The sequence below is a fragment of the Octopus sinensis genome, linkage group LG10 (genome assembly GCF_006345805.1).
Source record: "Octopus sinensis linkage group LG10, ASM634580v1, whole genome shotgun sequence".
Lineage (NCBI taxonomy): Eukaryota > Metazoa > Mollusca > Cephalopoda > Octopoda > Octopodidae > Octopus > Octopus sinensis.
The window spans coordinates 85,295,223-85,576,272 of NC_043006.1; the positions used below are offsets into that span (position 1 = coordinate 85,295,223).

Here is a 281,050-nt window from a genome sequence, read left to right on the forward strand (position 1 = left end):
TTCAAGTGGAATTTTAATTAAATAAGGCATCTTCGACTAATCTTCTCCACGTCCCATCCCCCGCCCCACCCCCACAAAGTGCAAGCCTTAATTTGTGATAAAACAGCAGGTACCTTACTAATTGGGCAGTGTCTTTTATTATTTTCTCTTCTTTCCCCTTTTTTCCACCAAACCCTGCTCCTACCTCCAGCCCCCCACCCCTTCTAGATACCTCATACCATTGATGTTCTTGTTTTCTTCCTCCTGTTGTTACTCCTCCTTCATTCTCCCCCCCCTACAATCTCTTTGGATTTTAAAGATTTAAAAGCAATAAGCAAAAATATCCATACTGTCTTCTTTTACCTTTACCCCACCCCACTACATAAGCCCTTATTACCCTGTCCTCCTCCCTCTTTAAAAAAAATATATATATACTGTGTGGTCTGTCTTTTATTAATCCTCTTCAGATAATTTCCACCTACCCCCCACTACCACACCTCTCCCGCTCTCAAGTGTTACCGTTTCTCGTTTTCATTTAACACACATACACACACACCCCTTCTTCCCCATAGGATCTGTCCCCGTTGGATAGAGGAGACTTGTAGAAAGTTACCTGTGCAGAAATGTACAAAATTATACTATATTACTGCTATAATATTACTGATGCTGTGCTGCTGTCGTATCCAGGAATGTCTTCTACTGTTATTAAAAAAATTTTTGAAAAAAAAAAAACAGTTTATTCAATTTACAAGCAGTGTACAGTAAGTCTTCTGCATGGAAATCATTGAAGACTTAATTTAAATTTTAAAATGTTGAAAATATTTAGAGAAAGAAGAAAAAAAAAATTGACTGAATATGTCAACAGCAAAGATTTTTGATGGTATTGTTTCAAACCCACCCCCCGTTTCTCTTTTTTTTTTTTTTAATTGTCTCCCCCTGTTTCAAATTTTCGCTGAGGAATGCATGTGTCATGTATGGACTATATCACTGGAAGTTTGAAGATTTGTACTTTCTTCAATATCTTGATTCTTTGTTCCATATTCACTTACCGAACTTTGCAGAATGCACTTACGGCTCCATGATGAAATTGTTATCAAGATCAGTCTTGTTTACGAAATAAGCTGTTACAAAATACAAAGACTTTTTTTTTTTATTTATTATTATTGCAATGTATTATCTATAACTGAAGCTTGTTTAAGCTGGCTCTTGTCATGTACAAATAATTTCACTGTTCCCAACAGATATGTTCCAACTACATTGTGATTTTTTTCTCTCTCCAATATTTTACATTTCTGATTTTCCTAATTCCAAATTGATATTAACATTTTTTTTTTTTTCAAATATATAGATATATATATATGGAAAATTACATAAACTAGAAATTCAGTACAGATGAGTACTTGTTTTGGGTTTTTTGATCATTTTATTGTTAAATAACAATTTTTTTTTTTTAATATATAAATTTTATCCAATGATTGAAATGTATTTATGTAACAGTTGTGGAGGAGGTATTTAGAAGCCTTTTATTATGCAAATAACCTTAGAAACTGTTCTTTGCATTTGAATCATGTTACATGAATCTTACCATACTATATTAAAAACAAACTTTTGGAAGTTGAATTCTGGAGAACATTTGAAATATTTCAGTTTATAGATTACAGAAGGAGTTTTTATTTTCTGAAGTTCTCCATAAAACAGTGAAGGACAAATATATTTGGGCAACATCAAAATAACATTTGGTTATTCATAGCGAATTAGAATCGGTTGTTGGTGGGATTCAGGGAATGTAGTGGCAGCAGTTTTTTTGTTTTGTTTTGTCTTTACAAAATGTTAAGTAATTAATAATTCATCTGTTAAGCATGTTGTTATGTTGTTATTAAGGTGGCAAGCCATCAGAATCGTTAGTACATTGGAAAAAATGCTCAGTGGCATTTCTTCCAACTCTTTAGATTCTAAGTTCTAATACCACTAAAGTCACCTTGTACTGGGGTCAGTGTAATCAACTTGCTCCCTTCCTTGTGCCAACATCTGAATTATTATTTATACATTGTATAAATTCTGGCTTCCGGAATTAATCCAATATCTGACAAAGTTTTCATTACCCTTTAAGCTTTAGGCATTTACCACCACTCTTAGTCTGAAATAATGTATTCAACTATTTATATATATATTGTAGAACTATCCAACCCATGATATCATTGGAAAGAATAGATAAACTGCTAAATATATTTTTTTAGACTTTCAGATTTTTGTAGCAGTATATTTATTGTCAGTCAAATTCAGTGGAGAGGGGTTAGGACTTAAAAGGGGTACACAACATCAGATAAGATTCTAAACTTTCGATACCTAGTCTATTGGTGAGTTACTTTTAGATTATGTATGATTTCGCATTTCAGATATTTCTGATGTAAAATACCCACACAAGTCACACTTGTTTGAAAAAAAAAGAAAAAAAAAGAAATTTAAAAAAAAAAAATTTTGTCAGTTTAAAATTACCTTTCTTTTATATAAAAAATAAGAGCTGTTGGAAATAGTGACTGAAATTTTATCAGTGAACGGAGCTTTGCTTGGAGAGTTTGTTTGTTATAAATAAATATATATAAAAGTTAAGGGCCTCTGAACAATTATTACATGAGTGGGAGAAGGGACAAACAACAAAAAAAAAATTAATAAAAAACCAAGTCTGTATGAATATCTGCCCAAAAGAGACCATATTGGTCAGGGTTGGCAGTTAATTAGTAATACAATAAAGTCTGAAAGAATTAAGTTTTACTGATTCGATTCCTTAAAGACTGGACTTGGTTTCCGTATTTCTTATCCTAGCCAAAAATATATTGCAAAAAATAAATAAAACAAAACAAATCTGAAACAATTTGAACATGGAACTTTATAAAAAGAATGTACAGAATGAATTAAAAAAAAGGGGGAAAAAAAATAATCTGAATTGAGTTTTCAGATTTGCAAATGGAGTGAGGGGCATGTTTTTTTTTTTTTATCCTTTTCCATATTTCAGGGATGCCTCCGGGTGAGACTTGCTCTATTGTTAAAACAATAAGGATCTGTAAGAGAGAGAATAAACCTAGTACCAAGAAGCTACCCAGTGATAAAGATTTGTGGTGAAATTTTAAATTGTCTTTTAGTTTTATTTATTAAAAAAAAAATAGCTGTGTTTGATCACAAGAGAGAATAAATCTGCTTCACTGATTTACAAAAGATGGGTCTATTTAAGTACATGCACCACAAAACTTTTTTTTTTTTACTTCCTACACCAATAGTTGTAGAAAAGAAACTAGTGAAATTGAAATTAATTTCCTCAAGTTAAGTTAATCTTGGAAAAATGACAGAACAAAATGCATGGTTTTAGTTTCATTTTGTTGTCAACAACGGTGTTGTCCTTACCAGCATGTATGTGAATGAGAAAAGACTACACATAAAATGGACAATTACATAGAATGGCTATGAAGAACAAGGCTTAAAATTTTAGTTAATTCTTACCATTATTTTCCCAGTAATAAAAAAAATTCTTTCAAACTTGAATTTTTTTTTCCTTAGAAGCATACCCATAAATCTATGCAAAAGACGGCAGAACTTATCCTTTTTCTTTTTACAAAAATAAGGTTATTTAAATTAATAAATATGAATAGATATATAGAAAAGGAAAAATGATTGGCACTTTTCATCTTACTAGTACAAAAGATTTACCTTTTTTTTTTTTAAATCAATGGTTAATTAAAAAAATTAAATTGAACAATTTCATCACTTTTCTTTATATTAAGAAGCAAAAAAAGTTATGTTTCAATGCTCAAGTCAGTATAACTTCATTTCTTTCAGATTTTTTAGATATATGTATAAGTCTTGTCTTGTATACAAGACTTTTAAAGCTTAAGTTTTCCAATATTTGAATCTTAAATAGATTTGGCACTAAACTAAACAATATAATTGTAAATGTAATATTTAAATTTTAAAAATATCATTCACATTTCAGGGAAAATTGTTATACAAGTATAACAACCTCCTCCAACATACACACACACACACAGACACGTAAATTAAACCTTAGATCAGTATAAGTCACCTTCTCTCTCTTAACTATATTATAAACAAAAACTAAAAAATATATATACATATATTCAATGTGAATCAGTGTCCTCTTGTGGCCATCAGCTATTCTATGACTAAGTAGTGAATATTGATTCATATATAATTTACCGTTTTTCAATTGCAATTTGTTAAATTGTTTGTTACATCATGTAAATAAATATTTTTAACCTTTCACCAACCACATATAGAATGCTTATTCAGTTTAAGTTCAGAGAATCTTGCAACACAATCCTGTCCATCTTTCTCTTTGTTTGAAATGTTTGTTTGTTTGTTTTCTTTTCTTAAATATCACAAGAGCAATTGTGGCCTGTTAAAATTTTTCAGTTCAAACCAAAACATTATAAGAAGCTCCCTGTCTAAAAAAATTTTTTAATTTCCATTCATGAGGAGCAAGGACTAGATTGGGAGACTGAACTGGTCCCTGATACAACCACCACAGACTTGTTTTGAGTTTGAACAAGGCACCCTCCTTGAAAGTGGCTGTGAATAGTCTTCAAAATTTAAATCAGAAAGCGTCTGTCTACAAGTGTTTTCCTTGCAATGTTTTTCTTGCTTCCTCCTTGTCGTATGAGAGAAATAAGCTGAAACGAAAAGGTTTACATAATGTGATTGAAATATTTAGTGCATGTAAAATATGCTTTCATTTTTTTTTTTCTTCCATGCTAGCATGTGATAAGACAAATACTATTGAGGCAGTGCAAAACCTGTGATTACACTCAGATTTTAAACCCCATAATCATGCCATTGGGCTCACTTTTTAGGTGGTTACAAAGTTCCCTTCCCAACCACATGGTTTCAGGTTCAGTTCCACTGAGCATTATCTTAGACAAGTGTCTTTTTCCGTGGCCAATCAAAGAAGCCTTGTGAATAGATTTAGTAGATGGAAACTAAAAGTAGCCTCTTCGTGTATATTTGTTTACACTCAAGTTTCTCTGAAAAATCACTCAGCAGTTCATGAGGAAGTGACATTGTTGTCATTTCCTCAGCTGTGGCTTATCTGCTGACCATGTGGAATAAGAGATCCTTTGAAAAATAAGTGAAAGTTAAAAACAAGAAGAGCATTCAACTGTAAAAAAAAAAAAAATCAATGGCCTCAATATATTTATCTAACGCATGCTAGCATGAAAAAAACAAAACAGTCAAATGAAACAACACACACATTCTTTTCTACTCTAGACACAAGGCCCGAAATTTTGGGGGAGAGGGCCAGTCGATTAGATCAATCCCAATATGCAACTGGTACTTAATTTATCGACCCCCGAAAGGATAAAAGGCAAAGTCGACCTCGGCGGAATTTGAACTCAGAACATAAAGACAGACAAACTACTGCTAAGCATTTTGCCTGGCATGCTAATGTTTCTGCCAGCTTGCCACATTACACACACGCATATATATTACAAAGGTAAAGACCCCTTTCTGTCATGAATGACCATGGGATTGCGCCTAGAAAGTTCCTCTCCAAGGCACAAGTCTGGACAAGGTTGTTTATGGAAGACCAGCAGTAACCCATGCATACTGACCACCCCTCTCCACGCCACCAATGTTATCCAAGGGAACGGCAAAAGCTGATATAGCTTGGCACCAATGACAATGTACCTCATTTCTACAGCTGAGTGAACTGCAGCAACGTGAAATAAAGTGTCTCGCTCAAGAACACCACACACAGCCTGATCTAGGAATCAAACTCACTACTTTGTGATTGTGAGCCCAGCACTAACCACTAAGCCATGCATATTCCAATTTTCTTAAAATATTGACATTATTACCCAAATCTTGAACAGTAAAATCTGATATTTATCAGCACTTAAATGTGGATGTTCTGTTAGAACAAACTATACTGTGGTAGACATCTTGAGAGAAACTCTCATATTGGCATTTGGTGCAAAATGCATTCTTGTTTATTTATATCGCTAGTGGGGAGATAAATCCCTGCCATCTCCAAGAACTGAGACCACCAGAGCCTGTGATTTTGATCAGTAAATTCTCTGCTGGTTTTGATGAAGTGCATTCATTTAGACAACCATCTCGATTCCTGCTTTTGAAATCAATGTGTTAACACCTGAATAGAGTAATCCACTGCCGGTGGCACGTAAAAAGCACCCACTACACTCACGGAGTGGTTGGTGTTAGGAAGGGCATCCACCTGTGGAAACACTGCCAGATCAGACTGGAGCCTGGTGCAGCCTCCTGGTTTCCCAGACCCTGGTCGAACCGTCCAACCCATGCTAGCACAGAAAACGGATGTTAAATGATGATGATTCTTTAACATAATTCTTAGGTACAACTTAGAGAAGAGTAGGCAACAAAAGGTCGAACTGAAGGGCAAAAACAATATTTTCACATTTTCTGTAGCACTGATGAAGATAACCTGCGGGGAAATCTTTGGTTTTAGGCACGTATATTTAGCAGGATTCATAATGAAACCATAACAATCGGGGGGGGGGGATACAAAAATAGCCTTGGACATCCTGAGTAAGCAAAATGGCAGGTGTGACTGTGGTAAGAAGATTGCTTCCCAATTGCATGGTTCTGGGTTCAGTCTCACTGCGTGGCACTTTGGGCAAGTGTCTACTACTATAGCCTCAGGCCAACCAAAGCCTGGTGAGTGGATTTGGTAGACAGAAAGAAACTGAAAGAAGCCCATCATGTATGTTTGTGTTTGTCCCCTGCCACCGCTTGACAACTGATGTTGGTGTGTTTAGGTCCACCGTAACTTAGTGGTTTAGCATAACAGACAAATAGAATCAGTAGCAGGCTTTTTAAAAAAATAAGACCTGGGGGTCAATTTGTTTGGTTAAAACACTTGAAGGCAGTGGCCCAGCATGCCTGCAGTAAAATGACCAAAACAAGTAAAAGATAAATACAAAGAAGTCACTTATCAAATGTCATTATGACAGATTTCACAAGACTGAGAGGTCACAGCTCTGGTACTATGAACATGTGGTTAGAATGTGGTACTATGAACATGTGGCAAGAAAGGATCACCATGACAGATTCTTCAAGCTGAGCCAACCAGCAAGGAACTTAGTGGTAGACCTACGAGCAAGATGGCTGCATTTTGTCCACGGTCTCACTTGGTTATGCTTCGACTTGGAAATCTAACAGGAAAGATTAACTCTTCAGCATTTAAACTGGCGAGATCCGGCCAAAATATACTGCCTGTTATATAGTTAAACTGGCCAGATCCAGCCTCTCCCACTTACCCTACAATGTCATTCTAAGAATAAACAATCACATCACTGAAATCTTGAAGCTACGAGATAATGCATGACTAATTCAAAACAATGTGACTAAATAAGCATTACACTTCACAGAGTAACCCGAATGCTAAAAAGTTAATGACAGTTGTTTCTGGACAGGACCAAATGAAGGAGGTGCCTGAGGACTCTACGACTCTTCCAGGAATAGTATGCATTGAAAATGTAGAGATAGATTTCACTTTTAAATTTGCTGAACAACCTAATTTCAGTAATTTTACACCAGCATTATAAAAGGAATCTATGCATGCATGTGTGTGTGTATGTAGATATGTGTGTGTGTGTGTGTAGATATATATATATGTGTGTGTGTAGATATATATGTATGTACAAGAGAGTACTGAAAAGTTCTTAACTTTAAAGAGTATTGCAAAAGGCTTGGTTGGAGACCCAACCTTCCAAATTCTTTTACAGGGCCGAGATAAACTGAAGGACCACTACACGTCTTCATGTGTATTTGCTAATAATAAATAAAAGCCTCTACTTCACTTGAAGTACATTGTACATCACTTTTCACTTTTCCATGCTGGCATGGTTTGGCTGGAGTTTGTTGTGGCTGATATTTTACAGCCAGATGTCCTTTCTATTGCCAACCATCACCTGTTTCCAAGTAAGGTAATATTTCCCCCCCATGGCCAGACATGTTTATATGGAAGACTGGAAACAATGGGCATCATTTGTATGATCATGGTACTCTTTTACAACTATCATGTGATGTCAAAACAAAGAGACCCTAACACACATACACCTGCGCAAGCATATACATGTATATACATATGTGTGTTTGTGCCTCCTTGTCTTCGCATTACATGATAGTTGTAAATGAGTGTCACTGTCATACAAGCAGTGTCATTCATTTCCAATATTCTGTGAGAACATGTCTAGATGTGGGGGAACATTACCTTGCTTCAAAAGCTAATGAGGGTTGGCAACAAGAAGGGCATCTGACCATAGAAAATCTCCCTCCAATAAACTTTGTCCAACCCTTGCAAGCACAGAAAAATGGACATTAAACGATGATGATGATCATCATCGTTTAATGTCCGCCTTCCATGATGGCATGGGTTGGACGGTTTGACTGAGGGTTGGCAAACCAGAAGAATATACCAGGCTCCAATCTGATCTGGCAAGGTTTCTACAGCTGCATGCTCTTCTTGAACCACATTTAAGTGCAATGGGTACACATTCACATTTCAGTTACACCAATGCCTCCTCCCATCCTCATGCTCAACTGAAAGAATGGAAGGCAAAGTCAGCCATGGTGGAATTTGAATTCAGAACAAAGAACCAAACAAAACTACTGCTAAGCATTTTGTCCAATACATTAACAGTTCTGCCAGCTCACCACCTTACAAATATATTAATATTATTCAGAGCAGAGTGCTGGCCTGAATTGTTAGCTTGCAGCACAAAATGCTTAGTGGCACTTCGTCCATCTTCACATTCTCACTTCAAATGCCACCAAGGTTGACTTATCTTTTCAGGTGAAATTTGAAATACTGTTTCCAAATTTTGGCACATGGCCAGCAATTTGGAGGAGGGCGTAAATCAATTATATCAACCCAAGTGTTCAACTGTTACTTATTTTATCAAGCCCGAAAGGATGAAAGGCAAAGTCAACCTCAGCAGAATTTGAACTCAGAATGTAAAGATGGACGAAATGTTGCTAAGTATTTTGCCCAGCATGCTAACAATTCTGCCAGCTCACCACCTTAAAATAATAATAATAATAACAACAATAATAAATGCCCTGATGCAGTACCAGGCAGTGGTTCTTGTGGCTTCTGATCTTAACTGATTGGAAGTGTTATCATGTACATTGTTTTGTCTTGGTATAAAAGATGGGCTACAGCAAATATTCTGCTCAATACCACAGATTTGCTTGTCAGTTGTTTGACCTTAACCAGTTGACCATGTCCCTTAGTGGCTGACAATATGTGCATCTCTGATCATGAGCAGAAGTAGTGGGGGAGCATCATAGCCATGTATTGAGAGGGATTCTTTGGGGTTTGAATAGTTCACATCTGGAAACATGGGCGTTTCGTTCAACATCCTTTAACAACCCTTATTCAGGGACATTTTGAGTGGGATGGGTTACTCAACCAGAAGAAAATTCTAACTGGGCCCCACCTGCAAGGTCATGCGCTGTTGTGATGTATGTACCCTTATCAGACGGGTAGTCATGATGGGTATACTGGGCTTCGTATATTTTACCCCAGTGTCACTTTGATGGCATGCACTGCTCTCTCACTCAATAATAATTATAATAATAATAATCCTTTCAATTATAGGATGAAAAGCAAAGTCAACCTCAGTGAAATTTTAACTCAGAATGTAAAGATAGACGAATTGCAGCTAAGCATTTTGCCTGATGAGCTAATGATTCTAGCAGCTTGCAGCCTTAACGACGATGATGATGGTTTTAAATTTTAGCACAAAGCCAGTATCTTTGGGGGAGGGTAAATTGATTATATTGACCCAAGAGTTCAACTGGTACTTATTTTACTGATGCCAAAAAGATGAAGGGCAAATCAACCTCAGCGGAATTTGAACTCAGAACATAAAAACAGAGAAAATGCCATTAAGCATTCTGCCCAGCATGCAAACAATTCTGCCAGTTCAACACCTTAACATAATAATAATAATAATAATAGTTTCAAATTTTGGCACAAGGCCAGCAATTTCAGGGTAGTGGGGTGAGTTGAATACATCAACCCCAGTACTCAACTGGTACTTATTTTATCAACCCAGAAAGGATGAAAGGCAAAGTCAACCTCAGCAGAATTTGAACTCAGGATGTAAAGACAAAATGCTGCCAAGCATTCTGCCAGCTCACCACCTTAAAATAATAATAATATAATAATAATAATAGTTTCAAATTTTGGCACAAGGCCAGCAATTTCAGGGTAGTGGGGTGAGTTGAATACATCAACCCCAGTACTCAACTGGTACTTATTTTATCAACCCAGAAAGGATGAAAGGCAAAGTCAACCTCAGCAGAATTTGAACTCAGGATGTAAAGACAAAATGCTGCCAAGCATTCTGCCAGCTCACCACCTTAAAATAATAATAATAATAATAATAATAATAACTGGACTCTCTTATCACTTTCATGAACAAAGGTTCAGCAAAAAACAAAACTAGTAATGATGATGATGATGATGATGATAAAGCTCATAGTACCAACTTACTGAATATCCAACATAAGTGAGAGCAGCTGCCAAGATGAAGTTCTGCCAAATAAGATCAACTACATTGAAGAGAAGGATTTCAAATTGCACTAACAGAATTTCATGACCATAGAAGAGGAGACGATCAAAGGAATGACCATTATCTGGAAAAAAAGAAAAAAAAGAAGAGTGAATTGATAACAGAAATAGACTAAAGTAAATGTGTTATTGTGTTGAGTTTTTATCTTTGCACCTTGCATTCAAACCCCTCTCGGAGGCTGCATTTGCCTGTCATCTTTCATAGACTTGACTTGAGAAAGCATTCACCCAGGGTGGGTTGAGCTGGCCTCATTCATCCTCAATGCTGCATCTCTCACAAACGCCAACCAGATCTGGCGATTTGAGGCTAACAAACGCGTGATCTCCAACCACTCCTTATTCCAGCAGCGAACACCGTAGATATGGGGGCATAGGTTGGGTTCCAGATCAGCCTTGACTGTCAGCAGTCATGTTTTTCGTTGTCCACCATATTGCTTTCGCCAACCCTGAGGGGGAGCTGGGGCAATTGCTTCGTAGATGAATTATCCTGGTTGACGACTGTTGGTCACAACTTTTCCATCAAGGATCTAGATTACGTCAACCAGGAGATCTTCCATAGAGGACAATGTAACTGATTGTGTCCCACCTTCTATACCTAAACTTGTATCCAAGTAAACATTATTTACTTAGATACAAGGTTAGGATTTTGTCAATGACATCAACAACCCCAGTACTTTTATCTTTTTTTTTTAAAAGTTTGGTGCTTATTTTATAAGTGTCTTTTGCCAAAGCACTAAGTTAAAGAGACGTAAGTAAACCAAAACCAGTGGGTAGGACACACACATACATACGTGGCTGTGATAAGAAGCTTGGTTCCCAATCACATGGTCCTGGGTTCAGTCACACTGTCTGGGACTTTGGGCAAGTGTCTACTACTATAGCCTCAAGCCAACCAAAGCCTTATGAGAGGATATGGTAGACGGAAACTGAAAGAAACCTGTCGTGTGTGTGTATATATATGTGTGTGTGTCTGTATTTGTCTCCGCCCCCCATCACTGCTTGATAGCTGATACTGGTGTGTTTACATCCCTATAACTTAGCAGTTCAGCAAAAGACACCGATAGAATAAGTAATAAGCTTTAAAAAATAAGTCCTGGGATCGATTTGTTTGACTAAAATCCTTCAAAGTGGTGCTCCAGCATGGCTGCAGCCAAATGACTGAAACAAATAAAAGAGTGAGTGTGTGTGTGTGTGTGTGTGTGTGTGCGTGCAGGTATGGTTGTGTGATTAAGAAGCTAGCTGGTTTCAAGGTCAGTCCCACTGTTTGGCACTTTGGACAAGCATCTTCTATTACAGCCTTGAGTTGACCAATGCCTTTTGAGTTAATTTGGTAGATGGACACTAAGTCCATCGTGTATTAGGGGAGCTGATCTTGTGCTATATGATGAAAGATTAGAGTGTGACAGAGAGAGAGAGAGAGAGAGAGAGAGAAACAGGTGTCTTGCTACAGAGAAGGTACATGGCTACCCAGCCAAAAGAAAGGGAGAGTGGTCACAAGAAAGAGGACAGAAACAAGTGTACTGCTGTAGAGGAGAGACATAGTTTACCCAACGAGAGAGAAGGGCAAGGGAAAAAGAGAGAGACAATAAGCATGCAAGAGAGAGAAGGTGAGTGATGATAATGAAGTACCAGGGTATCGTACTAGTATTTTTTATAACAAACTTTGTAAAGACGAAAGGCAAACTTCTCAAAGCAATGAACTAAATGTTTGTTTCAAATGAAAATGAATTCAGAAGTGAAGCAGTCAAGTCTGTGCTGAGGAATTTAGAATGGAGGTTAACACCTCCACAGCAAAAATTAGACGCGCGAAGATTTAGTCACACAACGGAAAAATATTTTCCTGCCCCGGATATCAAACGCACAGAAGTAAAATTCAGTTTTTTTCCCCCCGTAACAAAAATTTAATAGGGGAGATAATTTTGAGATTCTAAGGGAGGCAACTTCCCTTTTGTGTGTACATGCGTGAGTGTTATCAAGATTTGTAGTTTTGATTCAAATTTTTAAGTAGGTGGTTCTTGGCTTGAATTTTTATCTATAAAATTAGCCGCAATAATTAATTTAAAATGTATTTTCCCTTGCAATTAAAATAGGGCAAATACAGTAATGTACTTTTTTCCACATGACAAAATATCATAACCCACTTTTGACCTATTTTGGTATAACTTCACACATAAAATTATAAGAGTTATTATCTCAATGTCCCCATAGCCCGACCAATTAGTGGTAATTAAGAACTTTGAAGGCCTACCTTTTTCTTTTTCTATAAAGCATCGTGTGTAATAGGTTAGCTAAGTGGATGCGAGTTCAGTTCCTGCATCACTCAAGCAACATAAACTCTGATTCAAAAGAAACTAGCAAGTGACTAAGCACTTTTTACCTTTTATTTTTTAACTAGCTGACCCCGTGCGGTCAAATTTGACAGCTAATTGTAGTATTTTATATATAAATATGGATGGTGAATCAAATTAATACACTTGTCAATGTTATCTAGTAGTTGTCTTTTGAGATGTGACATGATCATTGTTTGTTACCTACAGAATGCTGGTTCACACATACATTCACATACTTCCCTTGTCACACACACTCCCACAGAGTTGAAATGCTGCTTGATTTTCCTTTCCCGGATCGAATGTTCACCATCCCACTTCCATTGCACACCAGTTTGTCATCACCCCTTCCTTTCTCATTCATATGTTGTGACAGAGAAAAACACGAGTATTATTATAGTATTCACGTTGCTCCAGTCCACTCAGCTGGCAAAAATAACGCTGCGATGGACTGGCATCTCGTCCAACTGGGGAACACATACGCCATTGAAATCGGGCCCATGAGCTTGGCTAGGCTTTAAAAGGGCACATTTATTTTTATTATATTATTATAGTGGAAGACCATCTGGCCCCATGCCATCAAAAATAATGGCTAACTGTAATATTTTGTATATAAATAAGGTACAAAACCAAGCTTTTAGTTTGATAATTCTTTTATTACCAAATTTATAATATACCTTTCAACTGCAGTCGTTTTTTATTCTTGAGTTTGTATATGTTTGTGTGTGCGATTGTAATAATTATTTTTAACAAAACAGATAGAATATGAATGGTAGATCAAATTAATACTCTTTTAATAATGAAATTATTGTATACGGTGCTCAGGTACACCACAACTTGTCAATATTATCTAGTGGTTGTCTTTTGAGATGTGGCATCAATCATCATTTGTTACCTAAATAACGCTGGCTCACATTCACATACTTCCCTTGTACACGCACACATATACATACATACACTCACACAATGCTGTTTGATTTTTCTTTTCAACATTGGATGTTCACCATCCTACTTCCATTTCACACACACACACCTCCCTTTTACACACACACACACACACACACACTCCTCACACAGAGTTGAAACGCTCCCACCACCAGTTTGCCATCACCCCTTCCTTCCTTATTCATCTATCACCCCTTCCTTTCTCATTCATATGTTGTGACAGAGAAGAACACAAGAGTATTATTATAGTAGAAGATTGTTTCAGTCATTGTTTCAGCCATGCTGGGGTACCGTTCCGAAGAATTTCCAGTCAACTGAATCAACCCCAGTACTTATTATTTCGTTAAGTCTGGTACTTATTCTGTCGTTTCCATTTAGCTGAACCACTAAGTTATGAGGATGTAAACACACCAACACTGATTATCAAGCAGTGATGAGGGAAAAACACCGACACAAAGATGCACATGCACGCACATACATACATATATGTATGTATATATGACAGGCTTCTTTCACTTTCCTTCTACCAAATCCCAAAGCTATAACAATAGGCACTTGTCTAAGGTGCCACGCAGTGACTGTGGTTGGAAAGTAAGCTTCTTACCACACAACCACACTTGTGCTTATATATACTCTTTACTCTCTTTTACTCTTTTACTTGTTTCAGTCATTTGACTGTGGCCATGCTGGAGCACCGCCTTTAGTCGAGCAAATCGACCCCAGGACTTACACACACACACACACACACACGTGTGTGTGTGTGCATATACTTGTGTGTGTCTGTGTTTGTCCCCCCAACATCGCTTGACAACCGATGCTGGTGTGTTTACATCCCCGTAACTTAGCAGTTCGGCAAAAGAGACCGATAGAATAAATATACATAGAATAAGTCCTGGGGTCGATTTGCTCGATTAAAGGCGGTGCTCCAGCATGGCCACAGTCAAATGACTGAAACAAGCAAAAGAATAAAAGAGAGTAAAGAGTACCGTTATACAAATCAGATTATTGGATTTTGTTATACACCGCCAGTCACAATGCATTTCCTTGCATTACTGTAGCTTTCAAATGATGCCACTCTACTGGCTAGGAAGCCAAGCCAACATTTCCTTTGAACAGAATGCTATTCTGTCACAAAGTTACTAATTTACAGCTGAGTGGACTGGAGCGATGTGAAACGAAGTGCTTTTGCCCAAGAACAAATCAGCATCATTTAATGTTCATTTTTCACACTAGCACAGGCAGGAAGGTTTGATAGGGGCTGGACCACACCAGGTTGCATGGTCTGTTTTAGCTTGGTTTCTCTAGCTGGATACCCTTCCTAACACCAACCACTTTACAGAGTATACAGGGTGCTTTTTGTGTGGCACCAGCACCAGTGCATTTTATGTGGAACTGTCACAGGTGCTCTTTATGTGATGCTGTTACAGGTGCTCTTTATATAGTGCCGATACAGATGCAGTTTATGTGGCACTAGCACAGGATCTCTGTACATGGTGCCAGCACAGGTGCTCTGTATGAGGCACTGGCACAGGTGCTCTTACATGCTGCCAGCACAGGTGCTTTTTACATGGCACCAGTACCAATCATGTGTGCAACACCATACATAACCTCTACCCTACACATCTTCACATATATAAATGTTAATATATAAAAAAAATTAAATCAAAGACAAACAACAGGAAAATCCTACATTACCGTTGTAAAATATTCCTTGAATAGATGTATCAATAAACTCGGCATTCAACACATTTTCCAAGAATGTTTTGTCTTTCACAGAATAGTCAGCATCTTTCAAAGACTAAACAAAAGACAAAGAGACTCAAATGCAATACAATGCCAACATAATACTTTCTTCTCACAGCAACGATGGAAGAGAAATGAAATGGTGCAATGTTAATACACTCTTTGTAGGTCGTTAGTAAAATGATGTGAAGTCCAACAGCTTTAAGTATAAATTAAAACCCGATCACTTGCCGAGAAGCTTGCTTCCCAACCAAATGGTTCCAGGCTCAGTTCCACTGTATGGCACCTTGGGCAAGTGTCTTCTACTTACAGCGCTGGGACAAATAAAACCTTCAAGAATTTTTAGTTGACTTTTTTTTTATTTTTATTTTTATTTTTTTTTTTAAGCTTGGTATTTACTCAAAATGGCAGTGCCCCAGCATGGCCACAGCTCATGAGCTGAAACTAGAATCAATCAATCAATCAATTCGATTGGTCTATTTGCTGATCTGCAAAGACAATAGTTTAAATGTCATCTCTGCTGGATTTGTGCAAAAGCAGTAATGAACATCACATGCAGAAAAAGGAAATAAAATACTAAAAGTAAACAACAGATCACACAGCAGCTTTGTAGTCAAGTGTGTTTATGACTCATTGTTAATGGTGTCCCCCACAGCTGTTGTTTACTTTTGTTTATGGGGGGAAAAAAAGACGGTTTTGCCATGAAACGAGCATGTAATGAAACCAGTATGTCATCTCGTAAATGAGCAAAGCCTAAGACTCTTTGCAGTTGAGGAAATTACTGACACTATTCATTCCTCAGGTGAAGAGTTTACACTTGCACCAGCAGTGAGAGTGATTCAGACAATCAAACTGGTGGAAGTTATGAGGAAAGTAACGGGATCTTTTCAGTTTGAACGGCAGTTTTTCTAGTGGTGTCATATGAAATTGTCACCCATAATTATGACCCTAGTATCGATCTATTGCATTTCAATCTGTTTTAGGGTTAGGGGTGGGGGTGGGGGAAGGGTATCTTTTTTTCTTCAGAAATGTAAATAAACCCAATCTGTTTCTTAAATGAGGGACATATTTATACGGCACAGAATGTTTTTACCTCAATAGACGTCATTGATTGGTTGAAATTGCAGAAATTGAAGAAAAAAAACAACAAATATCTTACAAACTATAGAATTTTCTCAATAAAGCCAAGAGAAAACGATGTTTTATAAACACATTCTACCAGTATACAAAGTTTAAAAGTGTTTCGTTACGTAGAAATTATTTTAAAAAACTGCCATTCAAACCGAAAAGATCCAAGTAATGATTCTGGTGAAGAAATGCAGTAGTTGAGAGAGAGGCCCATTATTATTATTCTCCTAAATTTTTTTGTGATTCTGACGATTACTTAACAAATATGGTAGTTGAGAGATAAGCTTATAATTGTTATTCTCCTTAATTTTTTGATAACCCTGACCATCAGATAGCTTAACAAAAGCAGTAGTTGAGAGTAACGTCTATTATTATTATTTTCCTGGATTTTTTTGTGATTCTGTCCATTAGTTTGACTAAGGTAGTAGAAAGGCCTATAATTGTTATTCATCAGAATTTTTTTTTTTATTCTGTTCATTGGTTTGCTGTACATGCAACTATTTATTTTTTTTACTCAAAAGCCCAGGTGGAAAGTTAGACACAGGGGCCCAAGTCTGAAAGGGTTAAACAGCAATAATAATAGAAAATTAACTTCACTTCTACTCACGTGGTCAATGAAGGAAGACAAATACTTATTCATTATCTCGTGGGCACGAAGAACATCATGACTGGGACCATTGTTACCATTCTCCATACGGTTACCTCCCTAAAACAGAACATACAACAGAATGGAAAAAAAGACAGTTAATAATGACCTGGCATGCAACAGTTATGTGTATGTGTGTGTTCACATGAGTGTGTATGCTAGTGTGTTATTAATGTGTAAGTTGTGTGTGTGTGAGTGAGAGTGTATGTTAGTATGTGTGTCATCATCATCATTTTAATGTACTGTCTTTTTCTATGCTTCCATGAGTCAAACGGAATTCACTGAGATGGAATTACTATGTCACAATGTCTTTGTTGCCAACTCACACCTATTTCCAAGCAAGATAATATTTCCCATGACCAGACATGTTTTTGCAGAATACTGGAGCCTGTCATGTGTGTGTGTGTGTGTACAGAGTGTACAGATGCACTTCAGCATTCTTGGTCCTTGTCAAAGATGTGTACTAGCAACCATATGCCAGATGAGAAACTATGAGGTGCAATGGAGTTAAATCATCAGCTTTGAATGAATATAACTACATACCCAGAGTCCGTCATCCTATTTTTTCACCCAGGCACACGTGTATAGCATAGTGTAGCGTAGTGTGTTGTAAATACATCCTGCCTGCCTTAAATTTTCAAAAGAATAGTCTGGATAGAAATTTCATTTTGTGACAAAGACAAAAATAATAAATATCTAAATAAATAATTAAATTATAAATAAATAAATAGAACTCACCTGCTTGAAGGTTACTGGCATCATAATCTGTACGTAGCACGTTCGTAATTTGTTGGGTAATGACATTTCAAAGGATTGCTGTTCAGTATTGGGGAGCAAGCCTCGCTCACTGCAAAGATCATTCTGGATGAAGGTAAATAACAAGACTTGTTAAAAAAAAATCAGTCATTCATATTTTACACTGTTTAGAGCATATTTTCGTAGACATTGCCTTTAAATTCTGGGGGAATAAAATATAAAAATTTGACTATTTAATGTCCTACGCTCCTGGAAATTCAATATCTGTAATATCTGTTCTTTTACTGGCCTCAGTCCTTGGATTATGGCCAAGTTTCAGCACCATCTTCAAGGGATCTAGTTGATCACCTTGTCCACATCTAATTATTTATGTTTGCATTTAATTTTATCAATTTTTTTTATACATCAAAGAGCAAAGTTATCTTTTCACAAAAAGGTGCAATGCAACTCAGTGTTTCATAATGGTATATATTCACACTTACACACACACACATGCAATCCAGCTACTATATCTTCCTCACATTAGCACACCAGGCGAAATGCTTAGCGGTATTTTGTCTACCATTACGTTGTAAGTTCAAATTCCGCCGAGGTCGACTTTGCCTTTCATCCTTTCAGGGTCGATTAAATAAGTACCAGTTACGCACTGGTCGATTAAATAAGTACCAGTAACGCACTGGGGTCGAAATAATCAACTTAATCCATTTGTCTGTCCTCTCTGTGTTTAGCCCCTTGTAGGTAGTAAAGAAATAGGTATTTTGTCTGTCTTTACGTTCTGAGATCAAATTCTGTCGAGGTTGACTTCACCTTTCATCCTTTCGGGGTCAATAAATTAAGTACAAGTTGCGTACTGGGGTTAATCTAATTGATTGGCCCCCTCCCCAAAAATTTCAGGCTTTGTGCCTAGAGTAGAAAATTATATCTTACTCACAGACATAGGTCACCAGACAACTACAACAGAAGATATTTTACCAAGATATCATGCACAAAGAACCCAAAACCACACAGCTAGGCCCACATCTAAAATTATATACCTTTTATCTTTTACTAGTTTCAGTCATTAGACTGTAGCCATGCTGGGGCACTGCCTCAAAGAATTTTTAATCAAATCAATCAATCCCAGTACTTTTTTTTCATGCCTAGTACTTATTCCATCAGTCTCTTTTGCTGAACTGCTAAGTTACAGGGATATAAACACACCAATACTGGAAAACAGGTTTTGAATTATAGAACACAATGTTTTCAGCAAGATTTTCAGGAACACAATACTTCCATAACATGGGTGACATTTAAATAAACTTGCACGTATATGGTTGGCAGAATTGGTAAAGTATTGTAGAAAAAAACCTTGAGGTATTTGATTATGCCCTTTTCTATTTTGAGTTCAAATTTTGTCCAAAACAACTTTGCCTCTTCTCCTTCCAGAGTCTATAAAATAAGCAGGGATCAAAATGCTGAGGCCAAGAGTGTTTCTAATTTCTAACAAGTATTTCTGTCACTGCAGAAAGTGAGGTGGAATAGGGGGTAGAGTACAAGGCGAGGGGTTAGAAGAGCAAGGGAGAGCGAGTGGAGGAGAGGGGAGTAAGAGAGAAGAGGAGATAGTGGAAATGGAAGGAGAGGGGGATTAAGTGAAAGGGAGGGAAGAAATGAGAGGGGGAAGGGAAGAGGGAGGAATGAAGTGAGAGAAGGAAGGAGAGAGGAAGCGAGAGAAGAGGAGAAAACAGGAATCGCCCTTACCTGTTCGCGAGACATCATCTTCTGAATGCCTCGAAAGTTTGTATCTGCTTTGCCATGCACAGATCGCCCATGGATATAGTATCCATGTAGCAGATGATCCATCATGAAGACGCTGATGTTACTCAAAGAGCACAGATCAATAAACTGCTGCATGATGTCTTCAATAAACCTCTCATAGAATATAACTTTGTACAGCCACTGGCAAGTAGCTACGAAAAAGTAAATTCAACAAACCGTTCAGTCTTTACACAAAACCATGAAACTCAACAAGGATCAAACATTTTAGTTGCAGAAATATTTTTAATAAACCAAGAATTTATGTTGTACGGTATTTGATATGCCTGTATTTGTCTATGCTGTTCAAATACATACCTTTGCAACTCCCAGCAGATTTTTGCTTAATTTATATACATGAGAGGGTACTGAAATGTTCCTGGCTTTGGGAAAAGAAAATACAGGAGGATCAGTTAATTATGATTTTCTTCAACATGTACCCCTCTCGGATTCACTCACTTATTGCTGTGGTCCTTCATTATTATCATCGTTTAACGTCTGCTTTCCATGCTGGCATGGGTTGGACAGTTTGACGGGAGGGCTGGCAAGCTAGAAGGCTGCACCAGGCTCCAATCTGATCTGGCAAAGTTTCTACAGCTGGATGTCCTTCCTAATGCCAACCACTCCGAGAGTGTAGTGGGTGCTTTTTACATGCCACCAGCACAGGACCAGTCAGCTGGTACTGGCACTGACCACACTCAAATAGTGTTTTTTATGTGCCATCAACACGGAAGCCAGTCAGGCGGCACTAGCATTGACCATGCTTGAATGGTGCTTGTTATGTGCCACCAGCACGGGTGCCAATCAAGCAGTACTGTCATCAACCACGACAATGACTTCACTTGACTCAACAGGTCTTTGCAAGCGCATTTTATTACCCAATGACTGAAGGGTACTCTTAAATGGGCCGGTTATGCTGCACTGGCATAGGCCATGTTTACAGTCTCACTTGGCATGCCGGGTCTTCTCAAGCACAGCATATCTCCAAAGGTCTCGATCACTTGTCATCACCTCCTTAAGGCCCAACGTTCAAAGGTTGTGCTTCACCACCTCATCCCAGGCCTTCCTGGGTCTACCTCTTCCACAGGTTCCCTCTACAGCTAGGGTGTGACACTTTTTCACACAGCTGTCCTCATCCATATGCAACACATGACCATACCAGTGCAGTCATCTCTCTTGCACACCACATGTGATGCTTCTTATGTCCAACTTTTCTCTCAGGGTGCTTACACTTTGTCATGTATGCACACTGACATTACACATCCAGCAGAGCATACTAGCTTCATTCCTTGCAGGTTTACACATGTTCTCAGCAGTCACGGCCCATGTTTCACTGCCATGTAGCATGGCTGTTCACACACACACAAGCGTCATGCAGTCTACCTTTTACTCTGAGTGAGAGGCCCTTTGTCACCAGCAGATGTAGGAGCTCTCTGAACTTTGCCCAGACTATTCCTATTCTAGCAGCTACACTCTCCACCCCTGCTACTGACTTGGTCCTCTAATTAACGGAAGCTATCAACTACTACTAGTTTTTCCCCCTGGCATATGACAGAAGCTGTTCTCTGCACATTTTCAGTGTTTATAGCACCTGAGCATTTGCCACACACACAAAAACTATCTTCCCAGTTAGCCTTCCTTTGATATTGCTGAACCACTTATGTGTCCATAGCATACACCAGGTACATTTTATGGAGTTTCTACCTACGCCTTTTATACAGATTGAGCAGGGCCATCTACCTGAAGGGATTTGTGGTTTGTCTGACTTCCTACTTATTAAGACTTTGGGTTTTTGCTAGATTGACTCTAAGGCCTTTCGATTCTAGACCATGCTGCCACACCTGAAACTTCTCTAGTTCTGATAGTGACTCAGCAATTAGAGCAAGGTCATCAGCATAGAGAAGCTCCCAAGGGCATTCTGTCTTGAATTGCCCTGTTATTGCCAGGAGGGCTATGAAGAATAAGAGGGGGCTGAGGACTGATCCTTGGTGGACCCCTACCCAGAATTCTTCACTATACTTGTTACCAACCTTCACATTACTGACAGTATCCCTGTACATGGCTTGTACAGCTCTCACCAACCACTCATCTATCCCTAGTTTCCACATTGACCACGAGATAAAGGATTGGTGGACCCTGTCAAAGGCTTTCTCTATGTCAACGAAATCCAGGTACAGAGGTTTATCTTTGGCTAGGTATTTCTCCTGCAGCCTTCTTACTAGAAATATAGCATCAGTGGTGCTTTTCCCTGGCACAAACCCAAACTGCATCTCATCTAAACTGACTCTCTCCCTAATTAGCTGGGCTATGATCCTCTCTGTGACTTTCATTACCTGATCCAACAACTTGATACCTCTGTAATTATTCATATCTAATGCATCACCTTTACTTTTGTAGCAGTCGACTATGGTGCACCAATAGTCATACCAATGGCTGCTACACCAGCCATTGGGTAAGATTCCTTCATATATCACCTGATTGACTATACAGGTGACTAGACTACAGCCAACACTGCCAGATATTTTAAGCATCTCTGCAGTGATTCCTGATGGGCCAGGAGTTTTTCCTGTCTTCATACCCTTAATTGCTTTATCTACCAATTCGGATAGCTGGTCCCTCTGTTTTCTAAACCCTGTAAAAGAACTCGGAAGGTTTAACCCCCAACCAGGCCTTTTACGATGCCCTTAAACCCAGGAACTTTTCAGCACCTCCTCATGTGTGCGTCTTTCTTTTGCTGTTTCTCTCTCTCTCTCTGAATGTGTGAATGGTGAATATATAATGCAACTGCAGGTTAAAAAAAAATGAAATCATTATATTTTGGTAACTTACCAATCAAAAGATACAAGGTGGTCGAAAGAGTAAATCTGAAAACTCGGTTTTGTGGAACCACGTTACCAGTGTCAGGGGCTGTGAAGCTAGAACTGGCATCATTGAATGCAAAATTCTCAAAGCCGACAACTATGAGCAGGAACAACAATGATAAAAGCTGAAAAACAATGTTAATACGTCGGGAGGTTTGAATTTCGACCCATTCATTGGCAACAAATAAGACTCTCCAAGCAGACACAGTGGACTCTTTCTGGTGACTTTTTGGTTTTTCCCAGTCAATGAAAAACATGTCCACAGTACACTGCCGAACAAGTAGTTGAATCATGTGGAAAAACTTCAAGCAAAACGTGACTACGATAAATGAAGAAAACTTTTCTTTCAGTAAAGGACTAGACATTGGTAGAACTATCACTGTGTTCTGTTGCTGAAAGAGAAAACAAAAATGGTTCTATCGTGTTCTGGTAAGATTCTGAAAGAAATTATGCAACAAAAAATATATTTTTCTCTATATTCCTTATCTTAGGATTTCAAACGAAAAATAGGAAAGCATTAATTCCACATATTCATAATTTAACTTTACTCAATAGCTGTTGAGGTAGAATAAAGATCTCATCACTAAGGTGGAGGTAATAAAGTAATTACTATACATATATAAAACTATATAAGTGCCACTCCCAAACAGTTGAATGAATCCAGGGTAGAGGTAGGTCCAGGAAGACATGGGATGAGGTGGTCAAGCACAACCTTCGAATGTTGGACCTCACAGAGGCAATGACAAAAGACCGAGACCTCTGGAGATATGCTGTGACTATGAAGAGCCGTCAAATAACATGAGTTCATGGCTGTTTCCTGCACCAGCTTCACATAGCAGTCCCAGCCCATCAAAAGTACCTTGGATAGCAGGACAGCCTACTGTGCTTACCTTGGATCATAGGGCGACCTGCTGTGCTTGAGGAGACCTACTGAGTCAAGTACATCAACATCAAAATAAAAATCAAATGGAAATTGTAGTTGTGATACCTGTGCTAGTGGCACGTAAAAAGCACCATCCGAATGTGGCCGATGTCAGCGCTGCCTTGACTGGCTTCTGTGCCAGTGGCATGTAAAAAGCACCAACTGATCATGGCCATTGCCAACCTCCCCTGGCACCTGTGCCAGAGGCATGTAAAAAGCACCCACTACACTCACGGAGTGGTTGGCATTAGGAAGAGCATCCAACTGTAGAAATACTGCCAGATCAGACTGGAGCTTAGTGCAGCCTCCTGGCTTCCCAGACCCCAGTAGAACCGTCCAACCCATGCTAGCATGGAAAACGGTCGTTAAACGATGATGACAATGATGATGATGATTCTTGTAGGAAATTGAATGAATTAATACAATTTTTTTCATCATTTGACTTTTTGGCCAACAGATTGGCCCTGTTGTCTCCAAAGGGTTAAGATACTGAGGTCACTCAACTTGATTAACCCTTTTGCTTTCAGGTTTCTTTGTTAAATATATATCTTATTCATTCGTATTGTTTTGAATTAACCATGCATTATCTTGTAGCTTCAAGATTCCAATTATGTGTTTGTATATTTTCAGAATGACATTGTAGGGTAGGTATGAGAGGTTGGATCTGGCAGTCTGAACATAAAACAGGTAGAATATTTGGGAGAGATATGGCTGGTTTAAATGCTAACAGGTTTAACTTAACCATCATTATTGGTAGACCATTGATTACAGCTGGGATACCACAGACAAGATGAGTAAAAAAAAAAAAAAGTGAAATGACACTATACAGAACTGAACCCTCACTACAGACAACTTTTTAACAACTTACCATTATTCTATGGCCCTTGTACCCTAAATATACACACCAGTGGCAATGATAAAACTAATTTTTGGCTGACATTTTTGTGAGTCTAATAATTAATATGCAAATAAATTCAATCAACAATCCTTTTTTTTTTATTCTCTGCTGGATCCACTTCATTTCATTTAACCTCCTAATGACTTCAAGAAGGTCTTCATCCACATAAGGTGTTATCTGTTTGGCGGGATATAAAAGGTTTAGTCCACCTTAACTTTTAAATCCAAACCAAACGATAACAAAGAAGATCTACTGAGAGCAGCTTAAGTCAGTGTAGAAGAAAAACGACCATCTTTGGTTTCAAGACAAAAGGTGTTCTTCCATCAGGATAATGCTCAGTCACATACAGCAAGGATGACATTTCAATGGCTGGAGCAGTTTCAATGGAAAATGATGCCTCAGCTCACCATATTTGCCAGACATTGCCCCATCTGATTATCATTTATTCCAGTCTTCAAAATCATTTGGACAGAAAAAATATGAATTCTGTAGGCAAGGTCAGAACAATACTGGAGGAGTATTTTTCATAACAGACAAGTGAATTTTGAAAGAGAGGCCTTGCAAGCCTACCAGATAGATGGAATAGCATTGTAGAAAATGAAGAAGAGTATATTTTAGATTAAAAAAGAACTTTATCTTAATTTTGAAAAATAAAAGAAGTATAAAAAAACACATTATTTATGGGATGGTGAAGGCACATGGCTCAGTGGTCAGAGCGTCGAGCTTACGATCGTGAGGTTGTGAGTTCGAATCCCGGACTGGGCTGCGTGTTGTGTTCTTGAGCAAGACACTTTATTTCACGTTGTTCCAGTTCACTCAGCTATAGAAATGAGTAGCGATGTCACAGGTGCCAAGCTGTATCTGCTGTTGCCTTTCCCTTAGATAACACTGGTGGCATGGAGAGGGGAGGCTGGTATGCATGGGTAACTGCTGGTCTTCCATAAACAACCTTGCCTTGACTTGTGCCTGGGAGGGTAACTTTCTAGGTGCAATCCCACGGTCAGTCATGACTGAAGGGGGTCTCAATTTATGGGATGACCCAATATTTCCTCGCCACTGACAATAAATTTCTCATGCATCACAAAAAAGGAAAGAAAAAAATTTGTTTTACTTACTTTGAAGAAGAGAAGAAAATATATACCAATGCCAAGTATTGTAAAGAAGAAGACACTACCAAGTGAAGCACACATGTTAAGAAACAGGTTAACCAATGTGGCAAAGTCTATAGAAATGCGTGCCGATCTCTTTGACCATGCCCATGTATTAAAACCAGCGTAGATTATTGCAAAGACACTCAATGTTCCAAAAGCTATATTGATGCTGTTTTCAATACCAGTTTCATCTTGTAGATATTCAGATTTGAATATTATCTGAAAAAGGAGACAAATATTCTTTGCTAGAGTATTGTTTCTATATAACCATCCAAAAAAATACACATATTATCATATTACCTGATGTAATAACAGAAAGAATATGATAGACCAAAAATCATCATCATTTAACATCCACTTTTCCATGATTGCATGGGTCAGATGGAATTTGGGAGGGGGCAGATTTTTGATGGCTTGATGCAATTTCCTATCACCATTCCTCACCTGTTTCTAAGCTAATATTTACCCCACAGCCAGACATGTTTTTCATTGAAGTCTGGGAACAAACAACACTGCTTGTATAACAGTGATGTTCATTTACAACCATCACATGATGTCAAAGCAAAGGTACACACACACACACACACACACACACACAGAGGCTCCTTACAGTTTCCATCTACCAAATCAATTCCCAAGGCTTTGGCCAGACCGAGGCTAAAGCAGAAGGCATTTGACCAAAGTGCCACATGGTGGGATTGAACCCAAGATTACAAAACTAACTTCTTAGCCACACAGTTATGCCTGCACCTATAAAATGAGAAATGATTCAGGATAATGTAAAAATTAGAAGGTAAGTAACCCTTTTATATATTTGAGCCGTCCAACCCATGCCAGCTTGGAAAGCGGACGCTAAACGACGATGATGATGTTCTTTTTTGTGTGTTTTCTATGATATGTTTTTGCATTTGGAGATGTAAATTATCTCCTTCTTTGCTAAGAAGCGCCTTTGTGTTGTTTATTTCTTCTGCAGTGAATTTCACGATTGTTCTTTTTTGTTTTATCGCTTCGGCGAAATTTGTTTTGTCCTTGGTATTGGTGGTAGTGTTGGTAGCAGAGGTGTTAGTTGTAGTAGTAGTGTTGGCAGTACTGTCTTTGATGGAGGTGACGGTGGACGGCTTTGTGATGATTTCGCTGTTGTTGTTGTTGGTGGTGGTGACAGGGCTGTTAACGATCACGGTCGCAGTATCAAAGATGTTGACAGCGTTCACTTTCACATCTCTCAAATTTGCCTTTGATTTGTTTGTGTTTTCCATGTCTGTAGTTGTATTAGAGTGTGTGTGTGTGCAGGAGTTATTCTTTTTTTCTCCAAGTGTTTCAAGGCTAGGGAAATGCTGGTGCATGAATGAATTTAACCAGCGTCCCACTATGAAATTTCTCAAATTTTTTCAGTCGAGAAAAAAAATAGAAATATAAATAGGGTTGAAACTGCTCCTAGGGACCAATTCCTCCCTTGAACACACACTCAAACAATAGTTGGGTGCTTCACACACCTTGTGTACAAAAATTAAAACAAAATATGTGCAATAAAAGGTCGAAAAAGGCGATTACCTTCGGAGCCGATGCAACAACACATCCGTCCAGCCGGCCACCCAGTCGGTTGGTCGGTAGATGGGTAGACAGATAGATATAAATGTGTGTTTGTCTTTTGTGTTTCAGTTTGTTATACACACACACAATCACCACCACCACCACCTGCCTGATAACCAGTCCTGGTTTATTTACCTCCCTGTAACTTAGCAATTCAGCAAAAGAGACCAAGAGACTAAGTCTCAGATTAAAACCAAAAAAGAAAAAAAATACTGGGGGTGGTCAAACTATTCGACTTAAACTTTTCAAGGTGTTGCCCTAGCATGGCCACAGACCTATGACTGAAACAAGTAAAAGATAAAAGGGAAATAAATAAAAGATAACTCAATAATACAAACCGGGACATTACTGAGTGCAACTGCAGAAGCCCAAGACCTTTCGCCGTACACAATTTTCAAATATGGAGGATAAATGAGGCCATTTTTCGTGGGTTGCAGTCGGAAGACAAACTTCATGTACTGAGCAAATCGTACGTAGTTATTGACATAAACTGCAAGAGAAACAATAACATTTGAATCTAGAATCAAGTATTTTGGGACGAAAAGGTAAGATCAATGAGTTCCAACAGCCACAAGCCCCTAACAGCACAACTAACCAGCATTGGAAGATAAAATACAGTGCAATCCCAGACAAGACTGAACAGAAGATATCCATCATCATCATCATTATCATCATAGTTTAACGTTCGCTTTCCATGCTGGCTGCACCAGGCTCCAATCTGATCTGGCAGAGTTTCTACTGCTGGATGCCCTTCCTAATGCCAACCACTCCAAGAGTGTAGTGGGTGCTTTTACATGCCACCGGCACGAGGGCCAGTAAGGCAGTACTGGCGACAGCCACACTCAAATGGTGTCAGTTCATTAAAATCAAAGCTGTGTGAGGAGTCTTTTCCCAACCACATGAAACTATAAGGTCCCAGATGAGACCGCACTAACAATATCCAGTTCACTAAAATCAAAGCTGTGTGGTGAGAAGTTTGCTTCCTAACCACATGGTTCCAGGTTCAATCCCACTGCATGGCACCTTGGGCTAATGTCTTCTACTATAGTAAAGCCTTATGAGTGGATTTACTAGACTGAAACTGAAAGCCTGTGATATGGACATGTATATTGAATATCTAAGTGTGTGTGCGCTACTGTCCCCATATCTTGATATCACATGATAGCTGTAAACGAGTGTCACCATCACGCAAGCAGTGTCCTTGGTTTCCAATATTCTGTGAAAACATATCTGATGATGGGGAAATGTTACCTTATTTGGATAGAGGTGAGTATCGGTGACAGGAAAAGCATCCACCCTCTACAACAAATTCCATCCAACCCATGCATCAAAATAATTGGACATTAGAAACGATGATAGTGATGATATCTTCTGTGGTATAGGTGTACTTAAGATAAACTGAAATTACAGAAAATCAATATATGTGGGTGTGTGTGTGGAGGCACAATGGCCCAGTGGTTAGTGCAGCAGACTCGCGGTTTCGATTCCCAGACTGGGCGTTGTGAATGTTTATTGAGCAAAAACATCTAAAGCTCCACGAGGCTCCAGCAGGGGGTGGTGGTGATCCCTGCTGTACTCTTTCGCCAAAACTTTCTCTCACTCTTTCTTCTGTTGACCTGCTCACTTAGCCAGCAGGGTGGCGTCATTTGAAGGCTAAAACAATGCAAAGTGCATTGTGACCAGCGATGTGTAGCAACATCTGATACCCTGGTCGGTCACGGTGATATATATATATATATAGAAATTGAAATCAAATTCGATGACTGGTATCCGTGCTAGTGGAACACTAAAAGTACCATCCAAGCGTGATCGTTGCCAGAGTAACAAACTGGCTTCCGTGACGGTGGCACATAAAAAGCACCATTCGAGCATAATCGTTACCTGCCTTACTGGCACTTGTGCTGGTGGCACATGAAAAAACATTCGAGCGAGGTCGTTGCCAGTGCCACTGGACTGGCTTCTGTGCAGGTGACACATGAAAAGCACCATTTGAGCATGGCCATTGCCAGTACTGCCTGACTGGCCCTTGTGCCGGTGGAACATAAAAGCACCCACTATACTCTTGGAGTGGTTGGCATTAGGAAGGGCATCCAGCTGTAGAAACTCTGCTAGATCAGACTTGAACCTGATGCAGCCATCTAGTTCGCCAGACTTCAGTCAAGTCGTCCAACCCATGCTAGCATGGGAAGCGGACGTTAAACGATGATGATGATGATATATATATATATATATATATATATATATATACACGAGGATGTGCCTCTTTGTTTTAACATCATGCAACAGTTATAAACCAGTGTCGTCATTATTCAAGCAATGCCCCCCCACCCTCACTCATTTTTAATCTTCCAAGAAAATACGTCCTGTCATAGGGAAATATTACTTTGCTTGGAAACCAGTGAGGAATGGCAACAGAAAGGGCATCCAGCCTTAGAAAATCTGCCTCAACAAACATCCATTTGACCTACGCAAGCACAGATAAGTGACGTTTAAAAAAAAACGACGATGTACATAATAAAATGGAGAGAAAAATTTAATACCAAACAAAAGCATGCACTTATTAAGGAATTTACACATTTATACAAGAAACTAGCAATTATAACAACAGTGAAGCATATACATGTGTTATAATTGGTAGAGCCTTGTACAAATTATCAGTTTCACTTACGGTGTGACCAATGAAGTCCGATCCATGATCAGACATTCATGTGTAATGACAGTTTTACTAAACGATACAAAGGGATAAAAAAATTACTGGAGCATAACTAATATCAGGTCTTGATTTACTTTCCTGACAGTCAACTCAATAACACAAATAGAAATAAATATAAAGGATATTTTACTCATACCGATAAATTTGTAAATATTGTCACAAAATAAACAGATTTAAGTTTAACCTTTATCCGCATGAAATGTGTGTGTGTGCGCGCGTGCTATGCACTATAGAGTTTAGTAAGATATACAAGTAAGATACACAAGATATATAAGGCGGCGAGCTGGTAGAAACGTTAGCACACCGGGTGAAATGTTTAGCGGTATTTCGTCTGCCACTACGTTCTGAGTTCAAATTCCACCAAGGTCGACTTTGCCTTTCATCCTTTCGGGGTCGATTAAATAAGTACTAGTCACGCACTGGAGTCGATATAATCGAATTAATCCGTTTGTCTGTCCTTGTTTGTCCTCTCTGTGTTTAGCCCCTTGTGGGTAGTAAAGTAATAAGTAAGATATACAAGGGGTTGCTGAAAAGTTCCTGGCTCTGGGTAAAAGAAAATACAGGAAGATCAGTTATGATTTTATTCAACATAATCGTCTCTCAGATTTACACACTTATTGCAGTGGTCCTTCAGTTTTTCCAAGCCCTGTAAAAGAACTCAGAAGGTTGGGCCTCCAACCAGGCCTTTTGTGATACCCTTAAAGCCAGGAACTTTTCAGTACCCCCTCATATGCTAGTCACTCACATGAGCAGTCAGCTAGTAAAGAAAGGTGTCGATCCAATGACTGACATAGCAGTTATAATCAATCAGCAACTGCTGTAAGGGTAAAGTAGAAACACTAGAAAACAAAAAGTGACATTAGAAACACCAAAGTAATGAAGTAGGTTACGAAATTAACAGAAAGAATTGTAGCACAACTGAAAGACACAGGTATGACTGTGGTTAAGTCTGCCTCCCAACCATATAATTTTGGGTCCAATCCCAAAGTATGGCTCCTGGGACAAATGTCTTCTACTATATGAAAGCACCAAAATGTATTAACATGCTACTGAAGACTGGGTTATGGGATTTGCTTGTACAATATTTATTGGTGATAATAACCATTATTTATTTATAAGACTCCCAGAGTGGTTGGTCACTCTCAGAGTGGTTGGCATTAGGAAGGGTATCCAGCTGTAGAAACTCTGCCAAATCAAGGTTGGAGCCTGGTGCAGCCATCTAGTTCGCCAGCCCTCAGTGAAAATCGTCCAACCCATGCTAGCATGGAAAGCAGACGTTAAACGATGATGACGATGACCTCAATTGAAATGCTGTTAAGGTTTGTCTACACAATGCAAGCATGGCCGTGCGGTTATGGTCATTTTGTAACCACATGTGGTTTCAGGTTCAGTCCCACTACAATGTACTTGGGACACGTCTTATATAACAGTCTCAGGCTGACCAATGACTTGTGAGTTAATCTGGTAGATGGATACCAGTCAAATATAAATGTGTGTGTGTGTATAAATGCACATGTGTGTGTGTGAGTCTTTGTATTTGTCCTTGCTACCATTGCTTGATAATTGGTATTGGCTTGTTTACATCCTTATAACTTAACAGTTCAGCAAAAGAGGCCAGAAGAATAAGTATCAGACTTTTAAAGAAATAAGTACAGCAGGGGTGGGGGTCGGGCAGTGGATTTCTTTGACAAAAAAACCTTTCAATGCAACATGCCAACAATGCCACAGTCCAGTGATTGAAACGAGTACAAAGGGGACATATTGTTTTGGTTATGCTGTCTGCAAGAAGTGAGTAATACAGCAATTCCGGAGTCTGACGTATTGTATGGAAGATGCAAAGTTGTAAGTTATTTTTGGTATGTAATGGCTCTGATATTAAGCTGTAGACTTACTCTTAACAGAGAAGTGGATAGCAACAATAGCTAGCTACTTCTGTGCTAAGAGAATGTGCTGAAAGTGAATGATAGAAAATGGGGTGACGGTGAGGCTGCTGTAGTTAAGTAACAAGAGAGCAAGTGAGAGAAAGATCATTTTAATGAATTTTCATAGAGAATAAGTCCAGGCATGGCTTTATGCATAAGAAATTCACTTCCTAATGATGTAGTTTTGGGTTCAGTCCTTCAGCTTGCCTCCTGGGGCAAGTATCTTGGGCTGACCAAAGCCTTGTGAGTGGATTTGATAGACGGAAGTTGAAAGAAGCTTTTCATATATATATATATATATATATATATATATATAAAGTGGTTGGCATTAGGAAGAGCATCCAACCATAAAAACCAGGCTAAAACAGACAGTGGAGCTTGGTGCAGACTTCTGGCTTGCTAGCTCCAGTTAAACTGCCCAACCCATGCAAGCATAGGAGACAGACTTTAAATGATGATTATATAAGTAAATTATTTTTTAGGATGGAACTCAAGTACTGCCATTAAAAATAATTTACTTCATGTCTTTCAAAGTTTCTAAATTCTTATGATGTAAACACACACATGAGAGAGAGAAAAAGGTCCTTCATATTTCTTTCCTCTTCATGTGTGTTTGCTGATCATAGCCAAAAGCACTACTGTTCATAAGGACAGCTACCCTTGCTTGCAGTCCACTGCAAAAGCATGTCCAGGTTGTTTGTTGTTTGATAGACTGTGAGATTATTTCCACACTTGAAAACAAGAGAGGCATCTGGTCATAGAAATCTTTGCCACAACATGCGCCCATCTGACCCATGCAAGCTTTAAAACAACGATGATGATGATAACTGTAATAATTCACTCAATCTCCACATAAAACACTTTACAAAACAAAATACATAATTATATATAATACACACCATTTCCTGGTTTCACCAATTTCCGAGTAGACACATTGTCAACGAGGAAAAACCGTCTGGTTAAAACCCATTTGTCTACTTGTCCTGAAAGTACAAAATAAAAATATAATGATTACACTGTGTAATTTATTTATTTATTTTTGGTTTTATAAGTAACATTCCTATTTGCTTCTTATCTAGAAATCAAAGAAAATGACTATTATTCCCTTCAAACTTTGCTTTTGTGACCTGGACATCAATGTTTTGAAACTCTTTACTCTTTTACTTGTTTCAGTCATTTGACTGCGGCCATGCTGGAGCACCGCCTTTAGTTGAGCAAATCGACCCCGGGACTTATTCTTTGTAAGCTCAGTACTTATTCTATCAGTCTCTTTTTGCCGAACCGCTAAGTGATGGGGACATAAACACACTAGCATCGGTTGTCAAGCAATACTAGGGGGACAAACACAGACACACAAACACACACACACATATATATATATATATATATACATATATACGACAGGCTTCTTTCAGTTTCCGTCTACCAAATCCACTCACAAGGCATTGGTCGGCCCGGGGCTATAGCAGAAGACACTTGCCCAAGATGCCACGCAGTGGGATTGAACCCGGAACCATGTGGTTGGTTAGCAAGCTACTTACCACACAGCCACTCCTGCAACTATTTTCCATTATCATTTCAGACAGATTCAGCACTGAGTGGCTGAAGCAGAAATATTGCTACAGTAAATATTCTACTCAACACCACAGATTTGTTTGTCAGTTGCTTGACCTTAACTAGTTGAGCACGTCCCTTGGTGGCAGACAGTATGTGCATCTCTGATCATGAGCAAGAGTATTTGGGGAGCATCATAGCCATGTTTTCAGAGGGATACTTTGGGACTTGAATAAATGTAACAAAAGCAAAGTTTAAAGGAAATAGTAGCTATTTTTCATACTTTCTAGGGGTAAAGAAATAGGAAAGAACAGTTGCTACCAAAGGACAAAACTCACGTTACACAGTGTTATCATTAACAGTTCAATAGAGGCATATATTGAACAAGGACTGCAATATAGTATCAATCTACAAGGCTTCATCTTGCCAAACTCCCACCAAGGAACTCATTCATAAATTGTTTTTTCTTTCTTATTACAAATTCCTATCACACAAGACAATTTTTTTTATATAAGACTATTCTTGGGAACAAAACGGCATACTAAAGAATGGCTAAGAAGGAATTGACAAATTGCTAGATATTTTACAAAAATGTATCCAAAGAGCCAATCTTCAGTGATATTAATAATCCTTTCTACTATAAGCACAAAGTCTGGAATTTGTGGGGAGGGGGCTAAATCGATTATATCAATCCCAGTGCTTAAATGGTACTTATTTTATCAACCCCAAAAGGATGAAAGGCAAAGATGCCCTCAGCGGAATTTGAACTCAGAACATAAAGATGGACAAAATGCCACCAAACATTTTGCTTGGAATGGTAACAATTCTGCCATCTCGCCGCTTCTTTTAGTGACATTAACAATGATTACTTAGTTATGTCTTGGCCTCAACAATGATTGCTTTGTTATGTCTGGTCATATAACAAATATGAACAACGATAGCTCTATTATGTCTTGGTTTATATAATTAATGTTAACAGCCTCGTCTGGCACCTGTGCCGGTGGCATGTAAAAAGCACCCACTACACTCACGGAGTGGTTGGCATTAGGAAGGGCATCCAGCTGTAGAAACATAGCCAGATCAAACTGGGCCTGGTGCAGCCTTCCGGCTTCCCAGACTGCAGTTGAACCGTCCAACCCATGCTAGCATGGAAAGTGAACGCTAAACGATGATGATGATGAATGAATATTTTGTTACGTCTTGGTCTAATTAGTATTAGAAAGGATTGCCCAGTTACGCCTTGGTCATATAATATTGGTTTCAACTTACAACACAAGGCCAGCAATTTCAGGGGGGGGGCAGACAGTTACATCAACCTCAGTGTTCAACTGGGACTTATTTTATCAACCCCGAAAGGACAAAAGGCAAAGCTGACACCAGCAGCATTTGAACTGAAAACAACATCAGAAGAAATGCTGCTAAGCATTTTGTCCAACATTTTATCCGGTGCCAGCTTGCCACCTTTCGGTCATATAATATTAACAATGACTGCTCTGTTATCTTAGCATCATAACTGCTCTAACAAGTTATAGTTTCTTTACTCAACAGTTCTTAGGTCTGTGACAAGTCTAAAGGCTCATTAACCCTTTAGCATTTAACCCTTTCGTTACTGTATTTATTTTGAGATGCTCTGTGTTTCTTTCAATTAGTTTAAATATAACAAAGAATTTAGTAAAATAACTTAGTTATCACTAAGCTAGTGTTAGGAACATAAATTGTGACTAAGGTTTGGTGGCAGATTTTAATTCAAAACTTATGAAAACAAGACATTTGTACTAAAGAGCCAGAGCTGGTTTCGGCAGGGTTGGTAACGAAAGGGTTAAACCAGTCATATCCAGCTGCAATATTATACCTGTTTTATGTTCAAACCAGCCAGATCCAGCCTCTCACACCTACCCATGCTAGCATGGAAGACAGACATTGAAGGAGGAGAAGAATGGTGATGAATATGATGCTGGTAATTCTAATGATAATGGTGATGGCAATGATGATGATGATGATGATGATGATGATGATAGTCATGGTTTGGTGATTTGCTGTGCTTGAGAAGACATGTCAAGGTAAGTGATATTGTAGTCATGCCCAGTGTTGGTGACATATATATGGTACCTGTGCCGGTGACATGTAAAAGACACCCAATACACACTGTGAAGTGGTTGGCATTAGGAAGGGCATCAAGCCATAGAAGCCAAACCAAAACGGACTGGAGCCTGGTACAGCTCTCTGTCTTACTAACTCCAGTCAAATCGTCTAACTCATGTCAGCATGGAAAACGGGTGCTAAATGATGATGATGATGATGATGATGATGCATCTATTAAAACAGACCTTTGTTGACTCTGATGTTATTTTCTCCAACATGGTTTTCAATAACAATGGGAATGGCATACAGCCTCTCCTCACCATTGTCAGAGTACCGCAAATCTCATCAAATAATTAAGGAAATATCCCCAAAAAAAAAAAAACAGACAAACAAATATAATATTAACATACAAGAATAATGGCTTTCTATCAATTACAAGTTGGAAAAATTTGAGTGTGTGAGTGCAGATGTGTGTGTGTGTGTATATACATGTTTCTGTGTTGTGTTTGTTCCCCACCACTGTTTGACAACCTGGTGTTGGTTTGTTTATATCCCAATAACTTAGCAGTTTGGCAAAATAAAATAACAGAATAACTATCAAACTTTAAAAAAAGAAAAGAGAGCTGGGGTCAAATAAGTACCCTTCAAGACTGGCCACAGTTCAATGACTGAAACAAGTAAAAAAAAAATTAAATAAACATAAAACATATCAAATTCATATTAAGGCCTCTGTACACTAAGACTTCAGATTTATTGAAGATAGGGAATGAGGTTGTACAACCTTTTATCTTTTACTTGCTTCAGTCATTAGATTTTGTCCAAGCTGGGGCACCACATTCAAGAATTTTTAATCAAAGGTTTAATCAAATGAAAGTTGCATCATAGAACTAGAAGTAGTCTGAGGTGGATTAGCATTAAAAGGACAAGACGATTTCTCCTGCTCAAGCCCAGGTTTGTCTTGTAGGCACTATGACAATCTTTTCCATTCCCACCACCACATCCCTATAATGACACTAATTGAAGTTGTGTTTTTGAAGCAATGTTTTACAGCTTGAAGCACATCTTGCCACCAGAACCTAACTTTTATAATCTGTAAGAACATGACATACCTATTTAAAAGTAGGATACAAACAGTAAATCACTATATATATGACGTCTACTACCAATAACTACTGCAGAAAGTAGAACATTAAAATAAAGAGTGATAATGACACTATGAGGCTTACAAATATTTATGACTTCAGGAGATGGCAATATGTCGTTAGCTGTAATGATCAGTGAACAGGACAGTAAATATATTAACACAATTTCTTTTCATTTTAAATTTTTTTGTTGTGATAGTCACAAGGTTAAAATATACCAGTAGTTCCAAAATGCTGTGTCTTTCAATTTTAAAAAGGAAATTTTCAGTGAAAAGGGAACCCAGTACCCATGACTTTTTACAGGGCCTCTGAGACAGATAGGAGGAAGGAAGGAAGGACAGTATCCTCAAAACAGGTGCCTGGCCAGAATGCTTGCAACAGAGTGGACTTTTTAGTAAAGGTATACAAGGTGCAAAGTAATGGGGTTAAACTAGGCAATGGATTAAGTCTACCACTCAACTAGTTCGTCATGGATTTCCAAGGAGGTGGAATCAATACCGCAAGGCATTTTGTCCGATGCTCAACCAATTCTGCCAATGTGTCACAGTGGACCACATCTTAACTGGATGCACAGCGCTTGCAAAAATCGAATACATTCATAGATGCAATAGAGTAGCGCAATATATCCATTGGAAGATATGTAAACACTACCAGCTTCCAACTTCAGAAAGATGGTACCAGCATAAACCTGAAACTGTGACCGGAAAAGATGATGTAACAGTACTCTGGGACATGCCAATCAACACCGATAAAGAAATCAAGGCAAAAAGGCCAGACATAATCATCAAAGATAAGAAGAATAAGAAATGCTTGATGATAGATGTGACAGTACCATCAGGGAGAAATGTGTCCATTAAAGAAGTTGAGAAGTTATATAAGTACAAAGACCTAGAAATAGAAGTGACCAAGACGTGGGGAATGAAAAGCAGCACAGCACAGCACCAGTGGTGATTGGAGTGTTAGGGCTAATTAAAAAGGGCCTTGATAATCAGCTCAACAAACTCCCCTACAGTGTTAATGTGGGAGAACTTCAGAAAATAGTGTTGCTAGGTTCGGCACACATTTTACACCGTGTACTTTCCGTGAGATGAGGACCTGCTGTAACCCTAGGGTCAAGGGATAACCCCGGTTCAGCAGAAGACAACGGACCATGTTTTATTTTAAAACAACAATAATAATAATAATAATATTCAAAGTAACAATTATATGTAGATTTAACACAAGATTTAATGCAATATTAACCCTTTTGTAACCATATTTTTGTTGAAATATACTGCCTTTGTTTCAATCAGTTTTGAAAATAATAAAAAAATTAGTAATTTTTGTCATGATTAAATTAGTTTTAGGGGGAATTTTCTTAACATAAATTAACTTGACATTTCAATGAGAAGCTTTAATTTAGTTCACTTTAAAACAGGAAGTTTGCATTGTAGAACCAAGAACAGTATCTGGCAGTTTGGTGTTAAAAATGTTAGTGTTACATTTGCTATATTGAATAGGCTCAGTAGCTGTGTAGAAGCTCCTCCACAAATCCATTTAAATGCAAGAATTTTAAAACATTGAGAAACTACTGAAAAATCTTCAGAATTCAGCAAAGGATACAAAGATCATAGAAAATCAAGGGATAAGTCTGGTTGTCAAAGAGATCCCTTAACTTCAAGTAACACTGAAATAAAAAGATGAAAAGATTAAAATGTTCAGCTTTATAAGAAAAGACTGACCAAATACAAAATTATCACAGCCACATATCAAACGCCAAAATTCTTCATATAAAAACAAGCATATTGATTTGATACATCAAGGATTTCAGATCCAAAGAAAATAGTAAATGAAACTGTGTGGTGGTCACATACATTCTTTTAAAGAGTATTTGCAACATAATTAGCTAAAATGAATAATTGTCTTAAATGAAAACTGTAGCAGCTTAGCTTTGCTTTACAGCCCTCAACACTCAATTTTTAGTTTATATTAGGAATGTAAAAATATCGATGAACTTTATGTTTTATTTTCATTGCTAGTATTATCTGAACCTAACCTTTTTGTTACTCTGTTTCTATTGAAATTCATCATATTTATTTGAATTAATTTTGAAAATAACAAAGAATTTTCTAAAAAAATTTTGTCATTATTAAACTGGTGTTTTCAACATAAACTGAAACTTTGATGGAAGGTGGCACAGGAGTAGCTGTGTGGTAAGTAGCTTGCTTACCAACCACATGGTTCTGGTTTCATTCCCACTGCATGGCACCTTGGGCAAGAGTCTTCTACTATAGCCTCGGGCCAACCAAAGCCTTGGAAACTGGAAGAAGCCCATCGTATATATGTATATATGTGTGTGTGATTGTCAACCCAACATCGCTTGACAACCGATGCTGGTGTGTTTACGTCCCCGTAACTTAGCGGTTCGGCAAAAGAGACCGATAGAATAAGTACTAGGCTTACAAAGAATAAGTCCTGGGATCGATTTGCTCGACTAAAGGCGGTACTCCAGCATGGCCACAGTCAAATGACTGAAACAAGTAAAAGAGTACGCTGGACGAAATGCTTAGTGGTATTTTGCCCATCGTTGTGTTCTGAGTTCAAATTCCACTGAGGTCAACTTTGCCTTATATCCTTTCAGGGTCAATAAATTAAGTACCAGTTGAGTACTGGGGTCGATGTAATCGACTTGCTCCCTCTCCCAAAATTTCAGGCCTTGTGCCTATAATTTAAAGGATTATTACAGAGGCATAAACTCTACTGAACAAAAACAGTAGGTTAGGATGGAAATTTATGATCAAAAAGTTGCCACAGGAAAATGAAATGCAAAAGGTAGGGAAGCTTGGATTTAATAGGTTTTTGGTTATCTTCAGCATAAAGCCCTTCAAGTGTTTGCTTTCTAATAATAATAGCCTGATATAAAAACCATCATCATCATTTAATTCCATGCTGGCATGGGTTGGTAGTTTGACAAGGTTTAAAAGGTGCAAAGACTGCATTATGCTCTGATGTCAGTTTTGGCAAAGTTTCAACAGCTGGATTCCATTCCTAATGTCCACCACTTTACAACATATACAAGGTGCTTTTTTTCATCCTACCAACACTAGTGAGATTGCCATGCAGCTTGCAAGGGGAGCAGCTTTATGCTCGGAGATGAGGGTTTAAAGTATGAGAGAAGGGGCCCAGAGCAGAGTAGGTTTCTTGCTACATGGTTACTCACATTTTAGAATAGGGGATGAGTGTGATCAGGGTAGAGCAGGAACAAGATAAAAATTATATTGATGAGCCGTTTGGGTGGACCCTCAAACAATAGAATATAATAGGATATATTTTGATGAGTAAACATTTTCATATTAATTAAAGCTTGAAATAGGAAAAAAACTTTTAACTCAGCCTGGTATAAAAACATGTGAATGAATGTGTGTATGTGTGCACAGATATGTACATATACCCTTGTCTTGACTCCATGTGGTGGTTGTAATAAATGAGCATCATCATCAATGTTGTTCATTTCCAGTCTTCCTTAAAAATTATATCAGGCCATGGGGAAACATAACCTTACTTGGGAAAATGAGGGCTAGGGACAGGAAGGGCATCTAGCCGCAGAACATCTCCATCAAAAGAATCACACTGACCCATACAAGATTGGGGGAAATGGACATTAAAAACAACAAAACATTGATAGTATGGCTCATAAAATCTAATTCTGAATACCAAAACATTTTTTCCTACCGTGCTTGAATATGTTGTTCCAAAAGTCCAAATTGCATCCATCCTCACATCGTTCATTTTACATAGCTGCAAAAGACCACCGCGGACGCTCTTCATCCCCAGATATTTACCCTCAAATGAATACATTACCACAAGGAACTTAAGCTGCGTAGGTGGTTTCACAGTAAACTCAACTGGTAAACTAGGACTATTCAGTACATTCACGGTCAACGAGGAATAATACAGCCAAGGCATGTTGTACGGCCTGTAATAACAAAAGTTAAAATTCAGTTACTTAGGGTGACATCTTAGCCCTTTAGCATTTAAACCGGCCATATCAGGCCAAAACATTCTACTTGCTTTATGTTCAAATCAACTAGATCTGGCCTCTCGCACCTACCATACAATATTATCCTAAAAATATGCAATCAAATTACTGAAATCTCTTAAGGCAGTGAGCTGGCAGAAACGTTAGCACGCCAGGCAAAATGTGTAGCCGTATTTCGTCTGCCGTTACGTTCTGAGTTCAAATTCCACCGAGGTTGACTTTGCCTTTCATCCTTTTCGGGGTCGATTAAATAAGTACCAGTTACGCACTGGGGTCAATGTAATCAACTTAGTCCCTTTGTCTGTCCTTGTTTGTCCTCTCTATGTTTAGCCCCTTGTGGGCAATAAAGAAATAAATATTACTGAAATCTCAAAGCTACAAGATAATACATAATTAATTAAAAACAATGTGAATAAATAAGTACTACATTTGACAGAGTAATCTGAATGCTAAAGAGTTTAAATGAATGTATTAAGAGTTAATTCCAAATTGTGTTTCATGTTCTGGGCTCAAATCCTGGCAGGACTGATTCTATTTTTTATCCTTAATTTTTTTATCTCTTAGATTTTCTTTTTCACCTCTTAAAGATTTTTGTTTTAGCTCTCCAAGTTTATCAAACATCACTAAGCAAGGTTATATTTCCCTATGCCTGGGCATGATTACACATACTGGAAACAAAGGACACCACTCAAATGAGGGTGACACTTGTTTACAACTATGACATAATGTCAAGGACAAACACACACAAAGATCTATGTGTGTATGTACATATAGATATACACACACACTAGGGATCTTTCAGTTTCTATCTATCAGGTCTCTTCTATCAGGACTATAACAGAAGACATTTACCCAAAGTGCCATGTAGAGGTATTGAACTCAAAACTATTTGTTTAGGAAACACACATCTTAACCACACAGCCATGCCTGCACATATACTGTGTGTGTATATATATATATATATATATATAATTATTAAAATTATAAATTAGGGTATCTATGAGATACCACGATGCTGAAAATAGCAGCCATGATCTGACTCTAAAACCACCTTAAGTGTTCATATAGCAACATGGAGAGAAGACAAAGAGACAAGATGAAACTACAAAAAAAATTACTGGATAATTCCAGATCCCGGATTTCTGGATTTGCATTTAGGAATGCTTTGCCTCGACAGTGGAATACACACAGAGAGAAACATAAATACATATATATATAAATAAATACAACATATGAATACTTACATATACAAACGTATACATACATATATATGCACATATGCATCAAGACTAGTTATATATATATATCATCAGCATCATTTAGAATCTGTTTTCTATGCTTACATGGTGGATTGGACAGCTAGTAAAGTTGGGTGCAGCACCAGGCTCCACTGTCTGTTTTGGAATGGTTTCTATGGCTGGCTGCCCTTCCTAACACCAACCATTTTACAGAGCAAGTTGGATGCTGTTTATGTGGCACCAGCACTGGTACCAATTCTGCAGAGGTGGACAGGTCTTCTCGAATACAGCAAGGCACCAGATATCTTGGCCCCTAGTCATCTTCTTTGTAAAACTTGGTATCTTGAGATCAGCCTTCAGTATTTTGTCCCTTGTCTTCCTGGGTCTCCCTCTTCCACAAGTTCTACACACACACACACACAATGTAGACTCAGTTACAGAACATGAACTTTCCCCTCTTTAACTAATTATCTCTTACCTTAAACAAACTAATCTTTTCATGCTTCCAAATGCCGAGCATTCTGGTAATGACATCCAAAATCAAAAATACTTACCAATCACCAACGTCATATTCTTCATTAACAGGTGGTTTTGCCAGCTTTGACAAGTTCCGAAACAGAGTGCACGCCTGGATTTGTGGGCTTAATTTACGCACCACGTGGGTAGCATAAAGCAGAACACACATGTTGCCCAGGGACTGACAAGCTGTGCTGTTAAAATAACTGGCCTGTAAATAAAGAGAAATTATGAAGAAAATAACTAGATAATTAAATATATGTCAAGAAGCCATAATACTTCTGATTCTTCAGTAAGTGATATATGCACAAAAATTACTAATATAGATGAAGCTATAAGCTGTATGGTTTAAAGGTCTACTTTACTACCACAAGGTTCTGGTTTCAAGCCCATGTAACAGTAGCTTGGGCAAGTGTCTTCTTTATTGGTTTCAAATTGCCTTGTGAATGAAATTTGGAAGAGAGGTGGAAACTGTGTGGAAGTTTGTCATGTATATCATCATCATCATCATCAACATTTTAGTGTCCTCTCTTCCATGCATGCTTGTATCTGATAGAATAAGACTGAAACTGATTTTTGTGCAGCCAGATAGCCTTCCCTCACATGATTACTTTTACCTTCATTTGTCTCCAAGCAAAGTAACATTTCCTCAAGACTAGAGATGTTTGCATGGAAGATTAGAAATGAATGACATTATTTGTTTTAATGGTGACACTCGTTAACCATCACAAGATATCATGCAGGAAGCTCTCAGCTTTTAAGTTACTTTATAACTTCTACCAATTATGAAATTTAATTATATATATATATATATATATATAGATATGTACGTATATATGCGCAGGTGTGGCTGAATGGTAAGAAGCTTGCTTTCAGACCACATGGTTCTGAGTTCAGTCCTACTGAGTGGCACCTTGGGCAAGTGTCTTCTACTGTAGCTTCAGGTTGACCAAAGCCTCGTGAGAGAATTTGATAGATGGAAACTGGAAAAAGCCCAACATATATATATGTATATATCTATATATGTGTATTTGTGTCTGTTTGTCCCACCCGTCACTGCTTCACAACCAGTGTTGGTGTGTTGGCTTAAAAAGTAAGTCCTGGGGTCGATTTGATCGGCTAAAACCACTCAAGGTGGTGCTCCAGCATGACTGCAGGCAAATGACTGAAACAAGTAAAAGAATAAAAGAATGTGTGTGTGTATATATACATATACAGTTAAATAAGCATGTAGTATGCTATGCAAAGCTCATCCATAGTTATTGGCTACCTGATGTCATCATACAGTAGAAATATTCCTGCTACTGGATATATATCAAGAATTTCACAATTTCCATACAATTTATACAACTGGATAAATGATAGATGGTATGAGCGACATTCTTTACTTAAAATCACTACAATTGTTTCAACACATTTTTACACATTTAGTAGATTGGTGAGGTGATGTGCAATCATTATCATACATCCAAAATGTAAAATGTGCCTCCTCAGGTGACTGTTTAAATAAATCCTTCATCAGAACCTCTCATCGTTTCACTTGGAGTAATGATGCATACCCAAAGTGCTAACATCACTTCGCCTGTCTATAGTATCCTACCAACATTTGACGTATTCCAAGTTGTTTATTTCAATATGAGCTCTATGTTATCATACCTTGCCATTTCTGGCATCCTACAAGTCCATGTGCCTTGATTCTCAAGAACTCATAACAAAATCACAACTACATAACTACTGCTGCTAAACTGTCTGCAGTACCACATAAACACAAACACACATGCACTCAGATACTACCACATGCACACATACACACACACACCATTATCACATTTCTTGCCTTAAAAAGACCCCACTTTTTCTGTCCCCACTTCCAGTCACTTGAACGTGCTTTTCTTGAACTTTTTTTCCATCTCTCTGGATTTTTCCTTTCTCCTCCTACTGACAAAAACCCATGCTCAGAAAATTACCCCACCATCTTTTCGCCATCTTAAACTGAGTGTCAACTTTATACATTCACTGTGTACATCCTTTAGACATTTGGTTTTATTTTTATTTTCAAATTGCCCATACACAGACATACACGTGTTTTAGTTTTTTTTCTTTCTAAGTAAATGTTTATGAATGGTCATTATCAACAACAATATGCTTAGCATGCAGCTGTCAATCATATTACTCCTGTCAGTTTGAGTGATGGTTATGGTTAAGACAGATAAATATTTATATCTTCTATAACTCATAGACAATCCACATTAAGTGCCTGTGCTCTGCTATACAATAAAAGACATTGGATACAGTAAAAAAAAATCATGACAAAGAGGATAACAGGTCAGAAGGTCAAAATCTACATTATTAATATGGTGGGATTAGTTTTACATCTAGTCATCATCATTAATGATGTTGATGATAAACAGATGTAAACTTTTTCCATGCATGTATGGGTCAGACAGAATTTGTTGAAGATTTTTTATGGCTAGATACTCTTCCTGTTGCCAATCCTCACCTGTATCTCATCATCATCATTTAACATCCACTTTCCATGCTAGCATGGGTTGGACGAGTTGACTGAGGTCTGGCGAATCAGATGGCTGCACCAGGCTCCAATCTGATCTGGCAGAGTTTCTACAGCTGGATGCCCTTCCTAACGCCAACCACTCCAAAAGTGTAGCGGGTGCTTTTACATGCCACCGGCACAAGGGCTAGTCAGGCAGTACTGGCAATGGCCACGCTCAAATGGTGCTTTTTATGTGCCATCTGCACAGGAGCCAGTCCAGCGGCACTGGCAACAACCTCGCTCAAATATTTTTTCACATGCCACCAGCACAGATGCCAGTAAGGCGACACAGGTAATGATCATGCTCGAATGGTGCTTTTTACATGCTACCGGCACGGCATCTGAATATGGTAATATTTCTCTATGGTTCATGTTTTTCACAGAGGACTGGAATTGAACAACCTTGCTTGAATGACAGAGATGCTCGTTTACAACCATCATGTGATATCTAGATAACAACACACACACACATTCACATATGAAGGCACACAGCTCAGTGGTTGGGCTCACAATCATGAGGTAGTGAGTTTGATTGCCGGACTGGGATGCGTGTTGTGTCCTTTGAACAAAACACTTTATTCATGTTGCTCCAGTTCACTCAGCTATAGAAATGAGTTGCGCTATCACTGGTTCCAAGCTGTCTTGGAACTTTGCCTTTTCCTTGAATAACATCAGTGGCGTGGAGAAGGGAGGCTGGTATGCATGGGTGACTGCTGGTCTTCCATAAACAACCTTGCCTGGACTTGTGCCTCGGCAGGGATCTTTCTAGGTGCAATCCCATTATCATTCATGATGAAAAGAGGGGGGGGGCATTTTTTTTTTTTACATATATATGACAGGTTTCTTTCAGTTTCCCTTAACCAAATCCACTCACAAGGCTTTAGCAGCACAAGGCTATAGTGGAAGACACTCACCTAAGATTCCACCCACTTACAATAACTTTCTACACTAATACAGAACAAAAATTCGCAACTCAATAACCCAAATATATTTGTTACGTCATCCATTACAGAAAATTATTACCACCAATTAGATTGGCTTTGTTTTTCTGAAAACAGGGCCTTATTCAGGTTCATTAACCCTTTTTCTTGTCCAAAGCATTTTCATAAGTCTGCCCTAAACATCAATGCTTGCTTTCAGATTTAGTTTGTCCTTGTTTCATACATTCTGAGCAATATAAAGCTTTCCTCTCATAAGTCTCAAGTTACTTTTGTGGTTGAAAAAAATTGGGAATGTATATTATATATGATGCATGGACAACTGGGAAATATGTCCTGCGGATTACAATTGATAAACAGGTCGGGTAAAGTGTTAATGTAATCTCACAGTAAAGTGTCTATCAAAGTAAAAATGTAGTCATAAGCTACCTCTTACTCCCACTGGGTTTAAGTAACTGGATAACCAGAGAAATCTGTAATTGCATGTAAGACATATCATAAGGGAAGAAATTTGTAAACATGGCTATAGGTGCAGAAGTGACTGTGTAGTAAGTAGCTTGTTTACCAACCACACGGTTCCGGGTTCAGTCCCACTGCATGGCACCTTGGACAAATGTTTTCTACTATAGCTCCAGGCTGACCAAAGTTTTGTGAGTGTATTTGGTAGATGGAAACTGAAAGAAGCCCTAAGTGTGTGTGTGTGTGTGTGTCTGTGTGTTCCCCCACCATCGCTTGACAACTGATGTTGGTGTGTTTACATACCCGTAACTTAGTGGTTCAGCAAAAGAGATTGATAGAATAAGTACTAGGCATACAAAGAATAAGTCCTGGGATCAATTTGTTCAACTAAAGAAGGTGCTCCAGCATGACCGCAGTCAAATGACTGAAACAAATAAAATAGAAGACTTAAATCATGTGACCATGGAGTTAGATCACATGACATCGTCAAGCAAAATGCATACAACACTGCTTGCTTCCCAACCACATGGTTCCAGGTTCAGTCCCACTGTGTGACACTTGGGGCAAGTGCCTTCTACAATAGCCTCAGGCCAATCACAGTCTTGTGAGTGAATTTGGAAGCCTTGTGAGTGGAAGATGGAAACTGAAAGAAGCCCATCATGTGTCTGTGTCTGTTTCCCCATCACCACTTGACAACAGGTGTTGGTGTGTTTACGTCCCCATGACTTAGTAGTTTGGCACAAGAAGACCGATAGAACAAGTACCAGACTTTAAAAGGAAATAAGTACTGGGGGGTGAGGCGATTCATTCAACTAAAAAAACCCTTCAAGGTGGTGCTCCAGCATAGCCACAATTAAAATGACTAAAACAAGTAAAAGAATAAAGGAATATATATATACAAACATGACACATTCCGTATGAAATGATGAGGTTCTGTCTAAGAAGATGGGATTCCACCAAATCATCAGTCTGGAAGAAAAATAAAAAATTGGTAAATGTAAAGACAGTCTCTAATTAAACTGATATTGAACAATAATAATTAAATGTTTTTGAGAATACATTAATTTCACTATTGATTAGCAGAAATAATCAAGTTTAGCTCATTAACAGAATAAATAAATTAAATCAGTTCTTCATGATTAAGTCTCCAACTCCATATATATTTTCGACGTTTCTTCCATCAAATGAAACATATATATATATATATATATAATATATATATATATATATATATATATATAACAAAATTTACTTGGAGGAGATGAAACAAAACGAAAACGAATCGGATCGGATCGACGCGAGGGCGCTCAGTCATACAATAGTGTAATAAATAAAATATATGCATACATACATACATATATGTACGTACCTACATCTACATGTATATATACATGCATATATATAAATATATATACGTAAGTACAGGACACCACAAATAGACGTAGAACTCAACGAGAAACGAAAACGTAAAAACAAACGTGGAAACGGACCTAAACGAAAAAAACAGAGTACAAGACAAACTGCACAAGGAAAAATCCCCTTCATCAGCTGTCCCTAGTTCAACTCTAGCGTGTTTCGAAGGTTGGATAGAACACGACTCGTGGAACTAGTCCTTCCTGCGAAGGAATTTTTAAAAATTACTTCGCAGAGGGGTAAAAACAAGGAAAGTTAAACAAAAAAACGATACAAATAAAATTACAAAATAAAATACAAATAATAAAAATACAGTACAAGAATAAAACAAACAAAAAAAAACAGACAATGAGGGCCTTAATGCTGGCCTACACGAGGAAAGATTGTAAGAGCGCTAGAAGAACAGTGTTCACTGTTTGAATGCCAGCGGCGAAAAGGAAGCAACTCGCCTGGCTGTGAAAGAGATGAGGAGGAGTAGGGAGAGAAAGATAGAGGAAGACAAGCGGCTGTGAGAGAGAGATGAAGAGGAGTGAGAGAGAGAGAGGGAGATAGGAAAGGAAGAGAAGGTCAAGCAAAGAGTTGTAGAGTTTCGCGTCACAATTATAAATAACAAAACTTACTTGGAGGAATATAATACCATTAAACCAAATTCATGATTGGGCTGACACCCAATGGCTTAAAATCAAGTCTTACTTAGCCAGAGAGAGAGAGAGAGAGAAGCAAACAGAGGGATAGATGCTTATATACAGTAGAGTCTACACAAGAGATTTTCTCAGAACAAATTCTGCAGTATTATGGCAGTCTTATAATACATCCATGTTAAACAGGATACAGAGACTGCCACTGAGTAATAATATATTTATTTCAGCCAGTATGGGAGGCAACTCTAAAAAAACCTCCAGTCTTATTATGACCTCATCAGTAAAGTATAGCTTTCACCTGTTTACTGAAGCAGTGATGGGAGAACCACTAAGTAAAATGTTTAGGATTTACTGATTGACAAGGAAATGTTTAAAGAATAAATTACTCAAAGATGTCAACTGCACAAAAAAAAATAATTAAGTTAGTATTTATATATTTAATACAAGTGGAGTATTAAAATAAAATCTAACAAGTGGTAATTATGTGGTAAAGAAAAAAAGAATATTAACCATTGATTAATATTAGTTAAATAATTTTAGCACAAGCAGGAGACAATCCTGAAGTTAAAAAGATATCAAAAAGAGAGCTTATGGAATATTAAATAAATTGCTGTGAGGAATGGGAAATTATAATTTATTCTTACTCTTTCTTTTGGGCCTTTTTCCTCTTTTTACTCTCTCTTACTTCTTTATTGCAAAACTAGATGCTACTAATTGGAGGAATTAACATGAAATAGATAAATAATTCAATAAATAAATGAAGATATTTCTTACACTCAATCGTATGTAGTAAGATGGCTTTGCTATGATATCACTTTTCTTTTGGAAACAAACATCTCCAACCTGAAGAAAAAAACAAAACATCAGTAGAATATTTCATAGATCTCTGGGAGACTCTGCATGATTTTAATGTCATCTTCTAATCAGTATCATCATCATCATCGTTTAGCGTCCGTTTTCCATGCTAGCATGGGTTGGACGGTTCTACTGGGGTCTGTGAAGCCAGAAGGCTTCATCAGGCCCAGTCAAATCTGGCAGTGTTTCTACGGCTGGATGCCCTTCCTAACGCCAACCACTCCATGAGTGTAGTGGGTGCTTTTTACGTGCCACCCGCACAGGTGCCAGACAGAGCTGGCAAACGGCCACGAACGGATGGTGCTTTTTATGTGCCACCGGCACGAGGGCCAGGCAAGGCTGGCAACGGACACGAAACGGGGCGGTGCTGGCAACGGTCGCGAAACGGAAGGTTCTCTTACATGCCACCGGCACTGGTAACACATCTGCAATTTCCATTGATCGATTTCCATTCTGATCCTCATTTGCCTCAACGGGTCTTCACAAGTAGAGTTTTGACATGCCACCGGCACTGGTAACACATCTGCAATTTCCATTGATCGATTTCGATTCTGATCCTCACTTGCCTCAACAGGTCTTCACAAGTAGAGTTTTGTGTCCCAAGAAGGGAAGGTATGCATACGTAGGCTGGCTCCATCCCATGTAGAAGGCCACGGGTTATGGACTCACTTGTCCTGCCGGGTCTTCTCGCGCACAGCACACTTCCAGAGGACTCGGTCTCTAGTCATTTCCTCAGTGAGACCTAAAGTTCGAAGGTCGTGCTTCACCACCCGTCCCAGGTTTTCCTGGGTCTGCCTCTTCCGCAGGTTCCCTCAACCGCTAGGGTGTGGCACTTTTTCACACAACTATCTTCATCCATTCTCGCCACATGACCATACCAGCGCAAACGTCTCTCTTGCACACCACAACTGATGCTTCTTAGGTCCAGCTTTTCTCTCAAGGTACTTACACTCTGCCGAGTATGAGTACTGACATTACACATCCATCGGAGCATACTGGCTTCATTTCTTGCGAGCTTACGCATATCCTCAGCAGTCACGGCCCATGTTTCACTGCCATGTAGCATGGCTGTTCGTACACACGCATCATACAGTCTGCCTTTCACTCTGTGCGAGAGGCCTTTTGTCACCAGCAGAGGTAAGAGCTCTCTGAACTTTGCCCAAGCTATTCTTACTCTAGCAGTTACACTTTCAGCACACCCGCCCCCGCTGCTGACTTGGTCACCTAGTATATAATTAATTTATGTTTTGGACACAAGTACAGGGAGTGAAATGAAGACGGGATAGTGAGATTCATTACTAAGAGGCTAAGGAAATGACCCTTTAATCCTTTTGTTACTGTATTTATTTTGAGATGTTCTGTGTTTCTTTCAATTACTTTAAATATAACAAAGAATTTAGTAAAATAACTTAGTCATCATTCAGTTAGTGTTAGGAACATAAATTGTGACTAAGGTTTGGTGGCAGATTTTAATTCAAAACTTATGAAAACAAGACATTTGTACTCAAAGCTAGAGCTGGTTTCAGCCGGGTTGGTAACGAAAGGGTTAAATAGAAATGCCGTTGTTGCTTTTGGAAGACTTTCTCCTTTCTGACTTCAATGATGCCTTCTAATCAGTGTTTAATTAATTTATGTTTTAGTCATGAGTACAGGGAATGAGATGAAAAAGGGGATAGTAAGATTCATTACTTGGAAGCTAAGGAAATGGTCCTTTAAATGGAAATCTGAATTGTTGTTGTCATCGTTGTTTTAATGTTCACTTTTCCATACTTTTATGGGTCCAGCAGGAATTTATTGAGGTTTTCTATGGCTGGATGCCCTTTCTGTTGTCAACAGTTACTTCTTTCAAAGCAAAGTAATATCTCCCCAAGGCCAGACATGTTTTCACAGAAGACTGGAAACAAAGATACTGCTTTTATGGTGGTGACACTCGCTTACAGCTATCACATGATGCCAAGACAAGGAGACACCACACACAGGAACAGGCTTCTTTCAATTTCCATCCAACAAATCCACTCAATATGCTTTGGTCGGCCTGGAGCTTTAGTAGATGACACTTACTCAAACAGCTATGCAGTGGGACTGAACCTAAAACCATGTGGTTGGGAAACAAACATCTCAACTGCACAGCTATGCCTGAGTATCCATACAATTAAATGGACATAAACTTGCAAATGCCAGGGAAACATGGAAAATATCAGACCATAAAACTTTAATGAGGAGCACAGTGGAGGTGGTTAAGGGGTATGGTAGTGATAATGACCATGGTACCCTTGAATACTTTTAGACAACTACTTATTCTGTAAGATTTAGAAGGCATGGCTGGGTAATAAAGAATTTGCTTCCCAAGCACATGGTTTTGAGTTCAGTCTCACTATATGGCACATTGGGCAAATATTTTCTACCACAGTCACCAAGTCAACCAAAGCCTTGTGATAGAACTATCCAAGGAAATATTATCAATAGTATATAAATTTGTAACCCTTTGATTTGTAACTAGTTTAATAAGTGCTAATGCACAAAACTCTCAAACCTTGGGTCAATCTTCTGCTAAATATTAGTTTCAAATTTTAGCACAAGGCCAGCAAGTTTGGAGGAATTGGATAAGCTGATTACATCGATCCCAGTCCTCAACTAGTACTTATTTTATTGACCCGAAAAGGTGAAAGGCAAAAATTGACCTCGGCAGAATTTGAACCCAGAATGCAAAGAGGGATGAAATGCCGTTAAGCATTTTGCTTGGCATGCTAAAGATTCTGCCAACTCACTGCCCTTCTTCAGCTAAATATTTAAAATATATACAGAGGGTAAAAGCTAAAGACCCCCTTTGGTCAGCAGTTGCCCATACAAACCAGCAGTCCATGCATACCTCCCCTCTCCACACCACTGATGTTATCCAACGGAAAGGCAAACGCTGATACAGATTGGCACCAGTGATGTCGCAACTCATTTCTACTGCTGAGTGAATTGGAGCAATGAAATAAAGTGTCTTGCTCAAGAGCACAACACACAGTCCAGTCCAGGAGTCGAACTCACTACCTTGTGATTGTGAGCCCAATGCTCTAACCACTGAGCCATGCGCCTTCACATGCATGTATGTATGTAGGTCTATGTATGTTTGTATGTATGCATGTATATATATATATATGAATGTATGTATGTGTGTTACTGCCTCCTTGCCTTGACATCACATGATAGTTGCAGGCAGTGTCCTTTGTTCCCCAATATCCATGAAAGTATAACCTCTGGTCATGAGGAAATACTACCTTGCTTGGAAACAGAGATGAGGGTTGGTGACAGGAACAGCATCCAGCCATTAAAAAAAATCTATCTGAACAACTTCCATCCAATCCGTGCAAGCATGATAAGATGGATGTTAAAGCAATAATGATGAATTTAAGAAAACAAAAATCAGTGAAAATGATTGTCATACATTACCTTATTTGAACGTGGACAAGTACAGTTTGCATAATTTGGTAATACTGACAGGATCTGTGTACACCGGACACACCTAAATGATAAGCAAAGCCATTTTTACTTCAAATCAAAGTCTTTAATCTGTTTTAGGATTTTATATTTCTATTTTAACAAGATATACATGATTCCATAATTACCAGATATTTGCAAGTATCCACTTCAGTTTAACTGACTATTTATAAGGAAGTTGTGTGGAAGCTTGCTTCCTAACCAGTTAGTTATGGTTTCACTCCCACAGCATGGCACCTTGACCAAGTGTCTTCTTAAAAATACATACATATAGACATATAATGCCAAAACAGACAGTGAAGCCTGGTGCAGTCTTCTATCTAACCAGCCCCTGTCAAACCGTCAAGCCCACTCCAGCAAGGAAAGCAGATTTTAAATGATGATAATGATGATGATGACACACATCATCATCAGCGTTTTTACATCCACTTTTCCATATTCATATAAGCTGAATGGAATTTTTTTGAGGCTGGTTTTCTGCAGTCAAATGCCCTTGTTGCCAACTGTTAGTTCTTTCTAAGCAAAGAAACATTTCCCAATAGCCAGATAGCCTTCATGGATGATTGGGAATGGAGGACTCTGCTTGCAGGATGGTGACAATCGTTTACAATTATTACATGATGTCAAGGCAAGGAGACAATCACACACACACTCAAGCAAGCACACAGACACATAAGCATGCGCACACACAGAGGCTTCTTTCAGTTTCCATCTGCCAAATCCCCTCACAAGGCTTTGATCAATCCCCAGGACTACAGTAGGAGACACTTTCCCAAGCTGCTATACAGTGGGATATATGTGTGTTTGTTCTTCTGTGTGCCCTATCCATGTTAGTGTGCATGCTTGTGTCTGTGTGTGTGTGCATATGCTTGTGTGTGAGTTCATTTCTAACAATAACCCTTTAGCATTTAAACTGACCATATCAGGCTCAGATGTTCTACCTGTTTTATGTTCGAACTGGCCACTTACCCAGCAATGTTCAAACCTCTCACACTTACCCTGCAATGTCATTCTTTAAATAAACAATTACATCATCAATATATCAAAGCTACAAGATAATAGATGATAAATTCAAAACAATGTGAATAACTAAGCATTACATTTAACAAAATAACCTGAATGTTGAAGGTTTATGTCAACAAAACACATTAATTTATCAATTACACTGTGAAAATTAATCAAGTATTTTGAATACATGCCTGTTTTTTGCACCATTGGGTATGGTATTTCCTTTACATGGTACACAGTTTTGGACAGCCTGATCCTGGGAATTTTTAATCCATTCCCCATCCAATTTTCTCTCCACTGTATCTCAGAAAGACAAAGACAATGCAATTAGCAAGCTGTTAAAAAAAAAGTTTATTTATTTATAAATTAAGTCAAACGCATGCACTGGAACCATGTGAAATGAATAAGAATAATGGCCTGGATTTTTGTTGGTTATGATAGCAAGTGTTCCACTTGAATTGATCAACAGAACAGCCTGCTCATGAAACTAATGTGCAAGTGGTTGAATACTCCACATATATGCATGCTCTTAACATAATTCTCATGGAAATTCAGCATGATACAGAATCTGACAAAGCTGGCTCTCTGAATGACAGAACTCACTTTTGCCAGCTGAGTGGACTGGAGTAACGTGAAATAAAGTGTCTTGCTCAAGAACACAATGCACTGCTGGGAATTGAACTTTAGGCCTTACAATCACGAGCTGAATACCCTAAGCACTAAGTCACACGCCTGGTGAGTGAAGTGAATAATACATTTTCTTTAATTGGGTAATAACTTTAACACTTTTGTTACCACATTTCTGTCAAAATACATTGTTTTGGCAATAACAAAGAATTTGGTAAAATTAACCTTGTCATTATTAAACAGGTGCTAGAACAAGGGTGGAGGCGCAATGGCCCAGTGGTTAGGGCAGCGGTCTCACGGTCAGAGGATCGCAGATATGTATAAAACTGGCTTCTTTCAGTTTCCATCTACCAAATCCACTCACAAGGCTTTGGTCAGCCTGAAGCTATAGTTGAAGACACTTGCACAAGGTGCCACACAGTGGGACTGAACCCGGAACCGGGACCATGTGGTTGGGAAGCAATGCACACACACACACACACACACCCTAAAGGGGCTTTTGAATCACCCTGTTGACTAAAACCCTTCAAACAAAGTGACTTTTAACCTATTCTATTTACGACTGGTTATTTTTTCCTTCAACCCCTTAGCATTTAAACCAGCCCTAACTGGCTTGAATATTTTACTTGTTTTATGTTCAAAGTAGTTACATCTGGCCTCTCACACCTATCCTACAATGTCATTAATGCATGATTAATTCAAAACAATGTGAATGAATAAGCACTGCATTTGACAAAGTGATCTGAATGCTAAAGGGTTAAAACAAAGATGACACTGAAAGTTCAGTAGAAACACAATCAACAATTAGTAACAGCTGTTTTCTTGGTTTATTATTTCTCCCCAATAAAATACAGTGATGGCAATTAAAGTTATCTTTAAGTTGTTGATAGCAATTGAAACACAGATTTCAGATAAGCAGACACTAAGTGTTCACTAAATCATAATGTATGAGAATAAAGTAGTTAATAAGAATAAGCTATTTTTACCTGTTATATTCTTGCCTATACACGATGCACATTTATTGTTGCTTGACAAAGTATCGTTGTGACAGTAGACACAACTCCAACCATCTTTTGAAGTGACCTGTAAAGAATACAAGAAAAAGACTAAGTCTTTCAGATGGTCAATATATATTGCATCCAACATCATATATCATCATCATCATCGTTTAATGGCTGCTTTCTATGATGGCATAGGCTGGACAGTTTAACTGAGGCTGCACCAGGCTCCAATCTGATCTGGTAAGGTTTCAACAGCTGAATGCCCTTCCTAACACCAACCACTCTGAGAGTGTATTGGGTGTTTTTTATGTGCCACTAGCATGGGAGACAGTCAGGGGGCACTGGCATTGACCACATTTGGATGGTGCTTTTTATGTGCCACCAGCATATTAGGTGTCCACATTAGTGGTCATTCCTCTTAATTTTGTATGCAACACAATCTTTAATCTTCGGACTTTTTTAATATGCTAAGCCACTGGTTTTAATTGATTAATATCAATTTCTACCCTTATTAATTAATTTTAAATAAAAAATGTTCTCTAACCGGTAAATTGGCTACTGAAATTTATTAACTGCAGAGTAATTGCCAGCCTCAGCACGCCAAAGTGAAGACATTTGAAAAATACACCCAAATATAATTTGTAGAACTTTATACATACTCGATTTCAGTTGAGCATTCTGTATCTAGTTCTGGAAATTGTGTGTTTTGTAAGAGACAGACTACGCTGACGATCTTGCAGATATCTGCGTGTTTGCATACATAGACATTAACAAGTGAAACCATCGGTACGTAGGTTATTGTTTTTTATTTTGTATAGTTTCATTTGTCTTACTCATTTTTACATGTTGGCATTTTGCTGAAATTTTTCTTGAGAACACATTCTTCATGATAATGGCGATTTGACGTCTATGTTTAGCATATTAGGTGTCCACTTTAGTGGTCATTCCTCTTAATTTTGTATACTCTCTTTACTCTTTTACGTGTTTCAGTCATTTGACTGCGGCCATGCTGGAGCACCGCCTTTAATCGAGCAACTCGACCCTGGGACTTATTCTTTTGTAAGCCCAGTACTTATTCTATCGGTCTCTTTTGCCAAACCGCTAAGTAACGGGGACATAAACACACCAGCATCGGTTGTCAAGCAATGTTAGAGGGACAAACACACACACACAAACACACACACGCACATATATACATATATATATATACGACGGGCTTCTTTCAGTTTCCGTCTACCAAATCCACTCACAAGGCTTTGGTCGGCCCGAGGCTATAGTAGAAGACACTTGCCCAAGGTGCCACGCAGTGGGACTGAACCCGGAACCATGTGGTTGGTAAACAAGCTACTTACCACACAGCTACACCTGCGCCTATGTAACACAATTTTTAATCTTCAGATTTTTTAAATATGCTAAGCCATTGGTTTTAATTGATTAATATCAGTTTCTACCCTTATTATCTAATTATATATATATTTACCGGAGTAAACAAGGTGGAAAAAAGAGTACTCAAATACCAGTGGTAGAGTAATATGCTTTATTTAAAGCAGCAGAAAATTCAACAAAACCTGTTACTCTGAGTTTCACGTTCCCATTCGTCGGACAGTTTTTGCTAGAATAGAACCGATATGTCAATTCTATCCAGACTAGTATAAATGCTACACCTTTAAAAATGGACTTGTTTGATTGGTTCTTTACAAATAATGGTCAATTTTCGAGCGATAAACAAAAATGAGCTCAAAAATATAAATATATATATATATATATAAAAAATTATAAAATTCGAGGAATTTGATGTAAGGTTTTTTCCTCGAATTTTATAATTTTTTATATATATATTTTTTTTTTTGAGCTCATTTTTGTTTATCGCTCGAAAATTGACCGTTATTTGTAAAGGACCAATCAAACAAGTCCATTTTTAAAGGTGTAGCGTTTATACTAGTCTGGATAGAATTGACATATCGGTTCTATTCTAGCAAAATCTATCCAACGAACTGGAACGTGAAACTCAGAGTAACAGGTTTTATTGAATTTTCTGCTGCTTTAAATAAAGTATATATATATACACACACACACACATCAGTTTCTCTCAGTTTCCATCTATCAAACCACTCACAAGGCTTCAGTTAGCCCAAGGCTATAGAATAAGGCCCCCTGCTCAAGGTAGCCATGCAGTGGAACTAAACTTGGAACCATGTGGTTGGGAAGCAAGCTTCTTACCACATACCCACACCTGAAACAAAAAACTGTGAAGCATTGTAATAAAAAGGGTTATGGTCCTTTAGACAGTAAGGTAATAAGGATTTCGCCAGTCGCAATTCATTCAAACTTACCTGGTTTGCTCCACATTTTACACAATTTACTGCTCGGGGTGCCATGTTTTTGATATATTTGTATCCTGGATTGCATACACAAGATAAACCTACAAATTAAGAAAATGTTTACAAACTTTAGATCATAGTGAAAAATACTTCACAACTACCAAAGAAAAAAATTAATAAGAAGTAATTAACCCTTTTGTTACCATATTTCTGTTGAAATACACTGTCTCTGTTTCAATTAATTTTGAAAATAATGAATCTAGTAAAATCACTGTCATTATTAACCCTTTTGTTACTGTATTTATTTTGAGATGCTCAGTATTTCTTTCAATTACTTTAAATATGAAGAATTTAGTAAAATAATTTAGTCATCATTAAGCTAGTGTTAGGAACATATATTATGACTAAGGTGTAAGATTTTAATTCAAAACTTATGAAAACAAGACATTTGTACTCAGAGCCAGTTTCAGCCAGGTGTGTGAAACACCAGCTTCACCTTGTAAGTATGTGGGTTCAGGTTCAGTCCCACTGCATGGTACTTTAGACAAGTTTCCTCTGCCATAGCCCCAGGCCATCAATGCCTTATGAGTGAATTTGATAGACAAAATATAGAGTATTCTTTAATTCTTTTACTCATTTCAGTCATTTGACTGCAGCCATACTGGAGCACTGCCTTTTAAGGGTCTTAGTTGAACAAAATGACCCCAGGACTTACTCTTTGTAAGCCTAGTACTTATTCCATTGGTTTCTTTAGCTGAACCAACCGCTAAGTTACAGGGATGCAACAGTGGTTGTCAAGCAATTGTAGGGAGACAACAGACACATAAATATATACATATATATATACATGACAGGCTTCTTTCAGTTTCCACCCACAAGGCTTTGGTGAGCGAGTGAGTGCATGTGGATATGACTAAGGACCGAGATATCTGGCACCTTGCTGTACTCAAAATGTCTACCACAGCAGAATGGATACAGGTGCTGGTGCCACATAAAAAGGACTCCGGTTGGTTCCACATAGAAAGCATTGGTGCTGGTGTTATGTAAAAAGCACCCAGAAAACCCTGTAAAGTGGTTGGTGTTAAAAAGGTCATCCAGTCATAGTAACCAACACAAAACAGACAATGAAACCTGGTGCTGCTCCTGTCAAACCATGCCATTGTTTCAATGAAAAAATGGCTATGGCTGACCGTTAGTAAGGAGAGACACAGAAATAAGAAAGACGAAAGCAAAGGACCACTGATGAGGTTACAGAAGTGTGACGAAAGAACTCTGGCCGAAATAAGATTAATATTAATGTAAAGAAATAAAGCTGAAGCAAATTAACACCAAATATAAAGTGCGTGTGTTTTTATTGGCTAAACTGGCAACATGACCATTACTAAATACAATATGTGTGTGTGCGTGAGTGTGTCTGTCCACCCCCAAACCGGACTGATTTTGGCCATTTTTTTTTCACTACGCACTTAAAATACATGGTTAACCCAGCAGTTAAAAAAAAAAAAAATTTTATATTTTCAGAGGAAAAAGTGTATGATTTAAGGAAGATCTGACTGTTGTATCTAACACATCCCCAGATCTCCCTTCTCGTTTCTTTCTCACATCTATTGATGCTTTTCAATACTTTTCTTCTGATAAACACATTTTATGGAATGATAATGCCAAAGTAACACGCGTGGTCCATTACCGAGATACAAGCAAAGAAAAAGAATAGTAATTTAAATTTTTACTCGCATCCCAACCGAGCGAGCCCGCGTATGTGTGTGCGAAAGGAAAAAAAAACATTTTCTAACAAAATTATGCTATCAAAATAAATCATCTTTTACATAGCTTTTTTTAAAATCACTCGGGATAAATCCCAGCAACAGCCTTCTCAGGCTCTACAATATTTTAGAATAAACAGAAACAATTGACGGCAGGGAGTGGGACTCAAAAAATAAATTTAAAAAATTTTCTTTTTTTTCATAGCCTGGCAACTACGACATGCGAAACATCGCCGTTTGGCAAAGTTTCGGTTGTCGTAGCACAAGTTTTCCGTCGATTTCCGTAAAAAACTTTTATTTTTTTACATAAGTAATGAGAGCGAAAGAGACTAAGAGGAAGCGATTTCATGACGAGGAAGTTTCTCTTTGAAATTACCGTCTAGGGGAAGCATTGATGTACATGTGTGTGTGTGTGTGTGTGTGTTTGATGGGGTGTGGGAGACAGACAGTATGTTGTGTAAGTGAAGTGCTTCTGTTAGTGTGTGTGAAGAGACAGAGAGAGTAATGTGTGAAAGAGCGAGATAACTGATTTTTTACTCGGTGTGTGTGTATATGTATGTGTGTGTGTGTATGTATTTATGTATGTGTGTGTGTGTGTGTGTGTGTATGTATGGCCAATTCATTGTAATTACGATGAATCGGCCATACATACTACACACACACACACACATACATACATACCTATACACACACACCGAGTAAAAATCAGTTATCTCTCTCTTTCACACATTACTCTCTCTGTCTCTTCACACACACTAACAGAAGCACTTCACTTACACAACATACTGTCTGTCTCCCACACCCCATCAAACACACACATGTACATCGATGCTTCCCCTAGACGGTAACTTCAAAGAGAAACTTCCTCGTCATAAAATCGCTTTCTCTTAGTCTCTTTCGCTCTCATTACTTATGTAAAAAAATAAAAGTTTTTTACGGAAATCGACGGAAAACTTGTGCTACGACATGCGAAACATCGCCGCAGGCAAAGTTTCGGTTGTCGTAGCACAAGTTTTCCGTAATGCATAGGCGTATGAGTGGCTGTGTGGTAAGTAGCTTGCTTACGAACCACACGGTTCTGGGTTCAGTCCCACTGCGTGGCACCTTGAGCAAGTGTCTTCTACTATAGCCTCGGGCCAACCAAACCCTTGTGAGTGGATTTGGTAGACGGAAACTGAAAGAAGCCCGTCGTATATATGTATATGTATATATGTATGCATGTGTGTGTGTGTATATGTTTGTGTGTCTGTGTTTGTCCCCCACCCCACCCCAACATCGCTTGACAACCGATGATGGTGTGTTTACTTAACCGTAACTTAGCGGTTCGGCAAAAAGAGACCGATAGAATAAGTACTAGGCTTACAAAAATAAGTCCTAGTGTCGATTTGTTCGACTAAAGGCGGTGCTCCAGCATGGCCAGTCAAATGACTGAAACAAGTAAAAGAGTAAAAGTAAAGAGTATATTTGAGTGAGAAAAAAACGAGTGGTCTTGCGACGTGCTAGAAACAGCAGCCGAATCACACTCTTTCCTCTGAAAAGATGAAAAGCATATTCTAACTGAAAATAGGCATTCCTTCGATATAGCTCGACAAGGTCAAGACATTTCACTTCGAGTATTTCCTTGGGTTGTGGAGTATAGACATAACGAAATTATGCCAGCAATGTCTCATTTTAAACTGGAAGGAAAAAAAGCCTTGCATATTTGTTCTTTCAGGTGTGTATGTAAAATCCGCAAATTTCCAAGCAGAAAACAGAATCGAATTGTCATTTGCTTTCACAGAATTACCCGAAGTGAAGTGTTTTGATTTTGTATATATTTGTTATATCGAAAGAATGCCTGAAAATGTTTCTCTTGTGGGTTTTAAACGTGTAATGAAATAAAAATTGACCAAAATCAGAGTGGTTGACGAGTGGCGGGACTGAAAAAAAAATCATAAATGTGCAAACCATTTTTTTTTTTTCGTAAACAGGCAGGTGGAAAAAAAGGTAAAAATTGCCCGTTAAAACGGAGGGTAAAATTTTCGTGTAATCGTGCGGGTGTTACACGAAAACTTTACCAAACGGAGAAATTCAAAGATGTGGGCCGTCTCATTCGAAACTCTCCACCTTGCAAAACATTGTGTCAACAACTTTCTTTATAATAGTAATCTATGCCGTTTGAAAAGTATTTGTATAAAATTTCATTAAAAATTACCCATTTTCCTGAAAGTTATGAGGGAAAAAAGGTCGGGTTGCGTGAATTTTTCGAAACTCCACTCCCCAAACCCTCGAAAACTTTTTTTGCAACAAATCTTTCGATACACTCAATCTACAGAATCTAAGCGGTTATTTGTTGGAACTTTCGTTAAAAAGTATCCATTTTTCTGGAAGTTTATGAGGCGACAAAATCGGTGGGGTGCACATCTGTAGTTATTCCACCAAGTGCTGCTAATATCATCGGGAAATGTACGTGTCATGTAAATTCTAATTGAAGAATATTTACAAGACATAACAGCGAAACAAAAGACTAAATGTTATTTAAATTTCTTTTTTTTTTCTAAATAGAAAAACTTTAGCGAAACGCAGGTGATTTTTGAAAGTGAGGTCGTGAAATATTAATTTTAATTAAACTCAAACCTGAAATAAAAGTTAAGACAAACTTTCCACACACGACTGTTCCGAGTTCAAACTCAGTTAAGACCGACTTTAACTTTCATCTCTATAAATACATATTTACAACACGTTTGATAGAAATTGGGGGTAATGTTCAGTCAAAAATGCATCAATTATTTTTTTCTTTAAAACAGTGAAAACGTAAATAAAAATCAAAAATAATAAACTTGCCATCATTAGAAACTGATTGTATAGAGTTATTTTGGGAACAGAAACGACATTTAAGATGAGTTATATCAAAATATTGGTCGTGAGTATTTTTCTTTTGGTTGCAGTCATTTTTCATTTCGAGTTTAATAGAATATTTAGACAGAACAGAAAAGATACTTAAAAGTTGTAAAATGACAAACAAGTAGTACGATGTCGCCATTTTTATTGTTTGCGCCTGTTGTCTAGGAGCTAATAATAGATATAGATATATCGCTAGATCTGTCAATACTTTTTTCCTTAGTCCTGAATCCGCGGACATGTTGGAAACGATTTATCGTTTATTTCGGTATATGTATTACTCAGTATCTTGATGGTTTCATTTTATGTGTAACTGAATTATCATGTTACTGTTAAAAATGTTGTCAATATTAATGTTAAGCGCCGAACGGGCAAATTGCTTGGCGGCATTTCACCCGTCATTACGTTATGAGTTCAAATACCGCCGAGGTCGACTTTACCTTTCATCTTTTTGGAGTCGATTAAGTACCAGTTGAGCACTGGGGTCGTTGTAATCGACTTCGCCCCGCACATGAAATTGTTGGCCTTGTGCTAAAATTTGAAACCAATATTAGTTTATGCTACTGTTAGTTTTTCATGGCTTGAGGAACATCAAATGTTCTTCTGGTTTTCCTTAACAAACTATGAAATAATTATTCTTAAATAAAATAATCGTATAAATTGTTATAACTTCTAAGAATATGAATTCAATATACACAGTATTTTTGCTTTCTTACTCATGCCATATACATACACACGCACACATATAATGGAGTTGGTTCGCCTCCCACAGGAAACCAGCTTTTTTCCCCTGCCAAGAGGTTGTTTTTTTAATCCATTATTCTATATGGTATAGCTTTATAAACTTAGAGCTCCACCATATATATATATATATATATATATATATATATATATATATATATATATATATATAGTTAATCTCAAAAAAAAAAAAAAATAAGGAAAAGACACAAGAAAAAAACAAGGAGAGGACATGGTACATGCAAAGTTTTAGTAGACACTCAGGGAAGGAAAGAAAGGTAGTTTTACATTTCGAGCATAGCTCTTCTTCAGAAGCTAGAGACGGATGAAAGTTCAAGAGAAAAGGAAAACGGAGGAAAAAAATCGCCAATGATCCGTATGTATATTTGTATATATATAGTTAATCCAAACTTGAACAAAGAGAAAACACAACAACACGAGGATGTGGAACAAGTATAGTGTTATTGGACGCTCAGGAAAGGAAAGAAAGAAGGAGGATTTAACGTTTCGAGTGGAGCTCTTCGTCAGAAACATAGAAAAAGGAAAGGTCCAAGGAAGGGAAGACAGAGAAAGAAAATCGCCAATGATATATATATAGTTAATAAAAAAAACATAGAAAGAAGCACACTCTAAAAAATAGAGCAGTAATTATTGCAACAAAATTTTATATAAAGTTACTAAAGGTTTCGCAGCCTTGTGGACAGCTTGTCAGACTCTATATGAATACAGAATTTTAAAATATGCATATATATATATATAATATATACAAAATAAGAAAATGGAGAAATACATCCAAATCAAATATCAACTGTGTCACAATTGAAATTATAAATTTGCACTCGTATGTACATCTATACACCTGCGGAACTTAATACCATGTAAACCGATTGCTTTTATTTCTTATTTTGTATGTATATGCAGATATTTAATGCTTTGCATGGTACTGTAGTACTATTGTGGTCCTTGGTTTTGCTATTATATTGCTAATAATGTGATCTATATATTGTTTTGCTAGTATTAGTGTTATTAATAATAGGAATAATGATATTGGTAGCTTTAGTGGTAATGATAATAGTAATGATGTTAACATTAATGACATTTTGTAAATTAATATAATGTACTCTTGAATCTGTATATCTGCATTTGGGTATTAATATGTGTATGTTTTCTACATTGTAATATCATAATATTAAGTTGAAAAACTGTAACATTGAATATGGAACATATGTATGTTTACTGATTTATATTATTTATGTTATTATGTATATGTATAGGAGTATGAGTATATGCACTCATATGTATATGTATATGATTTATTATGGGTATGTACCCACACTTATATGAGTGTATATGTAATTTGGTTTGTATTTCATAATCTCCGAAGAGGCCTTAGGATATTTTTGTAAATGTCTCATTTATAACTACATATTGACCTACCACACATGGCTAATATAAGTAAAATGAGACATACTTATCTGCATGGCCGAAACAGCTGTAAGATATAGTTTATACTTATATTTATATTTATATTCTCTTATACATATTGTACTTGTTGTATCATATTACTCCTTTATGTACACTGCTTTGTTCTATATTATTATGTTTGACCTTAAAGTTTCTTATATAGTGGTTTAATAAAGTATGTGATTGGGTATTATCTGGTAGTTGATATTTGATTTGGATGTGTTTCTCCATTTTCTTATTTTGTATTATATATGAGAAAAAGAAAAAGAAAATGGAAAATTTAATATATAGACATTAATTTATTAGAACATATTCAATTCTGAACTATATCAAACCCATTGCACCAAAATTGTTTCCATGCCCAACCAATTCAATTTGAGAAATTAAATTAAATTTTCATTTTGAATATTGTTAATTGGGCATTCCATCAGGGGAAGAATTTGATAGAAAGAAGCTACACAGGAATGTAGCTTCTTTCTATCAGTTCCTAAAATTGAATTAATTGGGCATAGAAACAGCTGCAGGAGCAAGGAATTTGATATTGTACAGAAATGAATGTGTTTTCAAATAAATTGATGTCTATATGTTAGTTTCTCTGTTTTCTTTTTCTATTATTTTAATAATTTATACCCATATCCATCAATGAGAAACTAACATCTTCGGTTTTTCACTGACACTGGATAAAACTGGCAAACTTGGATGCTGTGTGTGTGTGTGTGTGTGTGTATATATATATACCAGGAAAGAAAACCCAAGTGCAAGTGCCTCTACCACCATCAAAGTGGAAAATCGAGGAGGTGAAAGTGCCAAGAAAGACTAACCAAAAGGTGCAAGAACAAAAGACCAAACAACCAAAGAAAGAAGCAAGTCTGACTGCCCAAACAACAAAAAGGATAAAAATAGACAGCACACATGTGTAAATTCTAAATTTCTACTTGAAAGGTTTCTGCTGGCATTGAGAGGGAGGTGCAAGCTGCCATTTTGCACACCCAAAGACCCTGGGTGGAAACCATCTGCCAAAAGGAAAGGATCATGTACTATCTGCCCTAAAACTGAAATATGCAGAAGTAGTGCATGCTACAAACCAGTTCTATTAACATGTTGTTGAACAGGCAGCTGTTGAACAACAATCGTTTTTGTGTATGGCACAAAAGATTGTACAGCAACTGACCTAGCTACATCAATCTCATAGATGGGACTATCCCCAATACACAAGACCATCACAGCAAATGGACTCAAGGTGAATACCACTGGAAACAACACAGACATTACATCGGTGCTCTTACTGAATATCAGAGGACTGGTAACACTTGGTAACAAGACAAAAATTCCTTTCCTGAGAGACCTTGTTACATGCAATCAAGCCTTATGCATAGAACTTATGGAAACACACCTGAAATCAGATATAGCAAATGCAGAAATACACATACCACAGTATGTCATAGTAAGGACTGAAAGAAAAGAAAGGAGTCATGGTGGAGTTGCTATGTACATCCATGAAGACCTTACACCCCAGGTCCTTTTGTCACATTCAGATTCAGTATGTGACACACCAATTGTATATACAAGACAACTCAATGTAGTTACATGTACTACATATTGCCCTCCAGATGCTCTGAATCATGCAGACAAGTTCGAAGTCTGCCTTACAAAAAAAGAAGTTCTAGTTCAAGTTACATGGCGTTTACTATTTTGTAGGTAGCATTTATCTATCAGGTTTCTCATTTTGGGTCTCTGTAAGAGTATTAGTAGGTTTGATTGTATAATGTGGAAAATATTGGTTACTCCACGGTTGTGTGTATTAATAAATGGAAAAGCATGTTCCTTGCTTTTTTTTCTTTTAGAGTTCTTAGTTGTGTGATGTCTAATTTCATCGCTTTTGAGATTCCATTATTTATTACTTTCACAGGGTAATTTTGTTCTTGTAGGAAGTTTTTGAGTTCATCAAGTCTAATTTGGTGTATTTGTAGGTCAATTACTATGGTGCAGATGTGTCTTGCCACACTGCATGGGATGTTCTTTTTGATGTGAGGGGTGGCAAGAGTAGAAATTTAAATATTGGTGTGTGTCCGTTTTTTTATAAAATATGCCTGTTGTAACATTGAAGTTGTATTTTGATGTGAATGTCTAGGAATGGTAGTTCATTGTAGCTGGGTTTTTGTTGGGAATTTGATAGATGGGTGCAGTATGTTGAGGATGTTGTGAAATGTTTGTAGGTCTTCTTTTGGTCTATCCTAAAAAATGAAGCAGTCATGGAGGTAGCGTTTCCACTTCTTCATAATGTTTTCCTTGAAGTTGTGATCAAAGATTTTTCATACTTCCTTGTAAAGTTTACCTTCTAAGTAACCTATGACTAAGTTGGCATATGAAGATGCAAATTTTGTACCCATAGCCATACCCTTTAACTGTCAGTATATCTATATATATAAAACTGTAGTTGTGTGAGTGTCTGTCCCCTTCGATTTAGATTCCTAACTCCTCCCACATTTTGTGGTGCAGTTTAACCAAATTCGGGTATCTTATAGTCGTGATTAATATCGAGCCCATCTGGCTATTAGCGCGCGTCTACGATGAGTCTACGATTTTAAAAATAATTTAACATCATTTTTTATTCCATTTTAATGCATAATTTTTCATGTGTCGATGGCGGCGGTGTTGGCATCCACGCTCAAACACCTGCACCTGTGTTTGCTTCTTCCCCTTCTTCCCTCCCTCGTGAAGCTGTGGGGAAGGGAGTGTAAAGAAATCAACGTCGTAAAGCGTTGTCAAGGAGACCAGCGTTCTTTTAGAACAACGACTTCATGGATTGAAGACACCAAAACAGAAAATGTCTACAATGAGTCAACGATTTAAAAAAAAATTTACCATAATTTTTTTTCCATTTTTAATGCATTTTTTTTGCTATTTTTGGCTATAACTCTCTAAAAATGCTTATGTAGTTATTTCCCTTACAAACCCGAGCAATGCTGGGCGATACTGCTAGTTTTGTAATAAATCTGAAGGTGTTTTCTTCTAGTACTAAACAAATGGCTTTGGTAATGAAGTCTGTTTTGAAACAGTCATCTATACATCTTCTGTGTCTCTCTACCCAGTGTTTGACTGCCTCCAAGCTCAAGGTATGAGGTATGTTGGTATAAAGGTTAGTGACGTCAAAATTTGCAAGTATAGTACCTTCTGGGACAATAGTTGGGATGTGTTTGAGAAAGTCCATGTCATCCTGTATATAGCTGGGTATTAATGGGCATAAGGGTTTGAGGAGTATGTTAAAGACGTGACTACGTTGTTGTTTGGGGCTTGGGGCCCAGCAACTATTGGTCTCATTTTGAGGTCTGTCTTTGTATTTTTACATAGTAGCTCCACTGTTCATTTATGGCCCTCTGTATCTCAGAACTTTTGTGGATTTTGGGCAATCTGTAGTAAGTGCTCTCTTTGGTTATGGAGTTGCATATATAGTCTTTTTCTTTGTCTGTGAAGGAATCCTGGTATTCATTAATTAATGTTCTGATTTTATTCAGTGTTGCTTTTTCTGGGTGTTTTGATTCTTCTTTATAGTATGTTTGATCTGTTAAAATTTCTAGTATTTTTTCTTTGTTGTAGTCTGTATCAATGATTATTATCACCCCACCCTTGTCGGCTTCCTTAAGGATGATTAAATTGTCGTTCTTTAGTCTTTGTAAAGCTTCCTTTTCTCCTTCACGAAGGCTGTTTGCATTTACAGTATCTAGGTGTTTGTCGCCCACCTTGTAAGGAGTGGAATGAGATTTTTTTTTAATGATTAATTCAACCTCTACTTTCTTATTATCAAAGAATTCTATAATGCGGAGGTGATGGTTGAAGTTCTCAATATTGGTTTTTAGCTCTATGAGATTCAGAGTGGGTGTTGAGTAAATTTGTAACCTTTTAATAGGGGGCTCATTTCATTTTTGTTGAGGTCTCTATTTGATAAATTTATAATTTTAGGGTCTATGTGTTTTGTAGGTTCATTAGGAACTTCTGTTGTATTGGGTTTGGAGCATAGTTGTAGCATTTTCTCCCTAAAAAAAGGAGTTGTATTGTTATGTTTCCAATTTCTATTTCTGGGGTTCAGGTTTCCTTGTAGGTGAGGGAACAGTTCATGTTGCCTGTATATATTTCCATAGTAGTTGTCTTCCTCCAATCTTCTATGTTTATTGGGCCATGTGGGAATGGTGGTTGTATATCATAGGTTTCTTGAGTTTTCATTAAGATTTTTATATTATAGTTTCCCACTTGTCTTTCTTTCTATGTGTTCATCCCTCTAAGTCATTCAGTATTATGAGTTAATGGTTGTCTGTATTTTGCTTGTCTTTCTTCCCATGTGTTCCTCCATCTAGAATATTTAGTTGATGGTTGTTTTTTTTATATTCTGTGTATTTGTTAATCACAGTATGAAGGGTTGCTATCGTAGAGTACAGGTTTCTAATCTGTATTTGAGATGAGTTGGAGTTATTTTCTGCATATGATTTTGGATGTCTGGGGATCCGATATTCTTGTTTCAATCCTCTGGGGTCGGTGTTTGTGTTATTTTTTGATTTTAATATATTTTTTTTTGTTGTGCTGGTTTTGTTTTCATTATGGATTTTTCTCCATAGTTTTTTCCACAGTTAGTGAACCAATCCTGTTTTTTTCCCCACATTCTTCTTCTTGTTTATTGTCTTGTTTCCATAGTTGTTGCAGCTTTTCTAAATTCTGGTTGTCATTTCTTTCAGAGATTTCGGCAAATATGATTGTATCAGTGGTTGGGGCCTTCTTTTCCTGCCATACTTTTCGTGCTTGGAGAAGAGATATTTCTACTTCCAGACAGCATAGTGCTAAGTTCACATATATCATAGTTTCTTCCAGTGCTTCACCTTTTATTTCTTTAATAAGAAATTTCCTGGGGAGGATTGGGTTCTCCTTGCTTCGCCAATTTTGGTATATGTTAGCTATATTGTTGCAACGAATGCTCTTCCAATAAACATGCTTGCATTGATTCAGAAGCTTGTTCCAAAGTTGTGACTTTAAAGGTTTTTGGTTTCTTCCCCTCCCAAAAGGAAAAAACCAACAATGTCCACACTGATACAAAAGCCATGCCTCCTTTACCTCAAACTTTTTTCTTTCTTTTCCATTCCTTCACAAACCACACAAAACACTCATTCTACTTTCTTTTCTCTTCTCTGCCTTCACTATCTCCCACTTTCTCCTCCTCCCTCACACCTGCACCTTCCTTTCTAATTCGTTCCCCACCCTCTCTCCCTTTCTAAAACATCATCAGTTTTGATTTTATATAAAAAGACAAAGCAAACTGACTGTAAATCACTTTTTTGATGAATCTCATAATGGAAGAAAATGCTAAAAATGTAAATGAAAATATATATAATCATCCAGCATTCCGACTACCTTGTTATTTTCTCTCTCTCTCTCTCTATATATATATAATATATATATATTAACACACACATATATGTATATGCATACATATATATATGCATATATACATATATATATATATATACATACACAAACACACACACACATATATATATATATATACAAAATAAGAAAATGGAGAAATAAATCGAAATCAAATATCAATTACCAGATAATACTCAATCACATACTTTATTAAACCACCACATAAGAAACTATAAGGTTAAACATAATAATGTAGGGTAAAACAGTGTACATGAAGGAGTGTACATAAAATAGTAATGTTATACAATAAGTAGAATACATATAATAGAAAATAAATATAAGTACACATAAATATAAATATAGACTATATCTTACAGCTGTTTCGGCCATGTAGGTAAGCATGTCTCATTTAACTTATATCAGCCATTTATGGTAGGTCAATATGTAGTTATAAATGAGACATTTACAAAAACATCCTAAGGCCTCTTCGGAGATTACAAATTAGATTACATACATACTTATATAGGTGTGGGTACATACCCATAATAAAACATATACATATACATATGAGTGCATATACTCATACTCCTATACATAATGATATAAATAATATAAATAATAAACATACATATGCTCCACATTCAATGTTACAGTTTTTCAACTATTGTTGTGATAATTACAATCTAGAAAAACATACACATATTAATACCTAAATGCAGATATAGAGAGTCAAGATTACATTCTATTAGTTCTTATTAATTTCCAAAATGTCATTAATGTTAGCATCATTATCCTTGTCGATAAAACTAATGCTACCAATATCATCATTCATATTATTATTAATAACGCTAATACCAGAGAAATAATACATAAATTCCATTATTAGCAATATAGTCACAATAGTATTACAATACCAATCTTGACTCTCTATATCTGCATTTAGGTATTAATATGTGTATGTTTTTCTAGATTGTAATTATCACAACATTAAGTTGAAAAACTGGGACATTGAATGTGGAGCATGTGTATGTTTATTAATTTATATTATTTATATCATTATGTATATGTATATTTATATGTATAGGAGTATGAGTATATGCACTCATATGTATATGTATATGTTTTATTATGGGTATGTACCCACACCTATATAAGTATGTATGTAATCTAATTTGTAATCTCCGAAGAGGCTTTAGGATGTTTTTGTAAATGTCTCATTTATAACTACATATTGACCTACCATAAATGGCTAATATAAGTTAAATGAGACATGCTTATCTACATGGCCGAAACAGCTGTAAGATATAGTCTATATTTATATTTATGTGTACTTATATTTATTTTCTATTATACATATTCTACTTATTGTATAACATTACTATTTTATGTACACTCCTTCATGTACACTGTTTTACCCTACATTATTATGTTTAACCTTATAGTTTCTTATGTGGTGGTTTAATAAAGTATGTGATTGAGTATTATCTGGTAATTGATATTTGATTTCGATGTATTTCTCCATTTTCTTATTTTGTATTATGAATTTGTGGTAAAACATTTTACCTTTGCCCATATAATACAATAAATGAATTAATTGTATCGCAATTCTTAACATTTATGTATTAACTTTGTTGGGTACTTCACTAGCAGTATATTGGATATATGTTATCCCATGGAGGGTTGCATTTACAACCCCTATCTCAATTTGTATATATATATATATATATATATATATATATATATACGAGAAAGAAGCAACAAGAATGGATTGGTTTTTAGTACAATTGTTTCATACAAAGACAGGCTTTATTACAAGTTGCAAAAATTGCAGCAGATAAAAGCGTCCCGTACTCATCAGCTAAAATACATTTGAGTTCTCTAGACATCTTAGTGAGTGAGGTTATACTCATGAGATATTGGAGATAGTTCCATTAGAGGCAGATATAGGTTGTAAACAGTTTTCCAAAGTTCCTTAATGATGATGCACAGTCTTATCACAGATTTTTAAAAAACTTATTAGTTTCGAAGAGAAGATGAATCAATCCATAGTGTAGATTTAAATTTCCAGAGATATGAAGAGGATGATGCACAGACTTATCACAGGTTTTTAAAGACTTATTAGCTTCACAGAAAAGGTGAATTAATCCATAGTGAAGATTTACATTTCCAGTGGTAAGATGAGGGATTTCATACTCACAGACGATGTATTTAACCATTATTAATCCACAATCATTTCATGCTATATGATAAGGTAATTTGCCATGTTATTGCTCTCCATGCAAAACTGCTATGTTGAGAATTCTAAAGGCTGAAGGAATTTATTTGTGGGGCAGAGAAAATAAAATAAGATAAAAGAAAAAGGAAAGAGACAAGGAAAAAAGAAAAAGAAAAAGGAGAAGAAGAAGAAATAAGGAAAAGAAAGAGAAAAAAAGAAAAAGAAAAAAGAAAAAGAAGAAAAAGGAAAAGAAAAAAAGAAAAAGTGGAATGGGGAGAAAAGGAAAAGGCGCCTATATAGAGTATACTGTGACAACTTAGCGGGAGAGGTTTTTTTAAGTGACCAAATACAGAAGAATTTGTAGATAGCTTAGTTAGCTTGAATCTTTAAGAATCTTTAAGAATTCAGGAACTAAGAGGAAAGAAAATGTTTTTTTTTTTGTTTTTTGTTTTTTTTTTGACCAGTATACTGCTATTTACTATCTGAAAGCAGATATGAATCTAAAGAGAATTTAAAGAGATAAACAAGGTCAGAGGTAGAGGGGTCAATAGCTATCGCTAAAAGGAAATACAATAAGAGAAAGGATCTAAGTGCAACCCTTAACCAAAGGTCATTTAAATTATTTATTTATTTATTTATTCAAGTTACTGTCTTAAAAATTGTAGCCGTTACTATCAATAACATTAACGGACTACCGGTCGAAACCTAGAATTTTAATTAACAAGGTGTGATGGAATTGTCTATTTTATTGAAGTTTATCATACTACTTTCAAGGGAGTTTCTTCGCTTAATTAATTCTGTAATAGAATTGTTAAGCTTTAGTAACTTAATTTATTAAAGTAGTGTTACTTAAACTAGATTAAGTTCCAATATATATATTTTTATATATATATATTATATATATAATATATATATATATATATATATATCCGGAAACGTACGTCCATAATTAACCGAAGACTGTGTGATTTCATTATTTTTCTTCTTTTTTTGCCATATGTGAGTTACAAATATTGTTGTCTGTGGAGACTTATTTTTGTAGCAAAAGGAAATAGTAGTCTTTTGGCTGCTATTTCTAAAATTTTCCGTATGTGGTTTAAGCAACTTGTTGCAAAAAACCCTTATTATTATAATTATATTTATATATATATATATATATACATACATACGTGTATATAAAATATATATGTATATATACATACATACATGTATATATATATATATATATATATATATATATATATATATATATATATATATATATATATATATATATATATATATATATATATATATGCATATATATATATATTTACATACATGTATATATATATATGCATATATCCCTCCCCTATAAAAACCAATGCACGCGGCTTGATCCTTTCTATTCTTACTTCCATACCCCTGGCTGTAACACGAAACACGAACCTCGGGATTAAAAATAGCAGCTAAGATATTTTTAAGATTTCGACTTGTTCCTCCTTTCATTGTTTTTTGCGAGTATTATCACCATAAAACCTTATTGTTTCCTCTTTCTTATTGTCGTTGTCTTTCGTCTCAAATGCTAGCTCAAGCATTTCTCCACAACATATGCCTTCACTCATAGAAACTTATTCACACGAGCACAAAGCATTTCGTCTCAAATCTTGTCTTTCTCCCTCATCTATCAGTCTTTCTGTCGCTTAAATTCCTACTCCATCGTTCATAGTGCGCGGTTCTGCTAGGTTCCTCACAGGCAAAGGACACAGGTACAAGATTTTCTGGGCAGGAAACACTGACGGGTTTGGAGGCATGGGTATACTTCTCGCTGAAAAATTGGTAGATAAGGTACTTGAGGTAATCAGAGTAAGTGACAGAATACTTAAGATTAGAATAGTGCTTCATCATGGATTAGCAACCATTATATCGGCCTATGCCCCTCAGCCAGGGCTACCCGATGGACAGAAAGACCAATTCTATGACGCCTTACTACAGACTACCTCGTTGACGAACGACAGAGACCTTCTCTTTGTGGCTGGCGATTTCAATGGGCATGTTGCAAAACATGCTGGGGGCTTCCATGGTGTACATGGAGGCTATGGCTATGGTTCTCGCAACGAGGAGGGAACCAGGCAACTGGAGTTCTGCGACACAAATGATCTCATGGTTTGCAACACTAACTTCAGGAAACCTACCAGCCACCTAGTCACCTACCGATCGGGTCGACATACCAGCCAAATTGACTACATCCTTGCCAGGAAAAGGGAAAGATGGCTGCTTATAAATGCCAAAACCCTCCCAGGCGAAGAATGTACCCCACAACATAGACTGGTAGTTAGTGACTTTAGGATCAGGACTAAGAGGACGACCAGAAGACGACCAATATGGAGAAGAAGGATCTGGAAGCTTAAAGATCCTGCAAATGGACAGAGATTTAGGGACGTATTACTTGAAGCCTTTGACAAAGTAGAAGGGGATAGAGCATCACAGGGGGTAGAAGACAACTGGACGTTTCTAAGGGACAACCTGCTGAGAGCCACTGACCAGATCTGTGGCTGGTGCAAAGTCCCCTCTCGACCTAGAATAACGTGGTGGTGGAACAATGTTGTAGACAGGGCTATTAGAGAAAAGAGACAGGCTTGGAAGGACTGGAAAAATGAGGGTCGCAGGGAATTGTATCAGACTGCCAAAAGAGAAGCTAGGAGACAGGTTTATTTAGCCAGAGGGGAAGCAGATAAGAAAAAATTTGCCAATGTTCTGCGCTGTGAGGACCAAAGACTTGAGGTATTTTGCGTTGCAAGACAGTGTGTGAGAGAGAATCTTGATGTTGTAGGAGAGAAATGTGTTTGCATGGATGATGGTTCACTTGCGCTAAATAAGGATGCAAAGAGAGAGGTGTGGAGACGCCACTATGAAAGGTTGCTGAATGAAGAAAATGAATGGGATAAAGAGAGTCTGCCGAATGTCGACCCAACAGAGGGACCAGCTATCCGAGTTGACAGTTCCTTGGTAATTGAGGCAATTAGAAGCATGAAGACAGGGAAAGCCCCAGGCACATCAGGAATTACTGCAGAGATGCTCAAAATATCTGGTAGTGTCGGCTATAGCCTAGTCACCCATATAGTTAACCAGGTAATATACGAAGGAGTCATACCCAATGACTGGTGTAGCAGCATAATAGTCAACTGCTACAAAGGTAAAGGTGACGCCCTAGATACAAATAATTACAGAGGTATCAAGCTGTTGGATCAGGTAATGAAGGTTATGGAGAGGGTCATAGCCCAACTAATTAGAGAGAGAGTTAGTTTAGATGAGATGCAGTTTGGATTCGTGCCAGGGAAAAGCACCACTGATGCCATATTCCTGGTAAGAAAGCTGCAGGAGAAATATCTAGCCAAAGATAAGACCCTGTACCTGGCTTTCGTTGACATGGAGAAAGCTTTCGACAGGGTCCCCCGATCCCTTATCTGGTGGTCAATGAGGAAACTAGGGATAGATGAATGGTTAGTGAGAGCTGTGCAAGCCATGTACAGGGACACTGCTAGTAAGGTGAGGGTTGGCTACGAGTACAGTGAAGAATTCCGGGTAGAGGTAGGGGTCCACCAAGGTTCAGCCCTCAGCCCCCTCCTATTTATCCTAGTCCTCCAGGCAATAACGGAGGAATTCAAGACAGGATGCCCCTGGGAGCTCCTCTATGCTGATGACCTTGCTCTAATTGCTGAGTCACTATCAGAACTGGAGGAGAAGTTTCAGGTGTGGAAGCAAGGATTAGAATCGAAGGGCCTTAGAGTCAACCTAGCTAAAACCAAAGTCCTTAATAAGTAGGAAGGTAGACAAGTCACAAACGCCTTCAGGTAGATGGCCTTGCTTGATCTGTAGGAAAGGCGTAGGTAGAAACTCTATAAGATGCACCAAGTGTAAGCTATGGACACACAAGAGGTGCAGCAACGTCAAGGGAAGGCTAACTAGGAAGATAGTTTTTGTATGTGGCAGATGCTCAGGAGCAATAAACACTGAAAATGCTCTGAGACCAATTTCCGTCACTTTCCAGGGAGAAAAACTAGAAATAGTTGATAGCTTCCGTTACCTTGGTGACCAAGTCAGTAGCGGGGGCGGGTGTGTTGAAAGTGTAACTGCTAGAGTAAGAATATCTTGGGCAAAGTTCAGAGAGTTCTTGCCTCTGCTAGGGACAAAAGCCTCTCGCTCAGAGTAAAAGGTAGACTGTATGATGCTTGTGTACGAACAGCCATGCTATATGGGCCGTGACTGCTGAGGATATGCGTAAGCTCGCAAGAAATGAAGCCAGTATGCTCCGATGGGTGTGTAATGTCAGTACTCATACTCGGCAGACTGTAAGTACCTTGAGAGAAAAGCTGGACCTAAGAAGCATCAGTTGTGGTGTGCAAGAGAGACGTTTGCGCTGGTATGGCCATGTGGCGAGAATGGATGAAGATAGTTGTGTGAAAAAGTGCCACACCCTAGCTGTTGAGGGAATCTGTGGAAGAGGCAGACCCAGGAAAACCTGGGATGTGGTGGTGAAGCACGACCTTCGAACTTTAGGTCTCACCGAGGAAATGACTAGAGACCAAGAACTTTGGAAGTATGCTGTGCGTGAGAAGACCCGGCAGGACAAGTGAGACCATCACTCATGGCCTCAGTCCACTTATGCATACCTTTCCTTCTTGGGACACAAAACCCTACTTGCGAAGACCTGTTAAGGCAAGTGAAAATCAAAAAATGACAAAATCAAAAATCGATCAACATGAATGGAAATTGTCACTGTGATTCAGTGCTGGTGGCACATAAGAGAACCATCCAAACGTGGCCGTTGCCAGTGCCGCCCTGACCGGCTTCCGTGCCGGTGGCACGTAAAAAGCACCATCCAATCGTGGCTGTTGCCAGCCTCGCCTGGCCTCCGTGCCGGTGGCACATAAAAAGCACCATCTGACCGTGGCTGTTTGCTAGACTTGTCTGGCACCTGTGCAGGTGGCACGTAAAAAGCACCCACTACACTCATGGAGTGGTTGGCGTTAGGAAGGGCATCCAGCCGTAGAAACATTGCCAGATCAGACTGGGCCTGGTGCAGCCTTCTGGCTTCCCAGACCCCAGTTGCACCGTCCAACCCATGCCAGTATGGAAAGCGGACGCTAAACGATGATGATGATATATGCATATATATATACATATATATTTACATACATGTATATATATATATATATATGCATATATATACATAAATATTTACATACATATATATATATATGCATATATATACATATATATATACACACATGTATATATATATATATGCATATATATACATACATATATATACACATGTATATATATGCATATATATACATACATACATATATATATATACACACATGTATATATATATATATATGCATATATATACATACACATATATATGTTATATATAAATGGCATTTTCTATCTGTCGATCTGTCTATTACCATCTTGCTGCCTACACCAGTGAACCAATCTTAATGAAACTTTGCATGTATACTAAACTAACATCCAGTTCAATTATAGGCTAATTAGATTGCAATAAAAATCTATAAGGGGCCCCCTAGTGGGGTTGGGCTATTATATCATAAATTGAGAAGGGTGCAAAGAATGTTAGTGCGAGGAAAATGCAGTGGCATAGTGAGTGTGACTGATATCGGAGAAGGGGAGAACAACGTTGTGTAAGCAACAAATATGGAGTGGCAGTGGAATGATAACATTAACACAGCTGTCATATACATGTGATGCTGCATACATACTTTCATAAATACATAGATAGATGCATACACACAAGCACATAAGTAACGTTTAAAATGCTGAAGAAAGGAAAGAAAGGTGGGTGTGAGGAATACGTAGCTTTAAGGAGAGGGTAGGTGGCTTTTCTGCTGCCCATCGCCAAGAAATGCTCACACACAGACACACACATACATACATACATTAATACATGCATGCATACATACGTATGTCTACCAGAGGCCATTTTAAACTCGTGGTTACCCGTACATTTGTAAATGTGTGTGTGTATGTGATGCCCTATAATTGTCTGTCTCTTTGGCTGTCACATATTGTGAAATTTTAAAATTACGTCAAAATTTTCAAATTTGGTATATTGAAATAATTTTGCACATTAAATGCAATTTTGTTATTTATTTATTCCAGAAAGATTGCAGGAAAATGTTAGTGAGGTTTAAAGTTTAATCAATTTTACCTAATCAGAAAACAGGATTTGGAAGCTGGCATTACAAGGAGGAATTTTTATTAAACAAACGAAAGCAAAGCATTATGACAACCAAAGTTGTAAGAACTGCTAAAATTTTAATAAGTTGTAAGGAATAATCATGTGAAACGGTGGAATGGACATGTAAATAATGTAAAAAGAAAAAAGTCATCAACAAAGTTTTTTATGCGAAAAATTGCACAAATCTGTCCTGATCAAGAGGCTTATCTGTCGGGGAAGGCATGGTCTGCCATGGAATAAGTAAAAATTTATACAAGATATTCTAGTGTAAAAATTACCTGGCAATGACGAGCTATTCAGCTTGTACATACATACAAGCACACATACATACACACATATACATATATATATATATATATATATATATATATAATATATATATATATATGTGACCGCGTGTGTATCGTTGGCGATTTTTTTCCTCTGTCTTCCCTTCCTTCGATCTTTCCTTTTCCTATGTTTCTGACGAAGAGCTCCGCTCAAAACGTTAAAATCCTCCTTCTTTCTTTCTTTCCTGAGCGTCCAATAACACTATACTTGTTCCACATCCTCGCTTCATTGTGTTTTCATGTTTGGATTAACTATATATATATATACACACACACACATATATATACATACCCACTGTACTGACAGATATACGAGTGCATCTTTTCCCTGACATATGGTCTCTTAGACGACTCACGCACATATATATATATTCTTTTTTTTCTTTTACTTCTTCCAGCCATGCTGGAGCACCGCCTTTAGTTGTGTGAATTGACCCCCAGTACTTATCCTTTGTAACCTTAGTACTTACGTTATCGGTGTATTTTGCCAAACAGCTAAGTTACAGGGGCGTAAACACACCAGCATCGGTTGCCAAGCGATTGGGGGGGGGGGGCAAACACACGCACACATATATATATATATATTCACGGCAGGCTTCTTTTAGTTTCCGTCCACCAAATCCACTCACCACGCTTTTGGTCAGCCTGAGGCTATTTCTAATATATACTGTTCTACATCTTAGAGTGCGCTTCTTTCGGATTTATGTTTTTGACAAACGATATATATATATATATTCACTTTCTATTAATGATAAAGTAGACTTTCATAGTGACCATTTTAATCATGACTCATTGATGCAACATCGATCCTGTGAAGCAAGTCTTCGATCTGTCTTAACTGAGTGTCTCATACATAATATCGTGGTTGCGTATGCTATTCGTTCTAATCAAGAATCTAAAAACATTTTGCTACCACGTATATTAGCTTATAAACAATGCTCTGTATTCTGGAAAAGAAATTGTTTCCTCGAATTTATGTGGGATTGCCTTTGGTGTGGTTGAAATCATTTTCTATTATAATTCCATTTATATGGTAGATAGATTAATAAGAATATAAATTGATCCATTAATCGACCAGTGCCTTTTGTTATCGATCCGGAAGAATGGAGGACAAAGTTGCCCTCAGTTAGATTTGAACCAAGAATATAAAGAACTGTAACTATATACTACAAGACACTAATTTCTGATACTTCACTCATCCAACATAATAATAAAGCGAAAGTACATATTGTCATAATTTTATGTGTGTATATATACTTATATATACAGTATAATGACGATTACGCGTATATAATATGTTGACAATCACGTGTGTATATGTACACACACACACACACACACACACACACATATATATATATAATATATATATATATATATATATATATATATATATATATATATATATATATATATGTATTTTATATGTGTGTATAAGAGTTATACACTGATGAAAAACCACTAAGTGGTTTTCCATCAGTGTATGACTCTTATACACATAATATAATAAATATTTGCAGTCTACGGACATTTTACTCACGCTGGCCACTAGTAATAAACAATTAACATTGAATTTTTACCCTATAATTTAAAATATACATATATGTATATGATATTTAGTGAGCAACTGCAGAAGGAAAGCTGAGCTTGTCCGCGCCCGTTGTATTTCTTCTGTAAATTCCTTTGCTGTGTCCCCCTGCCTCACATTTTTATTACACACCTATAAATACGCACACTGAAATTATCTAAGATTAAAACTTTCAAAAGTTATATCATTATTTAAAAAACAAAAACAAACTATTTTCTTCTATGTCACACCCTTTTCCAACGGTCCTTAGTAAACAGTTACTTAAATATCTCATTTTAATATCACAACGCACTGTCATATAAAAGCGGCTGAATTGAAATAATAAACATTTAAAAAAAAGCAAAACAAATTTAATAAAGCTTAGAATAGAAGTAAAAATACACTACGATAGAATGTTACAAATATTTATTCTTGAAATCTTATTCAAAAGATGATTTTGGAGATGGGGATAAATAGATATATATGACATAGGTTGTTTACTCCAAGTAGAGGGCGGGTGTCCTGAAATTTAAAATAACCTAGTGGTTCCCTAAATACCGAACCAGGTGGCTATTGCTCTCATAACAGCCATTACACATCTCATTAAGAAAGGCATTAACGCTACAATATCATAATTCTTCCACACAAATGTAGTCGAGAGCCTGCATTATAGAGAAGGTAATGCTTTGCATAGATTTTTCTTCTTTTTTTTTAATATTTCGTTAGATTTGTATTTTTAATGTTAATTTTTAAAGGAACAAGGTAATTTTAATTTTTCGATAATTTTTAAAAAATTAGTTATATTGTATATTTTCATTCTGAAAGAATGTTTTTTTCAAATATAAATTCTATTCCACTAAATTCCGATTATCCTCTTCCACTAAAATCAAAATGAATCACGTGTTTTCTTTGCCATTGTATCTGACAGCGTTTCTAAAGCAGCAAATAATTAGTATATGAAAAACGAGAAACTATCCAACAAAATATTAAACACCTACTCGAAATTATTAATTTGAATATTTAAAATAAACAAATACATATGTATGTGAAATATTCCCATCTAGTATTTTTTCCTTTTCGTTATTTAAAACAAACACAACCTTCAGATTCGCTGCGGAACTCTAACGTGTTAGCCGTAATCTGCATTAGTCTTAAACGAAGCTGATGATTAGTGCAGAACGTAATTTTTTTAAAAGCTTTATTTCAACTTTAAACTGGACTACATGTAAGAACTGCCATTCAAGTAATTTCTTTTGAGATCGCTTTATTTATCATAAGGTACTTTGTGTTCATTTGTTCTGTTTTTGTTTTTAAACCATTTTTTTGTTAACTTTTGTCCTGAAGCGACGAACGACCAGAAATAGATTTTAACATGGCCGAAAAAAAAAAAAAAAAAAAAAAAAAGAAGCCCGTTTACAACGGAATAGAATATGTTTGTGTGAAATACACTGTTTGAAACGTTAGATTTTTTTTTCTTTACATCATGGTGCACCTTTCTGTTATAAATACATAATATATATATTTGAATTCATACCATCAGCCGCTAGTCTAGGCATCTCTCTCTCTCAGTGATTGTATCTTAATATGGCTGAAACCTATATACTTTCATATTCATATATTATTTACTTTCAAAGGCAAACTTCGCTGGGTTTTCACGAAAGTATAACGAAAACAATGATATTCTTGAACTATATATATTCATTGAATTTCTTAGAAATTATTTTCGGTCTGAACTATGTAAATGGTTTACATAGAAGCTGTTCCTTGCTGGATATTTTATGTTAGATACAAATAATAGAGTAAAGAGGAGCTTGTAACGCCATTTTGCTTTCTCGATTCCGTTTTTACAAAGAATTTTAAATTAAAATAATAATCCACGTGTTTGTGATGGAAATAGAAGACTTTTTTTTCGTTTGTAGATCCTAACTGTATAATTAAATTATTTGATTTTTAATCACAAGCAAGTTAATATACTCCCCAACAGTTTAGGTAGGGTATAAATATTTCTTTGGTTATGACATTGGTATAAAAATTTGTGACATTTTTCCATCACCGTCGACTGTTAAGGTATATTTATTTTATGAAAAATACTTAATTTTCGGGTTAATTTTTTTTGTTTTCAATATTTAAAACGTTTTAAAGTAGTTGAGGTATTCATCTTGTTTGAAAAGATAAAAATTATTCATCTTAGCTTTTCTTTCTACTTCACAATGTTTATTATCTTCGGTCAAGTAATTAAAAATTCGTTGCTGAAAAAAATGATGTTTGATCACTCATTCATACTTTAGTAAAAAAAGATCTTTTAATGAAACTAATTACGGCAAATCATCCTATGGCGGAGTATATCTGATTTAAAATGGGCTTCCTTTATTATATAAATGCCATCCATAAAATTCTCATTATATCTCCTTAAAACTATACTATAATAGAGTATGTATAAATATACACGTTTGGATAAATTTAAAATGAATCCTTTCGGTCAGTTGTTAATGCTTGCTTCCTTTATTATTTAATGTATCGAATTAGGATTAATAGACTAAACATTACAACAAATGCTGGCGAGTTTGGCTTAAAGATTTCCCAAATACATGCGTGACGGTATTAAAAAATCATTTCCAGGAACGAGATTGCAATAATCAAATCTTTCCTCATGGGTTTATATAAAACATATTAAACCTTGTGTTTGGTCTAAATTTATTTTCCCTGTATGATCATGTTCGGACTTCTGTTCGTAATATTTTCCTCTTTTTTATGTTCTAAAAATGGTGGGTTTCATTTTGTTTGTTTTTTTCCCCTCTTTTAATGGCGCTTTGTAATATGGTAATCGACAATATATGTATATACATATCTGTATGCAATAATAAATCTCTGAACGAGGTATAAACGGTATGTTTTCATAGAATTAATTAAACACATTGCAGAGATATTTTTTAAACAAGTTACAAATAATCATCTAATCTCTTTTTCATATCCAAAATTATTTTAACTTTAGTATTCTGCCTACTAAAAGAATTAGACAATATTCTCCATTAGTATTGAAATAACTATATCTCTCAAAAAGTTATTGACCTGTTTATTTTGTTGCTTGGTACTAACTTGCAGTGTGGCTGGGTGGGGGCTGCTTAATTTTTTATTTTATTTTTTTGTCTATATGAATTCTCATACTAAGTTCATTCACCTCGCTGCGCTCTATTCGAGGGAGAGAGAGAGTGGGATTGGTATATTCTGTTTTGGTTCGTGCTACTACCTTCAGTTTAGCAACGCTAAAGCATACTTCTTGAAGATGGTTTGTAGACATGTAATAATTGTCAAAATAAAAAAATATATTTTTTGACAGTTAATATCTTCCAGTTGAATTCGATTATATATACAATATTTTTCTGCATCGACACAAACCTGCCTGTGTAACCTTCTTGGTGCAGATTGTGAAATAAATATTGTTTATGTATAATTATTCTATTTATGTGTTAAAATAATTTTGTCTTAAAGGATACAACACCCGTCATAGTGGATTTGATCACTTTGAAGGCGAACTTCAAACAGTCACGTGATTTGTGGTTCTTTACAACTTTGTGTATCCTTACATCAGATTAGCCATTGCCTTTTCAGTGGAATTCGGCTGACGGGGATACATGTTCTCTTGAGAACATTGTAAAACCGGTACCATTGCTTGTGCCCCATAAATAATCAGTTTGACAAATTGCAGCCGATAAAATCCATTCAAGACTAGCATGAAGTAACTGAAGTCCGTATAATTGAGTAAACCCTTGAATACAGCGCCTTCCATCACTAACAAATATACAGGATGATTATAACTGGAAAACCAGTGTTTTGTGCTTCCTGGTCCGCTTGAGATCAGTTACAAAGAAATCTATTGATGTACTTAGCAAGAAAAGTTTTAAAATATAGATAACCCTTGCTTTTTATAAATCATATTTGACTGTAAGCAAGTTATGACTAACAGGTTTTTAAAAATGTTCAATCAAGCATTAGTTTAGCTTTTCTGAATCCCTAAATATTTTAAATAAGCGAAGTCGCAGGTTTAAGAATCACAATTCTACGCGTTCGTTCGACGTACTGCTGCTTTCAAAAGAAAAGAAAAAGGTGGGAGGCTTCTTTCCTCATAACTCAACTTAATGAAGATTGATTCAGGCTTAAACTACTACTTTTCCAACCTACGAGGAATTTCCTCTACGTTAGTCATTCTCAACTCCTTTGATCCTTCAGTCCCCCCCTCTCTCTCCCACAAGATATACGCTGTCTATGCGTTATCGTGTTATCGCTAGTCACTAATGCAACTAATTATATTAAATATCAGCTTGTTTACACTTATAAACCACCTATCTTGCTAACACTATTATTTCGATCGTTGGTGATAGTAAAACGTAAGAAGCAGTTTTTAAATTGCTCTTTACACAATATGTGGTCAAATTTATATTTAAGGAAGCCAGGTACCAAATTTTACTAATTCCATGAATCTTTTTATCTCGATAAATAACTTAGTTTGACTTGTATAAAAAATGTTTTCTAATATGAGGTAGCTATACAAATATATATTTCATAAATAGAATTATAAGCTTTCACTATATATCGACTGTAGAAATGATCTGATGTTAGGACATATAAACTCCATAGCTTTGGAACCGAATACTCACCTTATTTTCCTTTATGGGAGTTTATATATCCTCATATTAAACAATTTAGTCAATATTAGGTGAAAGTTTATTCTATTCACAAAATTTTCACTCGCCACCGTTTCCTAATTCATACAAAATTCGAACGCATATATAATTTAATTCTTGTATAAAAATTATTTTTGATCATTTAGACGTATAATTGTTTTCTTAAAATCTGTAATTAGAACTCGCCATTCTGAGACTTTTTTTGGTCATAATTTCTTGTATACGTTTATTTGAGAGAAAATGTTCCTTGGAATTGTAAAACAGGTCGTGTCGAGTCTAGGGCCCGTGAACAGTGGTGTCATTTTGTTTCTACCCTGGTTACAAATGTAGTAAAATATCTTTACTTATCTCAACAATATTAAATAGCTTCACAGTAACTAAATTTGATTAAAACGTGAACTTAAATGTTGCTTTTTATCACTTCCCTATTTCAGTGTCTTTTTTGGAAAGTTTAATTCCAATCTGTCTCCCTCATCTTAGCAATCAATTATCCTACGGTATACTCTTCGCTAAAATTGCATTCATATATATACATGTATATATATATTCTTTTGAACGCCTGGAACAATAAATAAATCTACACAAACATTGTTATATTTATAATCCTAGCCTTCTTCATTTTTGCAAGAAAATATTCTGATTGCGGTGAAGATGGTCTTCTGTATACTTGGTCCATTACATTGTCCCCCGCATACTATTTGACTAACATTGATGAAATGGCCGCCAACTGTGATCTCAGAATTCAGTATCCCTAATTTACGAGTATTATTTGCACGTTCTGGTTAAGAAAGCAACAGTTATATGTCCTAATTCTACTTAGGGGCCCATTTCAGTTCCCATGGGTTCTAAATGCCTTTAATCCTGAAAATACTAAACCCCTTGACTTAGACACCTTAAACGAAACGTTATTAGGGGAGACAATAAACACAAAAATTTGTAACCTTTATCTTGACAATCCTGGGGCAGTAACATACCGTTTTCACTTTGGCAAACAATCTACTTATAAAATGAGTTGGCATCATAGGCAATTAGTTACTGTTTAAATATATGGAAATTCCAGTCGTTTTAGTTAGATACTTTCACGATGCCTGCTTCGAGGAAAACCGAATATTTGCCGCCCAGGGATTTTCCACTGGTATCCATTAGTGATAATAATTCTTTTCGAAATTGTAGGGGAAGGGACTAGTAGATTACAAAGAATCCCGTGCTCGTGTCATTAAACTCGAAAGGATGAAAGACAAATTCGACCTCGGCGGAATTTGAACTCAGAACGTAGAGACAGGCGGACGAAATACCTATTTCTTTACTGCCCACAAGGGGCTAAACACAGAGAGGACAAACAAGGACAGACAAACGGATTAAGTCGATTATATCGACCTCAGTGCGTAACTGGTACTTATTTGATCGATCCTGAAAGGATGAAATGCAAAGTCGACCTCGGCGGAATTTGAACTCAGAACGTAGCGGCAAACGAAATACCACTAAGTATTTCGTCCGGAAAATAATGTTCGTGTATGGTAAGAATTTTGGCCAGTGCTCATTATGAGTGATTTTATTATGCAGATCGAAGTAGTATTTTGTATGATGGAATAATAAATCTAAAATAAGTTGGAGTTATGAATATAGTAAAAATGAAAACTAATAAATGATGCGAACGTGAAAACAATAGGCAATACCCAGAATCATGCGTTGGCTGAAGTCTTTTGATTTACTCTGGTTGGAGAGATTTGTCTATCAGAGGACCATCTACGTGTCCCCAGAATTCCTGTATGCTGATAACCGTCATGTGTGTCTGATCCTCTTTTTCGGAATAGCGTTTCACGAACGCCCGTGTGTGTGTACATGTACGCACATATTAATCAAGCTAATTTCTCGCGGTGATTTTTATCCCTATTTTCTTATGTTCTCATCTATCACGACCCCTTGCGTAGCATCCTCAACGTTAAAATTTTTTTAATGGAAATTACTGAAGAATGTTACGATTTCGATAACGAAAATCTAGAGGTCGCTACATCCTAGATTTCGGAACCAAATATTAGGTTGAAATTCACAACCAATGCACGTTTCAGAACTGCTGACCAAAAACTTGAAATAATTATATCCTTAAACAGTGAGAAAAATAATAACTGCTGTCCTGAAAATGGAAATCAAGAAGAACTGTTTCGATTTGACTCGTAAAAAAGCAAAACATTGCAATCGGCTCTTTCCGTGAAAAGCACATCGTCTTTGTCAGTTGACGAAGAAAGCTAATGGGTTGTACGTGCTTGTTCTTTGTGTGTGTCCCTGTTTTGTTTTTTTGTATTTATGTGTTGTGGAATATAGACATAACGAAATTATGCCAGCAATGTCGTATTTTAAACTTGAAGAAAAAAAAGCCTTGCATATTTGTTCTTACCTGTTTCATGTGTGTATGTAAAATCCGTAAATTTCCAAACAGAAAACGAGAACGATGTATCATTTATAGTGGTCCATATGGGGTTTTTTTTAACCACTAGAGAGCAGAAATATTGCAACATGTACACACACAAAGAACAAGCACATACAGACAGACGAAGAAGCACACGCATACACAGAGACAGAGGAGCACGCACGCGCAACCCATTAGCTTTCTTCTATTTCGTCAACTGACAAGACAACGTGCTTTTCACGGAAAGAGCCGATTGCAATGTTTTGGTTTTTCCTAGTCAAATCGAAAGAATACCATATATATATAAATGTGTGTGTATGTATATATTACTATCGTTAGATCAGTTTTTTTTTTGTAAGTCTCAGTTACGCAAGCTAGTTTGTAATACGTTAATAATGAAGCAAAATTCTATCATCATCATGAATGTAAAAAGAATCAACTCAAAGTTGCACCCGACATTCCTTGACAAACAAACACGTTAACCAAAGAGCATTGGCGTTTGGCAATTTTGGAATATAGCGTGCCGAATTATTTACGAAAGTGAGGCAAGTGTAGTAGTAGTAGTAGGCTTTTTTTCTCTTCTCCAGATTTAGTTTCCTTTCTGTTTCACAAGCAAAAATAACATGTGCAATAAAGAAAAAATGACACCAGTCAACTGTCTCAATAAGTAGCTTTTGCAGGAATGGGATGCGTTTTCTAAATAAGACAGTTTTACACACGAACTATATGTATCCGTGCTATGGCCGCGTTTAATTTCAATTATCTTGAAGCACTTTCATATTTTATGAACAAGGCGACCTTTCGTAGAGTTGGTTGGATACAAAATCTGACCACTGGTAACCTATAATCATGCGAAGCATTCTGGTACACAAGACATTCAAGTGGCTCCTAAGGGCCCATACGACAAGGGGGGGGTCAGAGACCTAAACTTTTGTCCGCTCGAGTATTGGCAGTACTAAACACACTTGTCCAATAAGTCTACAGCTACACCAGTTCAGAGACGAAAGGAGGGTACCTAATACTTTAATTAGTGGATATATATACTTACAAATCTTTCCTAGACCCCCACCCCTCGTATTTCTGAGGTCTTTTGAAGTTGAAACATTTTTTAATGGAAAATGTAGCTGCTTTTAATGTACACAGTTGCTCGCTCTTCTATCAGATGCACTTGATATTTTAATTTCTTTGCAAAAATTGTGATCTGCTATTGTATGGTAATCTTCTATGAATGAATTCATTACAATATCCTGCTAGTTTTATTCACATCCTATCTCTGTTGTGTGGACGTGAGAGGTTTTTTTAGAAAAAAATAATTTTTCTGTGATCTCTCACCCATTAATAAGGAACAGGCTTATTGCTAGTGGATAAGTCTAAAAATTTTGCAAAAATCGGGGCATGTGTTCGTTTAAGCCTGGGTTTTTTAATAATTCTTTCTGCAAACATTTTATCATTCCCTTCTTTAACAGATGGGTCTTCGGATTTGTATTGCTTTGAACATCAAATATTCAGAATTTGTTTAAAACAAACATTTAAATCAAGAGGTTGAAGGATTTACAACTTTTTTTTATGCGTGTGTGTGTGTGTGTGTTTATGAATATAAAAAAGTAGTTAAATTTTACTTTCGTTTTGCATTTGAAGTATAAATATATTTTGTTTGTATTTGTAAATACATTTTCATCTTAAATAAATTTTGAAAATAACCGCTATTACAAGATATTTTGTTCATTATCCATGATTATTATATATAAATGGATTGAGATTCCTTATTGTTTTTGTTTTTAAAAGAAAAAAGAATTTTTTTGCAGATTCTGAATCTAACGTTCAAAACAAACAAAATCCGAAGACAGTTTTTTAAAAAAGTATTTTTAAAGAGGTGTTTTTAAAACCACATAAAATGCCAAACATGTACCCAAACTGATTGGACGATAACTGAATTCAGTCATTCATAATAGATTTCATTACATTAAATGTTAATAGGCAACAACAATTAACGAATAAGAGATAAAATTGCTTTACTTCGAAACAAATTCACTTTCTCGAGGGATGACTGTGAACAAATGCTTGTTGTTCCCCATATAGGATATCCTCCTACTGGGTTGTTTTGGTAATTTTCTCTTATAACAAGCCACTTTACCATTGCATAATGAAGTTGCAAAAGTTGTTTCTCTTCATCTTGGATACAGACAGCTAATCTGTCCTGGGGTAATTTGGGTGCAGTTAAAAATTATTGTTTAAGATCAAGCTGCCATTAGAAACACAGTGTGAAGTAAGTATAGGAGCAATTCATGTGACAAAGACAAATTATTCATGCATGGAACTGCAAGCCCTTTAGCGAACTATTATTAATCAAACCATAAACCCATTAGCATTCAGATTACTCTGTCAAATTTAATGTTTATTTTGTTTTGAATTAATCGTGCATTACCACATAGCTTTGACATTTCAATAATATGGCTATTTTTTAGAATGATATTGTAGGGTTGGTGTGAGAAACTAGATCTAGCCATTTAGAGCATAAAGCCGATAGAATATTTGAGCTGGGTATGGCCTGTTTAACTGCTAAAGGGTTAATGAGTGACAATTGTATACAAGATCAACACTGTCACACTGGACTTTTTGACCCTTTAGCATTTAAACCGGCCACATCTGGCTCAAATATCCTTCGTTTTATGTTCAACCTGGCCAGATTCAGCCTATCACATCTAACCTACATTGTTAGTCTAAAACTAAACAATTGCAAAATAAATTCAAAATAATGTGAACAAATTAGTTACATTTGATAGAATGATCTGAATGCTAAAGGGTTGAAGTGTCTAGAAGACACTACACTCTTTATTTTGTTTCTTAATGGTTCTATTTTGTAGGTAAATCACTTGCCTTAAACAAGGTAAACACTTGAGTTATGAAGAAGCATCTAAAATTCTAAATGATGATACAATTCTTAATTGAACCCAAAATATCTATTCTGACAACCAAGCTGGTCCGCACCACAATATTAGAATTTTTCAGCAATGACCAAAAAGACTGCTTCCAGCTTGTTTGACAAAATGATTAAATGCTTTTCTAAGTTCCAAACTGGTATTGCCTTAGAAAAATCAAACCTATGTAGAGTAATTTAATTTTGAACCACCTATTTTCCATGGCTTCTGCATTCTTTGCCAGAATGTTTTAGTCAAATGTGTGTATTTATCAAAGCCCATCCATATACCACTTATTAGGGACCACTGAGGTCCCAGGAACAATCTGTTATTTGTATCCATGTTTCTGCACTAATCGTTGAACCCTTTTTCATGCTGATATATATATATATATAATATATATATATATATATATTATATATATATATATATATATATATATATATATATATATATTAATATTATATATGGAGTGGTGAAGTACGACCTTTGAACTTTAGGCCTCACCAAGGAAATGACTAGTGACCGAGACTTTTGGAAATATGCTGTGCATGAGAAGACTTGGCAAGCCAAATGAGACCATAGCCTCGTGGCCTATGCCAGGGGCGTAACCAGCCCACTTATGCGTACCTTTTCCTTCTTTGGACACTAAACTCTGCTTGTGAAGACCTGTTGAGGCAAATGAAATCAAAATCAAATTCGATGACTGGCATCCTTGCTAGCGGGGTGCAAAGAGCACCATACGAGTGTGATCGTTGACAGAGCGGCTAACCGGCATCCATGTCAGTGGCACATAAAAGGGCACCGTTAATCGTTACCAGCATCACCTTACTGGCACTTGTGCCCGTGCTAGTTGGGTGCTAAGAGCACCATGCAAGCATGATTGTTTCCAGAGTGGCTAACTGGCTTCCATGCTGGTGGGCATGTAAAAGGCACCTGTGCCGGTGGCATGTGTAAAAAGATTTGAGCTAGGCCGTTGCCAGTACTGCCTGATTGGCCCCCCCCCCGTACCGGTGGCATGTAAAAGTGCCCACTACACTCTCAGAGTGGTTGGTGTTAGGAAGGGCATCCAGCTGTAGAAACTGCCAGATCAAGATTGGAGCCTGGTGCAGCCATCTGGTTTGCCAGCCCTCAGTCAAAATTGTTCAACCCATGCTAGCATGGAAAGCGGACGTTAGACGATGATGATGATGAAAACAAAGGCCCTTAATTTTCTTTTTACCTCACACTTTTTTTTCCCTCTATTTAAACTGGCCATATCCAACCCCAATATTCTACCTTTTTTTAACATTCAAACTGCCTTACATTGTCATTCTTAAAATAAGCAATCGCCTCATTGAAACCTCAAAGCTGTGTGATAATGCATAATTAATACAAAATGATATGAATAAATAACCATTACATTTTACTGAGTAATCTGAACACTAAAGTGTTAAATATCAATGATTCATCATCTTCACTAGTTTGGCTCAGCTTATTTTGCTTATTTTCCATAATGTTAAGTCTCTGAAATGTTGATACCTTTGCGTACTGGTGTCTTTCTAAGAAAATATCAGTTTCTAAAATAGCACTGTTGCTGTTCCTGAGGAAGGTTGTATACTTTGACAAACATCAGAAATTCACCCACCTCAATAAAAGTGAAAATTATACCAAAGTAAATTGATGTTTGCAAGAGATTTACTACTGTTCTTCTTTTGTCTGAACTCAAAGCATACTATTCAATATTGTATAATTTCCATTTACTTTTGTAATTCTACTGCTCTCTTTCTATTATATTAATTTAAAAAAGAATTTGTCATGGTGGTGAGGATTTCTGCTGGTTGGCCCTCATTCCATTTTCATTTCTGCATTACCACCACCTCACAACATACACATTCATGGTTTTGGAAGTAATAGTTTGTTGGTCATTTTTGAACAAAACCATACATGGCACCAAATTTAAACTGGCACACTCACATTTGACTAGAAACATCAAAGAAACAAGTCATTCCACAAAACCACCTTTTTGCTCCATTAAGGATCAAGTAACCAACAATACCAAATCCCAGCAAGCTTTTGACAGCATGGGACTGCTTGTTGATCCCTACTTCCTTTGATGATACCACATGCAGCAATCTAGGGGATTCAGATCAAGAGCTGGGAGTTACATGTTCACAGTCTTCTCCAGTTTTGCCTGCTATAACTACCCTGTCATCATGTAGGACTTGTACCTCATGCCCTTGACTATTACACATCTGACAGTGAATTCACCAACTTGAAAACATTGATCTCCTGGACTTGGTGAGAAAACTCAACCATCCTGACATGGCATCAGATCACCAAGAATGTTTTTCCCTGGCCACTAAAGTCCTTCAGCTTTTTCTGATTCTGAACCATATTCAAGGAGCTGTTGTTGGTAGCTAGAATTTTGATGGTAATGGTGTTTTTGTTTCATGTGTCAGATCAGAATCTACCTTGTTGATGCTGTCTGTATCTGAAATAAAGTTAAAATTTTGTATTACATCGCCTTAAATATCTGACCTACTAAGACATTCATTGCCAATATAGAATTGGAAGGCATTATCGTAAATTTCACAATCATGGTTTTACATTTAGAATAAAAGTAGAGTAATGAATGTATTAAGGAAGTATAGAAAAGTACTATGTCCCCTTTTCCAAGTAATTGTTTTAAAAAAAGTGTACTTACTGGCAAGTTCACAATTTTCTTTCATGCTTTCATTCAAGAATGATCTGGTGGAGTCAAATACTACTATCCTTAACTATATATTCCATATAATTATTTTATACTTGGAAACATGTTTTTTCTTTTTTTAGAAAATTTAAAGTGTACATTTGCATTGTTTTTTTTCTTTTTCGTGTGTGTGTATTCTATTTATTGACCTACACTAATGAAAGAGGGTAAGATTTAAACAGGCAGTGATACATTGGACTTTGTCAGTAATCCAGCTAGCTTGACAATATTCATAGAACTTGAAAAACAATACACAATTGCAGGCTGAATATCTATAAGATGGTTTTTCTGAGATGTCACGTGTGTATTTGAGCTGGGAACATTGCTGAATCTTATTTTTCATATTCTTTTTTTATTATTATTATTGGATTTCATTTGCAAATTTTGGTCAGTTTGCTTTATATCTATGTTAAAAGGTTACATGCAATAGCTGTGTTTCTAATATTTCATTTTTTTTTAAAGATTTTTCAAACAGCTAATTTATAGATTATATGGGCTGGTAGTTATTTTAAAATCATAAAGACCTTTGTTTAATTCTATCATTTGTCCTTTACATTTGCTGTTTTTTTTAAAGATAAATCAGATTTTTAGTGTGAATAGATTTCATACAATAGATGACCTACCTAGTTTTATCTAATGAGCTCTCTTTCAAAACTAGCATTGAGATTCAGTATTCTTATCTCCTGCTGGTTTCTATGCCAGAAAAATCAATATTTATTTCATTCAATTCTTTTTGTGCTTAATGCCTCTAGAGGGCTGGATTCTGGAATAGTATTTGCCTCATAATCCTCTCATATATATATATATATAGTGTTGATGGCTTGCTCCACCTCTGTTGCTATATCCACCAATAAAATGTAATAATACCATTGATTATTTTGGTTTTTTTTTTTTTTCAAAAAATGGAAGAAAAGGTATTTAAGTGTGCAGTCATCAGTCACTTTACAATAATGATTAAAGCTGTTTACCTTGTTTATCTAAACTTTCAGGGCTTCTGTATCAAAAGTTTTGTTTAGAAGCTAATTTAAAACTTAATTGTCACATTCATCATGGTCAACAATAATCTGACAGAACAAGTGAAGATTTATAAGCTGGGCTAAGATTGTATAGTTGCATATTCTTATAGTTAGTTACACTGTCAGACTTAAAAGAAAACAGTCAGTGACCATCACTGTTTATGCCAGTTGCTGAAAATCTCAGATTGTAAAAGCTACTTAAACTCTTTAGCTTGTAAACTGGCCATATCCAGCCCAAATATTCTGTTTTATGATAGATCTGGCTTCTCACACCTATCCTACAATATCATTTTATAATCACATTGAAATCTCTTAAGCTGGAATAATGCTTGATTAATTCAAATTAATTTTTTAAAAAAAAACTTCCCATAAGTAGCAAATGGCTCAGCTCCTTCAGCATCAAAGAGAAAATGTGGGAAACACATAGTGCATTCGTATTCAAGAAATGTCAAAAATTTATATTTTTTTTATTGATTTTATCCATTGGAGGAAAGCATATCTTCCAAGGGATTATAGTTGATTATATCAATCCCAGAAGTTTTTGACAACACACACACACACACATAGGTTGTTGGGACTAAATTTGACCATTTGCATAAAAGGAAAAGAAAACAATATCCCATACAATAATAAAAGTATTTTAGCCTTTAGGCATTTCAACCAGCCATATCCTGCCAAAATATTCTGTGTTTTATGCTTAAAGTGGCCAAATCTGGCCTTTCACAACTACCTCACTCAAAATTACAATATCAAAATCTTAAAGCTATGAGATAATGCATGATTAATTTAAAACAAAGTGAAATAAGCATTACATTTGAGTATCTGAATGCTAAGGGTTAAAAAGTCAAAAAGTATCAACTAGATTATGACTGGGAGATAACAGTTTATTCCTCAGTATCCACCACAGCCTCAAGACAGCTCCAGAAATTGGTGCATGTGTTCCTCATTGTCCCTGAGATCTTCAAATACCTCCTGATGTTGCAGGCAGTGCAATTGGTCTTCTTTCTCAGCCACACCCCACACATAGTAATCCATGGAATTACAACTGGGTGGGGTTAAGAAGCCAGAAATTGGGACTGTTGAAGTCGTGGAAATTCTCCAACAACTACTTCTGACTCTTTGGGAAAGTATACAAAGAGCCAAATCCTACTGCCACACACACATGCTCTTCCAGCAACAACCCTCTCCAACTAGATGTTGGGTGGAAGAACATCACCCTCACTGGAGATACCTAAAGACCATCACAGTTTGAGAAACTTGGTTTTCATGATACATGGGACATCACATGGATTGTAGTCAAGCCACCTGTTCTGAGTATTGTGCAACTGGTCCTGACAGAAGTTCTTTTCATATGAGAAGAACCTAATCATCCCCATCTCAACAGGGTACCTTAGCTTATTCTGGAACTTTGCCTTCATCAAGTGATTGTTCTTGGCCTTGTCTATCAGAATTTGTCCCTTGCACCCCTTGTACAAAAGTCCTTATTCAGGCTCAGCTTCATGGCAGCAACTCCAACATCCATCTCTCATCAAAATCTGGATTCCGTTGCTTGGATCTTCCATCACTTATTTTTGCAGTCGGTGGATGAATTCCTGCATGTGGATGCAGTCGGAATGCTTGCTGTGTCCTTGAAACATCTTACATAACCTTTACACTGTTCATTGAGCAGTAGTCATAATGTTGGCATTTTGATAACGCGGATCATCATTATACAGGTAACTTTTCCAGTATTTAGATGGCTTCTAGACCTTCATGTTAGCCAATCTTTTCTCAACTACAACTTCAGTCTTTATGCTCTCCAGTGCTGTTTGTTCACCAATACACCAAGCTGTTCCTAAGAAAAAGAAGACAAAAAAAAAATTGATTTAGCCAGAACTAGCTTCTGTGCTGTTGCTATTCACTAAATTTAACATTCAAGAGGCTACAGTAAAAGACTACTTCCCAAGCACTGCATTTTTAACCCTACAGCTATAGCTTTTTGGTTCCACACCACTTTCCTGCAAATGTATCAATATTTGCTGAATTTCTTTCACTGCATCTTGTCTTCACCTGTCGATCCAGCTCATTAACCTTGGTCTGTGGCTCAAAGGAGTATTTAAAATTAGATGGAGCTTTTATCAAACTAATACACCAATATTTTGCAAACCAAGATCATTCCTTTTGAACAACTGTAAGGAGTAGTTTTTAAATAATCACACAGTTCAGAAGATGTTTTCTTTGCCTTATACATTACATAGGCTAAGAGGTGATGGACTTGTCTCCCATTTGTTGGGTTGAAGTCAGTTTTATGAGTTAAGGAAATGTCATTTTTATACCCAGCACCTACTTAGTTGTAAGCTATGCAGCCTTGTAAAAATTGCTCTGGCTCATTGAGAGGTAAGTGTATTGGTGATGATAGAAATCACTGGCCCTTCAGTTGCTGTCCACCGACTATCCTGTCAGTGAGTTACAGACTAGTATAATGTTGCACGAAAAACATTTTTAGAAAGCTGGTGGTAGTCAGCAGATGAAAGTCAGTCCTAAAATGTTAGAATCTTCTTCCCATGGCATCCAAACTTATCAAAGTTCATAAGCTGAATTCAAAGCTAAGCATTTTCAATAAACGCACACCATCTGCTTTCCCAAGAATCCCCTCTCCCCAATTAAAACCTTGATTTATTGTTAGATATTCTTAGGGTCATATGACAACATAAATGCTTGACTGCTAAATGAGCTCTTAAAATCATATGGAGAACAATTATGGCAGTAAATCTATCAATGTTACTTTCATCCAAAATGAGCATTTATGATTGTTCAACTTCACCTGAAATCACACCATGCTGTATTTAAAAAGAAAGGAAGGACACTTTCAGTAATGTAGTCCTAGATGTGTTATACTAAAAAAAACCCAATAGATTTATAAAGTTGAGCACTTTTGATCATTGTTTAGTTTCAAGCTAAGCAACTTAATATCGTCTAGATTGCTTTACTTATATGTATCCGCATTTACCCAGGATTAATTGAACCAGCTCCAGCCACTGAATCTACAACGTTGTGAACAGAACCAACTATGGTCAGCAATCATAGATGTGCAATATAGAAATTGTTGGTCAATCATGATTCTAACAGTGGACATTGTAAACAAGGACCAAAAGTTATTTTTAATTTACATGGTTTAGAAAAACATCAGTTGCTCATATGGTCAGTTATGAGTCAATGCTGGTCTAAAGGTCAGAAATTTAAAAAAGATTTCCAGCATTGTATTATTTGTGCCTTGAGATGAGGGCATGTGTAACCTGTCTGGAAGTACCTTAAAATGGTTTGTATTCCTATCCAAATTTACAGGATCATTGAACCCATACATGCTTAAAAAATGCTTGTATAGATATTTTTAAAATACTGTAGTTCTACATAATCTCATTAAATTGTTAAACACAGTCAAGAACATCTGTTTCTGTGCAGAAATTTATTCATGTCTGCTTTTGATCATTCAACTGCAGCTGTGCCGGACACTACCTACAAAAGTTGGTGTTCAATGTATCAATATTGATTCACCAAAATGGCTATGACTCATTTAAATTATGTCTTTTCTGCAAACTTAAAATATAAGGTATACCAATATACAGCTGTGTGTGTGTGTATCTTTTATCTTTTACTTGTTTCAGCCATGCTGGGGCATTGCTTTCAAGAACTTTTAGTCAAAGGAATCAATCCCAATACTTATTTTTAAAGCCTGGTACTTCTTCTATTGGTGTATTTTGCCAGGCCTTTGAGTTATAAGGACGAAAACACACCAACAGTGGTTCAAGTGGTGGTGGGGGAGAAACACATACATAAAGACACACAACTTTGATATATAAACAAGGGGCTTATTTCAGTTTCCATTTACCAAATCCATTCGCAAGGCTTTGGTTGGTCTGAGGCTATAGTAGAAGACACCTACCCAAGTTGCCATGCAGTGGGACTGAACTTAGAACCGTGAGATAGGGGAAGCAAGCTTCTTACCACATATCCTCGCCATTTAATGTCTGGTTGGACAGTTTAACAGGAACTGGCAAACCAGAGGACTGCACCAAATTCTGCTATCTGCTTTGGTATGACATAAATATGTGTGTGAGAAAGAAAAAAAAAGATGGGCTTCTACTCACAAGATATTGACCAAAACAGTGTGATTGAATTTGTATGTTGATGGTTGGGTTGTCATTTTGGAAATGTAACTGGTCAGTGCATTGATTTTAAGGTGTTTTCATATTGAAATTGAACTAAAGTCTGGTGCTGGTAAAGTTTACAAGGGACAATGAATGTACTGCAAAAGTTTGAAAATGTGTTTCCTTTTACTTCGGAATGTATAGCAAGTAAAAGTATGAATAATTAAGTTGATAGCACTGCTGTGATGTATTCATTGCCAAGAAATTTAGCATTTGACTGCCCAGTTGCAAATATGTACCACTAAGTGGTGTAATCACTGCTTGTAAGCATTACCCTGTTCTCTTCTGGCATCTTAAAAAAATGGAGTCGAATCTTGAATGACCATGGAACAAATTGGAAGCAAATTTGATACTTCAACAAATTCTTAGATGTATTTGTTTAAAGTAGATATAGTTAATTGAAGAAGCGTGAAATGGAATTCATTGTTAAGTTTCTTATACAAATCTTCCATAGAGCATAGGACATTACTGTTAACTATATGAAATTAGTTATTGTTTAATACAATTGTAACTTTTCAGACTAGGGACCTCATTGTGGTTGTTTGATCTCTGAATATCATTAGGTGTCTTATTTCTTTATATCTACTATATTTTGCTGAGCTAAATACAAACTGCATAATTATTCTTAAACTGATACTCATGTATCTCTGGGTATTGTATAGTGTGTATGAGCATTCTTAGTATTGATTTAGAAATAAAGATTCCTATTTAAAATTAAGTTTGGTTCTCTGAACACAACCAGACATCTGGTGGTGATTGAAGATAGAAAAATTGTGTTGATGAGAATATTTTAAAATGTTTCATCTTTAAAGATAATAGCTAAAGAAATTAGATATAATGAAATTTATATGTATTTTGGAGTTATTCACTTTGACTTCAAAAATTATAGACCAAAGATTTATGAAGTTTATTGAGCTTAAAAGAAAATAACATTAAATTATCAACCTGTTAAAATTCAGTTAATTAGTATATAATTAACCACGCAACATGTGTATAAGTTCAGAATTCAACTCTTACTGTACAGCAAGTGTCTTCTCTCATAGCCTGAGGTTGACCAATGCTTTGGTAGGTGGAAATTTTGCAGAAGCCCATAATGTGTATATGTACACATCAGCAATAAAAGCATTAAAACATGTTGCATTTATTCCTTGAGTTACATAGGCATTTTCTTGTCACTGACTGTTGTGAATCAGTGGTTGGCCTATTTAAACTTATAAAATGATACTATATTGTTCACAATATATGTTACATAGAAATATATAAAGATCCAACTGAAAAGTATTGGGTGATAGATACTTCAGCTAATCATTTCTCAGCCATAAAATATTGTACTAGGCTATTGATCCTAATTATGTTTAAATTATTAGGTGGTTCTGGTAGATGCATAGGAGGCTGATAAGATGGAAATCAATGTTATTTGTGTAAAATTTACAGGGGGAAAATGTCAAGCTCATTGTTAACAGGATACTTATTAACATGCGGAAACTAAATTACTGACATTACTATTTGTTATTCATTGTTCCTTAGTCTTTACATAAAACTGTTATTCAGTGGTTTAATTGCTGATTTAAGTAAGGTAGTCTTTTAAATTGTATTCTCTTGTTTTGTATATAAATTACAGTTATAATTCTTTAGGATTTTACCTAATCTACAATTTAATTCCATTGATTAAAAAAAGGTTTAAATACTTTTAATCAAATAAAATTTCCTGCACAGATGAATAGGTTTACTTTACATCATTTCTGATGTAAAAAAAAGTAAATTTTTAATAGTATAAATATTGTATAAATTTCATATGAAAGCATTTCAATGACAAATTTATTCCAAAACAAATATTAAGAAATAAATCATCCAAATAATAATAATAATAAAAAAACAATAAAACAGCCATTTATGTGTATCTGAAGTTATGTAAGGATAGGTTTTTTTCCCCAAATATTTACATCATTAGTGTTTTGAAGAGAAATGACCTGCTTGAACACTCCTATGATGGCAACTTTTCAAATGAAAGATTAGCTTCAAAATTTACGTAGCAGGATCTGTGAGGTCATATAGCTTTACTATTTTGGTACTTAATCTCAACAGCTTAGACTCATCATTATATTAGCATCTCACTCATTTCCAAACAAGGTAATTTTCCCCCATGGTTAGACATTTGTTTGCAGAATATTGGAAATGAATAACACAGCTTGTATGACAGTGACTCTCACAAGTATCATGTGATGTAAAGGAAGCACATAAACACACACACACTTACAATGGGCTTCTTTCAGCTTCCATCTACCAAATCCAGGGCTATAGTAAAAGATACTTGTCCTAGATGCCGTATGGTGAGACTGAACCCAAAACCATGTTTCTGAGAAGGAAATTTCTTAACCTCACAGCAACACTTGTGCTTATTATTTGTTTTTTACATTTTGCAATTTAGTATTAAACTTAAACGAGTACTTTGTTTATAACATTTACCTGGAGTAAAAACTGCAACTGTTTACATTTTAGAATATTTAAGGGGTGGGAGTGGAGTGTATCAACAAAATTGAAACATTTGTATCTTACCTTCATCCTTTTAATATCCTCCCATGAACCAAATGTAAAATTATGCTGAAAAGACTCTATAGCAATTAAATAGGCATGACATTTAGACTCCATCTTTTTTAGGCTCTTATTCATGCACATAGTATACATAATTTAGTTAATTTTGAATTAGCTCCAAAATATTAAGCAAAAATTAGAGCAAATGAAGATGATGAGATAAAGTTAGTGGGTTTTCTTGGATATCAGAAATATTGTATACCCTCTACATAATTTGGGTGAAAACAGTAGGAATGACTAATCTTTTTGTAACTTACTCCAAACAGATTTTATAGTTACATGTCAACTATTATAAATGTGAATAACATTGCAGTTGGGTTAATAGGGCGCTAGATTTGAACATAAGTTAGGGGTTACTCAGTCCACCACAGTATATGCACAAGACTTGTTTTCTGCAAGAGAAACTCTTCGCAAGTTTTCAATGCTTATGGTTTTTCTTATGTTAGCTTGCATTAGTTTATAGAAAATGAATCAAATGTGCAGAGGATATTATTAAAACTTTTATTGGGATATATTAATGTCGAAGTTCTGATGACTGCTTGCTTACAAAAGAAATGGATGTTTTTTCAAGTAACAAGTACTACTGGATTGAGAAATGAAGAGTTTTACTATTAAATTTTGAAATTCATTAATCAGTGATTGAAATAGATGTCTTAAAACCTTTACATGAAAAGAGAGCATTCCTACTTCAATTACCAAAAAAAAAAAAAAAAAAAAAAAAAAGAAGAAATCTACAGGAAGTCATTTTGAGTATTGTTATGTTAAGAATTTTAAAAAATATGAAACTACTGTGGATGGCTGCAAGATCTTTTAAGGATAAAAGTATTAGATGTGCTTTTTAAATCTATACGCTTCTCTCTCTAACCCCAAATTTAGAATTTTATCACATCTAGGGATAGAAATTTGCATCAATTTGAAGGATTTTTCAATGTTAACTTTCTTGCATTAAAGGACTATATCATTATTTTAACACCATTTTTCCATGCTTGCATGGGTTGAATAAAGTTTCTTGAAGCAAATTTTCTATGACCAGATGCTTTTCCTGTCACCAATCCTCACCTGTTTCCAAGCAATATAATATTTGGCTATGGCCAGATGTTTTTACAGAATATTGGAAATGAATGATACTGCTTGTATGACAACTATCATGTGATGTCAAGACACTAACATACACACACAGAACAGTCTTCTTTCAGTTTTGTCTATTAAATCCACTCTCAAGGTTTTGTTAACTCAGGGCTAAAGTAGGAGACACCCAAGATGGACTGAACCTGAAACCATGTGGTTGGAAAGTAAACTTAACTACACAGCTATGTAAGCACCTAAAATGTCTTACCCTTGGCTTGGCATGTTTTCATGGAAGACTGGAAACAGGGTCAATGCTTGTGTGACAAGACACTCATTTGTAACTGTCATGTAAAACCTAAACAAGGAAACAAATACTTTCATACATATATACACAACCAAATCTGCTCACATGGCTTTGGTTAGACCGACGCTATAGAAGGCACTTACTCAAGAGGCTGTGCATTGGGTGCCAACCCAAAGCCATATGGGTGGGAAGCAAACTTCTTAACCACATAGCCATACATGCACCTAGTATGCGCTTTCCAGATTATTGTTAGCTGATTAGAAAATGGGTTGCTTATGTTAATGTTTTCTTATATATGCAAGGGCAAACATTTTAAGGAAGCAGTATGACTCCAGTACTTGACTGGTACTTATTTTGACTCCTAAAGACAAAAGCTTAAAGTCTACCATGGCAAGACTTGAACTCAACACTTTTCTGAAATGTAATGATGCATCAGTATTATTTTACTTAGCAATTGAATTTAACAGGAACATAAGATTCTTAGATGGTTTTGCAGCTTAAGAAATAGTTTACATCAATTTTAATGTCATAATTATCAGTATTTTTAGATAACAAGTGTCTGAGTAAATCATCAACATTAAATGCATATGACATAATGTGTAGTTTATTGTGAGCCTCTTAGTTGGTATTCATTTAGCAATGAGTTTATCACAGAATAGGTTGTTGCACATCATCCATCAGATGTATTCCAAGCCAGATCCAGTAGTAGTAAAACTTGTGGTTGAAACCTAATTGGAGTGTGAAAACTGGTGCATCTTTGTTTTCTCCAGTTGAACAAAGATGAATTCCATGCTGTGAGATTATATTTAGATGATAATCAGCAGCCCTCGTAGGGGTGGGGTGAAAAGAAACATAAAAAAAATAAACATCTCGACATCATTTGAAAATTACAGATTGACTTTTTTTTAAAATTCATATTTTATTTATATTGAATTTGTACCAGAGCATGGAGCATTGGCCTAGATAATGTTTCATACTTGTGTGGTTTGGTGGGTAATGCTAAAAAGCTAAAAGTGTATAACATAACTCAAATGTCCTACTTGTTACTGCCTCTACCCATTTTCGAAATGTGAGTGCAATGCAGACAACCTGGTCCTCTTTGCAGTATGAAACTGGGAATTAGATAGGTTTAAAATGCATTCTTTTACTTGAACAGAACAGCCCAAATAAAGGGCTGCTTGTTCTGAAAGGAATTGTACATTGTGGAGATAGTTCCATCAATACATGCAGGATTTATAATGAAGATTTCAGGTATGCTAATTAGCAATCAAATGTGCTTGTGTGAGAAAAATAGGTGCAGCGATGTATTGGTTTTTGCAGAGCAAGATCAAATGAGGTTTTGAAAACTATAGTTTGTAACAAATGGTGTTTTAACATTCATTTAAGCTGAGGGGTTATATAGAGGGATGTACAACAGATTTGAAGTATATTCAGGATAAAAAGTTGAAACATGGTTCTTGTGTCCACAGCAAAAGTAAAATTTGTACTTCTGGATATAAACACAAATTCAGAAAGAGATTACGGAAAAGCTAGTGTTAGAAGGTAGCAACAACAGTTGAGAAACTTTAGACAAGCTAGATAAGGGCATATGATGTTTGTTGATACTTCCATTCTATGCTAACATTAGAAAATGGATAACTAAATGATCCATCATTTTCCTTTTTCATGTGCACAAATATTTTCTACAATTATTAGAAAATGTTTTTATAACAGTTTTAATCAATTTTAGTTAGAAAAGTGATGAGTTAAACATCTTTACAAACTTTCATCTTGTGTGCAATAGAAAGTCCAATCACAGTATTTTATAGTAAATGGTACAATAAATATTTAGAAAGTTTTTCATTCCTGTGGGCCATTGTATTAACATAAATTGTGGATTGGATTACTTGTGCCTTATGTTCCCAACTTCCATCCTAGAACCATAAAAGCTATGAGACAAGAATGGGAGAAAGATGATTAGCAAGGAACAATATTGCTTAACAAGAAGAGAAGTCAGGTATACTTACTAGCTACCATGTTTCATTAATCAAAGAAATTAGTACAATTTCGGAAACGCTGCTTAAGTCTTCAAGACAGAGACCAATTAAGATTAGGGTATGTCTGAAATTAGAGTAGTTTATATGGTTCTTGAAGGAATCCGTGAAAGAACTAGGAAGAAAGTGGGTTTTGTAGAAAGCAAAAACTATGTAATTTGTATTGGATAAATATTAAGGAAAGACATGTAGGTTGGTAAAGTGGAGGTGAAATGCACAGTTGCAGGTTAGAATGCTATGAACCATTATGAAGAGTTTTAATTACATCCTTTTTCTATACACTGCTGGTGGTTTGCCTACCTTGGCACCAAGGAAGAATTCAAAGAACTGAAATATACTGCAAAGCATTTCATCCAGTGCTTTAATGATTTCACCAGTTGACTGCTTTGGTGTGATATGCTGTATATCAACCCTGAAGAAATGAAAGACTTAAATCTGATTTTAATTTGTCTACCCAATACAATCTCATCGACTTGGGAGATTTAATAACAATTTATAAATTTTCTTTTGAATAGATTAAGGATAACAGTTAGTAAGTAACATCATCCCAGATTAGTGTAATAGAGAACCAGCAACTACTCTGTGTATTAACTCTTAAGAGAAAGTTTAATTCTTCTTGAGAAACATGAGGAGGGTAATGTTAATGCTTATATTGACCTTCTGTAACATTGCCAGGAAGTTAGACTTGCTATACATCTTTTACTATTAAAGAATTTAACTTTCTCATGTGATATGTATAAATAAACATTTTAGTAAGTATGAAAGCCAAAAGGAACAAGATTGCAATTATATTCTTTTTTCCAGAAAAGAAAACCCTGTGTCCCATTGTCTAGCTTAGTATAAACTTAATCATTCATTGTAAGGAACTGATATTTAAAAAGATACCTAGTAACCAAATTGAATTAATTACATATAAAATATCTAAAAACCAAATGATAAATCTAATTTATAAAAACTAAACTTCAGCTTCTAACAGTTGTAAGCTACAAAGGTGCTGTGAACTAATATAGCAGGATATGACTAGTGGAAGAAAGAAATTTGAGGCTGATATAGCAAAGGATGATAGAAATAAGTCTTTTTTTCTTTTCTTTTTCTATGCTGGGTGGGTTATCCAGAAAGTTATTTTAAGATTTTACAGCCTGTTGCTCTTCATGTTTTTCAAGTAGGAGGTTTTTATTCCAGTATCATCAAAGGTGCAGAGCAACCATTTGTAATGTCAGCATTATCATTTTGTTCAAGCAGTGACATGCCTGAAATATTAACATTCATACATTGAACCCTGACACTCTTTCTGCAGTTGCTATCTACCAAAACTACTCACAACATATTGATTGGCCTGGGGCTAAAGCAGAAAACACTGTAGGTTGGATATGTAATTATACAGTTGCTGATAACTATAATATAATATTCAGTTATATTTCTTGTTTTTGGATCCAACTCAAGTAAGCTATTTAGATTTTGAATTTAGCTGTTGCAAAGCTGTGGATATTGGTTTTTAAATAATTACCCCCCCCCCCCCTCTCAAAAAGTAGATTTGCAGAATGGGGGTTTCCAGGTTTGCTTTACTTTAAAAAAAGGCCTAGGTTGGTTTTGCAAAAGATTTCTTGTAACCTTCAACATTCTTAGAATTAATGTAGGATTGGCGGTACAATGCAATGACTCTTAGCAGATTTAAGGGTGTAACCTTTCAATTAAAATTTCAGTGCTGTGCACTACTTCAAGATCTGCCAAAATTGAGCAAGATATGTTCTAAACCTGTTAATGCTTTTATGTTTGGTTCTTTAGAAAGAAAAAGAAAAAAAACAAAACAAAACTGAAAGCTTAAACAAGTTTTAACGATTCTTTGAATATTGTTATAGCAAGCAATTGTTGACATTAGATTAATTTAGGCATTATAAATGCACTCAACAGAGGTACTTAATTCATCTTCTGAAACACACCTAAAGAGTAAAATCAGTATTTTGGGGCCTGACTAGATTACCACACACTGTTATATATATGTGTGTATATACACACACACACACACACACACACACACACACACAAGGGGGTACTGAAAAGTTGCTAGCTTTAAGGGTATCATGAAAGGCCTGGGTAGGGGCCCAACCTTCCAAGTTCTTTTACTGGGATGTCGTAAACCTAAAACAAAAAAAATTAACTTATTAAATACTGAAACACTGTCAGGACTTTTGCCCCACCGTATATATTTATATATATATATAGAGAGAGGGAGAGAGAGACAACATATTCTCATATAAAATAGTATACATTTAAACACAAGAGAAAATTACCTTTAATAGGTAATTTTTATATGCTATTTTTATTTTTCATACCCTTCGAAAATTTCTTTTAAATGTGGTTTTGGTCGTTTTGACTGCTTCTAGCGTGCCTCTTGTATTTAAATTTATACTATTTTATATGAGAATATGTTGTCTATATATATATATATATATATATATATATATATATATATATAGGGTGGGGCAAAAGTCCTGACGGTGTTTCAGTATTTAATAAGTTAATTTTTTTGTTTTAAGTTTACGATATCCCAGTATCATATATATATGTAGGAAGAAGAAAATGGAGATTGTGAAGTTAATAAGAGTTTATTATCAACTTGACTGTTATCCCTTACAGCTGTTTCAATTATACTCAGTGAATTAATTAAATATTAAGTTCATATTTCTGAGAATAATATACTAACATAACCTCTAATTGAATTTTATATATATATATATATATGTATGTATGTGTGTGTATTTATTGGAAACAGATGTAAGCTAGGTGAGGAATTCACATCTAAATTTTTTTTAATTTATTAAACTTTCACACCTTTTCTTGACTTTTGGCCTGCCCTTTGTGTGTGTGTGTGTATATATATATGAATATAGAACTATTGCATCAGTTTCTTATTGACAAAATAACCCTCATGATATGATATATATATATAGTGTTCCGAGCCAATGCAGAACTCCAAAATGATCTCACTCTTCTGCTTTAAAGGCTCTCGCAGATCATAATAGATGAACAGTTACGTTTGAGGTATATTATAATGAAAGAGTTATATGGTAATTGTAATCTTTGGAATAGATCAATAATGTTTGGCTCTGGTTTTATGGAAAGAAACATCTAATATTGAAAGAATGTAAAATACAGTCATCACTAGTCACATTTCACCTCTTTGTTTCTTGCTATCTATTCTATTTCTCCTTCCCTGGACCCAGTATTAGGCTACTGTATTTAGCATGTCAATAGCTGCTCCTTCAGTGACTCAGGTAAGAATTGATTTATTAATAAAATAGAAAACTTCCTTGGTGTTATTTGAGTACTTGTTTGAAAGAAATACTTTTCAGATATAGAAGCAGTACTCCAAGTGAGATGTCTTTGGATGTCCCCAAATTAATCGTTTTGATTCTGAGGCAAAATTTTTCAATTTTAGTTTCTTTTAATGTGTTATTAAAACTAGGGTGGGTGGTCATAAAATATAGGTGTGAGTTCTGCAGCATGATACATTTGTGTGTGTGTGTATATATATATATGAATATAGAACTATTGCATCAGTTTCTTATTGACAAAATAACCCTCATGATATGATATATATATAGTGTTCCAAGCCAATGAGTAGAAGTAAATATACTCTATATTTGTAAGATCTGTACTAAGAGTATGAAAGCTAAACATTGCTAGGATAAAATTAGCAAATGACTTCCTCATGATGAAATTATTTGTCTACTATATATCAGAATAATACTATTGCAAGACTACCTCAGCTGGTTTTAATTAAAAAGGTAAAAATAATTTTACTTGCTATTTAATTCACTTTTGATAACTAGGTTAATTTTTTGAACATATTAACATTTTTTTATCCTTAATATAATTGTTATATCTTTGTCTATGTGTTAGTAATATAAAATATTTATTTTTCAATTCTAAAATATTTCTCTCTTTTTTTCTTTTTATAATTATTAAAATTTTCCAGATAACCTTTTCACTAGCTGGAATTCTGCCACTGTTCAGTTAATATTCAGACAAGGTAATATTTAATCACTTCTCAACTCAAATCCATGCGTTTCTTGTAAAATATGTCTAAGAGATTGCTTTTCAACCGAATTAATGTTGAAATATCTACAACTCATTCCAAAATATGTCAGCATGATAAATTTTAAATTTTTACCTTCTGAAATAGGTTTTTAAAAAAGTAAATTCATATTTAATGTTAACTTTAGTGAATTAGGAATTATGGTCTTATAAATTCATGTATTTATTTTGTTGTTTTTGTTTCTGAATCCTCAATATTATGATTGTGAATAAAAATTGTTTCTTGTGAAATAAACGCTTTTTCTTTCTCTTCACATTCTATGATCTGTGAACAGTTGAAACATAGAAATCTGAAGAACCTGGACATTCAGCCATAAATGCCATCAGTACCAGAGGAATTATTTACCTAAATGTAAAATTTTGTAGGGAGAACAAGTGGGAATAAACCTTTTTTTTTTTTTGTTTTTAATTTCCAAAATTACCAAGAATAAATGGAATTTGTTTTCAGAATCTTTAGATTATATGGTGTATACTTTGCTTTGTAATGTATACCCATAACGAGCAGTATATTTCATAAATAAACATGTCCTGGAAATTAGGTTAAAATATGCTGTGCTTTCATTTAACTACAGAAATTTTTTTTTTCTAATTTTCATGTTGAAGACAAAGAGCAATAGAAATTATTTTTAATAAAAAAAAAAGCACAACAGTTAGCTCTTAGAATGGTTTTTAATTTGCTAGTTGTTTTACCATAAGACAAATAGGGTATAAGAATATTGCTTAATTATTCACATACCATTCATCTTGATTTTAAAACTTTTCACTGTACTTCAAAGCAAAGCCACTTTTGCTTTCCAGTACAGTGGAATGATTTCAATTTTTCATTCTGCATTTCAGTGAAAAATGTTATCAGGGTGTAATAGGTTTGAGAATTTACATTTCCTCTGAGGTAGTTTTAGAATGGATATTTTCTGTGCAGTAATGAAAAAAAAGCAGACTAGTGTTAGATTATAGGAAATGTATTTGAAGATGTCGAACTACATATATAAAGTTCTTCATTCAAATACCACTGGTAAATAACTTTTATCAGTAATGAAATCATGTCGGGTGGACAGTTTTGGAAAACGCTCGAAACATTCAACTCAGTAAATACTATCAGTTCATGATGCATACATTTACATTTGTATATACTTAGATTATACCCATTCCCTTCAGAATTTTAATGCCAACTCTTAGCTCATCAATGGACATGATAAATTTTGAATATCAGTTTTCGACGAAGAGAAAGATGTACAAGTTGGTCATTTCAGAGTTTGATATTGAGGAAAGAACTCAGTATTTACAGAGGAGAAAAAAAAAAGAGAGAGACATCAAATATGAAAATGGGGAAACTTCATTGTTTATGAAATTTCCTTAGTTTGAACAAGGCAAGATCATAAATATTATTTTGGAACAAATATATGAACTGTAATTCTTTTGAGATTTTTGAAAGAAACAGAGGTCTAACAGAATTGGTAAGTGTCAACCACCCTTTTGATTTTTATATGCTTCCATTCCCTTATTTTGTTACTTCCGAGGCCTAATAACAAAACTTAGTTGTTTGTTTTTATATATTTTTGCTAAGAGATTATTTTATACAAATACCAGTGCTAGATTTACTAGTACTATCTAATTCAGTTTAAAAAAAAAGAAAGTTGGTAAGATTTTTTCTTTCCACCCCCAAAAACTTACAAGCTGTTAAGATATTTATTGTGGAAATAAATTAAAATAAATTCTGCAACAACAGTGAACTTTGCATTTAAAAAGGAATTTTACTGTTATTTTTCTGTAACAAGACTTCACTGAATATTTGGATTGTAGATAGTTCTTGTTGCAATCTTCAGAATTAAACTCAAGCATTCCTTTCACTGTGTAGTTAATAGATAATTTCTATGATAGTGACTCGAAGGATTTTTTTTTTTTACAAAATATTCTTTCTAAGAATATGAAAAATTTGACTGTATTCAATTTTATTCTGTATTAATTTTAGTTACTTATGGTTACTGTATAGAAGCTTTCTTTACACTGAAAGCAATGCTATATGGTGAGTAACTAAGTGCATAAGACCCATCCAGTCCTCTATGCTTTTAAGAAGTAAAGTCACCTTTCTTAAAATCTTTTTGAAAAAAAAAAAAAATGAATATGGTTCTTCAAAACTTAATACTGATTTCTTGGATTTAAATCTAAAGATATCACTGTTGACTAAGCATTTTCTGCAAGCAATGGTATTTTTATTTCCTTGAACTATAGCTCCCTCTTCCCTTACAAGAAAAAGAAACTTATACCTATGGAAGATGTTGATAGAGTTAGTGAAAATGAGCACATGGTTTAAAATTTTACACTGTTCAGTGTGAAGCTTTACATTCCACTTGGACTCACCTTTGTCTTCATTCTTCCTTAGGCTGTGCGGTTATGGAAAAGGAGTCAGTTCTGTCAATTGAACAGACTGATCATTTTCTTAGTATAACTTGCTGTTAAATTGGGTATTTTCAGTTCACAATTTCCAAATGCATTTTGAGGTTTTCTTGAAAAATATGGTCAGCATAAAAAAATACCTAAAGGACAAATTGAGCAAAAATTTGTTGAAGTAGTTGAGCATCAAGGGCATTAGCAGCCTCTATCTACAGAAGAATCTACTACATCAATATGGATAACTATTGTAAAATAATTGCTGTATTCTGGGTGTAATGTATCATGGATTGATAGATGTTCACAAATGATTTACAGTAAGGTTAGATGATTAAGATTCAAATTTAAGATGGAATACAGATGAACAGCTGGTGTGTTACAGGTTTGTCCAATTCAAACCAATAGAGAGAACCAACTATTTGTTGAATCCGAGATTACTCTCATAGTTGAATGTACTTCAACTCTCTGTGTTCGGGTACATCCAACTATATCACATTTTTGTGAACAAGAGTGTTGGTTACAGGTTTCCAGAAGGACCAATCACTGGTTCACTGTATGGCAAGAGTGACAAGGAATTCTCTGTTACTTGGTGTGGAAAAAATATTGCAGGAGCACTTGTTTTTCAGTTTCTTCAGTGAAGCCCTCGTGTATTTGTCTGTGGATTTTCTCATAATTTCCATCTACCAAATTCTGGAGCGAACCTCTTAAACCACATGCCCATGCTGTTATGTGGATGTATTTCTTGCCAACCAATATTTGGGCTGCAATAGCTGTTGTTTAATCAAGGCAATCAAGGATTTTGTCACTTTGCAAAGGCTGTAGAAGAAACATTTAGAAGAAAGATTTAATTCTACATCCTATAACATCTACTTCTCTGACAAACATCATTTCTGTCTGCATGTCCCTAGAAATAGCAGTTGAGAAAGAACCCAAGGAGATTACAATTAGAATAAATAGTCACATTAGATTTGTTTTATGTGTAACAGACAAACAGGCTCATAGTGTTTTATCCAAAATTAAGGTCTAATGGTATGGAATTTAAAATTTTAGATAACACTTAGACACTAACTTCTAAAATAGAAATAAAGATTCAGACTCATTCTTTAATATAGTTGGTCATAGATTACACTTATCTCTCTGAAAGCAATTAGATTTTCTTGGAAAACTGAAATTTCCAAAATACCAATTTCTTGCTTTATAAAGATGACATAAGTATTAACAGTGCAATTTTAAAACTGTATAAACTAATACTATAGTCACAGTTTGTCAAGTATTAGTCTATTAAATATAAAACACTAACTAAAAGATTTCTTCCTACTTGCTAAGCTTGGAACAGTTTTGCACAGGATTTCACACTATTAAAAAACATAACTGTTTATTTTAATAATTGCTTCATTCTTTTTTTTCTTCTTTTTAGTTTGTTTCCTAACTTCATTTTATTATTTAGCATTATTGATTACCAAGGGAAGAAAAGTACTTATTAGAAAAGTTAAATTAATGCAAGTATTGGTAATATATTTTCTGTCAATAAGAATGACATGAGAAAATAAGGTTTAATTTTTTTTACATTGAAATACTGGCATCAGTAAGAGAACAAGTCAAATATAAGATACCTCTTCATTAGAATAACAAAAATGAACAATAAATAAAAATAATTTCAGTTAAAACTTAAGGTTTAGAAATTGGTTGGGGAAATGAAATCTAAGCCTTAGATTTCATTTAATTTCATCAGCTATGTCACGATGGAGTGAGCATAAATAAGTTCTTACTCAAATATTCTGTTAATAATTATTTTCTACTCTAGGCACAAGGCCCGAAATTTTTGGGGAGGGGACCAGTCGATTAAATCAACCCTCGTATGCAACTGGTACTTAATTAATCCTGAAAGGATGAAAAGCAAAGTTAACCTTGGAGGAATTTGAACTCAGAATGTAAAGACAGATGAAATATTGCTAAGCATTTCGCCCAGCGTGCTAACATTTCTGCCAGCTCACCGCCTTATATTCTGTTAATAATTGACAACAAACTAGGTGTATGGGGCTGTGTACTGTTGTAAATTTCTCAACAGTACTGAGATAAAATCTGTATATTTGACATAATATATGTCTTGGTAATGTTTACATTATTCTGTACAGGCTGTATATGATTGAAATATATGCTTTTAGTCTTTGGTATATCGTAGCTTGCTTAATATTTGAAAAATCTACAAAAGTGAGCTAGAATGATGAGAGAAAGTAGTGAGAAGAATCTCACTTCGTTTACATCCTTACAGTGTGTTTATATGAGTGTGCTTTATTTTACAAAGAAACAAATCTTAATTTTATGATTAAATCAAGTTAATAAGTCTTTAGATTTGACCAAGCATAAGTGGAAAGTGAAGTGACTCTTATAGAATAGAAAAGACCTGATAAAAGATTGACAGTATTAATGCCTGTCTTAATTCTTCCTCTAAACTTTTTCCTGAACCCTAGTCCTCTATCAGCTAAAGAAATCCAATATTCATAAATATGAAAGATACTTGACTTACCTCATTTGACAGATTCTATATTTTCTTATGGCACCAAAATATGGAATATTTTATATTGGTACAAATGTTTGAAGCAAATAGTTTCTTAGAAAAAGTATATGTATGACTAAGAGATTTAAAAATTTAACTTGTCACTATGACTCTAGTATTGTTTACTCCTTAGCTTTTTATTAGCAAAATAGAAAGTGTGCTCTATGGACAGTATACTAACAAAAGAAAAAGCAACAATTAGTCTTCATTTAGTTGGTTTAACATAGTTTAACTGCTTCATTGTAGAGATTAATATTGTACCAAATAAAGATTACCAATGCTTAGCACTGAAACCATGCAACTATTTATGTTTGCTACAGAAAATTATAGTTGGTTCACCATAACTTAATGGTTTAAAATTTCATTTTATTAATATGAAAATATGAGAAAATACTTTCTCTGCAGATTTAAATCTGCTTTGGTACAGAACTAGTTTCTGTATTCATTACAAGAATTCAAATCATCTATATTAACTGATGTAACGATATGTACATTATACTTCCTCAGATTTAAAACCATACAGGTATAGTTTAAAGATGTCAGGTTTTTTTATGGTGGTGGTGGTGGTGGTGGTGGGGATAACCAGTTCAAAGCTTTGCCAATATATTGCAACACCTCCAGTTGAATTCTCATTCTCTGAATATTTTAGAATAATCTTGTCTTGTATGCATGTAGTGTTTAACAAGGATCATTTGGGCAGTGAATAGTATTTCAGTAATTAAATTAAGACATTAATGCTGCAAGTGCTGAAGTTAGAGAAGAATGAAGGATATGTAATTCTTGTTTAGTAATGGGGTAATATGAAAGCAACTTAAATGGCAAAAAATAAATTACAACACTCTGAGTGTTAGTTATAATACATTTTGCTTTGGTTTACATAACTTTAAAGCAGATACCATTCCTGTTCCATTGTCAGATTCTCTGCAAAAAGAAAAAAAAAAGCACCCAGCTGTGAGCAAAACATCAAGCAATTGCTTCAGTAATAATGTATTTTAATATATTATTACTGAAATTGATTAAAATATTAAATAATTGTATTATTTAATATTCTAATTAATGTCGGTCCATTACAACTCGTATATAAGAGGAAATATAATTATTCTCAGTCTTTATATATTTTTATAACATTCCTTTCTAAATACATTGAATTAATTACAGAGACAAAATATCTCATTTTGCTGATCTACTGTCTGATGATCAAGTTTTGTAGATCTTTCAAACAGGTATCTGATGTTGCTTACTTTGTGACAACTGAATCTGTGCGTTTCCAGTTTGTTGAAAGCAGAGATTATATTGCATATATTATAGTTTTATTAAATGGCATCATTGCTGTTTTGCTGATTAGACCAAGGAAATTTTTTGTTTCCATTGGATTTTCCATTGCTGATACTACTAAGTTGCAACTCCCTGATAGGAAGTGGGATTGAAACTTGGAATGCACTGATATGCAAAGCATCTTGTCCCATTGTTCTAACAATTGCACCTGTCCACTGCCCTCAACTGGTACTTGATCAACCCTGTAAAAAAAAAATAAAAAGGCAAAATTGACTCCAGCACAATTTGGACCCAGCGGTGAGAATGAATACCACAAGGCACTGTAGTCAATGCTCTAACAACTCTGCTAATTCTAGTTCTCATATAGAGAAAACAGCTAACATCTTAAGTGTTAATTCAGCTTATATTTAAAATTATATACACAGGCATTTTTCTTCTAATTTGAAGCAAAGCTTCAAGTGAACAGCTGCAATGTGTGATGATTTAGTGTTACAGGTAAGTGGTCATCTAAGCTCTGTCATAAACCATTTTACTTTCTGTTTTAATTCTTAAAACCCTTGAGGCAGATTCCCTTGTTGATTAGTATTTGAAAACTCTGATATGCACACACTCTAGTTTTCATAACTAAAACAGTCAGTGGAAAGCCAAAGAAGTTTATGATATTTTTCAGAATGTTCAAATAAGAAAAAGGTACTGGAGTTGGTAGGCTACCAGAGCGAAAAGCTCCAGTTTGTGCACTGATTGTTTTCCCAGAACACTTTAGGTGAAAGAGAGACTAAGAAAAATAATAGCAGGAAATTTAAAGCAGTTCTTGCTACCCACTCAGTTTATTAAGGAAGGGTTTTAACAGTGAAAGTAGATTTGCACTGTTGGAAAGCAGCATCCCTGCCAGGCCAAGATTCATGGAAATCTTACATAGAGAAACAGTTGAAAATTAATAGCATCAAGAGATGTTTTAAAATGCGGCAATAAGTTGCTTGTATTTTTTTTTTTTTTTTTTGAGAGTAGATGACAAAAAAATTACTGACAAAAAAATTACTGTATTCAGTAATGAATCAAGAAATTTGTTATATGGGGAAATAGTAAAAACAAAGAACATCACTCGATTTATATTTTTACCTAATTATGCTACCTTAAAGAACAACTCTTAAAGAAATAATAGCAAATTGATTCTAGATGGTACTCTTACAAAGAATTTGTGAATGAACATTTTCTTTTAAACAGCAAGTGTTGATGATCTTGAGGGATTTTTCTGAAGTATTGAAAGCATAAATCTTGCTTTCATAATAATGGTAACTGGTAACATACACATGGTCATCATTGTTACATGCAGTACTAAGATAGAAAGATGGTGCATTTTAAAAATATATTTGCCCATGGCCTCATCATTTATCATCTGCATTGCTGTATGGAGAAAAATTCTCCAATTCCTATCGCATATTTCAAGTTCTTAGCCATTGTGCAAATAATGATAGGATTGTGGTTATAAAGCAGGGGGAATGACTTGAATCAACCGCACTCAATATCTTTGGGGTACTGATATACATTTATTTCATCACAACTACCCAAGAACATCTACTTCAATTTATTATATCTAAGATCTCCACAGGCTGTAATCTCCTAAGAAACATCAACTGGATTATCCTGGTTAAATATCCTAACGGTGTTTTAAAGACAAAACAGTGCCTCTGATAAAGTTTGTAAAGACTGCAATTTTTTAAAGTGATATTCTATCAATATTCTGTAATACCAGTGATTTAATTGTGATGAATGCTAAAACTTTTGGTTTAATTGATGTGAAGAAGTAAATGTTCAATTGTTTACTTGAGTTTCAAAGTAGCTGTCTGAATAAGATTTAATGCAGTTTGTTCAACATCATTGTTCTAAGTCTTAACATTCATGCAATTTATTGATAAATCCTCTTCAACTGTTTGAGTTGGCTCCCGATGCCAGCCAAACAAACATGTTGTATTGATGTATCGAATAAGTTGTTTCATTTCGTCTAAAACCACATTGCACAGTGTTGCAATTTAAATATGTGCTGTTCATTTTCATTTTTATGGTGATTGCAGTAAAACCAGCAAGTTGAACTCAGTGTGCATGTGCTCTTGATTGGAAGAGAATTATTTTAGAATGGTGCTTGTAGTGGTGTGATTGTGTTACCAGTGTTAGTGTGTTTTGGTATGTAATTGTCAATTGGTCACTGAGACATATCAATGTACAATTGACAATTCATTATGATGATGATGAATTGTCCATTATACATTGATATGTCTCAGTGACCAATGTTATGTGAGTCTGTTTTATACAGAGAGATTTTGTAGTTTATTGCATTTGATTGTGGCTGTATTTTCTTCGTGTTGGTGAGTGTTATGCGCGCACTAAAGTTTTTTTTTTATCTTCCTCTCTTTGTCTCCGAGTGATCATTGCTACATACTGGCTTTCATTGCTAACATGAGAGTTTTGTTTTAAGTAAAATAATCTTTAACCTAAACACGACAGACTAACAAAAGTTTGAAGGCTATGTGGAAAATGTCAACTTTAAGAGTAAATCTAAAAGTATAGGTTCAAATAAAGAAAGTGATATGGACTTGTATTTGTAATTACAATGTAAGTCTATTTGAGTCAGTGCAAAAATGTAGCTGCATTAGAGGTGACCCCTGGAAAAAAATGAAGCATATCTTAACTGAGATAGAAAATTAATTGACTAGGGATATAAATCAAGAGAGCTGGTACAAAGATATATTTTGGAAGTTCAAACGTCAATATTTTTGTCTTGCCTTCATTGCATTTGTGGTTTTGTGTGGTGAAGATTTCATTCCACAGTTTTTATTTAACGAGAAAACCTTACCTGTAATACTCCAATTTCATTTTTGAAGTCTTACTGGAAAATTTCTTACTTTCAAATCAGACCATGCATTTTTCTCTTTATGAAGAAATTTAACCAAACTCGTATACCAAGAAGCTTAAATATACTAAATATTCTATATTTTTGCAGTTGACTGTATACTATAAATATCTTTAAAAAGTACACTGGTACAAAAAGACATTCTTTGTTTTAAATGTATACGATTGAGGAAGAGAGCCATAAGGATTGGATTATATAGGTTGTGGTAAAACTGATTGAATTTTCAATGTGTGTGCCTGTGTTCGTGTGTGTGTGTGTATAAAATACATGTATGCACACATTACAAGATCATTTGTTAACATACCAATTGCAAAGTAGATAATCATAGCTGTCATAAGAAGGGAAGAAAAAAGTTTTCTGCTTGGCTTTGCATTTGGGGTTTTCTGACTTTTCATGTTAATAAATAATGGTTTGTAAGTTCTGTTGAGGTAAGCTCTTGGCAAATTAAATCTGGATTCCCTGTGTTTCTTTTTGCTCCCATTACTAATGGTCTTTTTAAAAAATATGCATGAAATTCACATTTCCTGTTTCCCCTCCCTTGATGTCAGAGCTAGTCACACATTGATGAATACTGTTGAACTACCATGTATTTGATGTTGGATTTTATTTCATTTGCATATGAAATAGAATAATGGAACTAATGTGTGCCTAGAAACGAAAAGAAAACTGTTTAGTTTGGAGTTATATCCCCTGAAACACCATTCCACATTTAAAATGAAATAATTTTTATTTTTCAACCACACACATTGATTTCTCTAACTGAAAATATTCCTTGAGTGAATACAAATGGCAGAGAGGTTAAGGGGAAAAAGAATCTTGTGAGGAAGGTTTGAAACTGACAGATTTAAAAAAATGTTGGAACAAATAAGAACAGTTACAACAAAGAATATGAAAACTGTGGTGTCACTGACTGTTTCTGCAAGTTTCAGGATTCTTAACTTAATGCAGATGAATATTATTACTATTACTATTATTATTACTTTGGACAGTTACATATTTCAATGTTGCAAGGTTTACAAATGAAAGGAACAACGAAAATACTACTAGCTGCAAAGGAAGCATTCAACTTCTATTCTTGATCCCAGCTCAACAAAACGTAATGGATGAACCAATATGTTAACCAGAAATGATTAAACAAAATTATAAAAGAAAAGCTACTTTGGATTTAGTATCACTATGTTGCAAGAAGATTCATGTATTTCACCAGCTTGGATCAGAACAACAAGACATGAACCTGCAATGTATCCGGTTTGCTCAAAACTGTTTCCGGTTACAAACTTTTAAATATATTTCACCAACAACATAGACTTCATCTTGGCATTTTTTGAGAGATTCAACTGTTATAATTGGCTGCTATGGAAACCTCGAAGTACTAAAACACTTGAGGTTTTATTTCTTGCTAAAGCTTATTGCTGACCATACAAATCAATTTCTGTAGTGAAGTGACTGTCATTTTTGGAACATTTGTATGGAATCCTTTATTTCACAGCAAAGGCAGGCACCAAAGTTTATTATGATCTCTTTACCAGTAAATAATAGGACCAGTCTCAGGAGACAGAAATAAACAAGACAGCTTGTAGAAAAGCCTTAGATGAAGCAGAGTTGTGTATATTAGAATTAATAAGAAGATGCTAAGGATATATGTGTATATATATATTGCAGTGTGGATGTGAAGGCTCATACATGCATGACTTCCATGCAGTTTTTGTGTATGGTATAGCTTCTTAACCACACGGCCACAATGTATATGTGTATGTATCAAAATCCTCGTTTTAGCATTTTCTTTTTTCATGGACCGGACTGAATTTGTTGAAGCAAATGTTTTTCAATGCTTGGGTACACTTCTTGTTGCCACCTGTTTTCATGGATGATTGGAAATGCAGTATACTGCATTCATGACATGGGATAATGTCACAGCAAGGAGACAGTAACATACACACACATAAATGGTCAGATGAAACTTATTGAGGCATTTTTTTCTGACTAGATGGTCTTCCCGTAGCAATCTCAACTGTTTCCAAGCAAGATACTACTTCTTGTCCTTTGAACAACAAACAACTCGGTGATTGAACATATTTTCTTAATGTAAACAAATAAGACTCCTGGTATGAGCAGTTACTTGATTTTCAAACAGTTTGCAAATATCAAAGGCAAGTAGAAGACACAGCTCACTCTATTATGAAACTAGCTCTTTGTTGTTTCAACCTTTTTACTCATTTGGCTCATGGCTACAGTAAACATTTGCTCATGATGCTAAGCAGTAGGATCGAACCAGGAACACTTTCGTTGCAGTGTGAACTTCTTAACTACACATCCATGCCTATACATAGAGTATACTATGAAAATACAATATATATATATATGATATAGATAAACTCTTATTTGTAATTTATATCTGATATGTATGATATATTTTGCGTCTAGTTTACTCATATGGGATGCATTAGCTGTAAATTTTGAATTTGTCATTTAATAGAGTAGAATTGGTAGACCATTGGACAACATGGCTCATGTTTTGTAGTTATAACATTAAAATTGTCAGGTCTGTTCTTTTCATCCTTCAGGGGTCTATAAAATAACAGCTACACCCTAGAGGAAACGAGTGCTGTTGAATATGACCAGTTGGATGTCAAGTCTAGTAAAAGAATTGTGCGAATATGTTTGCTCTTTTCTCTTGGACCAAAAGTTAGTCAAGCAAATGAACAACACCATCCTCTTGGACTTGTTTTTTCATGTGCCCTAGATGTTTCAAATATAGCTGTGTTTCCCCATTCACTCTAAGAACACTGTCGACAACATCTCTGGACAAAGCCCATCCCTCTTTACCATCTGTGTGGCTTTTACCTGCCACTTTTCATAAAGCAAATGACAACTTTGTGCAAGCACTCCTGCTTCCCAAATTGCAACAAGTCCTTTTAGTCCCTTGGCAAAAGAATTTCCACCGCCCTTTAACTCTTGACAGCTCAGTAACTAGTACTCTCTCGGAAGAAACATGTTTGCTGCTCAATTTGCACACACTTAGCAAAACCTACTTCATTTCCCCAGTTTCTCCACTATTACACACATTATGATAATGTTTTCTATTACCCTCAAACAGTGCACTCCTTATCCTTGCCAAACTCTTCAATCTTTCCATGCACATAGGAAAAATGGAAGATGGGCAGGACTGAACAGTTGCTGTGCAAATCTTTCTACAAGTCCTTTCTCCTTGGTAATCTTAACTACAGCTTCCATATGGCTAGGACTTTTGGGGACCTGCTCATCATTGGTCCCCCGTCTTTCAGAAATTTGCTGGAAGTGATTTGATTGAGCATGACATTGGTAAAGTTTTTAACAGCCTCTGGTGAAAAAACCCAGTTAAAGTGCACACGTGTGTGTTTCATCTCTTGGGTAAGAAACATCCTGCCAAATGGCTGCATGTGTAAATGTGGCTCTCTTTCTGAATATGAATAAACCGGTAACATGACTCTGTGCAGTGCAGGTGATATCACTCCTCATTCTTTCACCTTCCACACTCGCCCATCATACACATGTAAACATAAGACACCTCGGAACTAATCTCCAATGGGGATGTGCTAGTATTTATGCTTCACACACATTCAGGAAACTTGTACTTCACAGATATTACACAAAACCTTCACATTCATAACAGTAAATACTGCATCCTAAAAACTTTCTTTCCTCTTCAGCCTCACAACAACTGCTGACTCACATGAAATCCACAATGGAATACTACTCCCACATCTGGGATGATGTGGTGCTACACACAAAATACATTCTTGTTTGCATACATTAGACTGGTTAGGGTTTGTCAATTTGTGACCAACAAGCACATTGCTGCATTGGCATCTACTCTTCAGAATAAGCTGGTACATGCCTCCTTGTTAGTCATTCTCTGTCTTCGTGCACTGGTAATGATATCCATCCCTTTTGGAAACTTTTCACCACATAGTTCTTGTGGTCAGGGATTTTTAGATGTTTGTATTGACCATCAAACCATGTCAGTCCGTCCTGCCTAAACCTACAAATGTCCTAGACTTGGCTCCTTCATCCTGACTGAAGCCGTAGAAGACCATTTCAGATTTTGAATTCAGTTTCATTGTGAGCTTTTTGTATGAACAGTGTACTGAAATCTACATGCTCTAGTTAATCTAACCCTCAGGAACAGGCTTCATCTTTTTGCGCCTTAAAACCACAGCTACTCAGGACACTTCCAGGTTTGGCTGCCTAAAAATAGAGCTAGCATAGCAGCAGTTTGTAATTACTTTATGTATTTCAACTCTATTCATTTCATCCTTCTCAGATTCAACGTATAATTAGTTTGAGCTGTTGAGTGATCAGCTACTTGGAAGTTTGATCACCCAAATTTTGGTTCCAACTTAGTACAGTTCACTTAGAAAAAAAATAAATAAAATGCATTTCTCTTTCCTGAAGAGGGAGCATCTGGTGGTGGGATGCTGCTATGGAAAGTTACAAACATGAGTTACAGGGTGGAACAAAAGCAAGAAACATGGTGTAAATACAGTTTTCTTGGAGATTAGAACCAAATTTAATGACCATGAACCACTATTGCTAGATAACTTGAGTTTGTGATATGTTGACCCAGTCCTGTCATCTTGTGTATAAGCTTAAATGTATCCTGAAAATGAGCCTCGCTACTTCCAATGATGATTCTGTTTCTGCCATGAGCACTAATGTCAGCACACGGCACGTTTTCACCATTTAAGTATCATTGTCTACTTTCATCTGTAGCATTTCAGCTACCTCTTCCATTGGATTCCTGCTCAGTCTAACTGCATTACCTTGGTTCATCTATGAATTTCACTCAAGATTGACTGACATTCTATTCAAGGAAGCTCTATCTTCAATCTGCATAGCACAAACCTGGAACTACACACAAAGCCATCAATAGCTTCATTATTATGCTTAGTGAGTGCATAGTATTACTCATCCCCTACCAATCTTTCACATGAGGCTTCCAATGCTTTAGTAGAGACACTTGTTTTCAACACGGGTATCAAAATCCTGCACTAAGAGTGACTGTGGTAAGAAGCTTGCTTCCCAACCACATGGTTCTGGTTTCAGTCCCACCGTGTGGCTCCTTGGACAAGTGTCTTCTACTATGGCCTTGGGCCAACCATAGCCTTGTGAGTGGATTTGATAGGCGGAAACTGAAAGAAGCCTGTCGTGTATATATATTTGTGTGTTTACGTCCCCCATAACTTAGCAGTTCAGCAAAAAGAGATCAAAGACTAAGTACGAGACATACGAAGAATAAATCCTGGGGTTGATTTGTTCAACTAATGGCAGTGCTCCAGCATGGCTGCAGTAAAAATGACTGAAACAAGTAAAAGAATATGTAAGTAGCTGTTGCATCTAATGAAAGATTGTCTTAAGTTGTGCTATATATAATGTTTTAATGGCCATTTTTCCATGCTTGCATGAGTCAGACAATTTGTTGAAGCAGATTTTCCACAGCTGGATGCTCTTCCTGTCACCAGCCTTCATTTATTTCCAAGTAAAGCAATATTTCCTCATTGTTGGACATGTTTTCACAGAGTGTTTGTGTGTTCTTCTATGTGTTTCAGCCTAAAAGCTGTGGCCATATTGAAACTGCATTATGAAATGTGAAGTGCAAATATTCAATCTTTCCTGAATTAAAAACATTTCCAGTTCCATGCTATATTACATTTGTAAGTCATTATATCATAGAGTGTAACCAAATTCTTTTAATGGTTTCTGTTATTGGATTGCAACCATGCTGGAGCAGTTTCTTCAAAGGCTTTAGTCATATATAATGACAAAACTCAATATTGAGTGAAATATGTCTTTCGGGGACCAGTATCTGTTCCATCTCATGTTTTGAGTCCTGCAATTCAACTCCCTTGTTGATTATACTGGTGGTTTGTTCCTTGACTAAGATTGCTGCAGCTGAGCAGGCAAACCAAGTTTTAATTCATGAACCAGGAGGCTTGCACTCCTGGTTCATGAATTAAATTAGAAATGCTTCTAAATGACTTGAGAAAACTTAGCGCTTCAGATCTAGGTAGAAATGAACATTCTATTTAACACTTCTGTGATTCTAAAACTAAGGTGCCAAATGTATCAGGATCTAGAAGTGGTCTCAGGTGGGTTGTTATCAGAAGAGTTAAATATAGATGATTGTAAGATCTATTCCTCTCCCCTCTTGCCATTGAATGCGCTAAGCTATGATGATTAATTTATGTTTGTGCTAATTTATTTCCCTGTTTTAAACAGCTGTGTAAGATTATTTAGACATGAAGTAGGGATCATACCATTCAAATTGGATTCACAAATATATTTTTTTCTTTACAACTTACACAATTACTGCACAGTTGTACATATGTGGGTGGCAGCATTAGCAGTCATTAGAGTGTTGTGCAGGATGCCGTGCTGCATTCATTCCATCACAGCTCACCAAGTTCAAATTCCCCTGGGGCCAACTTTGTCTTTCGTCTTACTGGAATCAGTTCTCAGTCTCTGGAAGAAATCAACTGTGTCCAAACCTGGAGAGAGATGAGTTCCACCGTGTTTGAAATGCCAGAAACATACCATATGTTAATGGCATGCTGAAAACTCCATTAGGAGTTGAGGATGCCCAGAAAGTTGTATAAGAAGTCTGATGTCATCAAGATCTCAATGATTTTATTCTCTTTGGAGCCTGTTTAAATTTAAATATTGACATGCTTTGTGTTATTCACTACCTGGAGACTGAATTTTTAGACTGTCTAATCTTCATCACCATACATGGAAGCTTCTATGTAGTTGCTTTACTTGCTAGAAATAGCAGCTAACACTCCTTCATCACACTTTACTACTTTAAATAAAGAAAACACATCAAGAAAAGAAGTTATAATAAATCCTTAAAAAGACTGGCTAGCCACATCCAGGATCCCTTTGATCATAAGTTTTCTCAAACAGGGTTGACCTGCATCTAAACAACAATCAACTGAGGAGCCCTTTATGTGTGCTTGGTCTACAACTAATAGCAACCAAATTTCCCTCAAATCACACCTTGCCATCTTAGAAGATCTTGTTATACAATGTAACCCTAGAATCGTCTATCAGAAAAGAATTCAATGAAGACTGACTTTGTACTAAGCAATGAGAAAATGATGTATGAACTAACATTCCTGACAATCAATTAGTGAACTCTTCAAAAGTATCTTATTAATTAGTGTCTTTTGTGACAGAAAATGTAATTTAAGTCTAAGATATTTAAAGCCCTAGCTCACTACCAGAAGAACACCATACTATTATTGTAAGCATTGTATATGTATCCTCTTTGTGCTTTGAACTACTCATTCTGACTAAGCTCCTTGTCCTTCTAGCATAAAGTTTTCCCATTCTACTCGAGGGTCGTACCCTTTCATGGTAACTTCACTAGTGCTAAAAAGAGCACCCTGTACTCATTGTAAAGTAGTCGACATTAGGAACGGAATACAGTGAGATACTATGCCAAACAAACACTGGAATATGGTACAGTCCTCAGGCCCTTCAGATTCTGTCAAACCATTAATCCCATGCCAGCATGGAATACAGATGTGGAGTGATGATGTCAGGGAATTCCACAAGACTACACGACCTTACTAACTTTGGATGTGAGATTAGGTCCCTCATTTAGCTTCCATGACAGTATTCTTTGTGTTTGTAGACAGAACTATAGATTTACTATGAATTCTATCATTTAACCATTTAATCAACTGTTATTAAATCTCATATTTGCTACATGGGATTAGTGTTATGTTTCAAAATCCTTTTGCGCAAACAGTTTATAGGCATACAGCAACTCTCATGTATCAGTACCTGCGTTTTTGTGGAAGATCCTCTATAACTAACGACTGTATGCCCATCACTCCTCATGTAATATCGTTTGCATTTACAGAGAACCTAATGAAGCACTTTAATATCAACAAAAGTTTACCAAGTACATATAAAATTAGTAGCAAATAAAAGCAAGCTACACTTTATGACAATCTGAGTTTTATTATTTTATCTTTAAACCAAAACTCATTCTACATATTTTGTTTCTGTAGTTACAGTGCAAAAGAGTATAACCTTTCTCAAGCTTTTTTAAGTGAACAACACAGCAAGATTCTATGATGAGTTTTGTAATATCTCTGGCCTTATTGTAGGAATAACTCTAGAAGATATAAATGAACAAATGCTTAGGCAGTCAGTGACAAATTGAGCAGTTCATGCAAGAAATTAAATTTTCACCAGCTAGTTTCCAGTAACACAGGATGGTGCAATAGCAATGAAGTGATGCATTTAATTAATTTACAGTCTGGCGTGGAAAGTTGCTTAAAACTGACTGGTAGTTTATGTCGACTAAATGGCAAAGAAATCAATGCTAAACACCATCCTTATTGAGTATGAAAGGATAAGTAACCATAGAGTCATTGTAACTTTTACATTTACCTGTTATCTTAGCCAAATAAAATCTTATATGAAATAATAAACCACAGAAATCTGAATAACATTATACAGGTTGATTGTTCTGCTGACTGACTTAGCTTCAGTCTCATTAGCTGCAGTACTTGAAGTCTATCTGGGTTGATAAAATATCTAGACTTAAACTGATTGACTGCAAAGACTGAATCATTGATATTAAGCAGGTTTGAACTAATTTGGTTAACAGAACAGTCAACTTGTATAATGTTACTTAGTTTCTGGATTTTATTTTATACAAGAATTTATTTCACTTAAATATTAGATGTACAAAAAAAGTGCTAAAAGTTTTATGATGCTTGCCTTTCATTTGCAACTAGGTTGGTGCTGAATGCCGAATTCTGTAGCTTGCTGTAGATAAAATATCAATCAACTTTTCCCATAGAATGTAAGCTTAATTCTATAAATTAACCTTACAACATTCAGATTACTCACAAATGTAATGCTTGTTTATTCACATTATTTTGATGTGATTTTTAGACTGAATAAAGGTAGGTGTGAGAGGCCTGATATGGTCAATTGAAGTGTTGAAGGGCTAAGTTAATTTTCAATATTGCTGCACAAAGTGGTGACTTCTGCACTGTTCTAGAATATAAGGAGCTATCAAAGTGTCTTGTATGACCTGCCAATTAATCATTGATTATTTGTTTTTGGTTCTGTGCTTTAGAGCTAGATAAGTAGTTATATTGCTAGTGTAATTGACAAAGTCAGAGAAATTTTCTTAGTGAATGAGATTCTCTTACATGTTTCAGTCATTTGATTGTGGCCATGCTGGAGCACTGCCTTAAAGGGTTTTGAAGAAATTGACCCCAGGACTTATTCTTTGTAAGCCTAGTATTTATTCTATCGGTCTCTTTTGCCGAACTGTTAAGTTATGGGAACATAAACATACCAACATTGGTTGTCAAGCAGTGGTGAGGACAAACAGACACTGAGACAAATATATATATATATAATGGGCTTCTTTCAGTTTCCATCCACCAAATCCACTCACAAGGCTTTGGTCAGCCCAAAGCTATAGTAGAGGACACTTGCCCAAGGTGTCACAGTGGGACTGAACCTGGATCCATGAGGTTGGGAAGCAAGCTTCTTACCACACAGCTCTGCTTGCACCTATAGTTTTCTAAATTTAAAATTTTCTTGTCTAAAATCAGTGGCTTATTTTGATTTTTGAGTATTGTTTGCATCCATTGCTTTTGGTCAATGTCCACTCTGCTATTGTTATTCAACCCCAGGTTTGCAATTAACATGGACATTCCCTCTTTTATTTCAAACTGTGTATTGAAGACTTTATTCTCCAATATGTTCTACATTTGTTGTTGAAACAGTTTGGCATAATTTGAAGATTTGGTTCCTATTTCTTGTAGACTGCAATAATGTAGACTCATTAAATAGTTGTTTAGTTTCAGATTAACCTTGATCAAGTGGAGGTGGTATCTGAGACTGCTTTATCTAATGCATCCTTTTTAAAAAGACTACATCTTAATTTAAGGAAGATTTGGCTGTTATTTCTTGCATGTTGAGCTACTGCATAGAGGTATTTTCCTTTTGAAAAGGTCTGGTTATTGACTGGATTTTATCTCCAAGCTCATGTAGGATAGGAAAATAGGTTCCACTATCATTTCACTGAAAGCTTGAAGCTATAAAATTCTGCACATTATTTGAATTTAATTACAAATTAACCGTTTTTGGTAGTGTGGGTTATGGTCTAGTCACCCATATTGTAAATTAGGTGACTGGTGTAGCAGTACCATAGTCAACTAATACAAAGGTATCAAATTGCTGGATAAGGTAACAAAAATTATGGAGAGAATCATAGCCCAACCAAAGTTATAAACTTTGTGATGTTTATAACCTAGACTATGGTCCTCTTGCAGTGTGAGAGGCACAAGGCAAGAAGCTACCACCAGTGTGGTCAATTTGTTGTTTTCTCAGGTCCTTCAATGCCCAGCACCAAGTGTTCTGGGGCTACCCCTTTTTTTCATGGTATTCAGCATAGCATAAAGGAGCTCCCAAGAGCAGCCTGTCTTGAATTCCTCTGTTATTGCCTGGTGGACTATGATGAACAAACAAGAGGGGGTTGAGCACCAATAAGTCAAAAAAAGCCAAGTACAGAGGTTTATATCTTTGGTCATGTATTTCTCCTGCAGTTGCCTTACCAGAAATATAGCATCAGTGGTGCTTCTCTCTGGCACAAAACCAAACTGCATCTCATCTAGACTAATTCTCTCCCTAATTGTTTGGGCTATGATTATCTCCATAATTTTTGTTACCTTATCCAGCAATTTGATACCTTTGTATTAGTTGACTATGGCACTGCTACACCAGTCACCTAATTTACAATATGGGTGACTAGACCATAACCCACACTACCAGATATTTCAAGCATCTCAGCAGTGATTCCTCATAGGCCGGAGGCTTTCTCTGTCTACATATCCTTAATTGCTTTATCCACCAGGGTACTGTCAATTTGGGTAGCTGGTCCCTCAATTGGAGCAGCATTTGGCAGACTCTCCTCCTGCAATTCATTCTCCACATACAGTAGTCTTTCATAATAGCATCTCCAATCCTCTTTGCAGACTCATTAAAAGTGCACTATCAACCATACAGACACATTTCTCTCACAGACTGTTTTGCAATCCAAAATACTTCAGTTCTTTGGTCTTCACAACACTGAACATAGGCAAACTTCTTTTCTGCTTCTCCCTTGGCTAGATATACCTGTCTCCTAGCTTCCCATCTAGCTATCAGATACAGTTCCCTTCTGCCCTCACTCTTCCAGGCCTGTTTCTTTGCTCTAATGGCCCTGTCTACAGTATTGTTCCACCACCACATCACCCTAGGTCTGGAAGAGACTTTGCACCAGCCACAGATTTGGTCTGTGGTACTCAGCAAGCTGTCTCACAGGAATTTCCAGTTGCCCTCTATGTCACAAGTTTGTAGCCCTCGCTCTCATCAAATTTCTCAATTAGGATGTCCCTAAATCTCTGACCATATGAAGGGTCCTTAAGCTTCCAAATCCTTTTCCAGATTGGTCTGCTTCTTGGCATCCTTCTGGCCTGGAGTCTAAAGTCTATGCTGGGGGGTACATTTTTCACCAGGGAAGGTCTTTGTATTTAAAAGCAACTATGCAGGCTACTGTCTAGTGAGAATGAAATCGATCTGGCTGGCTTCCTGGAGTTGGTGTTGCAGATCAAATGGTTATTTGCACAGAACTCCAGTAGCTTTGTTCCCTCTTTGTTTTGGGAACCAATTCTGTGGCCCCTATGTACACTGGAAGATACCGAGCTGCCGTCCAACATGCCCATTGAAATCCCCAGCCAGGAAGATGAGATCATTGTCATTTGTCTGAGGTAGCCTGCAGAAGAATATCATATAAGTGGTCCTTTTGTTCATTTGGTAGGCCCACTTGTTGGGGCATAGGCAAATATAATTCTAGCTATACTATTCTGCAACACTAGCCTGAGCTTAAGTACTCTATTGCACACTCTGACTACCTCTATGACCTTATCCACCCATTTTTCTGCAAGAAGTGTGCCCACACCACCTACTCCATCACTGTTATTTTCCCAGAAGATTTTATACCTATGTGTCTTGCTTGTGAAGAACCTGGCTGAAGCTCCTCTCCACTTTACCTCTGGGATGCAACATACATCAACATGCCCACTCAGTTGCTTTGTGCATTGATTTACTCAAGAATCCTTTCATTAAACAACTTTTAACATTTAACTCCATTAATATTACTGATGTAGGTCTCTCTCTCATTACATAATCTGTGTTCTGCTTCAAAATTATTTCTTACTTACCAAGTGACAACTGGTACTAGATGTGCTGACTAAATATATGAATGGTCTCCATACTATTGCATAACTAATTGTAGCATTCATCAACTGCTGCTGTTTACACTGCATTAGCGACATCTTTGTGAATTGACACCAAATTTCTCTATCTCTCTGAAGGTTCTTAATTGAGTTGTTTCATCAAACAAAGATTTAGAACTTCTAACATTTTTAGTGCTGTTAAGTATTTACATTCGATTATGTTTTTATGAAATACCATTATGTAGATATTTGATCATAATATATTATGATTTATTTTTGTATAGGAAAGGCATTACAGTTAGCTAAGAAAGTAGAGAGCCACACTAACCATTTACTTCTCTAAGCTGTTCTATTTTTGAATTTAAGAGCAAAACTAAGAGCCAGTACTCCCAGCCTTTCAGAAATGATGTGGTTCCACATTTGTCTTCAGCATCTGTAATAAAGAGTTAGAGGGAAATGCAGGGTTTACAATTCTGTAGAAAGGATTGGGAAAAGTGTTTCATGCTGAGTCTGGGAGGAGAGCGGGCTGGAGTAGAGAGGGTATGTAGATGGCTAATTTGGTGGGGGGAGGATAGGGATTAATAACATGAGAGATTGAGGGTCTTAGTTGTGTATTATGCTTACACAAGACTTCCATAGTTCTGTTAGTCTCTCTCACATATACACAGTCAGATTTGATACAGGTTTCAGAAGTGAAATGTAGAATGGTGTATTTAAAAAAAATAACAAGTAGGTTGTTAAATCAATATTCTTTTCTTTTCTACTCTGGGCACAAGGCCTGAAATTTTAGGGGCAGTCGATTAGATTGATCTCTGTATGCAACTGGTACTTAATTTATTGATCCCGAAAGATGAAAGGCAAAGTCGACCTTGGTGGAATTTGAACTCAGAACATAAAGACAGATGAAATGCCACTAAGCATTTCACCCAGCGTGCTAATGTTTCTGCCAGCTCACCGCCTTTGTTAAATCAGAATATTATTGAACCTTGAGATAGACCAGAGTTGATGGAATATGAATCAGAAGGAATTGGTTCATATTGCAAATGGTGCAGGCTGACAGGAAGCTACCAATCCAATAAATAAGAGACATCAGAAACAAGCCACAATATGGCTTTTGTCAAAGTTCTCAACGAAGAGAGCCACCAATGACACGAACGTTTCCCGTAGATCTGGGCTGTACTGATAATCAGTGAAGAAAGAGTGTCACAGTTTCTAATACTATGTGCCTTGATCTACCTAACTTAGAATTCTCTACCACTGGTATTAGATGGTTGTATTCTTATTGAGTGTGACTATCAGCAAGTGTGCCATCATCTTTCCTATTGTGTTTGTATGTATACAATCAAGAGAAGAAAACAGTCTGAGAAATCCAGTAATGGTCTGCAATGGCAAAAATTATATGTAGTTTATGAATTTTGATCCATCTACATGTATGGCATACCATTTGCAAGCATATACTTGCATTAGCATTCAGAAAATGAGAATAAAAGGTACCTGTTCTTCTGTCACTACTTTGAGTTCTCAGTTTCTGAAAGGAAGTCTCACCTTCATTTAAAGAAATACAAATATATATATAGTTTCTTTTTGATTTCAATGCCATAAACCCTTTAGCATTCAGATTACTCGGTCAAATGTAATGTTTATTTATTTACATTGCTTTGAATTAATTGTGTATTACCTTGTAACTTCAAGCTTTCGATGGTGGAATTCATTTTTAGAATGATATTGTAGGGTAGGTGTAAGAAGCAAGATCTAGTCAGTTTGAACATAAAAAAGGTAGAATATTTGGGCCAGATATAACTGATTTAACTCTACATCAAAACTACTTATTTGGTAGGATAGAGGATGAAAAACATGAAACATGTTCAAGCAGTAATTTAAAATGTTACAAGAGGAATTTGTTCTCTGTATTTTTTCTATTGTTCTGTAAAGTTCATATACATTATACTTGATATTTTTAACAGTCTGTTTGAGTTACAGAATGCTTACTTCCAATTAGCAATTTTTAAAAATATATATTTATAGAGGGACTGTGTCCACAACCATCACAGAGCTGATGATTCTCTTTGAACAGTTGCAAGTTGATGACTACAAGATAAATGTGCAGGAAGGGAATTATAGTTGCGGATGACAAGTCAATTGGAGATGCTTGAGTAAAGATAACTTAAAAGCACTCAGCCTCTGGGGAGGAGATGTCACAGTAGTAGCCATAGAATAGCTTGAGAGGAGACGGCATATCTGTGGACAAGAGGTTGGAGTGTATTGAGATTTTAAACATAGGGAATGACTTACCTATAAGAGATAAGTATCATTGTAGAAAAAGCAACATGAAAGCGAGAAATAGAGTTTTCAAAGACAAGAACTGGTACCAAATAATGCAAACTGCAGTCTTTTGTCAGCAGCTAAAATCAACCATCCGCCGGATTTCTTTCTGCCAAGGCCAATACCTTGATATCCACTGACACTCTGCCTCTAATTCTATTGAACTCAAATCATTCACAACAATGCATCTGTTTATTGCCATCACCACCCTCAAAAGAAATTGTTCTGTTGTTTCTGAAATCAATTGTTTCCGTAGAGCTGCTTACTTCTCAAGCTTAAGTTACATGCTTCTTCAAAACTTTGACTCAGAATTAGTTTTTACATTTTTAAGCACATCTACATGTATTCATTTGACAATACAACTGTCTCACACTTTTTCATCTGACTTCATTAATAGCTTATTGCCAAAATGATGGATTCTTTAATAATTATCTAAAATTACCAGATTCTGATTAATTTACCATGTATTAATAGATTACAAAACAACAAATACACTGTTGTTCTACTTGACATGTAGACTGTCTTTAAGCTACTTTAAATACATTAAGGAATAAGACACTGCTGATACTCTATAAACCCCAAATACCTACCACATTCAGAGATTGTTTTTGTCTTTCATTAAATTACTTTACTAAGGTTCTAGTCCCAATCTGTAAACCCTGTTTTACTATTATGATGAGTTAGATATCTAACCCCTCATTTTTACGTCAGTTTTTTTCTATACTACCATGTGTTGAACAGATTATCAAAATCTGCACCAATTATTATTTAGAGTTACTGTGTCATATCATCCAGAGATTGCTTGTACATTCAATTTTTGGCCTTGTTTTGGTGGTTTTCTGTCACTAAGCATTTTATTGAATGTACTCTGTGCATTTTATTGTGCTTCCAGCACTAAAGAGCTCCCTCTGCTTTTTGTCAATTCTTCTTTGGAGTTACTACCCTCCCTTAATGGATAGCTTGTGGTGTGGCTTATAGACTTTGATTTTGCTTATACATTGCATTTTTGGCATTGTTTCTATGGTGGATGCTCATTACCAAATACCACAGAATGTACAGGTGCATTTTCCCATGTAAATGAAGGAATCAAACCTTGACACAAGCACATACCCACAGTAGTGTGTCATCATCATCATTGTTTAACATATGTTTTCCATGCTGGCAGGGTTGGATGGTTTGACTGGGGACTGGAAAGCCAGGCAGCTGCACCAGGTTCCAATCTAATCCAGCTGTGTTTCTACAGCTGGATGACCTTCGTAATGCAAACCACTCAGAGTGTAGTGGATGCTTTTTATGTGCCACCAGCACGGGAACAAGTCAGGCGGCACTGGCATTGGCCATGTTCAGATGGTGATTTTTATATACTTCTGGCACATGAGCCTGTCAGGGCAGGGAGGCTGGCATCGACCATGTTCAGATGTGTGGTCCACATTCTTCATTCATCTAAATTATGTTGCATTATCATTATTAATTTATATTGTTTTATCCACCAAGTGTTCTTTCACATTTAAGCATAAAATGACTAAATTACAAATTCTGAGTATTTCCAAAGATAGTGGATCTGGGATCTTTTCCTTTTGAACGGCAGTTTTCAACACAGTTTCTAGTTAACTAAACACTTCGTATACTGGTAGAATATGTTTATAAAACATCATTTTTTCTTGGCTTTATTGAGAAAATTCTATAGTTTGTAAGATATTCCACTTTAATTTCGGCAATTTTAACCAATCGCTGACCTCCATTTGTGGTGAAAACATTCCGTGCTGTATGAATATGTCCCTCGTTTAAAAAACAGATTGGGTTTATTTACATTTGCGAAGAAAAAAAGATACCCTTCCCCCACTCCTAACCATAACCCTAACCCTAAAATAGATTGAAATGCAATAGATCGATACTAGGGTTATAATTATGGGTGACAATTTCATTTGACACCGCTAGAAAAAAATCCCATTTTCCATAGTGGTGTCGTATGAAATTGTCACCCATAATTATAACCCTAGTATCGATCTATTGCATTTCAATCTATTTTAGTGTTGGGGTAGGGGTGGGGGGAAGGGTATCTTTTTTTTTCTTCGCAAATGTAAATAAACCCAATCTGTTTCTTAAACGAGGGACATATTCATACAGCACGGAATGTTTTCACCCCAAATGGAGGTCAGCGGTTAGTTAAAATTGTCAAAATGCTTGAAATTAAAGTGGAAATATCTTACAAACTATAGAATTTTCTCAATAAAGCCAAGAAAAAATGATGTTTTGTAAACACATTCTACCAGTATATGAAGTTTAAAAGTGTTTAGTTAACTAGAAATTGTGTTGAAAACTGCCGTTCAAAAGAAAAAGATCAAAATTCAGAGCTCAAACTATTATTTGTTAAAAGCCTGTTATCACCAAAATTAACTTGGCTTTTTGTCCTTGACTCACTGGTTGTTAGGCATAAGTATACATTTACTCACAACCTTAAATTATTCAAAGAATTGTTGCTGAGTACAAAACTTAGAATAAAATACTGTTCTATGCAAAGACAAATGCAGCTTTCATCCTGTTGGCTCTACAAGCAAAGAAGTGAGCTTGTATTTTGTGCAATATATATTTAGACTGTTGAAACTCAATGAATATAGTATCTATACAATAATGGAGAAAGCTACTTATTAATTAGGTATGTAACAATTACTAAAAGTACTAAAAGAAAGCAATATTAAAAGCTTGACCATCTGGAAATATTTTTATAAATTCATGTTCTAAGAAATTGCCTATAATTTCGATTTCTGAAGTTTATTGAATTTTCTTAACTCCAAATTCTCGCAAATTTAAATATTCATTGCATTCACTGTGTTCAATTCTTCATGAATTTAAATATTCATGGCATTCATTGCGGAGTAGATTTAAACGTTTAATAATAAACAGTATTAATTCGTTGCAGGCAACATTTTATGTTTTTGTTTGCAACAGCCTCTCATTCTCGCTCACCTCTATTTTCATTAACGATAATTTATTAATAGCTATATAACTTTGATACTAGACACAATTTCAAGAATATTATTAGTTTCTGGAGTTTGTTAAATGAATATTTTTGATAAGATAAAAACATTTTTATATGCCGGTATAATTTTTGAAGTGATTTTGTATTGAATAAATGCATGCTATTACACAAACTAGCTGCATAACTTTGATATGAGGCACAATTTCAAGAATATTATCAGTTTCTGGAGTTTGTTAAAGGAATATTTTCGATAACATGAAAATTCTTTAATATACTGGTATTTTTTTTTTTTTATGAGAAAAGTTGGACCTAAGAAGCATCAGATGTGGTGTGCAAGAGAGATGACCACTGGTATGGTCATGTGGCGAGAATGGATGAGGATAGCTGTGTGAAAAAGTGCCACACTTTAGCAGTTGAGGGAACCTGTGGAAGAGGTAGACGCAGAAAAACTTGGGATGAGGTGGTGAAGCACGACCTTCAAACATTAGGCCACACCGAAGCAATAACTAGTGACCGAGACCTTTGGAAATATGCAGTGCGTGAGAAGACCCGGCAAGCCAAGTGAGGCCATAACTTGTGGCCTATGCCAGGGGTGTAACCAACCCACTTATGTGTACCTTTCCTTCTATGGACACTAAACTCTGCTTGCGAAGACCTGTTGAGGCAAGTGAAATCGAAATCGAATCAAATTCGAAGACTGGTACCCATGCCAGTGGAGTGCTGAGAGCACCATCCAAGCGTGATCGTTGCCAGAGCAGCTGACATGCTGGTGGCATGTGAAAAAACATTTGAGCGAGGTCATTGCCAGTGCCACTGGACTGGCTTCTGTGCAGGTAGCACGTAAAAAACACCATTTGAGCGTGGCTGTTGCCAGTACCACCTGACTGGCCCTCGTGCCGGTGGCACGTAAAAGCACCCACTACACTCTCAGTGGTTGGCGTTAGGAAGGGCATCCAGCTATAGAAACTCTGCCAGATCAGATTGGAGTCTGGTGCTGCCATCTAGTTTGCCAGTCCTCAGTCAAATCATCCGACCCATGCTAGCATGCAAAGCGGATGTTAAATGATGATGATGATGATTTTGTTGGTATGGCTACTTGGAATGCTATAAGCTTTACAATAATAACTATGTAATCACTGCTATTTTTAGCACACTAAACAAGATAGTTTTTAACGAGCTTTCATTTATATATATTATGCAACTGAAAAAGAAAATTTAACAGTAAAAGCACAACATTAGAGAGAAAGACAGGCATCTGAATGAGATGAAACCAGGGCAAAGCGACTGAAACAGGTGTCTGAATATGCACGGAGACGTAGACAGGATTCTGTTTCTGCTACACATGACTGACTGGTTAGGGTATCTCAAGAGGAGAATATTCTACTTCAAAATAATGGTGTCAGATCACAAATTGTTGATTCAACACTAAAGAGATCTTTTCTTTGCGATCATGTGGAAGTAGTGGAGTTGACAACAAATCTAAGACTTACAGACGGTCATTCTGATGAAAGAGAGTTTGCTAATTATCTTCTTGATGTAGGAAGTGGTAACATCTCTTATTTCTTTATTGTCCACAAGGGGCCAAATATAGAGGGGACAAACAAGGACAGACAAAGGGATTAAGTAGATTACATCAACCCCAGTGCATAACTGGTACTTAGTTTATCGACTCCAAAAGGATGAAAGGCAAAGTCAACCTTGGCGGAATTTGAACTCAGAATGTAACAGCAGACGAAATATGGCTTCGCATTTCGCCTGGCATGCTAAAGTTTCTGCCAGTTCGCTATTGAACGAAGCCTAGGTGAATTCAAAATCAAACTACCCAATGACCTTTGCTTTGAAAGTGGTACTCTTTCAGATCTATGTAATTTTGTTTGTGCTGACCTCAAAAATAACTTCACAAACCCCTTGTGGCTTGTAAATAGAACCATTGTTACTCCAACAAAGGAAGCAGCACAATTTGTGAATGATTTAATGTTGACCAGGATCCCTGGTGAGCTAAAATATACAGAAGCTCAGATACAGTTGATAATGAAAAGCTGTACCTAATCGAGTTCATCAACAAAATTACACTATTCTCAAAATGAAGAAAAAAATTATGCATAATGCTTCTGAGAAATTTAAATGCTCCTAACGAACATTGCAATGGCACATGCTACATCATTATCAGTTTACATGATGAGGTTGTTTTTGGTCCTTACACAGGATCAACTCTGCTAATCCCAAGAATACCACGTATCTCAAGAAATGGAATTTCCATTCACATTTACATGCAAACTATTTCCTGTCAAGCCAGCTTTTGCCTTGACTTGCAACAAGGCACAGGGACAGACTTTTGAACAAATTGGAATATATCTTCCGACACAATTCTTCCCACATGGTCAGCTGTATGTTGCATTATCTAGAGTTTGAAAGAAGGCTAATGTAAAAACATTGACTGAGAGAAATGGAAACAGTATGATTAATTACTGACAATTGTGTCTACAAAGAGATACTACTTTAAAGCAAAACATGCTTTTTAGCAAGTTTCAGTAAATAGAATCAACACATAAATTATATGGAAAGTAACATATGTTTGTGGAATTAATTGTTTTGACATATTTCAACACATGCCGAATGAATGATATCATTATATTAGATCATTTTAAATTTGGGTTTATTTGAAAAAGTAAGGAAACACCATTCCCATGTGTTCTCACAGCACCAGACTTTGTGTGTGTAACCCTCCATCCATCCATCTATGCACACCTATGTAAGTTCTACCAATTATTAATGATAAATATATATAACAGATTGACTCTTCAAAAAAGAGAGATTATGACTGATAAAATAATGAAAGTGATATTTACTAAGCAAGTGAGCACTATTATACAAAGAAATAATTAGACGTAAAATATAAAAATTATTAGAACTGGGAATCAAATGTGGAAATATGAAGTGGCTTGCAGAAAACCGCCCCGAGGGTGGTCTTTCTGCTAGTTACATATAATGATGGTAATATAGTTTCAGTAGGTATGTTCTGATAGGCTGAAATCAACCCTCATATTAGATTGTTAAACACGAACAAACATTCTGTTGTGGCTGAAAGGGCAAAAATCTTTGGAATAAGTAAGTTTATACAGAAATTGAGATTTTAGTGAAGTGCTATAGCTGGTTAATGAAAAAGTTCTGGTATTGTTATATAAACTTGATCTGGGCATTTACCATGATGCTTTCAACAACAGTCATTCCCAAATTCCTAGTATTGTGTTTCCATCACATGAATATCTTGATGGAATTTTTCTCAAAAGAAATTTAGGGAAGAATGTAGGAAGTGTATTGTTAATGACATCTAATCTGCCTTAGGAGGTTCTCAACTCTACCTCAGACAATATTCCCCAGAAAGTTTAATGCATAAGCATTGAGAAGCCTGTCAAAGCTTTTAATTCCAGTGTATAGATTAAGGGTTTGTTCAAATTCAGTAACTTTTAAAACTTCATTGATATGCACATTCCTTTGAAATTCCCTTAAAAAGTTTGTGATATGTAGAAGAAATATATTCTTGGGATCAACTAAAGAAATAAATTAGATTGTTTTCATTCCTTAGTGGCCAGTCACATTGAATATAGAGAGCCATAGTTATAAACAGTGATAATGGTAAATCTTGCATGCATACCAGTATATATCTTTGACATTGCCAAAGATTTCAACCCATGCCAGTATGGAAAACGCGTTAAATAATGATGATTCCATTATTCAATCCATTGTATATGGTACCAAGTAGTAGGTCATGTCTCTTTTTAGATGTATTCATTGGACAACAGAGATCTGTTGCTTTACTTTGCTATTACACAAAAGACCTGTTTTCAGACCTCTTTGCGATGAATCAGTGAGGCTGTACCAGTCAGATACTACAGGAATTTGAGACAAGTTGTATGAAAGAGTTCTTTGTCATTGCAGCAGCAGAATGGACCATCTGCTGTAAAGATTGTTGTGAAATTAATATTTCTCTAGCTGAGGGTAGTAACTAACTTGCACTTTTTGGTCAAGGAATTTACCTTGAAATATGAAACTTTACCTTCCCTTTAAGGCTTTTAAGTATTCAAATACTTTTAAGTAAATAACTTTGATTCCAACTTCTCTACAGGTTCTGTAGACATTACAGCACCCCCAACAATTACACTTTCATTAACTATGGAAGCGAGTTCACCATTTGAGAGAACTGGAATTAACATTGTTTTATGATGTTGGACTGGTTGGTGTGCTGGAGGTATTGAATGCAGGATTGGGCAATAGACAGTGTTGCGTTTGTTGTTTATATAAAAATTAATTATCTTAACATTACAAAACTAACAGTATGTGGTGATGATAATGATGATCTCTGTTCTCTCCGTATCATTGATGTTGTTCAACCAATAATGTAATGTGAATCAACAAACAACTGATTCGATGTAGTACCTGCTGCTTGTGTTTGTGGGTGTAATTAAGACAAATGTAACTTAACATAAGTCAAGAATAATAATATACTGTGTTTATATGTATGAAAAATAAAAATATATAGATAAGTTTTCAAAGAATAAATGCTTTCGGATCATAGTTCAACTGAAATTATATTGTCTTAAGGTAAAATTGACATGTACAAGAAAAGTGAAGAGAATGGAAGGGAACAAGGAAAGAATAAGAAGTTACATGTTACTTCATGTGTTATGTATAGAAAAAAGGTTTTAGTATATACATTTTTCGGTTTTGTGGCTAAAATTTTTTTTTTTGTAGTATAGGAAAATGTCATATTTAACTGATCTGGATCTGGTTTCACTGATTTCAGCTTCACGTAGTTTTATGTAATTTTCCCATATTAAAAGCCATGTGCAGTTTAATGATTAAACTGGCATGTTGCTTATGTGTGTGTGTTATATACAAAATATATGGTAACTATATAACAACCAAAGTATAATATATCTGGTCTATTTCCATATGATAGCTGATCATTGGGTCTTTGCTGTAAAAACATCACAAACATAGAAAATAGTCTTCATGGATTTTACATTGATGGTCATGCTGATTAAATAGCAAATGTTCTGAAAAACAAAATATTTAAAATATAATTATATACATAGGTGGTGCCCCAGCATGGCCGCGGCCTTCGGGCTAAAACATTTTTAAGGATTTATAGGTGCAGGAGTGGCTGTGTGGTAAGAGCTTGCTTACCAACCACATTTCTGGGTTCAGTCCTACTGCATGGCACCTTGGGTAAGTGTCTTCGTCTATAGCCCTGGACCGACCAAAGCCTTGTGATTGGATTTGCTAGATGGAAACTGAAAGAAGCCCGTTATATGTTTGTGTCTGTGTTTGTCCCCCCACCATCACTTGACAACTGATGTTGGTGTGTCTACGTCCTCATAACTTAGTGGTTTGGCAAAAGACCGATAGACTAAGTACTAGGCTTACAAAGAATAAGTTCTGGTGTTGATTTGTTTGACTAAAGGCAGTGCTCCAGCAAATGACTGAAACAAATAAGGATATATATAAAAAAGAAAAGATAATTTATCTCATCTCAGAAACTATACTACTGAAAAATTGCATAAAAAATATTTGTTGGTATACCTAAAATTCTTTATTGGGCAATATAACTAGAACAGGGTTTTTAAAAAAAATAATTTATTTAAATGGAATGTGCTAAATTTAGTATTTCTGTTTTTCATACTTATCAGGTTCATGTGGGGGTTCTTGTGTGTCTGTGTGCATTAAGCATCTGACATATTCACAATATCTGTAGGTTCTTTCATGACATGAATTTCAACTTCAATTTAGTGTATTTACTTAACAATTTACTCACTAACACTTGAATAAGCTATGAAAAGGCTGATGAGTTTTAACAAGGTAAAACATGTCAAGAGTTTGCAATCCTTGATGAAACAATAATATCCAACAACTAATCTTTTTTTCTTTTTTTTTGTACACATGATGATGATAATCTGAATACAATAGATTTTTATTATTTTAACCATTAAACATGCTGTCACCTACATATTTCTGGAATGAGTTATTATTTATGTTATATGCTTTCTCTAATTCTGTATGTTTGTTTTTTTTTTCCCCATCAACAGTGAAACACGGGTTTGTATTGCAGATGTAATTATGTTACAATAATGTAATAATATTTGTCATTTTGCATAAGCTGATTATTTCTAGTGTTAAGACAGCGATAAGTGCATTTACTTTTTCATGAATTTTTTCTCCTCTTACTGGACATAATAGTGCCAAGGCTGTCTCCTTAAGTAGATATAAGGCAGAAAATTAATTATGTCAGCAAGGAAAACAGCTATAGATTTGTCATAATATCCTGTCTTAAAATGCAGTTTACACTTTGATAAGATATACTCCCTTTTTGTCCTTTTGTTTCTTCTGCATCCTGGTTCCATAAGCAGATAAGTAACATTCTCTGAGGATTCTAAAATCAATTATGAATACACTCCTATAGCTTAGCTTAAACCCTTCACTCTTGGTGGGAACAAAGGCCATTGATGACTTTTCTCCATTGTCTCCAACTCTGGGCTGTCTTTCCCTTTCCCAGATCTTGTTGGTTTCAAATTATCGTCAATGCTTCAGTACCTGACAAGCTTCTTTCAGTTTCCATCTACTTGCAAGGCTTTGGTTCACCCAAAGCTACTGTGTAAGACACTTGCCAACAGTGCCATGCAGTGGGACTGAACCCAAGATCACATGGTTGGGAGGGTAGTTTCTCAGCATTCAGCCATGTATGTTTGATGAATTGATTGATTAGAAAATAAAACAATGTTCTTTGTAAAATTAATTTTTTACAAATAAATAACAGTTTTTTCTTTTTTTTTTCTTTTTCAGAAAATGTCTGTAATCATTCGATTGCAAGGCCTTCCATGGTCTGCTAGTGCCATGGACATTCGGCAGTATTTCCAAGGATTAAGTATCCCTGATGGAGGTGTACATATTGTCGGTGGAGAAAGAGGTGACGCTTTTATTGCATTTGGGTCTGATGAAGATGCGCGGCAAGCTATGTTACGCACAAACGGTCAAATCAATGGAAACACTGTACAGCTATTGCTCAGTAGCAAAACCGAAATGCAGAGTGTGATTGCTTTAGCCAGAGAAGCTGTGCCTACCCAAGCTTTCAGCAAACCTGCTCCTGCTGCACCCCCATCAACAGGACCACCAACTGGTCCTCCTCCTGGACCCTTAAATGATCATATACGTTCATTAGGACCACAAAATCATACAAATTTTATTCCAGATAGAAGTGTTCCTCCACCAAGAAACATGGATTATCCCAATAGGAATTTTCCTTCAGTCCCTACAGATATTCGAAGTAATATACCACCACCAACAACAAACACTGTCCCTGGATTACCACCAATGCCTGGACTGCCTCCTGATCCTAAATTTGGACCAAATCTGATGAATCCAAATAATCGAGATCCATACTTTGTATCACAAGAGCCAGATAATAACATTAACAGGCCGCCAATGGATTTCCGCCCCCCAGAAGCACCAAATGATTTTGCTGTTAATCGTCGGCCCAATTTTCCACCAAACCAAGATCCTAGAATGGAACATGGTGCAAATGATCAAAGGCACTTTGGAACTGCAAATGTAAATGCACCTCCTGGAGGATTTATGAATGTGAGAGATGCACATTTAAATTTACCCAATTACCCTGTCCCACAACCCAACAGAAATATCCAGATCCCAAATCCTCCATTGCAGCCTCCTGATATAATGCCACTGGGTAAACCTCCTGGGCCAGAAGTGCTGCCTCCTTATCATACAGAACGTAAAAATGAATTTGAGACCAATCAGAATAATATGAGGCCTAATATTCCAGTTCATCATATGCCTCCTGCAAATATTAACAGACCAGACCAAAACAGACCTGAGTTTCAACCGCATGGTCCTCCACGACTTGATATAGTCCCACCAGTGGCAAGAGGAGATATGTTAAATCAGCTTAATCAGCCTCGTACAAATGACTCAACTAACACTAATCCAGATCCGGCTCACCCAATGAACTACATGAGAAACGAACCTTCAAGGCCTGATATGGTGAGACATGATCAAGGACGTTCTGACCTTGTGCACCTTGAAGCCAACATGGGAAGACTAGAACCAAACAGAGGTGATGCAGGGCGTCGAGATCCTCCAAAACTTGATGTTGGGCGCCATGATTCTGGTAGACCAGATTCAGGAAGAAGTTATGGTGGAAGACATGAATCCAGATTTGACAACCCACATCCTGAAGTCAACAGAACTGAACATGTCAGGACAGATCAAGAAAGAACAGAATCTCTAAGACTTGAAACTGGAAGAATGGCTGCGAATAGATCTGAAGCTAATCGGCCAAGTAGCTCTGGGAGATCTGACATCTCTAAAGTTGACCAAAACAGATCAGATTCTAGCAGGAATGAAGGGAGTAAAACTACAGAGTCTAGCCGTCATGAATCAAGTAGAAATGACTCAAATCGATCTGATTCTGGTCGCCACGATTCAAAGTCTGACTCTCGCCATGATTCCAGGTCAGAGTCAGGTAGACATGAATTTAACAGATATGATTCTGGTCGCCATGATAGTCGACATGACCGTAGCCGCGACGATGGTGGTCGATATGACAGGCATGATCGGGGAAGAGATGATAGCAATCGCTATGACAGAAGAGAAAATCGGAGAGATTCAAGATATGATAGCCATTATGATGGTGGTAGACATGACAGTAGGTACGATGGTGGGCGTTATGATAACCAGCATGATTCTGGAGGTCGCTATGAAACTTCAAGAAACGACTCAAGGCACGATGGTGGTCGGGGCAGTGACAAAGCTCCTTTAAATAGAGGAGTTGGTACTCGAGATCTCGATCGAGGTGGACGGGATAATCAAACTAAAACTGATTCAGGAGGCTCCAACAGACAGTCTGTAGACACATACAAAAATACTGGTCCAGGAGAAATGAATAACAACAGAAAAGGACGTATGGATATGGGTGGAAATATGAACAGAAATAATAGATCCAAAAATGATTATGGAGCTGATGGTAGAAGAGGAGATTATAATTATGGCCAAACCCCACCTAGAGATCAAGGATTTCCAGGTTCCATGCCTGGCTTTGATGGGCAAAGATTTCCTGACAGACCTTTAGGTCATCCTGATTGTCCTCCCTTTGGTGAACCAAATATGGGTGATGATCCTAATATGTTTCAAGGTAAAGATAAAATGTATGAAGATCCTGACATGAGTGGATTACCTAGAGGTCTTTTAGGTGATGCTCCTCCTGGGTTTTTGCCTGGCCAACCTGGCCCACCACACGACAGTCAAGTCAACTGGGGTGATGATGGCTATGCCATGAGAGATGATCGGATTCCCGGAGAAAGACTTGATGATTTCCGTAATGAATGGCATGAGGAAGAAATGAATATGGGCCCACACTACTCTCAACCTGGTTCTTGGAATGATATGCCTCCAAACCAGCCTCCATACCACAGAAATGATGGCCCACCACCTTTCCCAAGAAACGAGCCCTATGGAAGGTATGGCAGCCCAAACAGAAACGAGAGAGGAGGTCCACCTGGTCGAATGCCAGGATCACTTATGGACGATAGAAAATATGGACCTCCTAATGAAATGAACTTTGGTTCTGGTGATTCTGGAAATAGACGGCCTGGTAATATGGATGATAATTCTATGCGTGGTATAAAACGTGGGCACTGTGAACCTGATTTGTTTGTTGAAGTAGTTGGCCTACCTTATAGTGTTGGCTACCGTGATGTTCGAAGATTCTTCTCTGGATGTACCATCCCTCGAGATGGTTTGAAACTTATCAATAATGAAAAGGGGCGGAGAGCTGGCAATGCATTTATCAAATTTGCTTCTGAGCAAGACACAGCAGAAGCATTCTCACGTCATGGAAATTTCATGGCAAACCGATATATAGAAATATACCGGTGCTCAATGGAGGATTTTGAAAATGCCATTGATTCCTTTGTACCGAAAGCAACTCATGGGCCAACCCAAGCTAAAATGATGAAAAGTGATAATCTAAATGAAAACCCTTCAAGGGATATGTCTAGTACAAAACCAAATACAAACAATGATATTCCTCCTCTGGTTAAATCTAACAAAGAAACAAGTGCAAACGCTGCTGATAACACATCGTCTTCATCATCATCATCTCCTTTCCCAATTATTCAAATCAAAGGTATTCCTCTTAATGCAACAAGTGATGATATAGTAAAATTCTTAAAAGATGTTCATATTTCCAACCCAAGCACATGTATTGTAATCGAACATGATTCCCGTGGTAAGAACACTGGTATTGCATTTGTTGAAGTAATGTCTCAGAAAGACTATGAAGCCTCCCTCACATACGATGGACGTCACATGGGGGGAAGACTTATTCGTATTGTTGAAGGGAACAAGAAAGATATGTCACTTTTACTAGAGAAAGAGAAAAAAGGGTCATCAGAAAAATCTTCCCCTAACAAAAATCAGAAAGATGTTTCAAAAGCTGTTGGGAAAACAGATTCCAAAACTGGCAGTGGTGATAAAATGGAAAACATAGCTTCTAAAATATCTGAAGCTAAAGCTCAAGATAAAAAGTCATTATCCAGCAGTAATGGGAAAAAAAATGAAACTCTCACATCACACCCAGTCCCTTATTATTGTGTCAGTCTAAAAGGACTTCCTTTTGCAGTAACTACTAACGAAATTAAAGAATTTTGTCAGGGTTTAAATATTGCACCTCGGGGTATCCAAATTGTTTATGGAAAAGATGGCCGTACAACTGGGCAGGCTTTTGTGGAATTTGTAACAAGTACAGACTGTGAAAAAGCTGTTGCTCGTGACAAGAAGTATGTAGGAAAGCGTTATGTTAACGTTACTGCAGTTACAAAAGCTGAAATGATGGACTGTTTGAAGCAAGCCAGGCAGGCTAATATGCAAAACAACACAGAAACTTCTAATCCTCCTTTTATGGTTCATGGTGGTAAACAGTATGAGTATGTTAAGGGGGAAAATTTTCCTCCTTCAGTGTCTATTGGAGAAATTCTGAACTTCTTTAGGGGTTATTACCCAGTGCCTGAGTCAATTCGTCTCCACTATGCTGATGATGGCAGACCTACTGGTAATGCTATGATAGGATTTCTTACGAGAGATGAGGCTTTAAAAGCTATGGAGGACTTAAATCATAAGCTGTGTAGAAAAAATGTTGTCACATTGCGTAAGGCATGAAAAAAGAAAAAAAGATAAATTGTGTAGACTGTTTTTCTTGACTCAATCAAGGACTGAGTACTCAGTTTTCATGCTTTATATCTATCTTGTTTATGACTCAATATTGTTAGCTATGAATTTCTCAGAACAGAACATTCAGTGCATAAGGAAACACTTCTGTTTTTTTATACCATTTTCCTTTCTAGTTAGGTTTATCCAAAATCTAAACCATTACCTGAAACAAAAGTAAAACTACTTCGAAATTTCTTATATGTTGCCCTTTGGTGGTTCATAGGAAATGATGTGATCCACCTTTGCATTATGTATGAAACAGTTAAGCAGTTGCAATTTGGCCTTTTTTTAATTATTTTCCTACCTATTGTTATCTGAGATGATTTTCAATTCTCTCAAAATTCCTAGAATCCTTCATACAATCACAAAAATTTTAGACAAGAAAAATTATTGAATGAAGGGAATCAAGAGAAATTTTGAACTGTATGAGAGCAGCTGTTATTTACCTTTTTTTTTTAATAATGATAATTCCTGTTCTGGTAACAGTCTCCTTCGTCTGACTTGGCTGTAGTTGATGATGCTACCAAAATCTAAATACAGATTTATTATCGATTCTTACCTTACATTAATTACATTAAATATCACTCAGACAAAATGTGTATAACATGTCTGCTAGGGCACTGGTTTTATTCATATAGCTGCTTTTTTTAATTATTTATTTTTATAATGTCAAAAGTTTGGTCACCTTTTTTCCTCAACATTTGTAAATAAGATGTCTATACTGTTGAAAATAGTATAATTAACATCCTGATCATCAGTATCATTACCATTGTCAGTCATCCTTGTCATCACCACCATCATCATCATCTTCATGTTTATCATTTTTCTTGATCACTTACATTATACCAGCTTTAAACATTCACAAGTCACTGACTGAGCTAACATAATATTGAGTCATATCAGGATAGAAATTAAATTTGGAGAAGAGACAAAGACAGTTTATGGCATGTTTTTGTTATATATATATATATATATATATATATATACACACACACACGAACATATATCAACAATTCAACATCACCATAAAGACTCTCCTTTCCTCTCATCTTGAAAATAACCATCACCAAAAATGAATCTATCAATAATCATTCAATCAAAATAGCATTTTGTGGAGGCGAAAAATCCCAAACCCAGCTTGAAACTGGTGAAGCTGAGGTGATAAATAAAAAAACAGTGAGCGTATGGATTGGTATTTATGAACTTTGTAACATAACATGTGGTAGTATTTTGAAAAGGACTTGACAGAACAGAAGAGAAAAAATATAATAATGAAGAAAAAAATGTTGGTTGTTTTTTTTTTTTAAGATCTTTGTACCTACCATTGTTAAATATGCAACTTTTTTTTTTTTTTGTAGTATTTGTATTTGTCTGAATTTATTTTCAGACCCTTCAGTTTTAAAAGGTATTGTACAGTTTTCCTTTTTTAGATGTCCTATCGGTGTTATGTTTGGTGGCATACACAGACTTAAAAAAACAACAACAATAAATGTAACTGCAATGAAAATGAGAAAACAAAAAACAAATTGCTGGTGTAAATAATTGCATATTTATCCATTATAAATTTTGGTACTACAAAAAAAAAAAGAAGCAAACCATTCTGTTGTTCTTTTTTTGTCATTGACCATTTGTTTATGAAATTAATGTATAAAAAAACTTAATTTACAGTTAATTCAGTGCTTATTTAGTCAAGTTCTTCCTCTTTTATTATTTTTATTTATTATTTTTTGTAGTAACCTACTTTTCTGTCAGGTGAGAAAAGTAGCAAAAACACCTTTTTTTTCATTGAGAGTACAGCACATCACCAGTAATGGGATGTAAACATAAAAGTCTTCAGCCATTCTCCATAATAAGTTAACACAAATCATATCATAGCTGTTGTAGTATGTGTGGTAATTGTTCAATTGAAATTTATTTAGAAAATTACCCTAGTATAACTACTTCATACTATAAAATAAAATGATGCCCTTCTGCCAGTTTTAAGGAGAGAAATAGTTCAATTATGGAAGGAAATGAAGAGCATATCTGAAAAGAAAAAAGCTGCTATGTGAACCAATCAGTTCTGTGCAAGGAGCAGTTAGATGGCATTCATCATAACAAGGTTACCTGTGTTCTTTCACTAGAATTGGTGGCAGAAAAATCTTGTTTCTTAAGGGAAGAATGTGAAGTTAAAAAAAATAATAACATTTCAAATATTCAGTCTGAATCCTAATTTTGTTTCTTTTAATTTATAACTATTAAGCTGCAACATTTTGAGAAATGTACAGAGGATAATGAAGGAGGTTATTATTATGTAATAAAAGCAGTTTTTGGTGTAATGTTCTGCCAAAAATAGTTGTTGATACCATATCCTGTTGGTGGGTAGACTTGCAAGTGTCTTCTATGATAGCCCAAGGTCGATCAAAGCCTATCATATATATGTATACACGTGTGTATCATGTAATCTTGACGTGCGATTGTTGTAAAACAAGTGTCATCATACAAGCAATGTCTTTGTTTCCAGTCTTATATGAAAACATGTCTAGCCATGGGTTAATAAATACCTTGGTTGGAAACAGGTAAGAATTGGCAACAGGAAGGTCATTTAGCTGTAGAAAAGCTCTATAAATTTTGTCTGACCCATGCAAGTGTGGGAAAGTGAGTGTTAAAACAATGATGCTGAACCATGAAATGTTTGGCAAAGTAGAGTAAATTATCTTGTCAAGCACAGTATAATACTTGTAAACCACAAGCTTGGTAAATAAATAATGATTTTATTTTCTCTCAATGACACCATTTAATTAATTTATAAGCGGGTGGGTATAGTTGATTAAATTGACTTCAATGTTTTTTGATACTTATTTTATCAACTCTAATCGGATTTGATCTCAGAATATACAAGAATGGGACTAATTAAATACTGCATTATATAGTCTGGTACTCAACTGCCATGACATATATAAATATTACTTAATTTTTGTATCTCATTAATTCAAAGTGACATTAGTAAAGACAAGGCTGTACTCTTTACATCTTGATTGTTATTAGTAATTATAAGATATAATTCGTTCTTTTCCATCATGGTAAAATAATATTTATATATACACAGGATCATTTGGGCATTGGTTGTCTGATGGTCTTCATCCAGACAGTTTTTTTTGTCTTGCAAGTTTTTGTTTGATAAAGTGGAAACTTTATAGCTTTTAATTTCATACAAGCAATTTGTCTTAGTCCCCATTGGTGTGCAGACTCCTTTGTAAAAGCGACACTGGATTGAGAAGTTAGTTATGATTTTCAAATGAACGAAAACAACAGCCTTCTGACGGAATAGAGTCTGCATGCACGGAAATCTATTGGATTTGTTATGTGAAAGAAAATATGATAGATTCTGGTAAAATATGTTACTAAAATAGGATATGGTATTTTACTTGAAGTGATTCTATCCAAATAACCATAGATGTGGTTATGGGTTAAGAAGCTCATTTTAGAACCAAGTATTTCTGCATTCAATCCCACTGCCAGCCACTTTAGACAGATGTCTTATATAATTTTCGGTTGACCGATGTTTTATGAGTGAAATTTGGTAGTTGGAAACTGCAAAATTTTGTTTGTTTATTTCTCCATGCTAGCATGGGTTAGATGAATACATTATTGAGGTATTGTTGTTACAACTAGATATTCTTCCTTTCACTAACACTTTCTTTGAAAGTGCAAAGCTACCAGAAAATTTATTGACAAGGAAATGTCAACAAAAATCTTCCATGGCTCGAAACTTTTGTTCAGTGTGCAAGATATAAGCATTCACACTGACATACACCAACATGAACATGCACACTCAGACAATGTGTATTTGTGTCCCTTTGTCTTGGCTACATGAGATATTCATAAATAAGCATCACCTTCATACAAACTGCATTACTCATTACCAATCTGATGATATATCTGGTCGTCTGGAAATACTACCTTAATTTGTTTATTGTGATCAAATATTTGTGCTGTACACTGGCTCACTCTATCAAATCGACATTGCTTGAACAGGTGTCAAAGTGATTGCAGAGCAATGTAAGATGAAATGTTTTGCTCAAGAACACAACACACTACTCTGTCCAGGAATTGAAACCACGATCTCAAGGTTGTGAGTGCAACAATCTAACCACTAAGCATTGTCAAGAGCAAGGGAGATAACTCAGAGAATTCAATTGATTTTCAAAATGGGTGTATGTGGTGCGATGAGATATATTTGTGCCTGATATTTGAAAGCCTTCCAAGATCGGTGAGGTTGATTCCATTAATGTTCTATAGAAATTTGTATGTCAACACCTGCAGGAAAGACATGGATGGAGAAGAGAAGAGTATTCAGAACTAATCCTTATATCCAGAAAGGACTATATAAGAGCTAGTTTAGGGTAGAGGATGGTCAGACGTAGTAAAAATGACATGAGATGATTTGTGCATTGAGGGTACCTGAGTGGTTGGGATGCAAAACCAGCCAGATCCAAGAAACAAACCTTTATAGTAACGAGAGAGGAGACTGTATTGGCAGGCCAGATGCTGAAGTTAGTGACTGAGCACCAATGAGACAAATTACCCTTCTGGATGTGGGCAAGGATGTCTGTATGCATTGCAGCAGTGCCATTATAGATGGGGAGTAGTGGGCCCTCACGTGAGCTTTGCTGAGTGTTAGGAGCTGAAATATTTTCTGGCCCTAGAGAGGAAGGCCAGTGTTCAGAATGCACTCCTATATATGCTAAGGATGTGCTTTTACCAGGAGAGATCTTCAGTAACAGAGAAGCCCACATTTGGAGTGACTGTAAGGGATCTAACGCTAATGATATTTCTCTTCATTACAGGAGTAATTTTAATTGGAAATCTGGAAGGACATGTCTGACTAAATTTGACTCACTGTGTAATACCGATTTTACTTGAGGATTACGTTAAGGGTACACATCTTTGGTATACTCACCCACTTACTAAGTCAATGAACAGTAAGTTCAAATGGTCAACATTGTTGAAACCAGTAAAGATCCATTTATGCGCATGTGTGTTTGTATACGAGGGCAGAAAATAAACAGGAGATTCGGTTAAAACTTTTTTTGTATTAATTACATAATCTTTACACGTTTCACTAGCATATACTAATATGCCATCCGGTAATCAATTGCATAATTGCCTGGGAATACCAGATCATCAGAAGAAAATTAACCCAATGTTGGTTATCAGAGTTAGTTTATAGGCAGACTCAAAATGAGAACTGTGTGTAAATGTAGATTCTTCTATACATAGTCATTTAACTCTTTGTTAGTCACCTGACCTTTCTGAACATGGATAGTCACATGGATTGTTTACACACCCCAGTACAAAAATGTTTACTGTTTTAGTATTATGTAAAATATACTCATTCTGTTGGTTCAGGATATTGCAATCACTGCTGAAAAGTTTGAAGCCCTTGTAGCTGATTGATCATCATCATCATCATCATTTAATGTCTACTTTCCATGCTAGCATGGGTTGGATGATTTGACTGAGGTCTGGCGAACCAGATGGCTGCACCAGTCTCCAATCTGATCCAGCCATCTGGTTCACCAGACCTCAGTCAAATCGTCCAACCCATGCTAGCATGGGAAGCAGACGCTAAACGATGATTATGATGATGATCAATCAGCTACAAAGGCTTCAAACTTATCAGCAGTGATTGCAAAACAATACAATGAAATAAATGATAAAATTAAAGGAAAAACTAAAAAAAAATCTTGGATTCAGATCACATTTATTTTGAAAATACCCACAAAATACCCTCATTCATCACTCTACGAAATTCTTCAGAAAAATGCTGAGTGGCTTTGCTATCTGCTGATGCAGTTTCACAACTTTGCTCGCTAAATTATGCCTTCCAATAAATTTCTATACCATCCATTGAAAAGTGTATTTGTGCATGTCAGCAGCATCAATACGCTCAGTCAACACCTAGATATTTGCTTTAAATGATTCTGGATACGTCTTTCCTAAAACAGACTGAAAATTTGGTATATATTTTTAATTCTGAGTTACACCTGTTTCATAACAATGACTGAAATATATAAATAATAAGGGTGACAAACTGGCAGAATCGTTAGCACGCTGGGCAAAATGCTTAGCAGCATTTCATGTCTTTACGTTCTGAGGTCAACTTGCCTTTCATCCCTTTCAACTGGTATTTATTTTATCAACCAATGAAAGGGTCCAGTGCTCAAAGGTCCTGGCAATCTGTTTTTCTCTGATTGCTATCTCGTGTTCCGGTTCATTGATTCCCTTAAGAATCCACTGGTCTCGGTCAGCCCAATGTTTATTTGCTTTTTCCTGAGATATTACACAGGAAAAATGTAATTGTCAGTCACTGGTGTTTGAAAAGTGAATTGTTTCCAGTGCATTTATAGAAAGGGAAACTTGGTACTGTGGATATTTGCTTGCAGGGCACAGATCTGGGTGTTTATTTATGGGAGTTTTCCTGGTTGTGGGAATCTGTTGCCTATGTACTGTCATTCTGTTCCTCAAAGTCAAGCCTGTTTGACCTATGTAATCTCCACTACACCTGCTGCATTTGAGAACATGAATTAAGCTCCTTGATGCACAGCTTGACATTGTATTCAAAGAGTTAAGCTTAAAGATGTATTTAGGTAGTCTAGTTGAATTACATAATTACTTTTTCCTAAAGCTGTGTGTGTGCAGATCATAACTACATTTAAAAGTAGATGTAAATGAGTACCATTTGCAACTATGACATTACAGCTGTATATAACATTGCGTACCAAGGTGTTACCTTTAAGAGGGCAAGCAGATGTCATTCTACAGTTACAGTTTGAGAGGTTGTTTTGTAAAACATATTCGTGTTCATATGCATCCAAAGTTATATGGTTTATTTTCATACTAAACGATTGACCTTTGCCTCTATTTGTTATCATTTATTTGGGAAGCTATTTTAGAATTATTAAAATTAGATTTACAAGTATAACATCTTATAATGGTTGATTGTAAAGGATTAAACAGCGTATATTATGGGTTATTACTACTGTTATGAGGATAAAGGTTATTAGTGTTGAGTTTATTCATTATTTTGCTAACAGCATGTACAATATTATAAACTTTTAAATTATGTTAATTAGTTATGTTACTGCCAGACTGACAATCATTATGTTGAATGTAAGTACTAAAGGTGTTGGTGTATTATTATTATTATTATTTTCCACAATTTGAATTACGCCTGTATTTGGATTATATAGATCTTTTAGGTGACTCAGGGAGTTAATACTTGTATGCATGCATGTCTGTGTACATGCAGATATATTGTATGTAGATCTATACACATTAAACATACCCTGCCTACTAGACCGATACAAAACTGAGCATACACACCTGTTCTGAATAAATAAATCCTAAAATTTATCTTTTAATGAAATTGATTACTATCTTGGATGAGGCTGAAGTTTTTTCCCTTCCACTTTTCTGGGGCCAAGTGATGGTACATATGGTGATGTGAATGTTTATGATTCTCTCTCTTTCTCCATCTTTAACATGTGGAACGGTTAATCCCGACACATTTTCTTTCTCTCTCCATTTTTTTCCTCTTGTCCCTTTCTGTGGAAGATTGAAGGTTCGAAATGTCAAAGACTTTTTCATTTTTACCGAGCGTGAAACTATACTGTATGGTGTAATCACCAATTAAAGATGTGATTTTCTTCATTCTTGTTCATGTTGTCTTATACGCTAAATTTCTTGAAATTCTTCTCAGTGATACTTGGATTTACTTGTCACACACGAAGAATTACTTTGGGATGTTTACTCTACTTGCACTTATTGTGTCTGATTGATATGGTTAGCCAAACTCATTTAACACTGAGTGCTTTATAGATATCTATCTGGATTAATTAATCCTTTTTACTTATTATATATACGTATATACACATATGCAAACTATTGAATGTGTGGATAAATGATCAGCAACTTCATTTTGTAATGGTCCATGTTTGACTTTATGTTTGCCAATGGCTTAGTGGTATTATATATCTTAACTCTTTTGATGTCAACCCAATTGAGACTGGCCCCGGTTCTATGATATAAACTTCCTGTTTTAAGGTGATGTAAATTAAAGCTTTCCATAAAATTTCAAATTGTGATGCAAAAAACTAAAAACCCAGCAATCACTCAATGGTTCACAAATACATTAAATTTTAAAGATTTAGGGAAAAGTCTGCAATCCACAGAGAATACCTCATCTATTGTGGGCTGCAGTCCTCTGTTGGTGACCCCTGATTTATTACTGCCAGCGCCACCTTGACTGGCTTCTGTGCCGGTGGCACGTAAACAGCACCAGCCAATTGTGGCTGTTGCCAGCCCTGCCTGGCACCTGTGCTGGTGGCACGTAAAAAGCTCCCACTACACTCATGGAGTGGTTGGCGTTAGGAAAGGCATCCAGCTGTAGAAACGCTGCCAGACCAGACTGGAGCCTGGTGCAGCCTCCTGGCTTCCCAGACCTCGATTGAACTGCCTAACCCATGCAAGCATGGAAAACAGATGTTAAGCGATGATGATGATGATGCTTAACCATTTAGCATTCAGATTATTTTGTCAAATATAATGTTTATTTATTCACATTGTTTTGAATTAATCATCAAATTCTCAAAGCTATCATATAATGCATGACATTGTAGGCCAGTTTAAGTAAATTTAAAGAATGGAAGGTAAGAAGTAAATGAAAAAACAACAATCACTTAAATTAAACATTGTCTATTTAATAGCTTTCATTTTCTCTTCTTATAAACATTTTCAATTGAACCAAGTGATTTTAAAGATTCTTATATTTCCATGAACATGCAAATACTTCTCTGTTATCTATCAAGAAAACAGAGGTATCACAAACATCATATATATATATACATAAAAAAACACAACATTAAGTATGGTACATAATTTTTAAAGTTCTGATGTTATTTACAGCCATATATAATGTTTAAATGTCAATAAGATGTATGTTGTTGGTGATATGTATGTGAAAAAGAGGAAATGAGTTCAGATGAAATGAAGGTTGGGTTTGTCCCAGCACAGGGTGCTATTGATGCTATTTTCCTAGTGAGTATTTAGCTATGAGCAAGTCACTATACCTATCATTTGCCAATCTGGAGTAAACCCTTGATAAGGAGCCATGTTCTTTAGCTTGGATGTCACTTAGAGAACTAAGTGTAAGATGAATGGGTTATGAGAATTGTGTTAGGCATGTAGAGAGGTGTTGCCAGGAAGGTGAGATTTGGTAATGAGTTCCATACAAGGAATTTAGTGTGTCCCTTACAGCAGGGTTCTTCACCTTTTTCTGTTTAGCTTTTCAGGGTCGTAAGAAAGGAATTTAAGATTGGCTGTCCAAGGAAACTCATGTATGCTGATGATCTAGTACTTATAGCTAATGTGCCGGTGGCACGTAAAAGGGCACTATTTGAGCGTGATTGTTACTAGCGTCACGTTACTGGCACCTGTGCTGGTGGCATGTGTAAAAAGATTCAAGCGAGGTCATTGCCAGTACTGCCTGACTGGCCCCCGTACCGGTGGCACGTAAAAAGCACCCACTACATTCTCGGAGTGGTTTGTGTTAGGAAGGGCATCCAGTCGTAGAAACCAGGCCAGATCAGATTGGAACCTGGTGCAGCCATCTGGTTTGCCAGCCCTCAGTCAAAATTGTCCAACCCATGCTTGCATGGAAAGCTGATGTTAAGCAATGATGATGATGATGATGAATGTAGTGAAAATCTAGAAGAAAGACCAAGTGCTGGAGCAAAGCCTAGCTTAGAATCAAGACTTCAAAGTAAATTTAGCAAAGTTTTAGTTAACAGAAAATAAGGGACTCTATTGCTAGCTACACATGATGTGCAGAAAAGGAGTAAGTAGGAATCCCATGTAGGCTGACAGAGAAGGCAAAATTTGTGAATGGAACATGTTGTACAGATGTCATTAGCAGTAAGAACACTGGTAAAATAAATTCTTTCAAATGCTTGGAAGGCACCATAAATGTAGTTGGTAGCTTCTGTTACCTAGGTGGCCTAATTAACAGTGGAGGTAGGGGGCTATTTCAAAAGAATAGTAGCTTTTACTTCTCCTTGATCCAAAAGGATTCTCTCTGAAAGAACAGTAGATTATATAATACTTTTATACAATGTGCAATATATATTAGCGACAGAGGAAGTATTCATATTGAGAGGTAATATTTATCCCCACTGAAACATTCTGTTAGAACTAACTTTACAGTGGTGGATACCATGAAAGAAACTCTCATACTGGCTTTTGGTACAAAATGCACTCTTGTTTATATCGCTAATAGGGAGATAAATCCCTGCCGTCTCCAGCACTGGGACCACCAGATCACGTTTTGACCTTCCTTGGTCTTGTCAATAATGGATGCTCAGCTGCTAGAGATGGCAGTGACTCATCTCTCCACCATCAATATACAGAAAAACAGTGAAAGAACAGGTGCTGATGTCTCGATTAGCCAGTGAGCTTGTTAAAAAATATATATTAGCAACAAAGCCAGAGTGGCTATCTGGCCTCCGTGCCGGTAGCATGTAAAAAACACCATTTAGCGTGATTGTTACCAGCATCACCTTACTGGCACCTGTGCCGTTGGCATGTGTAAAAGATTTGAGTGAGGTTGTTGCCAGTGCCGCCTGACTGGCCCTGTGCCGGTGGCACATAAAAGCACCCACTACACTCTCGGAATGGTTGGCATTAGGAAGGGCATCCAGCTGTAGAAACTCTGCCAGATCAAGATTGAAGCCTGGTGCAGCCATCTGGTTCGTCAGCCCTCAGTCATACGTCCAACCCATGCTAGGATGGAAAGAGGACGTTAAACAATGATGATGATGATGATGAAAGATAGCATCAACTACAAGAGGTAATATTTATCCCCACTTAAACGTGGATGTTCTATTAGAACAAACTTTACAGTGGTGGATACCATGAAAGAAACTCTCATATTGGCTTTTGGTGCAAAATGCAGAGAATGTGCAGAAGCCAGAAAGATTGTTGTGCTAACTAGAACTCTGCATATCAGATCACTGATGGAGACTCACCAAGACATAACAATCTCTGGCTTACAGACACATGGTGACCTCTTTTCGCCTATTACACCACAACTGCCATAGCCAATGCTCTTCTCAATCAGCAAGTCACATACCAACTCCACCCATATCTACTCAACATACCTGTCTCTTGTCATCCCATCACTCCTACTGTTTCACACCCAAACTCTGCTCTAACCACAAACAATATTCAGTCCCTCCAAGCATAAAACCTCCGGAAATCTACGTTCTTTGCTAGTACCTCTTTTTTTTTTGCTGCTGACATCCACTTACAAATGTATTGTGCAAAAGAGGAGATTGTGCTGATAAAGACATGATGCATTTGAAGGTTGACTCAAGTGAAGAAGACCAAGGAAGATGTGGGCAGAAGTGGTGAAAGCTGAACTTGGGATACTGAATTTCAATGAATTCAATAACAAAGAACTACAACAAGTAGTGATACACTGTCCAACCCATGACAAACCAAATAAAAATGGATGTCAGAAGGATGATAATAATGATGATAGTGATGATGATGAAGTAGGTATAGGGTGCATGCAAAAATCCTCTGATTCACCATCCTTGATAAACATTTCAACAATCAATGCACAGTGTAGTAATTGACAAAATAAAATAAAATTTAAAAAGAAGGGAAAAACATGAGCTACATGAAAATGCCATTACCACATGCCCAATTCCACTAGGGCCACACCAATGGCTGTGTAAAATATGGAAGGTTTTTCATCTGCACCCTATATGTCTGTTTCAGGAGTAAGAATTTTAACAAACGACACGACTAAGATATGAAATGTTTTAAAATCTGTGATTAGTTCAATGTGTGTTGTTTACAAGGTTTTACGTTTCTTTTGAGGTGGCTCTTCTAGGGTGTTTTCTGTAGACACAGGAGGAACGCTGAAGCCAGGAATCTGAAATATCACAAATAAAGAACTGATAAGTAACATGGATTCATTGTTTTCTGGGCTTTAAAGAACTCTAATCACTGGAAGAATGACAGTATTTATATTTAACTAGTGGGACCCAGTGAAACTTCAACATTTTCTAAATGTTTTATTTTCACTCATTTCTCTATCTCCCCAGCTCCATACCAATTACCTCCACTTATAATATGAGCAACCTCTAAAGCAAGAAACTTATTTCAGCCTCTTCCTTTATACTCTAACTTCACATGGCATAAAGCTGCCTACCTCAGAATTGTAGGATCATAGTCATGCTAGGTACATGTCAACATATCACTTTATCATGCTGCTACTGTATAAATCACTCAGAGATTTAGAAATGTAATATTTCTAGGCCTTTGCATGTCCAAGTGCATAGAAACATGTTAAATATGCCTGTACATGCACACACACACACACACACATATTAAAGTATATTTATTAATTAATTATTTTATTATTCTAGTTAATTTTTAACCTGATGAGTGGCTATATTTATATCTAAGTGATTTTACTACTACTATTAATTTTTTTACTAAAATCATTTCTTAAATATAGCCACGAAACACGTTTCGTTATTCTACCAATTATATATGTTTTTATTATGTTTTTGCAATTTGAATTGATAAAACGTCGTTTTTTTTCTAATTTATTTATATATATATATATATATATATATATGTAGCTAAATTGTATAGTATACAACTGGTAGCTTACTGGTAAAGCATGTTCACTTTCATAGTGTTTGTAGGTATTTGATTGATAAGAGAGATGGAAGATAGAAGATAAAAGAATGTGAAGTATCCCACCCATGAGGGATTAATGCTAGATGGGTTGAAACAACTGTAGAGATTAATAAACATTCTCGTATTTTCCATCTTTCGTTTCTCTCATTAATCACACACACACACACATATATATATATATATATATATATATACACACACATGTATACATAAGGGTAGGCATAACCAAGTGTTTGAGAAATATACTTCTCAATCACAAGGCTCTTGGTTCAGTGTCACTGCATGGCACTTCACATGAGTGACTCATATTACAGCTCCAGGCCCCACCAATGCCTTGTGAGGAACTTGGTAGATAGAAACTGGAAGTAACCCACTGAGTCTGTGTGTCTGTGTGTGTGTGTGTGTGTGTGTACATGTATGGGCAATAATGAGTGAACATGTGTGACTATGTGATTGCTTACTAAGTTACACTGAGCTACGGGTACAGTGATAAACTTGTTTGCAGTTCACCTACAAAGAGTGACACCATTCTTTATGAGTGCATTGTAGATGGTGAAGTTTGTTGACATGTCATGTGTGCTCTTGAATTTCTTTCAAATAAAAAACAAAATAAAATGTTGGTGATAAACCTCTGTACCTGGCTTTCGTTGACATGGAGAAAGCCTTTGACAGGGTTCCCCTGATCCCTTATCTGGTGGTCAATGAGGAAACTAGGGATAGATGAATGGTTAGTGACAGCTGTACAAGCCATGTACATGGATGCTGTCAGTAAGGTAAGGGTTGGCAACAAGTACAGTGAAGAATTCTGGGTAGGGATAGGGGTCCACCAAGGATCAATCTTCAGCCCCCTCTTATTCATCATAGTCCTCCAGGCAATAACAGGAATTCAAGACAGGGAACCCCTGGGAGCTCCTCTATGCTGATGACCTTGCTCTAATAGCTGAGTCACTATCAGAACTAGAGGAAAAGTTTTAAGTGTGGAAGCAAGGATTAGAATCAAAGGGCCTTAGAATCAACCTAGCTAAAACCAAAGTCCTAATAAGTAGGAAGGCAGACAAACCCAAACCACAAATCCCTTCAGGTAGATGGCCCTGCTCAATCTGTAGAAAAGGAAGGCTAACTGGAAAGATAGTTTTTGTGTGTGGCAAATTCATCGTCAAGTTACTGTCTAATCAATAGGTTAGAGTGCCTTCCCTTTCAGGATTAAGTTATTTTCAGAGTATTTTCCCACTATTCATTGTTTGGGGTATTTATAGCCCGAAAACCCCTAATATTTTAACAACCAGTTGTCCAATTAATGTGAAACTTGTTTTACTCCTTTTGTATTCATATTTCATAGGGGACCTAATTCATAGTATTTTCCCATTATGCGCCAGTTTGGCTGAGTAACATTGCAAGCAAGCTACATTCAAGTTCACTTTTAAGGTATTATATACATATATATATATATAATCATCAGTAGATCATATGTCTGAAAAAGAAGCTAACTCTAAATGTCAGAGCAGTAATGTATTTATAGGAAGTCGATTATGGCATTTTATAGATGCAAAACTATTGGTTACTCTATGACTGGCCATATAATTAACTGCCTATAAGCACCCACATATATGTATGAATGCATATGTGTGTGTTTATGATGATTCAATATGATTTGATGTACTTACCTTTGGTTCAACGAGATCAAGGTGGAGCCTCAAATGTTGTACATTGGATTTATCAATATGAATTTGCACAGTGACTTGATCAAAGACTTTCAGTACAACATCTCCAGCTTTCATTTGGTATTTCTGAAAAACCATCATTTTATTTATAATTAACCAAGCAAGATTTATCAAAATCTAAAACCAACACCAAACAAATTTTATTTCCAAAAATATTTTTAAAATTTTAACACTCGGTTTTAACCTGCTTGAGACCGCTCCAATTTCTATAATACAAAACTTATTTTAAAGTTTTCATATTTAAATTAAAATCGTCCATGATATTGCAACAAGCAAAATAGCTACTTAGAAAATCTCTATAGACGAAAGTACTAACTATACCAAGAAGTCATTGATATGACTTGTTACATGTTAGGAACTGATGTAACTAACATTTTTAACCTCAGCTGGAGAGAGCAGCCCCTCTTGGGGTTAAAAACAGTAGTCATGTCAATTCCTATGGATCAGTCATATTGATAGTTCCATGATAATTTTATATAAAACATTTTTGGATAGATTTTAAACCTTTAGTATTCAGGATTACCTTGTCGAACATAATGCTTATCTATACACATAGTTTGGAATTACTGTAAAAACCCTGTAATTTACGCACTTATTTTCACAAAAACAAAACTAGACTTTAGTGGGTGTGTAAATTATATGAGTAGATCATTTCCAGAATTAAAAAAAAATTTTTGTTGAAAAATGATGTACAAATGTAAATATTCATACTGGAAGTGGACTCATTTAATGTCAGAATAGGTTTTTAAAGAAAAGAATATAATGAAGTTTGACTGGACAGTATAATACTTACTTTTTCTGTATAAATTTACTAAAACCATTAAATGGTTAACTACTTTTTGAAGTTTTATGTTCAAGCTGGTAATCACGTTCCAGGCGATATTTTACTGCATCTAACATTGACGACATCATAATTCATCCTTGCACATGTAAACTCACTTAGTGAATATGACTTGGCATTCCTACAGAAACCTTCATTTACCTTATACAATGTTTAATGTCATTTCACATTTATGTTGAATTATGCAGTAATCTTATGTTATCTTCATAGAACACTTGTAATGCATGCATTACCAGTTCTTTTGGTATAGTAGATTTTTGCTATTCTTGTTTATGTCTTCTCACAGACATGTATATTCTAACAAGTCGTTTTTAAATTTTGCACCTCTCTTATTCAATAAACACTGAGTTAAAACTTGCAAAGCTGTTTATTTTCTCCTTTCAATTTTTTATGTTTATTTTAGTGGGTTACCAAACTATCAGTTTCGTCTCCTGGCTAAAATGGTAATGACAAATTTTAAAGTTTGCTTGACATTTTATAAGTGTGAATGGGATTAAAATTTTGATACTCTATATCAAAGGTTCCGACAAGAAAAGGCAGAAAATCAGAGCTTGAGACAAGAAAACACTTTCGATCAATCAGAATTCTGTTTACATAATCAGTCTGATCAGTCACCTTCCTCTGTTGGTTGAGTAAAGTGTTATCCAAGCTGATGTTTATTGGTAATCCATCTTAATTTGCAACACCTGTGCATATTTATCAGCTTTGTTTTTGTTAAGAATTATCAACAACTTTTCCTGTAATCGTGATTTGAGAAGACATACAGAAGTATGCTAAAGATCAGACATAACCTCTTGTGGGCAAGAAATGTAAAATAAAGTTTATTATAAACAACACAAACACTTCATAATTTAATAGCTTTCAATGTGATACATGTTAAACAGAAATTATTTTTATTTAATGAAAATCTAATTAAACCTAATCATAAGTAAGTGAAATTATGATAACTACAACTGAATTGAAAACCCTTTCCCCCTGGCCACATTGGCAATTCTGAAAACTTTTAGGTGCAAATTTTATGCGAGCAGAAGCTTTTTTAAACAATTTTTAACCTGAAAATCACCTGCACAAGTTACACAGGTGCACAAATTACATGGATTTTTACAGAAATTATTCATCATATCACAGCTTCAACATCTTGATAATGTGATTGTTTATTTTTTTTAGGATGACATTTTAGGATAGGTGTGAGAAGCTAGGTCTGATCAGTTTGAACATAAAGTGGGTAGAATATTTGGGCTGAATATGGCCAGTTTAAATACTAGCTTATCTTCTGACACCAACTTGCTACAGACTGCTCTTGATACAAATTTCATATTTTAACATTTTTGTTACCATATTTCTGCTGAAACAGGATAACCATTTTGCTTTTGTTTCAATTAATTTTTAAAAAAATTAAGGATTTATTGAAATAACTATGTTGCTATGAAGCAGGTGCTTTGAATATAAATTAACATTGAATTTGTGTTATAGAACCAAAGGTGGTCTCAAGTGGGTTGGCATCAAAAGGACTGAAGTGATCTTCCATCAGAATTCCATGTTGATTTACGTTTCTAATAAGCTGGCAGAATTGTTAGCACACCAAGTGGAATGCTTAGTGGCATTTTGGCTGTCTTCACATTCTCAGTTCAAATTCTGGCAAGGTCAACTTTACCTTTCATCCTTTAGGAGTCAATAAAATAAGTACCTATTTCTTTACTGCCCACAAGGGGCTACACACAGAGGGGACAAACAAGGACAAACGGATTAAGTTTATTATATCGACCCCAGTGCATAACTGGTATTTATTTAATCGACCCCGAAAGGATGAAAGGCAAAGTTGACCTCATCGGAATTTGAACTCAGAACATAGCGGCAGACGAAATACTGCTAAGCATTTCGCCCGGCGTGCTAATGTTTCTGCCAGCTCGCCGCCTTTCAATAAAATAAGTACCAGTTGAGTACTGGATCAATGTAATCAACTTACTGCTTACCCCGAAGGCAACAAAACAATAAATACTGAAAAAGTTATCTATTTTAGTAAATCCTTCTAAATTCTTAACTATTTCCAATTGTAACTAAAACACTGGTTAAGCATTTCTTTTGAAATATGGTTATAAAAGGAATAATTTGAAATTTAGTTTAATATCTTTTATCATTTACTTGTTTCATTCATTAGTTTGTGGCTGTGCTTTAATGAATAGACACCAGTTACATTTTTAAAGCCTGGTACTTATTCGATTAGTCTCTTTTGCTGAACTGCTAAGTTATGGGGACATAAAAACAAACCAAGACTGGTTGTCAAGCAGTGGTGATGGGGCAAATGCAAAACACACATATAGATATGTGATGGGATTCTTTCAGATTCTATCTTCCAAATCCATTCAGAAGGCTTTGGTTGGCCTGAGGATACAGAAAATGACACTTGCCCAAGGTACTGGGCAGTGGGACTGAGCCCAGAACCATGTGGTTGGGAAGCAAGCTTCTTACTATAGAGACACACCTGTGCCTATATTTGTAAAGATTTATGAATTTATTTTTTAACTGATGAAAAAACATTAATAAACGTTAAAGAATAAATTTCAAAACTTAGAAAAATAAATTTTGCATGCAACCATCATTCTACTTCTACACTGATTTTGGAATGGTAAAGGTTTTGAGCTTACCTCATCATCAAAGACAAGAATTGAACTCTGTTCTTTTTTTATATAAATGGTCCCTTCCAAGCCATATTTTGGAATAAGTACTTGGATAGCATTTTTACGTACAAACAGAATGTAACCTTCTTCATCGCATCTCTTTTCATTGAAGAATATCTATAAAGAAAAAGACAATTTATATAGCAGCTATCTAATTAGAATTTAAAATATATAAATTTCAGGAAAAAAAAAATGGAGGTAGAAATTCAAAACATATTTCTCATTTCCACAGAAACAAAATACAATATTAGCATATTTCATGGAAGTTTAAGCTCAAGATAGAAGACTTAGGTCCATTAGCTCTAATAATATGCAACAAGGAAATGATTTCATTAAGCTGTACACTAATTGACACACCACACATTCTGCAAAAAAAAAAAAAAAACAACTCTTCTTTGGCACATATTTCCATTTACAGCCGACTGGAATGGAGAAACATGAAATGAAGTGTTTTGCTCAAGAACACAATACACTACCCAGTCCAGGAATTGAAACCGTGACCTTACAATGATGAGTGCAACATCCTAACCACTAGGTCATGCACCTTCTGTTGCATAAAATGGGATCTTGCTTCACTAATTTGTTTAAATGAAAAGAAGATTCCCATCTCACGTTTTCCAATGCTATTATATTGTTATTTGTTTTGAAAATGAACTGAGAGAGAGAAAGAGAAAGAGAGAGAGAGAGGGAGGGAAAGAGAAAGAGAGAGAGAGAGATAGAAAGTCTACCATGCTTTTGTGTAGCGAAACATACCATTTTCCATAAATCGTGAATGCAACTGTAGTTAAGTCTTAGCGATGTGAATGATACATAGTAATATTTAAGAGCAATGATATCGTAATAAATATCAGTAAAAGACAACAACATACATGAGTGTGAAGATTGACAGATGTTCGAGAAGCGTCTTGTGCCATTTTATGACGGAAGTTGCAATGAAGACAAATATCCTGAAGAAAAGGAAAAAAAAAAGATGCATCATGTGATTTATTATTTTAAAAACTTTCCAAAATTATTCTTATTTTAAAAAATAAGAAATTAGAAAGCAACAAAAATACTTTAGTAATAAATATTTTCTTGATGTTCTACTTTATTGCTTGGTCATCAAATCTAAGTAGAGATTTCAAACTTAAAATCTTCAAAGCCACAGTCGAACCAATTCTACTATATGGCTCAGAAACCTGGATGTTATCAAAGAAGCTTGAGAGGTGATTGGATGGAACTTACACTCGCCTCCTTATGAAAGCTCAAAATTTCTCGTGGAAGCATCATCCAACCAAAGTATAAATATATGGGAAATTACCACCTGTATCATCTCTTGTGAAAGGTAGAAGAGTCCAGTTTGCTGGACATTGTTGTAGAGCTGAAAACGAGGTAATTTCTACTCTTCTGCTCATGATACCAGAGGGCGCACACTCTCCTACCCTGATGTAATCTCCAGGGATACAGGCATCCAGCAACAGGACCTCCGTAATGCTATGATGGACCGTGAAGTCTGGCGTAACATAGTAAATTCCATTGTCTCGACCACGGTCGAACAATGATGATTATTGCTTCCTCCTTGTTCCTTTTTACCCCATCCCTTCTGTCCATATTCACCCCTTATAATGTTGGACAGTCCTAGACCACCTGTCATACACAATGCACCCTTACACCTTTTAACAATCCCTCCTTTCTTTTCAATAACCCCTGTCACTAGTCCCTTTCCACTCTTATTCCGTCATACCTCCACCATCCTCTTCTCTTACTTACCTACCCTCACTCATCTACCTAGGACCATCACCCACGTTTTTAGGGGTCTCTTCAAACTTTTACTTTTTCGTGTTATAAGGTGATCACCACAAGTGCTGGTGCCACAAAACAAAAAAAGTACTCAATACACTTTGTAAAGTGGGTGGCATTAGGAAGGGCATCTAGCTGTAGAAACCATGCCAAATCCACTCACAAAGCTTTGGTTGGCCTGGGGCTATAGTAGAAGACATTTGCCCAAGATGCCATGCAGTAGGATAGAACCCAAAACCATGTGATTGAGAAGTAAACTTTTTATCACACACCCATAGCTGAAAGAAAAAAAATTAGAACAAACCTGAAGTTTGGTTTTATCTAACAAATCTGGATAAGATGCATCAGCGCCAATAGCAAGGGCCAACAACCGATGGACTAATATATCAGGGTATCTGTAACAGGTGAAAGATAAAAGGGCACTCAATAGATTACAGAAATAAAACTGCAGATATTAACGAAAATTCATTCATCAACTTTAGCTTCTCTGGAGTAAAACAGAAATATCATGTTCTCCCCAAGGATAAATAGGAGTAAAAATTAATGGCTTCTCAGATGTCAAATAAAAGCATTTAATAAATTCTTAGAATAATGAACAGATAATAGCTTTATCGATAATTATTTTTCATCTTTCACTTGCTTCAGTCACTGGACTGTGACCATGTTGGAACACCGACTTTAAGGGCTTAGTTGAACAAATTGACTCCAATACTTATTATTTAAGCTTGGTACTAATTCTATCAGTCTTGTTTGTTGAACTGCTGAGTTACAGGGCTGTAAATAAACTAACACTGGTTGTCAAGTGTTGGGGAACAATCACAAATATACACATATAAATATGATGGGCTTTCACACATTTCTGTCTACCAAATTCATGCACAAGGCATTGGTCAGCCTGAGGCTGTAGTGGAGGAGACTTGCTCAAGGTGCCATGCAGTGGGACTGAACCTGAAGTCTTATGGCTGTAAAGCAGGCATCTAAACTACACAGCCATGCCTGTTAGCTTTATTGATACCAAACTACCAGAGTCTGCTGCAGGTTCTATGGCACAAAATGATTTAAATTAAAATCTTCCATTAAAATTGCAAGTTAATGAATCTTCCGAACACCAACTTAATAATTAAAAAGTTATTTTACTAAATTCTTCATTATTTTTTAAATTAAGTGAAACTAAGGCAGAGCAGTCGAATAGAAATATTCTTTTATTCTTTTACTTGTTTCAGTTATTTTGACTGTGGCCATTCTGAAGCACCATCTTAAAGGGTTTTTGGTGAAAGAAATAAACCCAGGACTTATTTTTTGTAAGCCTAGTACTTATTCTGTTGGTCTCTTTTGCTGAACTGCTAAGTTACAGAGACATAAACACATCAGCATTGGTTGTCAAGTGATGGCAGGGAGAAAAACACAGATGCACACACACACACACAAATATATACATATATATATATATACATGATGGGCTTCTTTCAGTTTCCGTCTGCCAAATCCTCTCACAAGGCTTTGGTTGGCCTTAAGCTATAGAAGAAAACACTTGCCCAAGGTGCCACACAGTGGGACTGAATCTGGAACCATGAGTTTGGGAAGCAAACTTCTTACCACACAGCCATGCCTGTGCTTATGGAAAGAAAAGGGTTAAAAGATGAGAAAATATAATTTGAATTCTAAAGCTGATTTTTAATAGCTTTCCTATTATTTCAAGTAAAAGGATTTTTTTCTTGTTAATGTTTTTCAAAGATATTATAAGCCAATTAATATAATCAAGAAGAAGGAAATGAATAAGCTTGAATAAAACCATTTTGCTTCAAATAGCGGTGTTGCAAAAAATATCATTGAAGTAAATGCCACCATGAATCAGGGCTTGCAAATTGGCCATGCCCTTCACTTTATCACTGTAACTTCAACTGTTCGACTCACTAGTAATAGCAGCCGAGCTCCTTCAAATCAAATTTTACCATCTTAAAAAAAAACACAAACAAAACATATGAAACAATATACAAACAGTAAAGATGGTTACTACTAGAATGTCTTTGATCATAATTCTGCAAGTTACCAAGTATGGTTTGTGCAAGAGAGAAGCCGTTATCATAAGCAAAATTGGAAAGATCTGCAAATTGAGCATTATTACAATGGTGGTATAAGACATGAGAGGTGTAGAGTGACTGGTTCGATACCATGGAAGAACAAGTTATCTACCTTCTGATGGGTGAAGTAAAATGAGTATAGATGGCTGTTGCCAAACCATAATGAACAAATTCCGATTCTGATTGTGTCCCACTGCAGAAATACACGGCCTGCATCATACAGCGAGTTGTCATCATACGCAACATTATATTAGAATTGTTATCTTCACCCATATCTGCATTGTCCAAAGAATCGGCTAATGCCTTGCTCGTGGTACAGTCCATTTCAATTCCCTATAAAGAAGTGAAAGAGAGAATGACTAAAAAACAAGAAAAAATGCTGGCAGTAAGAATTGTACCAAAGAATTAAAATGATGGAAAAAACGTCACATTCAAGCTGTATTAAAGTTCTCCTTCTCCATTGATATAATCAACATCAACATCATTTTTATGTCTGGTTTTTCAGGCTAGCAAAGGCTGCACAGCTCATCGTTTACATCAAAAAAATGTCGAAAGGTCAGACAATTTGTTTGAGTAGGTTTTCTACAGCTGGATGCCTTTCCTGCTGCCAACTCTCCTGTTACCAAGCAAAGTTAATATTTCCTAATGGCTGGACATGTTTTCACAGAAGACTGGAAACGAGGGACACTGCTTGTATAACAGTGACATTTGTTTATAACTATTACGCAATGATAAAACAAAGAGAAACAAACACTCACACAAACATGCATAAACACACACACACACACAGTTTCCATCTACCGAATCTACTAATAAAGCCTTTTTAAGGCTCAAGGCTATGGAAGAACACGTTTGCCCAAGGTGCCACGCAGAAGGAATGAACTTGAAACCACACAGTCCTATTTCAGTAATTCAGTAATATATTTTACTACATGGCAGTCCTTCATGAGATCCTGCATCCTAAGGTTAGACTTCACATCCTCCTCTTCCAAAAGCACCTTCCATATGCAGCTTTTGACACTTTTCACTCATTATCGTCATTCATGTTTGTCACCATAACCCATTGCTTGTGTAATCATCATCATCACCACCCAAGACAATATGTTTTAAGGAAGGGAAATGAGAAGCCATTTCATCCTAGCTTTTCCTGAATATATAAAAAAAAAAACACAAGTAAATGAGAAGAGATGCAACCAGAATCAAACTTAGGCCCCAAATTCAGCTCATCAGGAACTTTCATCTATGTTACAGCCTTGATGATGATGAAGATGATGAAGACAATGAACTGCTCTCACAGCTGGATGCTTTTCCTGCTACTACCATTTAACAATCATTTAAGTATTTTGCTGCATCCCTTTATGTTGTCAATTTAAATCCAGCAGAAGATAACTTCACATTCTCTCCTCCCAGTCAATAAAATAAGTACTAGTTATGTACTAGAATAGATTAAATCAACTGATACCGTCTCCAAAAACATGAGGCATTGTGCCTATGACAGAAAGTATTATTTTTCTTTTAACTTAGATTAGGTAATTGTGAACTATGAGCAGAGCAAGACTTACCCTGGAGGCTGCTGCCATTATCAAAGGTTTGAAGTTGGAGAGGGGTGGCGCAGGATGTCTACGTAGAACAGCAAATTCTGCAAAAGTTTCGTAGATCTTTTTAGCAGCAGCAATATTGCCCAGCAACATGAATTCTTCAACCATAGAGTTAGTGTCTCTGCGAATAAAGTGATGAAAATTCAAATATACAGCAAACAGAATGCACATGCACATGCCAGCATGGAAGGTGGACATTAAACAATGATAATGATGATGATGATGATGATATATATATCTTTTATCTTTCACTTGTTTCAGCAATTAGACTGCAGACATGTTGGGGCACTGCCTTAAAGAATTTTTAGTTGAATGAATTGACCCCCATATATATATATATATATATATATATATATATATATATATCTTATGATAAAAGGCAGATTTTCTCTGCCTGTTCCCATGTTTCTTTTTAATACAATTCTACAATATAGAATTTCTTCAATTGGAATTTACCTATGATTTTTCCCAGTAGATACGATTGGGTCATGGCATATAAAGATTTTCAATTTGACCCCCAATTAAGCAAAAATTCGAGAAAACTCAATATTTTACGATTTGCCTATCTCATTTCAAGTGGTTTACTCCTGCTATTACCACCACACTTTCTCCTACTTTCTCTATACAAGTGTCAAACTATTAAAGTGAAAGTATTATATAACAGGGATGAGCCATTAATAGTGGTCATCCATTTTGCTAGAGGAAGATCCGCTATGGTCTTATATGATACACCACTGGTTTTCAATTCATATTAATCAAATTAATATTCAATTTTTCACCCTTATTATGTGTGTGTGTGTGTGTGTATTAGCAATTCGTATAAAACTGCATCAATGACTTGAACTTGAATAAGTGGTTTCACATAAATGGGGATAAATTAAAAAGGTTTGTTGTTATTATTATTATTGTTTGACTATTGTAATCACGTTTGTTGGTTCCTCGTCAGGGAAACGTTGTTGTCTTGCATTTGTTAAATAATTGTAAACTGTAACCCTCCCCATTTTGGAGAAAGTTATTGTTTAAAAATTGAATTGTGTCCCTGTTTGGGGAAATTGACAATATTTTCACCATCTTTACGGAAGCATTTTTGTTAAAATGCCTTCGATAGAAGAAAGTCCAAAAATGAATTTCGCTGCAGCCGTACACTTCTATACAAGAGGGAGGACAAGATCCAATTGATCGAAATTGCAAGAGACGGGCCTACAATTCCAGTCTGTTATATATTTTGAGTATTGTTATCACTAGCGATATCAAGATATAACTTTGTATTTTGTATTTTATGTGTAGCTGTATATATATATATAGATGTACATGTAATATGTACACATATATACATGCATAATATATCTACCCATACACACATACATAGGGGCAGGTGTGGCTGTGTGGTAACAAACTACGTTCCAAACACATGGTCCAGGGTTCAGTCCCACTGTGTGGTGACTTGGCATGTGTCTTCTGCTGTAGTTTCAAACCAACAAAAGCCTTCTCAGTGGATTTTGTACATATATATATATATACATGCATATGTACATATTTGGCATAAACACTCTACCACTACAACTAATAACTGTTGGGAACACTTTCAAACCTGCCTTACATTTGAACCGGAATCTCAAAAACATTGTCCCCATCAGCGCCAAGCTCAACTGCTCTATCCTGACATGGAGGGTATCAGCAATGAAGTCTATAACAAAACACTCATTGACGTTGAAGACAGGATTGCTAAACTGGGTGGAAATGAATTGTCGACGTATGGCCTGCCACAAGCATTCAGGTCAGGGTCAAATAGCCTTCCCACTGCTGTCATTCGTGAAACAACCTACGACACTCAAGCACTTTCAAAGTACATTGTTCAAAATGAGCCTAAATTACTTCTGGACCAGCTGCAGGCCTACAGAACTATTCTTAACAGTGTACGCCAACGCGAGGGAAGAATCTTCTTCCTCGATGCTCCTGGAGGGACAGGAAAAACATTTATTACAAAGCTTCTCCTTGCAGAAGTTAGGTAGCATCAGGACATTGCAGTAGCTGTAGCCTCCTCTGGCATTGCAGCTACTTTGTTACCCGGTGGCAGGACAGCACACTCAACTTTTAAACTCCCTCTCAATTTAGCAGCATCCGAAATGCCTTCATGCAACATCAACAAAAGCTCAGATCAGGGACAAGTACTTAAAATGTGTCATGTAATTGTCTGGGATGAGTGCACTATGGCTCACAAGGGAGCTTTGGAAGCATTAGATAGAGCCCTGAAAGACATCCGAGACTGTCAGGCTCCAATGGGAGGTGTAACGCTTCTGTTGTCAGGTGATTTCAGGCAAACTCTTCCTGTCATTCCAAAAGGCACTAGATCTGATGAAGTTCAAGCATGCCTAAAGTCCTCTACCCTGTGGCATCAATCTTTAGTCTCACCACTAACATGAGAGCTTAGCTACACGGCGACAAAATGTCCACAAAGTTTGCACAGAACATTTTGACACCTGGTGAAGGCAAGATGCCTCTCGATACTGCAGGACAAATGGAAGTGTGGTCATTTTCCTCTGTTGTTAATTCTGTAGTTGACCTCAAAAACAAAGTCTTTCCCAACTTGACACAAAACTACCAAAATCACAATTGGCTGTGTGAAAGAGCAATATTAGCTCCAAAAAACGTCGCTGTTAACAAAATTAATCAACAGCTAATGCATTCTCTTCCCGGCACTATACACACTTACAAGTCTGTTGATACAATTCTGGATATAAATGAAGTTGTGAACTATCCTCCTGAATTTCTCAATTCACTGGAGCCCTCCTCGACTACCTCCACACGTATTACCACTTAAAGTTGGAACTCCTGTAATGCTATTCCGCAATCTGGAACCACCAAGACTTTGCAATGGAACACGACTGGTGATAAAGAAAATGATGTCACACGTTATTGAGGCGATCATTCTTTCTGGATGTGGAAAAGGTGATGACGTCTTTATTCCAAGATTTCCTCTTACTCCATCAGGAGCAGAAATTCCATTTACATTCAGAAGACTGCAATTCCCCCTTCGTGTCAGCTTTGTCATGTCCATTAACAAATCTCAGGGTCAAACCCTCTCTGTAGCTGGTCTTCTCTTGGAAGAGCCCTGCTTCTCGCATAGGCAACTGTATGTTGGTTGCTCAAGAGTAGGAACCAAAAGAAACCTTTTTGTATATGCTCCACAAGGAAAAACAAGGAACATTGTTTACAACGAGATGTTATAATCTCAACAGCCAGGAGGTATATACATGATCCCCTTTTTTTTAACAAACTTCATGTACTTTCATGTATTTATATTAATATACATATATTTGTGTGTGTGTGTGTATCCATATATATATATAACAGAAAAGTCTAATTCTTCTATTGAATGTAACTGAGCAACGCCGGGTATCTCTCCTAGTATATATATACACACACACCAATAGCATCACGATCATTTTATTTCTTTCTGCTCTTCTAGGGTCTTCTGCATTCAATGCCCATGTCTCACTACCATGCAGCATTGCAGTTCTGATACAAACATCATGCAGTCTTCCCTTCCCTTTCTGGGAAAAGATCTTTGTTGCTAGCAGTGGTAGTATCTCCCTGAACTTTCTCCAATCAATTCTCACTCTAGCTACTATACTTTCAGAGCAACCATCTCCCTTGCTAATTACATCTGCTAGATAACAAAAGCTATCAACAACTCGTAGGAAGCCATCTGAACATTTAAGAGATGCAATTTGCAGTTATATATATATACATACATACATACACATACATATACATACACACACACACACACACATATATATATATACATATATACACACACACATACCTCTGCTGGTGACAAAAGACCTCTCGCTCAGAGTAAAAGGCAGACTGTATGACGCATGTGTACGAACAGCCATGCTACATGGCAGTGAAACATGGGCTGTGACTGCTGAGGACATGCGTAAGCTTGCAAGGGATGAAGCCAGTATACTCTGCAGGATGTGTAATGTCAGTGTGCATATATATATATGTGTGTTATTCTATTTACTAATTTTTGCATTGTTTTTGTGGTCTTATACTCCCCACTTTAGGAAGAATCAAAACTTACCATGGACATTGTCCTGTCTTCTTCTCACCCAAACGCATAAGGAAAGAAACACACAGATGGAACTTATTAAACATATTAATGTGAAAGAAATCAACCTCACCTGACTTCTTTAGCTTGAACATCAATTGGCTCATGAGTTACACTGTCAATGCGGAACCGGATCTCACTTGATGCTAACACGAGGGCACTGAAAAAAGTACATTTATATTAAAATTAAGGTTGGGTGTCATCTCCTGGGGAAACAGTATGTCAATTTTGGCAGTAACAGCACTTCCACTGCTGCTATTAACAAGTACTGTAAACATTGTAACCACAATCACTGCTATCACCAATAGTGCTACTACTACTACTAATGACATTGCTACTGATTCTATCATCAGTTTTTCAAAAGCATTAGCAACAACTTCATGGCTAATGCAATCTCCCCCTACTGTTCAATGACATCAACACTATTGTTGTACCAACATTATATTGACAGCTAACAAGAGAAAAGGACTGAAAGAAAATGGAGACAAAGAGATTGATAAAGGCAGGGACAAAGATAAAGAGAACACAACTTAGATGTAAGAATCAAGTAACAGAGATTATTATGGAAAGAAAGAAGATATATGAACACGACACAAGTTTGCAACAAAAGGGATACACAAATTCTTTTGATCTTATTTCGATAGCAGACATATCTGCAGCAGTTTGCATGCACTGCTCTTTTTTAATAACACACACACACATATATAATATATATAGGGAGAGTTTATGAAAAAACAAAAGATGAAGACAGGTGGTGTACAAAACAAACAGATTTATTAGCATAACGCTCAGGAATAGAAAACGTCTTTTACGTTTCGAGCCTACGCTCTTCTACAGAAAGGGACACAGAAAAAAACAAGGTGAGAAACAAAGAGAGAAAAAAAATGTGTGTAGTGGCTAACGATCTATCATGGCGACACAGATATATATATATATATGTAATAATAAGATCCAAGTGTCGGAAGTTAGTAAGCTTCAAGCAGTCTGTAGAAGGTATAAAAAACAACTTTCAGAAACAATAATGGTTTATTGATGTAGGATGTTGTAAATTTTTCCCATATCAAAGTTTGATAAGCTGAAAAAAGTTATTTTATACTTCATGGTTAGCAACTGGGGTTGCTATGTATGTGAATAAAAATCCAAATTTATGGAATGGAGAAGATAAAATCCAGGCTACATATGTTTCCTAGCTAGCAGAACATCGGATGGTTACTACTTCTGAGGTTCTGCTAACTAGGAAACATATGTAGCCTGGATTTTACAAACTCCATTCCCTAAATTTGGATATATTTTATCTTGAAAATCTATTCAAAGCTGCAGATATGGCTGTGTGGTCAAGAAGTTTGTTTTATAACCACCTGATTCATGGACAGATGTGTTTTTGGAAGACTGGACATCAAGGACTTTGCTTGTATGACAGTAAGGTTTGGTTATAACTACAGTATGATGCCAAGACAAGGACACACAAGCATATACACACAATAGGCTTCTTTCAGTTTTTGTCTACCAAATCCACTCACAAGGCCTTGGATGGGCAGGGGCTATAGTAGAAGACTGGCCCAAAGTGTCATGCAGTGGGACTGAACCCAAAACATGTGACTGGGAAGCAAACTTCTTAACCACACAGCTATGCTTGACAATAAAAATGACATAAAAGAAAGAATGAAAAGTAAGTAAACAGACCCTTTTTCAATCCTCTTCTTCTTTAGAATCTTTGCCAGATTGTTCAGTCGACGTAGACCTTCAGTCAGTTCATCTGTAGAATCACTGTCAATTCTTGATTGAGCCTCTTGGTAGGTGAGTGAAGCCTGTAAGGAGTTCAGATATCCATCTTAATTTGCACATTCTTTTATTATCTTCATTAAACATTTTTAAACCAATCCAACTGAAACTTCTCCAAGTTATATGATACTAATACACTATTTTAAAGTGATCTAAATTAAAAGTTGCCATGTGATCGTTACCAGCGTTGGCTTACTGGCACTCGAGCCCCATGCTAGTAGGGTATTAAGAGCACCATCCGAGCATGATCGTTGCCAGAGTGGCTATCTGGCACCTGTGCCGGTGGCATGTGTAAAAAGATTCGAGTGAGGTCATTGCCAGTACTGCCTGACTGGCCCCTGTGCCAGTGGCATGTAAAAAGCACCCACTACACTCTCGGAGTGGTTGGCGTTAGGAAGGGCATCAAGCTGTAGAAACCTTGCCAGATCAAGATTGGCACCTGGTGCAGCCATCTGGTTCACCAGCCCTCAGTCAAATTCGTCCAACCCATGCTAGCATGGAAAGTGGACGTTAAACAATGATGATGATAATGATCAGATTTTCATGTTAATTTAAGTACCATACATCAGTTTAATAACACCAAAGTTAGCTTAATAAGTTCTTCATGATTTTCAAATTTAATTGAAACACAGGCAGTGTATTTCAATAGAAATCCTCATTTAGCGTCTACTTTCCATGCTGGAGAGCTGCACCAGGTTCCAATCTGATTTGGCATGGTTTCTATGGCGGGATACCTTTCCTAATACCAACCACTCCAAGAGTGTAATGGGTGCTTTTTACAAGCCAGTTACATGACACCAGCATTGGTGACAACTACAATTTCACTTGGCTCGACGAATCTTCTCAAGTATGGCATATCACCAGAGGTCTCAGTCACTTATCACCTCCATGAGGTCCAACGTTCGAAAGGTGCTTTTTGTGTGTCACTGACACAAGTGCCTGTTATGTGACACTGGCTTTGGCCACAACTACGATTATGGTAACAATAATGAGAAAGCGATTTAAATTAAAACCTTCCATTGAAATTTTATGTTAATTTATGTACCACTGACCAGCTTAATAGTGACAAAAAAATTTTATTAAATTTGTTATTATTTTCAAAGGCAATGTAATAAAAGGGTTAACAGCAGCAAAGCTACTGATAAATTCAAAGCTTACATGAATTTTTGGAACTAAAGACGAAGTTAGGTATAAATTTTTAAAACTTGGGACAAATTTTAAGGCTTCCTTCTTGAAGCCTTTTGGTTGTAGATGGAAGCCATCTTAAAACTGATGTCTGATCTGACACTACAATGCACAATGTAGTGTTACATACACAATACCCAGAAAAAAAAACAACAAAAAAATAAGGTTGTGTTGGTCATTGTTAGAATACTTTTGATCATAGAGCCAACTCAGTCAGAAATGACTGGTGGTTAAAAAACCACAGCCAAGATCATAAGCGGTAACAAAATATCCAGTTATATAGACATTAGTTTCAACAGAATGTACTGCCCCCCTTATAAAAAAACAATATCATATCCCAAGAGATTTTTTTATTTCTATTTAATTACTTCTTACCTTTGAGCGGATAACGGATTTATGAAATTTAGTGCTTATAATCTCGGCATTTGTATTCATCTCCCAGATGACCGAAAAGGCAAAGCTGTAGAAAGATTTAAAAAGAAAAGAAAAAAAAACTGATAAAGTATTGTTTTATTGAGAAATATGTGTTACATACTTAATATCCTTTCTACTATAGGCACAAAGCCCAAAATTTTGAGAGAAAGAGCTAATAGATTCCATCAACCCTGAAAGGATGAAAAGCAGAGTTTGAGCACAGCAAGATTTGAACTCAGAAAGCAAAGCCAGAAGAAAAGCATTTCATCCAGTGTGGTAACAATTCTGACAGCTTTTCTAATCTAGGCACGAGGCCCGAAATTTTGGAGGAGGGGGCCAGTCGATTTGATCGACTCCAGTATGCAACTGGTACTTAATTTATCGACCCCGAAAGGACGAAAGGCAAAGTCGACCTCGGCGGGATTTGAACTCATAACGTAGCAGCAGACGAAATACTGCTAAGCATTTCGCCCGACATGCTAACGTTTCTGCCAGCTTGCCACCTTAATAATAATAATAATCCTTTCTACTATAGGAACAAGGTCCAAACTTTTGTAGGCAGGAGTTAGTTGATTACATTGACTCCAGTGCTCATCTGGTAACTTATTTTATTGACCCCAAAACAATGAAAGGCAAAGTTGACCTTGGCAGAACTTGAACTCACAATGTACAGATGTATGAAATGCCACTAAACATTTTGCCAGCATACTAACTGTTCAGCCAGTTTGCTGCCTTAATAATAATAATAATAATAATAATCCTTTCTACTATAGGCACAAGGCCTGAAATTTTCAGGGAGGGGTTTAAGTCAATTACATCAACCCCAGTGTCTAACCTCCACATCACATATATATATGTATATCATCCTTCAATCCTACCCAACTTCTAAATGTGGGTAAACATACAGCTCTTGTACAAGAACCTGTTTTGCACTCAACACCTTCATACTTTAACTCCTCATCCCCTAGCATAACCCCACTCCAACCTCCCTCAAAATTCATAGTCTTGTGAGCTGCTCAATAGTGCTGTAAAGTGGTAGGTCTTAGGAAGGGCATTCAGCCAGCAGTAGAAGCCATGCCAAATACATTGGAGCACAATGCAGTCTTTACATCCATCAGATCCTGTGAAACTGTCCAAAATATGCCAGAATGGAACATCATCATCACCCTTTAATGTCCACTTTTCATGGGACATTAATTGATGATGATCACATTCGCACCTTGTCTCAACATTGTGTCCCTTGGTTGTAAACGGCACATCATCGTCTTATAAGGGCTATAATTTGTTTCCAATCATCTGTGGAAACATGTCCAGTCATAATGAAAGTATTAGCTTGCTTTGGAAAAGTGGCAGAAAGGAAGGACATCTATTCATTGAAAATGTGTCAGTGAATTCTATCTGACCCATGCAAGCATACAAAAGAGGATGTAAAAATGATGAAAGCAAAACAAGAGATGTCTACAATTAATGTAATTGTCTACATAGCATAAATATAGAACCTTAGTTGGATACCATCCAGTCTATTAAATAAAACCCAAACTAACAAGTGTGGCACCTTGGGCAAGTGTCTCCTACTATAACCTTGGGCCAACTAAAGATTTGTGAATGAATTTGGTAGATGGAAACTGAAAGAAACCCATCGCATATATATATGTGCGTGTGTCTGTCCGCTACCACCTCTTGACAACTGGTGTTGGTGTGTTTACGTCCCCATAACATAGTGGTTTGGTAAAAGAGACCAATAGAATAAGTACCAGGCTCAACGAAGAAAAAAAAGTACTGGGGTCAATTCATTTGAATAAAACCTTTTCAAGGTGGTGCCCCAGCATGGCCACAGTTTAATGACTGAAACAAGTAAAAGGTATGAACTCAATTATTAAAGAGCTAAATTAGATAAAGAAAAAGAGAAGAAAAGCATGTCAACATACCGGTCACCATCATCTCGAAGGGAACACAGATTTGAGCTGAGTAATTCAGGTACCATGTCTATTCTCTAGATATTAGAACACAAAGAATTAATTTATATAAAATATCAAGTAATTAGTGACAAAATTCATCAACCCTTTAGCATTTAAATTGACAATATCCGGCTCAAATATTCTAATTAATTTTATGTTCAAACTGGCCATATTTGGCCTCTCTCACACACCCTGCAATGTTATTCTAAAATTAAGCAATCACATCATCATAATCTTGGAGCTTCGAGATAAAGCATGCTTAATTCAAAATAGTTTGAACGTATAAGCATTGTATTTGACAGAAAAATCTGAATGCTAAAGGTTAATGAAAGAATTGGTTCAATGATGCAATTAGTTACCTGATCGGTCAAGTAGACTGTTGTTGCTCTGTGTTTGGCCTCATCATCTAAAGCTGTGTACGGGCGGATGAAATGGGATACATCGGCAATGTGGACACCAACCTGAAACAGACCACTGAGTTATAAGAACAGCAGAATCGATACAGATCAATAATGGTCTTAATTGCAGGCATGGCTGTGTGGTAAGATGCTTGCTTACCAATCACATGGTTTTGGGTTCAGTCCCACTGCATGGCACCTTAGGCAAGTGTATTCTACTATAGCCTCAGGCCAACCAAAGCCTTGTGAGTGGATTTGGCAGATGGAAACTGAATAGAAGCCCATTGTATAGAGACCAATAGAATAAGTACCAGGCTTACAAAGAATAAGTCCTGGGGTTGATTTCTTCGACTAGAAGGCAGTGCTCCAGCATGGCTGCAGTCAAATAACTGAAACAAGTAAAAGAAGAAAAGAATAGTAGCTGAAAAAAAAAGATGTATGTGTGTGTAAATCCTTTAATCTAGTTATTGATTTCCTTTTCCCTTCAATAATGTTATGCTATGCTGTACATTTGATTTATTATTCTTCATACATTTCATCTATATTGTCCTCATCTTCCTTTTTACATCCACCCTTTCATGGTTGCATGGGTAAGATGGAATTCATCGAAGTACATTTTCAATGCCTGGATGTTTTTCCTGTCACCAACCCACACCTGTTTCCAAGTCAAGTGATATTTCCCGGATGACAGGACATTAGCACAAAATTGAAACAAAGGACACTGCGTGAATGATGATCCACTTGCTTAAAGCTATCATCTGATGCCAAGACAAGGAGAAACAACATGCACACACACATGCATATGTGTGTGTGTCAGCATATATATGTATATGTAAATGTATTTATGTATATATACATATATATCATCATCATCGTTTAACGTCTGCCTTCCATGCTAGCATGGGTGGGAAGTTTCACAAGAGCTGACCAGACAGAAGCCTGCACCAGACTTCTGTGACTGTTATGGCAGGATTTTTACAGCTGGATGCCTTTCCTGACACCAACCACTCAACAGAGTGGACTTTTTACATGGCATAATCACAGGTGTGGTCAGTTTTGGCAAGGTTTTTACAGTTGGATGTCCTTCCGAACACCAATATATATATACATACATATGCATGTATATATATATATATATATATTCACACACACACACACATCATCATCATCATCGTCGTTTAACGTCCGTTCTCCATGCTAGCATGGGTTGGACGGTTCGACCGGGGTTCTGGGAAGCCAGAAGGCTGCACCAGGCTCCAGTCTAATTTGGCAATGTTTCTACAGCTGGATGCCCTTCCTAACGCCAACCACTCCGTGAGTGTAGTGGGTGCTTTTTACGTGCCACCTGCACAGGTGCCAGGCGGGGCTGGCAACGGCCACGGTCAGATTGGTGTATTTTATGTGCCACCGGCACGGAAGCCAGTCGAGGCGGTGCTGGCATCGGCCACGAGTCGGATAGTGCTTTTTACGTACCACCAGACCAGGGATCCTGGCTGGTTCAATTCGATTTCGATTTCGCTTGCCCCAACATGTCTTCACAAGCAAAGGGGGTTGGCAAGGGTGCCTGTCGTACGGTCGCATTGGAGTATTTTACGTGCCACGGCCACGAGTCGGATAGTGCTTTACGTACCACCAGACCAGGGATACTGGCTGGTTCAATTCGATTTCGATTTCGCTTGCCCCAACATGTCTTCACAAGCAAAGGGGGTTGGCAAGGGTGCCTGTCGTACGGTCGCATTGGAGTATTTTACGTGCCACGGCCACGAGTCGGATAGTGCTTTACGTACCACCAGACCAGGGATCCTGGCTGGTTCAATTCGATTTCGATTTCGCTTGCCCCAACATGTCTTCACAAGCAAAGGGGGTTGGCATGGGTGCCTGTCGTACGGTCGCATTGGAGTATTTTACGTGCCACGGCCCCGAGTCGGATAGTGCTTTTTACGTACCACCAGGCCAGGGATCCTGGCTGGTTCAATTCGGTTTCGATTTCGATTTCGATTTCGCTTGCCCCAACATGTCTTCGCAAGCATGGGGGGGTTGGGATGGGTGTCTGTCGTCGGATGAGGTTCTATATCGACTTCGCTTGCCTCAACCGGTCTTTGTGTCCAAGGGAGGAAAGGCATTCATAAGTGGGCTGGGCTCACTTGTCCTGCCTGGTCTTCTCACGTACAGAATATTTCCAAAGGTCTCGGTCTCTGGTCATTTCCTCAGTGAGGCCTAAAGTTCGAAGGTCGTGCTTCACCACCTCGTCCCAGGTTTTCCTGGGTCTACCTCTTCCACGGGTTCCCTCAACTGCTAGGGATTGGCACTTTCTCACACACCTATCTTCATCCATTCTCGCCACATGACCATACCAGCGCAATCGTCTCTCTTGCACACCACAACTGATGCTTCTTAGGTACAACATTTCTCTCAAGGTGCTAACGCTCTGTCGAGTATGTACACTGACATTACACATCCATCGGAGCATACTGGCTTCATTCCTCACGAGCTTACGCATGTCCTCAGCAGTCACAGCCCATGTTTCGCTGCCATGTAGCATGGCTGTTCGTACACACGCATCATACAGTCTGCCTTTTACTCTGAGCGAGAGGCCTTTAGTCACCAGCAGAGGTAAGAGCTCCCTAAACTTTGCCCAGGCTATTCTTATTCTAGCAGTTACACTTTCAGCGCACCCACCCCCACTACTGACTTGGTCACCTAGATAACGGAAGCTATCAACTACTTCTAGTTTTTCCCCCTGGAAAGTGACGGAAGTTGTTTTCTGCAGATTTTCGGAGGTTAATGCTCCCGAGCATCTGCCACATACAAAAACTATCTTCCCAGTTAGCCTACCTTTGACATTGCTGCACCTCTTATGTGTCCATAGCTTACACTGGGTACATCTTATAGAGTTTCTACCTACACCTTTTCTACAGATCGAGCAGGGCCATCTTCCTGAAGATATTTGTGGATTGTCTACCTTTCTACTTATTAGTACTTTGGTTTTAGCTAGGTTGACTCTAAGGCCCCTTGATTCTAAACCCTCCTTCCACACCTGGAACTTCTCCTCCAGTTCTGATAGTGACTCAGCAATAAGAGCAAGGTCGTCAGCGTAGAGGAGCCTCCAGGGACAGCCTGTCTTGAATTCCTCCGTAATTGCCTGGAGTACTATGATAAATAGGAGGGGGCTGAGTACTGAACCCTGGTGGACCCCAACCTCTACTTTGAATTCTTCTGTGTACATGTTGCCAACCCTAACCTTACTTACGGCATCTCTGTACATGGCTTGCACAGTCCTCACCAGCCATTCATCTATCCCTAGTTTCCTCATTGACCACCAGATAAGGGATCGGGGGACCCTATCAAAAGCTTTCTCCATGTCAACGAAAGCTAGGTACAGGGGCTTATCTTTGGCTAGGTATTTCTCCTGCAGCTGCCTTACCAGGAATATAGCATCAGTGGTACTTTTTCCTGGCACGAACCCAAACTGCATCTCATCTAAACTAACTCTCTCTCTAATTAGTTGGGCTATGACCCTCTCCGTAACCTTCATTACTTGATCCAACATCATTACTTGATCCAATATATATATATATATATATATTCACACACATAAATGTATGTATACACACACACACACACACAAACATGTACATATGTGTGTAAGATAAATGTCTTCAACTATATGTTGGGCTGACCAAAGCCTTGTGAGTAGATTTGGTAGATGGAAACTGAAAGAAGCATGTTGCATATATGCATATATTTATGTGTGTGTCCACCATCACCACTTGACAACTGGTGTTGGTTTGTAACTTAGCAATTCAGCAAAAGATACTGATGAAATAAGGCTAGGCTTAAATAAAAAGTCTTGGGGCCAATTTGTTCGACTAAATCCATCAAGGTGGTGTCCACAGCAACGCTGCAGTCCAATGGCTGAAACAGGAAAAAGATAAAAGATATGAAAGGCTTCTTTCAGTTTCCATCTATCAGATTCACTCACAAAGCTTTGGTTAACATCACTTTACATATTTTGGTTAACTTTGCTCAAAGGATTTGTTAAACATTTATCTTATTTATAGTTACTGCAGTGCTTCCAGCAAATTACAACTTTTTTACCAGAGAAATACAACAAAATAAAATAAAAAGTTTACATTACCTCATAATTACCATTCTCTAAGAGTCTGCAGTGAAGTGCATCATCAATATCAGTACAGCCGGGAGGATCAACACTGCAGATATTGATATGACGAATGTCTTGTCTTTGTTTCAAGTCCTGTAAAATTGAGAAACTTTTTGTATCTCTGTAACTTAGCAGTTTTGCAAAAGAGACTAACAGAATAAGGACAAGGTTTAAGAAAAAAGAGCACAGCAATCCACAGACTGAAACAAATAAACAAATATAAATTGTTTTACCTCATCTGTTATGATCCATGGCAACTTTGGTAAACACTCAAGCACTCTTTGAGAAAAATCAGAATGGGGGACATCATGTTCCAATAATAGGACTTCATTTTCAGTATCTTTATCTCCAATTGGACCCAGTTTCTTGACAAAATGTCCCTTTAAAGCAAATAAAAAACCATAACCATGACAGATAAAAAGAGAATTAAGACAGTTAATATTTCTAAATTAATAATTATTTCAACCCATGCCAGCATGTAAAACGGACATTAGATGATGATGATGATTTAACCTTTTGATATCTGGCACCATTTGATCTGTAATACTAAACTAAAGGTTTTGTTGCTTCCCTATATAGTTGTATTTCACTCACTGCATTTCCTTTTCGTTTTATCATCTAATGTCTTTTTCCCTGCTGGCATAGGTTGGATGGTTTGACTGAAAACTGGTAAGCTGCACCAGGTTCCAATCTGTTTTGGCAGTGTTTCTACAGTTGGATGCCCATCCTAATGCCAACCACTCCAAGAGTGTAGAGGGTGTTTTTTAAGTGCCAGTTACGAAACACTGGCATCAGCCACAACTACGATCTCATTTGGCTTGACAGGTCTTCTCAAGCACAGTATATTGCCAAAGGTCTTGGTCACTGCCTCCACAAGGCCCAACGTTTGAAGGGTGCTTTTTACATACAACTGGCACCACTTGTGAATTCTCAGCTTATGCACCCTGTCCAATCCTTTGTACCACTCCACTTACATTCACCTCCTTGTACACTCCAGCACATCACCACCATCCGTTGTCTCTGACTAGAGTAACCATCTGTCTCCTCTACAGGAAGACACCTATTTCAGTGTCTCTATCATAGTTTAACCTCTCATCATCTGGCACAAAGCCATGTCACTCAATACCACTTTCCCTCTCAGTTGAGAGATCTCTGTCTTGCAAGTTATTTGGTGATCTTACTGGGGCTGGTGCCATTTAAAAGACAACCAATGCACTCTATAAAATGGCTTTCCTGTAAAGGAAAGGCATCAAGTCATAGAGATCATCCCATAGCAGACAGTAGCGGTTGGCAGTCTTCTACTTTGCAAGCTCCTGTCAAATCGTCTAATCCAACCCAGCAAAGAAGACAGATGCTAAATGATGATGATGTTGAACCCTTTTGATATCAACCTACCAAATACTGCCCCAATTTTCTGAATGTTAATTTATGTTCCAGGCACCAACTAGTTAATGTCAAAGCTATTTTCAAAATTCTTCAATATTTTCAAAATTAATGGAAACAAAAATAGTGTGTTTCAACAGAAATATAGTAAAAAAAAAAAAAAGTCAAGAGAAATTAATACAAAGTGCTTACCATAGGAAATCGTGAATATTGGGGCCATTTATCAATGACAACTATAATACGTTGTGCAACAAGTTCCTTGCCTTGTTCAGTGCGGATCTGAATTTTAGGAATTAACTTATTTGCTGGGATGAAGAGATGGGTCTTTTTCTTCATAAAGAAAAAAAAAAAAGAACCATAAATATATTTATATATTAATAACAAATAAACAATTAAATGAAATAAAAACAATATTTGCAGGGATTAAGAGAAAAGGTCACTTTCATTAAAAAAAAAACTACATTATAGGCGCAGGTGTAGCTGTGGGGTAAGAATTTTGCTCTACAACCACATGGTCCTGGGTTCAGTTCCACTGCATGGCACCTTGGGCAAGTATCTTCTGCTATAGCCTCAGGCCAATCAAAGCCTTGTAAGTGGATTTGGTAGATGGAAACCGAGAGAAGCCCGTTGTAATATATATATATATATATATATATGTATATATTTAAGTTGTCAAGCTATTGGAGGGGACAAACACAGATTCAAAGACACACACACACACATATATATATGTATACATACGACAGGCTTGTTTCAGTTTCTTATTTCTCTACTGCCCACAAGGGGCTAAACATAGAGGGAACAAACAAGGACAAAGAGATTAAGTCGATTACATCGACCCCAGTGCATAACTGGTACTTAAATTATTGCCCCAAAAGGATGAAAGGCAAAGCCGACCTCGGTGGAATTTGAACTCAGAATGTAAAGACAGATGAAATACCGCTAAGCATTTCGCGCAGCATGCTAACGTTTCTGCCAGCTCGCCGCCTTTTCAGTTTCTGTTAACCAAATCCACACATAAGGCTTTGGTTAGCCTAAGGCTATAGTAGAAGACCCTTGCCCAAAATGCTGCACAGTGGGACTGAACTCAGGACCATGTAGTTGAGAAGCTAACTTCTTACCACACAGCCATGCCTACACCTATATTTATAAATATATATTCATCATTTAAGGTCTATTTTTCCATGTCAGCATGGGTCAGGCAGAATTTGTTAGGGGCTAGTTTTTTCTTGGGCAAATGCTCTTCGTTCTGCCAACCCTTCCGTTTCCAAGCAAAGTAATATTCACCAGTTTTCCATGCAATCACACAAAGCATATATGTTAACAATGATGGCTCAGTGGTTAGTGTCTGACTCACAATCATAAGGCAGTGAGTTGTGTTCTTGAGCAAGACTCTATTTCACGTTGCTCCAGTTCATTCAGTAGTAGAAATGAACAACATCACTGGTGCCAAACTGTATTGGTGTTTGCTTTTCCCTTGGACAACATTGGTTGCATGGAGAGGGGAGGCTGGTATGCATGGCTGACTGCTGGTCTTCCATAAACAACCTTGCTCGGACTTGTGCCTTGTTGGGTAACTATCTAGGTACAATCCCATGGTTATTCATGACCAAAGGGGCTCTTTACTCTATGTAGTCGAGAATGTTTATTACACTCTTTTACTCGTTTCAGTCATTTGACTGTGGCCATGCTGGATCACCGCCTTTAGTCGAGCAAATCGACCCCAGGACTTATTCTTTGTAAGCCTAGTACTTATTCTACACTAGCACTGATTTTATTCCTATGTATGCATTGCTGGGGCATATCTGCACATAGATTTTACACCATATGCATATAAGTTGCAGACTGGTGGTATGATTCACCACAAAAATGGCAAAACACCACTGCCCATCATTCCTGGATGGGATTGGAGGCAAGTTGTCTCACCTGTCCATGACTTCCAGATGTTTTAACACCTGGCATTTTGAGGGAGTAATCACTACCATGCCAAATCCACTTGCAAGACTTTGGTCAGCCTGGGATTATAGTAGAAGGACACTTACCCAAGGCTATATGGTTGGGAAGGAAGCTTCTTAACAACACACCCAAGCGTGCACCACATGTAATTCCATATTAGAAAATCGTTACTTTACCTCCTTTATATCTGATAGCTGAAGAATGCCACAGTAATTTCGTCTGTTCTGCCGTATAATACCAACAATACGCCCAGTTGTTTGACGCTTTTCTTTTGGAACTTTGTTGATGGACTTTTTAATTTCATCCTGATGGTTGATAAGAGAGTAGAAAGCAGATAAAACTGATTAAAAAAAAACAATTGAGATGAAATCGTTGCAGATAGAACTTTTCAGAGTGACCATGCAGCCGACACTCTGAAGCAGGAGTGAAGAACAGCTCTTTCGAGAAATTACACTTTCTGCTTATGATGTTGTGAGCAAGAATGAGATCACCATGGCATTGTCGTTTTTCTAGAGAATAAAGGTCGAGCGTCTTCAGCCTTTCTTCATAAGACAAATGCTTGAGACCAAGAACCATGTGGGTAGCCAGCTTCTGGACTCTTTCGAGATGCTGTATGTCTTTGAGGAGATAAGGAGAAGAGGCTTCAATCCCGTACTCCAATATGGGTCTCACCAGCGTGACATAGGGCGGTAGGAATATGGCTGCTGTGAGCATTCCGAAAGACCGTCGAATCAAAAACAGAACTCTGCGTGCTTTGTTGTCAGCATGGACACACTGGGCCAAAGGCGAAAAGGAAGAATCCACCAAGATACCCAGGTCCTTTACCTGGTCGGTCCTCTCCAGCAGCAGACGACCTGACTCGAAATCAAGTTGAGTTGCAGGAGAAGAGCCAACAGGCAGATGACAGCACTTTGACACGTTCAGACACAGGTCCCATTCGTTAGACCATCTCCAAACTTGGTGGCGGCATCGACAAAGATCATCTATATCACCGCGGGGAGCGACCAGTTTGACATCATCGGCAAATAAAAGGGTGTGTTGCGTGAGGTCGTCGGGCAAGTCATTTATGAAGACTAAAAACTAAACTAAACATTATAGGAGAGGGTATTGAAACAGTAAATGCAGAGAGAGAGAGAGAGAGAGAGAGAGAGAGAGAAAGAGAGTTTTAATATGAGGAGAGATGGAGCAGAAAAATTCAGGTTGACAAAGAAGAAAAAAATTAAAATGTGACATTAAGAGAAGAGAATCTATTTAAAGAGAAGGAAAAATACCATCTGGCAAGATGCGATAGAGTGGGGTATATTTACAATCAAACAAAGTGGACGTAAACATTGAACCTCAAAAACAGGAAATGAAAGGCAGGGGTAGAAATAGACACTGTTTTTCTATATATCACTGGCAGGGAGATGAGTTGCTGCTATCTCTAGCAGCTGAGTGTTCATCACTGACAAGACCAAGGAAGGTTGAAATCATGTGATCTGGTGGTCCCAGTGCTGGAGACGGCAGGGATTTATCTCCCTATTAATGATATAAACAAGAGTGCATTTTGCACCAAAAACCAATACAAGAGTTTCTTTCATGGTATCTACCACTGTAAAGTTTGTTCTAACAGAACGTCACTGTTTAATAAATATTACCTCTTTAATAATATATTTTATACCTTTTGCATTTAAATTACTCTGTCAAACGTAATATTTAATTATTCTTTTACTCTTTTAGTTGTTTGTCATTTTGACTCCGGCCATGCTGGAGCAGCTTTGAGATTGTTTACTTTTAGAATGACATTGTAGGGTCCGTGTGAGAGAAAGAACATAAGACAGGTAGAAATAATAGATATTAAGAAGAAAGAAAGAAGGGTATATATAAATGTTTAAATGTAATTAATGAAACCAATAATAAAAATTTACAAGACTGACTGGCACTCCACCGGTTGCAATGACAAGGGTTCCAGTTGATCCTATCAGAGGAACAGCCAGCTAGTGAAATTAACCTGCAAGTGGCTGAGCACTCCACAGACATGTGTACCCTTAACATAGTCCTCATGGAGATTCAGCACGACACAGAATGTGACAAAGCTGGCCCTCTGAAATACAGGTACAACTCATTTTTGCCAGCTGAGTGGACTGGAGCAACGTGAAATAAAGTGTCTTGCTCAAGGACAAAACACATTGTTGGGAATTGAACTCACAACCTTATGATCATGAGCTGAATACCCTAACAACTAAGCCATGCATGTTCACTAAAACATATATACATACACACATATAAATAAATAAATACCTCTACTTCTTCTTCCTTCTTTTCGTCTGCTGTATTTTCCATTATAATGGAGGATGGACAAGTCCATTCATCTTCAGGTAAGATTTCAAGAGCAACGATGTCCTCATTGACAGCACGATTAAGGTTTTCACGGCCAACAACTAAAACCTAACCACACAAAACAAGAAAAAATAATTATTAATAGGACATCATCATCATAATCACTGCCACCACCACCACCATTCAAACCCAAAGCCAAGGGGTTGGAAAGCAGGTTTCTAAACCACTGTGCTGTGACTGTGCCTATATGCATATATATGATAGGCTTCTTTCAGTTTCCATTTAGCAAACATACTCACAAAACATTGGTTGGCCTGAGGCTATAGTAGAAGACACTTGCCCGAGGTGCCATGTAGTAGAACTGAGCCTGAAACCATGTGGTTGGGAAACAAACATTTTAGCCACACAGACACATCTGTACCTATCTACATCATCATCATTGTTTTAACATGGAATGGATGGAATTTTGTTGAGATGGATTTTCTACAGCTGGGTGCTCTTCCTGTCACTAATCCTCACCTATACAAATACACCATTTGTATTATCTTTTCCAGAATTATTACTTACCCAATCACATCTTCCTTTCTTGAGTTTACTCATTAATATATGTTAGAAATACTACATAGAAAATAGCAATCACACACTAGGTCAGGTCAGTTGGTCGATTAATCAATTGATCAATTATCATCATCATCATTTAACAACTGCTTTCCATGTCGGCATGGGTAGGATGGTTTGATAGGGAACCAGCAAGGCTGCGTCAGGCTCCAATGCATCTTTGACATGGTTTCTGCAGCTGGATGCCCTTCCTAAAGCCAACCACTTTACAAAGAGTACTGGGTGCTTTTTAATGTGGCACCGGCATTAGAGAGGTGACCTTGTAATTTGCAAGGCAGAAAAGAACAGAGAAGGAGGAGAAAGAAAGGGAGGAAAAGCTCCCACTTCTAAGAGGTCATCTCATATAAAACATTATAGTGAAAAAGAGTTGGAAAAATTTATTAAAAATATTTCATAACTCACCATCTCATCTGCACCAATAACACTCACTCTACCTTCCAGGTAGTTTTCTCGACTTGCTTGGAATTTTCCTTGCTTGTATTTACCAAGTTTAATACCTTTCTGTATCTCAGAGTATGATAAATGCTCTGGGAATAAAGTTCTTCCAATAGGCTAAAAAGAAGAAAAATAAAATAAATAAGCAAAAATACTGATAAGCTACAGAACATTTGTATCATATCAATATTTTGTTAACAAAAGGCAGCGAGCCAGCAGAAACATTAGCACACCCGGTGAAATTCTTAGCGCTATTTTATCTGTCTTTACGTTCTGAGTTCAAATTCTGCCGAGGTTGACTTTACCTTTCATCCTTTCAGGGTCAACAGATTAAGTACCAGTTGCATACTTGGATTGATCAAATCAACTGGCCCCCTCCCCAAAAATTTCGGGGCGTGTGCCTAGAGTAGAAAAACATATTTTGTTATCATAAGGCAGCAAGCTGGCAGAATCATTAGCACACCAGGTAAAATGCTTGGCAGCTTTTCATCCATCTTTATGTTTTGAGTTCAAATTCTACCAAGGTTGACTTCGTCTTTCATCCTTTTGGGATTGATAAAACAAGTACCATTTGAGCACTGGAGCTGATTTAATTTACTTACTCAACCCCCTAAAATTGCTGGCCTTAGAGTCATATGCTTTTATTGAAGCCAATAAAATCTTCACTCACTATTACTCAGAGTTTCATGTTATCATTTGCTGGCCAGTTGCGATCATACTGTCTGACAAACAGCAACATGAAACTCTGAGCAACAGTTTCTGAAAATATTTTTGGCTTTAATAAAAGTATCTACACACACACACACACAACAGGTTTTTGCATAATTTCTGTGTACCTAATTTACTAACAAGGCCAGGGCTATAGTAGAAGACACTTGCTCAAGTGGGACTGAATCTAAAACCAGGTAATAGCAAAGTGAACCATGATTGCATGGTTCTTAACAATGCGGTTATGTTGACACCTATATCACTTTTTTGGGGGGTCTTTCATTTTGATATATGATGAAAAAACACTTGTAATATTTACATGATTGTTTTCTTCGTGAGATGCCAATTTGTCAAGTAGATGAGTAGCATTTTTCAAATTCTTGATGTAGTAGTTCACTGAAAAGAAAAATCACATTGAATTATATTTTTTATATATCATTATTTTAAATGAAAAAAAAAAAAAGTAGGGTGGTGAGGTGGCAGAATTGCTAGTACACAGGGCAAAATGCTTAGTGGCATTTTGTCCATTTTTATGTTCTGAGTTCAAATTCTGCCAAGGACAACTTTGCCTTTCATTCTTTTGGGGTCAATAAAATAAATACCAGTGGAACACTGGGGTTGATCAATGTAATCAACTAGTCTCCTCCCCCATAATTTCAGGCTTTGTGCCTTTAGTAGAGAGAATTAGTTTCAATAAAATGCTAATGACTATTTAACGGAAAAAAATTGTTAAAACTTCATTTTAAAATAATTTTTGACTTATTTTAGTTGAGTTCCAATTTCCAGACAGACAGACACACAGAAAACCCAACTTACTACTAAATCCAAGAATCCCATCTTCCTCCGCTTTCTGCTTGTTGGTGACATCATCAGAGAGAAGAACAACTTTTATATTATTTTTGCCATTGCTGACAGAATCTAAATGTTCTTGGTACCACTTTGTGGCCTCTCGGATGGCACGGTCATTACGATCATTAGAAGATTCTCCTGCTTCACGTTCAATGTATGTTGACCTAAAAAGAAAGAAATGAACCAATGCTGTAAATTAACCCTTTCGTTACTGTATTTATTTTGAGATGCTCTGTATTTCTTTTAATTACTTTGATTATAACAAATAATTTAGTAAAATAACTTAGTTATCATTCAGCTAGTGTTAGGAACATAAATTGTGACTAAAGTTTGGTGGAAGATTTTAATTCAAAATTTATGAAAACAAGACCTTTGTACTACAGAGCCAGAGCTAGTTTCAGCCGGGTTAGTAATGAAAGGGTTAATTAACAAGCTACATACAATAATGATTCAAGACACAACTAACTTATAAAAGAAAAAAGTGTGAATCTAATCTCTGTTCAGGATGGTTGACACTTCCTCTTGTATAGACTTCTTCCTTTTCTGGCAGAGTAACTCTGTTTTTACCCCCACAAGTTTCAACGAAAATTAACCCTTTAGCACTTAAACTGGTCAAAATATTCACTCAATTTTAGGTCCAAACTGGCCAGATCCAGTCTCTCAAACCTACTCTACAATGTCATTTTAAGAATAAAGTTACAAGATAATGAAGATTAATTCAAAATAGTAAATAAACATTACTTTCACAGAGTAATCTGAAAAAGTAGTGGGTTACGGAAGGTCTGGAGAGAATTAACAAAATATTATATATATATATATATATATATATATATATATATATATATATATATATATATATATATATATGTAAAGTGGATGGCACATGTGGAAGATGGAGACCCAACCCAGAAACAGCAGCACACATGTTTCTGGCCTATTTCTTGTTAACTCTCTCTCTTTCTCTCTCTGGCTGGATAACCATGTACCTCCTCTACAGCAAGACATGTTTCTGTCTCTGTGTTACACTCTGACCTTACATAATCTGACACAAGATCACCTCTTCCAATCCTCCCCCACCAATCTCAAAGATTTCTTGACTTGCAAAGTTACTTGGTGACCCTGCCAGTGTAGGTGCCACTTAAAAACGCATCCAGTCCACACTGTAAAGTGGTTGGCATTTGGAAGGGCGTCCAGCTGTAAAAACCATGCCAAAACAGACACAGAAGTATGGTGCAAGCTTCTGTCAAACCATCCAAGCCATTGCTGGCATGGAAGGCGGACAGTAAATAATGATTATGATGATACCAATGGTGACAGAGCTATTAAAAAAAAATAATACCAAATTATAAATTACATCTTAGTCCAATAATCCATTGGATTATAGAGGCATTGCTTAAACACTACCTTCATGAAGTGTTCCAAATGTAAGTCAACTTGAAAGAACTGCTAGTACTCTTCAAGTAACACTTATGCAATTAAAGATTAGGTTTACAATGATAATGGCAACATAGTTCTGAAGAGATAAGTAAACAGCTTAATTGTTTTGGCATTATATATTTCTTAACCAAGATCAAATTCAGGAGCAACATTAACCCTTTAGCATTTAAATTAGCCATATCCAGCCCAAATATACTACATGTTTTATGTTCACACTGACCAGATCTGGCCTCTTACACCAAACTTACAATGTCATTCTAAGAATATACAATCCCATTATCGAAATCTCAAAGCTACAAGATAATGCATGATTAATTCAAAACAATGTGATTAAATAAGCATTACATATGACAAAATAATCTGAATATTAAAGGGTTAAAGGCTTTTCATCATTGTTTCAGATTCAGTCCCACTAAACAACACCTTGAGCAAGTAGCTTCTGTTGTAGCACTAGGTTGTGAGTGAATTTGGTAGACAAAAACTGAAGAATTTTGTTAGCTTGTTTGTCTGTTTGCATGCATGCAATTCTGGATCATACTGATACAGGTTTGTCTATACAAATAACAACAAATGGTTATATTACTATAACTAACAATACTACCGTGATCATTGCCAGAGCGGCTAACTGGCTTCTGTGTCGGTGGCACGTAAAAGGCACCATTCGAGCATGATCATTACCAGCGTTGATTTACTGGCACCTGTGACGTTGGCATGTGTAAAAAGATTCAAGCGAGGTCGTTGCCAGTTCCACCTGACGGGCCCCCATACTGGTGGCATGTAAAAAGCACCCACTACACTCTCAGAGTGGTTGGCGTTAGGAAGGGCATCCACCTGTAGAAACTCTGCCAGATCAAGATTGGAGCCTGGTGCAGCCATCTGGTTCGCCAGCCCTCAGTCAAAATCGTCCAACCCATGCTAGCATGGAAAGTGGACATTAAATGATGATGAATTAGTGTAGGTGCATGGCTCACATTCATGAAGTAGTGAATTTGATTCTTGGACCAGGCAGTGTGTTTTGTTCTTGAGCAAGACAACTATTTCATGTTGCTCCAATTCACTCAGCAGTAGAAATGAGTTGTGATGTCACTAGTGACAAACTGTATTGGTGCTTGCCTTTCCCTTGGACAACATCAGTGGTGTGGAAAGGGGTGGCTGCTGGTCTTTCATAGACAACCTTGCCTGGACTTATGCCTTTGAGGGTAACTTTTTAGGTGTAATCCCATGGTCGTTCATAACTGAAGGGGGTCTTTACCTCTTACCCTTTACTTAATTAATATAATCTAAAAAAAAGGTCAGGTGACAGAATCAGGCAAAATGCTTTGCAATGTTTTCTAGACTCTTTATAATCTACGGTTTTCAAATTTGCCTTTTATCCTTTCAGAGTTGTATCAGTCATGTACTGGAGTTGATGGTATTGACTAACCTGCTTCCCCGCAAAACTGCTGGACTTGTGTACCTAAAATCTAAAACTATTATTTATAGTCCAAAAGAAAATTTGTTAACAGTAAAACTTACTGATGAAATTCATTTGAGAAAATATAGAAATGTTTATCTGGATGGCTTATTAAGTCTTGGAGTCGTTTATAAGCTGCGATGTTGCGGTTCTTCACCTGTGAAGAGAAAATACAAATATTAATGCCTTCAGTTAACCTGTGTTTGTAAACGGAAGTATTTGATAAATTAAGGACTCCTAATGTTAATTTATGAACTAAGCATAAACAGTGTGAATTTTTATTGATTTTATAATAGGCACAAACATGGCTGTGTGTTAAGAAGCTTGTTTCCCAACCACATGGTTCCAGGTTCAGTCTCACTGCATAGCACCTTGGGCAAGTGTTTTCTACTATAGCCTCAGACCAACAAAAGCCTTGAGTTGATTTGGCAGACAGAAACTGAAAGAAACCCATCATATATATCTATATGAGTGTGTCTTTGTGTGTGACCCCCATCACCTCTTGACAACTGGTGTTAGTGTGTTTATGTCCCCATAACTTAGTGGTTCAACAAGAGATCAATAGAATAAGTACTTGGCTTAAAATAAAATAAATCCATGGGTTGATTTCTTCAACTAGCACACTACAAGGCATTGTCCCAGAATGGCTGCAGTCAAATGACTGAAACAAGTGACAGATAAAAGACAAAGACATGGCTGTGAGTTACTTTCCAATCTCATGGTTTAGATGTATTTATTGCAAGAAGCAGCTAGGTTTCTTTCTCTAGTTTAGTTAGTTTGGCTGTTTTCCCAGACACTTCTTTCTCTAACATTTTACATAATGCACAAAAAACAAAATAGGAATTTTGAGAGAAGCTTCTATAAAACTAGTTTTTAAACATTGAATGGCTATGGGGATCCACAGTAATCAAAGGATCCATAGATAGAAAAAATGATTGAGAACCCCTGATATACACAGGCACACTCACACATTTACAATTAGTTTTCACATAGTTTTTGTCTGCCAAATTTCATACACAAGGATATTTAGTCGAGGTGTTTCTCAGTGGATTGAACCAGGAACCACATAGTTGCAAAGCAAGCTTCATTACCACAAAGACATATCTACATCCACAGATGTACATTCTCTATTACATAGATGTATGCTTAGTCAAAATATTTGCACCAAGTTGACTGAATGGATTCAAAGTTAATTTAAACTCAAATTTTACAAGTAAGTGGCATTTAAATTGTTCCTAAGAAGATCTAATACAAGACCTCACATATGTAACTCTATATTTTCAAAATCATTCAACTTCTATTAGTATGGAAAAGTGAACATAAAACACTGAAGACAAAACATAAAATGATTTGATTTTTTGGCAAAATTAAAAAAAAAACCCAATTACCTCTTGCAAAACTGTTTGGAGAATTATAACATTTTTAATCATGGGATCTTCGAGGATATCCAACTGGAAAATAAAAGCAAAACAAATATATAATCTCTTCACTCATAATCCACCTTTAATTTTTAATATTGTTACTCTCTACTCCTATTTTACACAGATCACCCTTCTGTGCTACCAAATTACCTTACATCTCTTATTCTCTCCAGCACTATATCTGCCTCACTTCTGAACAACCTTATAAAGAAAGTACCTCGTTTTCCATGAAATTCCGGTTAAATCTTAATTTGAGATGCTGAAAGAAAGTGAAAGTAAAAAAAAAAACAAAAAAAAACGGAAGTGATAAGAAGTGAAATGTCTGTATGTGTGTGTGTCTGTGTGCCTGGCGATCCTTCGGTTTAACTCGACCGAGTTAAACTGAAGGATCACCATGTGTCTCTGTGTCTGTGTTTGTCCTCCACCACCGCTTGACAATCAGTGTCGGTGTGTTTACGTCCTTACAATATAGCAGTTCGGCAAAAGAAAACGATAGAATAAGTACCAGGCTTTAAAAAACGGTACAGGGGTCGATTCATCCGAGTAAAAGGTATTGAAGGCGAAACAAGATAAGGAGAAGGCTAACGATTTTGAGGGGAAAGGGTTGGTGGATATCATCGACCTCAGTACTTGACTGGTACTTTATTTTATCGACCCCAAAGATTAAAAGCAAAGATTATTCTTTGTAACGCGCCAAGTCTCAGAACGTGACGGAATGGTTATATATATCTGTTAGATCAAGGCTGACCAATAAATAATCAACAACAACAACTGGAGTTTGAAAGATTTCGTTTTCTTAAATTTTAAAAGAAAATCCAATTAAAAAGAAAAATGTTACAAAATATCCAGAAATAAATAAACTGTTTCACTTTACCTGATGCATTATAATATTTGTATCGGGAATAAGATAATAACAGCCTTTCACAATCGTGGTTGGAATGGAGCTCTTAGTATCAAGCGGAGTACTGCCACCCATACAAGCACATTTATCACAGATCTCCGATCCACAAGAGATGTCATCTCGAAGATAATGTTCCCGATTTATCTTCATCACACCTCCCTTCCTATTTTTCTTGAAAAATGTTTTCGTGGTGAGCATTATGAACCTATTACCATTACTAAATGTAAATTAATAAAGGATTAAACATGTGCACGCTAGTAATATAATAAGGTGAAGTTGAGATTGCACCGGCAACTTCCGCTACTAACAATAATATTTCCGTTTGGGTCATTTTATTTTTATTTTTAATTAATAATATAGTAAAATTCTATGACAGTATTATTAATCGTAGAATTAAGAAGAAATATAAAAACAAGAATCTGGTTAATATTTATTATTCTTTCTTTGGTAAAGTAACACAATCTTAATATATTTAAGTATTAAATTCATTAGGAACTTTTTTGAAATACATCACCGGTTTAGAAAATTAACTTATTTTTCGGACACCTTGTCCGTGTTACTTTTTTTGTTTGTGTCGGGCACTGATCTTGTGCATATTTTTACAATGGGGGAGTTTGAGTTCAACACTTAAATCTAACAAAACACTTGTCCCTTATGCGGAGTTTCTACTATTTACTGCAGTGACTTATATCTCATATTCGTACTAATTATGCGTAAGTGGATGGGTCTTTGAAGTTCAGTGATTTTGTTGACAAAATATGAACCTTCGACCTTCCGTCTAGTAGACTGACGCCTTGTTTGTCGCACTGGAAAGCGAATGGTCTATTCATAAACTATTTCCACACTTTATATATCTAATATATATGTGCAAATGTAGATGGTTGAGTTAATAGGTTGCCGCATACTCTTGCAAGTTGTACTTTATTAACGAAACTGTAGCAAGCATGTTCACAGTTCGGCTTGTAAAAACTAACACTTCCTTTCTCGGGGCTTAGATTCGAAACCGAATCTAAGGATTCTCGCTCCTCTGATCTACTCCTGACCAAACAGGCTCGAAAGAAATTTCTTTGTCTTGTCAAAAAATGATGGATCATTTCCCTTCGACATGTCAGGTGAAATTCAAATGGACAGGAGTTGACCTATTTAGGTACAATTTCTCCTGTGGTATCTCTGTCCTTCTAGCTGCCACGACTTGTTATAAATACAGTAATCCGTAAAGAGACAGACCGTCAAGCCAGAGGCGCGCCACGAAATAGGCCAATATTTTCTCAGATATTCAACATGAACTACTGGTGTGGATGACCAACGCAGACACAAAACATATTCAGTTTTATCCTATCGACTCAGCGACGAACACATCCACGGTTGACATGGCATTCTAGGTGGCGATTATGTTGAGGATTCCCCCACTTAGGACGCACGACCCTGCATTATGATTTCACCATATAGAGGCCCAATTTTCTTCCCACTGAATAGTGAGTGATGCGTCTCGACTTACGCATGTGATTGGTTCCGTATCGCCAGCGATCATGAACGTGGTCCATGATCTCATTATGGCACCACCTGGTTCAGTGTCATAAGACACTTTAAAATCTACCTTAATCAACAGAACTTCAGAGTCCCAACAAAAGCAATTCCACCAGCTCCTTACATTGGAAGAATTGGGCGATAGAATGCCTTCTCAGCTTCTACGATGAATGAAGCAGCTTCTTGGAGATGAGATCCTCCCCAAAAAGATTTTTAAACAGCTTTTTCTCCAGCGTCTGCCCTCCAACACACAGGTGGTCCTCACTTCCACACAAGAATCCACTACCATTGAGGAAATGGTGACAAAATAGCCGAGGTACTACATAGCATAGATATTCAACAGTATCGACGGTGACACCAGCTGTTCCCCCTACAAATCCTTTCCTTTCCTTGACCAGTTCTGAAATTTTTAACTTGTGCTCACTGATGATGCAGCAGGCAGCACAGATACAGGCTCTGACAACAACGATACAGGCCCTATCACTTGGTACACAGTGTCAAAGTAACAGCCGATTGCATCAATTTAGTAGATAGTCCCAAGCCCGAGTGCCACCCACAACTTGCATGAAGCAAGTTGGTACAACCGAAAGTTCGGAACACGGGCGCAGAAGTGCATGATCCCATGCTTGTTTTCAGTATCCAGTTTGGGAAACGACACAGCCAGGAATTAAATGCGATGGAAGTTCCTGGATCTTACCCACAAAGTTGCCTGTTTTCCGCTTGCAATTACATAACAGGCACATGTTTCTTTGTTGACATCGGTGCGGAAATCAGCATAATCCCTGTTTCCAGCACTTCAAGCAAAAGAAAAGAGACACCAGTTTGTCTTCATGCAGTCAACCACTCACCGATTCCAACCTATGGTGAACAGTCCCTAACACAGATCTTAGGTCTTTGCTTCACCTTCCAATGGGTATTTGTCATTGCTAAAGTGCTGACATCCTATCTTAGGAGCTGATTTTCTGCATCATTTCGGTCTCCTGGTGGACATCAAACACAGAAAACTTGTTGACAGTACCACACAGCTCACTGTGCATGGTATAGCCACTCATATGGCCACAGTCAGCCCAACTATTTTGCTAATAATGACAACTTGTCACAGTGCTATCCTTAAAGAATACCCGGACGTCCCTCGACCATAGTCTGCCTATAAAACATGAAATTGCCACCACATCAAGACCAGTGGTCCACCTGTTGCTGCACGACCCCGAAGGTTACCACCAGATCATCTCAAGGCCATCAAGCAAGAATCCTTAGTGTTAGTTTTTACACTAAATCTTAGCACCACTTACCATTTTCTGTACTTATCGACCCCCCCCCCCCATCCCTCAAAACCCTCACTAATTCTGAATTGTTTTTGTTATAACAAGACTCAGGTTAAGAACAACTGGTATAAAGCTTAGATATTATTAATGTGTAAAGACAAACATCTTTTTCAGTTAATAGATTATAAACAAGTTTGATCCACAGTTTTTATATATATGAAATAATGTGGTTCTTAAAAATCAAGAGACATGCTGAAACATTATCAAATCATTATAGTAACATACTAAGAAATATTAACTTAATTTTAAAAATTTTAGCAAGATGAAAAGTGTTTAAAAATAGGAAAAGATATGTATGTAACAGGTTCTACTATTACTCAATTTAATAAAGTCCCAAAAAAATTAAAATACAGGTTGGAAAAATAAAAGACTTTAACAATAAAACGAAATTTTTAATATTAAATGTTTATGTTAAAAATATAGTAAAATTTTTCGTAAGAAACAATTATAATATAAAACTAAATGTTAAACTAAAATCCAGATTCAAGTATTACAGAAAGCTATTCAAAATCTTTTCTTTTTTAAAGAGACTTTTTATATTTTTGCACAAATGAACACAATATTTTATTGTACAAACTTTTTGTATAACTTTTCTTTTAATTTAACTTTTATTCTTAATTTTTTTCAGAACTTTTTACTCCAAGTGTTCTAACTTGGGCCTTGACATTACCTTACATGTGCCTTATCTTTTCTCTTTTTTCACATATTTTTGTTGTTCACTGCACATGAAATAATTTGCAAAGAGTGCAAAGAAATGGAAGTATCTTGACGAATATATTTGATTTAGATTCATGTCCCTCCAAAAGGGTGATACAGAAGTCCCCCAGTGTGTGATATGTTACAAAACTTTGAGCAGTGATGGAATGCGACCCTCCCACTTGGAATGCTACTTGAAGACAACACATCCTGCTCTTGCAGACAAGCCCAAGGCATTATTTGAAACAAAAAGACATTCCTTGAAGCAAGCTAAGTTGAATGGTAGTTGGGCATTTTGGTAATGAATTTCAACGGTTGTTGAGGCTTCCTATGAGATTGCCATGTTGATTGCAAAAAGTGAGAAGAACCATAACATTGGAGAGTCTCTCATAAGACCAATGCAGCAGAACTCTGAGGAAAGATAGTGCAAACAAGCTTTCCTGGGATTCACTATTAAATGAGACAGTCAAGAGAAGGATCAATGACTTGTCTCAAGACATCAAAGATCAAATTCTCGATCAAGTAAAAGATTCTCCTGTTTTTGCGATCCAGTGTGATGAAACGACTGACATTGCTCAGTGTTCTCAGGTACTGGTATATGTTCATTTTGTGTCAGGCAACTGTGTAAAAGAGGAAATGTTGTTCTTGTCACCCTATGGATAGTTGTACAATAGCAGCAGCTATTTTTCATGATGTATCAAACTTCTTTCAGGAAAACCAACTTTCGTGGGATTCACTGGTAGAGGTATGCACTGATGGAGCTCCAGCCATGCTTGGTCTGCAGTCTGGTTTCATTATTAGGGTGAGAGGAAAAAATCCATCTGCTGTAGGTACACACTGCATACTTCATCGTGAAGTCTTAGCATCCAGAACCTTACCTACTGAAATGAGAAATGTCCTGAACATGGCTATCAAAGTTGTCAACTTTGTTAGAGTTGGAACCTTAAACAGTCATCTTTTCAAACTGTTGTGTAAAGATACGGAATCTGAACAAGAAGCATTGCTTTTTCACATGAATGTATGATGGCTATCAAAGGGGAACATACTTGGATGGCTTTATGAACTACTAGAAGTAGCAGTATTTCTAGATTTACAACAGAAGGCAGATCTCCATGACAAGTTCCAGCCTGAAGGCTTTCAGCTATCTCTAGCTTACCTGGTGGACATCTTTGAAGCGTTGAATGCTTTCGGCTTTAAACTATAATGGAAAAACATCAACATTCTCATGCACCATGACACCATTTGAACCTTTATGGTCAAACTCGACCTCTGGAAATGTTGAATTCAGTAGGGAAATACAGCCATTTTTAGTTACTTGGATTCTGCTCTCATTCACGGTAACCTTGATTCTGAGTTAAAGAAACAAATAATCACTCGTCTAACTGACTTGAAAATAGAATTCATCAGATAATTCCCAGATGTAGATGGAAAGTTTGAAGCTTGGAATGTCATCAGGGACCCATTTCAGTGTGAAGTGACTGATGTTTTGGATGAAGTACAAGAGGAATTTCTTGAGCTGAAGTTCAACTCTCCAGCCAAGGAAGACTTTAAAGAACGTTCCGGATCGAGTGCCTTCCTGTTTATCCTCTGATCTCACATCAGGCTTTTTGGATTTTAGCTATGTTTGGATCCACGTATCTTTGTGAAGCTGCATTTTCCATGCTTGTTGCTGTCAAGACCAAGTACAGAAACAGGCTGAATGTTGAAAGGGACTTAGGTTGTGCACTCTCTGGCATTCAACTATGCATTCAAGATCTTGTAGCTAAGAAGCAGTGTCAAGAATCTCACTAATAATGTGACTAATTCATATTAAAAAAAAAAAAAAAAACTTTTTTTTTGCTAAGAATCAGTGTCAAGTATCTCACTTTTTGTATAATGTGATTATATATTAAATTATACATATTTTGTATAATGTGACTAATTCATATTCAAGAAAAAGGTAAAAAGCACATTTTAGATTTTATTTAAAATCTGGGAGAGAATTTTATAGATGCAAGGGGGACGTGGAGAGAAGGACAAATTCCTAGGGGAGGTGGGGTAGTAAAAAGGTTAAGAACTTCTGATCTAGAGAATGGTTCAGTGCATCTCTAGGAGAGAGAGAGAGAGAGAAACACAGTAAGGCTGACAAGTGGTGGAGATACTTGTGAGACTGGTGTTGGCAAGAAATATTAATCACTTAACAAGTTTAGAAACTCATTGTCAATCGATGTTTTAACATCATCTTTTTCAAAAAAGTCACCTTGCACAGCAATATAGTGGTTCTGACATTCCTGCCACTTTTGGAATCTAGCCTGGAAGTCATTTTCTGTAAGTGAGTTGAGGATCTTCTGTGATTCACTCTGGATCTTGAGCTGCATTTTCATTTTGGGGAAGTGATGGAAATCTGCAGGTGCTAAATCTGGCGAATAGGGTGGGTATGAAAGCAATACCATGTTGATTTTGGTGAGAAATTCACGAGTGAGGAGAACTCGGTGACAGAGTGCATTGTTGTCATACAGAATCCAATTCTTTGCACTCCACAAATCCAGTTGTTTTTGCTGAATGCTCTCAAATGTTTCAAAACATCACAGTAGAACTTTTGATTGATGGTCTGGCTCTTGGAGGAAGAATTCTTAATATATGATACCTTATTTCTGGGGGTGATGCTTTTGGCAGGTCTTTCAGGGATGTTCTTCTGGTTTTGAAGCACCCAAGCCACTTGAAACGTTGCACACAACCCTTTGCCTTGTCATAAGCTTACCAAAGCTTGCTCAATGTCTCTGTAGCAGACTTCCCAAGTTTAACACCAAATTTTATGTTAGCTCTTTGTTCCTGTCCAGACAACAGCTTAGATGTGATTACAAAAACACAAATTTCGCAACTTGCGAAGTAAACACTGTGATGTCACTCAACACACTACCTCATGAAGGTCGCTGCTGGCTTTCACTGTGCATGCAACCATGTGCTGCCATCTGTTGGTGTGCTACAGAACTAGTCCAAGAACATTTTTTATACCACCCTCTATGCTTTAAATACCAGTTTTATAATGAATTAGTCATTTCGCTAAATTCATCCTTATTTTTGAAATTTTTGTTTTTTTAAAACAGATATGGTAACAAAACATAAGGTGATCAAAATTAAAAACTTCCATCAAATTTTATATTAACTTTTGTACATGCTAGGTGCTGTCCCTACAACCAATCTAATCTGTCAAGCATTCTCTACATCTCATCTCCCTCCCCACCCCTTCCCTTACATGCTGGGTGCTGTTCCCACACCCATACTATCCCATCAAGCATTCCCCACTTCTCAACCGTTCCTTCCTTGATACATAATACATTTCCTAATTTCTTGTGCTACAAGTTCCTCCTTTCATTCCTTTTCATCCTCCTCCTCCTGCTTCATCTTAACACCTTGCATATCTGCTATCTTTCCCTATGCCCCCTCTTGTCTGCCACTATGCCCTTATGTATCTCCACATCTCCTTCCCCACTGTTACTATGCCTTGATCATCATCTCCTAGTCTGTACGATCATCCCTGATCCAATCCTATTTCTGTTCTCCTACCCACTGCCCAAACTGATATTTCCCACCAGTCAAAGATTTCATGACACTGATGAAATGAAAATGGTTGTGAAAAAGTGGATACAACATTGCACACCTGAATATTTTCATCCATCTTTACATTTTGAGTTCAAATTTCACCAAGCTTGAGTTTGCCTTTCATCCTTTCAGGGTTGATAAAAAAGTACCAGTTGAATACTGGGGTCGATATAACCTACTATCCCTCTTCCCTCGAAATTGCTGGCCTCGTGCCAAAATTTAAAACCAATTTTCTTATTTTGGGGAGACTCTACCAATTTCTAACTGTTCTGGATTTCGGTCAGTTCTCCAGATATATGTAAACAATGCCACAGCTATGCAAAGTAGCATTGGTTTGATGTCATCCATATGTTACAGATAAATACTGAATGAACTGATCAATGATCATAGAGATTCTAGCCTTGACCAACCCATTTTATCCAATATACTCTTCCTCTTTCTTTTTAAATGAAAGTGTGTCATTTGAGAAAAATTTGGTTGTTAATTTTGCACGTCAAGTTCATTGACTTGTGTCACTCCTTACTTCATCTTTTATTTCTTTAACAACATAATAAATTACTTATAATTCAAACTAATCATGAAAAAATTGACATTATTAAATTATATTACTAATATTTCACAAATTATTAATTCAATAGGCTTTTTAGCAGAAACGTTAGCACGCCGGGCGAAATGTGTAGCCATATTTTGTCTGCCATTATGTTCTGAGTTCAAATTCCGCCGAGGTTGACTTTGCCTTTCATCCTCTCGGGGTCGATAAATTAAGTACCAGTTATGCACTGGGGGTCGATATAATTGACTTAATTCATTTGTCTGTCCTTGTTTGTCCTCTCTGTGTTTAGCCCCTTGTGTGTAGTAAAGAAATAGGTATTTTGTCTGTCTTTGCATTCTGAGTTCAAATTCCAAAAAGGTTAACTTTGTCTTTCATCATTTCAGGGTTGATAAAATAAGTGCCAGTTAAACTCTGGGGTCAAAGTAATTGACTTACTCCTACGAAATTGTTGGCCCTGTGCCAAAATTTGAAATCGATATTAACAGGCTGCCTTTCAAAATCATTAATTTTAAGGTTAATAAAGAGATCATACCAAGTTCTCTAAGAACTTTGATCTGGCTGGTGTAGATAAGAAAACAGACTGTATTGATAAGGATATGTGAGAAGAACAGATGATACATGAGGTTAAAAATCAGTGCAGACTGTTAAGTAGATTGTATGTCCCTCAAACATATTGATGTCTATATAAATTTAGAAGAAATATGAAACGTATAATGAACTGTATGTAATAAATGATTTCAAATTTTGCACAAGGCCAACAGTCTTAAGGAGCAATGATAGTTGATTGCATTGAGCCCAGTGTTCAAAAGGTACTTATCTTATTGACTCTGTATAGGATGAAAGGCTAAGTTGACTTTGGCAGAATTTGAACTCAGAATGTAAAGAGCTGAACAAAATGCCACTAAGCATGTAATGAAAGTGTTAACAATTCTGCCAGTTTGCCACCTTAGATTGTATGTAATAAGCAAAGATATTAAGGCAGTGAGTTGACAGAATTATTAGCATATCAGGCAAAATGTTTAGCGGCATTTCGTCCATCTCTATGTTCTGAGTTCAAATTCTATTGAGGCTGATTGTGCCTTTTATCCATTCAGGATCAATAAAATAAGCATCATTCATGTACTAGGGTAGATGTAATTGTCTTACCCAACCCTGAAATTGCTAGCCCTATGCTAAAATTTTGAACCAATAATTAAAGATGTTCATTTATTCTATGCATTAATCTGATGAAAAGAAATACTTAACCATATTTTTATTGAGGTATCATTCAGGAAACTCTTAAATAATCCAAGGGCCAAAGTGAGCACACAGACTATTATTCTACAAAAATTAATAGCCCTCAAATTCTCCGAAACTTGAAATAACAGTATTGACTCTCTGCTATTCAGCTGCAGAATATATGTATCCAGTGTGGTAAAGATTTTTACATACAAGATCTCTAGACAGCATTCTCAATATGACATGATGTTCATATATAACTAGTTGTCTCAGGTTTGTTAACATTGATAACCTTCACCTGTGGGTTAACATTTCCCCACTCTGATAAGCATTTTGTCTGATGCATCAATGATTCTGCCAGTTCACCTACTAATGATAGTAATATTTTTTTTCTATGAGAGACACAAAGCCAGAAATTTTATGAGGAGGGGGCCTAGTTATTACAGTGAGCCTAATGCTCAACTGACACTTATTTTATCGACCTCAATAGATGAAAGGCAAACTTTCAGTGGCATTTGAATTTCGGACATAAAGCTGGAAGAAATTTTCATAAAGCATTTTTTGTTTGGCATGATAATGATTCTAGCAACTCACTGCCTTAACAATAACAAGAAGTCTTTCTACTATAAGCACAAGGCCTGAAATTTTGGAGAAAGAAGCTAGAATAAAGGATAAAAGGTGAAGTCAACCTCAGTGGAATTTGAAATCAGAATGTAAAGATGGATGAAATGCTGCTAAGCATCTTGTATAGTATGCTAACGATTCTGTCAGCTCAGTGTCTTCATAATAATAATAATAATAATAATAATAATAATAATAGTAATAATAATAATAATAATCCTTTCTACTGGAAGCACAAGGCCTCAAATCTGGGGAGAGGGATTAAGTTGAGTACATCAACCCCAGTGTGTAACTGGTACTTATTTAATTGACCCTGAAAGGACGAAATGCAAAGTTGACTGCGGCAGAATTTGAACTCAGAACATAACGACAGACAAAAATATCACTAAGCATTTTGCCCAGTGTGCTAACAATCCTGCTAGCTTGCTGCCTTTAATAAAAAAAAAAAAAAAAAAAAAATAATAATAATAATAATAATAATAATAATAATCTTTTCTACTGTAGGCACAAGGCCTGAAGTTTGTGGGTGGTGGGTGCTGCAGTCGATTAGATCAACTTAAGTACACAACTTGTACTTAATTTATCGAGCCCAAAAAGATGAAAGGCAAAGTTGACCATGGTGGAATTTGAACTCAGAATGTAAAGACAGACGAAATACTGCTAAGCATTTTGCTCGGTGTGCTAATGATTCTGTCAGCTTGCCGACTTAATAACAATAATAATAATAATATGATGATGATTGAACAACTATGACGATTTGAAGTGGGAAATACAAAGGTTGTGGTCAATGAGGAGAATAGATTGGTACCAATAGTGACTGGCACACTTGGAAGTATCAGCACCCAACTACCATTGTGGCTCAAAAAGATTGGTACAAATGTAAAGGTAGAACACCTATAAAAATTCACATTCCTTGGAACTACAAGACATCTTTGCAGGGTTCTTGAAGCATGTGCCACCTTAGTCTGCTGGCTGTGGACAACTGACACTTTCCATCATACCCAGCAAAATAAGCTGTGAGTTTGCATCAAATAATAATAATAAGCATCTCAACAAGCATGATAGTATAGTATATTCACTGGGTAATTCGCAAAGACCTCAACCTGCCCCATGATAAAAACTGGTGGGAACACAAAACACTTCCAGTGCTTGAAAATGTTCATATCTCACTCCTTTGGAACTTTACTGTTCAAACTGACAGAAAGATAGATGCAAATAGACCGCACATTATAGTGAAGGATTTCAGACAAAAAATCATGCTTCCTCATCAATATGACTGTCCCAAGTAACATAAATGTGCCTGTCAAGACCTACCAAAAACTGAGCGAGTATAAAGATCTTGAAATAGAAATTGGCAAAATGTGGAACCTCAAGACTAATACTTGTTGTCATAGATGCCCTAGTAACAATAGCGAAAGAGGCTCATTGCTATCTATCCCAGATACCAGGAAATTAAAAAAATAGTGCTCAGGGGAACTGCTGATATCCTAAGGAAAATATTGTCTCTGTAATCCCCAAAGCATTTAAATCTGTAAACAGTATCAAAATACTTTTAAATGTACTTAATAGCAAACACCTATATTACTGTCATCTTAACATCACACAATCATCTTATAATAAAATTACTTTTAGAACAAACTTCTAACTTTCTTATGATTTTATAGACATTCTCTAGAAAAATAATTGGATCTTTTCGGTTTGAACGGCAGTTTTTTCTAGCGGTGTCATATAAAATTGTCACCCATATTGCATTTCAATCTGTTTTAGGGTTAGGGTTAGTTATGGTTAGTTAAGGTTAGGGTTAGGGGTGGGGGAAGGGTATCTTTTTTTTCTTTACAAATGTAAATAAACCCAATCTGTTTCTTAAACGAGGGACATATTCATACAGCACAGAATGTTTTTTTTTTACCTCAATAGACGTCAGTGATTGGTTGAAATTGCAGAAATTGAAGAAAAAACAACAAATATCTTACAAACTATAGAATTTTCTCAATAAAGCCAAGAGAAAAAGATGTTTAATAAACACATTCTACCAGTTATACGAAGTTTAAAATTTTTTAGTTACCTAGAAATTATGTTAAAAACTGCCGTTCAAACCGAAAAGATCCAAATAATTTGTGCAAAAACCAAAAATATGGCACCCTAGTCATAGCACCAACTTGAACTTCTAATTTGTCTCTTGAGGTCTCTGTAACCAACTTGAACGTAGATCTTCTTTTTTCACCATTCCCACCACCGCCACCGCCACTCACTGATATTGTCATGTAATTTAGAGTTAGTTTAGAGTTAGCTCCCTTTACTCTTCCTTTATCACACAACTTGTTTTCTTCGTCTTATTAATGATCTCAACGGAATAACATTCATCCAACGATAAACAGGTAAGAATTTTGACACTTCCATTTCTTCTTCACCATTCTAGTTACCCTTATCTATTACCTCTAAAAAAAACCTAAAAAACAAACTATTACTACAATATGATTATCAAAACCCACGTTTTCTTTTTCTTTTTACGTGACCTCTGTATAAAACATCTTGCAAGTAACTTAGAAATAGTTGACATTTTCCCTGTCACCTCTACGAAGAAAATCCAATTAAATGAAATATATTGTAAATATTCTTATTTCTTTCTTAACGTTGTTATGGCTGGAATAAATCGCTTCCGACTGCTCTTCAATAAGATCACTCAAATGGAACATTATCATATTCCTCTCAGAACTCGCTTCAAATACTGAAATGTATTATGAAGAATTATTTGCTTTATATATGTATTTTTTTTTATATCTATCTTCCTGTATAAATAATTTCTTCGATAAATAAATTTTATAGCTATTTTAAAAAGTTGGTCCTCATATTAACGAGATGAATTATCATTATTATTTTCGTCGATGTCGACTTCGCCTTTCATCCCATCGAGATCGATAAAATAAATACCAGTTGAGCACTGGAATCGATGCAATCGACGAGCTCCCTCTCCCCAAATTTCAGGCTTTGTACCTATAGTAGAAAGGATAGCAGCATTCCTTCCTGCTTTTCACGTTCTGAGTTCAAATGCCAACGTGGTCGACCTTAACTTTCATTCTTTCGGGGTTGATGAAATAAGTACCAGCCGACGTAGTCAGCTAGACTTCTTCCCCTAAAATTTCAGGTTTTATGCTTATAGCAGAAAGGATTATTATTAACTTTTTTATTTATTTATTTCATAAAATGTACAACGATGGGTTTATTTAATCTATTATGTGATACCACTATATAATATGGTATATAGGAGTTTATGACGCAAACATTATATACTACAATTGTGAGGGCAATACGTCTGTTTGCTTGTGCATATGCTTTTATTATTTTACTTGTTTACTTGTCAGTTGACTGCGGCCTTGCTGGAGCACCGCCTTAAAGAGTTTTTAGTCAAAGAAATCGACCCCATGACTTATTCTTTGTAAGCCTAGGGAAAGACTTCTGCCCGTCCCGAGTGGTTTTTGGGTGGGGACGGGCAGAAGTCTTGTCAAGTCTAGTACTATCGATTCCTTATGTCGAACTGCTATGTTACGACTACATAAACACACCAACTTCGGTTGTCAGACGATGGTGGGGGAACAAACAGACACAAAGACGTGCACACACACACACACACACATATATATATATAACGATTAAAATTTGTTATAACGGCAAGTTGTAGGATGGGAAAGATGAACAATGCACGAAGTTTTAAGGAAATATTTATTTACCGTTACGTTACAATACCTTCCTCGATGGGCAGGTTATGATAAATCCAAAAGCATGCAAAGTAAAGTTTGTGTTCTCTTCATTGTTTAGTAGTAGTAATTACAGAGATAGAACGATGTTGTAAGAGAACAGAATTAGAGCCAGTGAGAGTTGTAAACAAATCCACAGACACACACATACACACACATGTACGTGTACACACACAGATGGCTAGTTTCAGTTTACGTCTACCAAATTCACTCACAAGGCTTTGGTTGACCTGAGGTCATTGTAGAAGACACTTACCCAGGATACTGTGCAGTGGGACTGAACCCGAAACAATGTGGCTATGAAGTGAACTTAACGACAGTCATTTGCAGGCCTCCCTCTCTACTACCACTTTTTTAAGTGGTTTTTTTACTCTTTCTTGTTATTGTTGTGGAGTCACAGGGACTTCACTAGTGTTGGTGCCACAAAAGTAGCAACCACTACACTCTTGCTGGCATTTAGAAAGAGTGTTCATCCATAGAAACCATGCTAAAGCAGACATTGGAGCATGTGCCAATCCTCAGGCTTATGAGATCCTGTAGAACAGCCCAATTGGTGTTTGCTTAAAGATTAATGATGATGATGATGATGATGGTGATATATGACTTACATATATGTATGTTGAATCTATTTATGTTTAATCTACTGTGTAGTACAAAAAACAAACAAACAAAAAATCTGGCTCAGGACTATTTAATATGGGTTTTAGACATATAGTTCTACAAATCTGATTTCCTTTCTAATCATATATGTAGGCTGATCAGTCCCTTTAGAATCTAGAGAGACATAGTACTTGAATGCACTATTGATACCATTAATTCAGATTAGTCTAATGATATTATAGCACTGCCTTTAACCCTTTTGTTACCAACCTGGTTGAAACTGGCTCTGGCTACAAATGTCTTGTTTTCATAAGTTTTGAATTAAAATCTTCCACCAAACCTTAGTCACAATTTATGTTCCTAACACTAGCTGAATGGTAACTAAGTTATTTTACTAAATTCTTTGTTATATTTAAAGTAATTGAAAGAAACACAGAACATCTCAAAATAAACACAGTAATGAAAGGACTAACAATTAATTCTGTAGTATTAAGCACAGAGCACTCAGTTTGATATTGTGGATTTCTAACCTTTAATTCTGGGATCTCTCCTCCTGCAAACCATAGACTTTGGGAGACAGTTCACTGTGATTAGAGAACAGTTATTAGGATAGTCATGAAAGCTGAGGAGTTTTATATCATGATTACTTCTACAGAATCAAAAAAGGAAAGAGAGTTGCTGTTTGATGTTTCCATGGGGAATTATGATAGGGCTCAGGTCTGATCTCATTTTCAAGAAGTGCACTTCCACCTACAACTCAGGCTTATATAGAAATGATAGTTTGGTAGTTTTAAGGAATGTGAATTGTCATGCAAAAGATAAAAAGAAGATGAAAGATGATGATTAAGCAATTACATTGACCCCCCCCCCCGTGTTTTACTGGTATTAAATTCATCGACCTTGAAAGGCAAAGTCAACTTCACTGGAATGATGATAATAATAAAATTGCTGCTATGGATAAATTACGAAGAACTGAACATGAATCTTCAAGCAATTTAATTGAAATATTGCTATCACCACCAATCTAATCACACAGTCAAATGTAGAATTTATTTCAAGACAAAATAAATGCTACATCTATAGAAAGCTCAATGAGGAGATGGTCTGTGTGTGTGTGTGTGTGTGTGTGTGTGTGTGTGTGTGTGTGTGTGTGTGTATGTGTGTGTGTGTGTGTGTGCAGGAATTCCAATCACTCTCAGCTATAATTAAGATCTCAGTAACCAGTATCTGTAGAAGAGACAAGCTAAGGTAGATTAGACATAACATATTAATAAATGGCAGTTACTATTAGTTATCATCATGTTTTGATTTCCTATGGTTTATTTTGCCATGTTGCTATCAAACTTTCCAGACATCTTTATTTACATGAGAGTCATTATGTGTCAATGTCTAGAAATAGCAGCCAAGTCACCTTCAAATCACATTTTGCCATGCTAAAAGAGGCATTTGAAAATGTAGTCTTATATACACAGCTCCTGAGATAAAAGATAGGATAGTCATGGTTGGAATGCCTTAGTCCACTTTTTTGTTCTTTTGTGTTTTATTCTATGCATTTGCTTATACTTTTGGTTATCATTGCTGTCTTTCTTTACTTGACTTATTGCTGCTGTCTGTCTCCTCTTTTTCCCCTTTTCTAATGATTGTAGCACATCTGAGAATTGTATTCTATAAGCTCATTATTATTATATTAGAGTGTAAGGTTGAAAGCTGGCAGAATCGTTAGGACGTGGGACACACTGCTTAGCAGCATTTCATCTGTCTTTATGTTCTGAGTTCAAATTCTGCTAAAGTCAACTTTGCCTTTTATCCTTTTGGAGTCAATGAAATAAGCACCAGTCAAGTACTGGGGTTGATGTATTCAACTCTCCCCCTCCCACCCCCAAATTTCAGGCCTTGTGTCTATAACAGAAAAGAGAGACGACTGCGCTGGTATGGTCATGTGTTACTTAGATGAGGACAGCTGCATGAGGAAGTGCCACTTCCTAACTGTGGAAGAATCCTGTGGAAGAGGTAGACCCAGGAAGACATGGAATGAGGTGGTGAAGCTTGACCTTTGAACATTGGGCCTCACAGAGGCAATGACAGGAGACCGAGACCTTTGGAGATATACTGTGATTGAGAAGACCTGGCAACTAAAGTGAGATCACTGCTACACATGTCTGGCCCATTTAAGAGTACCCATGATGTGTTGTGCGATATAATATGCTTGAGAAGACCTGTTGAATCAAGTAAAACCAACATCATAGCTGTGGCCAGTACCCTCTGACTGGCCCCTGTGCCAGTGGCATATAAAAAGCACCATCTGTACATGGTCGATCCCAGGTCCACCTGACTGGTGCAGGTACCATGTAAAAGGTACCCAGTACACTGTAAAGTATTGTCATTAGGAGGGACACCCAGTCATAGAAACCATGCCAAAACAGATAATGGAAGCCTGGTGCAGCTCTTTGGCTTGCCAATCCTGTCAAACCGTCCAACCCATGCCAGCATGGAAAATGTACATTAAATGATAATGATATCTGCTTGATTAGGGTTGTCTAAGGCCTAAACAACTTCATTTAGTTTTTATTTTACTTGTGAAAGAATATTCAGTGCCAGGCAAATGAAAACTGAAGTTGCAGTCTTCAACTTATTTACATCACCAACAAATATTTCATTGGCTAATACCGATCGTGGCCATTTGCCAGCCTGCTCTGGCCCCTGTGCCAATGGCACGTAAAAAACACCCACTACACTCACGGAGTGGTTGGCGTTAGGAAGGGCATCCAGCTGTAAAAACACTGCCAAATCAGACTAGAGCCTGGTGCAGCCTCCATGGCTTCCAGACCCCGGTCAAACCGTCCAACCCATGCTAGCATGGAAAACGGACGTTAAATGATGATGATGAGTATGTGCTGCTGAATGTATTCTGATCAACCAAGGTCAGTTTTTAAACAAATAATGTAGAACGTCCGTGTCACTTTTAAGTTTAGAAAACAGTCTTAGTAGCCTTGTGAGTCATTAAATTGCTCGAGTCAGAAACAGCTTGGACATTCAAATACCTATAAATGGAAGATATTTTCCTATCAGGACTACAATTTACTGTACATCAACCCCTTTAATTGCTGTTTGCTAGTACTGGGTAAATATTATGTAATCTGTAGCTGGTGATGGAAAGAGAATTACTAAGTCATTTTAACTTTTGTAATGCATGCCTAATATTGTTTTTTAATGTATGTATTTGTTTATTGTTAGTGAATGGAGATTAAATAACATTTAGGTTTCTATGGTTACTGAATAAGTAAAATGTTAGAGTAAGATTTTTGGTTTGTGTGCATAGATATATACACTTGCATACATACACATTTATATATCTCTATATATATAAACGGCAAAATGTCTGTGTGTGTGTGTGTGTGTGTGTGTGTCCTTTATACAAATCCACAATTTTTCAGTTATAGGGCTCGCACTTTCTATGGTCATTCAAAGCCATCCAAGGGTGGTCATGCACATCTTTACATTTCCCCAGTCACCCAGCAAAGCCATTAAAAAATCAATAGAAGTGACTTTTTTGTGAATTTTCTCTCCAAAACCCAATCAAAATGCCCAAAACTCGATAAGCTAATTGAATGCCAGCTAGCTGTATGTGATTGGTCGGAGATTTGGACAGTACTCGCATGTATATGCCGGGTCATAGTGCTAGTATACTGTTTATGTGTGTAGATATTCAATAAATATATGTGGTTATATAGTGAATGTGTGTGTATGTATAAAATTAATTATATATGTGGGTTGACAGGAACTGTCAAGACAATTTTACAGAATGGACTGGATACTCTCTATGCAGTACCAGCAGCAGTGAGATTACCAAGTAATAAGGAGGATAAGGTCCTTCAACTGGGGCGAGTAATATTGAGGGGCAGAAAGACATGGCTACCTCAGGTGGAGAGAGAGAGAGATGGTGAAGATGTGACAGAAGGGGGAAAAGGCTGAGAATTGGAGAAGCTGGGTGGCATATGTGAGGGACAATGGAGGGGAGGGAGAAACAGTGGTGGTGAGCATGGGTGGGTTGTGGGGTAGGAGGCATTCATGGACATGGATTTTACTTAACTGGTAGATATTCCCAAGCAGAAGATATATATATATATATACATATTTACACACACACACAAGGTTAAATTGTGTGTATGTATATATATGAAACTAAATTTTATATATTTATATATAAGTAAATTATATGCATGCATGTATGTTTGGACAATTTAATTGTATATTTTATATACAATTTTATATATTATATATATATAAAAATATAATTTTATTTTTACTCTTCTTTCAGTTATGCATCAGAAATATTCTCAGTTGTTTTAGCTGTGGCTCACATTCCATCATGTTGTGCAGAAGTCTCCTTTCTGCTGTCCAAAATTTAAAGAACTGTACTTTAAGTAAATCTTTAATTTCCAATGGCAGAAGTGTTCCTTGTCTTTCAAAGACCCCTGCTACTGGTCATCGTCACTTTGTAACTTCCAGATCAAGAGAGAGAAATAGAATCCTGGTGAAAAAAAGTTTCTGGAGACAGAGGTCTGTTGTTGGAACAGCTGTTGGAATTGTGGCTTCATCAGTTTATTATTTGTCGCTTGATGAACCAGACAGACGGAAAATTAGGGTGTCATTAGGTGCCTTTCAACGCCTCCTCAGGTATGTTTCATTATATGTATTACTGTCTTTTTTTCCAAAATTTTCAAATTAATATTTGAAACAGTGGATTATCATCTTCATCATCAACATCATCATCATCATATGTTTGTTTTCCAAGCTAGCATGCATTAAATGATTCAACAACAGCTGGAGAACCTAATAATTGCATCAAGCTCCAGTGTCTTCTTTGGCATGGTTTCTACAGCTGGATGCCCTTCCAAACACCAAACCTTGGTTCATAGTTCAAATCCTGTTGAAGGCAATTTTGTCTTTCCTCACCACCAGTATTATTAAATGTTCATGTTTCATGCTGGCATGGGTTGGATGGGTCCAAGGATTTTATTGTGCTCCACTGTCTTCTTTAAAATGGTTTCTATGGCTGGATGCCCTTCCTTTCATTAATCTCTTTAAATTGTTTACTGGGTGCTTTTTTTGTGCTATCATTACTAGTGATGTTGTCATTGCAGCTTGCAAGACTGTGAACACCAAGAGAGATGGCTCTATTCTAGGAGATGTGGAGGTTAAATTCTGACAGAAGGGGCCCAGAACAGAACAGGCTTCATGTTATAGAGGAGCTACATAACTACTCACACTTTAAAAGAGAGGGTGGGAATGATTGTGTAGAGCTGAGTTGTGGTGATGATATGTCTAGGTGGACCCTCAAAGCACAAGATGGGTAGAAGTGAGTGGGCCAGGAGAACCAGGAGTGTGGGTGGGTAGAAGTTACAAGAGTGAGGGTTTAAATATGATAAGTGAAGAACATTTGTTGATTAGATGATAAAGAGGGAAGAGTGGTTAAAGTTCTTCATAGTTATAGATTTAATAAAATAATTTGCATGTATTTCACTATAATTGATCCTGCTAAGATTTGAACTTAGAATCTAGCTGGATGGAATTAAATATTGTAAGGTGTTAGGCCCAGCACTTTAATTTCTATACATTATACTTCCTTCCATATAATATATATGACCACAAGAGAATATTAACAGTGCCAAAGCAGCATCATCATCAGCAGCAGCATCAGCAGCAGCAGCATCAGCAGCAGCATATCAATGTCCATTTTCCATGCTTGTATTGGTCAAATGGATTTCATTGAGGCAGATTTTCTTTGGACTGTGCCCTTCCTGTTGCCAACGCTCATTGTTCTTGGGCAAGGTTATATTTTCCAAGAACATTAATGTTGAATTAATTTTATGATCTTCATCATAGTACTTGTCAGCTATTTGACTTGTCCCCATATTCAATTTTGGATGGAGCTTACCACCTACTTTGAGCTGCATTCCCAAGTTGCCTGACTCTGAGGCTAAAGAATACAGTTAATTGCTGTTGGCACTGAATTGGCCTGGCACCCACTCTGGGCAGCCCCAAATTAGAGGACTCCAAACTTAGTTGGGTGAAGTTTTAAATTAGTCTACCTAGTATGTGTTATGGAGGTCATATTTTTGCTGTAAGATCTGCAACACATATCTTGGAATATTCAATTCTAGTAAATTAGCTGAAACCTAAATGTTTTGATTTTAATTTTTTATTTTCAAGAAATATACCAACTTTTCTAAGGAATACCTTTTTTCTATTTAGCAAAGGACGTTATAACTTTCTTAGGATTAAAATGCTATTTCATATCTAAAATCAAAATTTCAAATCTATGTTTAAGTTCTTTACTTTGTATCTTGGAAAAGTTATTTTGCCAACAAGAAACATTCACACACTGATTCAATCTCATTTCTCTTAATATAAAAAAAAGAAGTGAAATAGAACCAATGCATGTATTTCTAATAGGCATAATAACCTTCCCAGTGTACAACAAAATTTGTTTCAACATACCATTTCACATCAAGAATCTTGCAAATCAAATACAAAAATGAGACATTCTTTATTGTTTTTTTTCATGTTCAGTTACTGATTTGTTGCTATTCTTTTTCCTATTCCAGATCTATTTATGTTGGGGCCCAAATATCTTTTCTATATACTTGGAGATTGTATGGCTTAGATCCAGACAGTGATGAATACAGAGAAGCCATGAAATATTGCCATCAAAAAGGAGCAGAATGTCTTAAAGATGGTTGCTTGCAGAATGGTGGCGTGTATGTGAAACTTGGTCAAGGTCTGGTATCGTTGAACCATCTGTTACCCACTGAATATATCACTATATTAAGTTCCCTTCAGGATAAAGCATTGCACAGAGGTGTTAATGAGGTAAGCACAAGACTACCTGAAATAAATGTTCTATACAACCTATTGAAGTTGACACACAAGTAGGTCAGTAGATCATGAACTGGAAGCATTTACCAATATCTTATTTGATAGAATTCTTCACAATATTTGTTCTGTTTTTGCAGTCATCATCATCATCGTTTAGCGTCCGCTTTCCATGCTAGCATGGGTTTGATGGTTCAACTGGGGTCTGGGAGGCCAGAAGGCTGCACCAGGCCCAGTCTGATCTGGCAATGTTTCTACGGCTGGATGCCTTTCCTAACGCCAACCACTCCAAGAGTGTAGTGGGTGCATTTTACATGCCAGACGAGGCTGGCGAACGGCCACGATCGGATGGTGCTTTTTACGTGCCACCTGCACGGAGGCCAGGCGAGGCTGGCAACGGCCACCGGCACTGAGGCCAGTCGAGGCCAGTCTTAGTTCAAAATTCCACAAAGGTCAACTTTGCCTTTTGTTCTTTTGGGGTTGATAAAAAAAAAGGACCAATGCAGTGTGTTGGGTTGGACGAATTGTTGAGATGGTCGGGCAAATATCTTTTGGCATCTGTTCCAAGGCTTTGCTTTCTGACAGTAACACTGATGCCAAGATGTATTGGCCCAAGTTGACGGCCTTTCTCTGGGATAGAAATTGGTGATGTTGAGAGGAGAGACTTGTATGCATGGACAACTATCAGTCTTCTTCAAAAAATCTTGCCCATGTTTACAAATGCATAGTTAACATTAACTGACAGAAAATCCATGATTTCTATTACACTGACACTTTGAACAAGTGTCTCCTACTATAGCTCTAGGCCAAGGAAATACTTCGGAATAGATTTGGATGATGGAAACTGAAAGCAGCCTGCATATCTCTTATTATAAAAGGCAGATTTTATCTGCCTCCCTTTGGGAGTTATACAAATCTACAATATAGGATTTCTTCAATTACAATTTACCTAGCATTTTTAAGAGTACAATGCATCGCGTCATGCCAGGTCCAGTTTTTAAAATTTAAACTCCAATTAAGCAAAATTTACAGAAAACTCACATTCTGGTGTGTGTGTCAAATGCTTTTCTTAGTCTGGTTTACACCACACGCAAATGCACACACACAGTGGGCAACGAATAAAATGAAAGTAATTCACTTACTGTAGTGAGTGATTCTTTCCACACATAGACACGCAAATATATAAATAAAATTGTAAGCTAACGTGCGTGTGTGTGTGAGTGTGTGTGTGTGTGTGTGAGGGTGCGTGTGTATGTGTGTGTATGTGCGTGTGTGTGAGTGTGTGACAGGAAAGTTTTTTACGACGAATATAAGACCTATATCCAAGTAGCAGAAAGATAAGACAGTAAGGTGTGATTTGAGGGAGATTTGCCTGCTATTTCTACCATGTCTAGCTGCCATGTAGGGGTCTCCCTCATAGGCTCATACATACATATATACATAGATAAGACAGTAAGGTGTGATTTGGGGGAAATTTGGCTGCTATTCTACCAGGTCTAGCTACCATGTAGAGGTCCCCCTCATTGGCTCATATATATATACATACATAAGACAGTAAGGTGTGATTTGAGGGAGATTTGGCTGCTGTTTCTACCAGGTCTGTTAGGCCTTCTCATGTAAACTCAAGCTTTCTCATGCCTTGAACATAAGACCAAAGCAGAGAATGTATTCTTTTATTCTTCTGCTTTTTCCAGCCATTGGTCTGTGGCCATGCTGGGGCAATGCCTTGAAGAATTGTAGTTTAATGAATCAACTCCAGTTTTATTTTTGTAAGCATTGTACTTATTCTATCTGTTTCCTTTGTCAAACCACAGGGATGTAAACAAACCAACATTCGTTGTCAAGCAGTGGTGGAGGACAATCACAAGCACAGACACGCACACACACACACATACATGCATACACATATACACACATACATACATACATACATATATATATATGTGTGTATATATATATTGCAGCGTGGAAGGTGTTTGTAAGCCATTTCAGAAACACACAAAAACCGTTACATTCACTTCAACATTTAAATTTAATTTGCCAAAATATTTTCGTCGCTTTGAGACCGCGACCTCTTCACTGACAAAAATATCGTGCTAACAGGTCGCGGTCTCAAAGCGACGAAAATATTTTGACAAATTAAATTTAAATGTTGAAGTGAATCTAACGGTTTTTGTGTGTTTCTTAAATGGCTTATAAACACCTTCAACGCTGCAACTGTTTTCGTTCCAGCACACGATCTCAGATCAAGTCACTTGTTATGCAAGTACATCTTTGTAACTATATATATATTTATATATATATATATATGTATATTGGTAAAAACAGTAAGATAACAAAAGAAAGAAAGAGACCTCAATATTATGTAAATAGAGGAAATCTTTATATATAAAAGTGAGGTTGTGTGTCTGTCTCCTACGATTTAGATTCCTAACTACTCCCACATTTTGCGGTGCAGTTTAACCAAAACCGGGTATCTTATAGTCGTGATTCATATCGAGACCGTCTGGGTATTAGCGCGCGTCTACGATGAGTCTACGATTTAAAAAAAAATTTACCATCAATTTTTCCCATTTTTAATCCATTTTTGACATATATAAGGGAAGTAACTCTCTAAAATTTATTATTAAATCTCAGAACGTAAAAAGCTACAGTAACACCCCTTCCCCTTTGTGGTTAGCCATATTGAGATGGCTATTATACTTTACATCTCTAAAAATGCTTATATAATTATTTCCCTTACAAACCCGAGCAACGCCGGGCGATACTGCTAGTATATATATATATATATATATATATATATATATATATATATATATATATATATATATATATATATATATATATATATATATATATATATAGATAGAGAGAGAGAGAGAGAGTGACCACCATCATATATATATATATATATATTTTTTCATTTAGAGATAGTAGGCCCCTTCATCCCACCATATAAAAGAAGAAGAATATGAATATCAATTCTCCAATGTTAGATTATGTAGGTGTATATATATATATATATATATATATATCAATACAATTTTTTCTGATTTTTCAGATTTTCTTTCTATGCTAGGCTACTGGTTTTAAATTGATATTAATTAAATTAATATTTAGTTTATCTCCTCATTATATATATATATACAGGTGGCACGTAAAAAGCACCCACTACACTCACGGAGTGGTTGGCGTTAGGAAGGGCATCCAGCTGTAGAAACATTGCCAGATTAGACTGGAGCCTGGTGCAGCCTTCTGGCTTCCCAGAACCCCGGTCGAACCGTCCAACCCATGCTAGCATGGAGAACGGACGTTAAACGATGATGATGATGATGATGATACACACACACACACATTTACAAGGCAGTGCTGGAAAGTTCCTGGCTTTGGGTAAAAGAAAATACAAGAGGATCAGTTAATTATGATTTTATTTAACATATTCCCTTCTCAGATTCACACACTTATTGCAGTGACCTTTCAGTTTTTCTAAACTCTGTAAAATGGGGAAATATTACCTTGCTTGGAAATAAGTCAGGGTTGATGATAGGATGGGTATCTGGCCATAGAAAATCTGCCTCTATAAATTTTGTCTGACTCATGCAAGTATGGAAAAGAGGACATTAAAACAAACAATGATTTAACATTTCTTACACTGTCTTGAAACCTACTATAAGAATTATTCAGACAAATAATATTTCTTTTAAGACAAAGCTTAAGTTTACATTATTATCATCTTCAACATAACCCTGTTTCAGAAGCTATTGTTACTTAACTTTATCTGATTACATTCTAGTTTTGTATGTAACAAAACTTTAATACTCATTTTTATTTCAGATTGAGCAATTATTTAAAGAAGATTTTAATGCAAGTCCTTACACCATGTTCAAATATTTTGAAAAGACACCTATTGCAGCTGCCAGTTTGGCTCAAGTACACAAAGCCATAACACACTCAGGGGAAGAAGTTGCAGTTAAGGTATATTTATATAAATTCTTTATTACCCCTTGGTACCCAGTCACTCAAGAGTGCTTCTGGTTCCTATGGTACAAATTTCCTCTTTTAAAGTAATTTAAATAAAATCTCCCATCAAAATTTCATGTTAAATTTACGTTTCAAACACCAGCTTAATAAAGACAAAGATTTTTTAGTAAATTCTTCATTGTCTTCAAAGTTAATAAAAACTAGTGGTGTGTATTTCAACAGAAATATGGTAACAAAAGAATTAAGCAAAGGAGGTTAAGCCCCTTTTGATACCAAGTCACTCAAGATGTCATCTAGTTCTATGATATAATCTTCCTATTTTAAAGTAATCTAAATTAAATTTTCTGTCAAAATTTCATGTTCCAAACATCAGATTAATAAGGACAAAGGTATTTTACAAAATTCTTTATTATTTTCAAAATTAATTAAAACTAAGGGAGCGTAATTTCAAGTAATGTATGTTAATGAAACAGTTAAGACTCTTAACGTCTTCTCAAACCAAATCATTTGATATAGTATACGGACGGTCATGATGCTGAGAGAACCGAAGGATATGGTAATCAGGCGTAACCCACCAGAGGTGAAAACAGCCAGGAAGTGGAAAGCAGAAGCAGAAACTGACAACATCTTGTCTTTTCTTACACACAGAGATATGGTGGGAGCAACGCAGAACCATTGGAAAGGAGTTGGTTTTGGTGCAGATCAGTTCAGACCGTTTGCAAGCATGATGCGGAGTGAACGCAGATCTGTTGTTAGCAACAGCGTCAAAACGTGAGAAGCAGAGAGAAGAGAGCTTCATTTGATCTGATGTGCTCATCAAGGTCAGATGACGAGATGAGAAGCACATGTTGTTGAGAGGAAAATAAGTTGGGATGAGATGTGGAAGTGGACGATATCTCGGCTGAGTTTCCTGATTTGTTCATCTTATGATGTTTTGCCATCACCTACGAATCTAGTAAGATGGAACGTCTTAGAGAATAACATCTGTAAATGTGGAAGGATCGGTACACTGAAACATATTCTTTCCAACTGTTCCTTAGCATTGAACAGGTATATATGGAGACACAACTTGTTTGCAAGACAGCTGTTACTGTTCACATGTAGGGGCAGGCATTACTGTGTGGTTAAGAAGCTTGCTTTGTAATCAAATGGTTTGGGGTTCAGTTCTACTGCACAGTACCTTTGGCGAGTGTCTTCTATGGACCTGGGCTGATCAATGCCTTGTGAGTGAATTTGGTAGATGAAAAATGTGTGGAAGCCTATCGTGTGTGTGTGTGTGTCTTTGTATCTGTGTTTGTTCTGCTACATTCTTTGACAACTGGTGTTCGTTTGCTTATATTACCTGTAACCTAGTAGCTTGACAAAAAAGATTGATAGAGTAAGTACTATACTTTAAAAAAACTCAGAAAAAAAATTTAAGTACTGAGGGTCAATTTGTTCAGCTAAAACCTCCCAAGGCAGTGCCCCATTCCAATGACTGAAATAAAAATAAGAAATGTAAGCTATTATTAAATTAGTGTTAACTTGTGGTGACATTAATCATTTAATCATGGTTATCTACAAGTGTGTGTGTGTGTGAGGTGACACATCGCCTTGTTTGGTTGGTTAAAATTGTTGACATCACATTTTCATTGTCTGCTATATAAAAAAACCCCACAAAAAAAGCAAGCAAAATCTCTTTAATTCTGATGGAGACAACTACAATTAAATAAACGCTTGACATGTTTAAGAAAATCATTTGGATAATATTTCAGGAATGTGTTGGGATAAGCAAATTTGAAAAACTGGTTTTAGTTACATGACATTTACTGCAATAATAACCATTTGTAATGTTTGACTCAAGGCTATACAGTTTTGGCAATAGAAGACAATAGATTAAAGCAATCTTAGTACTCCATTGGTACTCTATTTTATTAATCCAGAAAGGCAGGATTTGAATTCAGAATGTATGGAATCATCATCCATCATTTTGAATCCGGGTTTTGTCCCCTGTTAATGGGGGTGGCCAGATCTACCTCAGTGCCATAGCAACTGCCCTCACACCATCTCACCATCTTGCCTAGTTTTGGGCGTCCTCCCTTCTGAAGCCAACCCTCCCAATCTCCTCCTCCACGTGTTCCTTCAACATTTTCCTTGGTCTACCTCACTTTCACTGTCCATTTACCTCAAACTCAAGCACCCTCCTCAGAACCTGCTCCTCATCCCAATTCAACACATGCCCATACCACTGCACTCCATTCGCCCTTGCCAGCCATTCCACTGATTCCTCCAACATCCCCCATCAAGTCCTCAGTCCTCCTCTTATCAAACAGCCTCACACCACAGAATGTAAGGAATGATAATTAAATACCTATTTCTTTACTACCCAGAAGGGGCTAACTACAGAGAGGACAAACAAGGACAGACAAACGGATTAAGTCGATTATATCGACCTCAGTGCGTAACTGGTACTTATTTAATCGACCCCAAAAGGATGAAAGGCAAAGTCGACCTTGGCGGAATTTGAACTCAGAACGTAGCGGTAGACGAAATACCGCTAAGCATTTCGCCTGGCGTGCTAACGATTCTGCCAGCTCGCTGCCTTTAATTTAATGATAATTAAATATCACAAGGTATTTTGTCTAGTGCTCTACTGATTCTTTCAAACACCAATAATTTCTTTTTCTCATTCTGCTTTATGTGACATAAGGAAGTGTAGGTATGGCTAAGTGGTTAAGAATTTTGCTTCCCAGCCAAGTGATGTTAAATCTAGTTCTATTGTGTGGTACTTTGGATACCTTGGGCAAGTGTCTTCCACTATAGTCTTGGCCTACAAAAGCCTTGGAAGTGGATTTGGTAGGTGAAAACTTAAAGAAGTTCATAATATATGTGTGTGTATATATATATGTGAGCATTTGTTTCTGTCACCTTGTCTTAACCCATTAGCATTTTAACTGACCATATCTGGCCCAAATATTCTACTTGTTTTATGTTCAAATTGCATTATTGAAATCTTGAAGCTACAAGATAATGCATGATTAATTCAAAAGAAGGGGAATAAATAAGCATTTCATTGGACAGAATAATCTGAATGCTAAAGGGTTAATATTGTGCTTTGTGAAAAAATGGTCACACAAGTGGTGTCATTCATTTCCAACCTTCTGTGAAAAATATGTCTAGCCATGGAAAAATTTCACTTTGCTTGGAAATCTGTGAAGGCTGGTGACAGGAGGAACATCCAGCTGTAAAACTTTTGTCTCAACAAATTTTATCTAACCTATACAAGCATGGAAAAGTGGATGTTAAAACAATGACATAATTAGGAGGTGAAGAAATTCAGTTCCTAGTTAAGTGGTGATGTAGTAGTAGGTGCTACAGTGATATATGGTTGGTGTTGTAGTGCTTGTGGTAATGTAGTAGGTGTTTTGGTGTAGTTGATGGTATGATGTCTATAGAGATGTGGTGGTGTGTGCTGCAGTGCCTATAATGATGTTGAGTTCTCTGTGGAGTTCTCATTGGAATTGTTTTGCTTATTGTGTTAATATAACCAGGAAAAACATGAACATCACATGATTACATATCTCCACCCCTGTAAATACAAAGATATATTGTTTTTACCACAAAACATCATAATTCATATCGAGCAAAACGCCCTGCCGTCCAATGGTTGGTGCTGAATCATATCTGCTGAATAAAAAGCAATCAGTGTTTTCTTTTCATTAAAAAATGATTAAGCATGCCTTTATTTCAATAAAAGTTTTGGTTTTGTTAAACGAAGTTAAGGCAAAAAAAAAACTTCTTGAGAAAATAGTCTTTCCTTCCTTCAAGCCAAGTTTGAAGAAAATATCTCTTTTGCATCTTACTTTTTTGGTCTCTTAAATATACTGCATTTTGTGGCATTATTTCAAGCCAGCCGGCTTTTTTTGCGCAAACTGCATGTGCATTTTTCTCACGTACATGTAGTATCGATCGCAACAGCTGATGTACTTGTGCGTACAAATGCATGTTCCCATGACTTTATCAATGACATTCTCACCTGGAATCGATTTTTGTAATTTTTTCAAGACTTATACACACCTTGATACTGTCGGTTATCTACATATCAAATTTGAGCGCAATCGGATGGAGGATGCCCGAGATCCTAGAAGACAGACAGACAGAATGGATTTTATATAATAGATATTGAGAAAACAATTTGATCAGAAATACATTTATATATTTAACCTTTTCGATACTAACCTAAGACTAAGACAGCTTCTGGTACTATGATACAAACTTTCTATTTTAAAGTGATTTAATTCAAATTAAAACCTTCCTTCAAAATTTCATGTTGATTTATCTTTTGAACACCAGCTTAATAATGACAAAGTTTTTTTTTTACTAAATTCTTTGTTATTTTAAAAAATAATTGAAACAAACAGTTTATTCCAGCAGAAATATAGTAATGAAAAATTGATGTGATCTAAATGCAAACCTGCCATCAAAATTTCATAATTTATATTCAAAACACAGAGTTAATAATGATAAATTTTTCAGTAATTTTGAAATAATCTGAAACAATGATAATATATTTCAACAGAAACATGGTAATAAAAAGGATAATTAGTTAGTTTTTATGAAGTTTTTTACCTGAGATTTCGTTAAAATCTCTTAAAATTTTCTTTTGGCTACTGTTCTTGAATTAAAAGTATTAATGTTTCTTGTTCTGCTGTTTTTTTTTTTCAGATCCAATATATTGATCTTCACGATCGATTTTTTGGGGACATTCTGACTTGTGAAATCATATTAAAGTTGATTGAATGGATTCATCCAAATTTTGGTTTTGGATGGGTATTACAGGTATGTTAAACTATACGTCAAACCTGTCTGTTTATGTGTGTTTTTATCTTTTAATCTTCCTCCACCACCACCACCACCACCACCACCACCACCACCACCACCACCACCACCACCAACAACAACAACAACAACAAATTTGTACACCTGTAAATTTAAATTATTGGATCTCAAACACTGTTTATTGTTTGCATGTTGGACTTTACCATTTGGCAATCAATAAATCTTTAATTTTCATATTTGTAAATTTACTGTTACTAGATACTGCTGTCTCCTCTTCCCACCACCTCCTCCTGGCCTGCAGGACTACCCTCTTCTTTCTTTTGTTCCAAAATTTAATTTAAAAAAAAAATTTCTTTTTGATTCTGTAGGAGTTGAAATCTACTTTAGCTGAAGAACTTGACTTCATAAATGAAGCTCGGAATGGTGAGAAATGTGCTGAAGATCTCAAACATCTAAAGTATGTGCATGTACCAGTGATTGATTGGAGTTCAACCAGCAAGGTTTGATTTATTTGTCTGTTTGTTTCTTTCTTTCAACATCATCATCATCACTTTTTCATGCTTGCATGGGTTGGACAGAACTTTGTTGAGTTGTAATTTCTATGGCTGGATGCCTTTCCTCTCACCAACCTTTATTTGTTTCCAAGTAAGGTAATATTTTCCCCCAAACCAGACATGTTTTCAACGAGGATTGGGGATGAAGCATTTTGCTTGCATGGCAGGGACATTCATTTAGAGTTATCATGTGATGTCAAGGAGACAGTAACATACACACATATATACATAAAGGCTTCTCTCAGTTTTCATCTGCAAAATTCACTCAGAAGGCTTTAGTTGGGTCAGGATTATCTGAAGTGTCATGCAGTGGGCTTGAACCCAGAACCAAGTGGTTGGAAATAAAATTTCTTACCACACAGCCAAGCCTGTGTCTGATTATTTATGAGGTGTGGCTGAGAATCACACAGTTTCAGGTTCAGTCACACTCCATGGCCCCTTAGGCAAGTGTTTTCAACTATAGCTCTGGGCTACCCAAAGCCTTGTGAGTGGATTTGATAGATAGAAACTAAAAGAAGCCCATCGTATATATGTGTGTGTATACCCTTGTCTTGACCTCAGCCAATAGCCATCATATGATGGCTGTTAGCTGCAAATGTGTGTCACTATCATACAAACAGTGTAATTTATTTCAAGTATTCCGTGAAAACATGTCTGGCTGTAGGGAAATATTACTTTGCTTGGAAACAAATGAGATTTATGCAACAGAAAGTGCATTTGATTGTAGAAAATTTGCTACATTAAACTGTGTCAAACCCATGCAAGTATGGAAAAGAGAACATTAAAATGATAATGATGATGATTTTAACTTTTTTTTTGTTTTTTTTGTTATTGTAATAGTCTGCTAAATATTAGAATTATTCATTCTAAGCTAGTGGCTCTGGTTCACCATGGATTTTCGAAATATAATGTAATATAATATGTAATTATTGTATACAGTGCTCAGGTGCACCACAACTTGTCAAAAGTGCATATAAAGTGTATGCAGTAATGTACAAATGTCTGGAAAGCGAACAGTGTATGAGTCAGATACATGCTTGCATGTGTATGGAGGGGAGAAAATCAGGTGTAGTGTTGGCGAATCTCAGGAAGCATGGAAGTTTTGAAGGATGCAGTGCTCCGACAACTAACAACTGATGCCGGCAGTTTGTTCCATGCTTCAGCAATTCTTAGCGTGAAAAAATGTTTCCGAAAGTCATGGGAGCTGTGCTGTTTTCTGACTTTGTAAACATGTCCACAGGTGTTAGACAGGTGGAGTTTGAAAAGGTGCTCAGAGTTATTGTTTGTACGATGGTTAATAATTTTATGGGTGTCTGCCAAGTCAGCTGCCAGACGTCGGAAAAAAGGTGTTCTTCATAATTCTATGATTAATAAAACAACCTAAGCAATAGTTTTCTTATAGTTTAGAGAGGGGAAATGAGCGATATTGTTTATAGTATGGTGATGCACATTTACAACTATTGCATGATGTCATGACAAGGAGACACAAACATGTGTAATGTGCACACATGCACACACACACAACCACACACATACATGCATCAAAAGAATCGGTTTTTAATCCTTCTACTGCAGAAACCAGATATGTGGGAGTGCTGAAAAGTTCCTGGCTTTGGGTTTAAAAAAATACAGGAGGAACAGTTAATTCTGATTTTACTCAACATATTCCCCTCTCAGATTCACAACTTATTACAGCAATCCTTCAGTTTTTCTAAATTCTGTAAAAGAACTTGGAAGGTTGGGCCTCCAACCAGGCGTTTCGTGATACCCTTAAAGCCAGGATCTATTCTAAATTGCATGACCCTTAACAACAGCAGTTTTATATACCAATTTATCTTTTGTTGTGGAATGTTGTTTTGAAACTATTTTCTGTTGAGATATTTGAAGCTTATTGGAGACAGTGTGACTTGCAGAAAAGACCAGTTCTATTCTTTTCTAGATATTTAACATAATTACTGAAAAAACCAAAAAATAACCATGAAATTTAAGTTCAGAGTGAAAGGATTAAGCAGTACAATCTAATTTTGTTGTTTTCTCCTCCTCTATCTAGAGAGTTCTAACTACAGAGTTCATTGATGGATGTAAGATAACTGATATTGAAGGAATACAGGAAATGGGACTTTCACCAAAGGATGTACGTAATTTTATTGTTATTTTTAGTTTGATTATTTTTCTGTATATATATATATATTATATATATATATATCAATGATTGACAATAGAACAGGAGTTATGTAAATGTTTCCATCAGTTTACAGCTGTTTCTGATATAAGATGCATATATATATACTAGCAGTATAGCCCGGCGTTGCTTGGGTTTGTTTTCTTTTTTGACCCTTTAGAATTGGAATTTTTGAAAAGTAAAAATTTTGCATTATGTAGCTTGTTATTCTCTTTAAGTGAACATTTTTCTGGTTGAAATACACCGAAAAATGGCGACACAGCAGCGAAAAAATCGCAAAAAATAGGGGCTTTCATAGATAAAAAGCACCTTTTTGATGTAAATAATTTTTGGTTTTAACATGGTCTGATTTGAATTTTTTCTTCTACAGAATGAAGAGCAAACCTTCTATCATACTCTCAAATTTGGTCAACTTGCGGTACAGGGTCCTGGAGGAGATAGTGTTAGTTGAAGGTTACCAAACCTGCCACACACACACAGAGACAACTTCAGCTTTATATATATATATATATACACACACACACACAGACATATATATATATATAATATATATATATATATATATATATATATATATACATACACACACACACACATATATATATATATATATATGTATATATATATACATACACACACACACACATATTTATATATATATATATATATATGCATGAGGAGAGTGAGGTGCTTATAGGTGCAGGTATGGCTGTGTGGTTAAGAAACTTTGCTTCCCAACCATTTGGTTTTGGGTTTAGCCTTACTGTATGCCTTCTACTACAGTTCCAGGCTGGCCAAAGCATTGTGCGTGGATCTGGTAGACAGAAACTGAAACAAGCCCCTCTCTCTCTCCCTCTAACACACACATATGTATGTATATGTGTCCCCCTGTTACTACTTTAGTCTCTCAACACCCAACACAAAGCCACCTCTCTCAATCCTGCACCCAAACTCAGTCGAAGAGTTTTGGTAACCTCATCAGTGCTTGTTTCATGGAAAAGGCACCCAGTACACTCTGTAATGTAGCTGGAATTAGGAAGTGCATCCTGCCACAGAAACCATGTTAAAGCTGATACTTGAGCTCACTGCAGTACTCTGGGTTTATCAGATCCTGTTGAACCTCCTAGCCCTTGCCAACATAGAAGATGGATGTTAAAGGATAATGATGATGATAAAATGCACTTTAATCTTTAATCTGAATTATGTGTTTAGATATTTGAAATGACAATTGTCACAGCATCCCACTGCATGTTTAATTACCTGTTAATAAAATTTCAGATCAATCGAAAGCTCATTAACTGCTTCTCCGACCAGATATTCCGCAGTGGTTTTGTGCACGGGGATCCTCATCCAGGAAATGGTAAGTGTGAACTAGGAATTTATGTCTGTCTGTCTGTCATCATCATCATCACCACCACCACCACCACCACCACCACCACCATCACCACAACCACCACCATCACCACCACCACCATCATCATCATCACCACCACCACCACTACCACTGCTGTTATCATCACCAGCACCAGCACTCGTCGCCATCACCCCCATCCCCACTACCACCACCACCACCACCATTGACTTAATAAAACATTCCCTCAGTGAATTATTAATCACTTTGAAGAAACTAGTATTAATGTGAACAATTCTTGTAGTTTGAATGGCTTTTAAAATTACAGCAGTAGAGAACAAGAAAACTAGAGTATATGTCTTAAAGTTTTTAGCTTCATCATTTTAATCTATGTTCAAATGCTGCTTGGTCTGCTTGGATGGATAACGTAAGTAAATACTTGACATGTTTTGCAGTAGATGCAGCTGAATATAACCCCCTTATATGCACATGGTAGTCTAGTACTAATCACTAGCATAGCTAGAGTATGTGCCGCCTGGAGTGGTCCTTCCATTTGCTGGCCCCAGATCATGCAAAAACATATTGCCTACAGCCGACCCAAAAGTGTTGCCCCTTTAAAAGTGCTGCCTGGGGCAGGCTGCTTTGCTGCCCAGCTATGCTAGTGGTACTAATATATTACAATAGCACACTTAAGTTTGTTGTTGCCAGTACTGCCTGACTGGCCCCCGTGCCGGTAGCACGTAAAAGCACCCACTACACTCTTGGAGTGGTTGGCGTTAGGAAGGGCATCCAGCTGTAGAAACTCTGCCAGATCAAGATTGGAACCTGGTGCAGCCATCTACTTCGCCAGTCCTCAGTCAAATCGTCCAACCCATGCTAGCATGGAAAGCAGACGTTAAACGATGATGATGATGATCTCTGTTCAAATATCATTTGGAAGTAGACACACAAGATCCTTTACCAGGTGATACCAAAATGTTCCTGGAATAGTTCTGTAACATGTCAACAGATGGCAGCACATGGTTGTGTGCACAGTGAGAGCTAGCTGTGACCTTCATAAGGCAGTGTACTGAGTGACATTGCAGTGTTTACTTCACAAGTTATGAAATTTGTGTTTTTGTGATCACATGTATGCCCTAGTCTGCAATTTTGTCATGGACAGGTAATTGGAAGAAAGAGCCAATTTGAAATTTACATGCTTCAAAGACAAAGCAGCAGTTGTCACAATGGAATAGCCCTTCATCTCCATGACTGAATAAGGCATGACAGAGCCGCAGCTCATTCAAAAGCATGCTAATCGTTTTTTTACAATATCTGCGGTATTGTGCCTCGAGAATTTGTCCCCCAGGGCCAGACTGTCAATCAAGAGTTCTACTGTGATATTTTGAAGTGTTTGAAGGAGGACATTAGGTAAAAGCTGCCGGATCAGTGGAGTGCAAAGAATTGGATTTTTCATGATGACAATGCCTGTTACCAAGCTCTCCTCACTTGTGAGTTTCTCACCAAAATCAACATGGTATTGCTTCCACATCTACCCTATTCAACAAATTTAGCACCTACGGACTGCCATCTCTTCCTGAAGATGAAAATGCAGCTCAAAGGTCACTGTTTTAACACCGTTGTCAAGATCAAGAGTGAATCACATAAGGTCTTTGACTCACAGAAAACAATGTCTAGGCCAGATTCCAAAAGTGGCAGGAACATTGGGGCTGGTGTATTGCTGTGCAAAGTGACTATTTCAAAAAAGATGATGTTAAAACTTAGGTAAATAAGTTATTTTTTATTAAACATAACTAGTCTGGGAGCATTTTGATAGCACCTCAATATATACAATATAGACATAAGAACTTGAGAATTATTATTATTATTATTATTATTATTATTATTATTGTTATTGTGAGGGCACATGGCCTAGTGGTTTGAGTGTTGCACTCATGATCACAAGATTGTGGTATTTATTAAACTTAATATTTTATTTTGTAAATATTAATTGGCTGTATAAGTAATTAGTGGCTTTTATTAATTAGCTGAACCTTCTTACATTGGTCCATAAATGTTTATTTGCAGTGTTTGTTCGGAAAGGGAAGAAAGGACAGGGAGAACTTGTAATTCTGGATCATGGTCTCTATAATCAGTTAAAAGAGAATGAACGCCTTGCACTTTGTGGGATTTTCAAGGCCATAGTGTTAAAGGATGAAGCTGGCATGCAAGAGTATTCCAGACTTTTGGGAGTCTCAAGTGAGTATATTTCTGAGAATAAACGTTTACCTGTAAGAACAGCTCAGTAAATAGTATATCTGATGGTATGTCCAAAGCTTAGTCAAAGTGGAATAAAGTAACTGGAGGCACACAAAGCGATGTTGAATGAAATATATATGCATACAATTGTTTTTAACACCTTTGTGTACACTTGAACATGAAAAGACCTTTCTCTATGAAAGTAGTCTTGGGAGAAAATTCTCTTAATAGACAAGGTGTATACGAAGACACATTATTGGGCTGTGACTGATGCTATTGGATTGTAATGGTATAGTATTTATAATTATATCATGATGAGATGCTTTGATATTTCTTAGTAAAAAAAATAAAATCCAATGTAATTTTTTTTTAGATCATGCTGTATTCTGTGAGATTCTTGTTCAAAGGCCTGTTGTGAGAAATTCCATGCGCCTTCCAAGCAGGATGACTCCAGAAGACATAGATAAAATGAAAACAAATGTTGTTCATCATTTTGATGAGATTATGCAAGTCTTGAAAGAAATGCCATGTACCTTAATCTTAGTCATCAGGTTTGTCTAAAGAATTTATTTTCTGTTTGTATTCATATTTTTGTTGATTTTTTTTTTATTGATATGCCAGCATAGAAAATAGTGCATTAAAAAATGATGATGATGGTGATGATAAGTGCAGGTATGGCTGTGTGGTTAAGGAGATTGCTTTTCGACCACATGATTTTGGGTTCAGTCATCGTCGTTTAACGTCCACTTTTCATGCTAGCATGGGTTGGACAATCTGACAAAGCAGATGGATGCACTAGACTCCAATCTGATCTGGCAGGGTTTCTACAGCTGGATGCCCTTTCTAACGCCAACCACTCCAAGAGTGTAGTAAAATTAACTTGTATATAGCCTTTTTTCTCTTTGTTTACTTATCTTTTACTTGTTTCTGTCTTCGTTAGACTGCAACCATGCTGGGGTAACACCTTGAAGAGTTTTTGTCAAAAAATGGACCCTCGCACTTATTTTTTTTAAAGCCTGGTACTTATTCTAACAGTCCCTTTTGCTGAACTGCTAAGTTACAGGGACATGAACACACCCACACTGGTTGTCAAGCAGCGGTGAGGGACAAAACAGGCACAAAGACATGTGTATATACGACAGGCTTCTATTCAGTATCTGTCTACCAAATCCTCTCACAAGGGTTTGGTTGGCAAGGGTTATAGTAGAAGACACTTGTCTAAGGTGCCACAAGATGGGACTGAACACACAACCATGTGGTTTAGGAAGCAAAACATCTTACCACACAGCCACACCTGCACCTTATTATGGAGTTCTTAAAATTTCTTGTCTTTAGTAATCATGTATAGGACCACTTCATACTAAGCAAATACTAAGTTGGTTAAATAATGTTCTTCCTTTTAGAAACTTAAATACTATTCGTGCTATTACAAGAAATCTTGGTGACAAAGTTGACCGATACACAATAATGGTCCAAAGGTGAGTATTTGTTTTTTCTTTTTTGTTGGTTTTTGTATTCATGGTATATATATATATATATATATATATATATATATATATATATAAATACACACTCACACACAAACACTTCGATGTATATAGACATAAACATGCATACTTAAATAGATTTACATACATGTATACATACATGCTTTCATTCATCATTTTATACACACACACACACACATTAATCAGAGTGTACAGAATCATATATCCAGTATGGCCAATCTTACCAATCGTGGTTCAACAGAGTGTTAGGTAACAATCTGATTATGTAACCCTGCGCTCATCAGAGGTAGCCATTATGGAATGAAATATAGGCTTCTTTTAGATTCTGTTTACCAGATCTACTCGCTCACAACATTCTGGTCAGCCTAAGGCTATAGCAGAAGACACTTGAAGCTGTGGATTGAACCTGAAACCAAGTGGTTGCGAAGCAAACCTCTTACCACACAGCCATTCCTGTGCTACACATGCACACACACACACACACACACACACACACACACACACACAACACACACAAATACGCTTAAACATACACACATATATGTATAGATACCAGCTTACCCATGAATTTACTCCTTAATTCACCTGAAATTACAGTTACCAATCAACTTATATTTCTCTTAATATCCACATTTAATTAAAACTCTGTTACAGCACTCTGGTTTACCAGTCAAACTATCTAACCCATGCCAGCATGGAAAGCGGACGTTAAATGATGATGGATACATCAGTTTGTTTTATTTCTCATATTCTAGGTCTGTGTCTGCAATCTGTGATACAACTGAACATACTCTACTAACCAAGATCAAATCAACATTTCAGCTCTTCATGTTCGAATTATTTATAAGGTAAAGAAAAATTTTGTCTTCACAGCTATCTCTTGTAATTTTATTTGAATTTAGATTTATTTTTATTTATTTCTTGGATTTTCTGTCATATTGAAAATACAGAGCATATTTTCACTCACGGAGTGGTTGGCGTTAGGAAGGGCATCCAGCTGTAGAAACACTGCCAGATCAGACTGGAGCCTGGTGCAGCCTCTTGGCTTCCCAGACCCCGGTCGAACCGTCCAACCTGTGCTAGCATGGAAAATGGACGTTAAACGATGATGATGATGATTTCAAATTACTCTAATTGTATTGAATTTTTTTGGTTCATTATTAATTTCTAAAAGAAAATTCATCTAAGTTTGGGTGAGATTTTTAAGGTAAATTAATATCCAGGTTAATAGTTTGCAGGTAAGGTGTTAGATATGAAAAAAAAAAAGTAAAGGCTGTTGGGGGATCTCAAAAGTATTGTAGTTCTGGAGTGAAAGGATTTGGTAAAGTGCTCAGTTCCAGTCAAGTACAGCTAATAATCTTTTCTAGGTACAAGGCCTGAAATTTTGAGAGATGGGGTTAGTTGATTACATTGGTACTTATTTTATCAAGCCTGAAAGGATGAAAGGCAAAGCTGAGCTTAGCAGAATTTGAACACAGACTGTAAAGCCAGAAAAAATGCTGCTAATTCTACCATCTCCCTGCCTTGATGATGATGGTGGTGGTGGTGGTCGCTGCCACCGTCGTCGTCATCATCATCTCCTCTGTCAAGACCTACCAAAAACTGACCAAATATAAAGATCTTGTAATAGAAATCAGCAAAATGTGGAACCTGAAGACTAAAACAATATCTGTTGTCATAGGTGCCCTGGGAATGATAGCAAAAGGGGCTGATTGCTACCTAACTCAGATACCAGGAAACCCAAAAATGGCAGAAATTCAAAAGATAGTGCTCATGGGAACTGCTCATATCCTACGCAAAATATTTTCTATGTAATCTCAAGTTTTAAAACAAACATAATTTTCGTATGGTTTTTTTAGACATTCACTAGTACAACACTAAGTACAAAACCAAATATATGGCACCCCAGGCATAACACCAACATGAACTTCCAACTTGTTGTCTCTTGAGGTCTCTGGGTGAGACTTGGAGCCAACTTGTACAAATGTAAAGCAAAAGTCAAACATAGAATAATAATAATAATAATAATGATTTCAAATTTTGACACAAGGCCAGCAATTGATTACATTGACCCCGGTGCTCAACTGGTACTTATTTTATCCATTGTGAATGGATGAAAGGCAAAGCTGACCTTGGCAGCATTTGAACTCAATGTAAAGATGGACAAAATGCCACTAAGCATTTTGCTCGGCACGCTCATGATTCTGTTGGCTTACTGCCTTAATAACAATAATAATAATCTTTTCTACTATAGGCACAAGGCCTGGAATTTTGGGGGAAGGGGCTAGTTGATTACATTGGCTTGAATGGTCAACTGGTTCTTATTTCATTGACTCCAAAAAGATAAAAGGCAAAGTCAACCTTGGTGAAATTTGAACTCAGAAAGTAAAGACAAATGAAATGCTGTTAATCATTTTGTCTGGTATGCTAACATTTCTGCCAGTTTGGTGCCTTAAGCATAACTAATAATAATCCTTTCTACTAAAGGCACAAGGCCTGAAATTTTGGGGGAGGGGACTAGTCGATTACATCAACTTCATTGTTTCACTGGTACTTAAAACATTGGTGCCGATGTAATTGACTAGTCCCCTCCCCTCAAATTTCAGGCCTTGTAGAAAGGATTAGTGGCTGTGTGGTAAGTAGCTTGCTTACCAACCACATGGTTCCGGGTTCATTCTCACTGCGTGGCACCTTGGGCAAGTGTCTTCTACTATAGCCTCGGGCTGACCAAAGCCTTGTGAGTGGATTTGGTAGATGGAAACTGAAAGAAGCCCGTTGTATATATGTATATATATGTATGTGTATGTGTGTGTGTTTGTCCCCCCAACATCGCTTGACAACTGATGCTGGTGTGTTTACGTCCCCGTAACTTAGCAGTTCGGCAAAAGAGACTGATAGAATAAGTACTAGGCTTACAAAGAATAAGTCCTGGGGTCGATTTGCTCGACTAAAGGTGGTGCTCCAGCATGGCCACAGTCACATGACTGAAACAAGTAAAAGAGTAAATGAGCTGTGCTGAAGGCAGCAAACCTAAGTACAACTAATAATAGTAACAATTACAAACTATATTACTTTATCAATCAGTCACCTTCGTTTTCATTTATAGCATTGGAAAACACAAATTTTGACTATCATTTACATATCTTTAATTAGTAATAATAATTAACGAAGTTTATTACTTTACCAATTCATTTGCAGCATTGAAAACCTCAAACTTTGGTTTGCATTCACATATCTTCGATTCCTCTACTTTCTGGGATTGCATCCAGAATATCAGGAACTTACAGAACTTATTAATACTCAAAGAAAAAGGTGAGATTTCAAAGCTTACTCAACAATTCCCTATTTATTAAAGGGTCATTTTTCCTGTAGGGTCTCTTCTCTATGATTTGCCAGGATTTCTCTACTTTGACCCTTTAGCATTCAGATTACTTTGTCAAATGTAATGCTTACTTATTTCCATTTTTTTATAATTGATCATTATCTTGTAGCTTCAAGATTTCGGTGATGTAATTATGTATTTTTAGAATAACATTGTAGGGTATATGTGAAAGGTCAGATCTGTCTGTCTTGAACATAAAACAGGTAGAGTATTTGGGCAGGTGAAGGTGCATGGCTCAGCGGTTAGAGCATCGAGCTTGTGAGTTCGAATCCTGGACCGGGCTGTGTGTTATATTCTTTATTTCACATTGCTCCAGTTCACTCAGCTGTAGAGATGAGTTGCAATGTCACTGATGCCAAGCTGTATTGGCCTTTTCCTTTCCCTTGGATAACATCAGTAGTGTGGAGAGGGGAGGCTGGTATGCATGGTTGACTGCTGGTCTTCCATAAACAACCTTGCCTGGACTTGTGCTTTGGAGGGTAACTTCTTAGGTGCAATCCCATGGTCATTCACGACTGAAGGAGATCTTTACCCTATTTAGGTTGGATACGGCTGGTTTAAATGCTTAATGGTTAAGGAACATGCTCATATGGGTTATTTTTAGATTTGGTTCTGTAGTTTTTATTTTATATCTGTATATTTTACATCTCAAAATGGTTTAGAAGAAAATCAAAGAATAATTGAAATCTTTAATATAATAAAACACAAGTTCCAGTGTTATGCTTTCAACAAGCTTAACTATGGATATCACTCATATTCAAAATCTTTAAAATAATGTAACCAGTTGGAGTGTTATAATTCATAAATATCATCAGAAACTTTAGCATAAATTCTAATTTTGGCACAAGGCCAACAATTTTGAGGTGAGAGGCAAGTCAACTGCATATATTTTACTGGCCTCTGAAAGGATGAAAGACAAAGTTGACCTGGATGGAATTTAAATTTAGAACATTGAAAATAGGAAGAAATACCCCTAAGCATTATGTTTGATGTGCTAGCATGGGTGTGTGTTAAGAAGCTTGCTTCCCAACCACATGGTTTTGGGTTCAGTTCTACTACATGGCACCTTGGTCAAGTGTCTTCTACTATAGCCCTAGGCTGACCAAGGCCTTGTGAGTGTATTTGGTAGACGGAAACTGAAAGAAGTCTGTCATATATATATGTATGCATTGTGTGTGTGTGTATTTGTGTTTGTCTCCCTGTCATCACTTGACAATAGATACTGGTGTGTTTATGTTCCTGTAACTTAGCAGTTTGGCAAAAGAGATCAATAAATTAAGTACTAGGCCTACAAAGAATAAGTCCTGGGGTCGATTTCTTTCACTAAAACCCTTTAAGGTAGTGCCCTAGCATGGCTGCTGTCAAATGATTGAAACAAGTAAGTGAATAAGAGAATTCTGCCAACTTGCTGTTTTACAAAATCTTTAAAATAATGAAGGTTAGAGAGACAAGATAAAATGAAAGAGAGCTAATCTTGTACCTCTATCTTTCAGATTTCCCTGTCTCATCTCTCCACTTCCTGTCACTGTTGTATCCAACCCTTTTTTTCCTTGTACTAACCACTATGTCTAGTCCTTTCTTTCCCAGAACATTGTCCCACTACAATCTTCCCTTGTGGCACATGTCTTTCCTACAAGTGTTGATGTGTACCACTTTATAAGTTAAATTACTGGTATCAATCTCACCAACTTTGGAGAGTTTGCAAGTGTCATGGATTCAATTTTTTTCATCTAGAGTCTGCAAGAAATATAAGCAAAACGTCCAACCTAAAACTCAAATCTCCTAATAAACAGTAGAACCCCTAATATATTTCTTTATTGCCTACAAGGGGCTAAATATAGAGGGGACCAACAAGGACAGACAAAGGGATTAAGTCGATTACATCGACACCAGTGCGTAACTGGTACTTTATTTATCGATTCCGAAAGGATGAAAGGCAAAGTCGACCTCGGTGGAATTTGAACTCAGAATGTAATGACAGATGAAATACCGCTAAGCATTTTGCCCGACATGCTAACTTTTTTTGCCAGCTCGCCGCCTTCCCCTAATAAGTTCAGTTGTGAAATTACATTTTGTTAATAGTACAGTTATCTGCCCTTAACTTATTACAGGATGCTATTTTACTTGGCTACAAATTTAGAATTTTATACCTACCTAATTGGAATCATTAGTAGTTCAGTCAAACAAGCAGATTAAGTTCACATTGGATTATGATCTGTGAGTGCTCATTTTTTTTTCTTTTAGTTTCAAGTCCTGCGCTGCAGGGCAAGCTTCCTCCTCTGAGTTTAGTTGGCTGCCTGTCTTACACATAATGTCGACTATCTTCAGGTCATCTCAAAATGTCTGCTACCAAGCGATATTTGGCCTGCTGGCAGGCAATACCCAAGCCTTGGCTGTTTTACAAGTGTCATTGATTGGTTAATCAGAGAATGTGGCCAGCCAGGTGCAATTGGTGCTCTGCTACAATGTCTTGTAGTGCTAGTGCTTGTGTATACAGCTGTGTGTGTGCGCACATACACGCAAGTACTGTCCAAATCTCCGACCAATCACATACAGCTAGCTGGCATTCAATTGGTGCATCAAGTTTCAGGCATTTTGATTGGTGGGTTTTGGATAGAAAATTCACAAAAAAGTCACTTCTATTGATTTTTTAATGGCTTTGCGGGGTGACTGGGGAAATGTCGAACGGTTTTGATTGACCATAGAAAGTGCAAGCCCTCTAACTGAAAAATTGTGGATTTGTATAAAGGACATGCACGCACACACACACAGACAGACTTTTGCCATTTATATATATAGAGATGACATTGCTCTTTTCAGAATCCTCTCATTTGTGACACAGTCCTGCCAGTTGAACCATAGGAATTTTTCTGAGGCATATTTAATAGATACATTTAGTTTTTCTATTTCTCCTTACTGTGTTCTTCTAAGTCTCGCCAATAGAACAATGGAGTTATAGATGAAATTTCTCAGTGTTTAATATTATGATTCCCAATAAAGTATTGGCTCAGTTTTCCTGTGTTATGGCTAGAGTAAATTTGTTAGATTTATTTTGCGGTTACATTTACTCCAGTAATTTGCTCATGATATCTCCATTGAAACCACAACTGACTAACCTCCATTCTTCCAAAATTACTGACTGGCCTTGTGCTTAAATCAAAAACAATTATTAAAATTAATTCTGTATATATATATATGTATATTTTTTTTTCCAGATATGAAAACCTCTGATTCTCCAACAAACATCCAAGCCTCCGATTCTTGGACACATTCTAAAACTAAGGATGTATTTAGAGCAACTCATTAAATTTTGTGTAAAAAACGAAAAAAAAACAAACCACTCTTTTACCTGTCATAGCTTCATATTTGTAGCTTTTTTACATGTCCGCTATTGTTGCTTTAACACATACCATATTTCTGTTGAAATACGCTGCCTTTGTTTCAATTAACTTTGAAAACGATGAAGTAACTTTGTCATTATAAACCTGCTGTTTGGAACATCAACAGGAAATTTCGAAAGGTTTTAATTCAGATTACTTTAAACATGAAGTTTGTATCATAGAAGCTGAGGTGATCTCAAGCGGGTTGGTATCAAGAGAGTTAATGCCTACTTTTCCATGTTTCATTGAAGCAGAGTTTCTATGGTAGGATGCCTTTCCTGTTACCAACCTTCGCTGTATTTCTCCATGGTCAGACAAGTTTTCACAGAAGATTGGAAACAAAGGACACCACTTGTTTCACGATGTTAAGACAAAAACACCTACATATATCATCATTGTTTTAACATCTATTTTATCATGCTTGCAACAACCAGATGGCATTTATCGAGGCAAATTTTCTATGGTTGGGTGTCCTTCCTGTCATCAACACTTTACCTGTTTCCAAGCAAAATATTTCTCCACAGCCAGACATGTTTTTGCAGAATATCAGAAATGAATGACACTGATTTATAACAATCACATGGTGTCAAGACAAGGAATTACAAACCTACACATTTGATGGGTATAGAGAAATCCGTGCTTCTCCTGTTGTTTCAGCTTTTAAAATATTCATTTCAAACACATAGTAAAGCAGTGGTTCTCAACTGGGGTCTATATAAGATTTTATTGTTAAAACTCAGGTACAATAAAATTGGTTATACATCTACTATTCAAAAAAAAAAACCAAAAAACAAATAGGCGCAGGAGTGGCTGTGTGGTAAGTAGCTTGCTTACCAACCACATAGTTCTGGGTTCAGTCCCACTGCGTGGCACTTTGGACAAGTGTCTTCTTCTATAGCCTCGGGCCGACCAAAGCCTTGTGAGTGGATTTGGTAGACGGAAACTGAAAGAAGCCTGTCATGTATATGTATATACATGTGTTTGTCCCCCCAACATCGCTTGACAACCGATGCTGGTGTGTTAACATCCCCGTAACTTAGCGGTTCGGCAAAACAGACCGATAGAATAAGTACTAGGCTTACAAAGAATAAGTCCTGGGGTCAAATTGCTCGACTACAGGCGGTGCTCCAGCATGGCCACAGTCAAATGACTGAAACAAGTAAAAGAGTAATTCTTAATACTATTCAATAAAAATATAATAAATGTTTTTTAAACATTGAATGGCTATGGGGGTCCAGTAGCATAAAATAGGAAACAAAGGGGTCCCTAGGCAAAAAATGGTTGAGAACCACTTCATTTAAGTATTCATATTTTTCTTTTTTTGTCTGGGAAAATTCTCATTGGCTATCTGCATCAAATTTTATATTTATTTGGATGTGCCAGTGCCGCCTGACTGGCTCCTGTGCTGGTGGCACATGAAAAAGCACCCTTCAAGCATGGTCGATGCCAGTACTGCCTGACTGGCCCTCGTGCCAGTGGCACATAAAAAGCACCCACTACACTCTTGGAGTGGTTGGCGTTAGGAAGGGCATCCAGCTGTACAAACCTTGCCAGATCATATTGGAGCCTGGTGCAACCTTCTGGCTTGCCAGTCTTCAGTTAAACCATCCAACCCCTGCCAGCATGGAAAGCAGACGTTAAATGACAATGATGTTGTACCTTGTGTATTTATATATATATATAAATTTTTATAAAGGAATGGTTGATAATAACTTCAAAATTTTGGCTTGCTTGCCATCATCAGAAACTTTGAATTTGAAGTTACTGTCAAACCTTTTGCATGAAAAAAAAAAATTTACTTTACTAAAATAATCCTTTGGTTTAATGTTAAATTGTTTTTATATACAATTTAGATATAAAAACAATATATATATATATATATCATCATCATCATCGTTTAACGTCCGTTTTCCATGCTAGCATGGGTTGGATGGTTCGACTGGGATCTGGGAAGCCAGGAGGCTGCACCAGGCTCCAGTCTGATCTGGCAGTGTTTCTACAGCTTGATGCCCTTCCTAACGCCAACCACTCCGTGAATGTAGTGGGTGCTTTTTACGTGCCAGGGGAAGCTGGCAACGTCCACGATCGGATGGTGCTTTTTATGTGCCACCAGCACGGCATATATATATATATGAGTGAGTTTATATTTCCATCATTTACATGTCTCTTTGCTGGTTGCAAACTGGTTTTGCTGTGTCATTTGTTTGCAGTCTATCAGTAAAGTAGGCCCGGTTTTTGGAAATGTTGTATGATCTTTGTAAACAAAAGCCTTGTTCAAAGGATGTCATTTGTTTCCTGTTCTCCTTCTAAATATGTCTAGATACTTTGCTATTCAATAGACTGAGATTATTATCTCACTTGCAAACAAGTGATGGGTTGGTGACAGGAAGAGCATCCAGCTGTAGATAATCTGTCTCCACATAATCTCATGAAATAGTAGATGTTAAAACGATGTTGTCGTGATGATAATGGTGTGCTCGCTAAACGAACAAATGAACAATTTAAAATATACTGAAAAATTTCGTTTATGAACAGCAAATGAAAAATACAAAGTTTCCTTTTTACTGTTGTGTGTAAATATAAAATGCACACACACACACACATACACATATATCTTTTTATACAAATGCAATATTATTTGTATATGTGTATTGAAGTATATTTTGATAAAAAAAACGTTTATGTAAGATAACCTTTGTTTATAATTCCACTTACATGCAACTCTAAAACTACATAAACTAATATTTATGAATAAAGTGAAACAGCTTATGTGGTAATATATTGTGTTTTTGTTTTTCTTTGCTCATTTCTCTCTTCATTATCATCGTTTTCCCCTATGTTGCTAGTCTGAGTTGTGTAAAGAGGACTCTATCCAGAAAGCTGAGCATAGCTCATGTCATCAAAAGCGTTTTATAGCTTGTGCTTAGGTTTACTTCACAGCTTTCTGGTTCCTGGTTCAATCTCATCCCACTGCACAACACCTCAAGCAAGTTTCTTTTAAGATAGCCTCATGTTGACTAATACTGTCTAAATGGAATTTGTCAGACAGAAACTGTGTCAAGTCTGCCATATATATATATATCGGTTCGGCAAAAGAGACCGATAGAATAAGTACTGGGCTTACAAAGAATAAGTCCCGGGGTCGATTTGCTCGACTGAAGGCGGTGCTCCAGCATGGCCACAGTCAAATGACTGAAACAAGTAAAAGAAAGATTAAAAGATTATATATAAAATTTAAAGGACTGACCACTAAAAGTGGATGGTCAATATGCTAGATATAGACATCAAAATCGCTATTTTCCACGAAGAATGTGTTATGTATATATTGATGAGGTTGGTGCGGGTGGTCCTGTCCAACCTTCCCTTGAGCACATCCGTTATGCCATTAAACGCCTTCCATCTGGCCCTTACTCTCTGTGAGATTTCCTTTTCAATATCTTGGCACATATTCAGGAGGACGATTGGGATCACGTGGATGAGAGAGGCGCGATCCAGAGAGGAGTGGACAGTGTGCTGTGACCAGTGGTGTCAAATGGACGCCTGACGAACTGGTCAGTCAAGGTGATATTTATTTATATATATATCAAAATGTGACTGCGTGTGTACCGTTGGCGATTTTTTTCCCTCTGTCTTCCCTTCTCTGGATCTTTCCTTTTCCTATGTTTCTGACGAAGAGCTCCACTCGAAATGTAAAAACCCTCATTCTTCCCTTCCTTCCTGAGCGTCCAATAATACTATATTTGTTCCACGACCTCACGTTGTTGTGTTTTCATGTTTGGATTAACTATATATATATATGTGTGTGTGTGTGTAATGTGCATGGCTTAGTGGTTACGATATTTAGCTCACAATTGTAAGGGCACGAGTTCCATTCCTGGTGGTGTTTTGTATCCTTGAGCAATTTGTAGATTTTCTAAGTAAGGGCAGCTGTAGTCAATGGTGGATGAAAAATGCATGAGTTAAGGGAGAAAAGGGGGTGGTAGGAGATGTCTGACAGTGCAGAGCAGCAGAATAGTAATGATGAAGACAGAAGAAGGATGAGAGAGGGATGACATGTTGTTGGGTTGGTTGTAGGAGTGTGTGTGTATGGGATTAGGGAAAGATGCTGATAGAGTACCTGTGGAAAGAGATCAATATAAAGTAAATATCCAGTTGTGGACAATTCTAGTAAGTCGGTTTTAAAAAAAATAACAGCAAAGAACAAGAAACTTATTTTCTATATATATATTTTTTTAATACAGTTGTGATTAGTGTCCCCAAAATAACAAGACCCAACTGTTGAAATAAAAAAAAGATGAAAATAAAAAAAAATGACTGGTCATAATGTGTAACGCCACTGTCTCACTACACTTTTAAGAGGTTGATGGTTTTTCTTTCTTCTTCTCTGCCTCTGTTTTAGCCTCAGCTGCTTCATGTTTCTTAATTAACTCTTCTACATATGAAGCGGGAAGGATCTTGATTTTTGTTTCATCATTTTCGCGAGTGAGTTTAGCAATTTCAACTGTTAAATAGGAAAAAAAAAACCCAGTTTATTACAAAAGGTATGTTAAATGTATTAATGTAGTATCAAAATAAATAGAAATAATAGCAACTAAGACAACATTTTACTTTATAGAAATAGTTTATTACAAAAGATTTTGGATCTTTTCGGTTTGAACGGCAGTTTTTTCTAGCGGTGTCATATGAAATTGTCACCCATAATTATGACACTAGTATCAATCTATTGCATTTCAATCTGTTTAAGGGTGGGGGGAAGGGTATCTTTTTTTCTTCAGAAATGTAAATAAACCCAATCTGTTTCTTAAACGAGGGACATATTCATACAGCACAGAATGTTTTCACCTCAATAGACGTCATTGATTGGTTGAAATTGCAGAAAAAACAACAACAAATATCTTACAAACTATAGAATTTTCTCAATAAAGCCAAGAGAAAAAGATGTTTTATAAACACATTCTACCAGTATACGAAGTTTAAAAGTGTTTAGTTACGTGGAAATTATTTTAAAAAACAGCTGTTTAAACCGAAAAGATCCAAGATTTTTAGATGTATTGATGTATAGAAATGACAGCAGCTAAGGCAACATGTTACTACATAAGAGTTTATTACATGAGGTTAGCTTTAGTGTATTAACCCACCAGCATTTAAACCGGCCATATCAGGCCCAAATATTTTATGATCAAACTGGCTAGATTCAGCCTATCACATCTGTTTGACAATGTCATTCTAAAAATAAACAACCATGTCATTGAAATATCAAAGCTATGAGACAATGCATGATGTCTCTAAAAGAATCTGAATAAATAACCATTTGACAGAATAATCTGAATGCTAAAGGGTTAATGTAGTAGTATCAAAGTATACAGAAATAAGAGCAGCTAACCAAGGTAACGTGTTACTATGTGAGTTTATTACGAAAGATACTAGATGTATGAATGTAGCATCAAACTACACAGAAATAACAGCAGCTAATTAAGGGCAAATACATAATTTAAACAAGAAGTTCATATCACAGAACCAAATGTGGTCTTGATTGGGTTAAATTTAAATTTATAATAAAAAAACAAGCATGCAATTCAAAGACTACAAATTCTTGTTATAATTGACAAAAACAACCAAACCCAAACAAACACTACATTAAATACTGTTTTATTTATATATATATATATATATATATATATATAGGGGGAAGTAAGAAAAATCAATGAAAATGTACATTGTAAATAAAAAAAGAAAAGGCTTTTTATGAAAGGTAACGACAGATATATACATTTAGATGAACTGAGGTAGTAATAAGAGTAATAAAAGTCATTATTATGAGATAATTATCCCTTTCGTTACCAAACCGCCCGTATTTACCTATTCATATTTAAATGAGAATATCAGAGCAAATCTCTTTAGTACATTCGTGAAAACATGTGATTATACTTCGTAAACAGTTCATCTACAGTTTTGTACAACGATCGAAGTGTAATTTTAATTCCGTGAATTTTGGGAGATTTTTTCCGAAATTTGTTCCTATTGTGTTTTCAAAATTTGTTATTCTGACAAAAAATGGATACGAATTTCATTATATCAAGCAGCGAGTCAGAATTCGAAGGCTTTTCTACTGAAGACCTTGATAAATCTAACTCTATGACTGAAAAAAAAAAGCACGTGGTATTTGATAATGAATCCGATGTTTCATTTTCCGAAAATGAAACAGTGAATCCGAGAGCTCCAACAGCGATAAAGAAAATGAATTGGCACCTGAATGGAGTAAAAATTTAAAAACTTTCTTTCAGTGATTTTTCTGAAGAAACTGGACCAAGCCACAATCTTTCCCAGGAGAGTAAAGCCTTAGACTATTTCTTTTTACTTTTTTGAATGAGCCTATTTGAAATCATTACAGCGGAAACGAACCGTTACGCTAAATGTAAACAAAGCGAAAGAAAGGATAGTTTGTTATTTCCCACAACCCTAAATGAAATTAAGGCCTGTTTTGCCATAAATATTATTATGGGTATCAGAAAGTTACCCATAAATATTATTATGGGTATCAGAAAGTTATCCATAAATATTATGGGAATCAGAAAATTACGGCGGAAACGAGCCGTTACGCTAAATGTAAACAAAGCGAAAGAAAGGATAGTTTGTGGTTTCCCACAACCTTAAATGAAATTAAGGCTTATTTTGCCATAAATATTATTATGGGTATGAGAAAGTTACCCATAAATATTACTATGGGTATCAGAAAATTACGGCGGAAATGAACCGTTACGCTAAATGTAAACAAAGCGAAAGAAGGGATAGTTTGTGGTTTCCCACAACCTTAAATGAAATTAAGGCTTATTTTGCCATAAATATTATTATGGGTATCAGAAAGTTACCCAGAATAACAAATTCTATAGTAAAATTTTGTTGTATACCCAATTGAATATTAGCTAATAACCCATTTTCTATAGCGATGTTTGAACAAAAATTTTAATAATTTTATATTTTGTTGAATTTACCTGTATCTACCTGCAATTAGAGTCACTTTGTGACAAAAATTATAGTATAGAATTGGTTGAGAACATTTCATTAAATTATCTTCCAAAAATCACATTAATATATTGATAAATAAAAAATTTATAGATGTTCAATGAAACCAGACTAAATTTATGATTATGTTAGAAATTAATTGAAACACATAAGGGGTGTATTTTGGTCAGAAATATAGTAACGAAAGGGTTAAAGAGATTCAGCATACCGTGGTTTTGTCATGAGCTATTCATTGCTTTGAATGAACACCGGCTAATCAATAAACACCTAATATATATATATAAAATCCCTTACCTTTCTCTGATGTTAGTTTGGTCATATCCAATGTTTTGCTAAGGACTTTGATGGCTAAAGAAAGAGCTTCCTCCAGTGTTATTCCTGCTTCTTTGTATTCTTGTTTTAGCATCGAGACAGCACTCTGTGGGTTGAAAATAAAATGATTGTTTAATAAGACAATCTTTAAATATCTTTTAATTAATCTCAACTTTGAAAAATGTTAGAGAGTAGCAAAAGAAAGAAATGTAACTTCAGCAAATTAGATAAATATTTATCAAACTCTCACCTATTTTCAAGCAAGATATTATTTCTCTTGGTTGGACATGCTCTCATGGAATATTGAAAATGGAAAACTTTGCTTATATGATGGCAATACTTGTTTATAATTATTTCATGATGCCAAAACAAATACACATATCATCATCATCGTTTAACGTCCACTTTCCATGCTAGCATGGGTTGGACGATTTTGACTTAGGGCTGGCAAACCAGATGGCTGTGCCACACACACACACATATGTATGTGACCTTGTTTGTATGAAGTTTAAGGTGTTTGAGTATCCCTATGGGAGCCAGAAACGAGTAAGGTGAAGCAGTCATTTTTGCATGAGTCACTTATCTTTTAACTTTTACTTGTTTTGGTGATTATACTGCAACCATACTGGATCACTGCCTTGAAGAATGACTTAAAACTGTTTTCAGTCATTGGGCTGAGTGTCACACTTTAAACATCATCATCATTTAACGTCCGCTTTCATTGCTAGCATTGGTTGAACGATTTGACTGAGGTCTGGCGAACCAGACTCCAATCTGATCTGGCAGAGTTTCTACAGCTGGATGCCCTTCCTAATGCCAACCACTCCGAGAGTGTAGTGGGTGCTTTTACATGCCACGGGCACGGGGGCCAGTTTGGTGGTACTGGCAACGGCCACACCCAAATGGTGCTTTTTATGTGCCACCTGCACAGGAGCCAGTCCAGCAGCACTGGTGACGACCTCGCTTGAATGTTTCACGTGCCACCTGCACAGGAGCCAGTCCAGCAGCACTGGTGACGACCAGCACAAGTGATAGTAAGGTGACAACTATTGGGTTGATTCAATCAAATACACCACCACCTAACATTAACGACATCATGCTTATGTCAGAAATAATTAACATGATAATGACATATAAGAATACACAATACTCACAGCGCTGTTGTTGCCAATGCAAGTTGCTTTCCATCCACCATAATTTCCACTAGGATCACTCTGGTAAAGTTGAAAGCCATAGTGTTTATCCCAACCCATGTACAGAATGGAAACACCAAATGGTCTTTTACCTGAAAATTAATATAAACATGGAAAATTACAAGAAATTTATAAAACACGACAGTATTAATTTATTAATTCTACAGACAGCTTTATATGGAAGATTGGAACCTTTTGTTAGCTGAATAGACAGAAGTAAATAGAATCATGATCTTTGTTTAAAGGTACAACAAAATGGTCGAAGTTTAAATTAAAGAATGCTAAAATACATATCAGCTTCAAATTTTGGCACAAGGCCAGCAAGTTTATGGGTGGGGTTAAACTGATTACATCAACCCCAGGGGTCAAATTGTACTTATTCTAATGAACTCGAAAGGATGAAAGGTAAAGTCGACCTGGGCAGAATTTGAACTCAGAACGTAAAGATAGATGAAATGCTGTTAAGCATTTTGCCTGGTGTGCTAACAATTCTGGTACTTATTCTATTCTGTGTAGCGATTCTGGCACTTATTCTATTAACCTCAAAAGGATGAAAGATAAAGTTGACCTGGGCAGAATTTGAACTCAGAATGTAAAGATGGACAAAATGCTGCTAAGCAGGAGTGGCTGTGTGGTAAGTAGCTTGCTTACCAACCACATGGTTCCAGGTTCAGTCCCACTGCGTGGCACCTTGAGCAAGTGTCTTCTACTATAGCCTTGGGCTGACCAAAGCCTTGCGAGTGGATTTGGTAGACGGAAACTGAAAGAAGCCCATCGTATATATGTATATATATATGTGTGTGTGTTTGTGTGTCTGTGTTTGTCCCTCCGACATCGCTTGACAACCGATGCTGGTGTGTTTACGTCCCCGTAACTTAGCAGTTCGGCAAAAGAGACTGATAGAATAAGTACTAGGCTTAAAAAGAATAAGTCCTGGGGGTCGATTTCCTCGACTAAAGGCAGTGCTCCAGCATGGCCACAGTCAAATGACTGAAACAAGTAAAAGCATAAAGAGGTAAAGAGTAAACCTGTCATGCTAACAATTCTACCAGCTCACCACCTTAATGTTAAAATATATACTGAATACGTAAAGTGTTAGACACTTAAAATAAGCAAATTAGTAACTCCAGTTCTCTGAAGCTATTTGATTTGGTGTGCATATAAACAGATCGGCTACTTGTTTTTCTGGGATTAGAATGATGAAGGTGATTCTGATGAGACCCTAATAAAAGTTTAAAATCTATTAAAGCTGTTCATAATTTTTTTCAGTCTATAAAGAAATACGTGAATTTAACATGTCTGTATGCACGTCTACTATGTAGGTCTACATGTATCATCATTATCACTCTATGTCTGTATTCTATGCTGGCATGGGTTGGACAGGATCCGAGAAGCTTGAGGGCAACCATTAGTTTCTAGTGTCTATTTTGGCATTGTTTCTACTGCTGGCTGCCCTCCCTAATGCTAACCATTTTACTGAGTGTACCAGCTGTCTCTTCTGTGTAGCACCAACACTCATGGGGGTATCAAGTAACTCTCAAGATAAGAGTGTTGGGTAGTGATGTATCGAGGGAGGTGGCTTTGAACCAGGTGTAGAGAGACGAGACAGATAGATGGATTGATAGACATACGAACCTCCGAATTGAGTATAGGACTGCTTTATGTCACAGAGTGCACTCACAACTTGCTCACAAGGCATGGGTTCTGCATATTGTAATAAATACCTTTAAAAAAATGTGTAAACAATGAATGAAAATAAAACAAAAATTTCAACACAAACATTACTGGTTTAATATATACATATAATATATTATAATGTATTTATCACTTGTTTAACTCTTTTGTTACCATATTTCTATTGAAATACACTTAGTTTTAATTAATCGTGAAAATAATGAATTTAGTAAAATAACTGTCAATATTAAGCTGGTATTTAGAACATAAATTAACATAAAATTTTGATGGAAACTTGCTTAATTATAAAGCATTGATATTCACATTGATTTTGAATTAATCATTCCTTACTTCACACTTTTGAGATTTCAAAGATAAGATTGTTTATTTTTAGAATGACATTGTAGGCTAGATGTTAGAGGCCAGATTTGGCCAGTTTAAACATAAAACAGGTAGAATATTTGAGTGAGATATGGTCAGTTTAAATGCTAAAGGGTTAAGCTTACAGCCACTTCTACCCTTTAGCATTATATCTGGTCAAAATATTCTACCTGTTTTATGTTCAAATCAACTAAATGTGGCCTCTCACACCAACCTTACAATGCCATTCTAAAAATAAACAATTGCATTGTTGAAATCTCAAAGCAACAAGATAATGCATGAGTAATTCAAAATTATATGACTAAGTATGCATAAATTTGACAGAGTAATCTGAATGCTAAAGGATTGAAACAGGAAGTTTATATCACAGAACCAGAGATAGTCTCAGATAGTTACTATGAAAAGAGTTAATAATTAAGACTACGCGAAAGTATTGAATATTATTGGCAAACGTCAATGAATCTGCTCATATGGCAGTTCTTGTCTACAGGACAGTTAGGCAGATTTCAAAACAATTATATTTTACATTCTTAAAAGTAATTAACTAACCTCTGAGCGATAAGTCGAAGTTCATTAGTTAGGACATTGGCATCGGAAGTGATACCAGCTACACTGCAAGCCATGTCACTGGAAAATAATTGAAATAACAAAACAAATGAAATCAAGGAAATTTACGGGGCTGGGGATCAAGCAATCAAATATCACGAGGAAATGGTTAATTTGAAATATTGGTCTGATTAAACATAACAAAGCTAGTTCTATATGAGGAATAACAGAAGTCCACAGGTAGAATTTGAACTAAGGACACTTAGGTAATCACTCGACCTACAGGACATCTGACCACCACAGCCATCATAAACAAACAAACTACAGTCTGAGGAAATTAGTGAAGGTCTTCATAGTCAGAGACAAAAATGAAAAGTAAATTAAAATTTGAAAGATGAGATAAGTTTTGTGTATCATGAAGGGAAGTGGATGTCTATGTTTTTAATTGAAAGGCTCTACCAAATAGCCAAATGCTATTTCATCTTTCTTTATGATACACAAACTTATTTTAAATTGCAAATTTTTTAACAAGAAAAAGTCTGGCATTTTTCTACTTCAGTCAATTCTATAACCCTATTTGGAATATTGGTCTAAAACTTTGGCATAAGCCCAGCAATTTTCAGGGAGGGGTTAAGTTGATTGCGTCAACCCCAGTACTTGACTGGTACTTATGATTCTGCCAGCTTGCCATATTCCTATTTTGGAATATTAGAAGAGTCTGGTTTTCGTTCTATTCAAAGTCAACCTTAATGGAATATATATTTATGTATTTACACAGGTGGTGAATTGGCCGAGCCCTTAGAGTGTAGGACAAAAATACTCCACAGTATTTGTCCCAAAACTCGTGTTCAGAGTTCAGATCCAGCTGAGGTCATCTTTTGCCTTTCATTATTTTGGGATTGATAAGGTGGTGAGCTAGCACAATCGTTAGCACACTGGGCAAGATGCTTAGTGGCATTTTGTCTCTTTATGTCCTGGGTTCAAATTCCGCCAAGGTTGACTTTGTCTTTCATCCTTTTGGGGGTCAATAAATTAAGTACCAGTGAAACACTGGGGTCGATGTAATCAACTAGTCCTCACCCCTCAAATTTCAGGCCTTGTGCCTTCAGTAGAAAGGATCATTTTGGGGCTTGATAAAAGAAAGTACCAATCCAAGGCAGCAGATAGGTGGACCTGTAAGAACATTGGATTGGATGCCTTGTGGTCTACTTAGGTGACTGACATAACCTTTTGCCTGGCTTAACCCCACCACAAGGTTCCTCGGTTGCCTTTAGTGGAATTCATTCTTTTGTAAGCACTCAGCCAGGTTTCTCATTTGAGGATGCCTTTATCCCTATTCTCACCAGTGTCAGAGGTCCTAGAAAGAGTTATGGGCCCCGCCTTCCCTTCCTGACTAAAAAAAAAAAGATTAAAAGAGGTTTTGCAAAACCTTTCATATTCATGACATGTACAATATATATATTGTTCGCTTTCCATGCTAGCATGGGTTGGACGATTTTGACTGAGAGCTGGCGAACCAGATGGCTGCACCAGGCTCCAATCTTGATTTGGAAGAGTTTCTACAGCTGGATGCCCTTCCTTACACATATCATAATTCTGACCCCCATCATCGATATGTCTTCTGACTTTTTGTTCTGAGTTCAAATCCTACCAAGGCCAACTTTGCCTTTCATTCTTTCCGGGCTGATAAAATAAAGTACTAGTCAAGTTCTGCTATCAATGGTATTGACTAAACCCAACCCCTCAAAATTTCAGGCCTCATACCTATAATTATTTCAAATTTTGGCACAAAGCCAGCAAGTTTGGAGGAGGGGATAAGTCAATTACATATCGGCCCCAGTGTTCAACTGGTACTTATTTTATTGACCCTGAAGGAATAAAAGGCAAAATCAACATTGGTGGAATCTGAACCCAAAATGTAAAGACAGGCAAAATACCACTAAGCATCTTGCCCAGCATTCTAACGATTGTGCTACCTTGTTGTCTTCCTCATGTTCATAATAGAAATGATTATATACTTTAAAGTGTCATCGAGTTTTGTCACACATCTACTGCCTGGTCACAGACACAATTTCACTGCAGTCTATTCAAATTCAAATTATCAAAAACAACAAAAGAATGACAGCACAAATTTGACTTACTCATGAAGTTTGTAGATTTTCTCTGAGTAAGAGACCTCATCAAGTAGTTTATTGACATTTCTTCTTTCAGCTGCCAAAAGAACTCCATCAGTGGCCAAAATTCCAAGGCAAGAACCAGCATGTCCAATTGCTTCCATAGCATACTCAACCTGGTACAAACGACCTGAAAATGAAATATTAAGATGCTTATAAAAAGAATTATATTTCAAGATTTTATTTAAATAAATTACAATTCCTGCTGTTTAACTATGAAATACAATTTAAAATGCTTCTTTTTTAATCTCCAAAGTAAATTACAAAAATATTGTTGACTAAAAAGTGAAAACAAAAACTGTCAGTTAAAAAAGATGAAAAGATAAAAATTTAAAATCTCCATTTATATAGGATCCTACTTTGTAAACACAATGTAATGGTTTGTAGATGTAGATATTTCAATAATTTATGTGAATATATACCATAACTGTCTAACTTGGGTTAAGGTAGGAAAATGGAAGCAAAGATGTTTATCAACAAAATAAAGATGTTAGACAGTTCTTCAGAAATACAAAAAAGAGTAAGATTGATTGATATCAGGTATTCACAGTTTAAACATTAACCCTGTCTGTGACCAATCCTGGTTTTAGACAGGTTAGTATAAATCTTCTTGTTATAAAGTGATCAGAATATCAAGTTAAATTTATATTTCAAAAACTAGTTTAAAAATGACAAAGTTTACGAAATTCTTCATTGTTTCCAAAACGAATTGAAACAAAGGTGTATTTCAAAAGGAATATGGTAAGAAAAGGGTTAAGGTAAGTGCAATTTGAAATGAGACTTTATAGTGAAATAGTGAAACTAGCTGGAACCACTTTCTTGAACTTTGCAACAAAGTTGTTGGATTTGCACATTTTTTTCAAAGAATTCTGATTACTTAAAAAATATTTCAAGAAGAAACAAGAGATTTAGTAAAAGAAGAAAAGCAAAACAACCTACCTTCAGGTGAGAAAATGGTAGTTCTGGAATCATAACGTCGAGCCTGAAGAATAATAATAAAAAATATTGCTTAAACTGGAATAACACTTTTAAATGACTAAAATATATATTCACATTGAAAAGCAACATCATATAGAAAATTATTTTTTGTGTATGTGTTTTTTTGGGGATTTGGTGTAAAGAAAAATTGTAAACTAGAAAAAAGGAGTGCAATTAGAAACGGTACTGATGATGACAAAGATTAACCCTTTTAGTATTCAGGTTACTCTGTGAAATGTAATGCTTATTTATTCACATTGTTTTAAATTCATTATTCATTATCTTGTAGCTTCGAAATTTTAATGATATGATTGTGTATTATCAGAATGATATAAGGCGGTGAACTGGCAGAATCGTTAGCATGCTGGACAGAATGCTTAATAGTATTTCACTCGTTGCTATGTTCTGAGTTCAAATTCTGCCAAGACTGATTTTGCCTTTCATCCTTTCGGGGTCGATAAATTAAGTACCAGTGAAACACTGGGGTTGATGTAATTGACTTAATCCTCTCCCCCAAGCTGCCCTTGTGGCAAAAATTTGAAATCATTATTAGAATGACATTGTGGGGTAGATGCAAGAAGTGAGATCTGGCCAATTTTAACATAAAGTAGGCTGAATATTTGGGTTAGATATGGCTGGTTTAAATACTAAAGAGTTAAAATAACCTTGAATACATATTACTCTTTTACTTGTTTCAGTCATTTGACTGCGGCCATGCTGGAGCACCGCCTTTAATCGAGCAACTCGACCCCGGGACTTATTCTATCGGTCTCTTTTGCCAAACCGCTAAGTAACGGGGACATAAACACACCAGCATCGGCTGTCAAGCAATGCTAGGGGGACAAACACAGACACACACATATATGACAGGCTTCTTTCAGTTTCCGTCTACCAAATCCACTCACAAGGCTTCGGTCGGCCCGAGGCTATAGCAGAAGACACTTGCCCAAGATGCCACGCAGTGGGACTGAACCCGGAACCATGTGGTTGGTTAGCAAGCTACTTACCACACAGCCACTCCTGCGCCTAATTGAAAAAAAAAAAAAACCCATCAGACGACACAGTTTTTTTGTTTGGTTTTATGCCCATTTTTGCAAGGAAGATTTTTCTATGGCTAGATGCTCTTCCTTACTTGCTTTCCAAATAAGTAGTTTTCATTTCACTGGTTTCTCACAGGTTGAAAGCTGAAACTATAGGACTTTTTGCTTACTGGCGACAATAAGTAAAGACACCATTGTGAGGGCAATGGTGAGTCTGTGCAACTTGGGCAGAAAGAATATCACAAAGTATCTCTTCAAATGCTCGTATTTTTTTTTCCAATCTTTACCAGTACATATATACAAACTTGCACATAGCCTTCATCTATTAAATCACACTTACAAAGCATTGGTCAATCTAAAGCTATATAGAAGATATTGGGCTGGTGCATAATTATTGCAGCTTTTTTTCAACAAAAACATCTTTAAATGATTATTCCGGAGCATATTCACCATCTACTTCAATTACTGTTTCCCATTTACTTGGCAGATGGTCATTTAAAGATGTTTTTGTTAAATATTGTTATTGTTTTTGTTGAAAAAAAGTCGCAATGATTATGCACCAACCCAATGCTTGTACAAGATGCTATGACATGACAATTAGGAGCAGAGGTTGCCACATACAAAAGAAATGATGTGATTGTCACAAACTAGGGATTACATATTGGGATTTGATTGCTACTGAAATAAACTGGAGCTGAAGAAAATAACAGTCTTGTTGATAATCTATGTGGTGAAGGATAGAGTTTGATGAAGAGAAATTACTTAATCCTTTTGTTACCATATTTCAGTTGAGATGCTCTGTGTTTCTTGTAATTAATTTTAAATATAACAAAGAATTTAGTAAAACAACTTAGTTATCATTAACCTGGTGTTAGGAACATAAATTGTGACTAAGGTTAGGTGGAAGATTTTAAGTCAGAACTTTTGAAAACTACAGAGCCCGAGATGGTTTCAGGTGGGTTGATATCAAAAGGGTTAAGCAACAAGTCAAAGTAAAGACTGCAAGGAAAAATTATAATAGTGATGAAAATATGTTTTGAGATAATATATTTATCTACGTTCTTAAGTAAATCGATTCTGTGTCATCATCATCTTTTAATGTTCATCTTCCATGCCAGCATGGACTGGACAGATTGACAGGATCTGAAAGGCTCAAGGACTGCATCATGATCCAATATCTGCTTTAGCATGGTTTCAATGGCTGGATGCTCTTCCTAATGCCAACTAATTTACAGAGGGTACTGAATGCTTTTCCTTTATAACACTATTGATGATGAGATCACCATGTAACTTGCAAACACTAAGATTCCCTTCAAGCGAATGAAGATACAGTAGAGAGGGAGGTAGCTTTATGCCAGGAAATATAGGTTAATAAATGAGAAAAGAGGAATTACATCTCTTTCTCTCTCTATGTGTGTATACATACATACTTATTGTGCAAACAGAAGCTAAGTGTTATGAAGGGGTCAAAATATACCATATTGACTTTATGCCTGACCAATTTATAAGGACACAGGTAATATCAATATGGCTAAATTTCCCCAAGTAATATAAAAGAAATGAGAGAGAGAGAGAGAGAGAGAGAGAGAGAGAGAGAGAGAGAGAGAGAGAGAGAGAGAGAGAGAGAGAGAGAGAGAGAGAGATCACAGCATAGATTCTAGAAGGATTTTACGATGATACATCAAAACAAATGCATAATGCTGGAAGAGGAGAAAGTAGAGAACCTAGGTGGTGTCTACCCGAGCATCTAAAATAAATGCATATATGAAGCAATGACGTTATCGAACATTTTAAAATCTTAATTTTATAAGCATCCCAAAAGCAGAATTTATTTATGTATTCTTTTAAAAATAATAAACGAGGAACTGGAATCAAGTGGAAGTTGTGAGGGGTTCACCAGTTCGTTTATATACTTAAGGAGTGAGAACAAAGCAAATAGAAGATTCATTAGACGAGATCGAATGAGATTGTATGTTGTTCATGGTTTTCTCTACAGTATTAACGATATAAATGAAGAAAATTAGCTACAACTAATCGAAAACTAGTAGCTGAGCTGAATTCGCCGGTCGCTTACACAAAACGGCGATAAGCTTTATTGTAGGTGAATCTACGAAATCCGAGTATGTTTAAGACCAAACAATAAAATGTATTTCATAACAAATTTACAATAATAATAATAATAATAAAATGTAATGGTAAATTATAAAGCATTTTATTAAAATACAATTTCCGGAAAAAATCTTGTTCTATATGAAAATTATGTTACGATTTACACTGATTTTTTAACTCCGCATAGTTGTTATACGTGAAGAAGTGGTGTTTGACTACAGGGAAGTACATCTACATAGGATATATTGGAATTTAGAGACCGTTACAAGGAAAATATAATATCAAAGAAACCGAGGGAATAATCAGAAAGGAGGAAATAAGAAAAATCAATGAATAGATGACCGGTGCTTCTTTTTTAATAAGAAATCGAGGTTTTATGACCGCGCTCGGCATCGCGATGACAACGCAACTTCTAATTTAACGAGGTTCATTAAACCCTGTTTGAGGAATCACTCCATAAAATATGAATAAACACAATCATATTATTCTCATTAGTTGATAATTGCTAAGCTAGATGAGATAAGTAAACTTTATGTATTAAAGAAATACAACTAATTCAAAGAAGACGTGAAAATCACTCACCATCTTGAAATATTGAGGATGTTCAATATTAGTTTCGTATATTTCGGTTCGTTATGATTTCAATACTTATTGAAATTATTTATTTTCTGAATTATTAAAAAAAAATTATAGATAATTTCAATTCAATTTTTTATTAAAATAAATGCTTTAATAAATTAATTTAAACATATATCTATAAATGTTAATCAATGACGTGATAACGGAAGTTCAATTGTTTTCAATTAGATTAGTCACTGTAGTGGTATACCTACAGTTTAGTGCTCCACGAAACTGTATATCTTCAAAGTTTTCTAATAATGAATTTTTTGAAGAGAAATTTTGCAGAGATGAGTTTTCTAAGCCTTATCTTGATGAAATCAAAATCTTATAAATATTTTTACTTTGAAAATAATAAAAGGAGAATTTTATACTTTTTTAAACATTCATTAACTTACTCATGATCATTATCCGGCTTAATTAAAAAAAAAGCTTGCTTTATTGTAATTGCTATTACTCATTAGCAATATAAAATTAGAAATCATGACGAAAATATTCCAAGTAAATGTAAACTGGGAATATCATCTTTCTTCACTTTCTGAGGGAAAAAAAAAGTCCAAAGTAAAACAAATGAATAAATTTTATCAACATAATCATCTACACCTTCAAAAATGTATCGAAACAAAATTTTATGGAAACGTATTTTTCTTTAAAATAATTAAGAAAAACAAAATTCGCATCAATCATGGGGCACCAAAGTGTGACATTTCCTTGCAGTTTCAAAAATCTACCGCGTTACGGTTTTAAAAATCTTATGCCATTAGGTTATTGGAATACATAAATAGTAATTTTAATTGATTAAATACTCTTTTCCTTGTTTCAGTTATTTGACTACGGCCATACTGGGGCAAATCGACTGCAGTACTTAATGTTTTTAAAGTCTGGCAATTATTCAGTCGGAAACTGGGAAGTCAAAGGAACGTAAACAAGCTAACATCGGTTGTCAAGTGGGGAGAGATTAACACACGCAAACGAACGTTTGTCGGTACTTTTGGTTATTTCGGCCAACTAAAAAAATTGCTTAACCTAATTTCCAACGGCGGTGCATCAAAAGGGCCGCAGCTCTGAGCTGAAACTAAGAAAAAAAAACAAAAAACAACCCTCAATGAAATAAAAATGAAAAAAAAGTCAATAAACATGAAAAGTGAAACAATTAATCATCTTGAATCTAATAACATTTTTATAACGAATCGTATCATGCCTATAACAGCATGTTGAAGTATTGAATCAAAAGGACCCAACATTTTTAATCCAATCTCTTGTCGCCACAAACTCAATTTTTTTAATGGTAAATTTTTAATGGGGGTGTCTGCCTATGTCTTTGTGTGCAAACACATACACAAAAGGGATTTTTACGCGGGTTACATCTACTGGATTCACTCACAATACTTTGGTCGGCTGTAAGAGCAGACATTTACGCTAAGTGTCGTGCAGCGGGACTGAACCTGAAACCACGTGGTTGTGAATCGAACGTCTTTACCGCACAACCATGCCCGCACCTATATTCTAGGGATCCCACTTTACTATTAACGTTTCGTGCACAAAGTCTTTGCCTATATTTTCTGCAGTAATTCTTCAAAGGCAAAAGATTGTCTCCCTTAGACCACAATCCGGATTCTACTCGGACAGCATGCGGCTCCAGCATTTCAATAGGAATCCCTCTCTCTCTATTTGACTCCCCCTCTCTCTCTCTATCTGACTCCCTCCCCCTATTGTTGTGATGACTGGTCAGTCTACATCTATCCATCGCTACAGGTTTATAGCTTTAAGTTTATAGTGTGTGTGCGTGTGCGTGCATATACACACATACATACACACACACATACATACATACACACATACATACACACAGGCGTACGTACGTACATACATACATACATACATGCGTGCATACATACGTACATATATATAACGAACTAACAGTTACTTTCTCAGATGCAGCACGGACTTTGTTAGTGAACAGGTCGCGGATTTTAGCGACGAAAATATTTTGACAAATTAAACTTAAATGTTGAAATGAATCGAACGGCTTTTGTGTGTTTCTTAAATGGCTTATATACACGAACGACCAAAGCCTTGCAAATGGATTTGGTAGATGGAAAATGAAAAAAAAAAACAGTCATATGTACGTGTGTGTGTGTGTGTATATATATATATATATATATATATATAAAGACCACAAAAAGAACTTCTTGGAAAACCCTTCGGTAAGGCTGATCTGTCCAACTAAGTCGGACATTGGCCGACTTAGTAAATCTATCCTGGATAGTGTTCTACCCCAAATAACCCCTCTTCTCCCCTTAAACCTATGGCTAAGTACGGATGAAGTTCTAAAATGGTTTAACTCTCTAACTAATACTAGTAGTCTGTCCTTTATTCAGTTCGATATTAATAGTTATTACTCGAGTATTTCCCCTATCTTACTCAACAAATCACTAATATTTGCCTTGAATCGCTCCCTCATATCTAGAGAAGAAATCAATATTGTGCTACTAGCTAGGAAGACATTTATAGAATTTGAAGATAAATTATGGACTAGAGCAGATATACCAATGGGTTCCAGTGATTCGGCTGAGGTAACCAACCTAGTAGGCGCATATCTATTAAAATGCATAAGCAAGGATATACCAGAAATACAGGGGGGTCTATATAGGGATGATGCTCTGTTTGTTATCCCTAGTAATAATAAATCTGTTATAGAAAGGATTAGAAAGAAAATTAATAAGTTCTTTAAAGATTTCAACCTCAGTATAACGTATGAACCGGGCACTAAAATAGTTAACTTCCTAGATATTACGCTAGACCTTAACTCCAAGCTACATTACCCATTTAGAAAGGAAGGCGAAATCACGAATTACGTAAATAAATTATCAAATCATCCCCCAAATATAATAGAATCTTTAGTAAGAAACATTTCATTAAGAATTTCAAAATTATCATCCAATAAGGATATATTTAACTCCCATTCTGAGCATTATAATGAGGCGTTAACTAAGGCTGGATACAACCAAAAGATTACATTCGTTGATAAGGGGAACTCACGTATTCCTAATAATGAAGTTATCAGTAATCACGTAAGCAGCAATACAGACCAAACCCGAAATAAAAGTAGAATTAAATTAATGGTAAACGCTAATCTAGCGTACAGGCCCTACAATTCAAATAGAAGCATTGACCAGAACATAGGTAACTCGGATAACATTGAAGTAGATAAACCTAAGATGCACACAAATAAAAATAAAAATAATGGTAATAAATACAATAACTCTGGTGAGATGAATAGTAGTAATTCTACGAACCCTAAATTTAATAAAAAAGATATATTATGGCTGAATATCCCTTTCAACTGTGCGATACAATCGGATATACAGAACAAATTCAAAGTAATTCTGGAAAAAAATTTCCCTATCTCTCATAGATATCATAGAATTATATCTAGGAAAACAGTTAGGATTTCTTATTCAACCCTCCCAAATATGTCCACTTTAATAGCTAAGATTAATAATAAAAACATTAAACTAGCCAGGAAAGATAGAAATAAAAATAATAATATCAGCATGAATACCAATAGCAATTATAATAATACTACCAACAATAAAAACAGCAATAGTAACTATCAAAACATAGGTGAAATTAGTAACCACAGAATGACTAATAACATTAACATTAATAGTAATAATAACAATGCCGATATTAATAGAAGTAATAATGTTAATAATAGAAATAATAGATATAAGGCTAATGGAGAAAATAAGGAGAATGAAAATATCAGTGATATTTATAACAACAATATGCAGTCGGATAAAAAGACTAACAATAATAGTAACATTACCAATAATATAAGAAATCATGGTAGGACTTTAGACCTAAATGATGAAGCTGAAGGATCAATAAATAATAGCAATACTTTAGATATCAGCACCAACTATAGAAATGATAATCAAAATAATAGGAACCTAAGACATCTACCCAAGAATAATCCAAAGCCTGAAGTTGTTCCTCCTGTGTGTAAGTGTAGAATAAAATCAAAATGCCCGGCACCTGGTCTATGTGGGGAAAATAATGTAATCTATAAATGTACCATATACACGGAGAATAACAAATATCTTTACTTTGGATGTACTATTAATTTTCTAGCCAGAGTTAGAAATCACATCTCGTCTTTTAAATTACGTCATAAAGCTGGTACCACCACACTTTCAAACAAAATCTGGGAACTCAAAAATAATAATAAAAATTATAACCTTAATTGGGAAATAGTTAGGAGAGCAATTCCGTATAAAAATAGTAGGGTTGGTTGCCAACTATGCTCCATGGAGACGTATGAAATTCTAAAGCATAGAAAACATAGAAACTTATTGAATAACCATATCGAACTAGGTCAAGTTTGTGTCCACGCTAAATTGAAGACTTTAAAATATTTTAAATGATTAGAATATTCGTAACTAGATAGATAGATATAACTTGATTTCTACTAGTATAGCACTGCTTTAAGTAGATAACTAAGAGTTCTCACACTACAGTTATCTTTTTCCTTATATCTGATTCAGTTTTTTTGAGAACAGGGAAATGAATAGTACTTATACGCTGCTTAATTGAGGCTTTATTTAATTTCAAACTCATAATTTTTAAATTCTTAATTTTAAATCTTAATTGTAATTTTTAATTTTAATTCCTAACTTAATCTAATCTAAGTAGCATAACTCTAATAAAATAAAATGAGTTACTATAGCCCCATAATTCTATTTCAAAATTAAATAAATAAGGCTACCCCCTCGGTGATAATATGATTATCTTCATTATGATAGACAATCCCCTTACACCTTGTAAATGATCTTCTAAGATTTGACCTGTAGTCCGGCAATGTATGAATAATAACGGCAACTCCTTAAGACAATAAAATGAATAAATTAAATAAGTAAATTTTAATGACTTTTTGATAAGATTATACTTAGATTTTCCTAATGTATTTCCTTTGATTTTAGCATCTGACCCCTAAACCCCTGACTGTGTTATCTCTTTAGATTCTCTTTAAATTCATAGCTGATTTCAACAGCAATAAATTAGCTGTTTTACTGGTCAAAGAATAATATTCTCCTCTAGTTCCTAGATGCCTGTAAATTAAAACCAGACTTGCCGTCTACTAATTCTTCTGTATAACTAGAACCCTCTTTTTTCTTTTTCTTTTTTCCCTTCTTTCCCTATTTCTTTCTCTTTTCTCTTTTTTTTTTCTTCTTCTTATTCTCTTTTTCCTTTTTTCTTCTCTTTTAGTCCCCTTCCCCCCCTTTTTTGCTCCCTCCTCCTTTATTTTCTCTCTTTTCTTCTATTCCCCGTCCCTTTTCTATTCTTTGCCTCTCTAGAAAGACCTTCAGCCTTTAAAAGTTAAATAGCTACAGCCTCTTGTAAATAGCAGTAATGTGATTAATGTGGCAAATACCTAATCATATAACAAGAATTGATACCTACCTCATTGTGTTCAACCACTGATAAATTTATCGCCTGTGAATATGAAATTCCTCTTCATTTCTCTGGAAATTTACATCTACACCATTGGAGATTGTGCATCTATACAAAGGATTAATTCACCCTCTCTGTAATGCTAATAAGCAGGAATTGAGACCCACCTCGTTGTGATTAACAATGGATAAATTTGTCTTCTGTGAGTATGTAATCCCTCATCATATCTCTGGAAATTCATATGTGCTCTATGGATTAGGTCACCTTCTCTGTGATGCTATTAAAACTTTTTTAAAATTCTGTGATAAGACTGTACATCATCTTTAAAGAACTGTAATGAACTTTGGAAATCTGTTTATGTTTATGTTACTTAATTATCTACATTACTTCATGAGTATAGCCTCAACCACTAGGATGTCTAGAGAACTCACATGTATTTTAGCTGATGAGTACGGGACACGTTTATATGCTGTAATTTTTACAACTTTTAATAAAGCCTGTCCTTGTATGAAACGATTGTACTAAAAACCTATCCATTCTTGTTGCTTCTTTCCCGCTTATATATATATATATATATATATATATATATTATATATATATATATATAATATATATATATATATATACAGGGTGTGGTTAATATATTACGGAGATGTACCTGCATAGCAAGTGATTTGATCTGAGATCGTGTGCTGAAAAAAAAACAATTGCAGCGTGGAAGGTGTTTATAAGCCATTTAAGAAACACACAAAAGCCGTTCGATTCACTTCAACATTTAAGTTTAAATTATCAAAATATTTTCGTCGCTAAAATCCGCGACCTGTTCACTGACAAAAATCCGTGCTGCATCTGAGAAAGTAACAGTTAGTTCGTTATATATATGTACGTATGTATGTATGCACGCATGTATGTATGCATGCATGTATGTATGTACGTACGTACGCCTGTGTGTATGTATGTATGTGTGTGTGTATGTATGTGTGTATCATACACATATAAACACACAATCATGAACACACAAGCACATAGATATGTCGCATACATACATACAAACGTGCACACATGCATACCTTTATATATATATATATTAGCAGTATCGCCCGGCGTTGCTCGGGTTTGTAAGGGAAATAACTATATAAGCATTTTAGAGAGTTACTTCCCTTATATAACCCGAGCAAAAAATCATTAAAAATGCAGAAAAATTATGGTAAATTTTTTTAAAATCGTAGACGAGCGCTAATACCCAGAAGGGCTCGATATGAATGACGACTATAAGATACCCGCTTTTGGTTAAACTGCACTGCAAAATGTGGGAGTAGTTAGGAATCTAAATCGGAGGAGACAGAGTCTCATCCACACAACTTCAATTTTATATATAACTAGCAGTATCGCCCGGCGTTGCTCAAGTTTGTAAGGGAAATAACTATAAAGCATTTTTAGAGAGTTATAGCCAAAAAATACCAAAAAAATGCATTAAAATGGAAAAATTGATGGTAAATTTTTTTTTAAATCGTTGACTCATCGTAGACATTTTTAGAGAGTTACATCCCTTAGCGAAAAAAATGCATTAAAATGGAAAAAAATGGTGGTAATTAATTTTTAAAATCGTAGACTCATCGTAGACGCGCGCTAATACCCAGAAGGGCTCGATATGAATCACGACTATAAGATACCTGGTTTTGGTTAAACTGCACCGCAAAATGTGGGAGTAGTTAGGAATCTAAATCATAGGAGACAGACACACAACCTTATATGCAAGAAGAAAATGGAAGAAGGTTTACCTGCTGAATTACCTGCCACCGTATACCTTTTACAAATGTCTGCATCTCCAGACCGGGAGTGCCTTTGGATTCAATCATCCCTTAGAGGTTTTAAACACCTCTAACTTATACCCATATATATATCTCTCTCTCTCTATATATATATATTCATGTAGATACACATGTATGTTGACATGCATGTATATGTACATATAGTAACAAACTGAGGAAAAGAAATCCTTCAAAAGGGTATGTTAAACATCAAATTCACTGGTACTTCAGTTGGATACCATATAAATATTGGTATAATTCAATACTAAAGCTAAATTATCTATAGAGATATTCTATTGACAATTTGATAATTTATATATATTATAATATTACATTAAATAATATGAATATGATATGTGATATAACATAATATTATATAAATATTCTTAAAAACTGTAAAAGGCCAACAAATTGTTTCGACTTACATAATCACAGTTCCATTATATATAAGTCACTTCAAGGTCCATGGTTCAGAAAGACAAAATCCCGTCGGAAAGGACAGCTGGATTGTAAAAATTAATTCAAATGTCTGTGTTATGAGTGTGAGCGTTGATCAATTGCAAAAAAAAAGACAATAAAATACATTAACTGATGATATAATCAAGTAAGTGCAATCTATTACCATCGAAATTCACTTCATTACATCTCAAACACATACCAATTGAAACCCTTTGATGTCCAAGATAGTCTCTTGCCATCACAACATACAACAATAATATGTGTATATAAATGTATATAATTAATTATCCAAGTCTTCTCCTACGTGTAACTTTAACACAGAATTTATAAACAATTACGTCTTCAATACAACAACTCTTTTATCTATTTAAATTAGTTGGTATAATAAAATTTATTGTTTAAATTAACTAATAATAATCTTCTATATTGATTATTTTCTTGGAGGGATAATTCTGTAATTAATGCTAAAATGGACTTAAGACAGTAAATGCAATAATCAAAATACCCACCCCCATATCATCATCATCATCATCATCATCAGTGTTTAATGTCTGCTTTCCATGCTAGCATGGGTTGGACGATTTTGACTGAGGGATGGCGAACCAGATGGCTGCACCAGGCTCCAGTCTTGATCTGGCAGAGTTTCAACAGCTGGATGCCCTTCCTAACACCAACCACTCTGAGAGTGGTTGGCGTTGTATGTATATATATACATGCAAGGCGGCGAGCTGGCAGAAACGTTAGCATGCCGGGCGAAATGCGTAGCCGTATTTTGTCTGCCGTTACGTTCTGAGTTCAAATTCCGCCGAGGTCAACTTTGCCTTTCATCCATTCGGGGTCAAAAAATTAAGTACCAGTTATGCACTGGGGTCGATGTAATCGACTTAATCCCTTTGTTTGTCTTTCTTGGTCCCCTTTGTGTTTAGCCCCTTGTGGGTAGTAAAGAAATATATATATATATGAGTGTGTGTGTGTGTTAGGCTACAGCAATGGAAATGAAATTTCCTAATATTTTAGGGGTAATCATATTTGAAGTTACTTAAAAAATGATTGTTATTCATACACCATGGAAGTGAGTCAACAGGAATCCTCAATGGAAACCAAACAAGCCACAAGCACAGTTCCTGATGAACTAATCTATATTATTATTTACAAAATGAGGGACCATATATGGTGCATATCCAAACTTTATCTATACTTTCAGAAGTAACAAACAACATTGTTGTAATAAGAATACGATTTATAAACTATACAATACAATAATAATTACTATTTTGGTTATCAAATTTATTTAGTAAGTCAAATGAAACTATTTTTTATTAATCAGATATATGCATATATATATATATATATATATATATATATATTATGTGAAATAGAAAGATGAATAATCTTGTTGTAGATTAATCAAAAGTTAACCGATACCTTAGTAGCAAAAATCACAGCAGTAAACAGCACGGTTGGAGGTACAACCATCTGGCGTTGCAACCGTGCGTTGGTGCGGATAATTGAAATTAAAACATTATTGGTGAATTGAAGAAATGGAGCTGAACGCAGATTGAACAGAAATCGTTTTATTTCATTCTACACGTGTTTCGAAAGGCACAAATTACCAAAATCCGATTGAATAATGGGACCATATTGTGTCTTTCTCTTCAGGAAGAAAAAAGGAAATCCTTAGAGAAACAAAACAGAACAGAGGCGGAGCAAAAACCAAATCGAACTATGCTCCTAAGAGCCCATGGCGAAACTGTTTATCAGTGTATGCTGAGAACCGGTGGCTGAAGAATTCTACAGGTCAGGCATCGGTCAATCATGTGGGTGAGGGTGTATAGATGTTCTCGGTCACTAAGAACATCTATACACCCTCACCCACATGATTGACCGATGCCTGACCTGTAGAATTCTTCAGCCACCGGTTCTCAGCATACACTGATAAACAGTTTCGCCATGGGCTCTTAGGAGCATAGTTCGATTTGGTTTTTGCTCCGCCTCTGTTCTGTTTTTGTTTCTCTAACGGATTTCCTTTTTCTTCCTGAAGAGAAAGACACAATATGGTCCCATTATTCAATCGGATTTTGGTAATTTGTGCCTTTCGAAACACGTGTAGAATGAAATAAAACGATTTCTGTTCAATCTGCGTTCAGCTCCATTTCTTCAATTCACCAATAATGTTTTATATATATATATATATATATATATATATATATATATATATATATATATATATATATATATATATATATATATACTCTTTACTCTTTTACTCTTTTACTTGTTTCAGTCAGTTGACTGCGGCCATGCTGGAGCACCGCCTTTAGTCGAGCAACTCGACCCCGGGACTTATTCTTTGTAAGCCCAGTACTTACTCTATCGCTCTCTTTTGCCGAACCGCTAAGTGACAGGGACATAAACACACCAGCATCGGTTGTCAAGCAATGCGAGTGACAAACACAGACACACAAACATACACGCACATATATATATATATATATATACATATATACGATGGGCTTCTTTCAGTTTCCGTCTACCAAATCCACTCACAAGGCTTTGGTCGGCCCGAGGCTATAGTAGAAGACAGTTGCCCAAGATGCCACGCAGTGGGACTGAACCCGGAACCATGTGGTTGGTAGGCAAGCTACTTACCACACAGCCACTCCTGCGCCTATATATATATATATATATATATTTAGATAGATAGATAGATAGATAGATAGATAGATATACATATATATATATATACATACATATATATATATATATATATATATATATATAATATATATATATATATATATATATATATATATATATATATATATATATATTTAATGAAATGGATAAATGAATTATCTTGTTACGGATTATTCAAAATTTAACCGATACCTGTGTAGCAAAAATCACACCAGAAAAGACACGGTTGAGGTTACGACCATGGGGTTTCGCCCCCGTGCTTTAGCGCGGATAATTGAAGTTTTATATATTTAGTGAAGGGAAGAAATGGAGCCGAACGAAGATTCTACAAAATTCCTTTTTATTATTTTCTACACATGTTTCAAAGGCTGCAAATTCCCAAATTCGGATTGAATAAGGAGACCATTCTGCAGCTTTCTCTTCAGGAAAATCCAGGAATTTAAAATCTCAAAACAAATGCGCAGCAAGCTTTTCGAACAAAACGCTCCCTAGGAGCCCATGGTAAAAATGGCACAAAACTGTCTCTCAATATGCGCTGACATTAGAGTGGGTGAAGGCCGATGAAAATATCTGTTGGAGTAAACCTAGGTCAAACTACGGTCAAATCAGGTTGGGGAAGAATCACAGAAAACCCAAAGAGTGTGAATATATTCTGTATAACTAGTGTTAATGTTCAAATTGTTTTAAGAATGACAGCAACCTTATTTGGGTGTGAGGAACTACCTACATGTATGTGTGTGTGTATGCGCCTATGTATGTGTAGCAGTATGTTAGGAAGCAGCTAGAGAGAAAATATATTGTATTGTAGGCATTGCTGGTCAAGCGGCTGATAAAATTCTGTGTCTGTGTGTTCGTCTATGACCAGTTTATATACAGATGACTTATCAAAAAAACAGGGGAGTATAATCCCTGATATTGTTTCTAAAAAAAGTAGCAGAACATACGCTAAAAGGGGAGTAATTTCCCCTTTCAAATTCAATTCAAAATTTTTTTCAAATTTCTTCCAAACAATTTTTTTCTTTTCTTAGGACATCAAGGTGTTAATTATCTTAGGCTTCAATTGTATGCAAGAAATGTCAGTCGCCTCCAGTGGGGACATCTGAAAGAGCCGTAGTTCTCACAATCATAATAGTAATAAGAACGCCGTGTTAATATCGGAAGCAAATCCCAATAGAATAAGGTTCTTATCTAGTAATTCCAAGATTAGAAATGCCATTTACCAATGCAGAGTTTTTACTGGATCGGATGTCTACTCATATATCAGAGCGTCATCATCAAAATTGGCCGTGAGAATATCGAACTTATAAACACCTTCCATGCTGCAATTGTTTTCATTCCAGCACACGATCTCAGATCAAGTCACTCGCTATGGAAGTACATCTCCGTATCATATATATATATATATATATACACATACATATATACCTATATTGACCTGCTTGCTTAGCCAGCGGGGTGGCATCACTTGAAGCCTAAAACAATGCAAAGTGCATTGTGACCAGCGATGTGTAGCAACATCTGATAGCCTGGTCGGTCATGGTGATCATGGTGATATACCAATATATATATATATATATTTCGTTTTGGGATTTGGTTTGTAAAATTCTTTATGTGAGTTCATGTGTTGAAGCATATTCTGTTGTGTCTGGGGAGAGTCATTTTCTTTTTGTGTCTTATAATTTAACACACTCACCAGTAAAATTTCCACTTATTCCTTATTTTTATTTTCCTAAAGTTTTCATTGCGTCTTGCAAAGAAAATTTTAGGAAAATAAAAATAAGAGATAAGTGGAAATATTACTGGTGAGTGTGTTAAATTATAAGACACAAAAAGAAAATGACTCTCCCCAGACACACACACACACACACACATATATATATATATATACACACACACATATATATATACACACACATACATAATATATATGTACATATATGTGGTACACCATGCACTTTTAAAGGCAATGTCAAATTGATAGAATGAGTGTGCTCGATGTCCAGCACCAAACAAGCACAAACATCTGATCACTATAAACAAATCATCTTTGCAGCTAATTTGGCAAGAAATTGTGAAACTCTCATCTGTCATTTATGAGAGTGAAATCTGTGTGTGGGAGTGTGTGTGTGGGTGTGTGACAGAGAGAGATAGAGAGAGAGAGAGAGAGGTGGGGGAGAGAGAAGAGACTCACTGAATGGTCATTGAGCATATTTCCATTGTTCTCATTACATTCACTTAGAATTTATTTGTTCAGCCTCAGATGGGAACAAATTTGATAATTTGTTACCATCTGAGGTGAGTCAAGAATTCATTCCATATAAACCCATTCACTTCTATTTAACTTTTGTACAGCTGTTAATTTGAGATACCAATGGAAAAAAACATTTTCTTTACTCTCACATCTTTCATCGTGCGAACTTTTCTTTTTCTCATTTACTTTTGTCATCATGAAAATCAGAAACTTAGCTTTGCACACCGACAGTCACACACTAGCAACTGACTTCGTATGAGCTTTACATGACTTATTTATCTCTTCCCATACAGCAGAGTAACTTTTACAAGCATTGACAAAAGATTTCCTATCAAAAGTGAACCCCAACGCATTACAATTGAGAAATTTGTGAAATGGTTCAATAAACTTTCTAAAATGTCATTTATTTATCTTCTTTAACAAGGCAGCATACATCAGGTCAGCATGCAGTTAACTGTCATAAAAAAGTGGAAGTAATTTGTCCTAAAAAGATGAAAGTAGGTTATGATAGAAACTGGAAGTGACAACATTAACATGCCAGAATTTTATAAAAAAATAATATAAATAAAACTCTCTCATTGTGCCACATCCACAAACAACTACTAATAAAGTACCTTTTAGTGATATATTATTTACATTATTTACATTTGATGGATATTTGTCCTCATCTTCCTTGTTGTTAACATAACGTTTCGGCTGCTATACCCTCCAGCCTTCATCAGGTGTCTTGGGGAAATTTTGAACCTGGGTTCTCATCCCTAAGGTATTTTTCATTGTTGTTGTTGTTGTTATTCAGGTCACTGCCTGGAATCGAACTTGGAATTTTGGGGTTAGTAGCCTGTGCTTTTAACCACTATGCCATATGCCTTATAATGTACATAATTCCTCATCTCTTAAATATAGAAGCTTTTAATGATGTGTTAAACATTTTAGAAATAACTGGAGCACACTGTTCCAACGTGTTATTGAGACCCCTTTTGGTCATGACTGACTGTGGGATTGCACCTAGGAATTTACCCTCCCAGGCACAAGTCTGGGCAAGGTTGTTTATGGAAGACCAGCAGTCGCCCATGCATACCGGCCTCCCCTCTCTATGCCACCAGCGTTATCCAAGGGAAAGGCAAAGGCTGATACAGCTTTGCACCTGTGACATCACAACTAATTTCTACAGCTGGGTGAACTGGAGCAACATGAAATAAAGAGTCTTGCTCAAGAGCACACCATGCAGCCCGGTCCAGGATTCGAACTCACAACCTCACAATCGTAAGCTTGACGTTCTAACCACTGAGCCATGCGCCTTCACTGTTATACCCAGCAACAAACACAATTAAGAAGGCAAATTGGTCAATGCATAACAGCCAACACAATTACATGCGAGCAATGCAATAAACCTGCATAATTAACCTTTTAGTATTTAAGCCAGCCATATCTGGCCCAAATATTCTACCTGTTCTATGTTCAAATGGACCAAATCTGGCCTCTCTCATCTACACAACAAAACTGGACACATGAGTAGAACTCATGCCTGGAAACCTCATGGCATACTCATATTGTTGAGAAAATTAATAATAGGGTCCCTTATATATATCTAATATATTTTATATATATATGTATATATGCAAGAGGTATTGATATCCAGAAGACCCAAGATGGCAAGTAAAGCTATATAAGTGCTATGAGAGGACTGTAGTTAGACACTCAGTTCAATGATAATACAAGTGAGGAGTCTAATGTGGCCCTTGTGTGAGCATGTATATGTTAAATAAAATGAGGCAACAAAACCAAGGGTGTGTGGAATTTATAGGACATTTATAAAGAGAAATGTAGTTTTACAGATGTTTCTGGAATATTAGGGATATTCCTTCATTAGAGACAATATGAGAGAGATAACTAGTGGGAAACGGTAGATTTCAATATAAGAAGTTATTTTGGAAAAGGATGGATATAGGAAGTGCAAAGATAAATAAGAGAATAAAAATAACAGTAAAAATATATCCTTGGATAATGGAACTGCAACTGTAAAATCCAACATATATTTTTACTTTTATCTTTATTCTCTTATTTCCCTTTATACTTCTTATATCCATCCTTTTCCAAAATAACTTCTTATATTGAACTCTACTATTTTCCTCTAGTTAACTCTCTCATATCGTCTCTGATGAAGGAATATCCCAAATATCTCAGAAACAGCTGTAAGACTACATTTCTCTTTTTAAATGTCCTATAAATTCCACACACTCTTGGTTTTGTTCTCTCATTTTATTTAACACACACACATGTATATATAGGCAGAGGCATGGATGTGTGGTAAGAAGCTTGTTTCCTAACCACATGGTTCTGGGTTCAGTCCCACTGTGTGGTGCCTTGGGCAAATGTCTTTTACCAAAGCCTTGTGAGTGGATTTGGTAGACAGAAACTGAATGAAGCCTCTAGTGCCATACTAATACATTGTTTGTACTCCACCTGCCTTCGTCTTTTGTTTATTTTCATAAAGCTTCCCGTTATATATATATATATATTATATAAAATCCGTTCTGTCTGTCTATGTGTGTGTCTTCTAGGATCTCGGGCATCCTCCATCTGATTGCCCTCAAATTTGATATGTAGATACCGATGGTATCAGGGCGTGTATAAATCTTGAAAAAATTGCAAAAATCGATTCCAGGTGAGAATGCGATAGATAAACGTGCAAGTTTGCGATTGATGAACGTGCAAGTGCATCAGCTGTTGCAATCGATATTATGCATATGTAAGAAAAATGCATGTGCAGTTTGTGCAAAAAAAGCCGGCTGGCTTGAAATAATGCCACAAAATGCAGTATATTTAAGAGACCAAAAAAGTAAGATGCAAACGAGATATTTTCTTCAAACTTGGTATGAAGGAAGGAAAGACTATTTGGTTTCTCAAGAAGTTCTTTTTTTGCCTTAATTTCGTTTAACAAAACCAAAAATTTTATTGAAATAAAGGCATGCTTAATTATTTTTTAATGAAAAGAAAACACTGATTGCTTTTTATTCAAGGAAGAAAATAATATTTTTTTGCTAATAAATGATTTACCATGTTTGTGTTCTCCCAGTCAACAGCCTTATCATTACTGGTACTTTAAACTCATCGGTTGCATATTTGTGTGAATAAAATCGTTTTTCTTTGGAATAGAAGAAAAGTCTATCTTTATTTCTACTTTTGCTGGTGTCTCAAATTAAGGTTAAATCAGTGTTTCTCAAAGGGGAGGCCTATGGGATAGTCAGACAAGTTGTTTTGAGAAAATTTGGTTTAAATGTTTGACAACTCAGCACTGTCCATTTTCTTATTTGTAATATAAATTAATGATAAAATATTTCTTTACCTTCACCCATTTAATACAATAAGTAAGTTTATTGCATTGCAATTAAAAACGCTTGCATATTAATAATTTGGGTATTATACCAACAGTATACTGGATAAGTATTATCCATTAGTGGGTTGGATCCACAACCCCTAATTTACTTGGTGTTATATATATATGGTGAGATTTTACAAAACGACAAGACGACAGGTATGTAAACAACAAACAGGTGTACATTATTTATATTTGACAGATATTTGTCCTCATCTTGTTTGTTATTAACACAACGTTTTGGATGATTTACCCTCCAGCCTTCCTCAGGTGTCTTGGGGAAATTTGAACCTGGGTTCTCATTCCGAAGCTATATTTTTGATTTGTTATTATTATTATTAAGGTCACTGCCTGAAATTGAACTTGGAATATTGGGGTCAGTAGCCTGTGCTCTTAACCACTACACCATATACCTGTGGGCATAGTGGTTAAGAGCGCAAGTTCGGTTCCAGGCAGTGACCTTAATAATAATAATAATAATAATAACATAAAAAAAAATACCTTAAGAATGAGAACCTAGGTTCAAAATTTCCCCAAGACACTTGATGAAGGCCGGATGGGTATATCAGCCGAAACGTTGTGTTAACAAACAAGATGAGGACAAATATCCATCAAATATAAATAATATAAATAATGTACATAATTCATCATCTCTTAAATATAGAACTGAACAAACAGATGTATTAGTTTAATGCTCGGGAAGTGAGAAAGTGTTTTACGTTTTGAGCCTACACTCTTCAGCAGAAAGGAACACAAAATAAACAGGGAGTATATATATATATATATATATATATATATATATATATATATATAATATATATATATATATATATATATATATAAAGAAATACAAAAAATGGGACAAGAACCCAAAACATCCAGAAAACTAGATGATACAAAAAAGGGACAACAAAACATCCAGACAGATGATACAAAACATGGACAGGCCATTTGAAGTTTTCTTTCCTCAGTCGAGTTCCAGGTTATCTGTGCAATTTCAGCTGGTTATACTTGAGATTGCTCCAATCTGGCCAGCCCCAAGGAAAAACTAAGCTAAGAGCATTAGATTCCTTGGAAAATAAGGATGGAAAAAAACCCGGAGAAATGGTACACTAATACAAATAACAGGACGTAACAACAGGTGTCTTTCAACTAAGGGCAAATTAAAAATAAGCTGGCATGTGTGAAAGTAAAGCCTTATGGCAGGGATATAAGAGATGACAGGCATGGGGAGGAATACAGATGTTGCACGGATGACAGTCGGACCAAGAAAGAAGGTTAGGCTTGGCCGAACAATGGTCACGTGGGGAGATACATGTGGCACAGTGGCACATAAAAAGCATCTTTCAAGCATTGGGTCTTATGGAGGCATTGTGGTCGATGCTGGTGTCACGTACCTAGCATTCATACTAGTGGCACATAAAAAGCACCTTCCAAGTGCTGGACTTTACGGAGGCATTTGCCTGAAGATGGTGGTTTATATGTTATGATATAATCTAAGAATACATCAATAAAATTTTACCAAAACAGCTGTTGTAAATTTTAGACCTGATTTATGTTCTCTTTTTATACTTAAGCCACACCTAGAACCAATCACAGAGCTGGATCTACAGTTTAAATTAGATTTGGTACTTACATATCAACAGTATCCTACAAATGTTTGATATCTTCATTCTTGTTTATCTCACTTTGAAATGTATGTTATTGTACCTAGCCATTTCGGGCATCTTACATATCAATGTGCCTAGATTCTATAGAATCTTAAAACATACATACTTGAACAAAATGATTGAAAACACATAATAAAATTTTAAATCATTTTAGATAAATTAGAGAACAAGTAACAGATGTTATTTTATATTAAATATATTTACATCCCTTTTCAACCTGTTTTCACTCTAAGAATTTTTCAAAAGAAAATGTCTTTTAAGCAGTATTGCCAAAGGGATACAGGCAAATAGATACAGTAAAGTGAATTAATAGAGAGGTCAAAGTATTGTAGGTAGATGAAGAATGAAAGTATCATATTAGTAGGCAAGAAGTATTTAATAAAGAATTTACATCATTAATACTTAAGTGCTTAATGTAGTAATCTAACACAAGATGGAACAAAAGGTGTGCAGATAAGTAAAAAGATTTAATAGCTCATATAAGATATACAGAGATACACATACACACAATTCCTTCTATTTACAATGATATACAGGCACCCACCTATCAATACATATATGCAAGTTAATAAGATGTTGTACATATCCAACCAGTATGTGAACAGGTGTGTGCATTCCTGTGTATGTGTATTTGAAATGTACACTGCTGTAGGCTGAAATGTCTGTGTTGTATTCTTCATATCATCATTCATAAAAATTATTTATAAACTGTTCAAACTGGAGTGATATTTCATAGCAAATTGGTTTTCTTTGCTTATCCCTTATCCATGATTGAATTTTAGGATTTGTAGAATAGAAATATATTAAAATTTGGCAATTCCACTCCAGTACATATTATTGTATGTCGACTTGATAAGATTTTCCTGATTTTTCCTAATTAATCCACTATTTATGTACTGACATACTTCTACATAGCAAAAGTTCAGTCTGTCCAATATAGTTTTTCAAACATTCAGAGCATGTTCTGACAAATCAAATTTTGGGAGTTGCAAGAGAAGTTTTATTTTAGATATTTGTCTATTCTTAAAATTAGATTCTGAGCCATCGTGTATGCATATATGTATATCATCATCATCATCATCCTCATCATCATCACCATCATCATCATCACCATCATCATCATCATTATCTACTGCTTTCTTTGTCCATGATTGCATGGCTCAAACAGAATTTGTTGAGGTGGATTTTTAACAACCTGATACCCTTTCTGTTGCCAGCTCTCCTATTTTTAGATATACTTGCCACATAAGGTCTGTGGATGCTTTTTAGGCATCAAAGTGGAATTTGATTTCAAATGCAATGATCTGGAAGGTTGTTCTCTGACACTTTAGCAATTCTGACAATCAACCACCATAGGTTGATACATTTTTATAGAAGCTAAAAGGATAAAAAGCAAAATTGACTTTGGTGATAACTGATTTCAACACTAAAATCTCTTTACCATTTTGTAAACTTTACCTGCCTATCTAATTTTCTGTACCACTACATTTACATACCCTTTCCTGTAACTGAGAGTATACCCTGACATATATTTTCCCCATCGTCTTTCTTCACCTCTCCTCTCTTTTTCCACTTGTATATAGCCATGTGTCTCCTCTGCTGCAAGACATCTGTTTCTATCCCCCAACCATAGTCTAACCTCTTGTGACCTAGCACAAAGCTTCAATTCTAGTCTTGCTTTAGTTAAGGGGACTTGTCTTGCAAGTTATTTAATGACCTCACTGGTGCTAGCGCCACATGAAAAGCACCCATTACACTTGGAAAATTGTCTGGCATTAGGTTGGACATCCAGCCATAGAAATCACGCCAACGCAGACATTGGGGTTTAGCACAGTCTTCTGGTTTGAAAGCTCCTGGCAAAATGTCCAGCTTATGTCAGTTTGAAAAGCAGATTTCAAACAATGATGATGATGATGATGATGATGTCAATGACAACTACGACAACAATGGCAGTTATGACAACGACGACGATGATGATGATGATCATTATCGTTTAACGTCTGCTTTCCATGTTAGCATGGGTTGGATAAATGACTGAGGGCTGCACCAGGCTTCAATCTTGATCTGGCAGAGTTTCTACAGCTGGATGCCCTTCCTTATGCCAACCAGTCCAAGAGTGTAGTGGGTGCTTTTACGTGCCACCGGCATGGGGCCAGTCAGGTGGTACTGGCAACGACTTCATTCGAATCTTTTACACATGCTACTGGCACAGGTGCCACTAAGGCGATGCTGGTAACGATCACGCTCGGATGGTGCTCTTAATACCCTACTAGCATGGGGCTCGAGTGCCAGTAAGGCGACGCTGGTAACAATCATGCTTGAATCGTGACTTTTAAGTGCCACTGGCACGGAAGCCGGTTAGCCAGTCTGTCAATGATCACACTCGTATGGTGCTCTTTGTACACCACTAGCATGGATGCAGTCATTGAATTTGATTTTGATTTTTGATTTCACTTGCCTCAACAGGTCTTTGCAAGCAGAATTTTAATGTCCAAAGAAGGAAAAGGTACGCATAAGTGGGCTGGTAACGACCCTGGCATAGTCCACAAGATTATGGTCTCATTTGGCTTGCCGGGTGTTCTCGTGCACGGCATATTTCCAAAAGTCTCGATCGCTAGTCATTGCCTTGATGAGGCCCAAAGTTCGAAGGTCGTGCTTCACCACTTCATCTCAGGTCTTCCTGGGTCTACCTCTTCCACAGGTTCCCTCAACTGCTAGGGTATGGCACTTTTTCACACAGCTGTTCTCATCCATTCTCGCCACATGACCATACCAGTGCAGTCGTCTCTCTTGCACACCACATCTGATGCTTCTTAGGTCCAACATTTCTCTCAAGGTACTTACACTCTGTCGAGTATGCACACTGACATTACACATCCATCGGATCATACTGGCTTCATTCCTTGCGAGCTTACGCATGTCCTCTGCAGTCATGGCCCATGTTTCACTGCCATGTAGCATGGCTGTTCGTACGCATGCGTCATACAGTCTACCTTTTACTCTGAGCGAGAAGCCCTTTGTCACCAGCAGAGGTAAGAGCTCTCTGAACTTTGCCCAAGCTATTCTTATTCTAGCAGCTACACTTTCAGCGCACCCTCCCCCGCTACTAACTTGATCACCTAGGTAATGGAAACTATCAACTACTTTTCCTCCCTGGAATGTGACGGAATTTGTTCTCTGCGCATTTTCAGTGTTTATCGCTCCCAAGCATCTGCCACATACAAAAACTATCTTCCCCGTTAGCCTTCCTTTGATATTACTGCACTTCTTATGTGTCCATAGCTTACACTGGGTACATCTTATAGAGTTTCTACCTACGCCTCTACTACAGATCGAACAGGGCCATCTACCTGAAGGGATTTGTGGTTTGCCTGCCTTCCTACTGATTAGGACTTTGGTTTTAGTTAGGTTGACTCTAAGGCGCTTCGATTCTAATCCTTGTTTCCACACCTGAAACTTCTCCTCTAGTTCTGATAGTGACTCAGCAATTAGAGCAAGGTCATCAGCATAGAGGAGCTCCCATGTCACTTTGATGACATGTGCTGCTCTCTCACTCAATAATAATAATATTATTAATATTATTATTAATAATAATAATAATAATAATAATAATAATAATAATAATAATAATAGTAATAATAAATGCCCTGATGCAGTACCAGGCAGTGGCTCTCA

The 281,050-nt window shown here is 36.3% G+C and overlaps 6 protein-coding genes and 1 long non-coding RNA gene across 46 annotated transcripts in view; 3 read left to right on the forward strand and 4 right to left on the reverse strand.

Moving 5' to 3' along the window:
* Positions 1-3,108, forward strand: part of LOC115216372 (protein MTSS 1) — a 337,421-nt gene extending 334,313 nt beyond the window's left edge. For all 33 annotated transcript variants that reach the window (XM_036506884.1, XM_036506899.1, XM_036506878.1 and 30 more), the window contains one exon: positions 1-3,108. This exon is cut by the window's left edge and continues 3,106 nt beyond it. The gene's annotated coding sequence lies outside the window, so the exon portion shown is untranslated.
* Positions 1,432-62,643, reverse strand: LOC115216375 (meckelin-like). 2 transcript variants are annotated; one of them, XM_029785668.2, is made up of 21 exons: positions 62,436-62,643; positions 57,862-57,950; positions 55,514-55,610; positions 54,092-54,197; positions 52,845-52,917; positions 49,326-49,394; positions 47,401-47,466; positions 42,588-42,760; positions 40,489-40,732; positions 38,380-38,443; positions 35,881-35,976; positions 32,899-32,982; positions 27,703-27,854; positions 25,739-25,993; positions 22,772-23,195; positions 19,889-20,097; positions 18,134-18,256; positions 17,357-17,455; positions 15,574-15,676; positions 10,529-10,671; positions 1,432-4,661 (listed from the first exon to the last, which is right to left on the reverse strand). In XM_029785668.2, the coding sequence occupies exons 1-21, from the start codon at positions 62,632-62,634 to the stop codon at positions 4,581-4,583; spliced, it is 2,949 nt and encodes a 982-aa protein (XP_029641528.2). In that variant the 5' UTR covers positions 62,635-62,643; the 3' UTR covers positions 1,432-4,580. The 2 variants fall into 2 exon arrangements, 1 of the variants encoding a protein (XP_029641528.2); XR_005001059.1 differs by lacking the exon at positions 15,574-15,676.
* Positions 62,644-81,572: 18,929 nt separating this feature from the next.
* On the forward strand, positions 81,573-148,093 carry LOC115216597. 7 transcript variants are annotated; one of them, XR_005001060.1, is made up of 4 exons: positions 81,573-81,745; positions 108,385-108,438; positions 108,779-109,957; positions 112,339-112,356. XR_005001060.1 is itself a non-coding variant. In XM_029786068.2 (4 exons), the coding sequence occupies exons 3-4, from the start codon at positions 109,904-109,906 to the stop codon at positions 146,453-146,455; spliced, it is 4,443 nt and encodes a 1,480-aa protein (XP_029641928.1). In that variant the 5' UTR covers positions 81,579-81,692; positions 108,385-108,438; positions 108,779-109,903; the 3' UTR covers positions 146,456-148,093. The 7 variants fall into 7 exon arrangements, 6 of the variants coding, with proteins under 6 accessions (XP_029641928.1, XP_029641930.1, XP_029641927.1 ...); XM_029786068.2 differs by lacking the exon at positions 112,339-112,356 and adding an exon at positions 142,067-148,093 and having other exon boundaries at positions 81,579-81,692; XM_029786067.2 differs by lacking the exon at positions 112,339-112,356 and adding an exon at positions 142,067-148,093 and having other exon boundaries at positions 81,581-81,710.
* A 9,704-nt stretch (positions 148,094-157,797) lies between these two features.
* On the reverse strand, positions 157,798-197,738 carry LOC115216669 (exosome complex exonuclease RRP44). Its single transcript, XM_029786171.2, has 23 exons — positions 197,433-197,738; positions 196,526-196,588; positions 195,200-195,294; positions 192,215-192,411; positions 191,718-191,794; positions 190,658-190,807; positions 189,599-189,745; positions 187,495-187,623; positions 185,555-185,692; positions 184,213-184,359; positions 183,956-184,072; positions 179,779-179,880; positions 179,390-179,454; positions 177,423-177,507; positions 175,764-175,888; positions 174,154-174,240; positions 169,925-170,081; positions 168,475-168,695; positions 166,586-166,676; positions 165,372-165,449; positions 164,470-164,619; positions 160,927-161,049; positions 157,798-158,486 (listed from the first exon to the last, which is right to left on the reverse strand). The coding sequence occupies exons 1-23, from the start codon at positions 197,655-197,657 to the stop codon at positions 158,406-158,408; spliced, it is 2,850 nt and encodes a 949-aa protein (XP_029642031.1). The 5' UTR covers positions 197,658-197,738; the 3' UTR covers positions 157,798-158,405.
* An 11,465-nt stretch (positions 197,739-209,203) lies between these two features.
* Positions 209,204-241,563, forward strand: LOC115216634 (uncharacterized aarF domain-containing protein kinase 5). Its single transcript, XM_029786118.2, has 14 exons — positions 209,204-209,359; positions 215,655-216,013; positions 217,945-218,209; positions 222,047-222,187; positions 226,898-227,011; positions 227,380-227,511; positions 229,616-229,699; positions 231,026-231,107; positions 233,166-233,336; positions 233,710-233,887; positions 234,740-234,814; positions 235,600-235,692; positions 238,043-238,156; positions 241,442-241,563. Exons 2-14 carry the CDS (start codon positions 215,706-215,708, stop codon positions 241,455-241,457), a joined length of 1,773 nt encoding a protein of 590 aa, XP_029641978.1. The 5' UTR covers positions 209,204-209,359; positions 215,655-215,705; the 3' UTR covers positions 241,458-241,563.
* On the reverse strand, positions 229,121-241,717 carry LOC118765196. The gene is made up of 3 exons (XR_005001061.1): positions 241,633-241,717; positions 230,474-230,477; positions 229,121-229,131 (listed from the first exon to the last, which is right to left on the reverse strand). It is a non-coding gene; the product is annotated as an uncharacterized LOC118765196 (long non-coding RNA).
* A 4,098-nt stretch (positions 241,718-245,815) lies between these two features.
* On the reverse strand, positions 245,816-259,682 carry LOC115216409 (proteasome subunit alpha type-4). Its single transcript, XM_029785720.2, has 8 exons — positions 259,619-259,682; positions 255,849-255,891; positions 254,877-255,039; positions 252,739-252,816; positions 251,770-251,858; positions 250,096-250,226; positions 248,924-249,047; positions 245,816-246,107 (listed from the first exon to the last, which is right to left on the reverse strand). Exons 1-8 carry the CDS (start codon positions 259,619-259,621, stop codon positions 245,959-245,961), a joined length of 780 nt encoding a protein of 259 aa, XP_029641580.1. The 5' UTR covers positions 259,622-259,682; the 3' UTR covers positions 245,816-245,958.
* Between the last annotated feature and the right edge of the window lie 21,368 nt (positions 259,683-281,050).

Coding starts and splice junctions, on each gene's coding strand:
- LOC115216375 (XM_029785668.2), bottom strand. CDS start 62,634: ATGGCGACATCGTACTACTTGTTTGTCATTTTACAACTTTTAAGTATC. Junction 54,198..55,513: donor TATAGGCAAGAATATAACAG/GTAAAAATAGCT, acceptor TCTGAGATACAG/TGGAGAGAAAATTGGATGGG. Junction 15,677..17,356: donor TGTCTTCCTTCATTGACCAC/GTGAGTAGAAGT, acceptor TCTTTTGTTTAG/TCTTTGAAAGATGCTGACTA.
- LOC115216597 (XM_029786068.2), top strand. CDS start 109,904: ATGAACTGTAATTCTTTTGAGATTTTTGAAAGAAACAGAGGTCTAACA. Junction 109,958..142,066: donor ACAGAGGTCTAACAGAATTG/GTAAGTGTCAAC, acceptor TTTCTTTTTCAG/AAAATGTCTGTAATCATTCG.
- LOC115216669 (XM_029786171.2), bottom strand. CDS start 197,657: ATGCTCACCACGAAAACATTTTTCAAGAAAAATAGGAAGGGAGGTGTG. Junction 184,360..185,554: donor AATATTCACGATTTCCTATG/GTAAGCACTTTG, acceptor TTTGCTTTAAAG/GGACATTTTGTCAAGAAACT. Junction 161,050..164,469: donor TTCTTGTCTTTGATGATGAG/GTAAGCTCAAAA, acceptor ATGGTTTTTCAG/AAATACCAAATGAAAGCTGG.
- LOC115216634 (XM_029786118.2), top strand. CDS start 215,706: ATGTTGTGCAGAAGTCTCCTTTCTGCTGTCCAAAATTTAAAGAACTGT. Junction 222,188..226,897: donor GGGAAGAAGTTGCAGTTAAG/GTATATTTATAT, acceptor TTTTTTTTTCAG/ATCCAATATATTGATCTTCA. Junction 231,108..233,165: donor GGATCCTCATCCAGGAAATG/GTAAGTGTGAAC, acceptor GTTTATTTGCAG/TGTTTGTTCGGAAAGGGAAG.
- LOC115216409 (XM_029785720.2), bottom strand. Junction 255,040..255,848: donor TACCATTTTCTCACCTGAAG/GTAGGTTGTTTT, acceptor TTTCATTTTCAG/GTCGTTTGTACCAGGTTGAG. Junction 251,859..252,738: donor CTTCGACTTATCGCTCAGAG/GTTAGTTAATTA, acceptor ATTTTTTTAAAG/GTATTTATTACAATATGCAG.